Source organism: Vipera berus, assembly GCF_964194415.1.
Source record: "Vipera berus genome assembly, chromosome: 7".
Taxonomy (NCBI): Eukaryota; Metazoa; Chordata; class Lepidosauria; order Squamata; family Viperidae; genus Vipera; species Vipera berus.
This window is the reverse complement of record NC_138209.1, coordinates 42,783,271-43,050,105: the sequence shown is the minus strand read 5'-3', so window position 1 is coordinate 43,050,105 and position 266,835 is coordinate 42,783,271. Positions and strand designations below refer to the sequence as shown.

The 266,835-nt window shown below is 39.3% G+C and overlaps 6 protein-coding genes across 10 annotated transcripts; 3 read left to right on the top strand and 3 right to left on the bottom strand.

Moving 5' to 3' along the window:
• Nucleotides 1–55,780: 55,780 nt before the first annotated feature.
• Nucleotides 55,781–91,543, top strand: MTMR7 (myotubularin related protein 7). The gene is made up of 14 exons (XM_081332104.1): nt 55,781–55,807; nt 63,005–63,127; nt 64,875–65,037; nt 66,387–66,544; nt 67,615–67,743; nt 68,238–68,372; nt 71,097–71,229; nt 74,256–74,365; nt 75,279–75,404; nt 77,940–77,989; nt 78,997–79,197; nt 80,375–80,506; nt 87,009–87,135; nt 89,317–91,543. The coding sequence occupies exons 1-14, from the start codon at nt 55,784–55,786 to the stop codon at nt 89,656–89,658; spliced, it is 1,953 nt and encodes a 650-aa protein (XP_081188230.1). The 5' UTR covers nt 55,781–55,783; the 3' UTR covers nt 89,659–91,543.
• A 3,014-nt stretch (nt 91,544–94,557) lies between these two features.
• On the bottom strand, nt 94,558–115,572 carry VPS37A (VPS37A subunit of ESCRT-I). 2 transcript variants are annotated; one of them, XM_081332881.1, is made up of 12 exons: nt 115,340–115,572; nt 114,362–114,436; nt 102,613–102,727; nt 102,102–102,202; nt 100,777–100,990; nt 100,475–100,545; nt 98,639–98,766; nt 98,492–98,550; nt 98,343–98,411; nt 97,795–97,938; nt 96,787–96,867; nt 94,558–96,054 (listed from the first exon to the last, which is right to left on the bottom strand). In XM_081332881.1, exons 1-11 carry the CDS (start codon nt 115,504–115,506, stop codon nt 96,787–96,789), a joined length of 1,224 nt encoding a protein of 407 aa, XP_081189007.1. In that variant the 5' UTR covers nt 115,507–115,572; the 3' UTR covers nt 94,558–96,054. The 2 variants fall into 2 exon arrangements, with proteins under 2 accessions (XP_081189007.1, XP_081189008.1); XM_081332882.1 differs by having other exon boundaries at nt 114,362–114,431; nt 115,340–115,461.
• Nucleotides 115,573–115,652: 80 nt separating this feature from the next.
• Nucleotides 115,653–146,780, top strand: CNOT7 (CCR4-NOT transcription complex subunit 7). 4 transcript variants are annotated; one of them, XM_081332886.1, is made up of 7 exons: nt 115,653–115,869; nt 120,648–120,847; nt 121,768–121,961; nt 125,978–126,139; nt 132,708–132,852; nt 138,195–138,305; nt 140,783–146,780. In XM_081332886.1, exons 2-7 carry the CDS (start codon nt 120,731–120,733, stop codon nt 140,909–140,911), a joined length of 858 nt encoding a protein of 285 aa, XP_081189012.1. In that variant the 5' UTR covers nt 115,653–115,869; nt 120,648–120,730; the 3' UTR covers nt 140,912–146,780. The 4 variants fall into 4 exon arrangements, with proteins under 4 accessions (XP_081189012.1, XP_081189010.1, XP_081189013.1 ...); XM_081332884.1 differs by lacking the exon at nt 115,653–115,869 and adding an exon at nt 115,913–116,031 and having other exon boundaries at nt 140,783–146,778; XM_081332887.1 differs by lacking the exon at nt 115,653–115,869 and adding an exon at nt 118,781–118,848.
• A 2,166-nt stretch (nt 146,781–148,946) lies between these two features.
• Nucleotides 148,947–171,185, bottom strand: ZDHHC2 (zDHHC palmitoyltransferase 2). The gene is made up of 13 exons (XM_081332883.1): nt 170,713–171,185; nt 167,222–167,248; nt 164,345–164,439; nt 161,630–161,750; nt 159,980–160,049; nt 159,442–159,474; nt 158,851–158,971; nt 156,729–156,861; nt 156,509–156,635; nt 156,277–156,366; nt 151,665–151,777; nt 150,032–150,102; nt 148,947–149,797 (listed from the first exon to the last, which is right to left on the bottom strand). Exons 1-12 carry the CDS (start codon nt 170,900–170,902, stop codon nt 150,062–150,064), a joined length of 1,161 nt encoding a protein of 386 aa, XP_081189009.1. The 5' UTR covers nt 170,903–171,185; the 3' UTR covers nt 148,947–149,797; nt 150,032–150,061.
• A 7,700-nt stretch (nt 171,186–178,885) lies between these two features.
• Nucleotides 178,886–236,306, bottom strand: MICU3 (mitochondrial calcium uptake family member 3). Its single transcript, XM_081332726.1, has 15 exons — nt 235,983–236,306; nt 215,129–215,282; nt 211,892–211,923; nt 211,352–211,430; nt 209,006–209,053; nt 207,310–207,392; nt 204,219–204,290; nt 202,682–202,717; nt 199,597–199,692; nt 197,761–197,861; nt 197,017–197,188; nt 193,382–193,490; nt 187,140–187,297; nt 184,045–184,115; nt 178,886–181,875 (listed from the first exon to the last, which is right to left on the bottom strand). Coding segments are annotated over exons 1-15 (1,533 nt in total). The 5' UTR covers nt 236,304–236,306; the 3' UTR covers nt 178,886–181,874.
• Nucleotides 236,307–252,143: 15,837 nt separating this feature from the next.
• FGF20 (fibroblast growth factor 20) lies at nt 252,144–257,953 on the top strand (the record flags this gene model as incomplete). The annotated part of the gene is made up of 3 exons (XM_081332408.1): nt 252,144–252,420; nt 254,846–254,949; nt 257,659–257,953. 3 exons carry the CDS (start codon nt 252,144–252,146, stop codon nt 257,902–257,904), a joined length of 627 nt encoding a protein of 208 aa, XP_081188534.1. The 3' UTR covers nt 257,905–257,953.
• Nucleotides 257,954–266,835: the final 8,882 nt, after the last annotated feature.

Below are 266,835 nucleotides of genomic sequence, written 5' to 3'. Positions count from 1 at the left end.
ACTTCATGGACATACCTTGTAGTTTTCTTGGCAGCAATTTTCCATCACCGCTTTGTGCATTTTTTCCTCCTGACTTCCCAAAGGAAGTCTGGTGGTCTTCCATTCAACGCCAACCAAGTTAAGATGGATTAGCAATTTCCAGAACAAACAAAGTCAGCTAGGTGCTTTCTTCAATTGTCAGTAAGACTACGGTTTTAGATTGGTAGAAATCCTTAAGATATCATTACAAATTGTATGAGGAACTTAGGATCCACAGATATGAACAAGCCATTGCAATGATCACACAAGATCTACCACGCCATGAAGACGCTAAGTACAGTGAATGCAAGATAAGGATGAAATAGAAGAGCCTCTTTCTGTTTTTTCTAATTAGGTTTTGTGTAAAGGAACCCCAGTAGTCACCGGTCATACTGACTGAGAATATGAAAACTTGAAGTCAACTTGGAAAAAGTTCAGAGAAGAGCAACTAAGATGATCAAAGGCCTGGAGACTAAAACATATGAAGAATGGCTGCAGGACTTGGTTTGGCTAGTCTAAAGAAAAGAAGAAATAGGGATGATATTCCAGTATTTCAGAGGCTGCCACAAAGAAGAGGGTGTAAACTATTCTCCAAAGCACCAGAGGGCAGGAGAAGAAACAAGGGTTGGAAACTGATCAAAGGGAGAAGCAATCTGGAATTAAGGAGAAACTTCCTGATAGTGAGGATAATTAACCAATGGAACAACTTGCCTTCAGAAATTGTGGGCACTCCATCACTGGAGGTTTTTAAGAAGAGACTGAACAGTCACTTGTCTGAGATGGTATAGGTTCTCCTGCTTGAGCGGGGGGCTGGAATAGAAGACCTCCAAGGTCCCTTCCAGCTCTATTCTATTCCTCTGTAGCATATAAGAGTAAATACTCCATGCCGAGCTTGACTTCTGACTGATGCATGGGCATGTCCTTGTAATTTGCTTGGCAATAATTTAGACAGAATTTACCACTTCTTCCAGAATGCTGTTCCAACTTCATCTACTGAGCATTCCTCATGATATCCTGCCCAATACTAAACAGACCTGGTTTATCCCTAATGCAGATAATCTGGAAAATGTCTTCTCTTCCCACCCCTAATCCAATATAGGTTTCTATACATCATTTTATGGCCACTATAATTTTACCTGTTTTGTTTACACCTAGTGGTTTCAACCATTTCCCTTTTTTGGGGGGGGGAACCAAAAAGCAATCACATGAGCTGAATGTAGATGCTTGAGTGAGCAACGTATTGTATAAATGCCATTTATATAGATCTAGGTTACAGGAAAACACTAGAGAAGGGGTGTCAAACTGCCATCCTGCGGGCCGGTTTCATCATACCAAAGCCGTACCCACCCCATTGTCAGCAATGCAAAAAGAGTCGCGATACGTTGCGACGTGGCAAGTTTGACATCCATGCACTAGGTTTTTCAGGAAGAGTCCCAAAAACTTCATCTGAGTGCCATAAATTCATTAAACTAAAAGCCAGATCAACAGCTCAAGTAAATATTGGAAAATGTAAGGTCTCGGGCCGTGAGCAGGGGATTGGACTAGAAAGCCTCCAAGGTCTCCTCCAGCTGTATATGCTATGTTCTAGAATAGTACAGCTTTAACTTGTACATTCTACTCAAAGGTAAATCCCACTAACCTCAGTGAATTTACTCCTAGGAAAATGGTGTAGGACAACAGCCTTACAGAGCAATTCCACATACGTTTTCCCTCCCAATAGTTCTGAAGTTTACCTAAGCAAATGATCTATTAACTAGGTATTTACTTTTAAGCAGTACAAAGTAAATAGCCTTTCCAGTGGACAAAGTTGTTAAATGACTGCAGGTCACAAGGCAAACTCACCACTGCACACATACACTATCAAAATGTTCCATTGCAGTCATGCTTACCTTGGGAATAGCAAAATAGCATCTGTTGTTTTTGCCCCTCCATTAAGGTTAAATCCTTGGATAATTATGTTCACATTTTTATCCTTGCATGCTTCCAATGTAGCATTTCATTCCAGCATGCTTTCCATTCAATACAGATTCTTCTATTATTTTATATGTCTTCTAGTTTAATATCTTTATGCTTTTGGTTATCTTGAGTAGTTTTTTCAGGAAGGTATTACATATATTACATTATGCAAAACATAGTTTAAACAAAACTGCTGCCATTTCTAGGGATCCAGATAGTTAACAAACATACCTGGAATGAATCTTTTAATTGGAGAGATTTGCTTAAGGAATGTAATCTTACAACAGAATCTTGGGTATTTTCTTTGAATACAACTGGATTTAATTAAGCAGGTATGTACAGAAATTAACTGTTCATTCGTATTTATTTATACTATATGTCTACCCATAACCAAATAACTCTGTACAAAACATGAACATAAAATAACGTAATATAGAAGCCATAAGGCATACACAATTCAAAATAACTGAGGATCCTCATGAAACTCCTTCACAGAACTTGAACAAAACATACACCAGGTTTCACTAATATCCTGGCCCCAAAGCCTGAGGAAAAAGCCAGATCTTCAAGGCATTCAAAGTGGTCAACAGGGTTAGGACTATCCAGATCTCAAGGCTGTTCCAAAGACAGGTGCCATAACAGAGAAAGCATCCTCCTGGGTCCCACTAGATAACTGTTTTATTTTGCATTATGTAGAGATTGAGCATAAGATAAGGGAGATGTGACATTAATACTAAAACTAATTCTTACCATTCCATGCTGGAAATTTCAAGCTACATTTCCATAGCACTCTAATATTTCCAACATAGTTTTATTTTCAGGACCAAACTGTCTTCCTGCTCCTCACGCAATCATTCCTTTTCCACCCCTCACTTTGTATGAGGCAATTATGTCTACTTATCATTTGTGCTACTTTGGGTATGTATGAGCTCCACTGAGACCAACAGAATTTTATTAAGCATTAACTGCTTTTGACAGCTAATAAAGAGATACTACTGCCTTGGGGCTCTGCTCTGGGCAAAAATAGAAATTTTAGCCTCCAGAGTTAGAACTGAAAGGAAACATGCTGGATCATTTGAAGCAATGCCAAATCCACAGCACAGGATTTTTATATACAAGTCTATTTTTAATAATAATAATGTATTAAATTTGTATGCCAACAACTCTGAAATTCTGTAAACTTCCACTTTAAACAGATATTTGCAATGTAATACTGTTGATAAAAACTAGGGAAGGCAACTGATTGGACAACTGAGAAAAATTTGGGGGAAATATCACAAGCACTCTCCTCCAAAACAGTAATTATAAGGAAGGATTTGCTTACTTACAAAATTGCAATGGTAAGCACATAAGCATAAGGTCCCTGGCCCATGTAGTCTTACAGTCTGTTCTTATAATGGTCAACCAACTACACAAGGAAGCCCACTAGTTTTCTAGGAACAGCCTTTAGAGCCAGTCAACCTACCATCAAGGCTAAAAGGCACTGTTTCCCATAATTTCCCCTAATTTCCTTGGTGGAGCAGTGGGCTAATGCCTCCTTAAGTAACACCAGCTGCCTGCAATTAGTGCAGGTTCGCATCCCACCAGGCTCAAGGTTGACTCAGCCTTCCATCCTTCCGAGGTAGGTAAAATGAGGACCCAGATTGTTGGAGGCAATTAAGCTGACTTTGTAATAATGCCGCTTGGGGGGTGTATGAAAGCCCTAATAAGCAGGCATATACATAGAATGAAGGCTACTGCTAAGCTTGTAAGCCGCCCTGAGTCTTCGGAGAAGGGCGGGATATAAATGGAATTAAAATAAAATAAAAAAATAAATCTTTCCAATCCTTTTCTGAAATCAGCCAAGCTGGTAACCAGCACAACATAGTGAATTTCAAAATTTAATTATTGATTCTGTTTTTTAAAAAAATACTTTGTCTTTCCTGATTCCTCATGGACTCATTTTCATAGGATGATATAAAGTCAGCCATTAAATACTCATTTTTCAGGAAGCAATCTAACAAGGTTGCTGTCATTCTTTCAGTCCTCCAGAATGCTGTTTACTATTCTGGGCTATTTTTTACCTATTTGTTTCTAGACAAATAAACAAACAAAGCATTAGTTGCAACTCTTCACCGGTTTATGAACTATGATGCATTCTGAAATTCTTAACTGGTGCTTTGTTTTTCCAAGCTATTTCCTTCTTTGGTTATTTTAACTTTGAAATAATGAAATAATAGTAAGATCAGACGAGGCAAATAGTTGTTCACAGAAACACCGATATCTTGAGCAGATACTGCATATATTTTTGAGTCTTCTGATGTGGATAATGACATGGCTAAATGGAAAATCCTTCCAAGCAATTTCTAGATAAATTGAAGGTAATAAAGAATGCTTAGAATTAATAGAAGAATTCTTCACTGCAGGAAGAAAGAACATACTAAAAGAAGGAAGACAAACGATTCTGCAAAAGATTTGCAAAACATGTCCGCATGTGCAAAACGTCTTAGTTGAGGTTTTAAGGCAGCTGCTTCCTTAGAAGGTTCCCACAGCTGCTCTGAAAGCTTTCCTCACTTCTCTGAGCCTGGCTGCATAAAGACTTCTCTTCAACTGCCAGCAGAGTAGGAGTCTGGACATGCACACAAGTGCAGAAGGTGTCCAACGTGGCCGTGTGACCCTTCCACGACTTGCTGTAATGGTTCAACAAGAGATGCTTGGAAAATCATATTTGCAAAGTACATCTTTAAAATGCTTTGCATGACTCCATAAATTAAAACTCTTCTACTCGTAAGTGATTAAAGGTGCATCAAGAGATTCAGAAAGCACAAGAATAATCACACATGTTGCACAAAGAGAGGGAAATCAACTCTAAGAGAAAAATTCTCTCACAGCAACATTTGCCTTTCACAAGCTGGTATTTTTTAGTTAATGAGGATTTGCAGTACCAAAAAAAAATCTGGAATGGTACCAAACTAGAAGATAAGACTACACCACATCATCATAATTATAAGAATAAACACACACGGTCACTTTGCTCTAGTTTCCTATTATTTGCACATTATGTAACTCCAGCTGTACGTGCGCACACTTTTTAAGCTAATGATCAGCTTTTTTGAGTACAGGTTGGTTCAGAAAAAAATGTATCCAAGAATTTCTGTGAACTACATACAGCTTGATCCATACAAGTCATTCTGTTTGAAACCAATATAGCTTTAAAATTAGTTAAACCAGAAGTAATTGTGAAATATAACACCTCACGAAACAATAAATCTGAATCCTTTGGGAAAAAAACCTCTTCAAGCATGCTGTGAATTAATCAATACAAAGAGAATAATTTATCCCAACTCAAGATCACATTCTTAGGCTAAATCAGCAGCAGCACTTCTGCTTTCTTTATTTTTTTAAAGATGTGAGTGAGTTTATTCCACTCCCTTAGCAAAATCATACCTGCTGCAGTGGGTAAAGCCTGTCACACAGAAGTTAGCAGACCTTTGAAACAACAATGGTGTCTTTCTTTAAAAAACATTATTAGTGGAGAATATATACCAATAGCTTCATTACAATGGTCTTAACAGGGGAAAGCCTTTAGCTAATTTTGTACAACAAAGAAACTAAGCAAGACTGGAATGGTTAGTACTTGGATGGGAGTCCATCCATACTCCCAGAGTTGTAAAGTAGACTAGGAAGGTTGACTTCTTGAAATCATACCATACAGCACTTCTATATCTTGCTGGACTAGTTTAAGATTGTCTTCACATTTATAACGGGCTACATTAGAAGCACTGAGCCACTCAGATCAGCTGTCAACAACCCTTATTTCTATTTATCTTCCCAGTTACTTAGTTTCCAAGTCAATCTCTTGCAATAATTCATGAACCTCTGACATTATTCATGCTATAGCATTTGCAGTTGAGGTTTAGAAGGCTGGTCCCAACCATTAAAGCAGTAGTCTCCTCCAGCCTTCTGTTGATTGGACATTTTAGGAAGTGCAAGGGTCACAGTAAAAGGGCAATGAAGGGCAAACTCAATGGAAGTATGCTTTTTCTTCGCTTGGAATGGGGGGAGCTTTTGTATGTTTCTTACTTTAAAAAAATCAGCATTAGCCTTATGGTAGGACATGCACTAGAATTTTAATCTGCTTCCTTCCTAAATATGGTAAGGATTTGTGTCCCAGTTTCAGCAACAACAGTTACAGGGGAATGTAGAGTGCCATTCAGGCAATCAGGAACTTGATAGGAAGCCTTAGGGCCATATAGCCTTTGTAGAGTTATACAAAAAGAAACATTACAAGTATTCCCTCTCACTTATGGCTTCAGCTAATCTGCTTCTGATATATATATTTCCAACTTTTCTTAGAACCAATAGTCTTGTGAAAGTTTTGAAGCTGCGCACATCAGCATATACAGTAAGGCACCCAGAAGGCTCTTCATGACTTTAAAACTCTGTCTACATAGGAGACTTCTAGGATGTTCAGACTCACTTTCAGAAAGATTTCCAGACTGCAGTCTCCCTCACTGGCCAGTGAAATAATTATTTTTTCTATGAGCCATATCACTTGCTGCATCTTGCCTCACAATTTTCTCAAGAAAAAAAAATCCTAGCAGGGTTATTATATGTTGCTCTCTTTCACTGCCACAAATACATGCAACAAAATTTTTCTCTGTCCTTTCCCAAAAAGAATAATTCAAACCAAGAGTATTAATGTGATCTGTCAAATTTATAATGCCCCTTATCATATCAAAACTGTATTTTTAAAATATGGTACCAGAACCATTGCATTTCAAAATCCTTTTTGTATCTCATACAATAAAAACATGCCATTATTGAAATGAAAGTGATTACTTCAAACACAATGTAATTTCTAATACAGGTTGTCCTCAACTTGAAACCATTTATTTAGCACTGTTCAAAATTATAACAGAACTGAAAAAAGTGATTGATGACCCTAGCAGCATCTGCATAGTCATGAAATTTGGGCACTCGACAACTGGCATGTAATTACAATGGTTGTAGCATCCCAGAATCATATAACCATTTAGCAATCTTCCCAGTTAGCTCCCAACCTGCAAAGTCACTGGGGGAAACTGAATTCATTTAACAACCACAAGATTCACTTAACAACTGTAGCAAGCAGGTTGTAAATTGGGTGCAACTCACATAACAACTGCCTTGCTTAGCAATATAAATGCTGGTCCCAATTGTGGTTGTAAGTCAGTTTGGCAGTTCAATTCCCATTGGCTCAAGGTTGACTCAGCCTTCCATCTTCTGAGGTCAGTAAAAGGAGGACCTAGATTGTTGGGGCCAATAGGCTGTAAACCGCTTAGAGAGGGCTGCAAAGCGGTATGTAAGTCTAACTGCTATTGCTATTACCTGTACCAATAAAAAGTCTACATACTGATACAATTTATCAGTATGCAACAATATTTGCAGTACAACACATACACACACACACAAGCTCCATTGATATAAGTGAAAATTAATTCACACTTAGGATATGACTTCCGCCTAAGATTTGGAACAAAAGAGAAAAAAAATCAGAACTCTTGAATAAGAATATATCCCAATGTCCATATAAATGAGGGCAACATTAAAAATAGCAGTGACTTACAATGTAATCATAAAATCAATGAATAAGTTACTGATTTCTGAAAGGTATACCATGTGATATGAAAAAATCAATCCGATATACTAAAAATCAGCCAAGAAACAGCATTTGACAGTAATCATGTAATATTTTATACATCATTGCCGCTTGAACACTTAGTGCAAATCAATTATACAAAAAACAGCATTTCTTCCCTATATCTTTTATTTTAAAAACAATTATTTATGTTCCATTTCCAAAGGAGCCTGCATTTTGTGATACACAGCAAACGAAATTATAAATACCAAAACTCACCATTTTTTTCAAATTGCATTCAAATTCTCCTTAGTTGTAAGCAGGGCAGGGAAATGGTACTTTGTAAGTTTTTTCCTTTTACTTGGCTATGTTTTCAAAAATAAATCACACTGGCACATTTAACTTTGTTCATAGGAGATACTTCCAACTTAAAAGTAACCTCATAAAATTATTTCACTGGGCAGCAGATTTTCCTCTACAGGAAAAAAAAAGGATTTATTCAACAGACATAAGTCTCTAAAAGCTACAAAACCATAAAAACCAGTTATTTTTCTTGATTTCCACGTGTCTAAACCAGTTATCTCGACCACTACTGTACCATCCTCCAAGCTCTAGATATTCCTAAGCAAACTGAGGCCACTATTTATAATTTTCTTGGCAGTGTCCTACTCAGCTCCACCTCAAGCCACTTAAAAAAAAACAGGCTGGAGCAGGAAGCAGCCTTTAAAGGCACATGCTTAAATTAAAAATTCTAGTCAATATTCAATAAATCAATCTCGAAGAAAAACAAAAATGCATTATGTATAGCAGACATGTCAAACACAAGGCCCAGGGGCCGGATCCGGCCCGCGAAGTGGTTTCATGTGGCCCGCGAAGCCATCCTGGAAACAGTGAGTGATATGTATTATCTGTTATTATTATAAGTGTTCAATTATTATTAACCCATGAAACAGTTGTATTACAGCAAGTGGAAATCGGTTCGTGAGGTAAACTCCCGTTTGACAGTTCAGCACGCGGCAATTTGACAGCTGTCAAATTGCCGGCAGCCAACACGCAGGCGCAGCTTTTGACAGCTCCACACGCGGTCCCTCGCTGTCAAGAACCAACGCAGACGATTGGCCCTGCCGACAAGCGGGAAGCTGCGGGTCCAATGATTGGCGGAACCAACATTCTGTGGACTATATAAGGGAGTTGTAACCCCACTGTTTTCGCCTTGGTGTTCCCAAATAACCGAACAGCTGAACCTGCTGTCTCCGCGTAATCCTTGGTCAGACAAACCACTGGCGACGAGGGTGGGATCGGCTTGCTAGCTGAAGTCACTGAGCTTAGGAAGGGTTCCTTCTGGAGGCTCTGAGCTAAGTCACTGGAAGTTGTAACTTCCACCACAAGCAAGCCGAAGGAGAACCGAGACAGTATGGCAGCGTTCGGTCAAATTCGTGAGTTCGATACTCGTTTTCCCGAGCGTTGGGAATCGCACCTTGGCCAAATTGAAGGTTACCTGCTAGTCAGCAAGATAACAGACGACCGAGCTAAAGCGGCGGCACTTTTGTACCTCAGCGGAACCGCAGTGTACGATGTGGCTGTCGGTCTGTGTAGCCCAGAACCGGTCGCGCAGGTAACCTACGCGGAGCTGACAGAAAAACTTAGCAAACACTACATGCCGACCCACTCCGAAATCTACTGGAGGGTCCAGTTCGCGAGGCGTCGCCAAAAACCCGGGGAGACGGCTGCAGACTTCATATCAGGGCAGACCTTCAAGGAAATTTGCCGGTTTAACAACAGGCAGATTCCCTTAAAACCACCCCAGGTGAACCTAGCAGATTACCAGAAGTCCCCAATACCCCTGAAGGGCCAGGCAGAAATCCTAGTGGAATTCAAAAAATTCCGTGGGCCTCTCAAGGTCCTAGTAACACAAGAAAACAGGGCAAACCTAATCGGCCTAGACTGGTTCAGGGTACTGGGAATCCAACTAACAGGCATCAACAGGGTACAGGCCGCAACCCTCGAAGACGTCTGCAAACAATTTGCAGACGTCTTTGACGGTTCCCTTGGCACTTACACGGGCCCCCCCATCAACCTTAAGTTAAAACCAGACATACCTCCCGTCAGAATCCGAGCTCGAAGGGTCCCGTTCGCCCTCAAACAAAAAATTGAGGACGAGCTGGACCGCCTCGTCAAAATAGGAGTCCTAGAACCCACCGAGGGAGGGACCTGGGAAACCCCTATAGTTACTCCCATTAAGCCTAATGGCCAAATCCGCATATGCGCGGACTATAAAGCGACAGTAAATAGGGCATTAAATGCACATGCTTACCCGATTCCCGCAGTGAAGGACGTCCTCTCGTCGATCAGGTCCGGCGCCATGTTTGCCAAATTGGATTTGGCGCAAGCGTATTTGCAGCTTCCAGTAACTCCTGAAACCGCAGATGCGCAAACGATAGTAACCCACCGCGGGGCTTTTAAAGTCAAACGCTTGCAATTTGGCATTTCGGCTGCCCCAGGAATTTTTCAAGAAATAATGGAAAAAACCTTAAAGGGAATTCCTGGGGTATGCCCCTATTTCGATGATGTCCTAATCGCGGGTGAAAACGAAGAAAACTTAGCAGAGCGCTTGTCAGCTGTCCTGACTAGATTCAGAACAGCTGGTCTTAAATTGCATAAACAAAAATGCCAAATTGGAGTCCCTTCAACTGAATTTTTAGGCTATAAAATCGATGCCAAAGGGATACACCCCACCGATGCTAAACTAAAAGCCATCAAATCTGCCCCGGCACCAAAAAATAAACAAGAATTGCAAGCGTTCTTAGGTCTTTTAAATTTTTATCATGCATTTTTACCACACAAAGCAACCCTAGCCGAACCCCTGCACCGCCTCCTAGATAAGGGTCGCCCGTGGCTCTGGACAGCTGAACACGATGCCAGTTTCAAAAAGCTCAAAAATGCCCTATGCCTCAGTTCCACAGTAACACTATTCAGAGAGGACCTCCCCCTCTGCATTGCCTGCGATGCTTCACCTTATGGCATCGGGGCAGTACTAAGTCATCTGTCAGACTCAGGAGAACAAAAACCCATAGCATTCTATTCTAGGACCCTAACTAAAGCAGAAAGAAATTACGCCCAAATCGATAGAGAGGCGCTTGCCATCGTTGCGGGGGTTAAAAAGTTTCACGACTACCTATACGGTAGAACTTTCACCATATTCACAGATCACAAACCCCTCCTGGGCATATTCACGTGGGACAAGCTAACCCCACAAATACTCTCGCCCAGAACATTACGCTGGTCAACATTCTTATCAGCGTATTCCTTCAAATTAGTCCACAAACCGGGCAAAGAATTAGGACACGCTGACGGGCTCAGCAGACTTCCCCTGCCTGAATCTGACCCTGACCCTGCCCCAGCAGGGCGGATCCTGGCAATCTCAGAATTGCCTGACGCACCGCTGACAGCTAAGGACATTTCCACTGCCACAGCCGTGGACAGAGTTTGCAGCAGAATTTACCAATGGGTCTCTGCAGGTTGGCCAAACTCATGCCCCGGGGAGGAATTCAAACCTTACTATGTTAGGCGTCATGAGCTATCTGCACATTTAGGCTGCCTCCTATGGGGAAACAGGGTGGTAGTTCCCCAAAAGCACAGGGAAAAGACATTAACAACATTGCACGAGGGCCATCCGGGGATCGTAAAAATGAAAGCCTTAGCTAGAAGCTATGTGTGGTGGCCGGACCTAGATTCCAACATCGAACAGTACGTCGCGGGTTGCTACCCTTGCCAGCTAACAAGGGCAGCCCCACCGCAAAACACACCACACAGGTGGGAGGTAACTAAGAACCCGTGGTCTAGGGTCCACCTGGATTTTGCGGGACCATTCCAAGGTCAAACATTTCTCATAGCAGTCGATAGTTATTCAAAATGGCTAGAAATTGCCCCAATCCATAGCACCACCTCCCACAATACTATCCTAGCTCTAAGAGGGTTTTTTGCAACACATGGTCTCCCTGACACACTTGTCACTGACAATGGACCACAATTTACATCCCGCGAATTCCAGATATTCACGAGGGGCAACTCTATTAAACACGTAACATCATCGCCCTTCCACCCCTCCTCTAACGGGATGGCTGAAGTCATGGTAAGAACCACTAAAGACGCCCTCAGAAAAATCGTTCAAGGCGACTGGCACCGAAGACTCTCCCAGTACCTTCTCGCCCAACACTCCACACCATGTACCACCACCGGAAAATCGCCGGCGGAGCTACGTTGGGGAAGAAGACTAACCACTCGTCTTGACAGGATGCACCCGGACAGGAGCAACTTCGAAACGGAACATCCCCTCCCATCTAGAACATTTGCAATTGGACAAACAGTTTGGGCCCGTAATTATTCAGCAGGTCCTAAATGGTTGCAAGGTACCATAATCGATCAAACAGGGCCACTTTCTTATACTGTACAAACTCGCCACAACGAACTCATCCGCAGACATTTAGATCAATTACGGACACGTCTGCCCCAAAACAATCCTCCACCCACCCCTCCCCACACCAATCCACAAATGCAATCCGGTACCCGTCAAATCCCCACATTCTGCAATCCAGCACCGGGGGAAGGGGAAGAGGAGAACGTCGAAACTCCTAGACGCTCCGGCCGGAAAAGACAACCGCCAGCATATTTACAAGACTTCGAGTGGGGGGGCAAAGCACAACAACAAAGAGTGACGAACGGTACCAGTTCAGGGGAGGGGTAAGGGGTGATATGTATTATCTGTTATTATTATAAGTGTTCAATTATTATTAACCCATGAAACAGTTGTATTACAGCAAGTGGAAATCGGTTCGTGAGGTAAACTCCCGTTTGACAGTTCAGCACGCGGCAATTTGACAGCTGTCAAATTGCCGGCAGCCAACACGCAGGCGCAGCTTTTGACAGCTCCACACGCGGTCCCTCGCTGTCAAGAACCAACGCAGACGATTGGCCCTGCCGACAAGCGGGAAGCTGCGGGTCCAATGATTGGCGGAACCAACATTCTGTGGACTATATAAGGGAGTTGTAACCCCACTGTTTTCGCCTTGGTGTTCCCAAATAACCGAACAGCTGAACCTGCTGTCTCCGCGTAATCCTTGGTCAGACAAACCAGTGAGGGAACGGCCCCCACTGCCTTGGCCCTGGCCCAGAGACCCTTCTTCTGCCACAGACCCTCAGATCTATCCCACTCCTGCCCAGGCCCCGCAGGCACCCTTGATGCGAACGATGTAGAGCTGGCCATGCCCATCCAGTAGGTCATACGCACTCTAGCCACGCCCACCCAGTAGGCCACGCCCACCCTGGCCATACCCACCCAGCCCCTTGAGGGCAACCGCAATGCTGATGCGGCCCTTAATGAAATTGAGTTTGACACCCCGGATCTATAGGAACATTTGTAACAAAAAGGAAAAAAGAAGCTCAGGAAACGGAAATGCAAGTAAGAGCACCGTGACTTAAACTTGAAGCTTTGAGTGATGTAAGGAAAATGGGGGGGGGGGGGAGAAACCTGGTAAACTACCTTAGAAATATCCTATTCAGAGAACAGAATAACATTTTATAACTCATAAATAGTAATTCCCACCCTCACCCCCAAGTTCATCCTGTTGCTTTTACTTTTTGATTTAGTCAAAAAATAGGGAGGCAAATGCATTCTTATTTGATGAACTGGAACTTAGGATTATCAGGGATTAATGGAGACAAATTTCACCAAGTTCAGATAACAGATAGTAACTTATGTTTGCCCCTTCTGCCCATAATAAGCTAAGCTTAAGACTTCAATATGAGATCAGCTGCAAGATACATATATTTTCTACAAAAATGTGCCATCAGAAAACATTCACAGGTCTATAATCTTGCCTTATTTTTGCCTCTCCAGAAATATACGGTAGTTGAAAATAGACTTTCTACAAACTGGCATTTTTATAATTGAAAAGATATTCTGGCAAAACCACTGGGAATATCAATATATTATGGGAAAAACCCACAAAATTCTGTATACCTAAAATTGGATGGCTAGTATGAAATTTAAAAAGCTTTTGAAATGTTTTTACAATATTGCTTATTGACACTGCAGTAAATAATAGTCAGTGACAGATCACTTCTGTCCATTCAAATTTAAGGAACTAATCATGTTTTTATTGCATTTTCATCATATGGCTTGTATCTGTACTTGTCCAGAAACCTTATTTGGATAAGCTGATGATTTATCTGCATGGTAATTAGGTAAGATATCAACCAGTGTCTTAATTCTTCTTTTTCCCATGGATTAGCATTACTGCAATTTTTTTGTGATCAGCAACATTATTTTATTTCCAGTATCTTATGTTCTTATTTATCATTGACAATAATTATAGAATCTCAGTACTGTATAACTAAGAAAAAAAGATTTTAAATTGATTTGTGGGAATGGTGATCATTGAAAATATGCTGGATTTGTGTACAGCATTCCATTTGACAACATGTGATTCAAAAACTATGAAAATCTAGGTAAGAACTCAAATGTGCCAAAGAAGAATTTGTGGTCATCTTATTAATGAACAAGGTGCCATAAATGTCAATACAGATAATGTTACAATGGGCTAGAAAAATGTTACTTATGACTTGTCCTTGAAGTTACACCTGTGTACTCAGGTGAGTACAACTGTGTACTCATGTGATTGCATTTTGGGCATTTGATAATGGGCTCACATTTACAACCTGTTGCAGTGTCCTGTGGTCCACTGACCACAATTTGCAACTTTCTGGCTGTTTTCTGGTTGAAAATGGCAAAAAAATCCCTTAGAGTATTTTGGATTTATTTAATGACCATGTGAGTCACTTAACCATGGTGACTTGTTTTACAACTGTCAGAAAAATGGTCATAAAATCAACTTTGTCATGTGGTGCCTTGACTTACAACTGCAATAACTTAAGACTGAAATTCCAAGTTCCACTGAGGTCATAAGTCAAGGACTTTAAAGAGGTTATTTTACAGCATTTACTGATTCAAGTAAAATATTTATTTCCCTCAAATGCACCCATGTCAGCATAATATCAGAAGAAGTGTTATTAATCAACTCCATTCCAACATGAAGAAATAATAACTTATCATAATAACTAGTTTGGTCTAGTGCAGGTGTAGGCAACCTCGGCTCTTTTATGACTCATGGACTTCAACTCCCAGAATTCCTGAGTCAGCATAGCTTAGGAATTCTGGGAGTTGAAGTCCATGAGTCATAAAAAAGCCGAGGTTGCCTACCCCTGGTCTAGTGACTAAGGCATCCAAGCTTAAAAGCAAGAGACTGTGAATTCAAGTCTTATTAAAACTAGCTGGGTGACCTTGAACCAGCTTACCTCACATGGTTCTTGTTTTGGGAAAAATAGGAGGGGGAAAGTGTATTGGATATGTTCACTAGTTATTTGTAAAGTAATAAATACAGGAAACAAATAAACAAATAATATAACATATGCTGGTTCCCTTGTTTAATAGTTATTGCTATCGAATGAAGGCTAATATATGTGTTGCAGGATAATGTAACAGGATCCAATCTGAATCCATCACTGGGACCAGAGGTTTAGTCTTCTGAGCTTTCCGACTTGTGCTGGAGCCCATCCGCAGGGAACCTTTTTACCAGAATGTGGTACACTAAACCTCTGGTCCCGGTGACCGACCCAGATTGGATTCTGCAGTCATTACTATCTTTTTTAAAAGCAGGATGTTCAAAGTAAGCATTATTTTTCAGCCATTTTTGGAGGTGCAGCATCCTTTATTCGTATAACATGTGGCTCAGGAAATGTTTAGTGCCACATAACAGGAAAACTTCAAATATATTATTTTCTCTATGCATGTGTGTGTTGAATGCAACACCACAACCTTCTTTTGGCCCCAGACAGGCTTGCCTTGTTCCATGGTTATTTCAGTCAGTGGAGAAAGTTGCAACATATGTTGGGTTAGCAGAAGGTCATTTGACGCAGGCATGATGTGATCAGCTTGAAAATCTCTGATCAAGTTCCCAATGTATTTCATAAGATGCATGTTTTAAAATGCACAGCCATACAATTGTACCTGCACAGAACAGTTAAAAATGAATGGAACTTCAACTTTATTTCCATGCTGTCCTAACTTTGTATAGGAAGCTGAACATTCAAGTGATTGCTTTTATGTTTTCAAGGAAAATGCTTCATGCTCTGTTACTGATACATTAAGTGCTATTTAAAGTAAAGCATGCACCTTGAAAATGGAACTCTCTGGCTTTAGATGCCTAAGTTATAAATAAATGTTTCTTTTACTTCCAAGGATAATTAATATTATCTTGAAATAATGATTACAGATTAAATGTGCAGGGATGGATTAGATCGTCTGCTTTTTTAATGTCAGAGGCTAACTGCAAAATAAATGCATCATAGGGAATTTGAGAGGCTGAAATTAAGTCAAGCGCAGGGACAAGGACACATTCTGAAAAACGGGCTACTTCTTCAGCTGGTCTTACTCTTCTCCAGTCTTCTGGGTGCTGGGTGCCAGATACAGGTGGAAGGTGCCAACTGTATTAGCACTAGGAGACATTGATTTGAATACAAGATCTTACACAGGATGAGTTTGATGGAAAAAGAGTTGTACTACAGTGAAGTAACCAGGGTGTGTGTTCTGCAAAAGTTCATCATAGCAATCTCCACTGAATCAGTGAGCTGCAGGTCTCAATTCTGTGTTTCAAAACATGTTAAGGATCACTTACCAAGCATTAATTATTACTAATAAAAAAAACTTGAAACGTTATTTCTTTGTCTGATGTTTCTTTCTCTTTCCTAGTAGATTCTCATGCATTACTGTAATTCAAATAGAGATACCAAGTTTGTGATCTTAGATGGCACAGAATCTCTACATGATTGTTTTCCCTAGTCACACAATAACCGCCATTTTTCATGAATATAATAATGCAATTTCAATTCAACAAAACTGTATTCCATAATTATTACCTTAACAATAAATATTACTGAAGTATTAAGTAATATATTTAAGCTAACTATATTCTTTGCCATATAAAAGTACACAGATCTGATGCTTCGGAAATTTAATTAAATTTCAATTAAAAACTTGGTTTTCTAAATATGCTTAAATTTCAACTTATCTTAATTTTAAATAAAGGTAATCCAAAAGTGACTACATTTACATTGTAATTATATATAATATAGAGAGAATTTAAACACATCTAAATATAAGCTTATTTATACATAAGCTTGTTACATAAAAGAACCCAAGGAAATTCTCAAAAGCCAATACAGTGAAAATGCTCTGTGACAAACTCCAATGCATCAGAAAAATTAGTAGTAGATGACATAAGGAAAATGATATGATTTAACAAAGAATTATTTTAGAACTCTTGTCAAGATCTATCTTACATTCAAATGTAAGTAAGTAGCACACAAATTTTGTAGAGTAACATTACAGAGAAAAGTTTAAAGGTCATATCGCATCCCACCAGGCTCAAGGTTGACTCAGCCTTCCATCCTTCCGAGGTAGGTAAAATGAGGACCCAGATTGTTGGGGGCAATTAAGCTGACTTTGTAATAATGCCGCTTAAGGGGTGTGTGAAAGCCCTAATAAGCAGGCATATACATAGAATGAAGGCTACTGCTAAGCTTGTAAGCCGCCCTGAGTCTTCGGAGAAGGGCGGGATATAAATGGAATTAAAATAAAATAAAAAAAATATCGTTCAATCTGTATATCAAGCCTTCCAGATTTTTTGCTAGTCTTTTAGAAATCAGTTTTTATATTCAACATATATTCAACATATACCAAACACAGAACTGTATATTTTTTTAAATTCAATTTAATACAAGATTCTGAAGGGGGAAGCATGATGAACTGTGTTAGGAAAATCTTCAAGTTGCAAAAGAGCCTATTAAAATCAATGAAATAGTTTCTTTTTTTACCATCATTACCTTTAATTTGAGACAGATGATGACTTGGTACATACAGTGTATTAGTTTATTTAAATACAGCTTACTTTTAAGAATTCAACTGACTGGACTCATACAATATACTACCAGTCATAAACTATGGTTTACAAATCGCATTGTCTGAGATCAAAAAGCATGCTCACTGTATTATGATTCAGCATAATGTGCAAAACCAGTCTTTAATATGAGTGCCATAAAAATTGTAAATAGCAAAAAAAAGAAAATTTTGGTATTTCATTTTATTTGTATTTCCTATGTGTTAAAAATATAACATCAAGTATTTCTTGATGGTTTTAGTTTATTTATTAAATGTATATGCAGGTAGTCCTTGACTTACAACCAGTTGTTTAATGACTGTTTGATAGTATAATGGACCTCCCAAGGGCTATTACCCAGATTCGAAGTTCTGGGATCACATTTTGAGCTCTCAGCAACCAGCCCACATTTATGGCTGTTTGCAGTGTCCTACAGTCACATATAAACAATTTACATTTTTTGCTGGAAACTTCCCTGTACTTCCAGTTTCCAGCAAAAAACATCTACTGAAAACAATGGATTTCTTTAAGGACTATAGTGTTTTCTTTACGATTGCCGCATTCACTTAATGGGTTACCGCAAAAAAAATAACTGGCTGCAATCATATGGTGATTTACAATTGGCATCATGACTGCAATGCTGGATTCAATTATAACTGTAAGTCGAGAAGTACCTGTATGTAGTTGTTGTTGTTATTATTATTATTATTAGTCTAGATCCTTTCCTCTGCCTCTGTGGTTTTTAGGAGATATGGATAGGATGGAATAAAATCCATTAGAGACTGAACCTACTACAAACTCACCAAAGACAGTTACACAAACTACCTTGTCTTACATCATGGTAGCTTCTTCCAACTTGTCCAAATTCTGCAACCTGATTCTAAAAATAGAGTACTGTACTATAATTTAGCAAGAGAAAAATGTAATCATCCTTTAATAAAGTTGTACCTTTTAAACAGTAGTTTTTTATCAAAAAAAGAAAAAAATGGCTGTACAGGGGAAAACATTTGAGTAGATTGAACAATATTTAACTGAAACACTGACAGAGCTGGATCAATAGGACTGTGATAGCCAGTTAACACCAAATCCAGCAAAAACTCAGGTATGCACCGTCCATCATCACCGTCCGATCATCACCTCCTGCGGTTGGTCTTCCACTATGCCACCCTCCGCTGCTGGGCTGTGGAACCGACCAGGTGGTTCCGCCCCAGGCGCCTAATGGATCCGGAACGGTTCCAGACGGCACTTGGGTCTATACCTATCCCCCTCGCTCACAGCCCGGCCGACACCTTGGTGGATGCCTGGGAAAGGGCTGCCACCAAGGCGCTCGACCGTGTTGTACCCTTGCGACCCCTGACCCGGCGCAGATCCCGGTGGGCTCCATGGTTTTCTGTGGAGCTCCGGGAGATGAAGCGTCGGAGACGAGGTCTAGAGAGATGTTGGAGATCCAGCCGGTCTGAGTCTGACCGGTTGCGGTTAAGAACCTTTACAAGGTCTTATCTCGCGGTGATGAGGACAGCGAAGTCTAATTACTTCGCTGCCCTCATCGCATCCGCAGATAATCGCCCGGCCGCCCTGTTTAGGGTGACTCGCTCCCTCCTTAATCAGGAGGTGAAGGAGGAGCCCTTACAGGGGCGAGCCGAGGAGTTTAGCTATCATCTGACGGACAAAATCGCTCAGATTCGAGCCGGTTTGGATTTTGACTGGGCAGAGACTGACGGGGAGGAATCGAGCAGTCTACAGAATGTTACCTGGAGTGAATTCGATCCTGTGACCCCAGATGAGGTGGACAGGATCATGAGGAGACTGAGTTCCGCCATGTGTTTATTAGACCCGTGCCCCTCCTGGCTGGTATATGCAGCCCGGGAGGAGACACGAGACTGGTTCCAGGCAGTAATAACTGCTTCTTTGAGGGAGGATACCTTCCCTGCCGCCTTGAAGGAGGCGGTGGTGAGGCCCCTCCTCAAGAAGCCTACCCTGGACCCAGCTATTTTGAACAACTATCGTCCGGTCTCCAACCTTCGCTTTCTTGCGAAGGTGGTTGAGAGCGTGGTGGCACTTCAGCTCCCTCTGTTCCTGGAGGAAACTGATTATCTGGACCCATACCAATCGGGCTTCAGGACCGGGTACAGCACGGAGACGGCATTGGTTGCGCTGGTGAATGATCTCTGCCGGGCTCGGGACAGGGGTTGTTCCTCTGTCCTAGTCCTATTAGACCTCTCAGCGGCTTTTGATACCATCGACTATGGTATCCTACTGCGAAGTCACAGGGGGTTGGGAGTGAGAGGCACTGTTTTGCGGTGGTTTTCCTCCTACCTCCTGGGCCGCTCGCAGTCGGTGTTGATGGGAGGGCAGAGGTCTGCCTCGAGGCCTCTTGTTTATGGAGTTCCTCAGGGGTCGGTCCTCTCTCCCCTCTTGTTCAACATCTATATGAAGCCGCTGGGTGAGCTCATTCGTGGTTTCGGGGTGGGGTATCATCAGTATGCTGATGATACCCAGCTTTTTCTTTCCACCCCGAACCAACCCAGTGATGCCCTCGATGTGATGTCCCATTGCCTGGAAGCGGTCCGGGTTTGGATGGGGAGAAACAGGCTTCGTCTCTATCCTGCCAAGACTGAGTGGCTGTGCATACCGGCATCTCAGACTAACCAATCTTTTCCATCGTTAACTATGGGGGGTGAGGTGTTACCCCTGTTGATAGGGCCCGCAACTTGGGTGTCCTCCTGGATTCACGGCTCAGTTTGGAAGATCATATAGGAGCCGTGGCCAGGGGGGCTTTTGCCCAGGTTCGCCTGGTGCGCCAGTTACGGCCCTATCTGGACCGAGATGCGCTACGCACAGTCACCCATGCGCTCGTGACCTCCCGGCTAGACTACTGCAATGCTCTCTACATGGGGCTGCCCCTGAGGACCACTCGGAGGCTTCAGCTGGTGCAGAATGCAGCTGCGCAAGTTGTGATGGGAGTCTCCCGATACTCCCATGTAACACCTCTTCTCCGCGAGCTGCATTGGCTTCCGGTTGCCCTCCGGGTGAGATTCAAGGTGCTGGTGATGACCTATAAAGCCCTAAATGGCATGGGCCCGGATTATCTAAGGGAACACCTGCTGCCAGCGTCAATTTCCCATCGTCCTCAGGGTACCGACGGTCAAGGATTGCCGACGGGCGATCCACAGGGGGAGGGCATTCTCTGTGGGCGCGCCTGCCCTATGGAATCAACTGCCAACGGAACTCTGGACTGCCCCCGACCTTCGTTCATTTCGCCGGGACCTAAAAACCTGGCTCTTTGAGCTATCTGGTCTGGACTGAGGGGTTTAATGTTTTTAAATTGTGATTTAATTTTTGCGGCTAGACTTAATTTTATTTTATTTTAATTTTATATTGGATTGTTTTTAAATTTTGCCTTGTAAACCGCCCTGAGTCCTTTGGGAATAGGGCGGTATATAAACCGAATAAATAAATGAATAAATGAATGAATGAATGAATGAATAAATAAATAAGCAGGCTGGGGAAGCTGCATCTTACATGGAAAGGGATGTTATTGGAGCATTGCTACAGCCCTAAATATTTAGATAAGGCCCTAAAATAAAAGTACCATTGTACCAGCACTAAACTGAAGGTCAGTGGATAAAAACAACATCCTCAGGAAATTAATGAGCTCTAAGGATCCTTAAGACAACATCTCTGGCTTTTTACTACTCAAGCAGGCAAATACACCTTGTCTAGTCTGCTATAAAACAGCACACGCTGGGAAAGAAGATGTTGCTCTGAGCAGAATTATTACCGGATGCCCTAAATCTACCCCTCTAGATAAGATATACCACATAGCCAGCACTGCCTCAGGCACTGACTGCCCCACCTACTGTTTGCAGAGAAGCAGCAGTATACAGAGAGAGGCTTAAATCATCTATATCTGAACAACACCCTCTCTATGTCTTTATTCTCCGATCAGCCTAAAAAATTAACTAAAATGTAGTTATTTTATGGTTCAATATAACTGCATGTAAAAAACTAACCAATATCCAAAAATATTTTGTTTCCTATGTCCAAAGGGGATTATGAATCTGTCGTTTATATAACTGATAGTAGACTGCTCTAGAACCACAGAAAACTCTAGAAGGGAGAGCATGTATAAGAGAGAAGTGAAATAATTCTCAATGGGAAAATGGATCCATCACTGTGAGACAGGGTAGGTACTGCTGTCAAAGCAAGAATATTTAAAAAGCTACCTGTTCAACATCACAATCTCTTCTAAAGGTTTAAAGTATAATACAAAACAGAATGTGGATTGATTTGAAATACGAATTCCAACTATCTCAGTGAAAAATAAAGACTACCTATTACCATGTTTCCTCCAAAATAAGACCAGGTCTTATATTAATTTTTGATCCAAAAGACACATTAGGGTTTATTTTTCGGTTAGATATTATTTTGGGAGAAATATGGTACTAAATGCATGGTCTGGCTGACAATATTAACTGGGGCTATTGGGGGGGGGCTTATATTACAAGTGTCCTGAAAAATCATTATTTTCCAGTTAGATCTTATTTTCGGGAAACATGGTTAAAAAAAATAGCATCTTTAGTTATCTGTATCAAAACTATCAAACAACCTAATTTTGAAATTACTACTGTTGGTGGTTTGTAAATCTAAAAAAGAATTGCAGACATTACCAACATCGAATTTCATATCCTGATTTCTTACCAATCCACAGATTCTACCCCTCCAGCTCTAGCATATAATATTAGGTTGAAAGGCCACCAAGGAAAAGCAAATACTGTATAAACATTCACTTTAAGCAATTAGTTCTGCACCATCTTTGTGTGTGGACACAAAGTGCAACATCAACAGTAAATTACTGCAGGTTCTGCTCATTAATTTGGTTCACTGGGCTAAGTATAACCCCCATCTGTCAGTATACAAGGGGTAAAAAAACAATAACCAGAGAGTTAGAAATCCCACTGAAATCATGTTTTTAACCACTCAACTGAACAACCAAACCATGTAATAAAGGCTATTTTATAGCATGGATTTGGCTTTTCATAAAGCAAAATAAATGTTTGTATATCTAACAATCTCATAATTTTATTTTGTGAGAAATAAAACCTGTAATAATATATTAAGTATGATAATTTGAACCTAAATAAAGATTCCAACTGCATGAACTATTTTGGTAAATTCCAACAAAATTAAGGAACTAGTTACATTCTGAATTAAGCATTTTTTTTTAATTTTAAGAAGCTGCATTATAACCATAAAGCAACCAAGATGAACGTAAAGGTTTATGATTTTTTGAGAACAAAATGCTCCTAGACCCAAATGTGTGCTTTCTTTGTTTTTGCACATTTATTTATATTTATTTAATTAAATTTTTATACCGCCCTATTCCCGAAGGACTCAGGGCGGTTTACAGGGCAGCATAAAATACAATATAAAAATAGTATAAATTAAAATAGATTAAATTACATAAGCCCAACAATTAAAACAATATTAAAAGCTAAAACCCCTTCAGTCCAGGCCTGATAGATCAAAAAACCAGGTTTTCAGATCCCGGCGAAATGAACGCAGATCGGGGGCGGTCCGAAGTTCCACCGGTAAATCATTCCAAAGGGCAGGCGCGCCCACAGAGAATGCCCTCCCCCTGGGGAACACCCGCCGGCACTCCTTAACCGCCAGCACCCTGAGAAGGCCCTCCCTGTGGGAGCGCACAGGACGATGGGAAGTTGATGCCGGCAGCAGGTGTTCCCTTAGATAATCCGGAACCAAGCCATTTAGAGCTTTATAGGTCATTACCAGCACCTTGAATCTCACCCGGAGGGCAACCGGAAGCCAATGCAGCTCGCTGAGAAGAGGTGTTACATGGGAGTATCGGGAGACTCCCATCACAACTCGTCCAGCTGCATTCTGCACCAGCTGAAGCCTCCGAGTGGTCCTCAGGGGCAGCCCCATGTAGAGAGCATTGCAGTAGTCTAGCAATGCAGAATAGGCTTTGCCGTAATGGTTTAATGTGGTTATTCTTTCAGAAGAGCAAAACAAATAAATAAACACAACATATTCCTAGTAGAACAGTTGCAAATGGAATATATTAGCTTGTTGTTGATTAGGTGCATATAGTCCAACTAAAAGCGTCTTTTTACCTTCTAACAGCAGCTCTATCATAACGTATCTTCCAAGCTTATCTGCTTCAATTAAGTCTGCTGTTAAGGCCAATTCTTGTCTCAGTGCCAGAAGCCAAAGTAAAACACCAAAAAGCTGTCCACTATCTAACATAAACATATCCAATGAAGGAGAATGCAACACCTCTCTGATGTTACATTCCAATATTACATTGTTCTTCATGTTAAGAAGTAATATGTATGCGTATACAGGTTGTGTCATACACTGGTCTGTCAGTATAAATGGGAGACAAAAACCCAGAATATACACTATGTAGAGAATCCCCCAACCCTGCCGTAAAAGAGGAGTCAGTCATACCAAACACCCTCAGTAGGTAAATTACCGGTACATAAGATCTGTATTTTCTGTTCTGACAGCTTAAGAGAAGATGGTCTCTATATATCATTTTCCTAGATTACTGTTAAGATGTTCCCCCATAAAGGTAAAGGTTCCCCCGCACATGCGTGCTAGTCATTTCTGACTCTAGGGGCTGGTGCTCATCTCCGTTTCAAAGCCGAAGAGCCAGCGCTTGTCCGAGGACGTCTCCGTGGTCATGTGGCCGGCATGACTAGACGCCAAAGGCGCACGGAACGCTGTTACCTTCCCACCGTAGTGGTCCCTATTTTTCTACTTGCATTTTTACGTGCTTTCGAACTGCTAGGTTGGCAGAAGCTGGGATGAGTAACAGGCGCTCACTCTGTTACGCGGCACTCGGGATTCGACCCGCCAAACTGCCGACCTTCTGATTGACATGCTCAGCATCCTAACCCACTGAGCCACCGCGTTCCCCCATACATAAACATAAACAGAAAAAACACCGCATCCCCCATACACAAACATAAACAGAAAAAACACCCATCCACACACCAACTGAAATCAATCTCAGGCCTGTACTCTGGAACAGAGAGAACTGTCTTGAACAAGGTGTTCAAGAAAACTGCACTGGCTAGTCAGTTTGGTGATTTACAGCAAATTTAACACAGATTTCAGATTTTACTCTCAGTTTCTTGTTCAGACCAAGCAATCCCAATGTAAGTAATGCAGTCCTCAACAAAGGAGCATTGTATTGCCGTATGACTTGAAATGCCACTCAATATGATTGGCTAACATTATGTAAATAATGTGACTACACTACTTGAAATATACATTAAAAATACACATATACAAAAGGAGGTGAATATAAGTTATGTGCATGCTGAAGGCATGTTCAATTCTTTCTGAGTAAGGAATATCTATATATTGAAAGTACTGCACTTTTTGTTTAGCTAGTTTAGAAACAGTGTGCTATGTGAAGCTAGTCACTTTTACAAACCAATGCATGAACTAGGCCACAAAGGCTTTTTAAAATGAACTATGTTCTAGCAGGAAGTGATCCTCCAAGTAGAGCAAGCACCAAAGTTATAGGCTATGATGGTAAACACAGATTACGTACTTTTGTTACAGGAAGAATGCAAGATGTCCAATGTATAGTCAGTGATCCGCTTCTCTCTCACACTTAATCAACTTTGGTTGTTGTAAAACAGACCTAGACCTAGACCAGTTTACTGGAATTTCCTGTCTGACCCTTAAAAAGGATACTATTTGCGTTCACTGATTTTCTTATTTGAAGTATGTATGAAAGATTGTGCTTAAAGAAAAATAACAGGTTTGGGCTGGACTTATGCTTCCCAATTTACCTAGTACCTCAGAAGGAGAATAAAGAGAATTCACGCCCTCCAGGAAAGCCAGTTCTAATAAGGAAAAGGATTTATCTGCATCCTGTTCTTGCCCTGGGAACAGAGATTCCAGAGAAAGCCAGAGGCTTTCCCCAGATCAGATATACTTCTTAGCAATGTATGCAATCACTTACCACTAGTTATAATAGTTCAAATGACCTTTCAGGATAAAATAAGTTTGACAGGCAATTTTGAACTTTCTTTAGAATATTTCTGATCTCTTTTTCCTCCAACTCACATTTACCATTGAAGTGAAATGCCCTAGTATTTTATTTCATTCTTAGACAAGACATCACAGCTTTTGTTTTGAGTCAGACAAGCCAATGAATTCCTAAGGCTGTCTTTGCCTAAACAACACATACTGTCATGAAGTTTTAACTATAAATATACCCTGCAACCAGCTTGAACCAAGTCAACCCTGAAAACAGGACAAAATCACCCCACGCTGTCCTTTATCTCAGCCATAGTATAGAACAGGCAAAGCATAAGTAAACAAGGGGTGGTGGTGAGTTGCTAACATTCCTTCCATCTTATGCCCTTCATCTGGACTAGCGTGCCCGCCTCATAAATTTCACTTCTCCTATGAACTTTAGAACAAGTACCTTGCAACGGAATCCTTTCACAGCAGAAGATTCTTAAGTAGTGCAGCAGAATAGAAAGTGCAATCAAAGGAACGTTTGCATGGGATCCTAAGCTAGCTAGCCTTTCCTGGGGTGGGATTTCCGATTTTCTTTTATATCAGCTACAGAAGAGCCCAGATTCAACAGGGGTATTTTCCCTGGCGGAAAGGTTAGCTGACAAGAGAAATTGCATCAGCTGAAGATCTGCCTGCCACGCGGTATTAGTGCCACAAAACGAGATTTGGTGACATCCTGGATCTCGACAAAAGAGAAAGTTCAGAGACCCAACAAGTGATTCACACTTATGCTTATTCCAACCACGCTTTCCAGCCTTTTGGTGAGCAACGGCCGGCCTTTTCCTCTCTCTACCCTCACCGCCACCCCCGCTTCCCTGCCACGCAATCTGCATTTCCCAAGCACTCCCCGCTCTCCCCGCCACCTCCTGTGCCTAAATAAACTGTCCTCGCGTGCTCGTGGAAAGAAAAACACTTTCCCCGGAATGCTGCTTTTTTAAAAAAAATCCCTCCCTTACTCTCAGCGGGAAGCTTTAAGTGGAGGGGAGGAAAAACTTCGCTTCGCCGCTGCAAGCGCCCGGCAGTTCTAGGCAAGACGCCCGCAAAGAGGAGTCTGTGCGCGCGCGCGCGTTTGTGTGTTTGTGTGTGTGCAGGGAGGGGGAAAAAAAGGAATGAGGGGGCGGAGAGATGCTTCCACTCACTCGAGCCGTCTGAAGCGCTGGCGGGTGAAGACGGGCGGACTTGCGGAAAGCGGGCGCGTGGAGTTGCTGGCGCTTCGAGAGGGGAGCCCGTCGCGCGCTTGCTGCTCACTCGACAGCGAGCCGGCAGAAGAAAGAACGCGGGGATCGTAATTCCTGGCGCGTGCCCCGGGCCCCGCCTCCAGACTCTACTCGACCCGCCCCCCCCTCCCCAGGCCCCTTGCCTTCCCACGCCCGGAGAGCTGATGAACGTCCGCCCAGTCTTTCCAGCCAATGGCGAGGCGAGGGCGAGGGCGAGGCGGTGGTTGGCAGGTCCTCGCGCGCTGTCTGGAGTTGCTGCCTGCAGGAATTGGGCGATCTCCCAAGTACTGTTGGAAAGAGGACTGGGATGGTTTGACTCATGGAGAGGAGTGCCCTACAAAAATTGCGAGTTTCTATATCGTGGCCCTTCCTGTTCATTGGCAAGCTTCGAACTCCCTCCCCAATTAATAGCCTACTTATTCATGGGAAATAATGACTCATTGGAACTGTAGTACAGTACTAAAGGTACCTCGGGCTGTGAACGCACCTAGACGTATATTGTGTTGGCGTGACGACAATATGCTTGTATTCCCGAGCTCTGTTCGCATGCATACTTAATTTAAGAAGTCTCTGTGGCATCAGGTTGTTTTTTCTGTCCGGGAAAATAAATGCCGGTGTTAATGGAGGAATAAGTTTTGCCATGTCAGTCAGTACAAGTAAATGATAGGAGGATCAAGATTTTAAAGGTCTTCCCCTCTTTATTGCAAAGCGTGTTTTAAAACAAGAACAACTGAGAAGTACAGTTCCTGTCAAATGTATAATTAGATTTTTTTTCCCCAGCAGAATTCTGTTTTACAGAACAACTATTCTCCAAACACTTTTGTTAGTTAAGGTGCTAGTTGCTGTTAAGTTTATTTACAAGACTTACAGATATCTCTTCTCTGCAGATTTTGAGTGGCATACAATTCCCTAACTGCATAAATGTTTAATTCAAATTCAAACATATACAACGTATAGTTTTTCCAATTTTGGTCAACTCCAAATGCATGGACTTCATCTCCCAGATACTGAGGAATTCTGGGAATTGAAGTCCATTCATTTGAAAGTTACCAAGGCTGGGAAATAATAGTTTAATGCTCTGAATTTCCAATACAATAAACGATTGTTCAGAAAAAAAATAGCTGGAAAAGTTTCCTTCCTTTGGGGGATTTTAATCATCTTATTATGAAGTTGAAAACTTGTACACTACTTTGGAAATCTTAAATTGGTTTAATACAAATACTGTGATAGTAGGAAAGCATACTTGCATATTTATTGGTGAACTGTCACTTCAGTTCTCCAGCTCTTCCATTTGCTTCCAATCTCATTAAATTCTGTGTCCAAAGGATTAAAACAGCATCTGATTTATGCAATGGGAAAGAGACACTTTGTCTGACTACCTTCGCTATTATAAAATATTTTGAAACAGCATTCCATTCTTTCTGTTACGGAACATTATCCAAATTTCTTTCCAGCATGCTATCCTGAGAACCAGAACTGGCACTTCTAAATGATAGTTCAGAAATAATTCTTGCTGAAGCATGCAAAAACTTCACTGAGTCATTAAACTCATTTAGAAAGTTTATTTTCTTCTTATCCATTAGGCCTACCACATTTGGAGTGCAGAAATCCAAATGAACTCCAGATGACAGTTTTCCCATCTTTATTACCAACAAACGGTCAAGCCCAGATTGTGTAGCCTTTACTTAAATTCGTGAGTAGCTCCTTGTGTTTAAAGGTACCATACCAGCAATAATGAAAGATATGTTGCTATTCCAGTGCAGAATAGAATAGCCCATTGAATGAGATGGACTATAAATACACAATGGAACAATCAGCTGAATAGCAGTTTACAACACAATCCTATAAATATCATCTGAGAAATACGCTCCATTTAGATCAGTTATAAGTGAATATTAGATTTCAGCCTTAGTGTGTTAAAAATGGTTTACAGCCTGGGTTTCTCCATTCATACTAAGTCATGATTTAATTGTGATCTACTGAATAAACTGTCAGGGTTCACTAAGCATGCCAAGCCCTGACCCAAATTTTATGTGTCTGCATACACATAATAAAAACCAGCTGACCTATATTAAACCTTAGGTGCAATAGGTGTACTCATTGATAACCTTTTTAAAATAAAGTCTTTTCTTTAGCTTTTGTCCTGGTTATGGCCTGCTCCTTTTCTTCCTCATTCTCCTCCTTCTTCCAGTATAAAACTGGCTTGCTCTTGCTACTTTTCTGGATGTTTTCTCAGCTTCTCAGACTTACCTCCCATTCAAGTATTAATGCTGTGTCTTTTTACCCCTTTTCAATATACAGTCCAGCAGGCTAGGCAGGCCTAGGTTGTAAAGCTAGAAACCAGCTTTGTACTAAGAAATGAACTAAATAACAAATCAGGCCTTTTAAGAGTTTTTGGTACTTCCTCTCACATATGCAGCTGGTGCTTACCTGTACAAATCTCTAGAAGTAATCTGTACAAATTATCTATGAGTTGAAGGAGCTGGGAGGAACCAATGTAACACAAGAGGTCTTTTGAAAAAATTCTGCTTTGCAAATAAAATATACTTCTACATCCTTCTCCTGCCCTTGAGGGGATTTTGATTCTAAATTGGTCGCGTCTGAAAGAGGAAAACAATGTCAATATATCTTTTTTAGAAAAAAGGGCATTGCCCTTTGGGGTATGCAACACATTTATTTGGCAGGACAACATGTGCTATTTTTTTACAGGGCTGTTTGAAAAATAAGCTGTTAGATAAATATAAGGCACACTATGTGCTTTAGCCTTTCTGGAGTATCACTGAGGGAAAAATGAACAAGAATCTTTTTTAAAATAATATTTTATTAATTTTCCAATTTTACCTTTAAGTATTTAAAAAGCAACGCGGTGACTTGAGTTAATCAATAGTTCGATACCAAAAACTTTAGTACAAATTTCAAGTTACAACATGAGATATTTCTTCTCTTTTTCCCTTCACATTTACTGACTTGTATTCAAGTTAGTAAGGACGCGGTGGCTCAGTGGGTTAGGATCAGAAGGTCAGCAGTTTGGGTCGAATCCCGAGTGCCGCGTAGCAGAGTGAGCGCCTGTTACTCGTCCCAGCTTCTGCCCACCTAGCAGTTCGAAAGCACGTAAAAATGCAAGTAGAAAAATAGGGACCACTACGGTGGGAAGGTAACAGCGTTCCGTGCGCCTTTGGCATCTAGTCATGCTGGCCACATGACCACGGAGATGTCCTCGGACAAACGCTGGCTCTTCGGCTTTGAAACGGAGATGAGCACCGGCCCCTAGAGTCGGAAACGACTAGCACGCATGTGCGGGGGAACCTTTACCTTTACCTATTCAAGCTAGTACAGTTCTTATTAAATCAAGTCAGTAAAAACATCTTTATTACATTTATCAATATTTTTTTAGCTTATACATATTTAATTTAATTTTAATTTAATTTAATAATATTTATATATTATTATCAATCTTCATAAACAATCCATATCCTGTTATTAATTTTTACCTAATTTTTAGTTTCTTATCAATATTCCAATTTAACCTTTGATATTTATAATTTTCAGGCTTTAGGTAACCAAAATTTCCCTTGTCTCTATTCATAACAAAATATAATATCCAAAATACACATTTTATCTATTTGAATATAATCTTGTTCTATTTCCTAAGAGTTATCTATTTCCCACCATATTAAATCATTTTAATGACTAGATGCCATTTTTTTGGAAGGACTAGCCCATTTGTATTCATTAAGTTGTCTCCTTGTTATTCCAATTCCCCATGTTTGCCCTGATATGTTTGTCTTCCATTCAATCTGTTCTTCTTCTTTCTCAAATTTCTTCTGATTTATATAGAAAGTCATTTCCATTTTCAGTGTTGTCACTTCCCTTTCTGGATTTTCCATTAAATGTATTTGTTGGTCAATTGAGTCCTCTGTCTTAATATTTGATTTTCCCACTTTTTCTGTTATCTTCTGCATTGCTGGTTCTTTGGTTATAGTCAAAGTTTGGGTTTGTGTATCTAAGTTGGCTCTTCATTTTTTATGTTAGGAATTATTCTCTCACAAGCTGAAAGAACGGTTTCATGTATTGCTTTCAACATGGAAAAGATCTTTTCCTGGTCTTCATCCATCTCTTTCACGTGTTTATAAATAGTTTTTCTAGTAGAAATCGTTTGTCAAGCAACACTTTATAGTCCAAGGTATTTCAACATCTCATATAGTGACCAATATTCCTCAAATAAAGAGATAAGAAAGCAATTTCCCACATATAACTTTGAGAGTCAGTAAAGGTTTACATTCACAGTTCAAGTAGGCCAGTTATGCTGCCCAACTGTTCTCTTACTGCTAAGTCTCTCACAAGTGGTGCCAAGGTCAGAAAAGTCTTATCTAAGGTCTGTGGTTTAAGCCAAGTGTCTTTTAGGAAATAACAAGTTGTAATACCAAACTTTGCCACAAGATGTCACTGATGCCATTTAAGGTTTTTTGTCCAAAATTTTTATAATCCTTTTTCCAATTTTATTTCTTTTTGTGGATAAAAACAAGAGTCTCCATTAAAAATAGGAAAAATTTTGGTCCCCAAGTTTCAGGAACATATAAATCCAATTAGATTAAAGTTGTTCTTTTAATGCTTTAATTCCCCTGGGTAGTCAGATGTTGCTATTCTTAGAGGGTGGGATAGAAATTCCCTTCCTTCTCTCCTCACAAGAGGAAAGATGCTTTAGGCAGCTTTTACAGGAAGAGAAAGTACTTAGGGTAAAGAGAAGATCAGATCTCACCCAGTTTCATCCGCGTTGCTTTCGAAGTGTTTGGTGGTGAGCTTGACTTCAGCTGTCTGCAGCCTAGTGACAGGCCATATTACTATGGCTGGTCTTTCCTCCGCCAATTTGGAAGGCTGCCCCGGATCAAGTGGAAGGGCTGCCGCCCTCCTGCGATCAAACAGAGGTCCCCTCCTTGTTTGTTGCCTGTACAGGGCAACTTTTGACCCTTTCCAGGATCCCCCAGCGGAGTGAAATTGGATGCAGAAGATGGAACTTGCTTTCCAGCGGCTGCGGCAGCTGCAATGGCAAACCGGAAGTCAAGAATAATTTTTTAAAGGTAATTTCATATCTGGCTGTAATTGAACATCTACGTGCTCAGAACAGATTAGAGCACACAGGTTTCAAACTACAGGCAATGAAAAGGAAACTCAGATTTATTTTATTTATTTATTTATTTGTTTTTATAAACCGCCCTTCTCCCGAGGGACTCGGGGCGGTGTACAGAGTAAGGTAGGCAAACATAATGAAACAGTACTGAAAAACAATAAACAAAACAAACTGGGACCCCAATTAGAGCTATCAAGCCAGGCCGGACTGCTGGAATAGGTAAGTCTTCAAGTCGCGCCGGAAGGTGCGGAGGTCGGGGGCCATCCGGATTTCAGTTGGTAAGCAGTTCCAGAGGGCTGGCGCACCCACTGAGAATGCCCTCCCCCTGGGGGCCACCAGTCGACATTCCTTGAGCGGTGGCACCCTGAGGAGGCCCTCTCTGTGGGAGCGCACAGGGCGGTGGGGTGTTGACATTGGCAGAAGGTGCTCCCGTAGGTAGTCCGGCCCCATGCCATGTAGGGCTTTGTATGTCATTGTTAGCACCTTGAACTTCACCCGGAAGGCAACTGGAAGCCAGTGCAGCGCACGGAGGAGAGGTGTGATATGGGAGTATCGGGAGGCTCCCAGAAGTGTCCGTGCCGCTGCACTTTGCACCAGTTGAAGCTTCCGAGTGGATCTCAAGGGCAGCCCCATGTAGAGAGCGTTACAGTAGTCTAGGCGAGAGGTCACAAGGGCATGGGTGACTGTACGTAAGGCATCCAGGTCCAGATAAGGCCGTAGTTGGCGCACCAGTCGAACCCGGGAGAAGGCCCCCTTGGTCACAGCTCCTATGTGATCTTCCAGGGAGAGCTGTGAGTCTAGGAGGACACCCAGGTTGCGGGCCCTATCAACGGGGGGTAGTAACTCATCCCCGATGTTAAGGGATGGGATGCTCTGAGTAACCTGGCTTGCCGGTACGTACAGCCATTCAGTCTTGTCCGGGTTCAGTTGAAGCCTGTTCCTCCCCATCCATTCCCGGACCGCTTTCAGGCAGCGGGACATCACGTCGAGGGCATCACTGATGCTGTCTGGAGTTGAGATGAAAAGCTGGGTGTCATCAGCATACTGATGGTACCCTACTCCAAAGCTACGAATGATCTCACCCAGCGGTTTCATGTAGATGTTGAACAGGAGAGGCGAGAGGACCGACCCCTGAGGGACTCCGCAAACGAGAGGCCTCGGAGTCGACCTCTGTCCCCCTGCCAGCACCGACTGCGAGCGACCCTGGAGAAAGGAGGAGAACCAACGCAGAACCGTGCCTCCCACTCCCAGTCCCCTGAGGCGCCGCAGCAAGATACCATGGTCCTCAGGCTGCTTTTTTGCACAGTTAAGGAACAAATTTGAGTTCAATTTTTCTAGTTATTTCCATTTTGTAAATCTTACAAGATAGTGGAAGTAATTATTAGAAGTTTATAAATAGATACAGTTGCCATTTATAATTCAATCTTTTTACAGTTTGAAAATATAAAAATTGAAAATGGGTTGGGGTTTTTTCTCTTTATTATAGAAATAAGAAAGTGAGTGGACAAAATATTTTTTCCCCTCAGTGAAATATAGGGTAAGTAGAAAATTTGGCAGGTAAGAATTTCAAATGTGTAAAAAGGAAGCTTGCAAGAAAAAAATATACAAATTGTCCTATTATCTTTTCTCCAGAGACAAATCAGACTTGTGAATAGTTTATTGAACAATTACATATTTAAAATACACTTTGAGAGGGACGCGGTGGCTCAGTGGGTTAGGACGCTGAGTTTGTCGATCAGAAGGTCGGCAGTTTGGCAGGTCGAATCCCGAGTGCCGCGTAACAGAGTGAGCGCCTGTTACTTGTCCCAGCTTCTGCCAACCTAGCAGTTCGAAAGCACGTAAAAATGCAAGTAGAAAAATAGGGACCACTACGGTGAGAAGGTAACAGCGTTCCGTGCGCCTTTGGCGTCTAGTCATGCCGGCCACATGACCACAGAGACGTCCTTGGACAAGCGCTTGCTTTTCGGCTTTGAAACGGAGATGAGCACCGGCCTCTAGAGTCGGAAACGACTAGCACGCATGTGCGGGGGAACCTTTACCTTTACCTAATACACTTTGGGGAAATATTTGATTAGCTATACACATCATTTCTGAGATAACAATCTATTCTCTTGATTCAAATTAGAGATGACAAAATTAACTTATTATTCATTAAGGTATCAACCTTTTCATCTTGCTGACTCCCTTTGAACTTTCTGTTCAAGTATGAATCAAGTTAGGCCAGTAATCAAGCAACTGGGAAGTTAAAAATGTTCTATAACTAATATTTTTAATCTTGGCATTTCTGATGTCAAATGCTTGTCTTGTTATTCTGTGGTACACATTTGTCTGTTCTTTGTGCACAGACAAATGTGTACTGTGGGCTGACAGACACATATATAACATTGTAAGATGAGAAGGTGAATGAAATATCCTACAGGAGTACCAGGAATTATTGTATATAGTAGTCTATGTTGTTGTTGCAGCCTTGCCTGACTTTTATCTTTTAGGAATGGTGACAAAAACTTAGCATGAAGGCTATCATGCCATCATCCCATTTAACATTAAAAACTAGGAACTTCAGACCATAAATATAAATTGTGAGGATTTTCAACGTGTGTGGCCAGGAAGCTTATTTGATCAGTGTGTCATGGTCAAGAATGTAGATTCAATGTCTCCATTTGTCCAAATAGTGCTCCATCCCTTTGCTAAGGGCAGGAGAAGGAAAATGGGTCTGAGTCTGCACAGTATGCCAAACCATGATCTGTTTATTGCTAGTATACTAAATAAACCACAATGGATTAGGTTTGCATAACATACCTGAAAACATCCTTTTAAAATCACTATCACACCAGGTGGCAAACTTTTCACTGCTTTCATTGATCTAAAGGCAGCATTTGACTCAATCCCTAAGGAACTGCTGTGGTCAAAATTGCGCAAAAGTTCCATCAATAGACGTCTCTTGTTCCTAATTAGATCCTTGTATAATCAGACCTCCAGCCAGGTCAGATGCGGCTTGCAGGGAGAACTCTCAAATCCTATCCCGATTAAGAGCGGAGTAAGGCAGGGTTGTGTCCTGGCCCCTCTTTTGTTTAATTTATTCTTATCTGATTTGGCCTCTTACATTGGACGTATTGAGTCCCATGCCCAAGCTGTCAATTACGAAGATCCCGCTTCTCCTATATGCTGATGATGCGGTCCTTCTATCACTATCAAGACTAGGACTGAAAAGATTACTTTCTGCATTTGGGTCCTACTGTGCCGAGAACCACTTGTCCATTAATTACGACAAATCTAAAGTATTGGTGTTCTCTAGAGCCCGGAAGCTATACAACTGGGCTATTAAAGGTAATGCTGTTAGTCAGGTCTTCCACTTCAAGTATCTAGGTATTCAATTTCAGAATACCGGCGCTTGGACCAGACATCGAACCCAGGTGCTGAATTCGGCTTCCTGTAACCATCAGCAGATTCTAAGATTTTTCTTTACTCAAGGAGGCCAGTTCATCCCTTCTGCTCTGCGTATATATAAAGCCAAAACCTTGGCCCAAACTCTTTACGGAATTCCCATATGGATACGGGGCTTCAAGGATTGTATTGAAAGAACCCAAGCTGTTTTTCTTAGGAAACTTCTGGGTCTCCCTCCCTGTGTTGGCTTTGCTCTGATGTACCTGGAACTGGGCATTCGTTCAATCGAGTGCATGGCGTGGATCAACACCTTTAAATGGTGGTTTTGGATGCTCTTCTCGGCAGTCCCTGGTAGCTACCTCTTCCTGGTGTTTGCTGACCCTCATACTTCTCATTGGGAGAGGGAACTGACGAAGAAACTCCACTTGCTGGGTTTTTCAGGTGATGCCTTGGGAGATTATGGCCTTAAAGATGCCCAATCTAGGGTAATCCAACAGCTTGTAGACATAGATTTGCAATATTTAAGAGCCAGAACTAACAAAACCTGCTCCCCTCTGATCTTCAGCCAATTTAATAATGATGGACTGAGGATGGCTTCATACTTCTACACTCTAACTATCCCCAAGTATAGGAGAGTCTTCTCTCTAGCCCATTTTAGTGTCTTACCCTCAGCACTACTCGACGGGCGATTTAAGAGGCTCCCGAACTATCAACCTAAATGTTGGAGATGTGGTAGTGAAGATGCAACGTATTTTCATATATGGTGGACCTGCAAAAAGGTTAAGGCTTTTTTTTGTTGTATTTGTACTTTGGTCTGTGACCGCAAACAAATAAATTGAACCTATCCTTTTTAAATCACAGTCACTGGATTTAAATCCAAGCAAACCATACGATGATTTAGTGCAATGTATGAACTCAGTTATAGAGGAAGCCACTGATTCACCAGGCATAATTATAATTTTATCCCCATGAAATATGAAATCCATCCTTTTTTGTTACACCAGTTACAATGTGTGTATGTGTGTGTCTGTATGCATGTACACACACACACACACATATACACACAAATACATATACACACATATACACACGCGTGCACACACACACATGCATAAAATAGAAATGTGAATTTCTCCTAAGAAAAACAGAAGGAAGCAAGAGGTTAAAAACAACAGGACTTATTTTTAAAACTTATATTCCAACTACTTTCTACCTAGAAGAAAATTGATGACAAACCAGAGATAATTAGTTAAATTAAAAAAATAAGTACCCAGAGAATAATAGTCAGGTACACCTGATAAAATACTGCAAATAATACCATTCTGCAGATATAGTGCCACTTTCCTGTTGACTAGTAAGATTTCTGTCATACTCTATTCCATATTTTTTAAAAAAAATTTAAATGCCCCTGGGATGAAAAATAGCTTAACTTTAAAGAAACACTCATCCTAATCTTTTTTGTCACAGAAGTTGGCAAGCTGAAAAGCACATGAAAGGGAGAAAAATGTGTTATGTCATAAAATCTGGTTAAGAGTACATGGGAAAACCCTTCCAAAAAAGTCAAGATATGAATAGCAAATCCCTAGCGTTACAGAACGTGCTTGTTTTATTTTAACTCATATTCAATTCCCAGTTTGGATTTGCCCTCTTTCCCTTGGAATACTTCTGGAAAAAGAATTTTAGAGGAGTTACACAGATGTTAGATCTCTGCTTGCTTATGCTGACCAACAACAAATTTATTTAGATAGAACAGAATTGTGATTTTTAAAAAATTGTTTTTGGTTGTTATTGCTAACTATAAGCATTTATAAAATGTCTAAAATGGTATTATCCACTACATAGAGAATTATGGGTAAGGTTGTTTTTCTCTTATGATGTTCCTCCCCAGGACTTGAGAGTGCAGATTCTAGGCCCTGAAAAAGTACTATAATCTTCATAATAAATGGCTCCAACATTACTAATGTGCATAATATTGAAGTGGCAAAGCTTGGCACTTTTTTCAGAAATTGCACGATTCAATTTCCCCCAACTGCTGATTTGGCAGTTGTTTTGCAATCCAGAACATCCATCCACATTACAATAGATTCTTGTGAGAGAGAATATCTTAAGGTCTTATCTTGCTGTGATGAGGACGGCGAGGGCTAGCTACTTCGCCACCCTCATCGCGTCCGCAGATAATCGCCCGGCCGCCTTGTTTAGGGTGACTCGCTCCCTTCTTAACCAGGAGGTGAGGGAGGATCCCTTGCAAGGACGGGCCGAGGAGTTTAGTCATCATCTGACGGACAAAATTGCTCAGATCCGGGCCGGTTTGGACTCTGACTGGGTGGAGTCTGACGTGGAGGAAACGGACAGTCCTGAGCATGCTATCTGGACTGAGTTCGATCCTGTTTCCCCTGATGATGTGGACAGGATCATGGGGAGGCTGAGCTCCACCACTTGTTTGTTGGATCCGTGCCCCTCCTGGCTGGTTTATGCGGCTCGGGAGGGGACACGAGGCTGGTTCCAGGCAGTAATAACTGCTTCTTTGAAGGAAGGCGTCTTCCCCGCCGCCTTGAAGGAGGCGGTGGTGAGACCCCTCCTCAAAAAGCCTACCCTGGACCCGGCTGTTTTAAATAACTATCGTCCAGTCTCCAACCTTCGCTTTCTGTCCAAGGTTGTTGAGAGCGTTTTTTAGTTTTATTTAGTTTAGTTTTATTGAATTTTTATACCGCCCTTCTCCCGAAGGACTCAGGGCGGTGAACAGGGCATATAAATAGAAATACAAAAGTTAAAAAAGGATTAAATTATTGCCCAATTAAAACAATCAAAATATAAAAACATTAAAACCCTAACATTCCCCCATCAGGCCAGGCCAGCTTGTTCGAATAGATGGGTCTTTAACCCACGCCGGAAGGAGCAAAGATCCGGTGCCATCCGGAGCTCAACCGGCAGTTGGTTCCATAGAGCCGGGGCGCCCACAGAGAAGGCCCTCCCCCTGGGGGCCACCAGCCGGCATTCTCTGACCGGAGGCACCCTGAGGAGGCCCTCTCTGTGGGAACGCACAGGGCGGAGGGGAGTCGACTCCGGCAGCAGGTGATCCCCGAGGTATTCCGGACCCATGCCATGTAAGGACTTAAAAACCATCACCAAGACCTTGAACCTCACCCGGAAGACAACTGGTAGCCAATGCAGCTCGCGGAGCAAAGGTGTAACATGGGAGTACCGGGAAACTCCCAAGACAACTCTCGCGGCCGCATTCTGTACCAGTTGGAGCCTCCGAGTGGTCTTCAAGGGAAGCCCCATGTAAAGAGCATTGCAGTAGTCCAGACGAGAGGTCACGAGCGCATGAGTGACCGTACACAGGGCATCCCGGTCCAGATAGGGCCGCAACTGACGCACCAGGCGAACCTGAGCGAAAGCCCCCCTAGTCACGGCTACTATGTGATCTTCTAGAGTAAGCCGTGAATCTAGGAGGACTCCCAAGTTGAGAGCCCTATCCACGGGGGGTAGAAACTCACCCCCCATAGAAAGAGATGGAACATTTTGAATGTCCCGGGATGCCGGAATGTACAGCCACTCAGTCTTGTCAGGGTTGAGCTGAAGTCTGTTCCTCCCCATCCAGACCCGAACCGCCTCCAGGCAACGGGACATCACAGCGAGGGCATCACTGGGGTGGTTTGGGGTCGAAATGAAAAGTTGGGTATCATCGGCGTATTGATGATACCCAACTCCAAAACCACGAATGATCTCACCCAGCGGTTTCATGTAGATGTTGAACAGGAGAGGCGAGAGGATCGACCCCTGAGGAACTCCACAAACGAGAGACCTAGGGGTCGACCTCTGCCCCCCTGCCAACACCGACTGCGAGCGTCCCAGGAGATAGGAGGAAAACCACCGAAGAACTGTGCCTCCCACTCCCAATCCCCTGAGATGCCGCAGCAGGATACCATGGTCGATGGTATCGAAAGCCGCTGAGAGGTCTAATAGGACTAGGACAGAGGAATATCCCCTGTCCTGGGCCCTCCAGAGATCATTCCCCAGAGCGACCAATGCCGTCTCCGTGCTGTACCCGGGCCTGAAACCCGATTGGTACGGGTCTAGATAATCTGCTTCATCCAGAACCAGAGGGAGCTGATGCGCCACCACACTCTCAACAACCTTCGCAAGAAAGCGAAGGTTGGAGACTGGACGAAAGTTGTTTCACACAGCTGGGTCCAAGGCAGGCTTCTTGAGGAGAGGTCTCACCACCGCCTCCTTCAAGACGGTGGGGAAATTACCCTCGCTCAAAGAAGCAGTTATAACTGCCTGGAACCAGCCTCGTGTCCTCTCCCTAGCTGCATAAGCCAGCCAAGAAGGGCACGGGTCCAATAAACATGTGGTGGAGCTCAACCTCCCCATAATCCTGTCCACTTCCTCAGGGGTCACAGAGTCAAACTCCTCCCAGATAACATTGACAAGACCGCCCGTGTCCTGATCGTCGGACTCTGCCCAGTTGGAGTCCAAACCGGTCCGAATCCGAGCGATTTTATCCGACAGATGTTGACCAAACTCCTCGGCACGACCCTGCAAGGGATCCTCCCTCACCTCCTGATTAAGGAGGGAGCGAGTCACCCTAAACAGGGCAGCCGGGTGATTATCTGCGGACGCGATGAGGGCAGAGAAGTAATTACACCTCGCCGCCCTCATCGCTGCGAGATAAGACCTAATATAGGTTCTTAGTCGCAACCGGTCGGATTCGGATCGGCTGGACCTCCAACAGCTCTCTAGGCCCCGTTTCCGACGCTTCATCTCCCGGAGCTCCGCGGAGAACCATGGAGCTCGTTGGGATCTGCACCGGGTCAGGGGCCGCAAGGGTACAACTCGGTCAAGTGTGTCAGTGACTGCCCTTTCCCAGGCTTCCACTAAGGCATCCGCCGAGTTGTGAGCAACGGAGGCAGGTGGGGACCCCAGCGCCGCCTGGAATCTATCAGGATCCATTAAGCGTCTGGGGCGGTACCATCTAATTGGCTCCGTACCCCCACGGCGGGGGGTGGCAAAACAGAAGACCAGCCGCAGGAGATGATGATCGGTCCATGACAGGGGCATAATAAATGGAGAGCCCCCACCAAGATCATCAAACCACCGTCCAGATAAGAAAATCAGGTCAAGGGTGTGGCCTCCCTCATGAGTTGGTTCAGAAATTACTTGCATCAGGTCCATGGCCGTCATGGAAGCCATGAACTCCCGAGCTAGCTCAGATGAGCCTCCCAGGGATGGTAGATTGAAGTCACCCAAAACTATAAGTTTGGGGAACTCAATCACCAACCCCGAGAGGATATCGAGCAGCTCGGGCAGGGCTGCCGCTGCGCGACTAGGCGAAAAGTACACCAGCAGCAAGCCCAACTGCGCCCCCGGACCAAATCTCAAAAGGAGAGACTCACACCCGACTATCTGAGGAACGGTGGTCTCCCGCGGACATAAGGTCTCCCTGATAACTACCGCCACACCCCCACCCCTACCTTGAGCTCGTGGCCGGTGTAGCACCCGGAAACCTGGTGGGCAGAGGTCAACCAAAGGGACCCCACCCTCTGGGCCCAACCAAGTCTCCGTGATGCAAGCCAGGTCCGCGTGCTCACCCTCAACTAAATCCCTAACAAGGGGAGCTTTATTAACCACGGACCTGGCGTTCAGGTGGTGGCGCATCAGCTTCCTCTGTTCCTGGAGGAAACTGATTATCTGGACCCGTACCAATCGGGTTTCAGGGCGGTCACAGCATGGAGACGGCACTGGTCGCGCTGGTGAATGATCTCTGGCAGGCTCGGGACAGGGGTTGCTCCTCTGTCCTAGTCCTATTAGATCTCTCAGCGGCTTTCGATACCATCGACCATGGTATCCTACTGCGACGTCTGAGGGGGCTGGGAGTAGGAGGCACCGTTTTACGGTGGTTCTCCTCCTACCTCCTGGGCCGCTTGCAATCGGTGTTGACGGGAGGGCAGAGATCCACCCCGAGGCCTCTCACTTGTGGAGTCCCTCAGGGGTCGGTTCTCTCGCCCCTCCTGTTCAACATCTATATGAAGCCGCTGGGCGAGGTCATTCGTGGTTTCGGGGTGGGGTATCATGAGTACGCTGATGATACCCAACTTTTTCTCTCCACCCCGAACCAACCCAGCGATGCCCTCGCTGTGATGTCCCGTTGCCTGGAGGCGGTCCAGGTCTGGATGGGGAGAAACAGGCTTCGTCTCAATCCTGCCAAGACTGAGTGGCTTTGCGTATCGGCATCTTGGGCTAACCAAACTATTCCACCTTTAATGATGGGGGGATGAGGTGTTACCCCCCGCTGATAGGGCTCGCAACTTGGGCGTCCTCCTGGACTCACAGCTCAATTTTGAAGATCATATAGGAGCCGTGACTAGGGGAGCTGTTGCCCAGGTTCGCCTGGTACACCAGTTGCGACCCTACCTGGACCGAGATGCCCTACGCACAGTCACTCATGCACTCGTGACCTCCTGTTTAGACTACTGCAATGCTCTTTACATGGGGCTGCCCTTGAGGACCACTCGGAGGCTTCAACTGGTGCAGAATGCGGCCGCGTGAGTTGTGATGGGGATTTCCTGATACTCCCATGTAACACCTCTACTCCGTGAGCTGCACTGGCTTCCGGTTGCCCTCCGGGTGAGATTCAAGGTGCTGGTGATGACCTATAAAGCCCTAAATGGCTTGGGTCCAGGATATTTAAGGGAACACCTGCTGCCAGTATCAAGTTCCCTTCATCCAGTGCGCTCGCAGAGGGAGGGTCTTCTCAGGGTGCCGCCGATAAAAGATTGCCAGCGGATAACACCCAGGGGGAGAGCCTTTTCTGTGGATGCGCCTGCCCTCTGGAACCAGCTGCCCGTGGAGCTCAGAACTGCCCCTGACCTATGTATTGTATATGTAAACATTCTTCAATGGAAGTGTACATATGTTAACAAGTATAAATATTAGGGCATCGTCAAGGTATTTAAGTAAAGCCGCTTGACAGGAATACACGCGGGAACTTTGACAGCTGTCAAAGTTCCCCGCACTGCGCAGGCGCCTCCACTGACAGCTCGCGGCTGTCAAACTCCGGACCGTGAAGAAGCCTGAGCTGTCAAAGCGTCCACCGCACTGCGCAGGCGCAACCACTGACAGCTCGCGGCTGTCAAAACATCACACCACGCGGAAGCCGGAGCTGTCAGAAGAAGACGACGCTGATTGGTCCCCGTCTGACACGGCGCCAAAACAAACACTGCTGATTGGTCCTCGCGACCAGCTGTCGGCTATAAAAGCCGAACAAGTCATTCAATGTTGTCTTGCTCTAAATAAACTTGTTGTTTAACTAGCCTGTCGTCCCGAGCGGTCCTTCGGCTACTTCACTGGCGACGAGGATGGGATCGCTCCGGAGCTGAAGTCACGGCCGAGGAAGAGAGTTCCCGGCAAGAGCTGACACGGAAGTTTTAACTTCCATTGGAGCAACCCAGGACCGGACGACATGGCAAACTTCGGCCGTGTGAGGGAGTTTGATACCCGCCATCCCGAGAGATGGCAATCACACCTCGGCCAAGTTGAAGGATTTCTCCTCGTCAGTAAAATTACTGACGACCGAGCAAAGGCCGCCGCCCTGCTGTACATCAGCGGGCCCCCGGTGTACGACGCAGCCGTCGGGCTGTTCAGCCCAGTGCCCATCACGGACGTCTCCTACGCGGACCTGGTGGACCAGCTGAACAAGTACTACATGCCGGCTCGCTCGGAACTGTACTGGCGGGTGCAATTCGCACAAAAGAAACAACGGCAGGACGAGCCCGCCAACGAGTTCATCGCCGGGGTCAGACACGCCGCGCGGAACTGCTGCTTCCCCGACCTGGAAGACCGCATCAGGGACCAGGTGGTGATCGGTCTGAGGGACGAGAAGCTACAAAAAAAACTGACGTCCAAACCTGACATGAATCTGGCTGAGCTGACCAGGGAGATCATGGCATATGAACACAGCCACAAAAAGAAGCCGACGAACACGACCCCAGAGACCCCGGCGACCGTCTACCAGGAAAGCGCAACCTTCAGCGACAGCGGAGAGTCGGTAGATTTCACCGATGGAGAAGCCCTACAGCGCAGGATGGAGCACCGACAGCCGAGGAGGGGAAAAACGTCGGACCGCCGAGGAGTCAGGGACCCTCCACCGCCACCCCCGCGTTACGTGCAACGAGCCGCCTGTGCCAGCTGCGGGGGCAACCATGCCCGTGGAAGCTGCCGTTTTAGGAACGCAAAATGCCACAACTGCGGGAAGACTGGCCACATCAAGCCGGTGTGCCGCAGCAAGGGCCGGGACAACGTCAATGAGGTGGAGGCAAACCCCCCAGGTAGGCCAGCTGCCCAGGCCAACAGGGAAACCCCACCAGGCAACCGGGTTGAGACAATCGATAGGGTAAACTGCATAAGTTCCAAGGTTAAGGTCTGGGTCAGAATTCAGGGGGTGCCTTGCCACATGGAGGTGGATTCAGGGTCAGCGGTCTCCTTAATTTCGCTAACTACCTATCAGGAGATCTGTCAGAAAGGCCGAAGACAAATTCCCCTGAAACAAACTCAGGTTCACCTTGCAGACTTCCAGAAAACCCCTATTCCGTTGGAAGGGAAAGCCAAGGTCCTTGTACAGTATAAGGGGTTCAAAGGCCCCCTGGAGGTTTTAGTTACGCCAGGGAACCGTACCAACTTGATAGGGCTTAACTGGTTCACTCCACTAGGCATCGCCTTATCAGGGGTTAATACCATTCAAACACCCAGCCCTAGGAATAAGCAAGAGCTTCAATCCTTTTTGGGACTGTTAAACTTTTACCATGCTTTCATTCCCCACAAAGCCACTATTGCAGAGCCTCTCCATAGGCTCCTCGACAAGGGTACAACTTGGTCCTGGACCAAGGAACATGAAAATAGTTTCCAATCGTTAAAAAAGATTATCTGTCAAAGCTCAACCATCACCCTTTTCAGAGAAGACACCCCAATATGCATCGCTTGCGATGCCTCTCCCTACGGAATTGGGGCAGTCTTAAGTCACCTATTCAAGGACGGCACACAAAGACCCATAGCCTTCTATTCTCGCACTCTGACCAAAGCTGAAAGAAACTACGCACAAATTGACAGGGAAGCCCTAGCGATAGTAGCAGGGGTCAAAAAATTTCATGATTATCTGTATGGAAGACCATTTACGATATTTACAGATCACAAACCCCTGCTAGGCATATTTACTTGGAATAAAATTACACCACAAATTCTCTCTCCGAGAATCTTAAGATGGTCAACGTTCTTAGCAGCCTATTCTTATCAACTAATACATAAACCAGGTAAGGAATTGGGACATGCTGACTGCCTCAGCAGACTGCCCATACAAACCAGGGACTCAGATCCAGCCCCAGCCAGCCAAATTTTAGCAATCTCTCAACTTCCTGAATGCCCCCTGACTGCAAACATAATAGCTAATAATTCAGCAAAAGATAAAATACTTGCCAGAGTCCTCAAATGGGCCACAACAGGGTGGCCAGCTCAAAACCCACAACCCAAATTCCAACCTTATTATAATAGGAAAAACGAAATTTCAACACATAGAGGATGCCTGCTATGGGGAAATAGGGTCATCATACCAGAAGAAAACATAGACCAAACATTACACATCTTACATGAAGGGCACCCTGGAATTGTAAAAATGAAAGCAATGGCTAGAAGTTACGTGTGGTGGCCTAACATAGATAAACAAATTGAAAAGTATGTGGGTGGGTGTTATACCTGTCAGGAGACCAGGAATGAACCCCCCCAGGCCCCGATCCATAAATGGGAGACTACAAGGAACCCCTGGTCACGTATACATATAGATTTTGCAGGGCCTATCCAGGGCCAAAGTTTCTTAATAGCAGTGGACAGCTATTCCAAGTGGCTGGAAGTCACGCCCCTTAGGAAAACAACGTCCGCAGCCACTATTCAAGCTTTACGGAAAATATTCGCAACACACGGCCTACCTGACACCATAGTTTCCGACAATGGACCTCAATTCACCTCTCGTGAATTTCAGATCTTCGCTACGAGGAATTGTATTAGGCTGGTCACGTCGGCGCCGTTCCACCCATCGTCAAACGGGATGGCTGAAATTATGGTACGATCCACAAAAGAAGCATTAAAAAAATTCGTTAAAGGAAACTGGCAGAGGCGCATCAGCCAGTTCCTCTTAGCACAACACACAACGCCATGCTCCACAACCGGCAAATCACCAGCGGAATTAAGATGGGGAAGGAGGCTAATAACACGTCTCGATAGACTGCACCCCGACACATATCCAGTAGAACCACAACACCCCCACCCCGGCCGCACACTTAACCCGGGTCAACTAATATGGGCAAGATCATACACAGATAAAAACAAGTGGGTCCAAGGGACTGTAATAAAACAAACAGGGCCCATCTCATACCTTATAGCTACGCAGGCACAGGGCAACATACGCCGCCATATTGACCAGCTCAGACCCAGACAACCGCCACACGATGCTGAGCAACCAACCAGTGCCGACGTACAACCCCCACCGGAAATGCTGCCTATCCCAAACCAGGAAGTTGAACATCAAAATGAAGAACTAGACCCAGACCACCCACCGCCCCTTCGCCGATCAACCAGGAATCGGAAACCACCCACCTATCTAAAGGACTATCAATGGGCTGGTTCAAACATCCAAGAGGAAAGAAACGCACCAGGGGAGGGGTAAGGGGTGTATTGTATATGTAAACATTCTTCAATGGAAGTGTACATATGTTAACAAGTATAAATATTAGGGCATCGTCAAGGTATTTAAGTAAAGCCGCTTGACAGGAATACACGCGGGAACTTTGACAGCTGTCAAAGTTCCCCGCACTGCGCAGGCGCCTCCACTGACAGCTCGCGGCTGTCAAACTCCGGACCGTGAAGAAGCCTGAGCTGTCAAAGCGTCCACCGCACTGCGCAGGCGCAACCACTGACAGCTCGCGGCTGTCAAAACATCACACCACGCGGAAGCCGGAGCTGTCAGAAGAAGACGACGCTGATTGGTCCCCGTCTGACACGGCGCCAAAACAAACACTGCTGATTGGTCCTCGCGACCAGCTGTCGGCTATAAAAGCCGAACAAGTCATTCAATGTTGTCTTGCTCTAAATAAACTTGTTGTTTAACTAGCCTGTCGTCCCGAGCGGTCCTTCGGCTACTTCAACCTACATTCATTCCGCCGAGACCTGAAGACTTGGATCTTTGAGCTCTCTGACCCAGGCTGAGAATTTTAACTGGGGTTTTATTTTCAGGGATAATTTAATCTTTTATTTGTCTTTTAACTTGTATTTTGTATTGGTATGATTTTAAAATGCCCTGTAAACCGCGCTGAGTCCTCCGGGAAAGGGCGGTATATAAATCTAATAAAATAAATAAATAAATAAATATACTACAATCCCCCCTCAAACCACCTCACAACTGCAATGTAGTATCCTAATTGCACAGTCTAATAATCTCATGGAAATATATTGTCTAGGTCTAGGAAATAAGATATGTCGTTCAAACTGAGCCCTTATGACTTTATGACAACTTAATTTGCATTTTCTTCCCTGATTTTTCTTTTACTACAATAGGATCACCCATGTGGTATTTCATTGCACACTTCCCAAGCAAGCATATCTTTTTCTCAAAAACTAAGGACTTACAGAAGTGTTATGGCTATGTAAAGCTTTGGTTTGGATCTCCATTTGAAGCTGTTTCTAAAATCCTTCAATCAAATTAATTTTCTGCATCTAATTACTAAATTGGATGTCTTTCTCTGAATTTTTTTCAACGGTTCTGAAAACTGAACTGAATCAATCCTATTTGATATTTTGGTGTTTTTGATTAAAGAAAAAAAGTAAAAAAAACAGTCTAGTCAGATCATATTGATAATGATATTCAAATCAATCATTTAAATTGGATCAGGACCAATCTATGCTCCTCTAATTTATACTTGTGGTGACCGTGCTGCTGTTCCACAATCCTATCTTTTTTTAAAAAAATCTAGAATGAAAATAGGAACATGGTAAATATTTAAAGACTAAAATATTTTACCATTATCCATAAAAATGACCAAAGTATAGTAATTTATGGTAAATAGATTCAGCCATTAAGAAAAGAAAAGGAACATATATCCCTTGTGACAAATTTGGAAGGTCTAAAATGCAGGTATAATGATGTTGATTTAGTACAATGACGATTAGAAACTCTAATTTCTGGAATCTAGCCCATCAAAGGAGGTCAAAGGAGATGAGACTGAACTATTGCTATTATATCTATTCGCTATACACTCTTTTTTCCTAATATCTGATTGAGGTTAGGGTGTTTGTACATCTGACATGTAATCAAAAATTCTTGATTTCTACTTCTATATACTTTTCACCTCAATATATTCTTCAATGCATTTATAACATTACCCCTGCTTACCTGAATATGTTAGTAGGCAGACTCAGCTAGCCTGAGCTGTAGTGTAATGGAACTGAAACCTGAAAAAATCCTGGTTAACAGTTCAGTGTAATTCCTGGAGGGTGGTTTGCAAACAGTGCCAAGCAAACTGTATGAACCCCTGACCTGACACATTTGGCATTTCTTACCCTTCTCTCTTTATTTTTCAGAAACTTAAAAGGGTCATTTGAAACAAAATAACAAGTTTTGAGACAATCAAGGATAGCAATATTGTATGCTTATGCTCTTTCTAAACAGAGGGTTTTCATCATACTTCGCTTCCCTTTATCCAATGCTTTCTTTCTTAGAACTGCTTCAAGCCAAGTGATACTAGAGGTTGCCCTGTTCATCTGGCAAGCAACTTATCTTTGTTAATTTTGGACTGCGGAGGGATCCTTGTCTTCAAAGCCTCGACAAGGGGAACAGAACAGTACAGACTGAGTCCAACCAGCGAACCTTAATTCACCGGTTTGCAGTTACATGTTTTCAAGCAGAGTGGGCGTGGTCCAGGTCTTTTAATTAAATGGAGTCATCTTGTAAGACCAAGGAAGCATGCCTTCTCTGTTACTGCTCCTGCCCTTTGGAATAGCATCCCTCCCAGGGATCATTCAAAGATTAGCCACGTTTTTCTTTTCTTTTTTTTTTCTTAAGTAACTTGTCTTAATGAAGATCTATAAAACTCAAAATCTTGCAATGATCTTGTTCAGTGCAAACTGCATCAGATGATCTGTGTATTACAAATTGGTTATCTAATACTGAACATTAATACTTATTGCTGTCACCCATTTACTTGCCAAATCATATGCTCAGTGACAACACTTGCTTTCATCAATAATTACCATAAAAATCCCACTTGTTTCAGAATGACTGATTTGATTTATATTAACTTGGGGAAACAATAATAAACCTGTTGAAGACCATTTCGTTTGTGTGTCAAAGTATTTCCTTTAATTTTGTTTTTTGATCTACAGTGAAATTATCAACGAATAATTCTTAAAATGTGTTAAAAGTTAAACTAAACAACAGTGAATAGTGTTAAAGGTTAGATGTTTCTAAAACTGAATCACGAGATTAACATCTCATCTTTTTCTTAGATGGACCCAAATGGGGAAAAGTTCACATGAAGTACATCCCATAATAACAAAAAAATGTGACCTACAATATTTCCTACAAGGAAGAAAAATTCTAGTGTTTATTTAAGTAGCAAAGGTTCCAAGAAAGATTAATAGCAAAATTACAATAAAATGACTGGCTGACACTGAACTTCAAGCCAATTAATCACCATACATAAAAGTATGTTCTGTGAATTTGTCCCAGGTAGTGCATTGATTTAATTTGTTTGATTAATTGTATGAACCATCTTTAAGGAACTATAGATAAATGTGATAGACAAGGCCCTACTCTAGAAATACAGATACATATAAACATGACTATTGTAAAGCTAAATTGAAGTGAATGCATAACAACCATTGTTTTAAATTAACATGGTTAGGATTACCTGGCATGGGAAGTTATTCTATGTTTGTATAACATGGTAAACTGTAGATGCATCACTACCTCTTGTTAAGAATTCGATCCTGTGACCCTGGAAGAAGTGGACAGGATCATGAGGAGACTGAGTTCCACCACGTGTTTATTGGACCCGTGCCCCTCCTGGTTTGTGTATGCAGCTCGGGAGGGGACATGAGGCTGGTTCCAGGCAGTAATAACTGCTTCTTTGAGGGAGGGTACCTTCCCTGCCGCCTTGAAGGAGGCGGTGGTGAGGCCCCTCCTCAAGAAGCCTGCCCTGGACCCGGCTATTTTGAACAACTATCGTCCGGTCTCCAACCTTCGCTTTCTTGCGAAGGTTGTTGAGAGTGTGGTGGCGCATCAGCTTCCTCTGTTCCTGGAGGAAGCTGATTAACTGGACCCGTACCAATCGGGCTTTAGACCCGGGTACAGCATGGACACGGCATTGGTCGCGCTGGTGAATGATCTCTGGCAGGCTCGGGACAGGGGTTGTTCCTCTGTCCTAGTCCTATTAGACCTCTCAGCGGCTTTTGATACCATCGACCATGGTATCCTACTGCAGCATCTCGGGGTTGGGAGTGGGCGGCACTGTTCTACAGTGGTTCTCCTCCTACCTCCTGGGCCGCTCGCAGTCGGTGTTGACGGGAGGGCAGAGGTCCGCCCCGAGGCCTCTCGTTTGTGGAGTCCCTCGGGGTCGGTCCTCTCTCCCTTCTTGTTCAACATCTATATGAAGCCGCTGGGTGAGCTCATTCGTGGTTTCGGGGTGGGGTATCATCAGTACGCTGATGATACCCAGCTTTTTCTTTCCACCCCGAACCAACCCAGTGATGCCCTCGATGTGATGTCCTGTTGCCTGGAGGCGGTCCGGGTTTGGATGGGGAGAAACAGGCTTCGACTCAATCCCGCCAAGACTGAGTGGCTGTGCATACCGGCATCTCGGATCAACCAGTCTATTCCATTGCTAACTATGGGGGGGTGAGGTTTTACCCCCCGTAGATAGGGCCCGCAACTTGGGCATCCTCCTGGACTCACGGCTCAGTTTGGAAGATCATATAGGAGCCATGGCCAGGGGGGCTTTTGCCCAGGTTCGCCTGGTGCGCCAGTTGCGGCCCTATCTGGACCAAGATGCTCTACGCAAAGTCACTCATGCGCTTGTGACCTCCTGGATAGACTACTGCAATGCTCTCTACATGGGGCTGCCCTTGAGGACCACTCGGAGGCTTCAGCTGGTGCAGAATGCAGCCGCGTGAGTTGTGATGGGGGTCTCCCGATACTCCCATGTAACGCCTCTTCTCCGTGAGCTGCATTGGCTTCCAGTTGCCCTCCGGGTGAGATTCAAGGTGTTGGTGATGACCTATAAAGCCCTAAATGGCATGGGTCCGGATTATCTTAGGAAGCACTTGCTGCCAGCATCAACTTCCCATCGTCGTGTGCGCTCCCACAGGGAGGGCCTCCTCAGGGTCCTGCTGGTCAGGGAGTGCCGGCAGGCGACTCCCAGGGGGAGAGCGTTCTCGGTGGGCGTGCCTGCCCTATGGAATCAACTGCCTGTGGAACTCCGGATCGCCCCCAACCTTCGTTCGTTTCGCTGGGACCTAAAAACCTGGCTATTTGAGTTAGATGGCCTGGACTGAGGGGTTTTAAGGTTTTAAATTTTAAATTTTAAACTCTTTTGGGGCTATTAATTTAATTTTATTTTAATTTGTACATTGCACTGTTTTAATTTGCCCTGTAAACCGCCCTGAGTCCCTCGGGAAAAGGGTGGTATATAAATCAAAACAAATAAATAAATAAATGTAAGCAATGGTGTGTATTTATATTAACCAATTAGATTGGTTGTCTTATAGGCCATATATTAAAGTTGTCTTATAGGCCAAATATTAAGCTATAGTTTGCTCAATCATGGTTTACAGATCTTACCAGCTTTTCCTCCTCTTTCTCCTCTCTCCTGTGCAATTTGCACACTTACTTGAATCCCACCCACCCCTTTTTCCTTGTAATATTCTGGCTGAATTGTACCTACATCTGCTAAAGAATTTTGATTTGATGATTTGCTAGACCCTAAAGCCTAATCTCTAGACTACAGTGTTTTCTGTCAGTGCACTAAACCCTCCCCACATCATTTGCTTAGTGTGTTGTGCCAACACTTTCTAAGGCAATGTGTTATGGGAACCCTGTCATTTGATCCAGACTTGTTTATGTTCAAGAATTTTATTACGGTATATCAGAAACATCAAGTCTGCCTAATGCCCTTTCTTTTTCTTTTGAAGTTTTAGTAATAGTTTCACGGCTAATCTTAGCAAGGAAAGCAAAGTGGCAAGCCATGTTGCACAATGTCCCTGTGAACCTTTGACATATTGCTTTGCAATTCTCTGGAATACTTGGAACGTTTACAAGGTATTGCAAAAGACAGTCAAATCAGTAGTTGGAAAATAACTAGCTCCTTGGACCCTTTGGGCTAATACAGACTGAACTATAGAAAGAAAAAAAAGACACTATAAACAGGTGTAAAAAGTTAAGGAAGCTTTTTTTTGGCTCTCACTAGTACCATCAAGAGAACATCTTTAGCAAACTAACTAATGAATGGAGAGACAAACCCTCATTGCAAGCCAATAATATCTGTATTTCAATACATTTCAGTACACATTTGGGATGATTGGAGTATTGTGTACATCTATGTAAGGAAGTTACATTCCTTCCAACTCTCCTTTTTTGCTAGAGGAGAAGGGCCATTTGTCTTTTTAAAGCAAAGAGAGATGTTGAGAATTGAGGCTGAGAAGAGAAAAGAGGTTTGTTTCATTTCCCCAACAGCTAAACTGTCTGGAATCCTCAGGGATTTGGAAAGGTACCCAAGAATAATTGAAATAGAAGGAAATCTGGTTCAGAAACAACAGATGCATTTGGACTACTAAATAAAATATTCACTAGATATATTGTGTATAACTATTTTCTCTTTTGTCTTTGTATGTTTCAGCCTAATGTATTTTCTCTGGTAGTTTTAGTGCAGACATGTCAAACACAAGGCCCAGGGGCCAGATCCGGCCCGTGAAGTGGTTTCATGCAGCCCGCGAATCCATCCTGGAAACAGTGAGGGAAAGGCCCCTACTGCCTTGGCCCTGGCCCAGAGACCCTCCTTTTGCCAGAGACCCTCAGATCTGTCCCACTCCTGCCCGGGCCCCCATAGGCACCCTTGATGCGAACGATGTAGAGCTGGCCACGCCCACCCAGTAGGCCATACGCACTCTAGCCACGCCCACCCAGCAGGCCACACCCACCCGGCCCCTTGAGGGCAACCGCAATGCTGATGCGGCCCTCAATGAAATTGAGTTTGACACCCCTGTTTTAGTGCATGCTTAGTAAATGGCATATTTTATGCAGCTGGGAAGCTCTCTGCAACAAGAGCTGCTTTAAATCAGGAATAGACAGCACCAACTTGTAGTAAATTGAAGCCCTTGTATTTTGATTGGAGATCTGTTTCACATTGCTATTAAGATTTGAACAATTTATCTCTCTCACTAATGAATGTTTTACTTAGGAAAAAACAGAGTGAAAAATTTAATTTTTCCCTCCCCCCTTTTTTTAAAAGATAAAGTTTGATTTTATTTGTCACTTGTTAATTGCGAAGTCGTGTCCGACCCATCGCGACCCCATGGACAGCATTCTTCCAGGCCTTCCTGTCCTCTACCATCTTCTGGAGTCCATTTAAGCTCATGCCTACTGCTTCAGTGACTCCATCCAGCCACCTCATTCTCTGTGGTCCCCTTCTTCTCTTGCCCTCAATCTTTCCCAGCATTAGGCTCTTCTCCAGTGAGTCCTTCCTTCTCATTAGATGGCCAAAGGTGGTCACTTGTTAAATAGGTCTAATTCCCAAATGGGCCTGTAGGAAGGCTAATTTCCCTAGCCACACCCTAACACTACAGAACCATTTATTTCACATTTATTTTTCCTTTGAATTTTCCAGGACATTTCTTTGGGGTTTTGAAAAGAACCAAAAGCTAATATCCTTTACATCTTGCCATCTTCTGAAGGTCCCTCATTCTATTAATTGTTTACCACGATGCATCTCTTTGGGAACTATTATATGACAGCTTTGAAATTCTGGCAATTTCTAGGTATAGTAGAAACCTGGTGATATGGAAGGCAGACATATTTGGATGATATTGTGTAAGACAGGGGTCCCCACCCCCAGTCCGCGGACTGGTACCGGGCCAGGGCATGCCAGCAACTGGTCCGCACAATCCGTGAGACGCAGCCAGCACACAAAACCATACACTCTCCTTTCCGCAGAAAAACCTTTCTCCATGGAAACGGTCCCTGGTGCCCAAAAGGTTGGAGACCTCTGGTGTAAGAGATTAAAAATGATCCTTGCCATAAGAAATTCTTGCCATAAGAAATTGAACCTTTAAAATAATTTTTATTTAAAAATGGCAAGTAAAATCTTTTCTTGGAAATTATAGGTTGAAAATGAGATAGTTACTCTTAATCAGCTAATCACTAGTGATTTATAAACTTTTGAAAGGTTACAAAAAGAATATAATTTGCCAAAAACAACTGAATGGCAATACATTCAGCTGAAACATTTGTCCTTTGTTTGGGATGAACCAGTTACATTGGCTGCCTTGCAAACTCCTATGGTTTTGAATATTGATTTTAGAAGCTAAAGCAACAATTAAATTTTAATGACAATTGAAAAAGTTACTAAAATAAATATGGACAATATAACACTTTTAAAATGTGAGAACACTAATATTTTAATGTAGGAAACTCTAGTACTCTATTACAAATTCTCATATATTATCCATTTCTTATGATTTTCAAACAATGGTTCTTTTTAAAAATTAAATTTTCTACCTTTATGTTAGAGATGCAATAAAAATGTGCGTTAACTATCCTTTTCATAGCTTCTTATTGGTTGAATAGTCTCACTGTGGTGAACCAGATTGTTGGAAAGAAATTTAGATTTAAGAATATTAATGTGTTTTTAAATTATATTGTATAAATTTGGAATCAGTGTATTTCTGAAGAATGTAGGATTTATCATGATTGAATTGTTGCCCCAAAAAGCTTTATGTGTTCCCCAGAAACATTCTAAGTACCAGACAGCAAAGGACGACTTGAAGAAATGTGTCAACTATGGCTTTTATTGGCATAGAGACAATGGGGCAAAAGAAGAATCCAGATGATGGCCACAGATATATAAAATTCTGATTCCTTTTTTATTAATTAATTAATTAATTAATTAATTATTTTTACGTGCATCATAGCTCGTATAAAAGGGGCTAGAGCTTCAGTCATGCAGGCACAGCCACTATCTTTGCTTTTTTTGACAGTAAAGTCTGGACAATATGATTCCATGTGTCAAATTTCAACCTATTATTTAAAATTGCCTTGTAGCAATTTTTATAGAGACCAATCTATTGTTGCATTGCTGTTGTTTTATTTGATTTTTTTATTTATTTTTTTGTACTTATTTCAGATACATTGTGTGAAGACTCAGTTTTTTGGGGAAGCTGTAATGTTAGGAAAGGTGGAAGAGGACAACCAGAAGCAAGGTGGATAGAGTCAGTTATGATGGTGATAGATCCACCATTGGGAGACCAGGCTAAGGACATCATCATTGAGAAAATTGTATCTATGTGGTCCCTAGGAATCAAAACTGACTTGATATCACATAATCAATTGTACTTATATTATTATATTTTGTATATTATACCACAAACTATTGTATATTTTGTCTATTATGTTAGTTTGCTATATCTGTTTTAAAATATCAGGTTGTCTTCTATTTCTAGAAGACAACTTTTGTTTTCTTTGGAACTATAAAAACACAAAGTTGGCTGCTTTGGCATGCAGTACATAGCTTGGTTCACCTAATGAGGGCGTATTAATTAGACCTATTTTCTAATATTCTGGCTTCTCCCAACATGCTAGCCGGAAATGCAGGGCAGGTAAAGTTCAGCTGGAAAAATTCTGGTTGCACTTCTCCAGGAGAGAGAGAGAGAGAGAAAGAGAGAGGGGGGGGGGGGAGAGGAATATCAGATCAATCCGTCTGAGGCAGTAAGGATTGAGCAACTTGGGAGCCAAGATGGCAAATGATGCTGGTATAAAAAGTAGCTCCTACGCAGCATTTGCGCTGAAACACGTCAGTCTTTAGGGCCTGGAGGTCTGTCGAACTGGGCGCCCGGCGGCTCTGACTGATGCCCGAACCTGAAAAGAGCAGCATGGCAGCTGCTGCAGAAGGCGGAGCTCGTCCCTGACCTGCGAGCATCACAACATCCTCTCATCTGATCTGAGAGTTTAAGATTTTCCAACTCCTCTTTACTCCCCCCCCGCCCCGATTCTCTAATATTCCCGCCCCTGCCCCTCTTTGTCTTTGCCTTCTGGTGCACAGGTATTTGGTGGTGCTTCGCTCTCCCTTGGTTGTGTAAGGTGCGTGAGGATCCCACGCACCGAGATTTGGTCGCCATGGAGTACATCAGAATGCCCAAGGTTAGTACGGTGCCGGAAAGACGGAGCGAAGGGAATAGAGGCTCGTCTCGAAGAAGGTATGAGGTTTGGGGAAGCAGGATCTGGCGGGGAGAGGGAAATGGGATCAATTACCCTTCCCCTTAAGCGTGGGGTTCCGGGCTGGGGTGAATTAATCCTCACCTATGAAACGAAGAATGGTGGAAAGTTGCATGTTTAAAGAATCCATTTTTCCCCACTCAGGTAAGAATGCTGCTGAGGAAAAGGGCCTTTAAACTTGGAGGTGCATTCCAATCAGATCATATTCTTTACATAGTTGGAAACAGAATTACGCTTACTCATTCCTTGCCTATAATGCAGCATCAGCCTGCAAGCCAGGAAATTATTTACTCTCCTTTGATCACACTCTTATTTGAAATTCAGATTGCAAAAACCCCCTCCCCTTCTCCCCTACCTTCCAGGGAGAAAAAATAGGTGAAAATGGGATTATATTGTTATGAGATTTCGAAGCAAGTCCTGATTCCAGGTCAATAGAATAAAAATGGATCCCTGGAAAAGTATCACTGAATCTGATGACTGATGGAGTTTATTTTCATGACATTTGATTAAATTGGGATGTGCATTGATAAAGTGTTTTAAAGTCTAGGATTTTAAATTCTTGTTTTACAACTGATTGTATATGATAAATCCTAGTAGAACATAGGTTTGAATAATGGTTTCTTATGTTTGAGGTTATGACACTAGGCCTCTGGCTTCCACACATGAAATGTGATTTGAACATAGAAGAATATAGTGGTTTGCATTTAAAAGCATCATCCTGACACTTTTTATCTCTTTCTGTAGTTTATGCCCAAAAGGCATAATTTTAATTTCATTCTTTTCTATGATTATGTTCGATTAAATAAACTCAGTAACAAATAGAAGACAACCCCACCCCCACCTGAGGAAGTAGCACAGAAAATATTTCGGATTAATAATAATCAAGCATTTTTTGAAACTGGAACACTAATTTAGGAACCCTTAATGTACTTAGCATATTTTTGAGACCTACTGTTTTATATTGTTTTATTGGTTGTAAGCCAATAAAACAGTTGTTTTTAAGATGGGTGGATATATCAATTTTTAAATGAACAAATGAACCGAAAGTACAAGATTTTGAAAGCAAATCCACCTTCCATTGACTACTATCCTTTTTTCTATGGCCTGCCCTGCTTCCATGGTATAGGCTTAGATTATTTATGAGATTGAACGTAATCTAAAGAAACAAATGTAGATTTAAATGATTTTGAACCATTAAAATAATTTAGAAGATAAAAGCCTTCAGAACAATAGCAAAATACTAAATATTATTAATAGATGTAATCAACCATTAACAGTAGGGCTCATAATTGGACTGCAAAAATCCAAATGATCTGTATATCATGGCTTTCTTGCCAGGCCCAAATACGGGCCTGGTGGAGCAGTGGGCTAATGCCTCCTTAAGTAACACCAGCTGCCTGCAATTAGTGCAGGTTCGCATCCCACCAGGCTCAAGGTTGACTCAGCCTTCCATCCTTCCGAGGTAGGTAAAATGAGGACCCAGATTGTTGGAGGCAATAAGCTGACTTTGTAATAATGCCGCTTCGGGGGGGCCGAAAGCCCTAATAAGCAGGCATATACATAGAATGAAGGCTACTGCTAAGCTTGTAAGCCGCCCTGAGTCTTCGGAGAAGGGCGGGATATAAATGGAATTAAAATAAAATAAATAAATAAATAAATAAATAAATCTTATTGCCTGTATCAGCCTAGCCCAGGGGTCGGCAACCTCGGCTCTTTTATGACTCGTGGACTTCAACTCCCAGAATTCCTGAGCCAGCTAAGCTGGCTCAGGAATTCTGGGAGTTGAAGTCCACGAGTCATAAAAGAGCCGAGGTTGCCGACCCCTGGCCTAGCCTAAGGCCATCAACAAGCTGTAGTCACAACTGCGACAACTCATTATTTCTTTGTTAGCAATCCAAAAAAATTACATATATATATATATATATATATATATATATATATATATATATATATATATATATATATATATATATATATATATGTGTGTGTGTGTGTGTGTGTGTGTGTGTGTGTGTGTGTGTATAAACCAGTGATGAAAAGGAAAAGCTCTAGTGATAAAAAATTGACTGTATTTGAATGATATTTTTTTTTGGCTTTAGTTTTTCATGGAACTTCATCAAGTTCCTGCACAATGGTAGGATTTTGTGGAACATAATTTGAAAAACACAGCACTAAATAATAGCAAAGTGGCACAGGAAACTAATTCACTCCTTCATTCTTGTAGCCCCAGTATGATAAACGCCATAATAAACTTTAAATGACAGTAAAATTGAGGAACAAATAACAAATTGTATACAATATCTGCCATATGTGTGTGCCTGGGATGCAGGCTGTAATTTATTTTGAACTGAAGAATACTGTGGCTCTGAAGTTCAACTGAACTGTTGAGGGCAGATCCTGACTTCCTAGCACCTTTTTTCTCTACCCTCCATTAGTTACTAGGAAATCTGGCCATCTTTCCCGCCGTCTCCTCTCTACCCCACCTCCTTTCTACCTGTCACATTCCTTTTCTTCTCCTTGGTTGCCAGCAGCACACATTGCCACCAATAGTGTTGCCTTTTATTCTGTTCTTAATGCATTCTGCTTGGCAATGTGTTTGACATGTCTGGAATAAAGCAACCTTGCATTTCTTCCTTATACTTTTAACAGTCTTAATTCTTCTTAACCCCTTTATAAAGAGCCCTCCAGATTGATTTCTTGTAGTTTTTTTATCTTTTCTCCCCAAAAACTTTCAGACCTTTAGCAAGTTTTGCAAATCTTCAAAACCTTAAGAGAACTCTTTTGTACATCTAGTAAAAATATATTTGTATCTCTTTTCTGGTAAAATAGTTGCCATAGACCTTGACTTATGGCCACAACTGAGTAAGTGTGAAAAATTGGTCATAAGTCACTTTTTTCAGTGCTGTAACTTCGAATGGTCACTGAATGAATGAGGACCACCTGGATATCTTCTCATTACTTGCCACATTTCTATCCACATTCAAGTACATTTCTAATTTATCCAGAGTATCTTGTTCTTATTGGTTCATATTGAAAAGTCTTATAAAATTTGGCCAATAGGATTTTTTAATTAGGTGGTTCATTGAAATCTACACTTATACCATTCAAGGCAAATTTTGTCTTAGGATAAATCCAATGCAAATATTGCTATATAGCTATATAGCATTTGTCTATCCTTTCTTCTAAAGTCAGCCTGAGTAAAGTTTTTTTTTTCCCCAGTGTAGCATCCTTTTTCTTGAATGGCTTCCCAGTAATCTTGCTGAGAAGCTCAGTGTTCACATTTCTTCTCTGAAAGTGCCTGACATCTGTTTGCCATTTACATTCCCTTCAGTATCTATGTTTTACCGTCTTTCCTCTTTGTCCTTAAGATGTGTTGTGTTAAAAATAGTATTTTTGGCCTTTTTTACTTATACCACATAAGAAATTGCAGTAGCTATCATATATAACCCCCTTGACATAGTTTTTTTAACACCCTTTGTTCATTTTTTATACAAAAATCAAGGCCATAAGGGAAAAAAGATCCTGGTAGACAGACATGGTTTGAAATAATATTTCAATTCCAAATAATTTATGTGGGCAAGCAATCTGCTCACAGGACTGGACATTCATTTATATGTTATTTTATATCTGCTACTAATAAATAATCACATAAAATAAGGTTTTATTCAAGTACGTCTATACCACTCAAGTATACTATAAGATCACAGGTTTTTTCTTGTTTTTAAGCAAATTATAACACGTTGAGTTCCCAAATAGCATTTTTTTTCCTTTTTTTTGTTCTTGTAATATATAAAATGTTTCTACTTTTTACTGCTGCTAAGGGGTCCTGGAACATATTCCTGAACCTAAAATTTTTGACTGGGTTTGAAATAGATCCGTGGTGGCAAACCTGTGGCACAAGTGGCACGCAGAGCCCTCTCTGCGGGCATGCACGCCGTCCTCCCAGTCCTAGGCCTTCAGCTGGGTTTTATAAAACCTTTTCACTTTAGGCCTCTGCCGCCGTGTGCAAAAAAAAAAAAGATTCAATGAATTTCAACTTCTTGTGGGGAAAAAAAGATCTTGCAAAGTTGGAATTGATTGAACTTTTAGTCCCAACCAGTCTGCTGTTATCACCGCAGCCATGCCCACTCAATGGGCCATGCCCACCCAATTGGCCACACCTACCCAATGGGCCATGTCCACCCGGTTTTGGGTTGCATTTTGGCCACTCAGGCTCTTAAAGGTTCGCCATCACTGAAATAGATATCTTCTGTTTAAGAAACAAATGTCTTCCACATTTTAGGGGATACTATTTAAAGATCTGAGCTATCATCAATATGCTGATGTTACCCAGCTTATATTTTACTAGTCTAAATCAGACGAATGATGCTGTCAAGGTCCTCTCCAGATGCTTGGAGACTTTGAGATTTTGGGTGGGAGAGAAGAAGCTTAAAATTGAGTCCTAGTAAAAGGCATCACTATTTTTCCATCCGTTTTCTTTGTCTGTTCCAGGGGTTTCTCTTGACGGGTGGCACTTTCCATAATGATGATAACATGATGAAATGTCATGACACTATTGCACAGATTATGCACACAACATGAGGTTTGAGACAGATATTTAAGTTCCTTCATTAGTGTAATGTAATATTACATATGTGGGTTTTTTTGCCCTCTCCTTCCTTCTCTTGAGGATTCCCATATTTACAGTGAAACTCTATCCTTGTGCATTAATACTTTCTACTGAATTTAATAGGGCTTGTTGCCTGGTAAGTGAATAAAAGTTGGCAGGCTTAATCAGATTACTGTAATCAAAGTAAAGTATTTTTCTAATTTATTTATTCTAATGATGAAGAACACAGTTTCATTAGCTGAGTTGCATGCTTGTCTGATGAATTTCACTTGCAGTGTATTAAACAGTGCCTAAACACAGCTGCTTCTCCCCTTTTCTTTCTTTTCTGTCCAATTTTCTCACTTCATTGCCATCCAGTTTTGTTCTCTCCTTTCTTTTGGCTTTTGTTTCCCTTCCGAGTGCAGAGATCCCTTCCTCATCTCTGTCACTTTTTTGTTTCTTCTTCTGTTGGAAAGAGAGGCAGGGGATGTGCATTTTTGCCTGAACTTGTGTGTTCTTTTTTAAATTTTATTTATTTATTTTAATCCCATTTATATCCCGCCCTTCTCCGAAGACTCAGGGCGGCTTACAATTTAAGCACAAACCAATGTGCTTAGCAATAGCCTTCATTCTGTGTATATGCCTGCTTATTAGGGCTTTTGGGCCCCCCCAAGCGGCATTATTACAAAGTCAGCTTATTGCCCCCAACAATCTGGGTCCTCATTTTACCTACCTCGAAAGGATGAAAGGCTGAGTCAACCTTGAGCCTGGTGGGATGCGAACCTGCACTAATTACAGGCAGCTGGTGTTACTTAAGGAGGCATTAGCCCACTGCGCCACCAAGGCTCCTTGTTCTCCATGAACAAGGGAACTATTTATATTTATAGATAGGGGATCAATGTCATAAACAGGAAACCTTGTTTTATCAACAGTGACATTTAATAACGATACTGTACATTTTATGTTAAATTTTATTTCTTTTTGGCCCAATTCTTCCTGAGGGTGGAGGAATGTGGCTTCTGGCAGGTAGGTTGCCAGATTTTACACCTGGCCTCACAATGAATTACAACTCTACTTATTCAGCACTAAGCTTATCTTGGCAGAAGCCTTGCAGGCATATCTAGACAGGAATCTTTACTGCAGATAGGAATGAAGCCTTGGGATCATATGGCCCACTGTAGTTCAAGGAAGTTCTTTATGTGTGCACAGACACACAGACAGAATTGGCCGTTTCCTCGATGGGATTGAGAGGCAGCTCTTTACATAATGGATTTTTTTCTAGACTGGTGTGTATGTGTGTCTTCTTGGTTTACCAGTTTCAACTGCAATCATATATACACATGTATGCACAAAAGCCCAGTTCATGTGTGCATTTATTAGAGTGAGGAAAGGGAGAAGTTCAGGGGTTTGGAGCCTCTATATAGGATTTTCCTTGCATCTGATATTTATTTTACCAGAGGGGGATTGTATCAGTTGCAGGGTTGTCTTCCATTCCGAGAAAGCTAACCCGCTTTTTCACTGAAGTTTTTTATGGGCCTAAGTACTTTGATATGGCTATAAACTGCCTAAATTTAGATTTAATATAACAAAGTTCACTTATCCATTGGGAAGAATGTGAGTTGCACAAAAATAGTTCCCAGTGGATCTGTTTTCTAGAAGAATGTGCCATGAAAGTGGTTTGGCTTTCTGCTGCTGTGACCAGCTTTTGACATAGGTCATTTAAAAAGTAGCCAAAATACAGTCATGTAAGAGCCAGCCAAGAAATCAGTAACACACAATCCATTTTTTTCAACTAATGTTTTAGGTTCTGGAATCTTAGTCTTAAATTACTTTTACCAAATCAAATGCTCAGAGGACAGATGGAAAGTAGCAATGAATCTAAATATAGACCGTGAGAATTTGGTTTAAATATAATCCCAGATCACATGGGAATGCTAATTTGGAAGAAGGTAATAAAGGTGATTTTAGTTTTTCCAGTTGCCATCATTAGTAGCTTGAACCACAGGAAAAATGTTTAAACTTGATAATTCAACTGTCATTATAGGCAAGAGATGAATAAATTTTGACTTCTCAATTGGTTTGTTGTTTTTAAGAATGTATTTGAATGCAATGTATTTCTAAGTTTTTCTAGATATATTCTGGTTTCTTTTCTCTTTTGTCTGACTCTAATCTTAAGATGTCCCAGATAAGGAAGGGATCAGGTTTGCTATTAATAGATTTATTGGATTCATAAATCATATTTATTTTAAAAAGAAATACCTGTGAGCAGTGCTATGAGCAGTATTCATTATTGTCAGATTGATTCATGGCATTTGCTGAATTAGAATAATAGCTTTTACATAATCAGATGGCAACTTGTCACTTTGAAATGTAAACCCTGAAGAAGGGTGACATTGGTAAAATGGTGTTGCATCTTTTAGCACAATATCAAAGCATTACAGAATATAACACATTTCTAAAAGAAAAAAATATGTCTCTAAAACTCTTTCTAAGAGGTTTTGTGTTGGTCATTTTGTGCCTTTCTCTGTTTGTAGGTGGAAAATGTGCGCTTCATTGATGGAATATCTTCCAAAAGAACTGCACTAGGGACCCTGTATCTAACAGCCACTCATGTCATCTTTGTAGAAAATGAGCCAGACAATCGTAAGGAGACCTGGGTATGACAAGTAACTATCATATCTTCACAAATCCAATGATCTGCACAGGCTGTGACGTACATTTAGAACCATAAAATGTTCTGCAAACACAAAGGCATTTAGGTCTGTTAAAACACTTCGTGAATATTTGTGGACTGTTCATGTCTATCTGTATCTGTAGTCATAAAAATTCCTAGCCCTCAAGGACCCTTTGGATCCTTGACTCACAGAGAGGCCATTTACGCCACTGAGTCCAACCCCTCACTCATTGCCAACATCCAAACAGTAGCAACTCATGACAGTCAGAGGTTGAATTTCTGCTTGAATATGCTCTATGCAAGCAAAAGAGTTTAAATAATTGAAAGAGCAAGTAGGCATGACAGAACTTCAGTAATTCTTAAGTCTTCCAAACACATTAAATAACGGCTCTTAATCTGCAGAATTACTGATGCTATCAGTCTTGAGGATTGTCCAGAGTGCAATTAGAATTTAAAAATCTGGAGGGCATTTTTTTATTATTTCTGAAACAATAGCTGATGAACTATCAGAAGAATAATCCCTTCATCTGGAAAGAACAGACCTCCCGTCCAAGGGGCCCATGCATCTCATTGAACAGAAAACCTGCCTGCTCTTGAAATTTTAAAAATCAACCTCATTACTTAGATTCTTCAAGGGCAGGGCCAGCTCAAAATATTTTGCTTCCAGAGATCACACAAGAAATGTCATTCTTTCACTTTCCTCACAAAGATGCCTAGCAAGTTCTGTTCAGGCAGAAAATAAGATAAAGAAGATGAGCTGGAAAATAGAGCTGTGGGGTGAATTTCATTAATTTCATTGGGCCTGGGGTACCATGTCCATCAACTTTGTTGAGAGTACCAAAACTGTTAGCCAGTAAGAACAGAACACTAGGACTGTTGGTTAATTTTTTTCTTCCCATTGATTATCCCCACCTTTTGAGTGCTCCTCACATTTAGATTTCCTGCATATGTTAGTTTTGAAATAATTGCTCTAATCTCTTCCTTGTAGCATTCTGCTATGCTGAAAGCTCTGTTTTTGCTTTGGAATTTCTAAGTTGTTAGTTTCAAGTGACCACATTGCAAAACCCCTAAAACCAAAGTTTATAATCTTTTCTCTTTGAAAGTCCCTTGACTTTTAAGCAAAGGCAAAATTCACAACTTCTAATAATACTTGAATTTTAGGTGCCACGCATAGGTGAAACACATTGTGTGATTGTTCTCATTAAAAACAAATATTGATAGTAAATGGTATTTTTAAAAGAAATACATTCAAATAGTTTCATAAAATGAGACACCAAAACTTAGATCTTTTTGTTAATACACTTGGAGCTATCTTTTCTGTAATACCTGTAATACCTCACAAAGTTGTTTTTGTGGGGAAATTCCCATTTATATTGTCTCAAGCTGTTAGGGAATTCGAGCTATAAAATACACCAAGTGCTTATTTTTGGATCTCAGTTAACAAATTAACTATAGCTTCCTCACTCTTATGAGAGCTGGGTTTCTATGCATTCTTTCCACCAGATGTAGTTAAGAGATCTCCCACTTCACTAAGCGATCCTCTGCTCCCCTTATTGATTCAAGATTCATTTGCTCTTGTTTTCTGTGATCTTGTATAATGCTGAAACTTTGTTCACCATACTACATTGAGCATTATGTAGCTTAAGGCACATCATACAGTTTTGATTGTGTTAATTTATAAAATGGAATATCCTTAGTTTCTCTCTTTAGATTGACTTTTTTTTTATCAGATTCTTCACAGCCAGATCTCTTCAGTTGAGAAACTTGCTACATCAGCTTCTGGTTGCCCAATGTTGATTCGTTGTAAGAACTTCCAGAACATTCAATTCATCATGTCTCAGGAAAGAGACTGCCATGATGTTTACATTTCTCTGATACGTCTGGCGCGCCCAGGTATAGAATGGAAGTTCAGGAGGTACCCATGCATCTATGCTGGCAGTTGGCCTGAGTAAAATTACTTTGTTGTAGACATGGGTGACTCCTCTGTTTTGTTTATAAATCTCACTACTAGGAGGCTGAATTGTTTGGATTCTATTTCAACAAAAGGCTCCATTTATCTGAATGGACAGTCATGAAAAAGCAATTCATAAATCTGTTTTCTGCTTTTGATATGATTGGTTGTTGTATTCAATTATATTTTCTTTAACTACTTAAACTCATGTTCTTATTCCTTTTGCTAGTTCTCTGGCTGTTTTCTTGGTCTTTTCCTTAAAGGTTATTCTTTTCTGCTCTGGTACTGAACAATTCGGAATCTCCATTTATTTTTTAGCTTATTCCATCCAGATTTATCATTCTTTTATGTTTGGAATTTTATTTCTTCTCTGTCATTTTCGGTATTAAACTCTTGGTGTGGGACAAGAGTGTTTTATGGAAATGTCCTCTTTTTGTAGAAACTGTGTCTCCAATATAATTCCCTAGGGTGATTTGGCATGGATGATATCTTTGTTGACACTGCCCCCTAAGTTCCCAAGCCTTCCTAATTTATTAGATTCATTTATTTATAAAAATAATTGGGAAGATAATTTGTTCTGAAGCAAAGTGCCAACCTCAAGTATAATTTATTTTTCTAACTAACCTTTGGGCCTATGTAATCCATGGAAGCATTCTTTAAAAATAAACTATGACTGGCACAAACTGATGTTTCTTTGCCTTCTGCTATATGTTTTGCTAATGGCTGTAATCAATATGGCAGCCATTTGTATGCCATCATTTGCCCCTTCATTGCCTCCAAGTATTACTAATTATCTAAATGCTCAATCCATGTTATGTCAGAATGTGAAAAATAATTTCAACTACATTAAAGTGGCTCTTTCCAGCATTGATTACACTAGATAATGTAAGTGTGAATCAAATCCCATCTAATAGAGCAAAATTAATAAAACACAGAGAGGAAAATAATGTTTTTGCTTTGTTCATCTGCTTTGTCTACCTGATATAAATTGCCAAATAATCTCAAGGAGAATACTGTATTGGCTGTCTCCCAAGTGTTATCTTAAAAGTGTCCAGACAAAGAAAATACAGAACTGACCTGAAATCCACTCATTAATTGTTGTTTCGTATTTCTGCAATGATATCTTTCTAAAGAAGTTGGCTTTATCCCCTGGATTTAAAAAAAATGAACAGTTGGAACAATTAAGCAAATAAATCAAGCAAATAAATGTTAGTGTTTGCCATTTTACATTAATAATAACAACAGTAATTCTAGTGAAGAAATCACCGCTGTCTTGTTTTCTTGTTTTCAGTGAAATATGAAGAACTTTACTGTTTTTCTTTCAATCCTAAATTAAACAAAGAAGAAAGAGAACAAGGCTGGAATCTGACAAACTTAATGGAAGAATACAATCGTATGGGAATTCCAAATAATTACTGGCAGATCAGTGACGTCAACAGAGATTATTGGGTGAGTTGCTGCTCATGAAAACAAATGGCCTGAGATCTAAATATTGTGATTCAAAATACTAGTGTGTGAAAGACTTCTGTTTCCATCACCTTTCAAATAACTCAGTGGCTCAATTCATTATGAAATACTTGAACCACTAAATATTAATGTAAGATATGTGCCTTTGTAGTTCTGTATAAAACTTGCTTTGTTGTTTATTTTTGATTTCTTTGCCATCCTACCTGAGCAATTGTGATTTTAAACACACTCAGCTTTAGACGTTAGCTTCATAAACTGGTTTGCATTCAAAAAAACAATTTCCCGGCACATAAATCATGGATAATTGGTAACTGTTAAACCAACTTCTGGAAAAGGAGTGTAAAGGAAGGAAGACATTTGTAATATTTTACATATTCCTGGATTGATAGAGTTCTTAACTTGGTGTCTTCCAAAAGTGTTTGACTATATATTCCTGAAATTACATCCAATATCTGAATTGTTTTTGAGGAATACATGATGACTGATACCATGTTTCATTTTTAAACACTGTTGCTGAGAGAAGAGGTGTTGCAAAGAAAAAAAAATCCTGTAATCTTGTCATTTTTGCAAAAAAAAAACCAAAACCTGTTCTGAAACAGGTTTTGCAGTTTTTCTCTTGGTACCCTTTAGATAGACAAGGTCTAAACCTGTCAGAATTTCCCAATAGGCTTCAGTTATAAAAGATGTGTCATACTATTTAGACTATTTGAATATTGATTATGGTAATAGGAGTGCAAGAAAAGTATGCGCTTTTTAAATTTTTCTCAGAATTGTTATTCTTCTTGTTCACTGTAAGCATATAAAATAACTATTTATGAAGCAGCTTTGAATAATTCATTGCAGAGTGTTTGAAAAAATAAATATATGCAACAGTATTTCTCAACTTTGTCAAGTTTAAGATGTGTGGACTTCAGCTCCCAGCCTGATTGGAGACTTCTGGGAGCTGAAGTCTACACATCTTTAAATTGGCAAGGTTAAGAAACATTTTTATATAGATTGCTTGAACAAGCTAGTAAAGTATCTTCAGTTTGTTTTCTTCTATTCTTGGACAGGTGTGTGATTCGTATCCTACTGACATCTACGTGCCCAAATCAGCCACTGCTCATATCATTGTGGGAAGCTCTAAATTTCGTAGTAGAAGGCGTTTTCCTGCACTTTCCTATTACTACAAGCAGAATAATGTAAGCATGAGATTAAAAGTTTAAATAATTTATTCAATGCTGCCTGATTTTGAGTATTGAAATAATTTTGAAAGAGTTACAAGTTTACAAAAATATCTCCCAATGGAAGGATGGGACATACCATATCTGGTTTGACTTCTTTTTAAAGATAGAGCTTACTATAGTCCTGTTATGGAGAAGAAAAATGTATAAATTTGCTGGCCAAATAATCAGAGATTTTTACATTGATTAATTGATCAGATTTTAATTACATTAATCTTGTTTTAATCTTTACTGTGTGATTCAGGGGTCATCTTGGGAATGTAAACACATTTGATGGTATTGTATCATCTGGAAAATTCAAAATGGCAGCTTGTGACAAATAAGTAATAAAAGTCAGTTTGCTGTAAAAGGAACTAAACTGCAACCAGAGTGTTATAAACAAGCTTGAGTGTACTAAATATTTTCACAATAAAGCATATGACTGTTCCAGTCTCTGTTTTGTTGTCTCCTAGGCTTCCATATGTCGGAGTAGCCAACCTCTAGCAGGCTTCAGCGCTCGATGCCTGGAAGATGAACAAATGCTACAGTTGATCAGAAAGGCAAATCCCGGAAGTGATTTTATCTATGTTGTTGATACACGCCCCAAAGTAAGTAAAAGGCTGACTGTTGTCTTTTTTTATGCCGAGTATTGGCTGAAATGAAAAGTTCTAGAATTGCCAATAGAAAAAGAAAAAAAAGTCAAAGCTGGTTAAAAGTGAATCAAACTGTTTTTAATTACACTGAAGGTAAGCCCTGTTTGTAAATCTCAGCAAATAGAAATATTTTATTTTATTAGGCCATGAGCAACACATGTTTCATCTGAAGGATTGCATAGAAATGGCAATTGTGTTTACAATCCTAAAATTAGTTTTCTCAGTATGCAAATGTATTACTGAATGGGGAGGGGCTTGAACTGAAAGAATTGAAGTTATTGACTTCTCACTTGAAAAGATGGAGAGAAGATGTTTCTTTATCAACTATTTGAAAAACATGTGAGCCTGAACTTCAGAGCTGAACTTACTTTTGTTTTAGTTTTTATTTTATCCAAATAAAAACTGCCCTTTAAAGTAGGTTGGTTTGAGACTAACTTTTAGCAGACAACAGATCTCCTCTTTATGAAGATCTCACTTCCTGCTAATGAAGAATAGAGTAGAGTAGAATAGAGTAGAAATAATAGAATAGAATAGAATAGAATAGAATAGAATAGAATAGAATAGAATAGAATAGAATAGAATAGAATAGAATAGAATAGAATAGAATAGGAAGGAACCTTGGACGTCTTCTAGTCCAGCCCCCCGCTCAAGCAGGAGAGCCTATACCGACTCAGACAAGTGTCTGTCTAGCCTCTTCTTAAAAAACTTCAATGATGGAGCACCCACGATTTCTGGAGGCAAGCTGTTCTATTGGTTAATTGTCCTCACTGTCAGGAAGTTTCTCCTTAATTCCAGGTTGCTTCTCTCTTTGATCAGTTTCCAACCATTGTTTCTTGTCCTGCCTCTGATGCTTTGAAGAATAATGTGACCCCCTCTTCTTTGTAGCAGCCCCTCAAATACTGGAACACTGCTATCATGTCTCTCCTATTTCTTCTTTTCTTTAGACTAGCCCAGGGGTAGGCAACCTTGGTTCTTTTATGACTCGTGGACTTCAACTCCCAGAATTCCTGAGCCAGTTGGCTCAGGAATTCTGGGAGTTAAAGTCCACGAGTCATAAAAGAGCCAAGGTTGCCTAACCCTGGACTAGTCAAACCCAAGTCCTGCAGCCGTTCTTCTATGTTTTAGTCTCCAGGTCTTTGATCATCTTAGTTGTTCTTCTCTGATTTTTCCCCAAACTCAATATCTTTTTTGTGATATGGTGACCAAAATTGGCTGCAGTATTCCAGTTGTGGTCTTACTAGGGTTTATAAAGTGGTGCTAATACTTCATGTGATCTTGATTTTATGCCTCTGTTTTTACAACCCAGGATTGTATTAGCTTTTTTGGCTGCTGCTGCACACTGCTGGCTCATAGTCAAGTGATCGTTCACTAGGACTCCAAGGTCCCTCTCACAGTTACTGTTTTTAAGCCAGGTCTCGCCTAATCTGTACTTGTACCTTTGATTTTTTCCTGCCTAAAAGTAAAACTTTGCTTTTCTCCACATTGAAACTAATTTTGTTGGATAAGGCCCATTGCTCAAGTTTGTCAAGATCTTTTTGGATCCTGAGTTTGTCTTCTCAGAATGTTGGCTACTCCTGCCAGTTTGGTGTCATCTGCAAATTTGATGAGTTCCCCTTCAATTCTCTCATCTAAGTCATTTATGAAGATATTGAAGAGTACTGGGCCTAATAATAAATATAACTTTATTTGCATTTTGTGACAAGCAGGAAGGGGCTGTCCAGCTTTATAAGATTAGAGCACATGTCCAAAGACCTACTTGTAATTGTATCAATATCCCATATTTACATTTTGTGTAAGCAAAACGTGGCATATGCTATCAAGGAAACTTTCCAGAGCTTTAACAGGATTTGCTAGATTCTAGTAAATGCATGTTCAATCCAGTGGAACTGTACTATAGGCTAAATAACAACTTGTTGACCTTTGTCTTTTTGTTGAGTGCAGCAGCATCTGAAAGGGTCTTTATGCTTCAACACATATTTGATTACATTGTTAGTAGGTCTGGTGTAGTGGTTAATGCCGTAGGCTAGAAGCTGGGAGACCTTGAGCTCCAGTCCTGCCTTAGGCACAAAGCTGGGTGACTTTGGGCCAGTCACTTTCTCTCAACTGGAGGAAGCAGACAATCTTTTGCTTCTGAAACCGCTTGTGACATATTGCTAAAAAACTGCAAGGACTAGTCTCGACACTGACTCGAAGGCGCACACACGCACGCACATAGACAAGTGAGTTCTGTATTTAGAGCATAATAGCATTTCCTATTCTCCCTCATTTAAAAATCACTCGTTGTTAATAAAGTCAATGGTTCCTCTAGCAAATCAGCTGTCAACAATAATTTGGCATCTGAGAACAGATCGGATCAATTCTGTATTCTGGGAGTCTGAAGAGAGATTGCCACCTTCTGGATGAATTGTACAATTGAAATCACTGTTGAATTTACCGTAAAAGCTCCAAAGTAGTCAAAGGCAAAGGTGACAGCAGTTCTTATTTCATGGCTTTTTTTAAAAAAAAACCACAAAATGCAGCCCATATTTTCACTAATAAAACTCATAATCTGACATTGTGGAAGGCTCTTTCCTCCTTTTCTTTCTTTTGGCCAATGGTAATGTTTTTATTTCTTCATTATAAAGGAAAGAATATTATGTCAGCGGTCTGAAGGGTATTTTTTTCCCTTGATCTATGCAGCTCAATGCAATGGCAAACCGAGCAGTTGGGAAAGGGTACGAAAATGAAGACAATTATTCCAACATCAAGTTTCAATTCATAGGTATTGAGAACATCCATGTTATGCGAAGCAGCCTCCAAAAAATGCTTGAAGGTAACATCTTTGTAGATTGCTGGGGGCAGCTTGAAATTCATCCATCTTTTCTTCTTTGGTACTAAGACATTCTGAGCTGAATGTATATTAGTACCAAAATTGAAATTAGGGATTTTGCTTTATTAATACTGCAAAGAGTATTGCGGTTTTAGCTCTTAAGCCCATTAATATGAAACAAATTTTCTAAAGAAGTTGCCTTAAATTGGCCTTCTGCTTCAGTGGCTATTAGAGCTTTGCTTGTAGATACTTTGCAGCCTTGTTATCTAATATTGTTGAGTTGAAGAATTTAGCCACTTAATAGGGGATCCTCTTCAATAGAGGATTCATCTTATGAATAGTTCCTCCTGTGACATTAGAGGGACTTAACTTCTATATAACTTCAGATTGGCCCTCTGTATGTTTTGAAAATGCTTCAGAAGAAATGCTTCCTTGTGAGCTTGAAAAATTAGTAGCTGCTTTAAAGATCTGATTCATTGAAGCAGGTATGGCAATCTGACTTATTAAAGCAGATGTGGCTTTAATGCAACTCTAAGGCAGGGGTGTCAAACTGCCAGCCCACGGGCCGGACGCATCATGAGGAAACTGCGCCCACCCCATTGCCAGCAATGGGGAACATGTTCTGATATGTCGCGCAATGTTATGTGACGTCGCGAGTTTGACATGTCTGTAATGAGTCTGCATCTGTTTTCATATATGCTTGGAATCCTGAAAAAAGACATAACTGCATTTAAGCAGTTCTTTGTTTGCATCTGGAAGCATCTCTTCCATAAAAACTATGTGTACCTTAATGTAGAACATTTACATGCATTCTAATAATTACTATGATAGTCAATTTCTGCTAACCTATTATATATATGTACTACCCTTTTCTTTTACCCTTCTCATCCTACTTTGGAAAAAGAAAGTTATATGGTACAGTATGTAGCTGAGCTTATAGAAAATTTGGTTTATTTCTTCCACATCTGACATATTGTTTACTCTACTTATTGTCTGATCAGCTCACATTCTTATTTCTGCTGATCCTTTTTATACAATTAATGGTGAAAGGCAGATCTACAATGGCAATATGTCAAATCAAATGTATGTTTCCAATTTATTTAATTACCAGGGTTAAAAACACAGGGACAAATGACTAACTACAACAGAGACAATGCAATAGTCATTTAAAACCTAAAAATGAAGACAGATACCACAGAAAAATTAACTAAAATACGGTAAAACAATATAAAACCAAATAAAATAGAAATTGAATAAGATAAAAAGCATTACAATATAAGGGGAAAGAAAGATTCTATAATATTGTCATTTCAAGAATAGGACATCTTATGCCTCCTTAGTAGGGACGCGGTGGCTCAGTGGGTTAGGATGCTGAGCTTGTCGATCAGGTCAGCAGTTTGGTGGGTCGAATCCCGAGCGCCGTGTAACAGTAAGCGCCTGTTACTCATCCCAGCTTCTGCCAACCTAGCAGTTCGAAAGCACGTAAAAATGCAAGTAGAAAAATAGGGACCACTCCGGTGGGAAGGTAACAGCGTTCCGTGCGCCTTTGGCGTCTAGTCATGCCAGCCACATGACCACAGAGATGTCCTCGGACAAGTGCTGGTTCTTCAGCTTTGAAACGGAGATGAGCACTGGCCCCTAGAGTCGGAAACGACTAGCAGACATGTGTGGGGGAACCTTTACCTTTATGCCTCCTTAAGGAAATTTCTGCAAATAAGAATTGCAAGGGCAATGGCTTTTAATGGAGATGTTGCTTAGTAACTGAATTCCTCACTAAATTAATTCTTTTTTGAACTCCAGGTCAGCTACCACTATCAGATCTGACTGATTTAAATCTGACCTTTAGGACTGCAGTTTAGGACTTTGTGGTCTTTGCTAAGTCAAGTGGAAAGCAAATATTAACTCTGATAAGGGAACAAACCTCTATTTTGACTCTATTTAGGCTTAGTAAACAGGAGGTAAGCAGTCTCAGAGTAAATCCAGCTGCTAATGGCTTGTGCTCCCATCTGCGTAGATGCATTAATCATTTGACAGGCATCTTGCTGTCAGCAGTCCTCTATCATGAGGGTAGTTTTGTGAGATGCTGTTTTGAACATACTATTTTGTGATCAACTGCAAAAAATCACTCTTTTCACTGAACAATGGCCCTCCCAGTCTGATGCCTTCCAGATGTGTTGGAGTTCCACCACTCCTAATTTTTCAACCCACAGAGGATAAGTACAGCTTGACATATACGTAGGACATCAGGTTTGCCATATCTGGATTGGCTTAATCTAAGGTTATCAGATCCAGATATAAAGGTTGGGTATTGGAACTCTTTTGCAGTTTATAGGAAAGGGATCTGCCACATCTGCAGATGTATACATAGGGAACTTCTCACCAATAGGACGTTGAATGGCTCAGCATCCTGCTTGATGTGAAAGAGCTTTTGATGGCTATATTCTTCCTGTATGGCAAGAAGAACTTCTTCTATTCATGTCAGCAGATGGGGGTTGGCCAAGCTTATACAACTGTACAATTCCTTTTTGTCTTCCATTTTTAAGATGAAATGCCAGTTTAAGAGACTGTGATTTTTGAGGAAGGAAATGGCAGAGCTGGAAGGTTTAATTGAATCTTTTCTTCCAACATTGGTCTTTTAGTTGCTTTCTTAAAAAAAGGTATGAATGAACTGAAGCCCTGCAGAAGATAAACTTACTCCCGCTATTTTGAGGAAAAAAAACATCTACTGGATTAAAATATGAAGAAACCTTGATTATAAAAGTCCTTCATTCAGTATCTGTTGACACAGCCTTTTCATTTTAGGGACTTTACTTTGCATGTTTCCCCCAGAATTTAAAAGCACAGGGTTTACAGCAGTGCAAGAAGTCAAACTGGTACATAATGGCCAGTCACGGCTGCAAATCAGTCATGCATGCAGTCAAGTGACTAACATGCATGTGAAAATCAACCCCCCCTTTTTAAGCTAGACTTACCGTATAAAATTAGCCATTTAAAAAATTCTGGTCTGCTGAAATGGGCTTATTTTGCAGTCTGTGAGCTGAGATCTCCTTCAATGAGTGATTTCCTCTGGGGGCTAGAGAATTCAGGCTGGTTGAAACACATCAAAGCCATTATGGATGCGGGCATCTTTATCGCAAAGGTACAATATATGATTTGTAAATGAAAATGGGAATGGGGATGTGCCATTTCAGGTAATGGAAAATCTTTGATTTTCTTCCACTTGCAGGGATGTGTTATGGAATAAAAATAACATGGTCCAGATGTGTGTCTCTCTGGGCTAGAAAATAAGAGTGCTGGATATGATGCTAGATACTGTGCACAGAAGTGTTGCCCAAATTGTGGCATAAGCTCGTGAACCTATTGTTGTCTAGCATAACTGCTGATGCCAATTTCCTGATATTCATGATTCTTTCTTAAATTTCACATGTATGCTTAGATAAGTGTGTATTGTACTGTCAGAGTGGAAATGCTGCAACTGGACATGAAGCACATTCATAATTAGTATTAAAAAAAAAAGCTCAAGGCCAAGGTGCAAAGTAATATAAGTGGGACAAAAGGCAAGTCATGTGACCCATTGGCGGCTTCTTCAAGGACAGAGATGATGAAAGGAAAAGATTTCATGGTATATTCCCACCCAGCAAAATACGGTTATTCACTATGTAGAAAAGCCTTTCACAGTGTATTACATTGGCTGCAACACTGGGAATAGAGCTTCCTACTGACTCAGACCACTGATTCATCCAGTTGAGTATTGTTCATATTTGACAAGACAATGGCTACCCAAGGTTTCTAGCAGAGGTATTTCCAGCTCTATCTTGAGATGCTAAGAGTTGACATTCCACGTACTTAAGATTGTGTCTTCTCTTCTATCATTTTTGTTTCTATGGGAATCAAAGAGACATTCCTCCTTTCTTTCTTTCTTCTTTCTTTCTTTCTTTCTCTTTCTTTCTTTCTTTCTTTCTTCTTTCTTTCTTTCTTTCTTTCTTTCTTTCTTTCTTTCTTTCTTTCTTTCTTTCTTTCTTTCTTTCTTTCTTTCTTTCTTTCTATTTCAGGCGGTCGCTGAAGAGGGAGTCAGTGTTCTTGTTCACTGTTCAGATGGATGGGACCGGACTGCTCAGGTCTGCTCTGTAGCAAGCCTTCTATTAGATCCATATTACAGAACTATAAAAGGATTTATGGTAAGTGAGATTGCTTTATGAACAGGAAAAAGGATAAATTGTGAGTTCATTTTTAATGGAATTAAAAGGAGTTTTTAACAACATCAAACTATTTAGTGAATTTCCAGAAGTTTTATCTTTCACATTTTGAGAGATGATGCACCACATTTTTGGAGGTCCATATTTGGAGATCCATCTTCAACTGTAGATTCAGTTCAGCAATCACAACTTACTGTGTAGCTAGCAGCTGTGTCTCTCGTTGTCACTACATAAAAGCAGTTCTGGCACTCTTGCTTAAGCTCTGGTGAAAGGCAAAGAAGTGGAACCAGTTCACTGTTTTGGAATACACAAATTCATGGTGGACAGGTGAAAAGCAAGAGCAGCTTTGTGGACTACAAGAAAAAATCTGGTCCAAGAATGGATGCAGGTTTAGCTTCAATAGATGGGATACATATTTTCAAAAAGGAGAGACTGACGCTTGTGTGCTTGGCATAACTTACTATCACCCCAAGTAAATTGGATGAATTATCATTTTCCTCCAATTTCTATCATGTTCCTATAACATTATAGTATAGTGTAGTAAGTGCATCTTAAATACTAGTCATAATTCTCCCCCTTTCATTATCTTGTATATAGACGAGATCTGGGAGTTTCAAAACATTCTGCATTCTTTTGGAAAACTTGAATGATAAATTTGGGTGCTAGCCTTTGTATGAAATAGATAGGAAGGAACTACATTGAAGAGACAGAGTTGCTGCTCCATTTGCAAACTCTGAAGACTGCAAATTTTAATTTAACCTTCAATTTAATTTTAACTTTAATAGATTTTTCTATGTAAGGCCAAAGAGGTTGTAAAAGATCGGGGTGCATTTAGAATAATAGAATTATAGGGCTAGAGGGGACCTTGGAGTTCTTCCAGTCCACCTCCCCTGCCCAAAGCGGAAGCCTTTATAAGATCCTTGACAAATGGATGCCCAATATTTTCTTGAAAACGTTCAGCAATGAAGCATCTACAACTTCAGGAGGAAAGCTGTCATGTCACCCCAATCCTTTCCTTCATTAGGCTAGACATACTGGTTCCCTTAATCATTCATCATATAGCATAGCCTCTTATCATATTTGTTGCTGTTCTCTACACACTTTTTAGGTTCTCAGCATCTTTTTTGTATCATGATGACCAGAATTGGATGCGGTATTCCAAATGTGGTCACATTAGTGCAAGATAGAGCGGTACTTTCACTTCTCTTGATGCTATCCTTCTGTTGATGCAGCCTAAGACTGTCTTGGCTTTTTTGGCAGTTGAAGCACACTGCTGACTCATACTAAAGTGATGGTCCACTAAGACATCTAGATCTCTCACAGTTAGCTGTGAGACAGGTACTGCTTATTCTATACCCATGCATTTATTCTATACCCATGCCTAAGTGCAGGACCTTATTTTTCTCTATATATCTTATTGGATAGGGCTCATTGCTCTAGTCTGACAAGATCCTTCTGAATCTTGAGTCTATCTTTCAGAGTGTTATCTATCCCCCCCCCAACTTGGTGTCATCTGCAAATTGGATGAGCTCCACTTCTATCCCCTCATTTAGATAATTTATCAAGATGTTGAAGAGCACTGTGCCGAAGACAGAAACTTGAGGTACCCCAATTCATGCCTCTCCGTGTACATGTAGTTCCATTGAGGCTAAATGCTGGGTGCAGTTGGTCAGTCAATTGCAAATCCATCTGGTGGTGGTTCTGTCTGTCCCACGTTGCTCTATCTTACCAAGAACTTTATCAAATGCCTTCATGAAATCCAAGTATACTTATATCCACAGCATTTTCCTGATCTACTAATTTAGTCACTTTATCAAAGAAAACAATAAGATTTGTTTTTAACAATTCTATGCTGACTTTTATTAATCATCTTGTTCATTCCTAGGTGTTCACAAATCCACTATGTAATTATTTTTTCTAGGATTTACCAGGTATTGATGTCAGGCTGATTGGTCTGTGGTTTCCCGGTTCTGCTTTTTTCCATTTTTGAACATTGGAACCACATCAGCTCTAGTACTTCTCTCTTGCTCCAGGAGCATTTGTAGGCAATTAATTGCCTTGTAGCATTAAGCATTGAATAAAACCATATAACATTATAATGTGAACCTTAGGGTGTTAAGGTATTCTATAAATGGATAACAAATTTCTAGCATAACAAAATTGTATTTTGCCATCTAAGTAGGCTGCCAATCAATTTCTAAAATTTGTAACAGTACGATTACTGTCCTTAATAAAGTCTTAGTCTTTTTCTGGGGTCTAGGGGTCTAGGGCAGCTCAGCCTGGTCAACTTACCACGGCCACCTCGAGTTGGTCATGTGGAGTTGTCCTGCAGCGACTTGGAGGCGTCGGGTTGGCCATGCCGAGCTGGCCACTGTGAGTTGTCCCATTCCACTTTTTCTGATTATGACATTTCAGGGTTATTTTTAATACTCCAATTAATTAGAATAAAAAACATAATTTTCTGCTTCTCTAAAAAACCCTCAATAATCTCATTTGATGCTACTATTTTTGTTTCAGGTATTAATTGATAAAGATTGGGTTTCATTTGGTCATAAATTTAATCACAGGTAAGCATGGTTCTTTAGTGGGGGTTCTATAAAGTGGCACTCAGGTACTTTGCTGCTATGGTACATCAATTAAACAGTCCTTTCTGAATATTGAATTGTAACATTTCTGATGGCATCATGTTCTAGTGGTCACTTGAGTCATTCTTGACTTTGTAACTACATGGAGAGGTCTATGCAGTTTTCTTAATGACATTTTGGATGTGGTTGGCCAATACCACCTATCTACTGGTAAGGCTGAGAGACAATAATTGACCCAGAGTTACCAAATTTTGTTGGTGTTGGGTCTAAGGGAGGATTAGAACTTGGGTCTCCCCATTCCATTCCTGTGCCTTAATCATTAGATCAACCTGGCTGTCTCATCATGAGTACAGTGAAATGTAATTTAAAATGATATGAAATATAAATTGTTTTTTGTTCATTTTTAAGCAAGTCCAAGTTCGACTGGGTACAACTGGCCCTTTTCTTAATCACCTTTCCTTTGATTATTTAACTTCTGGAAAGTCTTTCTGGGCTTATTGCCTGGGTTTATACACTGCACTAAATCAAGATTTTAATTATTGTTTGTTTAAAAAGGCATATTAGTCTGGTTCATACATTGCATAAACTGTGGCTTATAAAGTATAGTGGCCATGTTCACACATTAGCTTATATGAAAACCACACAAATCACATCATGCCACTTGTGATATATGAGCCCAATCTTCTTTTTTATTGGACTAATCAATATATGAGTAAAATCCAGTGAGATTTTAGCTATTCAGGCTTTAGCTGGCTATGGGGACTTCTGCAGTTATAGTGGTTGCATGATGATATCATACAGCACATGGCATTTTGACATAATTGTGGTTACCTTCTAACTGACATGGATAAATATAATCTGGGAAATTTTATTCCGCAAATGAAGCAAACAATAGAACTGACAATTAGGATGGAAGATGTTGTGCCAACGCCCAGAATTTCAAAAAGGTAACTGTTGTAAATTAATATTTTCCCCTGGCATTGATGTAGGTATGGCAATTTAGATGGAGACCCAAAGGAGATATCACCAGTTATTGATCAATTTATTGAGTGTGTTTGGCAACTTATGGAACAGTTTCCTTGTGCGTTTGAATTCAACGAAAGATTCTTGATCCACATACAGCATCATATATATTCTTGCCAGTTTGGAAACTTCTTGTGTAACAATCAGAAGGAAAGACAGGAGCTCAAGTAAGACACTTTTTACACTATGTGCGCACAGTACACCAGAATGACCCTTTATGCTGATAAACATGAAACTTCAATGTGGAATCTTAACCAATACATAAGATAAAAATTGTTCAATCCTTTCAAACTGGTTATATATTAAAACCCCAATATAATAATAAAATCAGTAAAATTTTGAAAATACTATTAAAGAATAAAAGTTCCATTTCCTTGAATACTTAACTGCAACCAAAAGAATTATCCAAAAACTGCTTTATTTGAAAGGAAGGTGAATCAATGAAACATGAATCAATCTCCTAAATTCTCATGAATATAAGATGATATTCTCATTTTTAAAAGTAAATATAAAACAGCCTCAGTTAGACAATGATTATCTGATTATAATCATCTGATAACAGGCTCAGAGTTTTTCCATGAGGATTTCTAATTTTTCCATCTTAGTTGTCTTTTAAATTAATTAAATGAAATCTCAGCTGCTTTTGTCAGAAAATTATCATCAAAAAATATAGTTCCCAGAATGTTATAAGGATAAAAGCCAAGAATGTTGGGATTAAATAAAGCCTGGTTAGTTCCTTAGCAAGTCTGTGGACCATGGCTCCCATGATGTTGTCCAGAATAACCCAACACTACCACCTATTGATTTACAAAGAAGAGTAGACTCTGGTTCTTTGGCTATTTAATTCACAGAATCAGTTACGGAATGAGAAGTATTAATGTCAGCACCTGTCCAGATCAGAGCACGAGCATTCTGACCAGCATCACATCTTATGGCAGTAAAGCCCATTCTTTAATTTTCTTGTGTCACACAACAAATTGCTTCCTTTTATTAATTTTGAATTCCTTCACAATACTTATTTTTGGTGGATGATCCCAAATATTGTAAGAAAGGTTAAAACAAAATAAAAAATTATTCAGGACACGTGTGTGCAGAGGATGCCATAGTTTCTATGCAATATTAGGAAATTTAGTTCTGTAGCCTGAGATTTTCCTTAAGTTGGCCATACTCGAGTTGTGGTTCAGAAACATCTGAACACCTTAGCATTTTTTTATTCAAAAAGTTGAATTCTATTCTTCCTAAATGTTTATCTATTCTTTTGACATGCTCATGAAACCTTTCAATATGGGGCTAAGGGAAATAGCAAATGAAGTTCATAGAATTTTGTTATAAATTGTCCCTCAGAATTCAAGAACGGACTTATTCACTTTGGGCTCACTTATGGAAGAATCGTGCTGATTATCTGAACCCTCTGTATCGGGAAGACCACAACAGGACCCTTCATCCACAATCAGCTCCCTCCCATTTTATCTACAAGTAAGTGGCATCTGAATTGTTCTAAAAAAGATTTGATTAAATGAACTAACAATTATCCCTGACTTTAAGAATGTGCAAATATATTGGAAATAGCTGTGAGATTGATGGTAACTTTCACAAACCTTCCTCAATTCCTTCTTCTTTGCTGTCACATACATTGCTTTATAGAATAAAAGATAATTATAGTAATATAAAAGATACTTTTAATTGGGACAGGGTGTTGTTAAAATTGTTTCCTTTGTTCACTTTCTGTCACATTCTGTTTTGCTATGGAATTTTGTAAGTGACCTTTTGAAGGCAATCCAACCTGAAAACTGATTTATAAATTTCAAATAATGCCCAGACAAAAGCATTAGATCTTCAAGACTGATGTATGTGTATGTGTATACACATAAAAATCACAATATCTCTCAAATATTAGGCTAAAATATGTTTTGAGAGATATTGTGATTTTTATTTTTTTGTAACCCGAGAAAAGAAATTCGCTTTTTAAAATTAACACCAAGGCATCCATATCTTTTTAAGAATGAAACTGGAATACGATAGGTTTGGCATTATCATTAGACCATACAGTGTTACAGAGCCTCTTAAAATAGTTTCTCATGTCTTTTCTAGACGACTCTGCTCTTTATCCAAGTATGACTTCTAGTTAACCCTGCCACTGATCTACTTATAATGATGTAGTCTATGAATAATCAGAGGAATTAGATGACATGGTATCTCAGCCTCACATAGGTTGCCCATAATATTTCTGTTGTAATATAACTTCTTCTCCAAGACTTGCTAGACTTTCAAAACACTTTTTAAAATATAAATTTATGAAAAAATTAAAAGGAAGATTATACTTAATATAAACTAGTATAAAGTAAGAAAAAGAAAAGGAAGAAAAAATATCAAAGAGAAAGTTTAAAGTTCAAGAAAGGAAAAACTACTGTAAAAGAAAAATAAAAATAAAATACAAAGTTCACATTTAATAATGATGATGGTGATGATGATGATGATATTATTGTAAGGCACCTTGAAGGTCTTCTAGTTCAGGGCTTTTCAACCAGTGGTACGGGTACCACCTGTGTTACATTGGCACTTGGCAGGTGGTACGCGACCATCCTAGAAAAGTGGTAGCGGGGGAGGGGAATGAGCTGAACCGGTGGCAGCACCGCACAAGCCTGAGAGAGAGATGGCTGGAGCTGCAGGGCTGTCAGGATCAGCACCAGGCTCCAGCTGGAACTCAGCGCTGATCCTGGCGCGTCTGAGCCCAGAAGAAGCGCTGATCAACTGGAACCGTTGCAGCATCTCCAGGGTCTTGTGATTTACATTCAGATGCTTGGCAACTGATTCATATTTATGATGGTTACAGTGTCCCAGGGTCATGTGAAGTGACCAAAACCTGCTGAAACCACCCAGCAGACGGGGGGTGGGGGAATAAAAACCAAACACCCCCCCAGCCCACCCCCGCTGCCAAGCCTCAACAGAAATGCTCACAACAATGAAAACCTCGGACAGGAGGAAGAGCACCGCCGGGTGGGCAGGCAGGTGTCTTGCTCAGCTGTGGCTTGGGGGGCACTTTTTTCAGTGCCATTGTAACTTCGAACAGTCACTAAGTGAACTGTTGTAAGTCGAGGGCTACCTGTACTTCATCACTTTTTTCCTTTTTGGGGGGGAGGGGGGTCATCAAGTTTTTGACACCTTGCTAGGCGACTGGTAGTACTCGGATGTTGCCATATCCTAAAAGTGGTACAATGAGCGAAAAGGTTGAAAAGCCCTGTTCTAGTTCAACCCCCTGCTCAGGCAGGAAACCCTATACCATTTCAGTCAAATGGCTGTCCAGTCTCATTTTAAAAACTTCCAGTGTTGGAGCATTCACAACTTCTGGAGGCAGGTTGTTCCACTAATTAATTGTTCTAACTGTCAGGAAATTTCTCCTTACTTCTAAGTTGCTTCTCTCTTTGATTAGTTTCGATCCATTGCTTCTTGTCCTGCCTTCAGGTGCTTTGGAGAATAGCTTGACTCCCTCTTCTTTGTGGCAACCCCTGAGATATTGGAACACTGCTATCATGTTCTCCCTCGTCCTTCTCTTCATTAAAGTAGACATACCCAATTCCAGCAACTGTTCTGGATATGTGTTAGTCTCCAGTCTCCTGATCATCTTTGTTTCTCTTTGTACACTTTCTAGAGCAGATATGTCAAACTCACGACGTCACATGATGTCACGCAATGTATTGGAACTTTTTTCCGATTGCCAGCAATGAGGTGGGCATGGTTTCTTCGTGACGTGTCCAGCCCGCAGGCCGGCAGTTTGACACCCCTGTTCTAGAGTCTCAACATCTTTTTTACATTGTGGTGATCAGAAATGGATGCAGTATTCCAAGTGTGGCCTTACTAAGGCATTATAAAGTGTTATTAACACTTCACGTGATCTTGATTTTATCCCTGTTAATGCAGCCTAGCACTGTGTTGGCTTTTTTGACAGCTGCAGCACACTGCTGGCTCATATTGAAGTGATTGTCCACTAGGACTCCAAGATCCCTCTCACAGTTACTACTATTGAGTGAGGTACCACCTATACCGTATCTGCATTTGTTTTTTCTTGCACAAATGTAGAACCTTACTTTTTTCACCACTGAATTTCATTTTGTTAGATAGCACCCAATGTTCAAGTCTGTCAAGATCCTTCTGTATCTTAAGCCTATCTTCTGGAGTGTTGGCTATTACTGCCAGCTTGGTGTCATCTGCAAATTTGATGAGTTCCCCATCTATCTCCTCATCCAAATCATTGATGAAGATGTTGAATAACACTGAGCCCAGAACAGAGCCCTGGGGCACCCCATGACACACTTCCTTCCATGTAGATGCAGTTCCATGTAGATGAATACGGCCAGTCAGCCAGCTACGAATCCATCTTGTGATAATGCTATCTAACCCAATTTTTTCCTAACTTATCAAGTAGTGGGTTGTGATCTACTTTATTTATTTATTTATTTATTTAATTAAATTTTTATACCGCCCTTCTCCCGAAGGACTCAGGGCGGTGAACAGGGCATATCTTAAAACTACAAAAGTACAAAAGTTAAAAAAGAATTAAATTATTGCCCACAATAAAAACAATAATATATATATATAAATATTAAAACCCTAAGTGATTCCCCATCAGGCCAGGCCAGCTTGTTCAAATAAATGGGTCTTTAACCCGCGCCGGAAGGAGCGGAGATCCGGTGCCATCCGGAGCTCAACCGGCAGCTGGTTCCACAAAGCCGGAGCGCCCACAGAGAAGGCCCTCCCCCTGGGGGCCACCAGCCGACATTCTCTGACTGGAGGCACCCTGAGGAGGCCCTCTCTGTGGGAACGCACGGGGCGGAGGGGAGTTGACGCCGGCAGCAGGTGGTCCCCGAGGTATTCCGGACCCATGCCATGTAAGGACTTAAACACCATCACTAAGACATTTATCAAATGTCTTACTGAAGTCCAAGTAAATTATATCCACAGCATTCCTCTTCTCCACTAATTTTGTCACCTGGGTCAAAGAATGCAATAAGATTTGTCTGCCATGATTGTTTTTGACAAACCCATGATGGCTTTTGGTAATGACTTTGTTTGCCTCTAGGTGTTCACTGATTCATTGCTTGATTATGTTTTCCAAGATCTTCCCAAGTATTGAGGTCAGGCTGATAGGTTTGTGGTTTCCTGGATCCATTTTTTTCCCTTTTTTGAAGATGGGAACTACATCAGCTCTTTTCCAGTCCTCTGGTAGTTCTGCAGTGCTCCAGGATCATTGAAAGATATAGTTCAGTGGTTCTCAGATCATTTCTGCCAGTTGCTTCAGACCCTTGGAGTATAATCCATCTGTTCCTGGTGATTTGACCGTGTCTAGGGTGGACAGGTGCTCACTTACCATTTTTTTGCCTGTCTTAACTTGTCTTTCTAATCTGTTTTTCACAGTAGTTTTTGATAGGTTGAACTGTTTTTTCCCTTTGTGTAAAGACAGATGCTAAAAACAAGTTAAGTAGTTCTGCTTTCTCCCCGTTGCTTGTCACCTTCTTGCCACTTTCTCCCACTGATGGACCAATCATTTCCTTAACCGTTTTCTTGTTTTTTACATGTTGAAGGAAGCTTTTTTTGTTATTTTTGACTTTGTTGCAAGCCTTAGCTTTGTTGCAAGTTCATTTTGAGCCTTAGCGTTTCTCACTTCATCTCTGCAGGCTCGGGCTATTTGCTGATATTCTGCCTTAGTTATGTGCCCCTCTTTCCACTTTTTATACTTGTCCTTTCAATTTATCAGAGAGTTCTTTATGCATTTCCGATATAAACTTGAAGTATACATTCACATTCTAGACAATTTCTCTGATGATGTATAACGATGGTACATTATCTTATAAAAATCCTTTTTAAGACAGAATGGGACATTTAGGCTCCCACCATTGGTCGCGCCTCCTTCACCTCCAGCCACCCGCCTCAGCCCATTTACAGGCAGCTTTCCTCCTCTGCTGGCCCTCCCCCAGCCATTCTCCCTGGCCAATGGGCCCCTTGGCCTCTGCCCTTCACCCTTCAGCCTGGCCCATTTGCCTAGGCAACCTTTCTCCCGGCTCTTTGGCTGCACGGGACAAATAGCCACCAGCCAATTGAATGGCAGACAGAAGTGTTGGTGCTGCAGAGCAGTGTGTGACTGCCAACAGGTGATCGCAGGGGCTGTGGGACATTGGGGTGTAGGCATGGCAGGTGAACAGCGAAGGCGTACGGCTTCTGGCATTGTGGAGGGGCAGGCAAACAGCAGTGGTGCATGGCTTCTGGCATTATGTGTTTGTGTGTGTGTAGAAGGGTGCAGCCAAACTGCCCATTCGGTTTCAGGCCAGAGTCCAGGCATAGAGGCAACGGAGGGGAGGGTGGACAAAAAGGGAAACCACTGCTCCGCAAACAGGCAACAGGCAGGCAGCGGTGGGCGGGGGCTTCCCATTTTGACCCCTCCCATCTGTCATCGCCTCTGTGCCTTGACGGGCAGTTCGGCTGCTGCCTCCCCACAATATTTTCCCCCAATGAAACCGCTCACCACTACTATTTGCTTACCGCACCCCCCAGTCCCAAAGCCCCTCTTTCCCTTCCTTTGAAACAAAGAAATCCCCCTTGAATCCTCACGTTCCTCTCTTTTGAATTAAAACAAAAAAAACCCCTAGCTCTTTATTTTGTGGGCTTTTTAAAAGAGCAAAACAAGGCAAAAAAAAGAAAAATTCCCCCCAAGAGCTGGATGCTGCTGTAATCATCATTTCCCCCCCCCTTGTTTAAGCCCCCCCCCCAAGCCCCTTCCTTTGCCCTGCTTCCTCACCCCCCTCCTCTTTCGGGTTACTCATGAATAAATTCTTGCAAATTTATTTTCATACGTTTGCTATAATGTAAGCATTATCTGAAGTTCATCAGTCAAGGACTGTTGATGACTTGCTTGCATTTTGAAATGAACCTGTGGCCTATAAAGTGTCTATTAAAAATGACATAAATGCCACTAACATCGAACACATTTGGTAGTTTCACATCCTGAACAACTGAATGAGAATTTGCTTCCTAAAGTTGATTACAGCAATAAAGCTGTACTTAAAATGTTCAGCAAGCTGGATTGCTTAATGGTGGAAGTTCAGGAGGAAAGGCTTCACATGTGTATTTTTGGAAATATTTAATCCTTCAACCAAATATTTGTATCAGAAAACAAATAAGATAAGGCACTGGCTATTTTGTTAATTTTGATGCAGAATTTCTATTGACGCCCCCCCCCCCTCCCCGCAAGGACTCATAGTCTTTTTGTGTACAAATGTTACATCTCAATGAGGACCCAGATTGTTGGGGGCAATAAGCTGACTTTGTAATAATGCTGCTGGGGGGGGGGAAAGCCCTAATAAGCAGGCATATACATAGAATGAAGGCTATTGCTAAGCACATTGGTTTGTGCTTAAATTGTAAGCCGCCCTGAGTCTTCGGAGAAGGGCGGGATATAAATGGGATTAAATAAATAAATAAATAAATTCAATAATTGTTGCATTCAGAGTGAATTTCTCTTTATCAGAGTTCTCATGCTCATCAGACTTCAGTGGAGTGAGATATTACATTTAATGTTATTTAAGGTTAAACATATAGCATTTGATGATTTAATCCTACAAAATCACACTATCCTCATTTTTCAAAATTGGAACATGATGTGATTCACTTTGCCAAAGTGAAAAATCTTTTTTAAAGCCAGAATATTCTGGGAAATAAAGATCTATGTTTTCACACTTCTATGCTGTAAAATGGTCTATAAATATGAGAATCTGACCATTTTTATGTGATAGTTTTAAAAGCTGAGAGAACTCTTTCCCATTAAATGTTTCCCTGGCACAGAAGCCTGTGTTTACTTACTTTACACAGCACAGTGCAATTCTCTGTTAACTTCTCTAGAAGCAAGCTCTGTTAGGTTGAATGAAATGAGACTGACTTTTGTATGGACTTCTATAGGATTTTGAATCTTCTTTGTTTTATTTTCCAGGTTTTGGAGTGGAATGTACAACCGTTTTGAAAAGGGACTCCATCCAAGGCAATCTGTTACAGAATACCTGATGGCTGTGAAAGAAGAAACACAACAATTGGAGGAGGAGTTGGTGATATTAGAAGAGGTATGTATAATTGGTTTTCTAGAACTGTAAAATTTATATATTGCTCTGTTTCACCCCATCATTTGAGCATGTGATTTGGCTATTTCCATATGCATCAATTCAAGTATATTTCAACATCAATGCAGTTGATCAGGGTATTTTTCATAGGTGGATGTTGTTTTGGAATATTTTCTAGCTAAAACATCGAGTAGAGAATTATATCTCTACCACTGCACATCTGGCAATAAAAGCTCTCTACAGCAGTATTTCTCAACCTTGGCAACTTTAAGGTATGTGGACTTCAACTCCCAGAATTCTCCTGTGAGGCTTGCTGACTGAGGAATTCTAGAAGTTGAAGTCCTTACTTTTTAAAAATGCCAAAGTTGAGAAACATTGCTCTATAGTATATTTTTGAATCGTGTATTTATTTCTTTTACCATGATAATAGCATTAATGAGTGAATTTCCTACTTCATGTACAATTTCAAAATCAATTTCTTGTCAATCCCATTAATATTTTGCCTCTTAATGGTTTTAAACAATGGAAGACTTCCTTATTTAAAATTAGCAATAGGAGTTTCAAGAGTTACACACTCAATTGCTAATTAATTATTTATTTCTTCATGTTGCTAGTCTTTCATATTACAGTTAAGATTTGGGGCTTAACTGGGTGAGCTATTTTAAAAGCAATCATTTCTTACCTTTTCTTACTGGTCACCTCAAGCTTACTCTGGCTATTTTCTGGTAGGCAACTTACTTGTTGCTGGGATTCATCAATAAAGGTTAGATCTAATTATGCTTTAACTCTTCAGAGATCTGAGCAAAAACTTTTCTCCTTTTAAATGAAAGGAGTATTTAATAGAACATGCTGGAAGGAAAAGTTTTAGTATTTTGCAATGGCATCACTGAAATCAGCCTACCCTTATTCAGAATTCTAGTTAATCAATGGTCTATATCTCTCCCTTTTTTGCCAGCCTTAGGATTGCTAAAATGTCCTTAACTAGCCCCTGAATATTCCTTTTTAACTCTGATCGAGCTCTGTGCCGCATGTTTCTCTGGCAGGTATCTATGCTAGATGTAGCGGATGATTCTGCTCCATTTTATCACCGAGGACTGAATGAGAACCAGCCCCGTCTTTTCTGTACAGGCATAGTGGGAGAGAATTATTTTCTATTTTTTTTAGAAAATCTTCCAGTTTTTAATTAATGTAGCCATGGGGCTACATTCTTGTTCATCTGTTGTCTTCCCCATTTCTCCTACTTCTCTTCATTATGTGATTTTGTTGAGTGGTCAAGTGATAAATGACACAAAATGCTCCATGAACATGGAAAAATCCCTAGAAACTTGCTTTCTTCCCTTTCTACTATAATCTTCCACCTACGACTTCTTTTCCCCTAGAGAAATCAAGAATAAGCTTCCATGTCAAGGAGAGACTTTAGAATATGGCAGGTTATACATCTGTAATTTCTTAGATTTGCTTGCTTGCTTTATTCACTCATTCACTGACCATTGTACTTGTGTGCCGCTCATCTCTCCTAGAGGCGACTCTACGCAACTTACACACTTCTGGTGTCAACCATCCCATTTGGCACATTTAACAAAAGAAACTCCTTGGCTCTTTAGATTAACCAAGAGTGTAGCTTTATTGAAAAATCCATCTAGAAGAAGCAAAGCCAGTTCTGGGATTTTTCCTGTGAAAACCCACAAAGTTAACTCCCTTTTCCCCTTCAGGTCATCCACAGTTCATAGTTCACCAATTGAGTTCAGTTCTTTTGTTTTGGGAAAAGCTGTCTGCTTTGGTCAAAACATTCCTCATCACTTTGTCTTGTTAGCAACAGACAGTTCACTTGCATTCCATAGCCTCCCTCTACCCTTAGGAATTCACCACCCTCCTCCTGTCACTCTTAAGACAAAGCTGCCTGTGAAAGCAGGTACAGGCAACTATGGAGTCCAGTCAGGTTTGACATCTGGTAATAAAAAAGCACCAAGTCCCAAGAAAGTCTGACCTTGCTGTTTTTTCAGATTAGTCCTTTCCAATCCATATTATATTTTGTAATCTATTAATTCATCCCTCATTATTGGTTAGCTGGTTGGGATTGATGGGACCTGTTGTTCAGAAATAACTGGAGAATCCTACAGTAGCTACACATTGATAGTTTGGGATATATTTTAACAAGCTAATGGATTGTTTCTTGTCTTGTAGAGACTGACAAAACTTACAAATGGGCAATTAAATAATGAGGCAAAAATAAAAAAGGAGAATAGAAGCTCCAGTGACTGCATGGCCAAATCATTCCAAGATTACACTTCTCATCTGAAATCATTCCCTTCTCGGAGTCCTTCACAAGGAGATGAAGAAGACTCAGCACTCATCCTTACACAGGATAACCTGAAAAGCTCTGATCCAGATCTGTCAGCCAACAGTGATCAGGAATCTGGTGTGGAGGATATGAGTTGTCGGTCCCCAGGTGGAGGAGGCATACCCAGTGAAGATAGCATCAGAGACCATGATTCAGATGAAGCTGTTTTTCTCACTCTCACTTAATCAGGTTATAAAGATGCCTATCAAAACTTCCAAAGAAAGGGATTTATGCACTTAAAGAGTCCATATGTGATAAAGTAATAAGCTAGAATGTTTTTGCATTTATTCATCTTCTCTTATCCATTTACAGAGCCATATAGAATGAACATTTTTACCACTCCAAAGAAATGGTAAGAAATGTTTAAGCAATGCCAAAGCCCACCCAATCCAATTCAGACCAAACCAATACGTGTTATTTTACCTTGACACCAAAAATACTCAAATGAAACAAGCAAATAGATACCTTCTGTTTGGTTTCTTTTACACAATCTTGAAAAAAATTATGTTGAAGATGGCCAATATTGTCAGAGATGTCTGTGTATTGAAGGCCATTGCTAAAGAAATTTGGAAAATTAAGATTAAAATAACCAAATCAGTTTTCCTAGATTAGTTCTATGACTTGGATGGTAATAGTAATACTGTTTCTGTTGGTGCCTCTGCAAATACTGTTTGTCCCCATTTTTTTCTTCAAGTAGTCTGTCTTCAATTGAACAGTTCCTGGTTCATATTTTCCTGTCAAAGTGGTCTACCACAGGGGTAGGCAAACTCGGCTCTTTTTAGGATGCTGAGCTTGTCGATCAGGTCGGCAGTTTGGCAGGTCGAATCCCGAGTGCCGCGTAGCAGAGTGAGCGCCTGTTACTCGTCCCAGCTTCTGCCAACCTAGCAGTTTGAAAGCACGTAAAAATGCAAGTAGAAAAATAGGAACCACTACGGTGGGAAGGTAACAGCGTTCCATGCGCCTTTGGCGTCTAGTCATGCCAGCCACATGACCATGGAGACGTCCTCGGACAAGCGCTGGCTCTTTGGCTTTGAAACTGAGATGAGCACCAGCCCCTAGAGTCGGAAACGACTAGCATGCATGTGCGGGGGAACCTTTACCTTTATTGGAAGATGTGACTAAGACTTCCAGTAGCTTAAATACTTTAATCTATATGCCATTCAAGGAAAGCTAGGAAATTCTAAAGAACAAATGCTTTCCAAATTCTCTTTTATATTCATCTTCATCAGCTTGCAATAAATCACTGGTCCTTTCCGAAATATAGGTAGTCCTTATTTATTGACCCCAATTGGGATGGGCAACCTGGTTGTTAAGTGAAACACTCATTAAATGAAAATCGCATGACCACAACAATTTTACTTCAGTTTTTCTTTGCTTCTGCTACTTCCTTCAGCTGACCTGGGTTTTTTTTAATCTTGGTATCAGGTAAATAAGCAAGTGAGAATAAGAGCAGAGAGGCTGTGAAGATCATAAATATGGGTACTGATCAAGTTGTTTATTTAGCACTTTTGTAACCTATAATCACCTATAAGGTTTTAAAAACATTGAACAGCTTTCTCCAACCAAAATTAAATGTAACTGATTTTTGCTCACCAATTGCACATTTAATGTCCTTCCTCCCCCCCTCCTCCAGGCTAAACATTCCTATTTGTTATTTAATTTTTGAGGTATCCTCAATCAGGAGAATAAATGTAAGACTTTGCATTAAAATTAAGAGGACCAGTCTGGCCAGTAAAAGGAACACTTCTTTGTAGAAGACATCCTGAAAATTATGATTTGCTATTATTAGATATTATTAGATTAGCTGCCTGCAGAGCTTAGGACTGCCCCTGACCTTCGCTCATTCTGCCGGGACCTGAAGACCTGGCTCTTCGAGGTTTCTGGCCTGGACTGAGAGTATTAACTGGGGTTTTAATTGTATTTTTAATTGTAATTGTGTTATATTTCAAGGTTAGTGTAATTATTTTAATTGTTTTTAATTTTTGTAACTTGTTGCATTGTTTTAAAAAACCTTGTGAACCGCTCTGAGTCCTACGGGAGAAGGGCGGTATAATAAAATAAATAAATAAAATAAATAATGGACATTAATGTAATTGGTTCTAAAAGGAAACTAGATATATATAAGGAAGATAAAGCTGTCATGTCTACCTGTTTTAATGACTTATCTCACCCCTCCAAAATTTGATAAACAGAGCACAGTTCAATTGCACCCCACCAGACACCCCCCATAATCAGGCAAATGTGAGAACAACTGTTCGGTTTTTCTCTTTTGAAATAAAGCAGGATCCCTTGGAGGTAGAGCATTTTTTACAGCGGCCCAAATTGTACCAGATGCAAAGAAGGTGCAATGCATCTTGCACTGAGGTCCCACCACGATAAGCTGTTTCGTATGTTGTAGAGTAATGTCTTTAATTTCTTTTGAATCTTACATGCTTATACATTCATAACCAGATTTTAGTATCTTATCTTATTTTGAACACAAGCTGTGACATACTCAATAGGTAGTGCTGAACTCAAATATAAAAGCCCTCTACTGTAAAATGACTACTCTATAAAAGCATGGGTGTCAAACCTGTGACATCATGTGACGTGTCGCGACATATCACAGCTTTTTTCTCATTGCCGGCAATGGGGTGGGCGCGGTTTTGGCATGACGCAGTTTGACACTCCTGCTATAAAGTATAAATTAATGAGGGTCAAATCTGCCATAAAATCTGCATTATGGAAATGCTGTAGAATATACCATATTATGTCTTCTAGAAATTTTGTGTAGTGTATTTTACATGTGCAGCTATTCCTACTCAGCTCCTGCTTTTACTTGGAGCCCAGAGATCTTTCATTTAATAGTTTGTCTTGTATAGTAGCAATGCTGATTATTACTAAAACTATTGCAAAATTAAAGATACAGTATGCACTATTGGCATAATTTAGAAAATTACAATGTTTGGTTATCTACAGTAATTCTTTTTTTATTGTTATACTCTAGAAACTTAATTAAAAGTGGTATTTATATTATAGCAGAAATATCCATAGTGAGCTCTTGAAAACTATTGTAAATCTTCTCAGTTGAGAACAAAATGACTGAATGCTGTCAACTGTTCTGTTTGCAGCTGAAGTGGCACATCACATAAAGCTTTAGACGATTAAATGGGAATGCTGTAATAAATACAATTTGCAGTCACATAGTTAGCCACAATCCAAGTATCTACCTCATGAATAAGCATGATGTGTGAATCCAATGTGTATGTTGCAAAAAGGGTATGATAACAAAACGTTCAGGAGATTTTTGTCCCTAGAATGAAAGCTTTGGGGCATTGGTTTCAGCCAGCTATAAGCTGTATACCTTTTCTAACTTAGGTTTCTAATTTATTTTTCAATTCATACTCATGTCCACTTCTGCTAATGGTTAGAAAATAAATCCACATTGAGAGCTACTTTTTTATTTTGAGGAAGAAATGCTATTTGCAATCCTTACTCTTTAAAGAAATAACCCAAAGTTCATTCATGCATGTCGATAGCCTCCTAACTTCCTATTGGCTTTTAATGCCATTTGTCTTGGTCACGGGTCGACAACCCGCAGCTCTGGAGCTGTATGCGACTCTTTCAGCCTTCTCTTGCGGCTCCCAGTCCTCTGCCATTTGCAGAGAGACAGAGAGAGGCACTTGCACTTCCCTTTTCTCTCTTTTCCTCTCTCTCTGTAAAAAAGAGAGTGGCCTTACACTGTTCTTGGAGAAGCTGACAAGCTTATTGGGTGGGGCTCCTGCCTTTGCTGCGTCTCTGCAGGAAGCAGCAGAAAGCAGGGCAGGAGAGCCAGCCCAATAAGGATGTGTGTCAGCTTGTCTGAGAACAGCGTGAAGCCAGCTTGCCAGGTAAACAGAAGATTGGAGAGAGAGGGGAGAGAGAGAACGCATGCACAGCAGCCTCTATTTCTTTTTAATTAAACTCTTCAATCAAGCGCATGGCTCCCAGTGTTTTTTCCCCCTCTGGGAAACAGGTCCAAGTGGCTCTTTGAGTGTTTAAGGTTGCCGACCCCTGGTCTTGGTAGTTATCATCTGAATACAGTGTTACAGGGAATGATTTCTCAGGGCTAAGCATCCACTGTTTTCACATAACGGATTGGTTCCCTTTCCTCCATGGGATCTCTATTGTACACAGATCTCCAAAGCAAAAGTCTCCCTTTGATTACATTTTTGTTATGGTTGATTAACACAATCATATTGAACCTGAAGACCTATTTAAATAATCATTGATTGATTCCATCATTACCTGTGTCGGAGTATTGGTATCAATACTGTGATATGATGCGGAGTTTTTATAATTATATAATCAGCAATTAATATAACTAGAGAAAGAGAACTTCTAATTCCTTAGTTACCCCAATCCATGCAAGCGCTTAAGGATACAGAATCAATACAAGTGCACCCAGCAAGGCACTCTTCCTGTATGGAAAGAAGAAATGGGCTTGAAATGTAGGACGCGATACAGTCAGCACAGCTTTTTTCACAATTCATATAAACCCATGCTGATTCAAGACCTTGACATCAACAAAGCAAGAGTGTACAAGTCACAACCCACTGATGAGCACAATTTTCTTGGAAGAAAACTTGATATATTTTGAAACTACCTTTTAGTTGATTTCAAGCACCAGATTAATAACAGGGTCTTTATAAATCACACTTGGGTTGTGTTCATGTAATGCTGTTATCATAAACTATGATTCATTAGCCCCAATTGCTGAGTTCACAGAATATTAACAAACCACATTGTGGCTTAACTTGAATTAAATTTTAAATTAAATTTCTAACCAGTAACTTTCCTCAACATTTCTAAGTGAAGGTGAAATGGTTCAAGCTTGACTTTACAACAAAAAACACCGTAAAATACTAATTAGACTGTTTTCATTTACATAAAAATATTAGGTAGCAACAGTAAGAGATATGTACAATTAAACACATATTGTTAGTTTAAATCTAAAGACTGCCAGAGGAGACAAGCCGAGATTAGGAAACAAGGATTCCTGAAGAGAATGGTAAGCAGCAGAACTGTTAAAACAACCTAAATGACACATGTAGCAATAGTATTTGTTCCACCAAATTTATTTCCAGTTTAAGTCTCAAAGTTATCATTACTTTCCAAAGTACATAAAGCTGAACTCTAGTGTTACTTTTTCACATGCAGAATTGAATATTCTGCTTTAAAAATGCAAATACCAATACTGAACCTTTTTGGAGAGAAAAATCTATAAACTGTTCAAGAAAAAGAAATTTATTCCTTAGCAAAGTCAGCAGCAAAAGGAAAAAACAAGTCATGAATGTATACTTCTAGATTTAGTTTTCTGCAATATTGTCATTTATAGATTTTTGCCAATTGTCTAAAGAAAAAAAATTAATTATAAAAACATTCTGAGTTCTTATAAACATGCAAGACATAAAATTAAACTATTTTTGTATGAAAATAAAATTCTTTGGTTGTATTTTTAGTAGGATAACCTCAATTTTACCTCTGTAGAAGAGTGATTTAAAACTGCAGTTATTACATTCTGACAACATAATACTGAACAGGTGAATAAACTTGCTTATTTTACGTCTGATGCAGGGGATTGAGATAAGGTTTTGAGTATATTCTACTGGATCTAAATAATAAAGTTGTTGGTAACACACACACACACACACACACACACACACACACACACACACACACACACGATAAGATTCTTCTTCCCTCCTTGATTTCAAAAGTGCTTATACGAACACATGGGACACACCAGGCAAAAGAACAGATGAGGAAATAAAGCAAATGTAGGAATACCAAGATCTTATACAATCTACCCACTCATTTGCTTCAACACAAATAGGAAAGAAAGATGCAAGAATTGAAGAGAATTATGCCAATCTCCACTTGTGGCTTGAGGTAGGATATTTCCCAAAGCAACGAGTGGCAAAATTACAAGAAAGAATTCTACACAAAATCATACCGATTTCCTCTAAAAGTGTGAACGGGTGCTTAAAACTTTTAGCTCTCCAGTTTCTTAACTACTCAAGTTCGATTGCAGTAGTGTATTGAATTAAGTACTTGAACTCTATGTAGTGAAAGATACAAAAATGGGTGAAAACCTGATTTCAAGAAATTGAATTCTGGTGCTTTCTGGTAAAGCAGGATGAAAAAAAAATCCAATTTATTTTACTTGTAATTTACTTCAACCAACCAACATTTCTATGCCTCGCAAACAAACCAGCTAATATTTAGTAAGAAAGTTATGGATTATGCTGTATAAAATTTAAAAATCTAGTGAAAATTACATCTTTAAATATTTAATCTATAAAGGTGGTAGACAGCAGCATGAAATTAAATATAAGGGTAATCAATAACAAGAAATATTAGTGCAAAAATTGCAGTAGAAGTACATCTTGAATAAAATAATAGAAAGACACTAATTTGTACAAAAAAATCACCCCAGCTCTATATACAATTTCCCCCCCTATAAATACAACCATAATGAAATGCTTATTTGCAAAATAATCTATGAAAATGTGCTTTGCTGGATTTGTTGCCTTAAAATTCTAATTAGCTGGAAAAAAAATCTGTGAATAGAAAAAAGTATCTACCATTAGTCAAAGTTCTCAACGCACGCATATCAAATTTTACATTTAAATTCTTAAATTCAGATTAATTTAAGGTAGAAAACTGATACATATCCTTTAATCCCTGATTGCATTTTTTTTCATAAAAGGCTAAACTCAAAAGACAAAGTAAAACTGCATACAATATTATTGAAAGTTGCCATACAGCATATTGTTTGAATCATAGCTATAAACAAATTATATTTAATGATTCCCCCTGCCCCCTCCCACCCCATTTTCAGTATTGCATGACATAATTGACAATGTTCAGGACTCTCCATGTCCATGTCCCAAATGCTCAGAAAAGCCTTGTTGGATGATTGTGGGAACTGGTGGAGAATGAAAGATGAGCAAGTAAGTGTTGGCCAATTCCATTTTTTGGCATTTCTTCACAAGCAGTTGACATTTTTCTAGTTGTGATGTTTTTCCATGAAGCAATGTAAAACTTTCCTAATTACATAATCAAAAGCTTAAGTTCTTGTATATGTGGCTTTCATTTTGTAGTATTATGTAACACTTATCTCTGACATACATACATCTTTATACGACTACACTTTTTGTGCATAATACACATATAGGAAAGTGTCCTATCAGACTTTCAGAACTGGTAGACATTATTTATATGAATGTATCCTGACAAATGAATGTGTAGCAGGCAGGACAATTAGAATCTACCTCATATTAGAAACATACCTATAATGGAGCATGAAATTGGCCACGCATTGCTATTGTTTGTTGTAGCTTTTCTTCTTTGGCTCTTCTACACTGGCAAATCTAAGGAAGAACAATTTAACACCATATATTCCAAATTTACTTTGGTAGAAAATAATGTTGCTAAAACAATCAAAGTAAAGAAATCAACTTCCACTAAGAAGCTTCACGAGCAGACTTTGAGTAAAATAGCTGAAGGTGATTCATATGCTTAGATTTCAGTTATAAGGATACTTAAGCTGTTACAAGGAATTACTGATTTAAGGCTGAACATATGTTCTTCTAGCATTTTGAATAATTAGTTAACAGTACACATTACAATATACAGTATTCAAAGGCTATCAATAATAATATCAAGGTATATTCTTTCTTGGGTACATTCTCCTTGAAGTTTGCCATTAACAGCAAAGTTATTAAATGAAACATACATACTTGGAATTATTCCAAATCCAAAAGGATTCTGTGCCCCAATGGAAGAAAACTTGACACATTAGGGTGTTCTTTCATACAGAAGTGGGGAACAGGCTCCCTTACTCTTAGGCTCAATACTGTAATGGCTGATGGGGTAATATTGACTTTTGTTTTCAATCCCACCTATTTAAGCAATTTAAGCAACATACTATACTACTGATATTATTTCTGTATCCTTGCGTAACACAGCATTGCAGATAGCAAGAAAGTAATGGGATAGTTGTATTCCTAAAATTAGTGCATGCTTCACAAAGCTATAATTTTAGTGCATACTTAGCTTTCCAGTAATGTTAGGCAATTTGGCAAACAAAAGCCATTCTGAAGTAGGAAGGCTTAAGTATTGGTATTTCTCTGCTGAATACAAGAATTTTCCTCCATAAAAGAATTTTCCTCTATTTTTAAAACAGCAAAATAATCTTGAATTCTGCTTATTTGATAGCTTTCAATTGGATTAATTATAATTTTAAGGTTTCAAGTATTTTAAACAATTAGGTTTTGAAATCTGAGATATCTACATACTGTTCTTTTCTCCATGAAACTACTAAGAAAATCATCTATTTCCGTTTTCCCTTCCAGAAAGTCTTCTGCAATAGTGTCAGACTCCTCTTCAGCTTCATGGGCGGCCACTTTCAATCTTGCCTGCAGTGCACTTGCACTGCAACTCTGTGAAAAGAACAGTGTGTAACTTGGAAATGTTCAGTTCATTTCCTCAGGTCCACAGGGCTCCACCTCCCCTGGCATTTTGTAAAATAGTTACAACAGCTTGTACTGTGCCATTAACCTTAATTAACTCCTATGGGTGTCCATCTTTGGATGGACTGATCAATTACTTTTTATATATTTGACACACACACACACACACACACACACACACGCCACTCAGAACTTTCAGACTGGGGCAGTTAAAAAAAGTGTAAATAAACCATACTTTTAACTGCAAAGGAAGAAGATTAAGATAGGTTAGCCTCCAAAACAGGCTGGGATGGGAACTAGAATCCTGTCTTAACAATCTCTGTACAAATAAGTGAATAATGCTTCATTTCCTCTTGCAAAAAGTAAAAACTCACCTCACTAAGTTCATGCTGCCTTTGTACTTTCTTTTCAAATGTGGTTTTCAAATGAATCAGTTGTTCGTACTAGAATGAAAATATGTTTTTATTAAACGGGGTCAGAAATCAACTCCCAAATTGCAGAAAATATTTTTCCTTGTACTTACTTTATCTAGTATTGTTTGCCTTTTTGACTCCAAGCTTGGTTCCAATAATAAATTTTTTTCTGCAAGGTAAACCCACTGTTGAATTTTAGAAAAATATCATTTTTTTCATAAAATGTTATTCTAATTAGAAATATTTGGAAGTCTTACTTGCTAGTTCTTCAATACTTTTCACTAAATCATCTTTATCATTAATAATATGCTTCAATTGGGGCAGATTAACAAATTGTTCTAGCAATATATCTTCTTGTTCATTCATGTCTGTCAGTTGTGATATGCTGAATTGCAAAGAAAACAAAAACAGTATTTAGCAACTAGGCAAAATATATACTGTTATATTTTGACAACTGTATATAGTTTCTTGATAAAGTGGCATTTCATTCTGGTGCATATAATGCTAATCCTTGTCTCATTAAAAAAGAAACATGTATGCAAGATTAATGCTTAATTATTTCCAAAATCTGAACTCGCCCACTGCTACTTTCCTGAGAAATCCAGAACAGCTCACGGCAATTACTAAACAAATGAACAAAGCAGGAACATAGGCAAATATTTACAAAAAGTGAAACTGGTACAATACTGAAGTTTTCACCACCTACTCAGATCTACCAGTAGCTAAAGAGATATTTCGCCGACTTATTTTATACTACTAAGAACATTTATTTATTTATTTTATTGCATTTATATACCGCCCTTTCCCTGAGGACTCAGGGCGGTTTACAGGGAGTTAAAAATCAACCATACAAAAGTTAAAAAACCAATTAAAAAAGATTAAACCAACCCTGTACAATTAAAAAACCCCAATTAAAATAAATTTCTCCTCAGCCTGGGCCCGAGAGCTCGAAGAGCCAGGTCTTCAGGCCCCGGCGGAATGATCGGAGGTCGGGGGCAGTCCTCAGCTCCACTGGCAGCTGGTTCGAGGGCAGGCGCCCCCACTGAGAAGGCCCTATCCCTGGGTGTCACCCGCCGGCAATCTCTTACCGGTGGGACCCTGAGCAGACCCTCCCTGTGGGAGCGCACTGGGCGAACGGCATTTGATGCCGGCAGCAGGTGTTCCCTCAAATACCCCGGACCCAGGCCATGTAGGGCTTTATAGGTGATAACCAGCACCTTGAATTTCACCCGGAGGGCAACCGGAAGCCAATGCAGCTCACGGAGTAGAGGTGTTACATGGGAGTATCGGGAGACCCCCATTACAACTCGCGCGGCCGCATTCTGCACCAGTTGAAGCCTCCGAGTGGTCTTCAAGGGCAGCCCCATGTAGAGAGCGTTACAGTAGTCCAAACGGGAGGTCACGAGCGCATGAGTAACTGTGCGTAGGGCGTCTCGGTCCAGATAGGGACGCAACTGGCGCACCAGGCGAACCTGTGCAAAAGCCCCCCTGGTCACGGCTCCTATGTGATCTTCAAAATTGAGTCGTGAATCCAGGAGGACGCCCAAGTTGCGAGCCCTATCAACGGGGGGTAACACCTCACCCCCCATCGTTAGAGGTGGAATAGTCTGGTTAGCCCGAGATGCCGATATGCACAGCCACTCAGTCTTGGCGGGATTGAGACGAAGCCTGTTTCTCCCCATCCAGACCTGAACCGCCTCCAGGCACCGGGACATCACGGCGAGGGCATCACTGGGTTGGTTCGGGGTGGAAAGAAAAAGTTGGGTATCATCAGCGTACTGATGATACCCCACCCCGAAGCCACGAATGATCTCGCCCAGCGGCTTCATATAGATGTTGAACAGGAGAGGCGAGAGAACCGACCCCTGAGGGACTCCACAAATGAGAGGCCTCGGGGCGGATCTCTGCCCTCCCGTCAACACCGACTGCGAGCGGCCCTGGAGGTAGGAGGAGAACCACCGTAAAACGGTGCCTCCCACTCCCAACCCCCTGAGACTTTACTGAGATAGATATAAAATGTATGGTTTTCAACATTGAGGAACAACTTTTATCCATATTTAGAACACACAGACACACTCTTTTAAAGCTTTTACCTTAGTTCTGATAGTTCTGGAAATATATCTGGAACTTCAGGCATTTTGTACCCAAATCCATTTTGGTTTCCCTAAAAAGATTAAACAATATATATTTCTTTAAATAACAATCTGGCTTGCATGATGTAAATATGACAGCAGTTTTTCCTGTACTAAAGTTTTATAAAATCTCTAAAGACTTTTGGAGTATGTTCAAGTATTGCTGGCAAATATAATTTCTCTAGATGGTAATATTTGATATTTGAATTATATCCTTTGGGAAATGAACAGTTTGTTTTGTAAGGTACACTATCAATACATACCTGTGATAATGTTTCTGTTGTTGGAACAGGTAATGGCAAGTCAGTTATCATGCCAAAGGAAGGAGCTGCAGGTCTGTCTGTAGTATAACCTGAAGAAAGTGATTCTGCAAGGGGCACAGGTGCTACAGACCTATTTGTTTCTTGTGGCAGATATGGAGAAAGAAATGGAAAATTCTGAGCATATGTAGGAATTCCAGTTGGCTTACTGTAAAGGCTAAGGAGGGAAAACAATATATTATCAGCAAATTATTTTATAGCATTTTTTTCTTCTCAAAATAATACAAAATGAATTTGTATTATTATGCATTAAGAATTAAAGAGGTTTCTGGTTAAACACAGCTGACAGCAGTTATAATTAATTCTAACTGAACACATGACAAGCCATCCTAATCTTATCAATGCCAGAGTGATCACACAGCAGTAATTCACCATCTCCTGATGCATGGTTCTTTTAATTCAATTAATTAAAATTGAGGGGCTAACTAAAACTTCAGCAATGTTTTATTATGAATCAGTTATGTCAGAACTAATGAGTCTTTTCAGTGCTAATATAATCCAAAGTATAAGACATGAACTTAATATCTAGACGCTGAAATTTAGGAAAACTTTGATTTTTAATGGAAACAGACCTGTAAGTGATAGAATTATGCATCTGATGCTACTACAGCTAGGTCATTGGATGCTTGTATTCTTGCTGATGCTTGCTATAAATTCTCCCTTTTTGTGTCACATATTGCCCCTGTTCTGTATCTCCTTTGACCAATTATAAATAAGCATTTGTACTCATAAGTTGAGATGGATCAGGGAAAGAAGCTTTTTTCACGAGGCAACTCGATTTGTTTTTCTTTGAAAACATTTTGCTTCTCATCCAAGAAGCTTCTTCTGCTCTGACTAGACGGTGGGAAAGCTGAAGAAGCTTCTTGGATGAGAAGCGAAACATCTTCAAAGAAAAACAAGGAAGTCCAGTTGCCAAGTGAAAAAAACATCCTTGGGATAACTATGACCTAGATGACATCAGGGAAAGAAAGATGTTTAGCGCTAAGGGCCTTCAGTACTGAAAGACAAAATACTCAATTTTTATCTACATGTATTAGCCTTGTTCCCTGCAGAGAACAGTTCAACCCAAAATACCAAATAGTCTCAGATTTTATTGAAATTTGATTTTTAATGTAGCAATTGAATGCATAAGATGGATAGAAACCAAATTCCTAATTTTTGGTTGGCAGCCACACCCCGATTTAATTAAGTTTGATCTGAGTTTGCCCCATAGGTATTCACATAGTGATGCTTGAAATTATTACCCATATTTTAATGTGTTTACTTACTATGGGAATGTTGTTGTGCTGGGAGCCAAAACCGGAGGATTTTTCCAAAATTCATCAAGTATGCTTTGAACAATTTTGCCAAGATCAGAGTGCATTGTAAACTGTTAAATTATTTAAAAAAATTAGCATGGTTAAAAATTATGTGCCATACAACAAAGTTCATTTATCATTGATTTAAATGATAAAGTGGCAGCTTAGTGTAGTGGATAAGGTGCTGGGCTAGAAATCAGGACACTGTGATTTCTATGCTTAGACATGAAAAACAGTTGGGTTCTATAAAAAATTAGTTTAATTTTCTTTTTACAATTAATTTGGAAAAACCCCTCTAAAATGTGGCTTTTTGTTCAAGAAAGTTCATGGGAAAACTACCGGTATCTAGTAGAACCAAGAGATCAATAAGTGTAAACATTAACAATTCTACAATATAATATAATTTTGCCAGTTGTACATCATGAGAGAGACATGCATTTTTACCACTGATTATTCTAGAAAATTATTCATTTATACATACATTATTAATTAACGGAGAGGTCACATATGCTCCTTGTTTGTCCATTATATGATGCCTTATTTGGGGGAAAACACTGATGACTGGCTTTTCCTGAGGAAACTGAGGAGGAAGCAAGCTGCAAACATCAAGATATTTGATCATTGTAACTTCCATGTATGTTTTAGCTCTCTACCAGTATTACGTCACCTTTCAAAATATAAAATTTACCTTACTAGAGAATGTGAATAACTTGGAGTGATAGTACAGTTCTTCCTAACAATCTGTACAATCACAATCTAGTCAAAAACATAGTTCATCCATTTGAATTCTAGAATTCACAACACAAACAACAAACAGCTGATGTACCCTCTCTCTGTCAGACAACTGAAATAAGTGCCCTACTCAAGCCAACGATTAGTGAAAACTGAATTAAATAAAAGTGACAAGTATAGGAAAGTGGTTTGTTCCAAACAAAGCATCAGTAAACCAGAATCTGAAAGCATTACTATCCTTTGCTTCTGTCAGTTCTAAAGTCATCAAGGAAAAGAGGTTTCATTGCCATGCAAGATCATCTAAGTCCTATATCCCCAATGTGGACCTGGGAATGACAACATGCCTACAAGCTCCATGTTATGTCTAATTTGAGTTTGGAAGAATAATTTTATTCTAAAAATGATTGGGAAGTTACTACACTGCAAAGCAAACACATGTGAAAATACTGTTTTACTTTCTAAGAGACATTTACTAGAAAATTGAAACATACCTCTTCAACTCAATACTTTGCTTTCTGGAATACTGATGTTTTGTTATTGACCACATTATGATCAAATAATTTTCATTATATTATTGTTCATAACATCAAAATTCTAAATGTGGTTACTAGCCCAGAAAAGTTGGAATCTCTGTTTAGGTGATTTTCTGAATCAGATGTTTAAAGATAATGAAGCTTTGTTCATTAGCCTTTTTTATTCAAATCTTCAAGAAAAATGTGGATTTTTATATCAAAGTAATTTTAAGTGCACTCCAAGAAAATAAGTTCAAGCAAAATGTCTTCATAAAACTGAATGATTAGCATTTAGGCATGTAAGAAAAAATGCTGATAAATACAGCTCTTGACAATTTTATTTATTTATTTATTTATTTATTTATTTATTTATTTATTTATTTATTTATTTTTATATACCGCCCTTCTCCCGAGGGACTCGGGGCGGTGTACAGAGTAAGGTAGGTATACAGTTAAACAATAGTAAAAAACGATAGTAAAAACAAATGAAACCCCAAGAGCTATCAGGCCAGGCCGGACTGCTGGAACAGGTAAGTTTTTAAGTCGCGCCGGAAGGTGCGAAGGTCGGGGGCCATCCGGATTTCGGTAGGCAAGCAGTTCCAGAGGGTTGGCGCACCCACTGAGAATGCCCTCCCCCTGGGGGCCACCAGCCGGCATTCTTTGAGCGGTGGCACCCTGAGGAGGCCCTCTCTGTGGGAGCGCACAGGACGGAGGGGTGTTGACGTTGGCAGAAGGTGCTCCCGTAGGTAATCCGGACCCATGCTATGTAGGGCTTTGTATGTCATTGTTAGCACCTTGAATTTCACTCGGAAGGCAACCGGAAGCCAGTGCAGCTCACGGAGGAGAGGTGTGATATGGGAGTATTGGGAGGCCCCCAAAAGTGTTTGTGCAGCTGCACTCTGCACCAGTTGAAGCTTCCGAGTGGCTCTCAAGGGCAGCCCCATGTAGAGAGCATTACAGTAGTCAAGGCGGGAGGTCACAAGTGCATGGGTGACTGTACGTAAGGCATCCAGGTCCAGATAAGGTCGTAGTTGGCGCACCAGTCGAACCCGAGTGAAGGCCCCCTTGGCCACAGCTCCTATGTGATCTTCCAAGGATAGCTGTGAGTCTAGGAGGACACCCAGGTTGCGGGCCCTATTAACAGGGGGTAATAACTCATCCCCGATGTTAAGGGATGGAACGTTCTGAGTATCCTGGCATGCCGGTATGTACAGCCATTCAGTCTTGTCCGGGTTGAGTTGAAGCCTGTTCCTCCCCATCCATTCCCGGACCGCTTCCAGGCAACGGGACATCACGTCGAGGGCATCACTGATGCTGTTTGGAGTTGAGATGAAAAGCTGGGTGTCATCAGCATACTGATGGTACCCTACTCCAAAACCACGAATGATCTCACCTAGGGGTTTCATGTAGATGTTGAACAGGAGAGGCGAGAGAACCGACCCCTGAGGGACTCCACAAACGAGAGGCCTCGGAGTCGACCTCTGTCCTCCTGCCAACACCGACTGCGAACGTCCCAGGAGAAAGGAGGAGAACCACCGCAGAACCGTGCCTCCCACTCCCAATCCCCTGAGGCGCCGCAGCAAGATACCATGGTCGATGGTATCGAAAGCCGCCGAAAGGTCTAATAAGACTAGGACAGAGGAATGGCCCCTGTCCCGGGCCCTCCAGAGATCATTCATCAGAGCGACCAATGCCGTCTCCGTGCTGTAGCCCGGCCTGAAGCCCGATTGGCACGGGTCTAGATAATCCGCTTCCTCCAGGACCTGAGGAAGCTGATGCGCCACCACACTCTCAACAACCTTCGCAAGGAAGCGAAGGTTGGAGACTGGACAAAAGTTATTCAATGAAGCTGGGTCTAAGGTGGGCTTCTTGAGGAGAGGTCTCACCACCGCCTCCTTCAAGGAGGCGGGGAAGTGACCCTCTGTTAGAGATTAAACTTGATTTGGGTGACAATATTATATAATGGAGTAAAAGCACCTTTAAGGAGTTAAACGGCCTAAGGGTGTGGTTGTAATTATTCCACATAAAAGAGAGTTAGATGTTACACGTAGTTGCTCTTGTATATGTGTTTGATGTTAGTGTTTGGATACCTCTTGTTCTCTTGTTTGCTAACTTGATATTTATTCTCTCAAGAATCAACTGCTTGCTACAGTGTATATTGTTTTTGATATTGGTAAGCAGCTTTTGTATTTTGATACTATGTTTTTTATGGACTGACTTTTATGTGCATGATACTGGATTGATACTTGGACTATTTCTTACTGTGTTTCTTTTTGTTGTCTGAGTAAAAATAAGTTATAAAACTCGTGTTAGTGCATTACTGTTTGCCTAAAAGTCCCAGCACAACTTCCACTGTGTATTAATAATACTCTGTTAAACAAACCATTTTTTCAACAACATATTCTAACAATGGTTATGGGCCCAGATCCAGTGTGGTGCTGAGGACAGGCACAGTATTGTATTTATATTTCCTAACTGAGTTTTCAAATTCAGACAATGGCACAAGGACTATTCAATCCATTCTGCATTACCCGGCTTAATGGGTCAAACTACGTATCCTGGTCTACACAATGTAGTTTGCTATTACAAAATCAAGGTCTTTGGAAAATAGTCCATAATCCTCCTGATGTAACTGCCTGGGATCCAACTAATGAAGAAGATAACAAGAAGATTGTAGATTTCAATAAAGACAATGATAAGGCTTTATCTATCATTGGGCTAACATTAGGAGACCAACAGCTAGTCCATGTGCGTGGAGAAGAATCTGCTGCTAAATGTTGGGCTAAGTTGAAAAAGATTTTTGTTCGGGACAGTGTTGGTGCTCATATAAATCTTACCAGAAAGCTATTTAGAGCTAGACTGGAAAAGAATGGCGATATGTTAGCTCACCTTAACTTTATAAAAGCAACTTTGTTGGAACTGCAAGAAAAAGAACTTATTTTCTCAGAGCTTCACCAGGTTTACATCATTTTATCATCATTGGATGAGAGCTACGATGCCTTTGTATCGTCCTTGGAGGTTTTGTCCAAAGAAGACCTGTTTCTTCAATAACTGGAAGGTTGTTGGAAGAATCAAGATGTCGTATGGAGAGAAAACAGTTGAGAGAGCCATTGCAACAAGAAATAAAGAAGACTGAATCTGCTTATATTTTAAGGAAATGCTTTAATTGTGGGTTAAAGGGACATATTGCTAAGTTTTGTCAGAATAGTAATTGTCAGAGAAAGGAAAGCCATAGAAAGAATAAAAAGCTGATTAATGTAGCTGTAGCTAATAGAACTACTAATAACCACAATTGGTGGGTGGTAGATAGTGGAGCTACACACTGTATTTCAAAAATAAAAAGGGATTTTGAGAATATAAGGTCTAGTAAAAAATATATTTCTATGGCTAATGGCTGGAGAGTCAAGGTCTCTGGAGAGGGTAAGGTTTACTGTTCATTTTTAAAACAAAATTTGGAAATGCTATATGTTCCCAGATGTGATTATAATCTATTATCAGTTAAGGCATTATTGGAAGCAGGTTTTAAAGTTACTTTCCAAGGGGAGGAATGTCTTATTCAAAAGAATGAAGTGAACTTAATAGCTAATATGAAAGACGGTTTGTTTGTAATTAGCAATGATCCTATTATAATGGCTACTACTTGTACAAATCAAAAACCACATGATGAATGTATTCATTTATTACATAGAAGATTGGGTCATGTGAATTTTAATACACTAAAAAGAACTGTAGCTTTGTCTAATGGGTTTAAGTTAAAGGCTTGTAAGAAATATCTGCAGTGTAACGTATGTGGTAGAGAAAAGAGCAGGGCAGCACCAGCTAATAGGTTAGATGGATTTAAAACCACAACTCCATTAGAACTGGTATTTATGGATTTGATAGGTCCTATGAAACCCAGTTTAGGGGGTGCTTGCTACATATTAAATATTCTAGACCATTATAGCAGATATGGGTTCTGTTATCTCCTTACGTCAAAAACTGAAACTATACAAACAATATCTAATTGGCTCAAGTTTGTACAAAGGAAAACTCAGTTAAATGTAAAAACCATAATAACAGACAATGGAACTGAGTTTGTTAATAAACAGTTTAATGAGCTGTTAGTTTCAGAGGGAATAGAGCATAGACGTACAGCTCCTTATAGACCTCAGCATAATGCATTTGTTGAACGGAGGGGCCAAACATTGCAAGCTATGATTAGATCTATGATTGAAGATTCTGGTTTACCTGATAGCTTATGGGGAGAAGCAGCAAAATGTGCTAATCATATTTTAAACAATGTGGTTAGTTCAGCTACAGGTAAAATTCCTTATACCTTATGGTATAAGAGAAAACCAAATCTTAGTTACATTCACACGTTTGGGACACCTGCTTGGGTACATATTCCAAGTTCAATAAGAAATAAAGGAGAACATAGAGCTAAACAATTATTTTTTGTTGGCTATGAGTTAAACCATAAGTCTTATCGGTTCTGGGAGAAAGGTACTAAAAACATTTATTGTAGTTCTAGCGCTGTTTTTCAAGAACAGTCAGGCTGGGAAAGGATAGAAGATATTGTATATATTCCTCAACAAGATTTAACTAACTCCTCAAATGAAAGTGATAAAGAAGAGGAGGAACCTGCTAGAGAGATCAAACAAGAACCACTGATAGTGGAGACAGGAGAGGAAGAAGATAATAATGTAAATGTACCTATAAGTCCAATAATTCTCAGAAGGTCTAACAGGGAAAGACGACAGCCTGATCGTTTCGAGGCAGGTTTAATTTGTCAAATAGACATTGAACCTTCTAATGTTGAAGAAATAAAAATGTATCCTGAGAATGAAAGAAAGAATTGGAAGGTAGCTATGGATAAAGAAATAAAGTCTTTGCAAGATCTTAATGTTTATCAAGAGGTTAAAATACCTAAAACAGAAAAGTTAATTGGATGTAAATGGGTTTTTAAACTGAAAGAAAGTGTTACAGGAGAGGTAATACATAAAGCAAGATTAGTTGCTCAAGGATTTGCACAGAATAATAGTGACTATGATGAAGTATTTTCCCCAACGTTAAGAGCTTCCACTCTTAGGGCTGCTTTAGTTTGGGCAGCAAATAAGAATTATGGTATAAAACATGTAGATATTGAAACTGCTTATTTGCATGCAACATTAAACCATGATATATATATGAAAGTTCCATCAGGAATAGAAAGTAAGGTAGGGTACTGTTGGAAACTGAATAAGAGTTTGTATGGTTTAAAACAGTCAGGTTATGAGTGGAATAGATGTTTAGTAAAAGAGTTAAATAGTTTGGGATTTAAAGCTAGTATTGCAGATCCTTGTTTATTTATAAAACAGCAAAATAGTGAATTATCATTGTTATTATTATTCACTGATGATATTGCTATTATAGCAAAAGATGAAACAGAAACTGAAAGAATAATTTCAGGGTTAAAAAGAAAATTTAGAGTAAAAGATCTAGGAGCTATTAGTCACTATCTAGGGCTGGATATTGTCAGGACTAGTAAAGGATTTAAACTGTCTCAAGCTAAGAAAATTAATGGTTTGCTGAAACGTTATAATATGGAAAACTGTAAACCAGTAAAAACACCTATGGTTCAAGGTTTTGAGAGTTCAGCAGATAACAGCAATGTCTTTGATAAAAAGATATATCAATCATTAATAGGCAGCTTGATGTATTTATGTAACTGGTCAAGACCTGACATAGCATTTACAGTTAATCATTTAGCTAGATATTGTGAGAATCCTACAACCAGATGTTGGCAAGGTGCGAAAAGAGTTTTAAGATATTTGAAACACACCATACATTATTCTCTATATCTAGAGCCAACAAAGGAATTGGAACTAAAAGCATTTGCAGATGCTAGTTTTGCATCTGATACTGTAACCAGGAAATCCACTTCAGGATTGGTTGTATTATTGGGAAACGCTTTAGTAGGATGGAGGTCTAACAGACAGAAGCATATAAGCTTATCAACAACTGAATCCGAATTTTCTTGTCTATCTTTATTATGTACTGAGCTATTGGTATGGAAACAATTATTGTTTGATATGGGTTTAAATTGTAATGAACCAATAAAAGTGTATGAAGACAATCAGGCAGCTATAAAATTAGCAACTAATGCTGCAGTGAAAACTAGATCAAAACATACGGATCTACGGTATCTAAATGTCAGACAATGTGTTAAAGATAATTTGATTAAACTGGAATATTGTGCAACTGAAGATAATATTGCTGACCAGTTTACTAAGGCTCAGGGTGCTATAAAGCATAAATCTGTTTGTGATATGTGTAATTTGAGATTGTAAAAATATATGTATAATATGACACCCAAAAGGGGAGATTGTTAGAGATTAAACTTGATTTGGGTGACAATATTATATAATGGAGTAAAAGCACCTTTAAGGAGTTAAACGGCCTAAGGGTGTGGTTGTAATTATTCCACATAAAAGAGAGTTAGATGTTACACGTAGTTGCTCTTGTATATGTGTTTGATGTTAGTGTTTGGATACCTCTTGTTCTCTTGTTTGCTAACTTGATATTTATTCTCTCAAGAATCAACTGCTTGCTACAGTGTATATTGTTTTTGATATTGGTAAGCAGCTTTTGTATTTTGATACTATGTTTTTTATGGACTGACTTTTATGTGCATGATACTGGATTGATACTTGGACTATTTCTTACTGTGTTTCTTTTTGTTGTCTGAGTAAAAATAAGTTATAAAACTCGTGTTAGTGCATTACTGTTTGCCTAAAAGTCCCAGCACAACTTCCACTGTGTATTAATAATACTCTGTTAAACAAACCATTTTTTCAACAACATATTCTAACACCCTCACTCAGAGAAGCAGAGATGACCGCCTGAAACCAGCCTCGTGTCCCCTCTCGGGCTGCATAAGCCAGCCAGGAAGGGCATGGGTCCAGTAAGCATGTGGAGGAGCTCAACCTCCTCATAATCCTGTCCACTTCCTTTGGAGTCACAGGATCAAATTCCTCCCAGATGACGTCGACAAGACTGTCCATGTCCTGTTCCTCAGACTCTGCCCAGTTGGAGTCTAGGCCGGTTCGAATCCGAGCGATTTTATCCAACAGATATTGACCGAATTCCTCGGCTCGACCCTGTAAGGGTTCCTCTCTCACCTCTTGGTTCAGAAGGGAGCGAGTCACTCTGAACAGGGCAGCCGGGCGATTATCTGCGGACGCGATGAGGGTGGAAAAATAATTGGATCTCGCCACCCTTATCGCTGCGAGATAAGACCTGGTGAGGATTCTTAGTCGCAACCGGTCGGATTCGGATCGACTGGATCTCCAACGGCTCTCTAGGCCCCGTCTCCGACGCTTCATCTCCCGGAGCTCCGCGGTGAACCATGGGGCTCGCTGGGATCTGCGCCGGGTCAGGGGCCGCAGGGGTACAACTCGGTCAAGTGCCTCCGTGGCTGCCCTTTCCCAGGCTTCCACTAAGGCATCTGCCGAGCTGTGAGCAGAGAGTGCAGGTGGGTTCTCAAGCGCTGCCTGGAACCTATCCGGGTCCATTAGGCGTCTGGGGCGGTACCATCTGGTTGGTTCTGCGCACCCACGGCGGGGGGTGGCAAAGCGGAAGTCTAGCCGTAGGAGGTGATGGTCGGTCCATGACAGGGGCATAATGGTTGGGGAGCCCCCACCGAGATCATCACGCCACCCTCCAGATAAGAAAACCAAGTCGGGGGTGTGGCCTCCCTCATGAGTCGGTCCTGAAATTATTTGCGACAGGTCCATGGCCGTCATGGAAGCCATGAACTCCCGAGCTAGTTCGGACGATCCTCCTAGGGACGGTAGGTTGAAGTCGCCCAAAACCATGAGTTTGGGGAATTCAACCACCAACCCCGAGAGGACATCGAGTAGCTTAGGCATGGCTGCCGCTGCGCGATTAGGTGGAAGGTACGCCAGCAGCAGGCTCAACTGCGCCCCCGGACCGTATCTCAGAAAGAGAGACTCACACCCGACTATCTGAGGGACGGTGGTCTCCCGCGGGCTAAGGGTCTCCCTGATGATTACTGCCACTCCTCCGCCCCTACCATGGGCCCGAGGCTGGTGCAGCACCTGGAAACCAGGCGGGCAGAGGTCAACCAGAGGGACACCACCCTCTGGGCCCAGCCAGGTTTCCGTGATGCAAGCCAGGTCCGCGCGCTCCCTCTCCACTAGGTCTCGAACAAGGGGAGCCTTGTTGGCAACGGACCTGGCATTTAGGTAGACCAACCTGAGCTCAAGAGGCTGCACATCTCCGCTCCCGGGTCCTCGGGGGAAGTACAGAGGGTCGGAGCGTCTCACCGCTTGTAGAGAGCGGAGATGACCCTCCCGGTGTCGATACGGCCCTCTGCTTGTGCACCTTCTGCCGTTCCCCACCATCCTGGGAATTGGTTGTACGTCAGCTCGCCACTGGGCTTTGTCGGCGACTGGACCCCGTTCCTCACCTTCGTGAACGGTCGTAGGCCTGGCCTGCGCTATGGTTGATGGAAGGGCCCCCTTCGCCGAACCACCATAGTCTTTTCCCACCCCCCTCCCTAACCCGACAAAGAACTTAACTAAGAACTTAATCAGGGGCCTCTTGTTGGTCTTATGCTGGAGGCCCCTGACCCTGCCCGGCCATCTCTCAGAGGCCCAATGGTCGGGCCCGTCATCGAGATTGGATGTAGCGAAGGCGGGTCGCACCCAGGAGAGGGGGGAACCCCTGAGGGCGTGCAGGTCTGTGCTGGAGTATTGGAGGAGCATAGAGTCACAAGGGTTTTGGGAAGGCAGTCCCCTGGATGGAGAATTAGCAGGAGGGTCTAGTCGGGTAGGTGGGTATCTGGACCGTCACCCAGCCACTGCCACTTGGTTGGGTGAACCCCAGAAGCAGGCCACTCCCCATCCTCTCACGATGGGTTGTGACTCTGCTTCCAGAGGTGGTCCAGAACCCACTCTGGGTGAAGCATACCCCATAGAGCTCTCACCTCTATGGGGCTGCAGGTGTAAGGTCAAGCCACTCTGCCACCGTGGCTTGCACCCAGGCCCATCATGTCCTGTGGGGAGAGGGTGGGCAGGGAAGGTTGAGAGTTGGTAGAGGCAAGGTGGTGTCGGCTTCGGTGGTCTAGTCCAGTGTTTTTCAACCTTTTTTGGGCAAAGGCACACTTGTTTCATGAAAAAAATCACAAGGCACTCCACCATTAGAAAATGTTAAAAAATTTAACTCTGTGCCTATATTGACTATATATAAAGTAATTCTCTTGAATAGGAATCAAATAAACACAAAGAAAGTATTTTATAATTACTTTTCAATTTTTCCCACGGCACACCAGGCAACATCTCGCGGCACACTAATGTGCCGCGGAACAGTGGTTGAAAAACACTGGTCTAGTCACCGCTGTCTCCACTGATCAGCTGGACCGTGGCGTCTTTTTTGGTTGAAGATCGGCACGGAGACGCCGTCGTCGCCCAGGAGAACGGTTGGGGGGGCCAGGGCATAGAGGAGTCGTTGGCACCCATTCGGGACGGCTGCAAACGGCTCAGGGTGCGGGCCGGAGACGCTACGCCGCGTCCATTTTTGCCGGCGTCGAAGGTTCCTGGTAAAAGTGGTCGACCGGGGCCTGGAGAAGCTTTCGCTGCTGCCGCGGCCCTCGCCGCCATCGCCTCCATTGCACAGCTGTTCCGCTGACCCGCTGGTCCGCGGTGTCTCCTTTGATGTGGATCTTTTGGAGGCGCCGCCGTCTAGGAGCAGACCAAGGTGGTCGAGGAAGAACAAGGCACCGGCCCCACTCAAGATGGCTGCAGCGGTTCAGGGGGCGGGCCGGAGACGCCATGCCGCCGCTGCTAGCGCCGCTGTCAAGGCCCCTCGGAGGACGGTCGACCGGGGCCCGGAGAAGCTGTCTCACCGCCCGCGTCTTCGTTGCTGCCGCTTCTGTCGTACAGCTGGTCTGCGGCGTCTCCTTTGATCCCTCGGAGACGCCGCCGCTATCCAGGAGCAGATTAGGCGGCCGAGGCAGAGCAGCGACTCCAGCCCCGCTCAGGATGGTTGCAACGGCAGCAGCGGCTCAGGGGGCGGGCCGGAGACGCCATGCCGCCAGCGCTACCGCCGCTGTCAAGGCCCCTGGGACGGCGATCGACTGGGGCTGGAGAAGCAGTCCCGGCCGCCGTCGTCTCCGTTGCCGCCGCTTCCGCTGCCCAGCTGATCCGCGGCGCCTCCTTTGATCCTTGGAGACGCCGCCGCTGCCCGGGAGCGGATCAGGGAGCCGAGGTAGAGCGGAGACGTCGGCCCCACTTCAGATGGCTGTAACAGCTGCAGCGGCTCAGGGGGCGGGCCGGAGACGCCACGCCGCCACCGCCACCGCTGTTTAAGCCCCCTGGGGAAGATGATCGGCTTGGGGCCTGGAGAGCTCTCACCGCCGCTGTTGTCCTCGCTGTTGCCGCCTCCGCCTCACAGATGATCTGCGGCGTCTCCTTTGATCCTTCGGAGACGCCGCCGCCGCCCGGAGTAGATCAGGTGGCTGAGGCAGAGCGAAGATGTTGGCCCCATTTAAAACGGCCGCCAACGGCCCAGGCGGTGGGGCGGAGATGTCCCGGCGCCCCTACGGCTGATTCGGGGAGGCAGCGGGCGGCACATTGCCCAACTCAGCTGCCCAGACTTCTGACCCCACCCCAGGGGTCCGATGACATCCCTGGGGGGCTCCTGGGGGGACGCCTTACCACTGGGGGTTACGGAGCTCTCCCCAGCACGTCCGCCATCTTTGGAGCCGTTATGTTACATTTTTGCCACATAGATGTAGGCAATGTGCTCCTTGAGAGTCATACAGAAAAAGCATTCTCTCCTAAAAAATTATCCAGATTGAAACAGAGGAAAACAAGAGAAAACTCACTCTAGCCCTAATGTGGTGTAATAGAAAATTAACAGAAGACCCTCTAGTCCACACTGATTCACTCACTAAGCATGATTTTAGCTTCAACATGACATACAGTCAAATCAAAAGATACTCACATGTTTATATTAATTGACAGGTTATTTACAGTGAAGGGCAACCGATATTCCACATCTTTTTGTATTTCAGCTATTCTAAAAAGAGAAACATGTTTCTTAAAGTTTCCTGAAATAGTGAGACAAATACAAATGACCCAATTAAGCATCTTAAAAAGTCCTAATTTCAAAGGCCAGATCAAAGTATAATTTGTTCTCTTAGAAACTCTACATTACAACTAAAGTAGAACTGCTTCCTTTAAGAGCTGGATTCCCTCTTTCCTATTTTAATCAGCTTAATTTCGATTAAAAGCTCCAGGGACTTCAGAAAATATAAGAATGGGCCTTTGAAGGCAGATTGGCCTCTGTTGAAACAGAAAGCAGTAACTTGTTTACAAGGAAGCTGACGGGAGCATGTGTGGGCAACAACTTGTTTTGCTGAAGGAAGTTCAGGGCTATTGGTGAACCAGCATTTACTCACTTCCTGTTTCCTAATACAGTGAAGGCCAAATTCCCTTACCTGTACATGGTGTTAGTTTTTGGATTGCAATCCAACTATTTTCAGCTGCTCTTTTCAACTAGGATTTTCCGACTGTTGGTTCTTGCACTTTTGCTGCCTCTGGCTTCTACTTCTGCTTACCAACCCTCCGAAGTTGCAATATCAAGGCACACCATAAATATACTACTACTACTACTGCTATTATTTATTTAAAAATTATTGGCGGCCGAAGTCGGTGGATTATGCATGCCTTTAAAGAAGTGGCCCCTCATGTGGCCTGGTTTGATAACTGAGTTTTCAGCCGAGAGCCAGTCATGCCGGCTCTATTGAAGAAAAAAACCACGTCTGCCAACAGCAATGGAGAGATCACCCAGTGAGATCCTGATATTCTCATACAATCCTCCCCGCTCTGGATTGACTTCCAACCGTTTTTATGGAAAATGAAACCGCTTCCAACCGTTTTTATGAAAAAGAGCCCCCCTCCTCAAGGGGGTGTCACTCACGCGGCATGGGCGCTGCGCAGGGACTCGATCTGCCGCTGCCGCTGCTGCTGAAGGCTAGTGAGGGTCGAAGGCAAAGCTCCTCCGCCGGCGGAAGAGGAGGAAGAGGTGGCGGCGGTGGCGCCGCCGCCACCGCTACCCGCTTTGGAGTAGTGGAAGAGCCAGCTCATTCTCTTCTATCCCCCTTGCCCACCGAGAAAAACAAAACAAAACAAGACGAAGCGCGGAAAGCGGCCTTTCCTCGGCTTCTCCGACAGCGCCGCCGTCGCCACCGCCTCGTCTCCCTCCGTGGGTCTCTCCTGCCCCAGCAGAACTGGAAGCTCCGAGACAACGAACACAAGCGACCGGACCCGGGCGACGGACACGCCTGCGCTCGTTCCGCTGGACGCGTCATCGGCGGCCGTTGCCTTCCATTGGTGAAAAGGGCTGCGAGGGCCCAGCTCGGAGCCCGATTGGCCAAGCTCTGCCGGGTCTCCGCGGCCGGGAAAGGAGCGTGAAGGGGGAAGCAAGCGAGAGAAATCGAGGGTTGAAAGGTTAAGAGCGTGGCGCACGCTGATGATGTAATGGCTTTGTGCGCTGGGAGGCTGGGGGGGAAGCCGTGCGAGTGATTTTTTCCGCGCTTTCTCGGTCTCCCTAACCGCGTCGGGGCTGCCTCTGCCGCCGGGTCCCCGCTCGACCCCGCTTCTTCCCCTCGCGTGAGTAACCGCTTCTTCTTTCACTAGGAAAGCGCGTGAGGAGCGGTAGCGGCAGCGTTTCTCGTGGGGGTGGGGGTGGGGTGGAGACGCAAGTGGTTGGGAGAGTAAAGTGGCAGCGCGCGCGGTCCGACGGCGAAGTTTTCCTTCCGTAACGTTTGGGGTGGGGGGTGGGTGGGGGAAGGAGGAGGAGTCAGAAGGGAACGAACCGAGGCTGGCGCTGGGAAGTCTCCTATCTCACCTTTGCTTTTACCTTCATCCTGTATTGTCCAAGCCTTCCTTCCTTCCTTCCTTCCTTCCTTCCTTCCTTCCTTTTCGAGACAGCAAAGCCTCACCTTGAGCAGATCTGCCTATGGCAACGTCTACCGCTCCCTTTTCCGAAGTTCCCTCCTATCCCCCCCCCCAAAAAAAAGATTTTAAAACAGGTGCAGGAAGATACAAGTGTTCGGTGCTATTCAGTTGTCTTTTGTTCCTGGTCATTGCAAAGACATATCTTCGTTACTGTCTTTCAGCAATAACCAAGATATGCGTTCTGATATACTGAACTGAGTATATAACTATACATGCTTCTGTCTTAAGTCATGATTGAGGGGTCCTTGGTGCTCTCTGAGCTGGATTGTTTTCTTTCAGAAGTTTCATTACCCGAACTAGGTAACATCATCAGTGCTGGTAAGGAGTGGGGTTTGTTCTTGAATCAGGATGCCGCAAAGTGGATGATTGACTATCCAAGGTTCAGGTTGTTGTTATTACTGTTCTTTCTATTACTATTAATTAAAGTAGTATGGGGAACAATAACTATCTGAAACATCATGCAAGGATCAATGAGTCTCGGGGACCCCTGACGTAAGCTGTGCTATGGCACTTTGGGGCAGAAGCATTAATAGCAAAGTGAGGCTGCTGGATTTTTACCTTTTCAGTGAAAGGATGAGAATAGAAGGGAAGTTATTGAATGGAACAACTAAAACTCATCTCTATTTTTCACTGTTGGATTTGGGCAAGAAATGTTGTATCAAGCTTTCTCCAAGTCTTCCAGATCTAATGAGAGGTTACACCTTGCAACGATATCTGTAACACCACCAAACATCCACAGGTCCTTGGGAAGGACTTGATAGGTAGACAAAAATGCAAAATCCAGTCTGAACATCTGGCTGACTCTGCAACAAACCATAAATCTAATAGAATTATTCTAGTTTATGTTCTGTGTTGTTGATTTTAAGATGATTTCTTGTTATCTGCAGGTACTGGTTATGTAATTTCCTAATAGATCTGCTGGGTACAAGGCTAGGAATGGATGGTTAATTTGATACAGATAAGGTAAATGTTCCCCTGCACATGCGTGCTAGTCGTTTCCAACTCTTAGAGGCCGGTGCTCATCTCCATTTCAAAGCTGAAGAGCCAGCGCTTGTCCGAGGACGTCTCCGTGGTCATGTGGCCGGCATGACTAGAGGCCAAAGGTGCACGGAACGCTGTTACCTTCCCACCGTAGTGGTCCCTATTTTTCTACTTGCATTTTTACGTGCTTTCGAACTGCTAGGTTGGCAGAAGCTAGGACGAGTAACAGGCGCTCACTCTGCTACGCGGCACTCGGGATTTGACCCGCCAAACTGCTGATCTTCTGATTGACAAGCTCAGCGTCCTAACCCACTGAGTCACTGCGTCCCTTATATTGATACAGATAATTAAACTTAAAAACTCTTTGTAACTACAATGGATAATCTAGGTTACTTCTATCACATATCACGGTGACATATAAACAATGATACAATTGCATCTGATCAGATTGTTGTACAGGTAGTCCTCAACGTATGGCAACCCATCCCCCAGACGCTACTTATGATCTGGTTCTAAAGTTATGACTACTGCAGTACTCCCACAGTTTTTGCCCTTATGACTGACCATAGGCAGTTACCCCCACCACCCTGTCCCCGCAGGCCTGAAGAAAGTGTGAGGGATTCTTTTGACGAACCTGTGCTAGGCATCAGGAAGAACAGGAATGGGTGGTCTTAAATGAAGTGATCATGTTGGCATTTCATGTCACTCATGATGTTTGACCATAATGGACAGGCTCCATTGTGGTCATTGGTCAAGGACTATAACATGGGTGTCAAAATCGCGACGTCATGTGAAGTGACGTATTGTGACTTCCCATTGCCAGCAATGCGGTGGGCGCGGTTTTGGCGTGACACATCCGGCCCATCGGCTGGCAGTTTGACACCCCTGGTTTATAGCCTTACATAACTAATGTGCATAAATATTTATCACATTTTCTTAATGTTTTTTGTGGCTAAACTCTAAACCAGACTAAGGAAGTTCAGTTTACCTAGGAACGGTTAGATCTACATATTTGTTTAATTCTTTGATTATTATAGTATTTTGTTCTATGCCTTAAAACAGGCATAGCAGTCTGGTTCTCTCCAGATGATCTGGATTAGAGCTTCTATATTTCCTAGCAAGCTGTGTCAGAGGGCAAGAATTTTAAGGTCCAAATCAATTGATGAATTGCCAGTTGCTGTAAACATTTAGGGGAGATTACAGTCTAGAACAGGGGTAGACAACCTCAGCTCTTTTATGACTCATGGACTTCAACTCCCAGAATTCCTGAGTCAGCATAGCTGAAGTCCATGAGTCTAGAACCATAGTGTTTCACGTCAGAATGCTTTCTGCTTCAAATGGAGGATGCTGTTTAAATATGCAGAATAATGTCTAAGTTCTTAGTATTTTACAACAACAAAAACACTTTGTCTTCTAGAGCAGAGGTCCCCAACCTTTTGGGCACCAGGGACCGATTCCATGGAGAAAGGCTTTTCCATAGACCAGAGAGTGTGTGAGTTTCTTTGCTTCCTGCATCCCACAGATGGGGCTTTGCTTGCTTGTGCGGACCAGTTGCTGGCATGTTGTGACCCGCTACCGGTCCACGGATTGGGGGTTGGGGACTCCAATTCTAGAGTACATGGAACAATATTTGTAATTTTATAATTTTCTCCAGACTCACTCAGGAAATGAACATACATTTAGCAGCAGGATATAGAGCTCTTATTTATAAGCTAAGGAGAATAGGATAAGAAAATCCTCCTGATGTTACCTAGTTGGAGAACAAACCACAACCATAACCTAAAACCTGAGCTATTATTTCACGGAGCTCTTAATTTTATATTATTTGTTCTTGATCAATTGGCATGTTTTGTTTTACATTAGTAGCCAGTGTAAATACTAAACTTTATTACTGATTACAAAAATGTGGCTTACCTAAAATGTCAGGTAAATTGCAACCAATGGCTGTTATTGGATTATATTGAAATGAAATTATTGCCATCCTATATATACTGAACAAATCCCATAGAAATGTACAACAGTTGAAAGTAAATTTATATCTACAGATTAGCATGACTATTACCGTAATTGAAATAGAAGGATTTACCTCAGTTAATATGAATAAAACTGTTGTGCAAACTTTAAAGGAACTTTGGAAGAATTCTTCACAGAAGTTTTTAGTAAGATCAAATCTCTGCAAATTAGATTTTATTTTTCAAATGATTATAATTCCTGTTTATTAATCCTGATCCCCTGCTGGTTTATCTGCCACATTCTCTGTATGTGAATAACTTGAAAAACCTTCATTTATGTACACTTTTATCAATATACTGTTAGTTCATTGTGAAGTCTGTGCAGAATTGTAATATAGATCTATGTATCCTGTTAGGTTTTATTGAATTCAGTGGGAGCTATTTCTTGGAAACATTCCTATTGTATAGGGTTGCAAGCTGGATATTCATCTAACAATTATATAATAGTTGGTTAATTCTTCATCTAAAATCTTCTTTTGACTTCTGAAGATTTGCAAATGAGGTAATCTTAGTTGACGGAATTGTATAAGCTAATTTATATGTCTGTCTGTCTGTCTGTCTCTATCTATCATCTATCTATCTATCTATCTATCTATCTATCTATCTATCTATCTATCTATCTATCTATCTATCTATCTATCTATCTATCTATCTATCTCTATATCATAGTCCAGAAAATTGAATTGTATGGAGTTCTTAATATTATATAAACTTGAATGTTTGCTTGCAATCATTCTGTTACCAGATCAGTTAATATCTTAAGTGTTGAGAAGTGTTTATATACAGTAGCTAGCCCTTTCAATGATGATGTATGTTTTTTCCTTGGTAATTCCTTGAAGAGGCTTTTCTTCAGTGCTTGATAGTTTATCTGAGATGGTAGTTTCTTGATTAGGATATTTGAAAAGGTGTCTTGGAAGCTTTTTGTTGTTTTGTTTTTAGCGTTAGCCTTTTTATTGCGTCTTTTGAATGGTATGTAAATATTGTTGATCTTTTTGCGCCTGTTGATGGTTGTTTTGTCTGAGTGCCAAACTTTCAGGAATTGTCTAGCATTTGTCTAGCCTTCTGGGTCTTAGCTTGGTCTAGAATACTCTATGGTTAAGTGCCAATGTGTTGTGAAATTAAGGAGTTTTTAAGATGTTTTTGAGGTGTGGCAGTGTTACCCTTTTCATCGCTTCTGCTGGTTGTGCTATAGTGTGCTGAGTTGTCATGTACTTTTTGATAATTTTGTTTATGTTTATAAATTCATTAGAATTATTTCTTGTCTTGCTGTTTTAGGTATAAAATTTAAACTTGTTTTATGAAACCGACTTTTCATCAAGTATACCTTTTTGATGCCTGGTATCTGAAACCTCCTAATTATGCCAGCAGCCACAGTAGATCACAGCCAAAGGATCTGTGAAGTGTGGGCTTGTAACCTGGATGAAGAGATGAAGAAAATTCGTCAGGTTATACGGAAGTTTAACTATGTTGCCATGGTAAGATATTGAGAATATCTGTATTCTTGTTTGGTTACAGAGGCAGTGTAAATGATTATAAAAGAAAAACGTAAAGGAAGTAATGCATATCTTCAAAAAGAACAAAATAATTCCATTTTATTTATTTATATACAATATTATTTTTACAAATAACTCAAGGCAGTGAACATATCCAACAAATTTTCTCCTATTTTCCCCACAATAACAACCTTGTGAGGTGAGTTGGGGTGAGAGTGAGTGACTGGCCTAAGTCATCCAGCTAAGGTGTTAGACTATAATTCACAGTCCCCCATTTTCTAGCTGGGTGCCTTAACTACTAGACCAAACTGACTCCCATTACTGATTTCATTGGAAAAAAGTTCAAAGTAATTAATAAAAATGAGTTCTGAAAAGGGATATAGACATATATTATCTTTACAGTTCCTACTTTTATTTGCTTTAATTTCATGCATTCTCGGTGGGTGCGCCAATCCTTTGGAACCGCTTACCAGCTGAAATCCGGATGGCCCCCGACCTTTGCTCCTTCCGGCGTGATCTAAAAACTTATCTATTCCAACAAGCCGGCCTGGCCTGATGGATTTGGGTTTTAAAATTTTCTCACTTTATTGCTTTATTGTATTCTTACTTTATTGCTCTGTACACCGCCCTGAGTCCTCCGGGAGAAGGGCGGTATATAAAACAAACAAACAAACAAACAAACAAACAAACAAATAAATAAAATTAATAAATAAGCTTCTTTGCACAGCTCCTGGGTGTACCCATAATGCCTGAGTTAACTGCAATACTGTAATTTGTCCTGTTTAGTCTTTTATATCAAGAAAAGCATACAGAACATGTAAAGCATCTAGCTATAAAAAAGTGCTGAGTTGTATTGCTCTTCTAATATTTTCCATTTTGCCTTTCACATTTATGCTTTTCAGGACACAGAATTTCCTGGTGTAGTTGCACGACCTATTGGAGAATTCAGAAGCAATGCAGACTATCAGTACCAGCTACTCCGCTGTAATGTAGATTTACTTAAAATAATCCAGTTAGGGTTGACATTCATGAATGAGCAAGGTGAATACCCTCCAGGAACTTCAACATGGCAATTTAATTTTAAATTTAATTTAACGTAAGTTCTGGAACTTGGTTGTGTGTCTTTAAGTGTGTAGAATATTTTTATTTAACTAGTTTATTTTTTAAAAAAATTTACTAGTTTATTTTTCTGCTGTTTTTCCATTAAGTGTAGGAAGTATGATAAATTATGCCCTAGGTAAATTAAACTTATTCAAAGTTCTTAAAACTCATATATTCAATATCAGATTTGTTATTAATATTATTTTAAAAACCTCTGTTGGCAGCCTAGTTGAGATAAGGTAAGGTAAATGTTCCCCTGCACATGCGTGCTAGTCGTTTTCAACTCTAGGGCGGTGCTCATCTCCGTTTCAAAGCCGAAGAGCCAGCACTTGTCCGAGGACGTCTCCGTGGTCATGTGGCTGGCATGACTTAGACACCAAAGGCGCACGGAACGCTGTTACCTTCCCACCATAGTGGTTCCTATTTTTCTACTTGCATTTTTACGTGCTTTCGAACTGCTAGGTTGGCAGAAGCTGGGACGAGTAACAGGCGCTCACTCTGTTACACGGCACTTGGGATTCGACCCGCCAAACTGCCGATCTTTTGATCGACAAGCTCAGCGTCCTAACCCACTGAGCCACTGCGTCCCTAGTTGAGATAGTTAAGGTTAAATCCTTTGTGTACATGCTTGAACTTTAAATTGATGTCATTTACTGGTTTCTATCAAGTATGAATGTAAGAATGCCCACATATGGAGGCTTTGTCATCCACTAGCTTTATTGTCAGGGAAATCTCTGGAATGGGCTGAGGTCAGAAGGAAATCGCTTAAAATTGGAACTTTTGCCCAAGATTAGCTGACTTCCTTCACAAGTTGCCAAAGTTTGTATTCTACTTTTTTGTTCTTTATATGATTCTGTGGATCATCTTAATTTGGCTTCTCATGGGTATAGGATTTCCAGGAAGGAGGATGCAATAAAGAAAAGTTCCCTTCATATCTTAATTTGTGCATCTCTGGATGAAAGTTATTGATATCAGCAGGATTTACTTTAAATTTAGTTCATTCATTTACAAATATATGTAGATCTTCCTAATTGTGTGAATCTGGATAATGTACAAGATAGTAAAATCCCCTGCAAAGATTAAAATACAGCAAAATATCTATCCCAAGGTGAACATCTATAGTCAGTTACAACCAAAGCATGATAGAATTACCCAATATACCTTCCTCAGCAAACAATGCGTGGTATATGATGTATTTCAGTGTCATGAAAGGATTAGTACATAATCAACAGCTCTTTGAATTGAACTCAAAATATTGTTAGTAACTAGTTCAGCTACAAAAGTGGATTGTCCTCCTAGCAGTCTGATTGCTGCATTCTGATCAACTGCAGTTTTGGGGTCATTATCAAAGGCTAGCTTACAAAAAGTGTGTTGCAGAAGTCTAGCGACCCAGCTGTCTATTGATCAAGGCCTGAGTTTCCATCATCAGACTATCCTGGTTGAGGTAGACTGCAAGTGGTGTTGTAACACATATTCCTCTTGTCTATGGTTTCTGCTTGCTGGCTAAGTCCAGCCCCTTTCCTCCGTCTCATGAACCAACTCCTATAGCAACTATATAGAATAGTTGTTGTAACTGATGATACTGAATTGCTGTGATATTTTGTTGAGCAAAATGAATAGCTCTAAGCATTTAATCTTATTTTGATTTGCCCCATCCAGACCATGAAAGCTTCTAGGCAGCTCAGGTTTTCTGTCACTTCGGCTTAGCAGAAGTGATATGCTGCTGATGCCTCATCCTGAACTGGCAGATGACATCCCCTAGCACTTAATATAAATGTTAATTAACATAGGTAAGAACTCTGAGCTCTGGCACATTGGAGTAACTAGGGATTTCAGTGCTACTCCCCCCATCATTATAAAGTAGAAGTATTCACTCATTTTTCCATCCAGAAAGATACTATGGGTCATCATACTAAATGCCATTGAGAGGGGCACAGTCCTCTCATCCAAATCTTGACAAAGATAATTGACCAGAGTGATCAATGTTGTTTCTAATCCATGAATATTCCTAAATTCCAGGAATCCAAATAATTAATTATAGATAAGATCCCTTGCTGATAGTTCCTCACCACCTTCTCAAAATTTTTCTCTAAAGCAGTAAGTCAGAAGCTGGGAGTTAAAAACAGTTGGATTCAGTCAGGACTTTAGAAGAGGGCACGCTACTGTCTGCTTTAAGGCAGGTGACATTACTTCCTCCCTAAAGAATCATTGGCGTCTCACGGATCTGGCTGTTTATGGCTCCCTGCCCCGTCACCTGAAGGAAACAGGAAGTATATGGATCTAACCCACAGATGGCAGGATTCATACCACGGGAAATTCTGATGATTTCCTTGGACTTTACAAGCTAAAACTAATTACAGACAAGTCCTTGCTTCATTCATCACTCTGGACTTTATCTTCTGACAACCTTTTAGAGTGGAGGTTCAGGGTTAGGGCTAGAGTGAGGGTGACTTTACCTGCCATATTTATCCAGGTGTCTACAGGCACTTTGTCCCACCCATCTTTTCCCGGAAGGTTCAGAATTACCTTTAAGAGGGCTACTCTTGGCAAAATGGGTGGCATAGAAGTTTAAATAAATAAATTATGTCTGTGAGAACAGTGTTCCGTGCGCCTTTGGCGTCTAGTCACGCCGGCCACATGACCATGGAGACGTCCTCAGACAAGCGCTGGCTCTTTGGCTTTGAAACGGAGATGAGCACTGGTCCCTAGAGTCGGAAACGACTAGCACGCATGTGCGGGGGAAACTTTACCTTTACGATTTTTGAAAAAAATGTATTTTTTGTCAGTTTGAATGTAAACTCTTATCACTGCTCACATTCTCTTTGGCTTTCCACCATGTCACTCTTATCAATAGCTTCACTCATATCAATAGCTATTTAATCATTCAGGGAGCTGCTTGTGATTTGCAGTTAGGCAAAGGCCTCAGAGAAATAAATTCACACTGCACTTCAGCTGTCTCCCATGTTCTGTTGATCAGCCAGGATGTCATGTAACCTGCCTGCCAAATTGTCCAGAAAACTTATCCTAAGAGTCCTGCTGCCCTTTACAGAAGCCTGGGGCATCTATGATGCACAGTTTGACAAGGAAATAGTCTGACCAGGATAACAACAAATATCAGTATCCTCCTTATTCATATCTCATCTGCTTCAAAGTAAACATCAGTCCAAATATGTGCTCACCTATATTTGTTAGGGGCATGATTATTTGCAACAAGCCCATAGTCTCCATAAAGGCTATAAAATACTAATGCACAAAGATCCCTATTACTGATTGAAGAATCACCTTTCATGATGAGCAATGTTATACTGAAAGTCCAGATTTGTTTCCTGCTGACATTAGGAGTAAATAGTTTGTAGGAAGTGAATGGAGTCATATTAATAGTATTGTTTAGAAAGGTATATAGGGACGCGGTGGCTCAGTGGGTTAGGACGCTGAGCTTGTCGATCAGATGGTTGGCAGATTGGTGGGTCGAATCCCGAGTGCCGCATAGCAGAGTGAGCACCTGTTACTCGTCCCAGCTTCTGCCAACCTAGCAGTTCGAAAGCACGTAAAAATGCAAGTAGAAAAATAGGGACCACTACGGTGGGAAGGTAACAGTGCTCCGGGCGCCTTTGGTGTCTAGTCATGCCGGCCACATGACCACAGAGATGTCCTCGGACAAGCGCTGGCTCTTTGGCTTTGAAACGGAGATGAGCACCGGCCCCTAGAGTCGGAAACGACTAGCACGCATGTGCGGGGGAACCTTTACCTTTACCTTTAGAAAGGTATTTTCTTTAATGAATATCATGTATTTAGTAAGTATCACATATGTCTTGTTTAACAGTTCTCTTACCTGGGAGCAGAACTCTGTGAACTCTGCTTTCCAGAATATATATAAGCATAGATACTAATTAGCAAGATTCTTACATGGATGATTTGTTAGTAAAATGGGCTTTGTGCTGGTAATTGATTTATAATTCTTTTGACAACTCTTATTAACAATAGTAATTTTTAAAATAATGCTTATTCTAGAGAGGACATGTATGCCCAGGATTCTATAGAGCTATTAACAACATCTGGAATCCAGTTCAAAAAACATGAGGAGGAAGGAATTGAAACTCAGTACTTCGCTGAACTTCTTATGACTTCGGGTGTTGTGCTCTGTGAAGGAGTCAAGTGGCTTTCATTTCATAGGTAACTACAGTACACAGAACTATCGCTTGCCTTCTTGTTTCCTTTTCTTTTAATCAAACCTTAAGACAAAATAATTATCTCTGCTTCTTAAGCTAAAGTATTAGGCCGGATGAGTTCTAGATCATTTTGTAAAGACTTTGCTGCTTTAAACTTACCTCTCCAGTTTACGCTTTGGCTCCAGTGGAAACAAATAATCTGTATCTTAACTTGAGGTACTAAAGTGTCAGTCATGTAGAGAGGGAGCACTGTATTTTTCTATTTTGCTTTGACAGTTTCCCAGGTCAGAGGAAGGAACAGCCACATATATCTGCCCTTTGTGTACGGTTAGCAGGTAAATGGAAACTGGAATTAGTTGATTAACATCGTTGGAAAGTCCAAATTCAGTACAGCTCTGAAGACTCTTTGATAATGCTGGTAGGGAAAATATGAAACTTTTATCTTAATTGTAATGCCAAATATTGGAAAATTAAACTTTGCTGTATGAACTATTTTTTTTAACCTGGTTCCAATATACTAGTTCTTTTGTTTTTGTTTTTCAAACCCCTAGCCGCCGCCCCCCCCCCCAATAGAACCATGGTCCCTTAAAATGGTTGAGACTGATGTTTGAATTATCTGATTTGAAGTTTAGAGGTCAGTGTAAACATACACTCAAGATCTGAGTCATTGAGAATCTTGTGCTGTATATTATGAGACAGGCTTCACAAGTCTTAACTAAGAAAAAAAGAATATTTAGTTGATTGATTTATAAATACGTTAATTATTATGTTAGTTGGGTTGTTGAGCAGAAAGCTACTTAGTGAAGGTTAGTTTTGGCAGGCATAAATATTGGAAAGTTTTCTGGAACAGATTACTAGCAGAGATATTTACCTTAAAATGAACCATCTTTTTCAACCCTCTTCATGGAACCAGGCAGGACCCGTAAGAAAAAAACAACCCCTTTTTATTTTTACACACCTGACTCAATGTGCCAAGGCTTCCGAGGCAAACAACAAATCAACAAAACACAAAGCCGCAGCGTGAACAGTTGCCTTTGGCAACCAGCATCTCCCACACCTCCCCCCTTTATAGTCCAGGCAGGGTGTGGCTTCTTAGTGACTTTGACTTTTCCTATGTAGCCACCCCACTGCCTTCCTCTGTCTTACTCGCCTCTCCTCTGCGCATTTGCGCATCCGAGATTGGCCCCAGCTGTTCCTCATCGTCACCCAACTCAGGATCCCAAAACAGCTGTGTCTGCCCGAGTGTGAGTAGAGGGCCCGGGCTCCTCATCTGACTGAGTGGTCCTCAGTACCTTCCTCAGACTCCAGTGTCACTCCAGGCTCCTCCTCCTCTGAGTCCTCAGACTCAGCTGCTGGATCCAGTGGTTGGTGAGGAATCACAACAGGCACAGCCTTTCAAGCAGGTACAGCCTTTCAAGCAGGTTTTAACATTTCAGGAATCCAGGTGCTTTGAAATGAAAATGGTTTGTAGCAAATGTTCTTAGCCGGAGTGCTCAGAACATGTATTGTGCATCAATTTGTCTTTAATACAGTATTCCAATGAGGGAAGAGTGCTTCAACACCATTAGATGAGTGTAAATTCTGTTTTGAACAATTAGAAGGAATTAGATTAGCTTTTAAAATGTAGATGGAGAATTGTTATTGTGTGGGGTTCAAAATACCACTAGAGAAATGATAATTAATCTCAGAGGTGCTTTTTTCTTCAAAATATTCTTCTTCCTCAAGAAAAAATAATCCAGTTGCCTTTTGAAGAAAAAAGCCCTTTTGAGACCTGACTGAGAATCTTCACAGATAGAAAATATACATTGTACAGGAAATCTGTTCTTTGGAAGTGTTGTCATTTGACTAGTTTTCAATACGTTTTACGAAGATGTCTTCTAAGGACTCCACTTTCATTTTAACTGTGTGCAACTTAAAAATGGAATTCTTAGTGCTGCTGGGCAGATTAAAGCAGTATTTTTGGAGCTGGGAGAATCCTCTTCCATAAAAGAAGAGAGATCTATAATAGCTTTCAATCCCTGCTTGTAAATTCAACTCTAAAGGATCATATCCATTGGAAGGGTTTGGGTTTACAGAGTTGGTTCCCTGATTGTTAAATAAGTGTTGACTTTCAGCTGTTTTGTGGGCTTGGCTAGGTGATAAAAAAACAAATTCATCCTCACTTCTCCCAGGATGTAGGTAGGAGATGGGTTGATGCTAGTTAGATAAAGTAATACTGAATGCACTCTGGATCCAAGTCACCTGGAGCTTTACAGATAAAAACAATGTTTTTGAATTAGAAATGTACTGGATATCAGTGCAGGGCCATACATCAAGGTTATGTGCTTTTAGTGAACCCAGCCCAATTAGTAAGTGGTGTTCGACATTCTGAAGTTTTCCAATGGTCTTCAGGGCAGCTCCATGTAGAGCTTGTTGCAATAGCTCTGAGGGTACATGTTATTGTTACAGGTGTTTTTTTAAAGATTGTTTCAGTTGAATTACCACTTGGGCATCAGCCAAAAATTAGACCTTCTGTCTGTGGCCTCTGCCAACCTATTTAGGCATAGTTGTGAGTCTACAAGGCCCCCCAGATCACATACCTACTCCCTAATGGATAATGCTTCCCCCCTAATGGATAATGCTTCCCCCTTGAGAAACAGAGAATCTCATTGAATGAATAGGAGCTATGTGTTACTTGGTTTTAGCTTGTTTATCCTCAGAGTTCCCTTAGTTCCTTCATAATTCCCAAATATCAGGACAAGATCTCCACCACTTTACTGACACAATCCAGGTTGGTGGCGATATCAGCCAGCAACTCCAGACAGCTCACTGACCTCTCCCAAAGTATTCTTGTGAATGTAAAATAATAGATGGAACTGCAGAACACACAAATGAATGGCAACTGAACTTCTCTGAAACCACTGACTGGAACTACCCTTTCAGGAAGAAATAGATCCACTCTAAATCATGCCTTCAGTCTCTGAACCTCTCAGATGATCCAGTAAGATACTGTGTTTGGTGGTATCAAAGATTGTTGAGAGGCCTAAGAAGACCAGAAGAAGTACATTATTCTTACAGTTATCAGCCTTAATACCTAGGCCTGAATTCTGATAGGAGAGGAACCAGATGTTTTTCTAGGGTATTTTGTAGTTAATTACATTCCATCTGCTCAACACTACTTTCACAAAAGGTTTAGTTGAGGATTTAGGGAGAGCTTCTTAAGGCGAAGATGCATGAAAGCCTTTTTCAAGGCAGCAGGCATCACTTCCCTCCATAAGAAAGAGTGGACAACTTCCTAAATCCACTGCTACATTCCTTTTCCAGGAACATGAGGGGCATGGATCCAAATCACACAAGTGGCAGAGGTCATGCTAACAAAGCACTCTATCTTCATCAGAATTCACAGGCCAAACACAAAGGTATCAAATAACCTGTTCTTATCCAGAAGCAAGAAACTCTGGCGAACATGCCAGGCTTAGAAATAAAGCCCTCAGTGTTGTGACTCAGAACAGATAATTGGTTTAAGTGTATTTCATTTGTTTGAATTGGCAAAGTTTGGATTATTGGGCAAGGGACTTTACCTTGTCTCAGTATTTAAAGACTCTTCACTATGATACTTGTTTAATAGGATGGATGTTAGTGTCTAGATGGAAGCATATGGAAGTACCTTTTGGTACTCCCAAAAAGGTTTGTAAGAATTTATTTTGAAAAATAAAAATAAAGTAATACACCTTCATTCTGTAGTTTAATTTATTTTTCTACTGCTCAGATTTGGAGGTCACAGTAGTAGGCAAACCAGCTACCTGATATTGTAAATAGGAGGCCTCGCTAGTGATAAAAAGTTTCTTGGTTTCATTTTTGTCTGGGCATAACTTTCCTAAAGACTATAAGTTTCATTTTTCTAAACGTTGAATTGATTGCCAATAATAGTTAATGATCAAAGCATGGTGTTGGGATTTTTTTTTGGGGGGGGAGAATATTTCTCTAAAGAAGACAAAAGCCCATGTAAACCAGTTTGTGTGCTAGATACCAAAGGTCAAGGTAATCAGCACTGAGTAGGAAGGATAGGTTTCTGTCACCAATTTTATTTATCTCAAAAACATTACCTTCCTTCAAGATCTAGAAAAAAATATTTGTAAAAGGATTGAAATAAAAATGATGGTAAAACTCAGCCCTGTTAGATTATATATTTGTAGTGAAATATCTAACAGGTGGTTTGTTAGGAGCCACTTATATTTGGGCATTCATATGTAATTCTTATTGTCATCCCCTCAGGATGAACCAGATCAGGAAAGACACAGAAGAAAAAAACATACAATAAAGAGATAGGTTGTAGTAACAGAATTTTTCAGGAATGAGTGTATTTCTCCTGAGTTTCTTCTTAGATTCCTTCTCAGGACATAAAGAGTATTTATCTCTGTTTACATAACAGTTTTAAATATTCGCTTCAAGGCTGTGGCCCTGTCTCTACATTGCTAAACCCAGCAGTCTGCTATAGTTCAGAGCTTGCACTTATTTCACTCAATAGAACCAAAAACAAGGAAGGTTGTCAAATGCCATATTTTTTTTTACAATGTTGACATGTTTATCAAATAAGGCAATACAAAGCAGTGATCTAAGGTAGAATAACTGGGTCAGAACTGTTCCTCAACAAGAATATTGGTACTAACAACTCAGTCTTCCAGTTTGTGCAAGACATGCTTATCATAGGGCTAGATTAAGAGGTCAGTGAGATTAATTGCCCTGCAATTAAGTGGAGAGTTTTAGTTAACTTTCTTAAAGAGTGGAATAATAATGCTTAAATTCCAGCCTTTGGGCTGATCATCTGTGAAATTTATATGATTGAGAATCTAACTAAGATAGGATCTCATTATTTTGGATTATCTTTAAATAAAAGTCCCTAGGAAAGTAATTTTCACTTGGAGTTTTGTTGGAGGGGAAGGCTTTATCAGTGGTTAGACTTTTTTTCTGTGTGACTGAAGGCTATGACTCTTTGTCACTAAAGCTCTAAGATTTGATTAGCATTAGTACCAGTCAATGAAGCATGTAAGGAGTGCAAATATTGCTCCCTCTTTGACTTGGGTTCCCTTGTATTCGGGATGCATGGGTGAGCAGATGGGATTTCTCTGTATATAAGCTACTATTTACTAATCTCCAGAAAGTCAATGTGTCCTTAGAGTTTGTAGCAAACTGAATGTTAACACCAGAGCAGTGTCTGGTATAATGATTTCTTCTTTATTAGGGATTTTTAGTTTTTTTAAAAATTATCTATAATATGCTAAGTAATTTCTCCTTTTTTATATTACAGTAAGTACTTTAATGCTTTATATCAAAGCACGATTACTGACCTGAAAGTTACTCAGTTTGCTGGAATGTTGAGTCAGTCTTGGTTTCAAGCATCCTGCTATTTGGAGTCAGAGGCAGTTAAAGAATAGAAATAGGTTTATTTTTACTTGCTGGTTACAGTCAAAGCTCTTAACATTGTTTTAGTGATTTTTCATATAAAGATTATTTATTCACTTTTTAAGATTAACTATAGAAGTTAATGTAAGGATTATTAAGTTAAATATACAATATTTATGTTAACAACAACATTGACATGTCCTTATAAGAGATATATCAGAGCAAATGCATTTTGCAACTGCATACATTACTATCAATTCCAGATGACCACATTTTGCAATCTTTCTAGGCAGCTGTCAACAACAGTTTGAGTCCTCTTTAGGATGTATGTAGAAATGTACTATTGACCTTTAATTGCTAGCAAGAAATATATTGTGTTATCTTTGCATACTATGTAGAGCATGTGATGTGTTGCTACGTATCACGACTTTTTTCACATTGCTGGACCTGGGGTGGGCGTGGCTTCAGCATGATGCAACTATTCCGCGGGCTGGCAGTTTGATATCCCTGATGTAGAGTCTAGCTTTTTTTTTTTAAAAAAAATTCCCCATAAAAGCCTTATTTGTTTTTTGTCAGATTAAATGAGACAGTCACCTGGTAGAGGTATGCTTTAGTATGTTAAGTGTTTTGTCTATATTTGTAACTTTGCTGTGAATCACATTTACAAATATTTCACTATGAAATGTTTTTTTAAACAATTGATATTCATTGACTTAAAATAGATATTTGACAGTTATTATGTGTGTGGGGATGACATCTTTACGTAGAAATACTATGCATGAGAGATATTTACAAACCAGCTTAATTTTATAGTATGCAAACTTGATTTGGATAGCAAGTAGAAATTATGGTTTGCCAATTTGGAGATATTGATAAATGAAGATTTTCTCTAAACTCAGATTCTCTGTGCAGTAGGTATAGAATTAATGCATAGATTTGGAGTTCTTTCCAGGCTCATGCAACGTTTAAGCACCAGAGTTTTCTGTAACTGTAGAATTATATTCAATTCAATCCATAAAATATACAAAATTCTACTTATAAAATGGTAGATTGCCATGATTTTAATGTTACAAGGAATGCATGTGAAGAGGAAGCATATATAAAATGCTTGATAAATTTCTGTTGATTATCTGGAATGTTTGCCTTCCTAATTTTAAGTATGTTTATTGCTGCTTATGATTATTTTGCAGTGGCTATGACTTTGGGTATCTGATCAAGATCTTGACAAATTCCAATTTACCAGAAGAAGAGCTAGACTTCTTTGAAATACTGAGACTATTTTTCCCTGTCATTTATGACGTGAAGTACCTCATGAAGAGTTGCAAAAATCTCAAGGTAATTCTTACTGCTGTATTTAGAATTTTTATAGGGAAAGAATATACAAATTAATTTTGTCTGTTTTACTTAATCGGCAGTTGTATATAGTTGTGTTTAGAATCTGTTCTCGTAGAGAAACCCATGCAACCTCTTGAAAAAGAGATGCCCATGAGAAGAATATTACTGCATCCCAGGAATTTTTAATAAAACTAATAGTAATGTGAATCCAATAACTAAGCCATTGGTTTTGTACATTGAGAAAGAAATCAATGAACCAGCTTCTGGTCTACAAACATATACTGTAGACCCATGCATTCAGATTTGTGAGACACTCTTGAGACAGCTGTAACTTAAGTATGAAATCAGTCCACACAACAGCTGTATGGAAATATCAGTGTGAAACTTTTGATGCAGCAACTAGCAAAGTCTCATTTCTACCCTTGCAGCAGAGGTGAATAAAAAGTTGCAACTTCTGGTTGCAGCTCTTTGTTATTTTATTATAACAAGAAGAAGCTGAGCAGCACTGATGAGAAAAAGATGAGAAAAGATGATAATAGCAGTTGTTAGGTCCAAGAGAAATGAAACATGAAGCAGCCTTTTCCATCTCGAGGTTTTATCCAATGCTCTTTTATTGATTGAATTTCATTTCTTTAGCAATTCTACAATTGAGTCAGAATATTATCAAGCTATCAGTTAACAGTGTATGATCAGAAGTATTGAACATATTAAAACATAGAGGACAGAGTTAATCCCAAATCCTTCACCTATTTCTCTGTACAGAAGTCAGTTGGGCTACTAACTGGCTTGTTGTGTTAGCTTGGCATCTGGAAGCAAGGCATCTGAAGGACAAGTACACGTTGGAATGGAGGCATGAAGGACAAACAGCCAAGTGTACTATGATTGTTGCTGTGGTTTTAACAAACATAAGGAAAGAAAAAATCCTGCATACCAACTGCTATTGAGGTGACTTGAAGCAAAGGCTGGTTTAATATAAAAAGAATCAACATGTTTTTTGTAAGCAAAGAAGTCAGAGATAAATTGGCTTTTGACTATGATGTAGCTAAATCCTGATTTTACAAGTAACTAGTCACCAGTGATAATATTGATGAGCCAGATGTGAACATCATTATTCAGTGAATTTATTGTTATGTATTGTTTGGAGATTGTGGATATTACTTTTTTTAAAAAAAAGAATGTAGGTACTGAAAATCTTCAATAAGGCAAGGCTTGTGGGGTAGGTTCATAAACCAGCCATATCTATTGCATGGAATTATCACTGCAGAAGGTGAATAGACAAATCAGAATATTAGCATTTCTGTTTTTTCATACTTTGAATGTCATTTGTCATTTTGATATCTATGATTATTTTTATTCAATACATTGAAAGATCATGTTTTAAATATAGTTTTATAATGGGAGCTAGGAGTATACCTATATTAAAAGGTTAAAAACTTATAAATACTCAAAAGTCTTCAGATTATCCTTTTTTCTGATGAATATTTTGATCTAGTTTTTCCCTGCAAAATAAATTAATAGTTGGCTATCAAGTAACTTCATTTTGGCTTGTTACTTTTTAAATTGTGTGTGAAAATTGTAAACAGGTAACTTAAGGCAGCTTTTAGTTCTAGGGAAGAAGATGCAAATTATTAGCAAGCTGGATTAAATACTAAATTTTGTTTAGTTTTTGTTGTTGCTGCTGCTGCTGCTGCTGTTGTTGTTATTATTATTATGCATTCATAGCATAATAATAATAATAATAATAATAATAATAATAATAATAATAATAATAATAATAATAATAATAATAATAATTATTCATAGCCTCCTGCATTCATTTTTCACCCACAACTTTGAGCAAGTCACGCTTTCCCAGCTGGAATTCATCCAGTAAGCGTCTGAGGGTGGATGTATACCTAAGTCTACTCAATGCCTTAATCATACGTGTCACTGAATTTTGTCTCCTCTTCACCCATCACAAACATACAGTTTTTTCTCTGCTCCACCAGCCCTGATTTATCCCTTTTTTATTCCCCTGTGTTCTTCTGTTTCAATTTAAATCTTTCTTCCTTAATTCCCACTGCTGCTATTTAAACATGGTGGAAATACATGAGGTAATGAAGGTATGTGTAATAAAAGAGGGCAACATTATATAAACAAGGATTGTTCCTTTGTAATGTCACCTAAATACTATGATTTGTTTAGTTTTTGCCACTTCTAAGGACTGAAAATAAAAATTTAAAAACACCATCTGTCTTGCTCAATTTTACTCATCTTTCTAAATATTTTGGCAGTTCACATCATAAAAGATTCATCCATACCACTTGTTTATTTTTGAACCATGTAGCACTTGATCTAAATATATTTTGAAAAAGGTGGTGGATTTTTTTTCTTTTTTTTAAGGAGAAATGAGTTATCTGTTTAATAGCTTATCTGGCATTTTGAAATTCCTACTATGCAAAGAAGGGAGTAGGAGTTTCTCAAGTTGGCCACATTAAATGTAAAAGATTTAAGCAAAAGACCAGGGACTTCTAACAGTTTTGCTCAGTGTTTACATACAAAGCTCAGACTGGAATAGTAGATTATTTGAACTTTTATGATAAGCTATAATTGTAAAGGAAGAAGGCACTGAGGAAAGTTTATCTGACTTAATGTTATTATGCATATACTAAATTAGACTACAACAACTTTGTCTATACAATAAGAAGATTAGACTGTTATAGTCTAACCTAGTATACAGTCATGGCCGAAATTGTTGGCACCCCAGAAATTTTTCCAGAAAATCAAGTATTTCTCACAGAAAAGTATTGCAGGAACACATGTTTTGCTATACACAGGTTTATTCCCTTTGTGTGTATTGGAACACAACAAAAAAGGGAGGAAAAAAAGCAAATTGGACATAATGTCAAACAAAACTTCAAAAATGGGCTGGACAAAATTATTGGCACCCTTTCAAAATTGTGGATAAACAGGATTGTTTCAAGCATGTGATGCTCCTTTAAACTCACCTGGGGCAAGTAACAGGTGTGGGCAATATAAAAATCACACCTGAAAGCAGATAAAAAGAGAAGTTCACTTAGTCTTTGCATTGTGTGTCTGTGTGTGCCACACTAAGCATGGACAACAGAAAGAGGAGAAGAGAACTGTTTGAGGACTTGAGAACCAAAATTGTGGACAAATATCAACAATCTCAAGGTTACAGGTCCATCTCCAGAGATCTAGATTTGCCTTTGTCCACAGTGCGCAACATTATCAAGACGTTTGCAACCCATGGCACTGTAGCTAATCTCCCTGGTCGTGGACGAAAGAGAAAAATTGATGAAAGATTGCAACGCAGGATAGTCCGGATGGTGGATAAGCAGCCCCAAACAAGTTCCAAACGAATGCAAGCTGTCCTGCAGGCTCAGGGAGCATCAGTGTCAGTGCGAACTATCCGTCGACATTTAAATGAAATGAAACGCTATGGCAGGAGACCCAGGAGGACCCCACTGCTGACACAGAGACATAGAAAAGCAAGATTACAGTTTGCCAAAATGTACTTGAGTAAGCCAAAATCCTTCTGGGAAAACGTCTTGTGCACAGATGAGACCAAAATAGAGCTTTTTGGTAAAGCACATCATTCTACTGTTTACCGAAAATGAAATGAGGCCTACAAAGAAAAGAACACAGTACCTACAGTGAAATGTGGTGGAGGTTCAATGATGTTTTGGGGTTGTTTTGCTGCCTCTGGCACTGGGTGCCTTGAATGTGTGCAAGGCATCATGAAATCTGAGGATTACCAAAGGATTTTGGGTCGCACTGTAGAGCCCAGTGTCAGAAAGCTGGGTTTGCATCCGAGATCTTGGGTCTTCCAGCAGGACAATGACCCCAAACATACGTCAAAAAGCACCCAGAAATGGATGGCAAGAAAGCGCTGGAGAGTTCTGAAGTGGCCAGCAATGAGTCCAGATCTGAATCCCATTGAACACCTGTGGAGAGATCTTAAAATTATTGTTGGGAAAAGGCGCCCTTCCAATAAGAGAGACCTGGAGCAGTTTGCAAAGGAAGTGTGGTTCAAAATTCCGGGTGAGAGGTGTAAGAAGCTTATTGATGGTTATAGGAAGCGACTGATTTCAGTTATTTTTTTCCAAAGGGTGTGCAACCAAATATTAAGTTAAGGGTGCCAATAATTTTGTCCAGCCCATTTTTGGAGTTTTGTTTGACATTATGTCCAATTTGCTTTTTTTCCTCCCTTTTTTGTTGTGTTCCAATACACACAAAGGGAATAAACCTGTGTATAGCAAAACATGTGTTCCTGCAATACTTTTCTGTGAGAAATACTTGATTTTCTGGAAAAATTTCTGGGGTGCCAACAAATTTGGCCATGACTGTATTTGTAATAAGGTTAACCCAGGTAAACCTTTGTTAGTATAAGGTAACCTATTTTTCTATTCATTGGATTATTTCAGTTACTCAGTTTAATTAGGGGTCCTTTTTTAAAGGGATTACTTTGAATGAATAATGAATTTCATTACTAATTGCTAGAAACAGACAGCACAATATATGGCACCCTTACTTCTTCCAAGTGGGAAACGTGCATATGTTGTATAATCAGTGACAAGCCATCTTTACACAGTTCCTTTTCCAGGGTTTTTTTTAGGAGCTTGAGGAATTTTCATTTTTCACCAGCACTGCCTGCATCAGGATTTCACCCTCTTAGGGCTAATGCTTTGACAGTTGAAACCTCGGCCATACTTCTGCAAGCAGGAGTATAAGTTGCAGATGCTTGTACACATTTAGCACAAAATTGGAAAATCAGGAATATTTAAGTTAAGTTTCCAAAGTGTTTTGATAACATTTAAATCATCCAGAGTCGTTTGACAATGATGGGCGGAATATAAATTTAAATAAATATCCACTGTCACGTGCACACTTTACCGCACTCCATACGAAAATATTAAGTGCTGCTCTTAGCCATTACAAAGTTGCTCACCCTTATATGCAGTTGTGCATATATTTTACATTTGATTTTTTTCTATCTCCTGTCTTGATGGTCAACTGTAAGCAAAGTGGGAAGTTGGGTGGGATTTTGGTTTGAAAGTACTTTTGTATACAGGCAGTCCTCAACTTATAAAAGTTTGTTTAGTGATCATAATTACAACAGAACTGAAAAAAGTACCTTTCCCTGGTGGAAAGGCTTGAATCATAATAAACAAGAGTTCTGAGTTTTGCTATCATAATTTGCTATAGTGTTAAAGAACATGTGACTAAGATTATGATTTAGACTAAAAGTGTAGATCTTCAAATTGCTTGCTCATATAGGTGAATATTACCTGCTGTCATATTTCCAACTCTTCTAATTATGCTGCAATCTTCCTTTTCAGGGTGGATTACAAGAAGTTGCTGAGCAGTTAGAGTTGGAAAGGATAGGACCTCAGCATCAAGCAGGATCTGATTCTCTACTAACAGGCATGGCCTTCTTCAAAATGAGAGAGGTAAATAGATATATACTGTGTGTGTGTGTATATATATATATATATATATATGTTTTCATAGATTCTCGCGGGTGTCTGTATGTGTAGATCTAGAGTCTCGGGTTTCTTCCCGCGTTCCTTTCATCTTCAGAAAGTTGTGGCGACGTTTCGACGAAATCCCATCCGTCATCATCAGGCCGGAGTGTTTCTCCTGCTGCTACCAGGAGCAATGCGTGGTCTGGCTGTTCCTTTCTTTCCAACTGCCGGTGGGGCTGTGTTCTGACTGGGAGGAGGCGTGGCTGCTTTCTGATTGGGTGGGGGTGTCCTCCAGCTGGGTGGAGGCGTGGTTGTCTTCTGATTGAGTGGAGGCGTGGCTGTCTTCTGATTGGGTGGATGCGTGGCTGTCCCCTGATTGGTTGGAGGCGTGGCCGTCCTCCGATTGGGTGGGGTGTGTTCCGAATGGGTGGGGTTCTTTGTTGTGTTGTAATATCCTGAGTGTTGTAATTTGGTGTCCTGAGGAGTGGGCTGTATAGTGGCCTCTAGAGCTTTGGTTTGGCTCCGAGTTCGAGGACCTGCTATGTATCTCTGGTATGGGTCAATCAGGTTCGTGTGTGCGTTCTTCTGCATGGGTGATGGCCCTTTTGAACCCCACCCATTCGGAACACACCCCACCCAATCGGAGGACGGCCACGCCTCCAACCAATCAGGGGACAGCCACGCATCCACCCAATCAGAAGACAGCCACGCCTCCACTCAATCAGAAGACAACCACGCCTCCACCCAGCTGGAGGACACCCCCACCCAATCAGAAAGCAGCCACGCCTCCTCCCAGTCAGAACACAGCCCCACCGGCAGTTGGAAAGAAAGGAACAGCCAGACCACGCATTGCTCCTGGTAGCAGCAGGAGAAACACTCTGGCCTGATGATGACGGATGGGATTTCGTCGAAACGTCGCCACAACTTTCTGAAGATGAAAGGAACGCGGGAAGAAACCCGAGACTCTAGATCTATATATATATATATGTATGTATGTATGTATGTATGTATGTATGTATGTGTGTGTGTGTATATATGTGTATGTGTGTGTGTGTAAATTTTTAGATTGTGTAAAAAAAATTTACACAAATATGAGCTGTCACTGTTGTGACTACTGCCTGTCGATGGCCTTCAGTTAGGCCGAAACAGGAAATAAAGATTTGTCCCATGTTTGGGGCCTAGCAAGGTAATCTAAATAGTTAACAAGCATTTAACATATATATAAAAGGTAAAGGTTTCCCCGCACATGCATGCTAGTCGTTTCTGACTCTAGGGGCCGGTACTCATCTCCGTTTCAAAGCTGAAGAGCCAGCGTTTGTCCGAGGATGTCTCCGTGGTCATGTGGCCGGCATGACTAGATGCCAAAGGTGCACAGAACGCTGTTACCTTCCCACCGTAGAATCCCGAGTCCTGTGTAGCATTGTGAGCGCCTGTTACTCGTCCCAGCTTCTGCCAACCTAGCAGTTCGAAAGCACGTAAAAATGCAAGTAGAAAAATAGGGACAACTACGTTGGGAAGGTAACAGTGTTTCGTGCGCCTTTGGCGTCTAGTCATGCCGGCCACATGACCACGGAGAAGTCCTCGGACAAGAACTGGCTCTTCGGCTTTGAAACGGAAATGAGCACCGGCCCCTAGAGTTGGAAACGACTAGCACGCATGTGCGGGGGAACCTTTACCTTTTACCTAGATCCATATTTACTTACAAGATCAACTTAAAGCCTTACTTCCAAACTTTAAAGCCTTAATGGGCTTAGTACTACATTGCTTCATAGCAGTCTATTTGAGGATTAAACCTGATGACAAAGAGAACTGAGCAATTTGGCAAATGAGCATGAGAAGTAGGGACTATTCTGAGATAGTTAAGTTGAGAGATCACTGAAGAATCACACTGCTAAGTGCTTTCATAGAAATCATTTACATTTTATTCTAGTAGGCTTTTCATTCGCAATGCCTACTTTGCTTTTGACAGTTCTACTCTTTAAGATCTTTTACATTTTTCTCCCTTTTTGGTTTTGTGTTCAGCTAAATGAGGGTCCATCTTTGATTGACCTTGAAAAGCTAAGCAAGAGATAACTTCATTAGTAGGAGAAACACTAAAATACAGCATCTCAGCTGCTATTGGCCAGACAGGGAAGTTTTAAAAAGAACCTTGAAAGAATTACAAGTGATTTGTATTGTTTCAAGAAAACCATACAGATGTGTCTTTGAAATCTGAACTTGCCTGTTTTACTTCTTTTGCTTTTTCATATGTATTATGTTACTATTGTTAAGATCTGATTTATGTGGTAGTGTGGTGATTGTGGTCTATTCTTTTATCGGTACACTTATAGAAATATAAACTGTAGGAGATATATTTTATTTAAATTCTATATTTGATCTGAAAATGAGGTTGTTTTGATACAGGTATTTTGAGTAGTGCCTCCAAAAATAGAATAATAATTTGTCCTTTAAATTTTCTTTAGATGTTCTTTGAAGATCACATTGATGATGCCAAGTACTGTGGTCATTTGTATGGTCTTGGTTCTGGTTCATCTTATGTACAGAATGGAACAGGAAATGCATATGAAGAAGAAGCCAACAAACAATCATGACATGAAACGAGAAGGCACTTTTTCTAAGCTCGATATGGTTGTACATAGGTTTTATCTCTGGTTGAATTCCTTGGAAAATAAGGCATTCTTTTCCTCTTTATCAGCACACGTTTCTCTTGTGTTTGTATGTACTAAACCTGACTGTTCCTGTTCCAATCCTTTGACTTGATATATAGGCATTTCTGGATTAAACATGGCCATGTACCTTGCCCATCTGTACATAAGCACATGTAGGAACAGTGTGGTAGATGGAAGAGGAAAGCTAAAATGATAATGACATTTCTAGTAAACTTTAATTGGCCTTTGTATTGGTTTATTATCCCTGCCCTTTCCCCTCAAACCTGGGCAAGCGCTGATTGTAATCAATTTCCCCCATGGATGTTAAGCCCTTCCAATGTACTGGGATTTTAGTTATTCATAATTGTGGACCATCACATTTGCACTTTAGAAGAGTGACTCTGATCCTCTGTTTTATCTGAAGTTCTGAATATTCTTCCCTGACTTGGAAAAAGGGTTCATCTGCCAGTATGCTTGCTTCTTCCAGGTCTCAAATACATTGAACAAAGCCACACACATTGCCTAATCTCTCTTCAAATTTACAGGTATCTTAGCAGCTACTGTTACATATAAAATTGGTGTTTCGTCTTCCAAATATTCCCGCCAGCTCTCTGATGAAAGCAACTAGGTGGAATCATGAGGAATCTCTCAAGAATGCTTTCTTGAATTGAGAGTCTCTTTCATGGGGCCTGAATTTGCTGAGCAGTTTTTATGAGGTGTGATTAAGAGAACTTTCTTGTATATTCTCCTGCGTTTAAAGCAAGCTTTATAGCAGCCTTCTCCTCTATGTTGCAACCTCCAGGTTTATTGGACTATAACTTAAAAAATGTGTGGAATATATAGAAGTTGACAGCCAAATATTTAAAGGGCACCGACTTGGGGTGGAATGGGGTGCTGCTTTGCAGCCTTATGGAAAGTATGTGTGTCCTTTTTTGCTTTTGTGTCTGAAAGGAATAATTGAAAGATGGAATGCTGCAGTTAAAATAACAATCAAAAATTGTAGATCCATTTCCTTATTCCCGTTCCAACAAGTTATGGCCTAAAATACTTTTCTATTTTAAAATATTAATTTATTGTCTACATAAATGGATGAACACAATATAAGTAAGAGATCCAAAGATAAATAGGAAGATGTGTCTTTTTTGGGAGCTGCAACACAAGACATTTGTTGTAAAACAACAAATTTATTTGTACCTAATAAAGTTACCTAAGGCTTGTAAGGCTAGTTTATTTTTTGAGTCTATCTTAGCAGTATATTTTATAGGTGTTTTACTAAAGAACCACAAAGTACTTTCCTGACCATGCAGAGCAGGCTCATAAAAAGCAATTGTGAAGGAAGACTTTTATTAGTATGGAATAGCTAAATCTTATCCTGAAATGATGGTGCTGATGGCAGCATTTGGCATGTCATCTACACTAAAAATCAATGGGAGTAAATCTTAATGTACAGCAAATTGATATATCTACCATGTACTTTAATATGTTTTCCTTTATCCTCATAGTTACAATAATGTAACTGGTGGTCCTTTCTTTTTAGGAAAAATTACAAAGACATTTGCGTAAGAGGTTATTTGTTTTTAAAGCTTTTGTAAATAAAGGCTTCAGTAACGTTTTCTTACATACTTAAAAGAGATTTGTGGTTTTGATTTGAAACCCCACTGGCATGTCTGTGTACCTGTCTAGCCTCTTACATCTTTGTCATCTTAATTCAGTGTGGCCTTTTAGTCATACATTGGCTGCTCCAAGTATCATCACTATAGTCACTTTAAAGTACTCAAAATGCGGTTGAATATATCAAGAGCAAACCTTTCCATGCTTGTTAAGAACTGGCTATATGTTTGCTACTCATCAGTGAAGTGGGAAGGACCTGAAGGTCCAGTATTAGTTCAGTTAAATGCTGTGCTCAGGTGTAATTTCTCATTCTATAGCAATAACCTGCCTTACTAAGAAACTTACTTGAATTTATGCAGTCCAGCAAGTGAGAAGGTTTCTACTTAACATGCTATCAGAGATTTTTGAAGATTAAATATTGTTGTTCATGTACCTTGTTGGCAGCTACAAACCTTAAAATTTGCTGCTTGTCATTTGCTAAGTGGACAAAAAACTTGACTGTTGTAAACATAGCAGTTCGGTAGTATTCCTGCTGATGGGAGCTTTGTATATTTAAGTTCGAATAGTGACTGGAATATTTTATACCAGGTTGACAGATTGTGCCTTGATGAAGTACTAATCATAAATAAATGCCTGTTGTTCATCACACTGTTGGAAAAAACTCACTGAATTCCATAGAAATCAATATCTGAACTATACTATATTGGACTTATTTCATCATGAGGTAAATTATAGAGGATTTTTTTCCACCGAGCATACCTTTTATGTTGTTGGCAATGGAATTATTTACTGATAATGTTTTGTATGAAAGCAAGGAGAAAATGAAATAAACTCACAATTCATACAATGGAACTTAGCTGCAAATATTTCACAAGGCTGTTGAGAAGCAAGTTGTCTCACAGGGCATCCTTCAGTTACCATCCCTTTCAGGAACTGTAATGGGTTAAAAAATGCTGCTTAGTGGCCCTTGTAAGAACTTTCACTTGTAGAGGGCTGATATTTGTTTATGCATTGTGAGACTCTCATTCCTTCAGTAATTATGGGCCACAATGGGACCCTTTCAAATTAAAGGGGGTATTTTAAAAATGTTTTTACCACAACAGACAGATCAGGTAATCAGCATATTGGCTGATTGAGGTTGAATCCTACTCTCTTTGTGTCAATCTTATTTTCCCTTCATAATGTGAAACACTACACTCTAGACATATGTTGTTTGCATAAGGGTCATAATGTGGTTTACTACTTAGCATGAATTTATAAGCTTGCAACTTCTGGTTCTTGCAAAGCTGCCACTTTTTTAAAAATGCTGCTCCCAGGCTATTTGGGCCAATTTTGGCCATGGGTTGTGTAAACCTTTCCTCTGAAACCTCTGTAATATGGTATGTCATGGCACCAACTTTTATTTCCAATTATGTTACACTGAGATGAGCCATAATCTTTGTGTTCTGGAATATATATTAAGCTTCCTCACTCCTCTACTTGAATACTTTTTGCTCTGGGATTAAAGTGGGATAGATTCTGCACTGGGTCTTTTAAGTTTCAGGTGCTGAGAAAATCTGCAGATGTTTCACTCGCTGTATAGCTTCTAATAGGCCAGTAAAACAGCTGACTTACATACGTCAACGAAACCAATGCTTTCTTGCTCATGCACTTTTCAAATCTTGCACTTAAACCATGACTGGTTTGTTTGAAAGAGTTTATTTTTCCCCCAGAAGTTAACATAATACAAAAATACACAATATGTTTTTGCTGAATGCAAAAAGCAAAAGAGAAGCACTTCTACATTTTGTGAGACCCGCACCTTTATGTACAATTTGACATCTGGAATTAGGCCAATACTTGAGAAAGTTTTCAGTATGGGACTGTTAAGCTTGTAAGCCGCCCTGAGTCTTCGGAGAAGGGCGGGATATCAATGGAATTAAAATAAATAAATAAAATAAATTAAAAAAAGTTATCTGGCTTTGAAAATCTTGCCGTTATTAAACAAAATAGGAAATCACACACAAACATAATCATGAAGTGCATAAATAACAGAACAGTTAAATCTATGTCTTTGAACAGCGATTCCATATAGATGAAGTTGGTCTAATCAGAGTACATGGAGGATTTTAAAAGGCTAAAATTTGCAGCAGAGATTACAGTAATTATCTCCACATACAGTAGCTGTTACATAATTGAACTTTATTTGATAGTCATATAAAACAATGATAGTCATGTAAAACAATAATATAGTAATAAGGTCACTAAAGTTAGCTTGGTATGCAGCAAATGTACATATTTTTGTTTTCATCAAGTTCCTGCATTGGATTTGATGTTTAGGATGCACAAAACTGAGCTTTTTAGGTATCCAAAAGAATTAAGGTGATGCAATCAAGTTTCTCATACTCTTCTATTTGAAGGCTAATCTGATGTTTATGACACTGCCCTTTTATTTCTTCAAGGTTATCTTCATATAGCACTACATTAGGCACAGTACTAATAAAAAGTATTTAATCCCCTTCAGATTTTGGAGATGGGTTTCACTCTTTATCCCTTTCTGCATTATGTCTTTTTTGTGCACATTTTTTGAGAGCCATGATAATTACTGTTTCTGGATTATTAACAAGAAAACAATAATCTTGACAGTCAACAAGCATTGGAACTGGGGTATACAAATTTATCCCACCATGAAAGGTTCCATCCACAGAGTGTACCAAAAATTATTTGATTTGGAAAAGTGTATTCAAACTTGAATGAAACAGGCTGGTTCCGTTTAAAGAAGTTGGGTTCTGTTTTGTAAACTAGGTGGAATTCTACTTGCATTACTTTAAGCAATATATGAATTTTTTAAAATTATGACTTCAAAACCTTTTATGTAAAACTGGAATATTCCATGTTGTTTCCATGTAATTGAATGAACAGTACACTCAACTGTGTTCTGTTCTTTTGTTTTTTAAATGGTAGAGCATGTCTGATCATTATGCAGAAAGACAAACTGAAGAATGTTGCTGTTATAACATGATTACTAAATCATGATACCCATAGGAATATAGATTTTCCTCAAAAATAAAATTTACTCAAGTGTTCTGAACTGTTGTGGATAAAGTCTCTCATTTACAGGTGAGATAATATTATGGTCATGGAGTCTTTGCAAAGATTTCTAATGTTCCAATGACCAAAGAAAAATTCCCTTAGAAAGTAACTTGGGCTAGTGGATAGATTTCTAATGCCCATAATTTATTTTCAAACAAGTTCCCATTTAGATAATTGAAAAATTATTTGGGAATTATAATTCAGTTTTTCCTGAAAATAGGAGAAAATTAATATTTTAAGAAATTATGCAATATATATTGCTATGCTTATGTACATGTTCCAATGGACATATTACAACTTGAGCTGAATTGCCTATCATGTATGCAATGTATTTATATTTTTATATATGATTTGCAACACAGCTTTTATTGTTCAGTCTTTATATGAGAAACTACTAGATGATACCTATAACTGATGTTGTATAGACACGTATGGATTGTTGTAGGAATAGCAGTTTGCATTTTTAGAGATGACAGATTTTTTTCAACTTTGGTTGGCTACTAACAATCCCATTTCACAAAGGTAATTGCTTAGTTTTGACTGTGTGGATTTAACAAGTCTACATTTATGAATTTTAATTCATTTGTATACTGTACAGTAAGTTGTATTAGAAATAAGCCAAAATTATGATTAAACATTATTTTCAGTCAATAGTACTGTAATCTAGCAACAGTTTGCTGTGGAAATTTCATATTAGCTATGGTTTCACCAAAACATACTGTTGAACATTAACATGATTCAGAGTTTTAATACTGATATGAAAGGTGCAGGAAGAGTTAAGGAAGATGCAATTGCAACATAATTATTTGTTCATGTAGTTCTTGACTTAGGAATGTAATGGATGTAGTTGTGAAAGCTGTACAATGGGTCAATATTTATCAGCTCAATTTTAAAACCCTTTTTGTGGCAGTCATTAAGTGAACACAGTGCTTGTAAAGCAAATACCACAGTTAAGCGAGCCAATAGATCTCTGGGTGAGATTTTCAGCAAAACTGTTATAAAATGTCATGTGACCATGGGATGCTGTATATGGCCATAAATGTGGCCTGATTGCTGAGTGCCCAAAGTGGTCATGTGATTGGACACACAGGAAGCAACTATTGGAACTATACCCACTGTAACTTTGAATAGTGGCTAAACAAGCAGTCGTAAGTCGAGGACTACCTATACCATGTTTGAGGCAGCTTGATTTCACTATCAAATATTCTGGATTCTAGTTAGTACTGTGGATGGGATAGTAGCTACATCTAACCCGAATCATTCAAATCAATTTGTTCAGATTTTGTTGTAATTAAATATTTTTTTACATTTAAAAAATTATGAAAAACAGAAGAAACCTACCGATGTGTATGAGATTGTGCCATGGGCATTTAAAAAGTTTCTTGCTCAGTACAGTAATACATTTCTAACACAAATACTTGAGATTCTTTTTGCTGCATTCAGCTTCTATAGAAGCATTTATTTTTTCTTTTGCATGGAGGCAATGACTGCATCATTTAAAGTATTTTTTCCCATTCAGAACACACATTCATCCCAAATCACAATACTACACCCACTTACCCATTACCAAATTTGTTAGTGCACATGTAAGATAGGAATCAGATAAAACTATAGTGGGAATCCTAAAACAAGCGAAACACAGTTAGAAAATGACATTCCAACACACAAGGTTTGCCCCCTGCCTAGCCCTAAAAGATTGCCCAGACCAGCAATAAACCAATCAAGCAAAAATCATATAATTGATTACAATTGTCTTTAATCAGGTAAGAACCCTAGTTTTCAGTTCATCAAAGTTGTGGTTTCCCAAATGCAGTTGTATAGCAGATAATGCACAGAATCCTTTTCCCCAAACAGTTACAACAGGGGAATTTAAACAGGACTGACTAGAATTCCATGTTGCAGAGATACCTCTTTTCTTTCTTTATTGCCACTGCTGTCCCACTACTATTGTTTCCTTACTCCAATCTCAAACCTTATATCGGAAATCTCCTGCTTGTAAAAATCAACAGAATTTACTTCCAGTGAAAGGTTGTAATGTAATGTAATAGTGAAGGTTGTAATGTAAAAAAACCATTTGAATGAATACATTCTATTCCCAATGTATCAAAAGAAGATACATTATTTTAAATAGTCCCATATCTACCATAAACTCCTCTCTAGTTTGCATGACTCTTATCACCTGAATATGTTAAAGTCTCCTTTCTTTGCAAAATTTTGGCATTGGACAGCTGACAGTCTCCGTTTCCATGAAGACGTGCTGAATTTTATTAAAAAATATTGTAAGGTGTTCTATCTAACAAGTGTATGACAACTTTCCCTTTCAATTTACACAGATTTGAAAGACAACCCAACAGAGCAAAACATTTCACAATGTACAGTATATGAAGACTAAGCAGTATAAGGAGTAGTTTTCTCATTTTATTCCTCTGATATTCTCATCACTTCCATATCTAAATATAATTAGAACACTATGCTATGAAAATGAGTTGTCTATGCTAATATATGCTGTGTAAAACTATAACCTAGAAGTACACAACCTTTTCAAATATCCCAAATTTTATGGGTCATATTCTGGCACTTTTGGTGATTAGATCCTACTGAGATTTTTCAAATAGATTAAAGTATCAGGGAAAAATCCAAACCTACACTATTACAGTCATAATAATATCATCACAAACACATCATGCTATCTCATTTATTCTCCACAAGACCATTCTGAAATATTTAAAATCTATACAGCTACAGAAAATAATGTGCTGCTTTTAAAAAAATATTTGAGACCACTACAGCTGGGAACTCATTCAGTCAGACCTACCGGTATGTGTAGCGCCTGTTTAGAAGTCTAAAGTGACTGCTAAAGTGATTCTGAAAACTTTGATTTAATTTTTTCTTGTTTCTTAAATACTTTTCAGTAAAATGTACAATTTTCTCACATTCTTCCCTAACCAAACTGTTTATGGACCGTTTTGAAATTGATTATAACCTATTTTATGTAAACAGCATACTGTATTATGTATAGCTTAAACGTATTAATTTCACCTTCCACTGTACATGCAAAGGCACTGATAAAACCAGTTCTATGAAACTGTTAAGTTTCTTGGCTTCCAAAATTTCTTAAGTCTTAAATTCAGTTCTTAGATCATATAACAATTCATAAAAGCCTCAGGTAATTAATTTCATTTAAAGCGTGTCTCTGCTAGATCCAGTTATCTTAATAATATAATCTAAACCATAGTAATAGTATGAATATGAGTGTTACGTAATATTATACAACTCTTCACATGTAAATCACCAGGGTAATAGCGAGGAATGTAGCAATTCAAGGATGCTGTTACAACAAAGCCTATTATTGATATATAAACTGAGGTCAGCTGACCATTCTGAAGAGTTAAAAAAATCATTTCAAGTAAGGTTGAGTAAACTGAATTCGCCATCACAAAATTTCAAAAAACCTTGCTCCGAGCATGGTTCTAACTATGCTCATTTTTACATATATAAATAAATGTGAACTTCATTTTGGTCTCAGTTATGAAATAAGAGAAATTATAATCTAGCCCTTATATAAAGAGATGCATGAGCATGATTGTCCAACCTGAGGCTAGTTTATAATTAAAACAGTTTTGCTAACTCAACTGAAAGCAGCAATCAGATTATCTTCTGCTCATTATATCTAATCCAACAAGCTATTCAATGAACTGACAAAACTTTCTTTATAGTCCAAGGAATAAAGGTAGTTTGCAGAAGGAAATCACAAGCAAGATTTTAAAGATTCAAGAACTGCTTCCAAGAGCATGTTTAGATTATATATAGTTTATGCTCACTTGAGCTATAAATGTCAATTCAAAAACCCCGCCTATAATTTCTAAAGGATTAACAGTTGTCCTGTATGTGTTAAGATTTCCCATTTTCCCAACATGTCATTTTCAAGATTTTCATTTTGCACTGTAACCATGTTCTAAGTTAGCCAAACTGCTATTTTTATGATATTCAAGAAGTGTCAACAGGTATTTCAAGTGATGATGCAGAGACAGCTAATTAGGCCTTGAATTTTTTTCTGACCACATCCATGAAGCACTGGACTAAGTAGCTGATTGATGAACGCTGATGTAGTGGATGAATTCTTCATCCTTTCATCAACTCTGCTTTCTATAAAAAGTATTTAAAAAGTATTATTTGAAAAACTAATGGCTTTCCTTCTACATAATTACAGAAATTACAGAGTAAAGCAATGTTTCTTAACCTTGGCAACTTGAAGATTTGTGGATTTAACTCCCTGAATTCCCCAGCAAGCATGCATTTCTAAATTGCCAAAGCTGAGAAACACTGAGAAATTTTATTAAATATAAAAGAGCCAGAAAAGTTTTTTTTAAAATAACTTACTTTAAGAACCAATGTTGTTTACTTGCAAGACTAGGTTTCATTTTCCATAGATAGTGCAGGATTGCTCACACCTAAAAAAAGAGATGCTCTTAAGCAATGATTTTTAACTTTGTTTTAAATAAATTACACCTTGAAGCTGAATGACAACTATAGCAGAAGCATTATCTGGATAACCACTCACACTGCTACTTTTATGTTTATACCTTCTGAGTGGTCAAGGGCAGCCTGTGTAGGGTGTGTTGCAATAGTTCAACTGCATAGTGGCTAAGTCAGAAAAATTTACAAGCTTATGGCACCTGACTCCAAGCTGGCAGGTGACCTTGCCCAGCAGCCTCTTACAAAGAAGGCTCAATTCTCCTCCCCGCTCTCCAAGCACCAACTGAAATTAGCCAGAGAAAAGAGTGGGATCACTATAAAACAGTGTCTTCACCTTACAAACCCTGGAATCCGCCCAGAAGGAAAACATAATGAAACAGAAGGCTGCTTAAGAGGTAACCAGGAAAGTTACATCATTCCTATCCTGTCAGCTGTCATCCAAAGTGCTATCGATGCTATCAAGTGCTTTCAAACATAGTATATCTCAGCCTGAAACCTGACTGAAAGATGCAGATAATTAGCTTCCTCAAGGACCCTCTGAAGCTGCAGCCAACTGCCCTATTAAAAAGGGGAGGTTGTAAACTGAACAAAAATTGTCCATTTTGTAATGCTCCCTTGATTATTTTTATAAATAACTCAAGTTGGTGAACATATCTAATACTCCTATTTTCCACACAACAACCCTGTGAGGGGGGTTGGGTTGAGAAAGTGACTGGCCCAAAGGCACCCAGCAGGCTTTCATGCATATGGTGGGACTAGCAGAACAGTCATTCTATGTAGGGTTCAGTGAAGTTTTCATGGGACGGGTACAACCACCAAGAGTGCTATTAGTAGAACCAAGTCTTCAATTCTCATAACTGTACACTGACTTCATCTATATTTATTTATTTCTACCATTTATAGTCAATAGATGAAAAAAAAAGTTTCACTAGAAGAAAAAATGAAATCATTTTCACTGATTAGTTCATGATGTTCCTCAAAGGGAGAGAAATGCCAAAGTTCTGAAAATCTTATACAGTACTCCTCGACTTACAACCACAATTGAGCCAAAAATTTCTATTGCTAAGTGAGACAGATGTTAAGTGAGTTTTGCCCCATTTTACAATCTTTCTTGCCACAGTTAAGTGAATCACTGCAGTTGTTATTGTTAACTGAATCTGTCTTCCCCACTGACTTTGCTTGTCAGAAGGTCACAAAAGGTGATGACATGACCTGGGACATGGGAACTATCATAAATATGAATCAGTTGTCAAACATCTGAATTTTGATCATGTGACCATTAGGATGCTGCAATGGGTTGTAAGTGTGAAAAACGGTCATAAGTTAGTTTTTCTAGTGCTGTTGTAACTTCGGTCACTAAACTAATAGTTGTAAGTTGAGGTCTACCTGTACCAAAATATGTGCCCACTTCCAAATTTTCAGCTTGTCAACCTAAAATGTTCTCCGTTAATCTTTGGCTGAAATTATCTGATCTGATGCCTCAGCCTAACAACCCACTTTTAAAACTTACTATAAAAATATTGTAACAATTTCTTACCTAGTTTGTTCTTTTCAGTATCTGCATTAGTTTCTGTCCAAGATTGAGGATCAGTAAGAAGGTGGCTCTGAGAATCTCGTAATGTCTTAGTTGGAAAATGATGGCTATTCTCACTATAAAAAAAATGATTAAAAAAGTTGAATGAGAAGCAATTCCACGAACTGAATTATTGATCAGGGCGCTTGGGGAATATAGGAGAACGCCGATGTTATTTTCTTGCCAATAAGGGATAGTTTGCCATATAGTAAGGAATTTCTGTGATGTCTCTGGTGGACACTTCCCTAGATGCCTCTCCAGATGTTAGTTTGGAGGAGGATGAACCAGTCCCCTGCACATCAGGGAGGGAGGGAGGGAGCTGATGGCTCTGAGGTGGGGCTGCAAACCCAAGTGAGGTGAGCAGTCAATGGGAGGGTGACCGGATGAGCAGCTGGTTGAGAGTGATTCAGCTGAAGCACAGCTGCAGCAGGAAAATCCTCAGGCTTCGGGTAGCAAAAACACAGCTGAGCTGATTAGTAGTGAGGAAGGGGAACTGCCTTTTCCACCTGATCCGAGAACACTTAAGGCAAAGAAAAGGCAAGAACAGCGAAGATTAGCCTGACTACTTATGAGGCAGCAGTTTCATCCCTCTTGGTGAGCTGCACTGGAAGCTAGCTATTTAGCATAGCAGACAGATGGAGACAACACTGGGAACAAAGTGTTCATTTCCTAGTTGTGTGTTTCTTGGTCACTGTGATTCCTGCCTTGTTTTGGATTGACACTGTATCTTGATTGTGCCTTATGGATTCTGGACTCTTCTTGTTTAATTTGCCTGGTGGACTTATCTTGTTTAGGAACTTTCAAGTGCCTTGTGGACTCATTGGTCATTGCTCTGTGGACTAGCGTTGGTTTGCTTTTGGCTGGACTTAATTGGGACAGTTCTGGATTTTTGGTGAAGGGAATTGCTGGGGAATATTAGTAAAACCACTAAACCACTATCATGTGTGCATGTGAGTGAGCAGGACAGCACAATTTCCTTATATCAGTCTATACCTATTGGTTATTTCCAGGAGAGAAATACTTATTTTGCACATTTATTGCCAATACATAACCACACATATAGTTAAATCAAGGCTTTTGTAGGCTAGTGAGTTGAATATACTGAATGAGCTTGTGTTTTTTTAGTATTTCAAATACACAAAGACAGAAAACTGTTGGCCTCATATCTTGCAATCATGTAAGAAACTTGGAAAATAGATTGCTGAGAAAAAACTTCAGAACACTAACATATTGTTGAAAATATATTGTCTCACAAAATGTAAAGCAATTCACAATTATTCTGCTTTAGCAATAAAACCAAGAAGCTTTTCTATTTTTCTTTATAATTATTGAGAACTTATAAAAATAATGTGGAAGAATAGTATACATTTAATTGTAAGTGTGAAATACAAACTCTTTAAATGATTTTCTCACTGCAGTCTAGAACAAACACCCAGACTGTTCAATGGCATTAGGAATGGGATATCAAATGAATATTTTTTACAAGTGGTCCTTTTTAAGTGACCACAGTTGAGACTGACAGCTTTGTCATTAAGCAAAGATTTCACTATGTGAAACTGCAATGCTGCTTGCTATTTTATTCAGCTTTGCTTTGCTTTCCAGACCTGCAAAGGTTGTAAATGAGAGGATTGGTTGTATAGTTACTTTTGCATCACCATTGTAACTGCAAATAGTTGCTAAATGAGGCATTCACTAAACAAGCATTCTATGGTTTTATGCATTGGGACATAGTAAAAATCATCTGATTCTTAGCAATTCTTAAAAATAGATAAATACAACTTCAAATGAACAACAACATATGACTTATTACAACATGGCCCAGGATACTTGCAGGACCATCTGCTGCCGGGAACGAATTCCCATCGCCCAGTACGTTCACACAGAGAAGGCCTCCTCAGGGTACCGTCGGCTAGACAATGTCGGCTGGCGACCCCCAGGGGAAGAGCCTTCTCTGTGGGAGCGCCAGCCCTGTGGAACCAGCTCCCCCCTGAGCTTCGGATAGCCCAAGATCTCCAGTCCTTTCGCTGCGGCCTCAAAACACTCCTTTTCCACCTGGCTGACCTGGACTGACAGGGATTTTAATTATGTTTACAATTTTTAACTCTAATTTTAATTTATTTTAATTTTTAATTTTAATTTATTGTACAGAGGCCTTTAATTTTAATTTTATCTTAATTTCTGTATTTATTATATGTTATTGTTGTTAGCCGCCCTGAGTCCTTCGGGAGATAGGGCGGCATATAAGTCCCAATAATAAATAAATAAACATGGCATCTTTTACAAGAAAGCCAAAATGGAGAGACTATGTGTGAAAAACTGTAAGTACACTTTATAATTCAGTAGCTTGTAGAACTACCTTTAGCAGCAATAAGAGAAAGTAATTTTCTGTATGACTTTATCAGTCTCTCACATTGTTGTGGAGGAATTTTGGCCACTTTGCTTCACAACATTGCTTCAGTTCATTGAGGTTTGTGGGAATTTGTTTATGCATAGCTCTTTTGAGGTCTCACCACAGCATTTCAATCAGGTTGAGGTCTGGATTTTGACTGGGCCATTGGAACACCTTGGCTCTTTTCTTTTTCAGCCATTCTGTTGTAGATTTGCTGATGTGCTTGGGATCACTGTCCTGTTGCATGACCCAATGTTGGGCAAACTTTAGCCGTCGGACAGATGGCCTCATATTTGACTTTAGAACACTTTGGTATACAGAGGAGTTCAGGGTTGACTCATTGACCGCAAGGTGCCCGGGTCCTGAGGATGCAAAACAAGCCCAAATCTTCACCCCTCCACTACCTTGATGATTGGTATGAGATGTTTGTGCTGATATGCTTGTGTCTGATATTTCACCAAATATAGCACTGTGCATTATGGCCACACATCTCCACTTTGGTCTCATCTGTCCAAAAGACTGTGTTCCAGAAGTCTTGCGATTTGTTCAGATGCAACTTTGCAAACCTGAGCTGTGCTGCCATGTTTTTTTTAGAGAGAAAAGGCTTTCTCCTGGCAACCCTTCCAAACAAAGCATACTTGTTCAGTCTTTTTCTAATTGTACAGTCATTAACTTTAACATTTAACCTGCTGAGGCCTGTAGTCTGAGATGTAAATGTTGGATTTGTTTGCAATTTCTCGAAGCATTACATGGTCTGAACTTGGGGTGAATTTGCTAAGATGTCCACTCCTAGGAAGATTGGCAACCATCTTGCATGTTTTCCACTTGTGAATAATCTTCCTTACTGCAGAATTATGGATTTTTAATTTTTTGGAAATGGCCTTATAACCCTTCCCAGATTGATGGACAGCAACAACTGCTTCTCTGAGATCACTGATGATGTCTTTCCTCTTTGGTACTGTGTTAATACACTCCTCAATGCTGGAGACTAGCAAACTTCTAAAACTTCAGCTTTTATAGAGGTAGTCACACTTGCTGATGATCAATTAATCAATGGTACTTGATTAGCAGCACCTGGATGTTATTTAGCCTCTTCATACCTATGAAAGCAGTAAGGGTTTGCTTAGTTTTTCACACGTGGCATCTCCATTTTAGCTTTTGTTTTGTAAAATAAATGATATGATGTAATCTGCTAAGATGATTTTTACTATGTGCTGATACATAAAACAAAAAAAACCTAAGGTGTATTTTCTTTTTCACATGCTTTTAAATGGTTTTGGTGAGTGAACAGATTAGCATCTGAGAAAAGACTATGAGAAAATGAAACATCAGCTATGTGTAAATATTGTGTAGTAAAAAAATGTTTTAAGTCTGATTTGCTGAAGAAAAGATAGAGGTCTTATTTACCCATTACGAGGTGAGCAGTGAAAGAGATTTAAGTTAGAATTGTTGCTTTTGCTAAGAAAGATACAGAACAGAACTGGATAAAAGGCAGTGATCATTCAGTTATTTTAGCCAAGGCTTAGCATTTGTTATGAGCTACATGAAGGCCATTATGTGCTTCTCCAGGTGTTGCACCACTGTGCTTTCATACTGAATGTATGACTTTTCTGAATGTTTCTTGATGGCAGATAATCACTATTAATGTGCCTGAAGTACGATTATTTCTACACGAAATAACACACGCAGTAATATATAACCTTAGATTGGACCTGGGTATCTGAGAGACCACTTCTTTCCAACTATTTCTGCCTGCACTATGTTCAAGCAAAGAGGGTGCACTCCAGGTCCCCTCCATTAAATATTGCCATCTTGTGAGGTCTAGGAAGTGTGCCTTCCTGTTGCGCCCCCCCCAATGCTCCCAGAATAGCATCCCAACAGAAATAAGGTTGGTTCTCTCTTCCTGGGGTTCCAGAAAACTGTGAAAATCTACTTTGGTCCTAGACCTGGGATTGATATTTATTATTTATTCAGTTGTTCCAATTTTATTTTGTTATTTTTGCTGTCTATTAGATTATTTTAATCTGGGCGGTCTGTGATTCAATGTTTTTAGCTGTTTTTATGTTTTCCCTAGCTTTACATATCGCTCAGATTCCACTAGAATTGGGTGGCCAAGAAATTTAAATAAATACACACATACAGTACATATTGTACATAAAGAATTATAATAATAATATATAGGCATACTTTTTATTTGCATTGTGTGCTGCAGGAGTAGAAGCTTGTTCAAGATCTTGGTTAACAAGGCAGGTAGGAAAAGAGCATCCATCTCCTAGGCTGAAAATTAATTAAAAAACATATAGATAAGTAAGCTGCACTCAAAAGCTTTTTCAATATTGAATTTAAGTTTTGGTATTTAAAAGTATTTAGTTCATATAATTTAATGTGGAAACAACGGTCTCTTAAATACAGAACTCACCTGGTAAAAATTGGCAACAGCCAGTACTTTTTCTCATCTCCAAACACTTCCCTTAGGTTTTTGATGAAGCCCAAATTAAACCCATTTTTATCTTTTCCATGTCGAAAAACAGGTGCTCGGAATGCCTCTATAAGAAATTGTTACATTATTTAACATTTTCAAAATAGGGCACTCAAGGGGCAGAGTGGTTTGTTGACAAAATAAAGTTCTAATTCCTTACCTAAAGTTGATTTATTCTTACTGACCAACCAGCAATGATAACCAAAGAGAGAGGATAAGCTAATTGAAAACATAGCTGCAGCAAAGAACAAAAACATAATATGGAACTTCGCTTGAGTATCAGGAAGGCCATTCTATAAAGAAGAGAGAAAAAACAATTGTTTCAATGCTCTTTTAGATACATAAATACATCTATTTCAAAATCAAGGTAGATCAGTAACGACTACATACAATCTTCTCTTATTTATGACAGTGTTTTCCCAACTTGCCAACATTAAGACTTCCAGTATTCCCTGGACAGCATAACCCAACTTTGAAAAACACTGATTTATATTATAACTATATTGGACCTAATTGAAGTGCTATAAATACAGATAGTCTCAATTTAAAACTATTCGTTTAGTGACCATTTGAAATTACAATGGCACTGAAAAAAGTGACTTATGACTGGTTTTCAAACCATGGTCACTTGATGAAAATTTGGATGTTTGACAACTGGGTTCATATGATCACCATTTGTAACCTTCTCAGCCAGCTTCCGACAAGCAGTCAATGGGGGAAGCCAGATACATTTAACAACTGCACAATTCACTTAAGAACTGCACTGATTTAAGAGCTGTGGCAAAAATGAGCACAAAATGGGGCAAAATTCACTTAACAACTGCCTTCCTTAGCAACAGAAATTTTGCGCTCAATTGTAGTCGTATGTCAATGACTACTTGTATTGTTATATGGAAAAATGTAGAGGGGCTGTTTGAATGTGCCTCGTAGTTAATTGTTAATCAAATTACACCTAAACATGATAAATGAGCCAGGTTTATAAGTTGAAGCTTGATAAATTTAATTTTACTCTGTAACTGACCTCCAACCAGTTTTTTAACTACTGAAACTACTGAAGGGACATAACAAGAATTTTATTTAAGGATCCAAAATACTAATTAATGCCCACAACATCCAAATACTGTACATGGAATATATGGAGAGAAAAAGTTCACATATTCCTGATTTTCATTATATCTTGTCAGGAAGACACAATTTTAAAGACCAGCTTTATACACAACATTGTCTGAAAAACTATAGAGCTATACAGACCTTAAACACAGTCTAAACAGTTCAGACTATTCCAATTATTGACTATTAAAAAGGTAAAGGTAAAGGTTCCCCCGCACATATGTGCTAGTCGTTTCCGACTCTAGGGGCCAGTGCTCATCTCCGTTTCAAGGCCGAAGAGCCAGCGCTTGTCCAAGGACGTCTCCGTGGTCATGTGGCCGGCTTGACTAGATGCCAAAGGCGCACGGAATGCTGTTACCTTCCCACCGTAGTGGTCCCTATTTTTCTACTTGAATTTTTACGTGCTTTTGAACTGCTAGGTTGGCAGAAGCTGGGACGAGTAACAGGCGCTCACTCTGTTACGCGGCACTCGGGATTTGACCCGCCAAACTGCCGACCTTCTGATCGACAAGCTCAGCAATATATAATTAAATCCCAATGCCTGTCATATTCCCTTTTGCCACACAACTATGGGTTTCTGGGAAGTATAATTGAAAGTGCAGTGGTGCTGAAGTATCTACAACTTTCCCAAGTTTCATTTCCACAGGAGTCATGAGTCCTGGCTGTCAACATTCAGCTTGAGAATCCAGTTTCATTCTGTTTCCATTCTGTTTCATTCTGTTTATTGAATAAACTGCATGGTTATGTTGAAGTAAAACTAACTCTGAGGTTCCAACACCAATTCATAGACTTAAACAATAATTTTCGCAGCAAACCCCCAATGTCTTACGTAATCCATATCATCAAGTTCACTTTATTATGAGTACTGTCTGCCTCAAATCCACACCTGTTCTGGGGACTTTGGCAAGGCTTCAGGCTCCCACGGTTTTCGTTTCTCCTTCATACCCACTTTAAAGTAAAACCTCCCCCCCCCAATCTAAAGGCAAGTTGAAACGCAAAGGCACGTAGCTGCCAAAGTTTCATCCTCACACTGACTTTCTGTAAATTAGCCCATTTCAGTTACCTTCAATGATTTTTGCCCTACATCTTCCAATGTCACCTAACTGAAGCTTACAGACACAAGAGTTTCAATAATGTATACATTCTGAAACAGAAAATGATCTGAAACTTACTGTCCAGAATCGAATAAAATGCTGTAACTCAGTTGCAAAGATGAAAAGGCAGTATAATAGAGAGTAAGCCAAGAATAGAAGAAAAAACTTGTAATTTGAGAATCCAACACAGTTGTTCACCCTAGGAAAAGAGAATACAAATTGCTGAAAACATATGTATGATCGGACACACACAAAACGAATATAGCTATAATACTACATTTGTTATTATAAGTAAACACACTTCTGCTTTTCACATTAAAATAATGCTTTAAATAAAGGAGTCACATCAATGAACAGTATGATTCATAATATTACAAACATAAAAAAGTAATAGTCACAAAAATTAAAAACAGAAAGATGAACTGGGCTTATTAAGGTGTTTCTTTCAATATTTTCCACAAAAACTACACAGCTTTTGAACTGGTATATTACTCTTTCCCTGGAGTTTCTTAAAGAAGCTGGTTTCAAAAGTATCACTTGTCATTATAGTTCTTCAGTTCTGACCAGTGCTGTTGTTAAAGCAGCAACAGTAAAATCATTTTTTTTGCCAATAAAGACAGCGAGCTTCCCAGTGTTCTTGGTATTCATGACAAAAAAAAAATAACTTACCAGGGACAGTGATGATCCATTTTCAAAATACATCTTAAAAAGACAAACAATATAGATTATTTTATAGAATTCACAAAAAAGTTAATCATATTGCAACAAAACTTTTGTGCCAAAGACAATCTTAACAGATAAAACAAATTAGTCCATAAGTTCAGTTGGTATAACTGGACCAGCATCTAAATGAGGAATTTAATTTGTGCTTGAACAGACTTAAGATATCGTTCATATGACAGTTTCCTTATTTTGTTATCAAATCAGATGGTTGTCTAGCCTCTGGCTAGGATAAAATCAGGTGACTGAATTATCGGAAGCTTGATTTGGGCTCAGGTTTTTGTTTTATGTGTTTGGTTTTAATAGTTTTAATATGCTTTTATGTTATTTTTATTTTTGATTAGGAGCCACCCAGAGTTTATTATAAGATGGGCGGCTATGTAAGTGTTTAAATGAATAAATAAATAAATGTTTCTGAAATCACTTTCAACAAACAAGATATAAATAAGTTCTCAGCTTTGCAAATATTGTAATATTTGTTTCTTACTTATCGCAGACAGAACAATGATGGCAACGATCTGGTTTTATAAGTTGGCATCTATCACAGTATCTGATTGCTGTAAAGACACAAAAAGATCTATGTTTACTCTACGTGATGCCTTGTGCGTATCTTCCGGCATATCCCAGACAACTACAAAAAGAATGTAACGAAGAGTCATTTTATTAACAATCCCATGTTTCTTTTTTGGATGCAAATTATAATTTATATATTATAATTCTACCATTAATTAGTATTCTGAGTACAATAAGACATATTCATAGATATTTGTGCATATGACTATTTTTTAGCTAAAATGTATTTTAACTATATTCTTGAATAATACAAAAATATCTGTTAATTTTAGTAACCTCAGTACCAAGAAAGTACCACTACAAATATCTGGTAATTAATCAGCTGTTTAGCAAGCAACTGAAGAGACTATCAGGTCCTCTCACCACAACTAGTCAATTAACAACAATTATTTGATAAAACTGTTATCTATAGCTGTTGCTATATGAATTTTAAATTATGCTGAGTTCTCGTAAGAGACAAACTCTACATCCAATGGGACTGGAAGTGCAGTGAGCTAATTATCCTATTCAAATAGTTTCTACAATTGATCCAAAATCTGTTAAGAGAGCCAAAATATAGTTTATTTATAAACTAAAAGTTTTTAAGCACGGCAGTCTTAACATAAAACATATGGGATAATGCTAGATTGAATTCAAGTTATTTTTTTTAAAAAAATGAAATAAATATTAATATTTTCTGGAAAAACGTGAAATAATTTTAATTTTAGTAACTTTTGTTCACAATTAAATGCAATTGAAATTAAAGAATCCTATAACTTTAGTGCACCCTTTGGTTTAATAATTATTCTTCTTTAAATTTATAGAGATGAGCAAAACAATCCAACATTATATCCTAACTTTTTAATGTTTTTTCCCCCGAGAAACCATTTCATTTCAGTTTGTTTCACTTAATTTTGACATATTATGACTGGCTTTGATTTTTTTCCAAAAAGATTCAAGTCAATAAATTTGGACCATCTATTAGGCAATAAAACAGCGGGCACAGATTCTGTCTCACTGCCATCAGGTGGAGATAGGCTAGAAAAGGAACTGGGGTAGTTTCATGGATTGTTAAAAAAATATTTATAGACAGAGAATCATTTTGAATGGCTGCTTAATTGAAAACCAAAGCTGAAGATCAGAGTACTCTAGATGAGCATCTTGAGAGCAGTTTCACAAAAGTAGTTGCCATAGTACACCTGACAATCTAGTAAACACTTATTTAAAATAAGAATGTTAGATGTTCTTTGTCCTTCCCTCTAGCCCAGGGGTGTCAAACTGCTAGCCCACGCGCCGGATGCTTCATCCAGAAGCCGCACCCACCCCATTGTCGGCAATGGCAAAACCCTCCCGATAGGTTGCGTGACGTCACATGATGTCACAAGCTTGACATGTCTGCTCTAGCCGATCAGCAAGCTCCCTAGCTTGGTCTTTTTATGACGTGAACTCATTTTAAGCATATCACTGGGCAGAAACCAACCTCCTTTTTATTTAATATATTTTATAATGACTTTTTTAGATTTCATGTGGATACTCTTATGCCTGTGAAATAATCAGGAGGACATCATTCTTGACAAATATTTACCTCCAGACCTTGTTCTTGTACTGATAGGGAGGTCCTTGGCTGCCCTCTTCAGCACTTCTTGATGGGTTTCATTTCTAGGTTCTCTATCCATCAATTCCTTATCTGAATAGCTGAGATGGAACTAGGAAATAATGCAGTTCTTGAATCATTATTAACCATTTAGTATAATCATCTTTAAACATTTACCTAAATATTGGAAGGTTTGAAACTAAATAGACAAGCTGATGTGGCTGCTACTTTCTCAATTCAGAAAGGCTATAAAGGTAGTCCTCGACTTATGACAGTAATGGAGACTGCCCATTTGTGTCAGAAGTCGTGGACTATGTTAAATGAAGCACATGAGAAACAACCTCCCCATCCTTGCTTTTCCGAATGCATTCATTAAACGAATGCATGGGTTGTTAGGTAGAGAATGGGGTGTCTCAGCAGTGGGGGAAAACAAAGGAGGCCTAGTGCAGGCACAGGCTCACCCAGGAGGCTTCCCCCACCCGCTAAAATAGCCAATGCTCTGCCTCCTACCCCTTGGGTTCCCTAAAACTCTATGCGCCTCCTCCATACCCCACCCCGTTATAATTGCACACTTACCTTTGAAGATATTCAGAGCTCAGGAAGTTGGGAGTATAGAAGGCGCTCCATTGCTCAAGGGCACAACTGAGAAGAAATCCTGTTGTTTTTTGCTTCCACTGCAACTCTTTCCTCCCTAGCCAGTATAAATCGGTATGATTTTTTCTTAGCGCTGCTAGCTTTACACTAGAATTATGGCTGGCTGAGTTAAGAAGAAAATTGTGCCTATTTTTGGTTCCTTGAAATCCTTTCCTGCCCAGCCAGTGTAAATTGCTAGTGGTTTACATTGGCTGGGGAGGAAAGGATTACCACGGAAACAAACATGATGGGATTTCTTCTTTGCTCTGCCAGTTTAAGACTAGTGTAAAGCTAGCACTAGTGGCACTAAGAAGAAATCATACTGATTTATGCTGGGGAGGAAAGGACTGCATGGACCAAAATAGGCACGACTTCTTAGTGTCGCAAGTGCTAGCTTTACACTAGTCATACGTTGGCAGAGCAAAGAAGAAACTCTATCATCTTTGCTTCCTCTGCAATCCTTTCCTCCACAGCAAGCATAAATCACTACCAATTTAAGCTGGCTGGGGAGAAAAGGATTGCAAGGGATAAATAGGCACAATTTCTTCTTAGCTCCACAGCATAAGACTAGCGTAAAGCTAGCACTGGTGGCACTAAGAAGAAATCGTAGCAATTTACACTCGCTGGAGAGGAAAGGATTGCAGTGGAAGCAAAAGTAACAGGATTTCTTCTTCTTGATTGTGCCATATGGCCCAGCAAGGGAATGGCTTTCTCTACCCTGACTTCTTGAGCTCTGGATTAGTGAGCGAATGGTGACTGGGAGTGGGGGTGGGAAGGAGTGCATGGAACCTGGTAGGTTGGCAAAGCAGGCCCAGTGCCTCGGAGGACCTAGCGGGGCAGGATGGGATGGTAATAGGTGGGTGGGTGTGCTGCAGTGTCGTAAGGGTGAATGACCGTGGGGGCACTGCAAGGTTCGTAACTTTGAAATGGGTTTGTGTTTAGCTTTTGGGGTGCTGGTAGTGTTCTAACTTCAAACATTCATTAAATGGCCTACTGTATCTCAAGGATTACTTGAAATCACATTTGTTTGAACATGAAATTATAACTTTATCAATAATTAAGGATCTGATTTATTAAAGCCTGGACTGTGATGAGAGTTTGTTAAGGTAATCCTAACAAATTACCCTTCCCATATTGCTAAGTGAAATTAGTAGGAAGGAAGTAAATCCTTATTTTTTTAAAAAAAAGAAAGCAAATGTAAGAGTAGACAACTATTTAAAGTTTTCACTTTTGTTTTTAATTTTGTTATGTTGAGAATCAGTACATCATTCTCCCCTATAAAAATGATATAATATTTCAGATATTAAAACTGAATCTGCCCTTAACCTGTTTAAGTAATTTATGAGGCTAAAAGGCAAACCTGTTCAGTGTCCAGGAGAGAAATTCTTAAATAAAACACAATATTATCAGCAATGTTTTATATCATTTAATGAAAGAAATGGCCCTTTGCAAGTAATTATAAAATGACTGCTATACATAGATTTAAATCAACATTTTAAAATAATGCATTATAGTTGTTAAATAATTAAAAAATAATAGGTCTGCCTAGAGAAACAAAAATAAATTTTCTTGTTTCCTTTATTAAGATCAAACAATAGTATTTCTGAATTATATTTTTCCATTTATACATATATATATATTGTAAAGTAATATATTTTTCAATTTTATTTAACAATATTTGAAGTATGTTAATATTATTCCCACCACAGTTAGCTGAGCTGATGACAAGACTAAGAAATTTCAGTATTAAGGAACTGAATATACTTGTTAAGGGGATTTATTTTCCCTTTTATATGTCATATCTTTATTTCTATAATAAGCAAATTTGAGGAAAAAGAATAAGTACATGAAAAAAATGCAAAATAAACTGATGTTTTTCACATAAATGTTAACAGCTTTGACACTATCAATAAAGTACACATGTTGGTAGCATGTGTCTTCAGATGAACAGATGGAAAACTAGAGAGAATATATTTATGTAGGATATTATTTACTGTATACACGCAGAACCTTTGTGCACCAGAAAGAAAATTAGTAAACACGGTTTTTTTCTTGCACAAAATTATAACTTACTTCTTTGGAAGGATTCATTGGTAATGTAAAGATTGTTTTCCAGTAAGACCACAAAAACATCATGAAAAATAGATGATACGCAATCAGGCACACCACTAAAACAAGATCATAAAATTAAGGTATTAAGCAAATGACAGAAACTGTCAGAGATATACAGACAACCAAAAAAAAAAAAGCCAAACATTCCCAATGATTCACAATAAAGAACAGTGTTATCACAACACCAACAGAACTGTAAAATAATGGCTCTTAAAGAACACTACCAGAATGTGTTCAGAGAGAAAACTTTGTAAGGAATAAATTTCTGTAGGTTCTGTCATTTAACCTTTTCATTATTTATATCTGTATTCCTTAGAATGGATCTAATGAGGGCAAGAGAATCTTCTTAATGTGTCTATAGCAAGATTGTTATGCACTTAGTTATATACAATAACAACAGAAACCTAAGGGCCCTGTTCTATCAAATCAAAGACCTATTTAAGTCCTATTTCCACTAAGACAATTACTCTTCTATAGCAGCTAATGTTCAGAGATATGGTTTCTCTGATTCTGAAAGTAACAGGTAAAACGATTAGTTAAAAATAAGGTATTCAATAGCTACTAATCCATCTAATGCAGAGGTCCCCAACCTTTTGGGCACTAGGGACTGGTTCTGTGGAGAGAGGTTTTTCCGCGGACTAGAGGGTGCGTGGTTTTGTGTGCTGCTGCATCCTGTGGATGGGGCTTTGCTTGTTTGTGTGGCCCGGTTGCTGGCATGATGCAGCCCGGTAGTGGTCTACAGACCAGGGGTTGGGGACCCCTGATCTTATGCATCTTAAACTCATCTAAGCTGTTGGTCATCAATTTAGTTTTACTGTATAATATAATTTACCTATGGATGGAACAAAGAAGCTGATAACTTTCTGCTCAAGAAGTCTACAGTTTAACTACTGAAATAAAGAAGATAGAATCAAGGAAAAACAAGAAAATAGCTGTTTAGTTTGTAACAATCTTAGTGGCAATAGGAGATAGGACAAAATACATAGCAATACACAAGATAGACACCATTATATATTCTTTAACATTCTCTTGACTGGTTCTGCTCCATTTCATAGGGCAAGGAGGTAACAACTGTAATGTAAATACTACAATGTTAGTATTAGTGCTGCAAATAGAAACATAGGAATGGGAAGGAGTCTGGTAGTATCAACTAAACTTGTCTCAATTTCTTCTATAAAATTATAAAGAATCTGTTTGGTTGTATCTGGTCATTCATACAGAGAAGATAGATCAAGCTTTTGTCCATTTGTTCCTTAGAAAACCTGATCATTGGTTAGGTTTAATGATATATTTACAGGAAGACAGAAATTAAAATGCAGCTTAAAATACAATTAGAAAAGGTATGCAATCTTCAATAACTGTTGAAATAAATCAATTTTTAATGAAATACCTGAACATATATAATAGACTTACCGTAGTTTCCGGCGTATAAGACTACTTTTTAACCCATGAAAATCTTCTCAAAAGTCAGGGGTCGTCTTATACGCCGGGTGCTGAAAATTTAGGGACAGGGCTGGCTGGAAAACCTGGAGCGGATCTCCCATTTAGTCTGCGCAGGGAAAGCGGGACCAATTGGAGAAGAAGCTGCAGTCTGTGATTTTTTACAGGCTGGGGTCTGGGCGTCTTTTCTTCTAAAGTTGAAGAGCAGCTGTAGTATATCCCAACTTGAAAGGGAGGTGGGGAAGGCAGCAGCCAGAGCAGCGGCTTAGCTCTAAGGACACATTTGACTCAGGAACTGGGCGGGCTGGCTGGAAAACCAGGAGCGGATCTCCCATTTGGTCTTTTTTAAAAAAAAATCCCATTTATATCCTGCCCTTCTCCGAAGACTCAGGGTGGCTTACAATTTAAAGCACAAATCAATGTGCTTAGCAATAGCCTTCATTCTGTGTATATGCCTGTTTATTAGGGCTTTCACCCCCCCCAAGCAGCATTATTACAAAGTCAGCTTATTGCCCCCAACAATCTGGGTCCTCATTTTACCTACCTTGGAAGGATGGAAAGCTGAGTCAACCTTGAGCCTAGTGCGATGCGAACCTGCACTAATTGCAGGCAGCTTGTGTTACTTAAGGCTCTGTGCAGGGAAAGCTTTAGAGTGAATTAGGAAAAGTGAAAAAGTGAATTAGGAAAATAGGGAATGGTTGCTGGAATCAGGGGCTGGCATAAAGAAGAGGGAGTCAAGCTATTCTCCAAAGCACCTGAAAGCAGGACAAGAAGTAATGGATGGAAACTAATCAAGGAGAGAAGCAACCTAGAACTAAGGAGAAACTTCCTGACAGTTAGAACAATTAACCAGTGAAACAACCTGCCTCCAGAAGTGGTGAATGCTCCAACACTGGAAGTTTTTAAGAAGAGACTGGACAGCCATTTGTCTGAAATGGTATAGGGTTTCCTGCCTTAGCAGGGGGTTGGACTAGATGACCTCCAAGGTCCCCTCCAACTACTTCTTCTTCTTCTTCTTCTTCTTCTTCTTCTTCTTCTTCTTCTTCTTCTTCTTCTTCTTCTTCTTCTTCTTCTTCTTCTTATTATTATTATTATTATTATTATTATTATTATTATTATTATTATTATCCACTTGCACTATTTTATGTTTACATGTTTGATGACAAACAGCCTTATGTTTATAAGTGACAGTTTTCCTAAGCACCTGCATGTCATAAGCATTTGAATTAAAATTACCATATTAAAATCAAATCTGATGTCTTATACAGTGAGTATAGCCCAAACCCTATAATTTAACAGGAAATGTAGGGGGTCGTCTTATACGCCCAGTTGTCTTATATGCCGGAAAATACAGTAAATTCTATAAACTACAAAGTATAAAAAATAGCTATTACTTACTTTTTTCTCCAATATTTGATATTGTTACTGCAAGAGAGGAAAGGAGGAAAGATCAGTGAGAAAACTTGTCATTTGACACAAAAAAGCATTCTCAGTTTCTTGATTACATACATACCTATCTTTGAATGAACATATAGTTTATTTTGCATTCCTACATTCCACTTAAGTTGAATTAAATACTGCTTTTGAAAAACATATTTGCAGATTTTTCAGAAAGGGAATAAAAACAGAGAAAGCAAGTTTGAACAAGTCTTGTCAGAAACAGTATACTACAAGAGAAAATAAGTAATATACCAAGGACAGATGAGAAAAATTTAGTGATTCAGCACATCTAAGACGTTTTCTGAGCTGAGTTCAACTCCTGATGACTTCACTAGGATGTTTGGATAGAATTTTTGGAAATTATATGGAGTGCTATTCCTTTCTTCTGAGAGTTTTTTTTCCTTTTCTTTTAGCTTTTAGTTTCCGTATATTTCCTGATGATCTCTCAACTATTGATGTAGTCTGACTTTTCTTATCATCTATATCAGGATCAGTGAAGCATAGCTATAAGACCACTGCTAAAATCACTGACTGGCTTCTAATCTATTATGAGGTATAGAATCCTCCCCTCAGTGTGACTGTGGGGTCCCATGTCAAACTGTAGATCACATTGTGACTGGCTGTAAGTTGAGGCCATATATTGATCCAGTTTCTGATTTTTTCCAGATAAAGGAGATGGCCTAGACACTGATATATGAATATAGATGTTTTTAATGTTCAGTTTATACACATTATAAGTCCAGATTCCAGGGAATCTAAGTATTGCATAGAAGCATAGAGATAGAAGGGGGGTTGCAAGGATCATCAAATGCAACCCTTGAAATATTCAGGAAAAACAATGAAATCATCCATGAGAATTGGCTATCTAGTTTCTTAAAATTTCCAGAGAAGCAATATCCACAATCTCCACATTTATAGTCCTACAGTATATTTATAGATATTGTAGACACAAACCTTCTAATATTAAGCACAAGCCAAATTTCTCAAGTAAACCTTTAGTTCTTTAAATCAAGATAATTGTTCTTTAACAAGCTAGAAAAAAATATCAAGCCAAGAATGCCAGACTCAGTTTGAGGCCCTGTTCTGTTCCAACTTATTTATAAATGATGTGAATAATAAAGGTTAGAAAATAATTAGATTTACAGATGAAACAAGGACAGAGAAACAAAAAATATGGTAGAGGAGAAATTAAAACACTGGTGAAAACAAGCAAGATAGATTTCAACAATAACAAAAATGGCCTGCATTTGAGTAGGAAAAATCCAAGACCCAAGTTTAGCATGAAGGAGCACTGTATTAGGTAACAGTGCCTGGAAAAAAAATCTGAGATCTTTCTGGATCCCAAACCAAGCATGAGCCAACTGGACAGTACAGTATACTTGCAAAATAGCAAATGCAGTGGTAGTCTGCATCAACAGAAGTAAACAAGTACTACTCGCTTAAAAACTGCCTTCTACTACAACCATTTGCAGTTATGATGGCGATAAAAAGTAACTTAGTGACCAGCGCTTGCATTTATGACCTTCTCAGGAAAGCTGAACTAAGATTGTAGGCAGAGTTGCAATCACAAACTTTTTCACTTAGTAAACATTTTGCTTAATGACCAAGTTACAGGTCCCAACTGTGGTCACTAAATGGGGACTACCTATAATATCAATATCAAAAGGTCATCATTCTTCTCCATTTTATGTTGGTCAGTTCCTACATAGAATATGTCTAGTTCTGTCAGCCCATCAGTGTAGTCCATACAAAAAGCACTAACTATGAATTCTAACACTTATTATAAGGTTAAAGTAACAGAATCTTCCAAGCCTGAAAGCATTCTTCCTCTCTTTTACTTTCCAGAAAACCAGAAAGGGTCTTTTCAAAGATGCTTCCCATGTTCCTTTTGCTTCCCTCAGCCGAGATACCTTTTGCACGAGTTGTCTAGTTTGCAGCTCTTCCTCCTGTTTTCCAAGGTTGTTTCCACAGACCATTACAAATTCTAAGCAATATATTTAGGAAGGACATTTACAAATTGAAGCCTGTCCAAGACAGCAACCAAGATGATAGGAAGAATACAATGAAAAACTTGCAGTGTTTGAAGGCACTACATACTTTTCAAGAATGTTTAATCTCCATCTTTGAACATACTTTATCACTAAATATCAGACAGTACAGATAAACAAAGTATAAACTCTCATTTTGCATTGCTTCCAAATTCTCCATGGAGATAAAACCAAACCAAAATAGGAAAGTCATCATATAATTAAATTATGAACTAGTGGAGTGTGACATAAAAGTTAGATCACATCCTGACTTTAAAAAAGATTGCACCAAAAGTCAGTCCACCATTTTCTTGTTTGTTTTTTCACATTTCAAGAAAAATAGAAAAAAAAACTGAGGGGAAGGATATGGGAAAGAAGAAAGAAAGGAACAGTGGATGTATATAATCAAAATCACATGAATAGCATTATTCCAAGATTGAGGTGAAGAGGTTTTGAAGTGACTGTTGCTATGGTTCCAAGAGAAACAGTAGTATCATCTACTATTCATTTGATTTTCAGCATACTTATCAAATTAGGCTTCTCTGTGTAATTTATTTTTAAAATGGTAGAAATGTCTTAGGTTCACTGAGAGAACAATAATGGAAATAGATAAGTATCTTCTAATAGTCTCTCAGTCATCCAAATGATCTCCCTAATGCAGGTTCATCTTTCTTTTAAATAAGAAAAATTGGCTACTGGTTATAAAGGCAACCTTTAATACAGATTGTGGGCACTTCAGGTATTTTGATAATCAGGATTTCAAAAAAGAAACAACACAAAGAATATACCTGACAATAATAGACTATGTTCAAATATAAGGCATTATTCTATTAACATACTTCAGTGGCAACTAACCTTCATGAAATTTAGATTGTCAGCTCAAACTCTGAAAAATACAATTCCTTATTTTATATCTGTAATTACACCTTCCAGCAGGTAATTTGGTTATAATATAAAAGTGCCTAGAAGTTTTAAACTACAGCAAACAATTTAAACTGTGATATTTTTATCCATGTCCTCATTGAGCTTATTTATGCATAAGATGATAATGTACAGGTATTAAAAAATCAAATTCCTAATTTTACTTTTCATTCCTAGAAATATAGCTTTCCAGAGAACGTGTATGCTTTCTCCTCACATTTGTTTATACTGTATATTGCTGATAAACATTGCTATTTCAATACCAACAAGCACACACAAGGCGTTTTTAGTGCTATGCCTTGATTAATAAATGCTTACACTTACCCCAAGAGACGTTATTTCCTGAACAACAGATAATTATTCTCAAGAGATCTTTCTTAATGAATTAAGGCTAGAAGACTTAAAATCAATCTCCTTTTAAAATTTACCGGTTTGCTTTCTAACACCAGATCCATATAGAATCCATTAATATTGGATAAACAGGGGAGGTTAAAGACTCACCCAGGCAGAGCTGGGCGACGTAGGCATAGTAAGACCAGGCCAGGACGCTGCAGATGAAGAGGACCGGCACCCAGTAAAGTAGAGGACCAGCACGCCGCCACAGGCAGTGTCGCCTCCCGCCTCCTATCCGAGAGCAGCTGCGGGAGGAAGCCACCGACCCCGCCGGAGACGCCATCTTCCCGCGCCCCATCTTCCCTTCCCCGGTTAATCAGCTTTTCCGTCTGCCAGGAGGGCCCGGGCCCTCGCCGCACATGCCCGGCGGCAGAAAAGGCTGGGTGGTTCCAGCGGTTCGCCGCCTTCCGCTTCAGCGCCGTCTTCCTCGGGATGGGCGAAGGCTGCTGCTCCTCCCCACGGTCGCCTTCAGCCACCGACCTCTCCTCCCTCCCGCTCGGCTATCTGTCAGTCACTGAAGAGGGTTCAGCCGCCCATCCCTGAACCGGGGCCGAGGAAAAAAGGGGGTGCGATTGAGGCCTCTCTCGCTAATGCCCCACGCTGCTCGCATTGACGACTCGCAGGGCGAAGGGCGGGGAGAGGAAAGGCGAGGCTTTCCCCCCCCCCTCTCTCTCCCGCGTAGCATCCCAGCGAAGCAGGAGGCACGGGCTTTCAGGGTCTATCCCAGGGGTCTTCAAACTTGGCCCTTTTATGACTTGTGGACTTCAACTCCCAGAATTCCTCAGCCAGCATGTCTGGCTGAGGAATTCTGGGAATTGTAGTCCACAAGTCATAAAAGGGCCAAGTTTGAAGACCCCTGGTCTATCCATCCTGAAGCAAATTGCCTTAGGGAGGGACGGACGGGGTTGGTACCTCTTTGGAAAGATGTATAGAGGGACCGTGGGAAGGTGTCCACCTGCTGCAATTCCCGTTGTCCCTTCGTCCGCTATTCTGTCTTTTGGCAACTGTTAGGTGGTAAAATTTGCGCCAGTGAGCGTTTTTTTGCTAATCTATATCAAAACCCTTAAAGCAATCTTTGGGACTGTGCCCTCCGATGGGAAGTTGAGGAATAAAGTTACTGTTTTGGAATAACTGGCCAGTTTGAATAAATATGACCAGGAGGACCTTTTCCTGCGGTGTAGCAATCTTGCAACCAAAAGGAAGAAATTTAAATGAAAATCAAATGTTTATACTGATCACAGACCAGGCTAGAAGAAATTCATTTTGATAAATGAATTCTGGCAATATAACAAGAATATAATAATGTAATAATAACAGCAAAAGCTCCCTTTGAAATTTAGATTTATAGGGTAAAATCAAGTCTTATCATCTAGATCTTTTAGATTGCAACCTGGTCTGTGCTTTACACTAAATTATATATTGCTGAATGAACTGTAAATGCCCAACACTTGGTTTGCAAATCACAGTAGCTCAATCCTCACCAAAAAATTTTGATAGGTTAATTCATTGTGTGAAGGAATGTTTTCATGCTGGCTATGTACCATTGAACAAAAATGCTATGGCTGGTTGCCATTATGACATGGCAGGCGTTTCACTGAAGTTTCACTTGTTTTTGAATTTGTAAAATCAAACCACCATCATGTTGCTTTCTTGACAATAATATTTATTTATTTTATTTATTTTATTAAATTTATATACCGCCCTATTCCCGTAGGACTCAGGGCAGTTTACAGGGAAAATTAAAAGCATAACATACAAAAATTAAAATCAGTTAAAACAATTAATTAATTCAAGTCCCCGAAATTTAAAACTAAAACCCAATTAAAAATTAAAACCCCTCAGTCTGGGCCAGACAGCTCGAAGAGCCAAGTTTTCAGGTCCCGGCAAAATGAACGAAGGTCGGGGGCAGTCCTAAGTTCCGTGGGAAGTTGGTTCCATAGGGCCGGCGCGTCCACAGAGAATGCTCTTCCCCTGGGAATAACCTGCCGGCATTCCTTAACCGGCGGTACCCTGAGAAGGCCCTCCCTGTGGGAGCGCACAGGATGATGGGAAGTTGATGCCGGCAGCAGGTGTTCCCTTAGATAATCCGGACCCAAGCCATTTAGGGCTTTATAGGTCATTACCAGCACCTTGAATCTCACCCGGAGGGCAACCGAAAGCCAATGCAGCTCGCGGAGAAGAGGTGTTACACGGGAGTATCGGGAAACTCCCATCACAACTTGCGCGGCTGCATTCTGCACCAGTTGAAGCCTCTGAGTGGTCCTCAAGGGCAGCCCCATGTAGAGAGCGTTGCAGTAGTGTAGCCGGGAGGTCACGAGCGCATGGGTGACTGCGTAGGGCATCTCGGTCCAGATAGGGCCGCAGCTAGCGCACCAGGCAAACCTGGGCAAAAGCCCCCCTGGTCACGGCTCCTATATGGTCTTCAAAGCTGAGCCGTGAATCCAACAGGACGCCCAAGTTGCGAGCCCTATCGACGGGGGGTAACACCTCACCCCCCATCATTAATGATGGAACAGCCTGGCTAACCCGAGATGCCGGTATGCACAGCCACTCAGTCTTGGCAGGATTGAGACGAAGCCTGTTTCTCCCCATCCAAACCCGGACCGCTTCCAGGCAACGGGACATCACGTCGAGTGCATCACTGGGTTGGTTCGGGGTGGAAAGAAAAAGTTGGGTATCAGCGTACTGATGATACCCCACCCCGAAACCACGAATGAGCTCGCCCAGCGGTTTCATGTAGATGTTGAACAGGAGGGGAGAGAGGACCGACCCCTGAGGGACTCCACAAATGAGAGACCTCGGGGCGGACCTCTGCCCTCCCGTCAACACCGACTGCGAGCGGCCCAGGAGATAGGAGGAGAACCACTGTAAAACAGTGCCTCCTACTCCCAACCCCCTGAGACGCCGCAGTAGGATACCATGGTCAATGGTATCGAAAGCCGCTGAGAGGTCTAATAGGACTAGGACAGAGGAACATCCCCTGTCCCGAGCCCGCCAGAGATAGTTCACCAGTGCGACCAATGCCGTCTCCGTGCTGTACCCGGGCCTGAAACCCGATTGGTATGGGTCAAGATAATCAGTTTCCTCCAGGAACAGAGGAAGCTGATGCGCCACCACACTCTCAACAACCTTCGCCAAAAAGCGAAGGTTGGAGACCGAACGGTAGTTATTTAAAACAGCCAGGTCCAGGGCAGGCTTCTTGAGGAGGCGTCTCACCACCGCCTCCTTCAAGGCGGCGGGAAAGATGCCCGCCTTCAAGGAAGCAGTTATTACTGCCTGGAACCAGCCTCGTGTCTCCTCCCGGGCCGCATAAACCAGCCAGGAGGGGCACGGGTCCAGTAAACAAGTGGTGGAGCTCAGTCTCCTCATGATCCTGTCCACATCATGGGGGAAACAGGGTCAAACTCAGTCCAGATAACATGCTCAAGACCACTCGATTCCTCCATGTCAGACTCTGCCCAGTCAGAGTCCGAACCGGTCCGGATCTGAGCAATTTTGTCTGCCAGATGATGACTAAACTCCTCGGCCCACCCCTGTAAGGGTTCCTCCCTCATCTCCCGATCAAGGAGTGAGCGAGTCACCCTAAACAGGGTGGCCAGGCGATTATCTGCGGACGCGATGAGGGCAGCGAAGTAATTAGACTTCGCCGTCCTCATCGCCGTGAGGTAAGACCTTGTGAAGGCTCTTAGTCGCAATCGGTCAGATTCAGACCGGGTGGACCTCCAACCGCTCTCTAGACCCCGTCTCCGACGCTTCATCTCCCGGAGCTCCACAGAAAACCATGGGGCCCAACGGGATCTGTGCCGGGTCAGGGGTCGCAAGGGTACAACACGTTTGAGTGCCTCGGTGGCAGCCCTTTCACAGGCCTCCACCGAGGCATCGGCCAGGCTGTGAGTGAGGGAGATAGGTAAAGACCCAAGCGCCATCTGGAACCGTTCTGGGTCCATTAGGTGCCTGGGGCGGAACCACCTGGTCAGTTCTGCAGCCCAGCGACGGGGGGTGACATAGCGGAAGACCAGCCGCAGGAGATAATGATCGGACCATGACAGGGGGACAATAGTTGGCAAGCCCCCTCCCAAATCATCCAACCATTGCCCAGATAGAAAAATCAGGTCGAGAGTGTGACCCGCCCCATGAGTTGGGCCCTGAATTACTTGGGTCAGGTCCATGGCCGTCATGGAAGCCATGAACTCCCGAGCTAACTCTGACGACTCTCCCAGGGAAGGCAGGTTGAAGTCGCCCAGAACTATGAGTCTGGGAAACTCCACCGTCAACCTTGAGAGGGTGTCGAGCAGCTCGGGTAGGGCCGTTGCCACACAGCTGGGCGCCAGGTATGTTAGCAACAGGCCCAACTGAGCCCGAGGGCCACATCTCAGGAGGAGGGACTCGCTCCCGCCTATCTGTACAACAGTGGTCTCCCGCGGACATAAGGTCTCCTGTATAACCACCGCCACCCCACCGCCCCTGCCCTGAGCCCGCGGCCGGTGTAGCACACAGAAACCCGGAGGGCACAACCAATATATTGGTTGACCAGTAGCTTCTTCCAGGATTTCTTTTTGAACTTCAATTTGGTTTGGTTACATACTTTTTCACACATGGTTTTTCCATTTTGGCTTTCTTTTTGTAAAATAAATGACATGGTGTAATATGTAATATGTTTTATCTAAGGCAGAGGTCTCCAACCTTTCTGGGCTCGCAGCTTGGAGGGAAGGAGAGCAGCTTCCAAAATGGTGTGTGCGCATGAACACATGCAAACGGTGCCCTGCGTGGCCCTGTATATGCATGCACAAACAGGCCGTGCACACCTGCCTGGCGCTAGCGGCCCCATTTGCGCATGTGCAAATGGGCCATGCACATCCACCTGGCATTAGTGGCCCCATTTATGCATGTGCAAATGGGCCGTGCACACCCACCCGGTGCTAGCGGCCCCATTTGCACCTGTGTGCATGTGCAAACGGGCCTGCAGGTACTAGCATGAGTGGGGAGCCATTTCTGTGGCCAGCTGGCCAAGAGGGCACAGCCTGATAGTTGGCCACGGCCCATAGGTTGGGAACCCCTGATCTGAGGTTGTTAGCCATTGTCCATCCATTGCAGGATGAAGACCCTTCCTCATGTTTCCAACCAATATGGTCCTGAGCTTTCTTTTACCAATTGGGGCCGCAATACTTATTGAAGTCGTCAATCCATCTTGTTTTAGGCATCTTTCATGGATGCATTTTATCAAGTGGGATCCATTCTATGACTGCCTTGGTCCACCTGCCATCAGTTCTTCTTGCTATGTGACCGGCACATTTCCATTTCAGTTCTTTTACTCCCTTTATTTATCGTATACTTGCATTTGTTCTCTAATCCAGGTGCAGGTCTTTTTATCTTGTCTTGTAATTTTTTTTATTTTTTTATTTTTTAATTCCATTTATATCCCGCCCTTCTCCGAAGACTCAGGGCGGCTTACAAGCTTAGCAGTAGCCTTCATTCTATGTATATGCCTGCTTATTAGGGCTTTCATACACCCCCCAAGCGGCATTATTACAAAGTCAGCTTAATTGCCCCCAACAATCTGGGTCCTCATTTTACCTACCTCGGAAGGATGGAAGGCTGAGTCAACCTTGAGCCTGGTGGGATGCGAACCTGCACTAATTGCAGGCAGCTGGTGTTACTTAAGGAGGCATTAGCCCACTGCTCCACCAAGGCTCAATAATACAGAGCATGTATCTTTCCATAGCTCTTTGTGCCACTCATAGCTTTTGTATCGATTATGAGGTTAGTGTCCATGTTTAACCAGCCTATTTTTAAGAACTGTTAAGGACTAGATTTTTTACTATGCCCTGATACACGGGTTAGCAACCCACAGCTCTGGAGCTGCATGCGGCTCTTTCAGCCATCTCCTGCGGCTCCCAGTCCTCCGCCATGTGCAGTCCCCCCCCCAAAAAAAAGTGGGACTAAAAAAGTTCAACCAATCAATTCAAACTTCTCATGGAAAAAAAAACTTGTGACGTTTGAATTGATTGGTTGAAGTTCTATGGTTTGTGGGACTGCCCACAAACCTCTTCTTCGGACTGCACATGGCGGCAGCGGAGGAAGAGACGGAAGGACTGCTGGAAAGGTGAGTGGGTCGGTCAGATGGGGCGTGCGGGTGTGGTGGTGGTGGTTTCTGAGCAGCATATGGAGTCTCAGGTGCTGCCAGACCCCCTCCTTCTTTTCCCCTTCTCTCTCTCTGTGTGTGTGTGGGTCAAACCTGCGGGGAAAGGCTGGTAGGGAGGCGGCAGTCCGGCATTTTCCCCCCCCTCGTTTGTGTGTGCATGTGTGTGTGTGTCAGATCCATGGGGAAGGGCTGGTAGGGAGGCGGAAGTCCAGCATTTTCCCCCCCTCATTTCTGTGTGTCGGACCCGCAGGGAACGGCAGGTAGGGAGGCAGCAGTCTGGTGTTCCCCCCTTGTTTGTGTGTGTGTCAGACCTGCGGGGAATGGCTGGTAGGGAGGTGGCGGTCCAGCGTTTCCCCCCCTCCTGTGTGTGTGTTGGGCCCATGGGGCTCGACACACAGAGAGACGCAAACACCGGACTGCCGCTCCCTCCACCAGCCGTTCCCCGCAGGTCTGACACACAGAGGGGGGAGATAAACAATGCCAGACCACCGCCTCCCTAGCAGACCTCCCCTGCGGGACGTGCCACCAGGAAGCCAGGCTGCCCAATGAGAAGACCGTGGCCCAACGGCCGAGGCTGGGCGAGCTCTGGGATGCTGCCAGAATTTTGTTTACTTTGCCTGGACATACCGCTGCTCCTGCCACCACAGCCGCCAAAGATGGCAAGCATGGTGGCTCCCCGCTGGGGGTTCCCGTATTCCACGATCCCTTGGCAGTCGGACATAATAGTGTGCAAGCACAGCGCTACCAGTCCCACCTGCTGCCTCGTGAAGTAAACTGGACAGGGAGGCGAGAAGTGCCCACCCGCTGCCACCAAGGGAGGCCGCACCTACCATTGGCTTCTCCTGCGGTGGATGCTGGGCTAGGCAAGCCGGGAGGGATGGAAGCGGGGGCAGGGAAAGTTGCTGGCTGTGCCATGCAGTTCCCACTTGGCCCGTGAGTTTGTGTGAGACTGGCGGAGCCGGGAGCCGAGGCACGAGAGATATGTAAGCTGATGCCGGCTGGGCAAGTGCAGCGCATGGTCTGGGACGAAGGGCTCTTCTTGCATCCACACACCTTTCCTTGGCTGAGCTTCGCAGGCTGAAGCCACTCCTCAGAGTCCTCACCCTCCCAGCCCAGAAGGCAGAGTGACAAGTCCAGTCTCCCGTCAAGTCCCAGGTTGAATTAGCTTCCCCCAGGCTGAAGGGGCGGGGAGGGATGTCTGGCCCAACAGTTCAACCGCGTGCAGCTTTCCCTGGAAAGGCTAGCCCTGGAGCTGGCAGGCTTCGCCGTCCTGGCATGGAAAGTAGCTGGCGTAGGGCAAAGTGGGGGGGGGGGTTGTTTGGAAGCGTTGAAGTGCCAGAACCTAGACATGGAGCTTGTTTTTAGGGTGTGGCGGGGAGCTGTTCATTGGAAAAGTTGGAAGGGGAGGGGATGATTAAGGAAAGCGACGGCTTGCCGTCTTTGGCGGCTGTGGTGGCAGGAGCAGCAACAGGAAGGCGGTGGTGGCTGCTGTTGGGGCGGCCTAGTGCCCTTGCTGTGCCCAGCAGGCAGTACTCGGCAAGCAGGCGTGGGTGATGCGCCGGCAGCTCCTGCCCCTCCAAGTACCAGGCGGTGCTGCCCGGACACTGCTGCTCCTGCCGCCACAGCCGGCAAGTCCTTGCTTTCCTTAATCATCCCCTCAGCGGTGCTGCCCGGACACACCGCTGCTCCTGCCAAAAACGGCAAGCACGGCTGCTCCCACACCGGGCCTGGAGCACCTGCATCTCTCGATGAGGGCACTAGGCCGCCCCAACTATAGCCGCCGCTGCCACCTTCCTGTTGTTACTGCCCGCCAGGCAGGCGGTGCTGCCCGGACACACCGCTGCTCCTGCCACAAAAGACAGCAAGTGCGGTGGTTCCCAATCTTTGCTTTTTTCACTCTTCAATTAAGTCTCATGTTGTGCATGTGCGCACACACTTTTTATGGCTCCCATTTTTTCCTTTTGTGAAAGAACCGGTTCCGACTGGCTCTTTGACCCATTCAGGTTGCCAACCCCTGCCCTGATACATAAAACCATAGAAGAGGGTGTACTTTCTTAGTACTCCATTTATCCTAAGTTCAGCATCTATTTTTCTCTATACATATATAATCTCATTTCGACAAAGAATGTGGAAAAAACACACATTTGTCCACTCTGTTTAATTTTTTCATCTTGCATCTTGCAACAGATCAGAGATTATCTATCTTTATATGAGAGTTGACATGTTATAAAAAGTTTCCATCCATTTCCCCATGTTTCTTAAACATACTCCAAAGGTACACAAATTTATATTTTATATAATTTATATGTTCTATTTTTTGCCATTTATTTCAATATTTATTTATTCTCCATGCCAAATGAAACTCCCTTTTTCATTTTCACATCTATAGTTCTCACTGTATTACGAATCTGTATTTCTCTGAAAATCATTCAAGTTCTGTCAATATGATGTCAATGGCATAAAAACACATCTTCTACCATCAGTGCAACCATTTCTCATGTTTATACTAAATGTTGAATTGTCCCATTATTTTGGACACATACTTTATATACATCATATATTGCTAAGTTCAAATTTAACAATCAGCCTTTAGCATGTTTCATACTTCAGGCCTATGTACATTGTTGTAAGTTTTGTCTAAGTAATCAAACATACAGTAAGCTTATTATATTCTTACATAAAATAATAGGACTGATAACGAAAACAATATCTGAATTAATTTTGCACTTTGTTCAGTTTTAATAACAGCCATGTAAAAATGCACATTTTGAAAAAAATCCAAATACATTTTTTCTGATAATTACGGGTATTCATATCTCCCTTCTATTTGAAATATGGACAAATATCCAGTTTGTCCTAAATCATCTATCTGTTGTTCCTAAAATTTGCTATTTTAAGGCTGACTCAGCTTTTCTGTTTTAAGTTTATTTTAAGAAATGTTTTTGTTATTCAGTATGACACGACAAACATAGTTATGTGTCATCTAATTTAATTGATTCTAGTTAACCTATAAGAGGTTCTTAACAAAAGATAATATTATTGTTTGATAAAAAATATTAATTTATCATTTTCCATACTGCTCTGTACAGTCTGAAAAACTGTACTCTCCCCTATCTTACATATTTTTAAGAGATAGAGAAGCCGTAGAAGCATTTTCTCTTCATGTAGCAAAATGTTTAGATCAAGTCCAAAAGAAACCTCATTACATGATTATGGTTTTTATTTTAATGAAATTAGTTGTTATGTAAAATTAAAACATGTATAAGGACATAGGTAATCTCTGACTTCTGGCTATCAGATAATATATAAATCCAGTGCTGCTCTGTTAGGTTGGTTCACAGATTTATAGCATCCTTCAAAAACTGGCAGGATAGAAGAAGGCTATGTGATTCAATCAAGCTTATTTGTACATCTAATTCATTTATAGGAACCAGTATTACAGTAGTGGAAATGTGGATGTGCTCTGCTGGGTAACTGCTAAGCATGTAAACCAGGGGTAGGCAACCTTGGCTCTTTTATGACTCGTGGACTTCAACTCCCAGCATGCTGGCTCAGGAATTCTGGGAGTTGAAGTCCACGGAAAAAAAATGATATGCTTGCAGTTTTCAATAATTTGCGCACCTGATTTATCATTATTTTGCTATTTTAGGAAACTTTGATATTTTAGTCTTTGATATAGCTAGAACCCTACTAAATTCCTGTGAAAAAGCAGAAATGGGGAGCTTTCCAGCTTCAAGACTTATTTGTGAGGCAAAGAAGCTATAAAGACTGCCTCCTAGCTGTCCCCTATCATGCTCACTCTTGTATAGAGCTGTACTCTAAGCGAACTAATGTTATGTATTGATGGAAGCTATATTTATAATCCTTTTGCTTATATAAAGATATGAGATAAATGTAGGTTAAAAAAATTAGTAAAGTTTCATGGCTGAATATGCTGGATAATTTCTACAGGTATTGCATTCCTTTTACAGTTATGAAAACCTGTTAAGTAGCAGCAGTTTAAAAAGCCACTGTATGTTTTATGTCAGTTACCCAAATTTCTTCATTTACTGCCTCTAAAGTATTTTAGCAGATTGTCTAAAGAAAGTACAAAAAAGAATAGTTTGGAATCTAAACAGTGATTTTTGCTTTTGAAAAGGAGATCTTTGATGATTTCTCATACTATCTATCACAATCTGTGGTTTCAGAAGCCCTTATAGGAGCAGCAGTAGGGAGAAGACAGGGCAAGAGATCCATCTTGTAAATAGAATTCTGCTCACAGTTTTAGTATCCAAGCTGTTTCATGAACAGCATACAATAAATAAATAAATATACATTTATTTTTGTATTATTATACATCATTATAAAATTTAAAATCAATATGCTTCGATCAGTCTACAATGTTATAGTAAAGTGCTGAAGTAAAGCTACCATCTTTAGATCAATTAAATTAAAGGACTTAATGCCAATAATGAAAAACATCAGAATTGAATTTAAAAATCCAATTTAAATAGTCTATAGATTTTTCTTTAAAAAAATCTTAGGTTCTTTCTATACTATAAGTCTTAATAATTCATAGTGATAGACAGCTTTACAATTTTTATCCACACAATTAGATTTTGTTTAAAAATGAGCCTCATTTTATACTTTGAATATATATGTTTATGATAATTCTAGATGGAACTATTTTCTCCTATATAACTGTAATTATTATAGGAACATTAATCAGCTTAAGAAATAAACTACAAAAATGGAATGGCATGAGAAAATAAATTACTTTTGATTTTTAAAAATACATTTCTAAATGCATTTGTATTTTACAGACTTCTGTGATAATTTAAATGAATTTAAATGAAACAGTCTCACCCTGCTTAAAAAAAATACTCCCTGGTAAATGTAATGATGCGTGCACCAATCATGCTTTAAAAATTACAGTCCAGAATTTTGAGTATTGTTTCATCTGAAAAATGTATGGTCTAATGGTCTATCCCTGCTTTCTGTAGTCAGCTTGCAAAAGAAAAAGTAGAGGTGACTTTGCATTCACCTTAGGATATTTCAGCTCAGAAAGTGCTTCCGAAGCTTTACAAGTGCTTGCCTATTACAGTCATCACGCAAACACTGTAGTTCTTCAACTGATATACGAAGTCTTTCTGTTAGGGAATCAAAACATAATTAACATTGACATAATACATAATAGTTACTGTACATAACTGTACATAGTAACTACATAATAGTTACTGTATGTGCAAATAGGATGAAAAACTAAGAATTCTAAATTGGGGGTCCCCAACCTCTGGGCCACAGTCCGCTACCGGGCCCTGGCCTATTCGCAACTGGGCTGTGTGAGTGTTGGGCTGGCACACACACGTGCGCATCTCAATTCACATGACTGGCAGGCTGGCGCGCACTCGCACATGCACGTAGCTCAACCTGCACTGTATGCACATGTCACTGGCTTGATGCTCGCGCGAGCTGTGCATGTGCACCAGCCCGACACACAGCTCTCTTCCCCTATCCCCTCCCCCCAGCCGGACCGCCAAGCTGCAAAGGTTGGGGACTGTTGTTCTAAATAATTCGTAAGAAATTACCATCCTTGTGTAAAATCAAACAAAAATAGAGTGATTATCTCTATCCAGGTCCGTTAAATTGTATTCTAATTACTATTATTTTTTAAATCTTTTAATTTTTACCCTCAATAGAATCCTTCACAGCCAATTTAATAATTATACATTCCTTGCCCTACTATAGATGGCTATTTTTTACCATTCAAGAAATATAAAAAAGCCTGTTTTACCCTTATGAAGCAAATACTTTTAACTCCTTGTCTCACTTGCTTGGTCCAGCAATTAGATACATTTTCAGGAGATCAGCACTGTCACAAAGTTTTGCATGATGAAATATATAAAACTATTGTCAACTTTAGAATGAGCATGGTTGCAGCCATCTTTTTCCTTCTCATTCCTAGTTGCCACATAGCATGGAAGGAGGTTGCCAGGTGTTGCGCTAGACAAAACAGACTTTCTCTCTCGGACTTTCTCTCATGGGAACCAAGGTCATCGGGTGCTCCCGAGACTGCAGGCTGGGCGTTTCATGAAAAGCCTGCCAACAAGTCGAGTGGGGGAACGTAATTGCTTGCATAGTTTTGGGGGTGGGATTTCTTAACTTTGTGTGGGGGAATTGTTATGCATCTCTTTAGACTTAGTTTCATTTTTGAAGTACTGATACTCTGTATCAATAAGCATGTTATTTGAGGAATTTGCAAGCCTTGGAGTTCTGCTTTATTTGTCTCTCTTGATTGGATATTTTTAAAACAAGATTGAAAATAAATAAGCTATAATCTTATCCTAGAATTACAGAAGGAGTGAAACTCGTTTAGGTCTATTCCTTGACAACTGCAGGTATCCATAATGCATTATCCACATAAAAGCTGGCCATGCAAATGGTTCAAGCACCTTCAGTGTAGGAATATGAATTTTGTGAGATCTGATATCAAAAACACACAGATTTTGTGATTTGGCTGTGGCCATTCTGTTATGTTGTATGAAGGTCATTTGGTAGTCTCTGAAGATGTGGTTTGTTGCCAACCTCACTCAACTCAGAATTATGTGGATGGCATAACATTTTGCTTGTTTACAATACTGTATGGAAAATGTGATGGAAATACTCTACTTCTTTCACAATTTGTTCCTGGCTGCTCTATGTATAATATGAAGGGTGTCAGCTGAGTCTGCTAACCTGCATACTGCATCTCCCTTTAATTCTGTATTTCCCTTTCACTGGATTTCTTAAATAAAAAGCACTAAATAAAATAGCTCTTATGAATTAATGCTGCCATATTCTCTGTACCAGCCATAACATCATTTTTTATAAAACCATTGTTACTGTCCTACAGAAACTGAAAAATAATGTTTTCCAAATTTGGAATATGCAGGAGGGATATAGGTTAATTATGACAGTATCTAATGGTTGTTTACATAATGGTTGTTTCTGAACTAAATGTACATGTTCTTTTATATAGTATAATTATAAAAAAGTAGGAGAAAATATGTTAGTTTCAGAAGAATGTAACTAAATAATTTGGTGTTGATACATTTATTAAACCATTAAAAATTATGATAATAAGAAAGAATGCAACTTTTGTGAATCGTGATGAATTCTCAATTGCAGGAAGCCCGACATGTAATCATTGTTTATCTTTGGTATGTTTCTATCAGCATATGGAAATTGCACAAGTGGCAGCATTCACATCTCTAAAGTGGCTGGCTCTAACTAATAAAGTTAACTAATAAAGTTAAGAACACAACTACACAAAAACATACCATTGCCTGCTGTTGAGTTCCTTCTTCATACAGGATTTGAAAGTGGTATATTTCTGTATGTTTCTGTAACCCTAAAAGCAAAAGAGAAAGAAATATGTATGGAAGGGTAGCATGCAAAGTCCGTCAAAAATGAGCATTAAGAAAACAGTGGCATGAAAAAATGCCATTTATTAGTTATAAAAAACCAATAAATTTATAGAATTTAATACTCATACAACTATAAGGCAACTACGTACGTATGAGATTCCTATATAAAGAAAAAGGATAATTTGGCAAAATGTTTACACTAAAGTCTTCATTTAAGATGGAAGCTTTGTGCTTTATAAAGAAAGATATAAAATTGCTATCTCAAGGCAAGAAAGAATTTACTTGTCTCATGTAATTTAATACTATACTTTTGGCCAATTCATTGATACAACACAAGGTGGCAGTAGAACATATTGGACAAAATGAAAGATGTGGTCTTCAAATTAACTTATAAAGCTATTAATACATGTGCAAGGGAAACAATGTTTATTCAGAATTAGGGAATGGGGTGTGTATGTGTGTATTTAGAATAATACTACAACAATATTCTAAATTTCTATTATTAGCACAAATAATATAGCATCTTCACAATACTGTGACAAAATATTTACAATAGAAGTAATAAAATAAATTTTGTCACCACGTTCAAAGGCTATGGGATTTTATCAATATATATAGGAGTATTAACTAAATTTAAACCATCTATTATATGTATGTTAGGCAGTACGTGTGTTCAAAAATGGCAGAAAAAAATTGGCCTTCCTCTTGGCTGAATAATTTAGAGCAGTGCTCAGCCTATACTTCATCCTCACTGCTTCTAGGCTGGCATTACCAAATGCCTTTTATTAGTCTGTATTGCTGCCTCTTCTCCAATGTAACCACACTGTCTGCCACATCCCTCTAAATGCCAAGGGGAGAGGCCCCCAATTTGGGAAAAATTTAACAACTGATTCTCATGGATTGGACTAAATAACACACTTGAATTCAAAATCCTAAATATTATTTGTGATGTTAATCCATCTTTAAAGATCTTACAGTTCAGGTTCAGATCAAGTTGAAGTATGAAATGTGAAGTATCCTGCTTGATATACTTCCTTGATTCTAATAGTTGGCCTCACCTAAACTAGCTTACATTCTACTTCACTCAACAGCTATCAAAATTTGGAAAAGTGGAATGTATTCAAACAAAATATCAGAAAGTGGGCAGGAAAGACTAGCAACTAAAAACTAGAAAAATGACAATGAATTGTATCTTTTGTTGCTAAAGGTGGTGGTGGGGGAAAATAGCAAAAGAAGAGGCAGTTCAATGCAAACCCCACTTCTTTTATATTAGCATCATGATATCACACACACATACAAAAGGAGTGGAGATTGTGTCACAACATTATTTTATTTTTTATTATTTTATTATTTTTTATTTATTCATTATTTTATTTGTTTTTATTTTATTTATTTATTTATTTTTATTTTTATTCCATTTATATCCCGCCCTTCTCCAAAGACTCAGGGCGGCTTACAAGCTTAGCAGTAGCCTTCATTCTATGAATATGCCTGCTTATTAGGGCTTTCACACACACCCCAAGCGGCATTATTACAAAGTCAGCTTAATTGCCCCCAACAATCTGGGTCCTCATTTTACCTACCTCGGAAGGATGGAAGGCTGAGTCAACCTTGAGCCTGGTGGGATGTGAACCTGCACTAATTGCCGGCAGCTGGTGTTACTTAAGGAGGCATTAGCCCACTGCTCCACCAAGGCTCTTTCATTATTTTAATGAAAATGGTGGATCATGTGAACACGCATGTGAACACGCATATGGGACACTGTGGGGACTCTGTAACTAATCTTAAGAGCTACATAGCTTCACATTCCTCCAGAGATATTTTCCTCCTTTCTAGGGGAGCAAGTGAATAAACGATCCAGTAAAAAGGAGAAAATCAGACTGAGTAATTGTGAGAAAAATGGATCAACGTTTCAGTGGTTTGGTTCAAACAGCTGCATGCCCCAGTCAATTTCTAAGACATATATTTAAATCGTGGCTGGTTTTGACTTGTTAATCTAAAATGTTTATACTATAAAATGTAGTCTTTTTAAAAGAAATATCAGAGTTTCCTGAGGTGTTGAAAAATCTTTCAAATCTGAGCTAATTTAAACTTGCAAATTAAATAGAAAATTACACAAGATCTGCAGATTTATTGTATAATTCATCTGTGACAAAATTATACATATTAATAAAGTAATTGTCCTAGTTAATTTCCATTAGGTCTATTAACTAGTTTAATTTTATAAAAGCATTTCATATGTATATACAGGTAGTCCTTGACTTACAACAGTTCATTTAGTGACCATTTGAAGTTACGACACTGAAAAAAGTGTCTTATGACAGTTTTTCACACTTATGACCATTGCAGCATGCTTAAAATTCAGACACTTGGAAACTGACTCATATTTATGACAGGTGCAGTGATGTGATCACCTTTTGCAACAAGCAAAGTCAACGGGGAAGCCAGATTCAGTTAACAATGGAGTTACTAACTTTAAAACTGCAGTAATTCAATTAACAATTGTGGCAAGAAAGGTCATAAAATGGGACAAAACTCACTTAACAAATATCTCACTTAGCAATATAAATTTTGGGCTCAATTGTGATTGAGGACTGCCTGTACTGTATATAAATGATAACAGCAAAATTAAAATTGCTAAATAAAAAACTAAAGATCAACTTCATTAATACTAAGGCTTGCAGTTTAAGCAAGTAGAACAAACATCCAATCCTCTAAATTAGTGGTTGGATAGAACTAGAGCAGGGGTAGGTAACCTCGGCTCTTTTATGACTCATGGACTTCAACTCCCACAATTCCTGAGTCAACATAGCTGACTCAGGAATTCTGGGAGTTGAAGTCCATGAGTCATAAAAGAGCCGAGGTTGCCTACGCCTGAACTAGAGCATACTTAATTAATAGTTTTAACTTCAAAAAAAGGATAATTTTGAAATGGCTATGGAGACAGTGATATCTTTTTAAAGCTGATGATGTAATAAACATTATTAAGCAATAATTTAGATTCTTACTCTGAATCCTCGATGCAATCTGTCTTTCATAATACCAATAAATTCTTTGTAACTCAGTTGATCATCCTTATCTACATCAAAGATCTTGAAAACTGTATTCACTAAATGAGGTGAAAGCTTCAAACCAGTAGCCACATACACTGCACGCTTAAACTCATCTAAGGAAACAAAGCAAATTAGTGTGCTGAACAAAACTACTTGATGGCTTGACAATGGCATTACATGATAAATATACAAAAATTTAACTTCTATTGTACATAAGGTGATAATGTTAATCAGAGATCCGGGGAGAAATAAAAGTCTTTTTTTCTTTCTTTCTTTTTTTGTACAAGTTTTATTAATTTTTTAATTTTACATTCAGATATTTGTGAAGCAATACGGTGGTTGGGTAATCAAAAGTAAATAGCAAATAACAGGTTGTTTGTAAATAGCTCAAATTGTGTCAACAAAGATTCCTTTTCTGATTCCCTTAGTTATAATCAAATTAATACATTTCTGATTGTGGCCTAGTCAATTAAAAGTATTTTCAATATATTTTCACTTATATGTCCTGTTTTTAAGTTTTACCTAATTGCAATAGAATATTCTAGAATAGCCTAAGATATATAAAAGAAAACTTAATTTTTGGGTAACCCACATTTCCCTATTTCAATAAAAAGTAATTACATTGTTCATTTCAAAACATTCTTATTTTTTACAAGTAAATTCTATTTGTCATCTTAACAATTCACCAATTATTAGAAAAATACCTTTTGTTATATCTTTCCAAATTCTATAATATACATCAATTCTAATAGCCAACTTTCCTTTCTCTTAGACACCTAAAAGTTAAATATAAAATCAATTTATATCTATATCATTACAACTAATATATTCTATATATCATCTTAATAGTTCATCAATTATTAAAATACTGTCTTTTATTATATCATTCCAAATTCTATAATATAGTTCAGTTATATTCTAGAAGCTTAATTTTGTTTTCCCTTAAAGATCTAAAACCTAAATATAAAATCAGTTTATATTTTTTAGATTCCCCTTAATCCATTAAAAGAAATTTTTTAAGCTCTATCCTTACAAATCCCAAGAAAAAATCAAGTCTAATTTTTTAAATCTAACTCTCGCCTTCTTTTTGTGCCAATCAGGCTTCCATATTGGTGCCTTTAAATTCTCAGATGTATCTCCCTTTCTTCCTACACACATCATTTGAATCCAGGGAGACCATCCAAATATCAGTTTTGCAAAGAAAGTGTCCCCTTTGTAATCATCGGTGTTGCTATAATAGCTCAATTTTTGATGTTTGGTGTAATATAGTTGTCATTAGTTCAGTCTGGTCTTTTTCTTCTTCCAATTCCATCTGGCTTAGGTAGAAAGTAGTAGCTGGTGTTATGGTTATCATTTGATTAGCTGAATCCTCAACGTACTGTATTTGAAGGCCTTAAGATATTAATCTTCCCTCTTAATGTTGCTTTCTTCGGGTACTATTGTTTTTTGAGTTGTAGGTTTTATAGTTGAAAGTCAAGGTTTGGGCTTCAAGGTTCTCTGGAAATTGCACTTGTTGTTCTTTAAAGTCTCCTATTTTAATGTTAGTTTCCACTTCTTCTGTTTGTTTTTGGATTGTCAATTCATCATTTAAGGTCAAAGTTTGATTTGGTGGCTTTGATTTGCTCAGTCATTGCCAAGATTGTGTCCAGTATCAGTTTGTAATTAAGTGGTGGGATATTTCATTGATGTTTACAGATAAGTCTTTCATGGAGGCTATTTTAATAAGAGTCAATGATTATTCACCTCCAGTATTCCTAAACACTGTTTTCAGTGCCAGGTGTTCCCAATCTTATCTTTGAAAATAATGTCAAGGACAGCTCTGTTATTCAGTCAGTTCTCACAATAAGAAAAAGGTTTACTTGCTATACCAAGTTTTGCCACAAGATGTCATCAATAGCATATAGAATAAGATGTAAAATCTTTTTCCAGATTAATATAAAGCTTTTGTTCAATTAGTCCATTTTTTACTCCCTTAATTCACAGCTTAAGCAGAAAATATGGTGGTAGATCCCCACAAAAATAGAAGCTTTTTAATAAGTAGAAATAAGATTGCTTAATTTCTTTGCTTAGTCGCTTGATTTCTTTTAAGGCTTTAAAATTTATTCCCCAAGTATGCAGTCGCCGTTCTTTCAAAGGAGGGGGAGGAATTTTTCAGAAAATTCCCACAGGAAGGTGGTTAGGGGAATAAGAAAGGTAAAGTCTCACCCAGGTCCTCCAGATTGCTTCGTAGTGCTAGATGGTGCTTTGGGCTTTTGGCAGGGAACGGCTTAATGATTGGCCATCTTAATGGCCGATCTCTTCTTCGTGTCAAAGGAGCTGCTCCAGATTGAAGCGGAGGGCTGCTGCCTTTCCGCGATCACAAGGAGGGCCTCCTCACGGTGGTTGTCCCTCCAGGGTGACTTTCAACACTTTTCAGGGTCCTCCAAGGAAGAGAGATTGGACGGCAGGGAGAGGACTCTTCCTGCACGTCCACAAGTGCCGTGCGCGCAAACTGGAAGCCCTTTTTTTCTTTCTTATCCTCAGTTTCTAGCTTTTGCTGAAATTTTGCTCATATTTTAAAACTATCCAAGTTTCTGTATACTATCAAATCATTACAGAGCCACAGGAGTTTACATAATAATTGACAAAGAGATAGAGTAAGGTATTGATATTCCACAAGACCCAAACAGCAGCTGAGAAACAGTGTTTCCTGGCCTCTAGTTTGTTTACTTCATGGTGATGGGTTCAACCAAAAGCTTCTCTCAGAAAGTACACAATGGGCAGGTCAGGAACTGGACCATATGGTCATGTACAATGTCAGTTTATCCCAGGTCCCCACGCTTTTAGTGATATAGAGTTGTTTTAAAAACTAGAAATTCTGAATGCCAGAATACTCTAATGCAGCTTCTACAGTACGTATCCCAGCAGCATGCTGTCGCTGTGATGAAGAGCTTGTTGTAAGAGTATGTGCTTAATAACTGATAAGTGAGCCATCTTAGAATAAAAGCAAACAGGTTCTATAGATAAATTTCTAGTAGCCTAGATCAGTTTTATATAATGGTTTACAAATTGCAACAGTTTGGTTATGGTTCATTAGGCCAAAACCAAAGCAACTCATATTTTGGTTTAGCTTGCTGAATAAACCCAGCCAGTCTACTCACCCTAATAGTCAGTCTTTTCAGGTAGACTGGACATGAAAAAGAGCAGATGAGTTAATTCTACTTCATTATTAGGCTACATTTACAGAATCTTGTTTGAAAATACAAATGTCCTGCTGTCTCTTTTTACAATCTGGTCAGTTAGAATTTCTCTGCCTGTTATGTAGTTGCAGGTTCCCCTGTCCCGTTTTATCTGATCATTCCCTAGGAAGCATCTCTTCTTCACATCTCTCAAGGTCACTTGAGGTCATTCCCACATTATACAAGTGAAAAAATAGAATTCAATTTGAATAAATGCTAGTTTTGATGCAAAAATACTTTTCAAATTTTGATATTTAGTTTCATTCCCAATTTTGTAATTATATTAGTGATACTTTAAATCAGTGCAATTAGCAATGTTTCAATCATTTTAATCACTGTTTTTATTGGACATAAGGGATGTTTAAATGTATTATTTTAGTTTTATTAATTTTATATTACTTAATACTGTTTTAGATAAATTGTTGTAGATATGGAGTTTTCTTTTCTCTTAAGAAAATTGATGAATTCTTTTATTCAAATCAGTTTAATTTAGCATAAACATTTGCTATGCAATGTAATTATAATAGAATTATAATATTATAATAGAATAGAATATTATATATAATTATATTATGATAGATGTCAAGCAATAACATTCAATGTTAGCAGCCCATATGTTGGAAACTTGACAATAGAATTATAATAGAACAATTAATCAGTGGAACAACTTGCCTCCAGAAGTTGTGGTGCTCCATCATTGGAGGTTTTTAAGAAGAGATTAGACAACCATTTGTCTGAAATGGTATAGAGTTTCTTGCTTGATCAAGGTTTGGACTAGAAAATCTCCAAGGTCCCTTCCAACTCTGTTATTCTGCTATTTTGTAATTCCAAGTTAGTTACTAACATCTGCAAAATATTTTAGCTTCAATTCTTGATAGTATAATACTCTAATACATTTTAAGATCAGATGTTACGCATCAATAATTTGTTGTATGAAAGCGCTAGTAGGAAAGAACCTAATGTTTTTTGTAGCTTTTAAACAGAAATTCAGCCTGTAATTAATCATTTCTTCCATTTGTTTACTAAACGAGATAGATTCACAGCAGTTACTTCCCATTTAAATAATTTGTCACATTTTTATTTAAAAACACACCATTATTTTACTGTTATGTTTAATTTTTACTTAAATTGTGCAAATTCCCAATTTTTAATTTTGCTTTCTAATTTATCTATGCCAAAAATTTCTATTTGTTAAAATTTTTCACCAGTGGTTACTATTACCATATTAATAATATGGACCAAATAAATCTTTGCCAAATTTTCAGTACATGTACACATAGTCACACACACACACAAATATACACACAAACAGAAAACTTATTTAAAAATGGATATCATTTTTTTCATGGATATAGAATCTAGTTTTTGAATTTGAATAAAATATATCATTTTATAAAAATTGGTCCAAAATTATAAAAAATACTGTAAATTGCCTTCATATTTACAAATTTCATAAATTTATGTTTATAGTTGAATGTTATCTTACCTAAACAGTCTTAGGCAAAAATTATTGAAATCTTGACTACACTTACCAAAATGCAAGGGGAACTTTACAAATGTAAGACTTGATGTGAATCACCTCAGTATGCTTAATCATGATTTTTTTTATTGTATTACAATATGGTCATTTAACTTTAGAGGAATTAGGTTTATTTAATTCTAAGCAAAGAACATTCATGTGCAGAAAAATCAATTAAGAAAAGTCAACTGCTTTTATATTGAATATATTTTAGAATAGAATAGAGCCGAAAAGGGACCTTGGAGATATTCTGGTCCAGCCCCCTACTCGAGCAGAAGAATCTATATCATCTCAAACAAGTGATTGTCTAGTCTCTTCTTAAAGACTTTCAGTGATGAAACGCTCACGATTTCTGAAGCAAGCTGTTCCATTGGTTAACTGTCCTCACTGTTAGGAAGTTTCTCCTTAATTCCAGGTTGCTTCTCTCTTTGGTCAGTTTCCAACCATTGTTTCTTGTCCTGCCCTCTGGTGCTTTGGAGAATAGTTTGACATTTTCTTCTTTGTGGCAGCCCCTCAAAGCTGCTATCATGCCACCCCGGTTTCTTCTTGTCTTTAGACTAGCCAAACCAAAGTCCTGTAGGTGTTCTTCTTATGTTTTAGTCTCCAGGCCTTTGATCGTTTTAGTTGCTCTTCTCTGAACTTTTTCCAAGGGATCAACATCTTTTTTGTAGTATGGTGACCAAATCCGGTTGCAGCTGTGGTCTTATTAGGGTTTTATAGAGCAGTACTAATACTTTGCGTGATCTTGATTCTGTGCCTCTGTTTATACAACCCAGGATTGTATTATGGCTGCTGCTGCACACTGCACACAAAAATATTAGCAGAAAACATGCAATATTTCTTTCTCTTTTTTTGGAAAGGTAAGATATTAGAAGGAGACAGTTACTTTTAACATTACATGAGAATTCAGGCTCTATTTTTAATGAAACATTTGATGCAGAAATGTTAAAGGACAGCAAAATAAAAAATATGAGTTTCTCTTCTATTGTTTGATTCAGGTTATTGCCTGTAATGCCCTACACGGCATAGGACTTGGTTGCTTGAGGGCCTGTGTCCCTGCTTCTCATATATGTCCTTGGACGATTTGATTTTGCAAGATTGATATCTATCAGGACTTGGGAAACACACCTTCTCTATGGCAGTCCCTGCCCTTTGGAATGACGTTTCCTCCTAGCCCTAGATGGTGCCTACTCTGCTGTTATTTAGAAGGGTCTTGAAGACCTGTCTCATTGTCCAAACCTTTGGCAGGAAAATATGAAGACCCTTTGGTTTGTTCTTGTACAGTCTTTCACTCTCACTATCTTTTTATTTTAATTGGGTACTACTGTATTTTCCTTGTTTTAGTTTAATTTAGTTGTGAACTGCCCAGTCATTGGAGTTGGGTAGTACACAAATGTGATAAATAAGAAAAATAAATAAATAAATGAAAAGCACAAAATCTTGAAATTAGACAGTCTTACCTTGTCCTATTGAACGATTTGCAAAATTGTACATTTGCATTGCAATTGCAAAATCTTCCAGATTGTTCAAAAACTGGAAAAAGGATCTAAATTCATCAAATGTAATGCCCTGTGAAATAAAGTAATGTTGACATTAGAACCAAGATGATAGTTGTTTGTCTTGCAAAAAGCTTGCAGAAAAATGAAGCAGGCAATTTAGCTTCCTTTATTTATTTATTAGAACACTGCTTCATTGCTGGCTCAGAAAAACTATGGCAGCATTAAAACAATTCCTCTGTATTTGTCTTTTTAAAAATATATTCTAAAATATTTAATAATGTTTATCTGTCATTATACATAATGTATATATAAATATTCTATATAATACAAATATAAACAATATATATTTAAAGCTTTCAAGCAGTAAGAGCATAATTTATAGAAAGTTAAGGAAGCCCGTGTATTTAATAATATCTAAGTTGCTGTTTTCATTTGCTGCAGAAATAATATTCAGCTAAATTAAAGTTTATTATGCTGTCTAATTATTCACTGGCATGGATCAATGCCAACAAAACATATTATCTTTTATTTTTAATGCAGTAATAACAAGGGTTTTAAGACTGGCTATGGCTTATTAAAAGTTAATAAGAATGTAACAATGGGATACGTATATATAATACCCTGCTGTAAAAATGATTTGGAAGAAAAATTTCTGTACCATGTGAAACACTGAGACTCGTTTCACATTTTCACGCATTAACCTAACTTCTACATGCTCTATCATTGATATAAGCTTTTCAGAATAATTTCTGTCTAACACTGCCAACTCAATTCTAAAATAGGGATTATCTCCTGGAAATGTGATGCCAATTGATTAGCAGAATTAAGAGAAAACATTTACATCTGAATCACTGTTCTCTATTTTTTCAGCCTATGTGTTCTGTATCCTATTTTTTCACCTACTAGAATCCCACAGGTTAACTGTAGATGAAACAAAATAAAACAATAGTTAGTTAGATCATTGATGGGATTAAAATGTATCGGATTTTACAAACCGTATAGCAAAATTTGGTCACGTTCATAGAATTGTACAGATCTGTTAAAAATAGCTGGCCACGTGCTCTTTTACACAATATGCCAATTTTGAATGCATGCTGCTAGGACAGAATGGCCAGCCCCGGACTATCCATCATTCTGCTTACCAGCATCCTTTCCTGAATTAGTTGTGTAATCTTTGTTATAACTTATTGTCTAACATCTATGCTGAGGCTGCCTAATCAGGGGCAGGTACAGAGTTCATATGTATTACAACAACAGAGTAAATTTGGTCTAGTGATTAGATTTAATACAATCCAATTCACAGGATGACTGTTGTGGGGAAAATGGAGGAAGGAATGTTATATACTGTACATTTGCCGCCTTGAGATATTTATAAAGATAAAGGTAGGATAAAAATAATGTAAACAACAACTGATCTATGCCAGTAAATATTTGATCTCACATACAGAGCAGGGTAGACTGTTCCCTGGATAGAAATATGAGTTTTAAATTAAACAGCAATAATATATTGCAAACAATCCTCTCAGGGGAATGGAAGTCTTCACAATCTGTTCATGTGGCATCTCCTGTTTTCTGAGTTATCACTGCTGAAATTTTATCTTGCTGAGGCAAAGCAAAGACACATTACCAGCCCTCTGATTCCTCCTTGGAGGAAGTAGAAAAAGTAGAAAAATCTATTAATGTTCTGTCTCCTTTATTCCTATAATTAGCACTTGCTTATTTATATTTCCTTTCAATGTCTCATTAATAGTCTGTTCTTAGTATTAAGTTGCCTTCTGGTGAGATAGGTGGCAAATTAATTAATTAATTAATTAATTAATTAAATAGTATGCCTTAATTTAGTTGCAAGTGAAATATCTATGTAAGAGTAACTAAATGTTTTAGCTTCTATTAACTGCTGAATATGACCAGTTTGGTTAGCAGTTAAGGCATCAGGGTAGAAACCAACAAATTGTCAATTCATCCTGCCTTGTGCATGAAGCCAGCGGGCTGACCTTGGGCCAGTCACTTTCTCTCAGCTCTAAGATGGAGGCAATGGCAAACTACTTTGGAAAAATCTTGTCAAGAAAACTGCAGGAACTTGTCCATGCAGTCTGTGAGAAATGGACATGACTGATTGGAATTTTAAAAATTGCTAAATGTTAGCTGTTTGTTTCCTCTTAGCTCACCTAACCAAAAGTGAAGTATATTGAATAGTATAGTATTTAAAAAGAAATCCAACTGTTTACAAGTGATTCACAAATAGTTAAACCTGATCCTTCTACAAATAAGAATTATGCTAAAAATATCCCATGTGAGAAAAGCTTCCTTTAATATCAACAATGATAAATTCTGCTTCCACTAGATTGCTATATAATTGAAATATGCTCCTGACAACACTTTTTTCTCCCAATATATTGATTTTCTATTTATTTACTTATCTAACAACACAAGTTAGACATTGAAAAACCGCTGAACTCAGTGCTGGCTTATTACAAATTAATTCATGTTAAGATGTGAACTGAGGGTCAGTTTGCTATAATGGTTAAAGTGCTGGCCTAGAAATCAGAGACTGTGAGTTATAGTTCTGCCTTAGACATGAAAGCCAGCTGCTTTTGTGGGAAAAACAGGAGGCAGGAGTATTAAGTCTGTTTATTGCCTTGAATTATATAAAAGCAGGAAGAAAAAACATCCTAAAGTCCAAAGTCACCAAGCCATTTTTCAAGCCTAAGGCAGGCCTAGAACAGTCTCCTAGTTTCTAGGCCAGCAGCATAACTACTACACCAAACTGGCTTTCAGCAATCAGCAAGATGAATTACTCAATTTCATTGCTCATTTTTTATGGATGCATATTCTACTTGATTCTGTAATTTGATAGAACTTAAATTTGATTATAATAATAATCAAATAAATCATTTTACTAAATGATAAAGTACAAAACATGTGGATATATGTTATTTTAGCATAGCGTTTGTAAAGAAAAATAGTTGAGTAACAATTAGCTGAAATTGGAGTTCCATTAAAATCTGATACATAAAAATTATATATGGTGGGATAAAACATTATTCCCAATGTTTAATCTAAAGGCATTTCAATGACATTGGTGATGATGTAATAAGCAGAATTATAGTAAGAGGATTTTTTTCTGTCAGCAAGTTAAAAGATTCATCTGTAGAATTTTTATTCATTATAAAAGGCACTAGAGTTATTTCATGGAGAATTACACAAACGTAATTTTGGAATTTTGTACATTTTTAAAAATAAGTATTTCAATGTAAACTATTTCTCCTCCTCTCCCACATTCCTTGCATACAGTAAGGATTGTATTGGCACTATGCATCTTCAGTCTTGGGCTATGAATGAATTGTAGCTTTCAGATTTAAGCATATCTATCTGGATCAAATTTAATTATTTTAACTGTTTTTAACTCTTGTATTGTATTGATGTTTTTAAATACTTTGTAAACCGCCCTGAGTCCTACGGGAAAAGGGCGGTATATGAATTCAATAAACTTAAACTTAAAATTCTCTAGTTAATAATTAACAAGATTGGGATGCTAAAATGAATATGGCTATGAAAGTTCTGCAGACACCTGGGTCTCTTATTGGAAATCTTACTTGTTCTTCTGGGATACTGCAGCGTACATTTTCCAGATAGCTTGAGGTATTCTCCACATTCGTATATCTTAACAGTATATGAGCAAAGTCTTCCTCACTGATGGTGTTCATTCCATTAGAATAGGAAAGGAATTCTATCTCAAGAACTTCAGTTTGAAGGTTGTCCATAAACCTAGTTTATGAAAATATTGATATCAGAGTCTGAAAGATTATGGGGTAGATAGGGGAGTAATAGCAAATATATCTAATGTTTAAATTCTGCTGCAGAATATTTCCTACTATTAATTCAGAGACTAAAAAACTGGCAACAAAATATTCAACTATGATATCTTTCAAACAACAAAAGATAAAACAACATACGTAAAAAAGTATTTTCCTTTAAACAATGCCTGAAGGATCTAGATTTGTAAATATGTTGTAGGAAATCAAGTTGCTTGTATTCACTTGTTCATTCTCATTTTCTCTATGAATAATTCATATGATTAATTTATCTGCTAAAATCTAAAGTCCATATTCCTTTTAGCATTGCTATAATTATTTTATTTTTTAAAAAATGTCTATTAAATAGCTCTTCACTTTTGGCTTTTCTGCATTTCATGGTAAAATGTCTTTTTTTCTAGCACTATCAACAAATTCATCCAAGTAGATATTTTTTCTTTTTATTTAAGATCAGAAAAATACCTTCCAAACATATAAGACATACATGAAAATGTGATGTATATTCAAAGTATAAAATAAAGTCACCTGTAAAAATCTTCGAAGTTAAGCTCAGCCTTTCCTTTCTTTCCAAAAAAGTGTATCAGCAACGTAGTATCAGGGTGTAAACTTGTAAAGTCATCTGCACGCTTAAAAACACATTAGCAGTTGATAATAAATTCAATGCATAATTTTAGAAACAAAAATAACTCAAGATATTAACAATGAATTTTATTTAAAATATCATTAATTCATTCATCAAACTAATATATATTTTGCAAAACCAGTTAGTAATTAATATATTAATTTTTATATAGTTAGTAATTAATATATCAATGTCACTTGGAAAGTGACAGATTCACTTGGAAAGTGAGATGGGCAGTGTCTAAATTTGATAAATAAAAATTAATCTTGCTCACAGATCATATAAATAATCTATTAATGTCTTAACAAACATAAAATACCAATGTAAGGATATATCAGTGATAGTTAAAAACAGTCTGAAATTGGATGAAATGAATTACAGAAATTAAACAAGATGTTTTATATTTTAGCTGAATTATGCTAAAAAAGGCAAATCATTTTTTAAAATTGCTTCTTTAATATAAGAAATGAAAAATTAATTTGTTGGGGGAAATAAACTTATTAAGATCTACTTTAGATACTTATCAGATTTTGGTCCTAAGATTCTGTGTCTCAGAAAAATCTATACATCTGAAAATGTCAAGATTTCTACTACTTATGTGGAAAAGCCTCAAATATGAATGCAGTTTGGGATTACAAGAAACTGCTTTATAGATTAAAATATAAACTCACAATTTCTGATTTAAATTTACTATTTAAAATTTTGGTAGTAAATATTATCAGGCATGGATTTTTCATACCTGATTAATTAATTTTCAGTTTCATAAGAGACAGAATCCAGATGTAGTTATCTGGTAGAAAACTACAGTTCTTGTTTGTAGTAGAGTACTTTGCATTATTTCTAGGGGGGTGGGGAGAGAGCAGAGTAATATTTTTTCTCTTAGAACTTGCATTTCTCTGACAGGCTTGGATGAGGTCATCAGGAGCACTGCTATGCAAGAACAGGATCACACCTAGGTGATTATCTCATGCAAGACTTATTGAGCAGCCCATATCCTTTACAAGCTGTAAGGGTTCTTATTTATGAACTGGGACTGAATTATTTAGTTTTCTTTTCTTTCTCCCATCTTCTTTTCCTTTCTCATATCATTTTTGCATTGTCAAGACTATGTTAAAAATACAAATTTATTATTATTTGCTACAGGTGCTTTTCCAGTAGAAGGAGAAACCTCTTTTCAAACCATTAAAGTATTTATATTGTTAGCCAGGTTTGCATTCTTCTTCAGAAGCTGCTCTTGGCTGTTCATATATGTGGAAAAGTTTCCAAAATTTTTGAATTTAGCTTGGATGAAGCTTTATTATCAGGTATTTCATAGAAGATTATCAATTTAGGCCAATATCCAAGAATCTGTAACCCTAATACAGATGGAGGTTTTCAGGAGGAGGTTTCCAAACCTTCAAATGTAAAGTCTAATTCTAAGCATGTGGGAAAAATATTTATTATTATGGATTTTTTAATGTCACAAAGTAAATAAGCGTCAAATATTTCTGATGTACAAAACACAAGATTAATTTTGTCATTGTGAAGATTAAATACTATAGCTCAAAGGACTAACACTCTGAATCCAATGATAAATGCTTAATAAATACAGGTACCGAAGAAATGCCAAGGGACAAATAAAAAAAAGCCTAAGGGAAGACAGAAATATTTTTAAAGAATATTTACACTGAGGAAAAACAATAAAATTGCATGGGAAGCAATGAAAGACATGTTTGGGCCACACAGAGGTTTTATTATACCTCTGCGAGGTCTGAAAAGAGTGCCTGACTTGTGCTACGTCTCAGAGTGTCCCAATAGCTTCTTGGAACAAGATTCTCTCCAGCTGTTTTGAGCACCTGTAGAATTTTGAGAATGCATAGATGTTGGGGAGAGGAAAAAAAATCAGTCAGCAACAACAGCTATACACTGTCATTTCTTTATTTATCATATACGTTTACAATTACGGTAAATGATTTCTTAAAAACAAATAACTTTTTTAATTTTCTAAAAGATATAGTTTTAAATTACATACAGATGGAAAAGCAAACCTGAAAGAGTATTTGTATATATTAAGTAGATGTACACAATTAGAAAGAACATTTTAGTCTGTTAATTTCAAATTACTCGATTATGCATTTTTCCACCATGTTTAAGGGAAAAAAATAGTAATGTGTTTCAATTCCAGAGAAAGGGACCCTTAAGGCTTATTAAAATCAACTGGCCTTTTGTAAGGTTGTGCAATCACTTCACTATCTGTGGGATCATGAAGTTAATACTTTTCTTAAAATCGTTGAAGCAACTATGGCCAGGCTCATGAAGCTTTGTAACTTCTTCCTGGCCTATTGGTAGAAAGGATTTGCACAGGCTTATCCTTCAACCAGTTATGACTGACAAGTCCCATGGATTTCTCTGACAGAAGCCTGATGTGGAATACTGTTTACATCAGATTAAAAGAACTCTTAAAATAATCTAGTAAAATTGAATTAAGGACTTTAAATTTTATTTATTTTGTGACCCAGACATCTCTCTTAAAATTTAGTCAGTGGTCAGCTTTGGCTGAATGATAAATAGAATATTCATCAGAAGCCAGCATAGCCTCTCAATACCACACACACACACACTTGAATGCTGCTATCCAACGTAGATAGTTTTCTTCAAGAAGAAAGGTATCCTTAATTATATGCTAAGAAATTATATTGCTTTTAGTTTTTCTCTAGTGGAATGTTAGATGATAAAGTGTGGTTTATAATGTGTACACCATGTTTAAATGGTTTGTCAGTCTTGTAGGAATTATCAAAATATTAACTGAGATTTTTATTAGTAAATATTACCTAAAAAAGAAATACATTAATTTTGAATGAAATTCCAAGTGGGTAAGCCTAAGAATGAACATTTCTATCTAAAACCAATTTTGCGCTGCCACAAATGGCAATTGTGTCTGTGGGATGCTCACTTTGTAAGTGTGAGCCAGTTGCGAAGCACTCAGATTGCGATCACGTGACCTTTTGGATACAGGGACCTGACATAATTTTGGTCACTGAACAAATGGTTGGTAAGTGAGAATTACTGAGATTGAACATGACAGTGGTGATATAGGGAAAAGAGACAACAAAGTGAATATTAAAAATTGTAGCGTCCACTCTTCAGTCTGTGGATCTTTCTGTGTAAAGGATGTATGATTACTGATTATTTATAAATTTTAAAAAATGAGGGGCATATCCCTCCATTGTATATATTTTGAAAATGAGTAGGAGAAAAAAGCTTTGGATCTCATGTAAACATAACTCATGATAATAACCCTAATTTTTCAGGCTTGAGATTCTTTTGTTCAGACTAACATTTAATAATAACAGAGACCTCCTGTTCTTGTATGATGTACATCTACCTAATATTCAGGTTCAGAAAACAAATACGTTGTGTCAGCCTATTAAACTACTGACTGTATAGAGAAAAACTGTATGCCTTTGTATGCCTCAGTGCCTTGATAATGATTGAAAGTTGGTGGGTACCAATTATTATTACTGCCTCAATATCCAGCAAATCGTTCAGGATACTTATATGATCAATACAGAATTAGTATTTCTCAAACTGTACATGCTTCATTTTCATCCAACATTTGTTAGCACATGCAATGCATGCTTACTGTATGCATCAAACAATGATCTGAGAAAGTAATACATAATATGAAGGTATGGCAGTAAGTTTCTCTACTCTGACTCAGCTCAGTTGTTTCTATGCTATGTCCTTAATGGCTCATTATTACCCTTCAATATTTAAGAATGTTACTGGTACTAAAAAGGACTGTATTTAAAACAGCAGAAAGTTAATTGCTTAAAATTAGAAACTCATAATTGAACTGGTTTTTCTCTTGTCTGCCGATCTCTTGCTCTAATTCTTTTAGACCACACAAGCTAGTCTTCATTCTCAGGGTGGTTCTATTTTACTGTAGTATTAATAATTACCTATATGGTATGGTGAACTCAATTGAACTGGCAGTATACAAAGGAAACATATAATTATATCACTCACTACAAATACTAAGATTTGAATTTTAAGTCATAGTCAAGAAATGTCATTGTCCTGAGTTTTAAGACCTTTAAAATCTACAGTAATCAAAAAAGTATAAATATGACTTCTACAGAAAGCAGAACAGGTTGCAAATAAAAACTTCCAGTATATTTGTAGAAGGTCAAAAGCAAATGCATCTCCCATCAGTTTGTTCTTTGGCCCTTTGACCCACCTATAGTGTAAATCTGGAACTGTCTTGGTGAACAACATAATAAAAATGGTTTATTTGATTATTGTTATTGGAGTGGGGTAGAGCTGAATGTGATTGCTTTTTTATTGCTTTTATACTGGGTTTTAATCTTGATAAGCTGCCCAGAGTCACTAAGAGTGAGTTGGGCAGCCATATAAATTTAGATAGATAGATAGATAGATAGATAGATAGATAGATAGATAGATAGATAGATAGATAGACAGACAGACAGACAGACAGACAGACACAATGACTGTCTTGTCCTTCTACCTCAGTATTATAGAACCAAACAATTTCCAAGTTAGGCTTACAACAATTAATTTCTCTTGATTTACAATGAACATGTGGCTTTAAAAATGAATTGCTCCATAAATTACACTAAGCCATAGTTTGTATAACTACAGTTATATAGTTATTCAGTTGATTCAGTTGCTGAATTAACACATGCTAAGCCAAAATCAAATGAAACCCATCCTGGCTTAGTGACTATATGAATCTAATCATTGCCAAATATACTGTATTGTAAAGAATATTTATATTATAAAAATTATTGCTTATAGATCAGTAAACAAGTTTAGAATACATACATTAGTAGAACTGTGGTATCCATAAAGCTGGAGACGCTGATATAAAGCAGTATGAGTGAAGAGTTGAATTTCAAATCAAAACCAGTAGTAAAAAGGAAAGAAAACAGCAATTAGCTAAGATATGCAAGCCTATATTTTTTAAAAAAATATTATAAACTATGCTTTATAGCTAAGGTTTTAAGCCACATTTTAATACGTAGATTTTTAGTTACCTTTAGATCGCATTCTAACCTTAAAAATACAGTTACTTAAGACTAATAAGGAACAGAATTACATCCCTATTAGAATACATACATTTTTTTAAGAAGTCATAATTGTTCATACAAAGTATTAGAATCTTTTCCTTTTGGTTGGTTCTGGCTCTTCCAAAGAAAGGAATAAAGCTGCTGAAGGAGATGAAAGGAGAAATTGCAAGATTGGTTCTAACATCTGAAATACTCTTATTTGAAGTGCTCTTCATTGGTACAAATGATCTGTTTATGAATATCTAATTATGCCTGCTACTTATTTCTTTTGTGTCTATCTCTTCTTTTACCAGTAAAAGTTTCCAGAGGCTTAGGTGCCCTTCATGCTATTCATCTATATTGTTAAAAGATGGATTTCTGATACAAGCAAGAATCTCTTAGAAAGATGAAGATATTACAAATTAGCAAATATCCAGTGTAACATTTGCAATAGGCTCTCATTTACTTTTGAGTTATTAATTACTCTTAAATAAAACTCAAAGACTTTGGAGGTTACATATAAGATATTTTAATTAAGATAATTTAATTTAATCTAATTTATTAATATTTCTATACCGCCCTTCTCCCGAAGGACTCAGGGCGGTGTACAGGGCAAGAATAAAACAAGAGTTACAAAAATTAAAAGATAATTAAATACATGCCCATAAAAACAGTTGATACATTAATAAAAACCCCAATAAAATGATAATGAAGTACAATTCAAATAAAAACATTATAATTACTGTATATTAGGTATTAGATACCATAACACAGACATTTTAGCAAGGTGGTTATTATTGATGATGGGAACACTTTAAAGGTTTCTTTTAAAAATGGTATACCAATAGCAATTAAAGTAATTGCAGAAGTATTTTACTGCAGTTTATTAAAATCTGCAGTATGATAGTCATGTGAGAAACATCCTGAGTACAGTACTATCTACTGTAGTAAGTTTTAGCTGCTCAATAAAATTATTTCCATGTCAAAACTATATTCACTTTAAAAAAAGATAGAAAGGCAATGCTAAAAATCACTGCACCTATTTTTCCTAATTAAAATCAGCCAAAATTTTACTTGAAACTTATAGTACTGTGGAAAAACAATGGTTTATTTCCATCAGTCTGAAGATATATTTGCTTGATTTTGTTCTTCTACAATTTCTGTTTCAGTTAAGGTTTGGGCTCATATTCATTAAAAAAGAAAATGTGCAATGCTGTTATTATTATTAATGTAATAATCTTATCCTAGATATTACTGAGAACAACATTCAAAGAATTATGAAAAACCCTTTAAAATTTGTTTAAAATATTTACCAGCATTGCACGCTTTTCTTCATTTCCTTTTCTTTCTTTCTTCTCATTTTTCTTTCTAAATATGTCTTGCAGCTGAAAAAAAATAAAAATGGTTATTTATTTTAATGATGTTTATGGACAATACCACTGTCATATACAGTACTTTGAGATCCAGTGTAGGAAAAAAAGAGCCTTAGCTTCAGATGAATAATATAAGCAATATTGTTGGCATTTATTTTTAATATAATAGTTTTTAGATAGCTTTTAGCTGCTATTCTCCCATAGATAAAATCAAATGCAATATTATGTTTAGCAGCACACTGAAATCTCAAATTATTAATAAATGAAGTTTGACAGTCCCATTAGGTACTATGCATGCAAACAGATGTTGAGTTTTCTGAAAGAACTGTCATCTGCAACTTTTTTATCAGTAACAGAAACCAACTCTGTAAGGTTTGCATTTGATTCAATTAACTTGATCAAAAACTTCTAGACATACCTGATTGACATGCTACACTTAATATTATGGCATAGGTGCAAAACCCCTGGGCCAAAGGTGCTATGAAGTCTATCAGATGGTATATTGCAGCCTTAACTTCCTCAGCCCAATTCTTGTATTAATTGATTTGCTCTGAATTGTAAGGCCTCTCATCTCATAATAGTGAATAAAAATGCAAAATAAACAACAATGAATAACAGCTCTACCTGTGCTGGCAGAGGCGGCTTGCTGCGGAACCCATCAGTCAAGGAACTTTGATTGGTAGGATCCAAAAGAGCCTTCTCTACTATAGCGTCAACCCGCTGGAACATCCTGCCCTCTGGGGTAAGGTTTGCCTTCACCCTTCTATCTTTCTGCAAGGGCCTAAAGACCTGGCTCTGCTGGATGGTCTGGGGTCCTGATAGGAGGAGGCTACTGGACTAATTAGCTGACATGACCTCCCCTTTGTGCTTCCCGTTTCCCCTCCGCCCACCTCTTAATTTACATTATAGTACTTTTATTGCTAATTTTTATTGTTTTCATTGCTTTGCTAGTGTGTTTAGATTTTTTAATCATTTTTTCTGTTTCGCTGTTGTAAGCCGCCCAGAGTTGTAGCATGCAAATTTAACAATAAATAAATAATATAAAAATAAAACATAAAAATAAAATATAAAAAGCAATATAAAGAACCCTACAACAGCAACAGTAAGTGTGCATGTGCATGAGAGAAAAAAATGTTTGCATTTGTTTGTATGGGAGAATGTAAGGCAAACATTTGTGTATTTGATCATATGTATTTATTTTTAAACTTGGGAATTAAGTTTCAAATGAACTTGGGACTCAGGTGTAGAAATGGGAATCATCAGATAAAATCATAATGTTAACATTGAATATCTAATTTCACCCTACACTCACTTTTGAAATTTTTCTATGTAACCCAAGAATTAATGATAACTTTAATAACTAACAAAAGCACTGTGTTTTTTAAAAAAGCTGAGTCTCTGAACCAATATTGGTATTCATTAAAAGCATAACAGTTCCCACTGAAAATGTACCACTTCAGAATAGGTGTAGCTTCATATTCTTTTTTATTTTCTCATGAAAATTTCCAAATATAGAAAGCTATTTATTAAGTAAGAAGGATTCTAGCCTCATTTCTTTCATCTGGCATATTAGCTTTTCAAGGAAAGAACATTCTTAAATATAGAAGCCTCCATCATGTAATCTGCCACCTGCACTCTGTAGCATTGACCCAAGAGATTACACCATACGTTCTTTGAACATTTGAAACAGCTCACATTGGACTCAACTCTAAAGTTAGCTTTTTAAAAAGGTACAGAGAGTGTTGGTAATTGAAAAGGCAAAAAGACCTTTTTTTAAAAAAAAAATCTTCCATGCTTTGATTTCCCTTACACCAGATACAGGGAAGAAGATCTTGTTGCATTCATCAGTAAAGCTCATTTGATCTTCTGGAAATGAACCTTTTGTGTAGAAGAAATGCTACAGGATACCAAAGAATAAGGCAGTGAACATGAATTAATCTAGGAGCACTTTTCATAGGAACATTGTCTGAAACAAAATAATGGGATTGACTGTTGAAAGCTGAAGGACAAAACAACATCTCTTGTATCAAGGGAACAAAATCCCTCTGTTCTCTGACCTCAAACCTATGACATAAGCAAACAGTGTTTTAAGAAAAAAACTATTAAGTATTTGATGACTTAATTTAGATAATTTTTAATGTTTTGCTGTATACAAAAACCCTCTGGCTGTTATAAACTCTACATTATCATGTTTCACATTCTTTATGCAATGAGACTTAATAAGTATCAACATGAAGAGTAATATCGTAGACTTTGTTTTATTGATTTCCTTTACATAAAAGCTCACTCTGTTTCCTTTCAAGATCATTTACATCTTATAGTCAAAGGTAAAATAGCAGGTACTGGAAAACATTTTGGTTTACATTAAATGTTTCTGGGGAAGTTTTTCTATAATGTTGGTCTCACAATTTACACTCCTTTCACATCCAGGCTCTTTTAAATATGAACCATAAACATTCTTATTTAGATGAAACTGCACCATAATCTTCTTCCCTCTCTGATTTCACAATAGTGATCTACAAAATGTCTGTGCTTCATGTTTGCAAATCAGATATCTATCATTTCATGCCTTCAAAATGCCAGATCAGATTCACTGCAGAAAGTGATTATATTGGGAAGAGTTAGCGGTAAAGGGAAACCAGGCCACTTAAAAACATGATGGCTGGACACTAGCAAAGCTAAAACCAGCCAGTGCAAGATTGGAAGATATGAAGAGATCTGGCCCATAGAATCGCCAAGAGTCAGAACAACTGATATTATCAACATCATCATCATATGAAGAAGTTACATTAGTCAAGTAGAAAAGATTCAAATGAAGAACCAAAGAATATAAAAAAATACAAGGTTTGGAAGAATAATTGGTTAAGATAGATATTACTAAATGAGATTTTTTTCCCTTTAAAGTTTGAACCTGAGTAACATTTATTCACAAAATATATTTTTCCTTTGAAAAAGTTTTAAAAAATTAAAAACATGTTAAAAAACATTTTTAAAAGTAACAATTTTAAAAAGTAACATGTAGCATACCTACCACTAAGAACTCTTTTTTGTCCACCATTTCATTTCCATCTGTATCAAACATGTTGAATGCTATTCTAAAACCAGCATGTGGTTCTGCCAAGAATGATGTAAGAGAAAGAAAATTTTAAAAATTATACTGAAATTAAAGGCCAAGTTGTATGCTACACTGGCAGCTATTCATATATGAATACAACATCTCCAAATCATAAGAAAAAAAAGAGGTGAACTGTTTAAGATTACTAGCAAAAGGGATGCTATATACCTATACTTAACTTTATTAAATGTCTCCTCCACACTACTTTTTTCAGCAAATCTCTGTTACCAGATGTATTTTCAGCTACATCAAAAATCTTCCCTGTGGACTGAAGTGAGAAAGGTGTCCATGACAGGTAAAATCAATCTGCCAGCCCCATTTTGCCTTTTTGACATGAGTATACAGTGTTTCAACATATAAATTTGTTGTTATTACACATAATTTGGTTCTGTTTGGTCAAAGACATTGTAGAAAACTAGATCCACTTTGAATGATAGCAGAACACTAATAGCCTTTCCATAAATGTATTATTATACCAGCAGAATGCTCTTTTCCATATTTCTGGTCCTACAAATGTTATTATCAACCTCCAAAAGGTAGCCCAATACTCACTTCTCCTTTGTTTTCATACTACAAAAGTCTTGTCTTTCTTCAGAAAAGAGAATTAAATTTGTGCCATTCTTCAATATTTCAAAAAGTATTGATGTTCTATGCCTTCCTATTACTGAAACACTACAGAGATCGGAATGCCAGAAGGTATAGACGCATGAAATCTCATTTTACATGTGGGCTACATAGTAAACAGCAAAGATTTAAGTATAGCATAAGCCTCTCATATGGAAAAATGCTAAATTACTTTATATTTAATAAAATTCCACTGTTGAATTAATGAGGTCACTTTCCTGAGTTGGCAAAAAATTGTACAATACCGGTATCAGTGTGACATTTGCTGTCCCCATTGCCAATCAGTATCATGTTTATGTTGCTTCTGTTCCCAATCTCTATCAGTCTTTTGATTTCCTTTCAAGATAATACTATACAGATTTTATCTATCTTGAGGTTGCTGTCAAAAGAAAACTAATACTATAAAGCCAGCTTTTCTAAGTACTAACTGTGCTGCACAGCTAGTTAGCTTTTAACTAAGTTTTGGGTTGTTGCCAAGACACCAGATGTTGGGATTTTAGAGAGAGATTCCTTCCCATTCTGAGATGTTGATGATTTTATCCAAGAAATGGGGAGTAAATTGATTTTCCATATAAAGAATTTTGAGTAAAGAAAATTTTAAACCAAACAATCCCATACATACTTTCTAGGTATGATCAGGTAATTGTTTCACAAGTATTGGGGCCAACAATTTAAAACTGAGAAGTAAAACTTGAATTTTATTTGTTACTGTCTACTATCAATAATAGGGAATTTTAAATATTTCCACTATAGTAATTGCTATGCCAGTGTTTTTCAGCAGAGTAAAGGATATAACTTTATCATAACAGCTACTAAAATATTATCCTACATTAGCTAAAGAAATTGTAATTTTATCTTCAATTGTTTTTAGTAACTTTTTGCTAGGAGACTGCAAAAATAAACTACTATTTATTAACACATAGAACATTAACATTACACCCATTCATACATGGATCTGTGGAAAATATATTGTACTCTGAATGCTTACTTGTTAAGATACATAGTAAAAAGAGATATTCCGTGTAAGAAATTATACCTGAAAAAGTAAATCAACAAATTAGCATCATTTTTACTTAAATATTAGCAAATAATGATAGAAGATATAGTAAAATTATTTATTTGCATATCATTCCACCTTTATTCCAGGAACTCATGGGGGCTAACCAGGCTCCTCTGATTTTATTCTCACAACTTGTTAAAGCTGAGTCTGTAACTTATACAAGTACATGATTGTTAACGGAATAGTAATGGAACCTGGATCTCCACATTCGGCAGTCTCCATTGATACAGGCAATCTATTTCCAACTTGTTCCAAGGCTGGAAATCAGATCATTGATTAGTATTTTCATAATGTGACTGCACAATGTTTTCATTCATCTGTACCTTGTGCATATATTAACATTCTGCAAAGAAACTTTTCATAAACAATGGATTGTAAATGCTAGTTTTAACTATTATGAAGGAATAATATACAGCACAAGGCCAATGTACTTTCCTCCTCAATATTTCAGGAAACTACGTTGGTACAAATAGGACTGCCATCACAATCTACACTTAATGTGTGTGTCTGCAACAAGCCAAAGTGCTATTGCCTGTACATACTGTACTTAGTTCTGTTCAATTTCATTTTTTCTTCCCATTTCTCTGTGAGAGGGAAAAGAAAAAGGAGAGAAGGAAGTGAAGGTGAAACTGCTTATGTTTATCTGATTATATCAAATTATGTCAGTGTTACCCTCGTTTTTATTCACCCTTTTGGGTTGGAGAAGTCATGATGGCCAGAGACATCGCTTGGGCATGATGGACTGGGACATATCAAAACAGAGAGAATGCAGGTTTTAGCCGTCCAATCAAGTTTCACACATTTGTACTTGCATGTGACATTGATAGGGCTTCAATCATCTTGTTGTGATTACAGTGATTACTATCTGATTCTTCCTCCTGAGTTTTAGGAGAGCATTTAAGACCTGGCTATTCCAACAAGCACAGGAGGAGGGCATGATGTGGGAGAGGTTTCAAACTAGCAGATTCATTATTTTATATGGCTTTTTGGTAGTTCTGACATTGTTGTTAAATTTGTTTGCAATATATGTTTAAACATATAAATGTTTTGTTTATATGTTTAAACATATAAATAAAATTATTTTGATTATTAGCTGCCCATAGCTTATAGGAATGATTGTACAAATAAAGGAAATAAGTAGAGAAATAAAAATTATAATGAGAAAAGCATTAGTATCATATAAGTATTAAACTCACATTTAAATAATTTTTGCCCAACATTGTTATATCATTTTAAAATATTAATACAGACAAAGTAACTGGAAACATAAACCACCAATCCAGAACTGAAAATTTCTTCTGTAATGACTTTTGAAGACATGAGGAGCATTAATATAATACTGAATCTCTGAATACTTTTCCAATCTCAGTGCAAATGTGCCTTTTAAGTTACTAATGAAACAAGGGTAATGCACTGTACTAGTACCAAATTAACAAACTAGTTTAATATACTTTATGTGCGGAATTATATATTATAACTATTTGTAATCTTGTCTAATTGTAGATTCTATTTATTAATGTATTTATAAAAGACATTTTAAAATAGCTTATAGTTTTCTCTTAATTTGAGTTGAAGAATTTTCACAAACATGACCAAAACTAATTGCAAAAAAAGCAGTAAATCTAATAACACATATTAAAGCAATACAAGTTGTCCTCAACGTATAACTGATTGCTTAACAACTGTTCAAAATCACATAGGGCCCAGAATAGGTGATTTACAGCCTGTAAAGTACTTCTGGTTGTCATAAAATGTGCCACCACCGCCATCTGGTCATGTGAATCAATTTTGGGCACTTGGCAAGTAGCTCCTCTGTATGACTGGTTGCAGGGTCCTATGGCCAAGATTTGACATAGTTTTTGCCAGTTTGAAAGATTGTGTTTGTCATTACAACCGTGGTGTTTGCTTAGTGAACACAGTGATTCACTTAATGGCCACTACAAAAAGGATAAAAAAATTAAGTCCTCAACTTATGATGGTAGTAACATAAACCAGAAATCTGGACCGAATTGCAGTTGTTAGCAACTATGTGTACAATTTTTAAATACTGCCCATACTGATGCTGAGGAAACAAAAAAGGCAAAGCAAACTTAATTTTGACTGCCTTTTCTTTCAGAAAAGATGCAGATAGACTTATGAATTTTATGCTAAATTCAAATGAACAGTATACTACTAGTAGTACTAATACTGTGTATGTTAACAGTATACACTATAATCTCTAGTTGAGAATGAAAAGAATTTCATAGTAAAAACAAAGCAAATATTCTTCAGTACCCCTTTCTTGGAGATTCCTGAAGAGTTTTGATGATCCTTTCCAAACTGGTGGAGTTTCAATAAGTATCTGATTCAATTCCTGCAAATTAGTTTTTTAAAAAAAGATGATGACATTGTCTTCATAATAAACAGTGCATTTGCAAACCTTTACCAACTAACATATTTCTAGATAACAAAGGATTGTACAGTCATAGAAAAAAGAATAACAAATGATAAAGTTAATGTCCCATGGAATTTGAATGTTTGGGTTAAAAACATTCTTGAAAAACACTTGAAAAACATTTCTAATTAAAATGCAGATTAAATTATAAAATATGCAAAGAAAGAGACCAAGAGTCACTTTATAGGGGAGATGGGCACCATTATCAATCAATCAATCAATCAATCAATCAATTATTCAATCAATCCTCACATGCACAGCAACCACAGACCAATATTATTATTTCCATACATGAAATTGAGAAAGAGCACAGTTTGCCAAATGTTACTATTGCTTGAGTCAGTGTATAAAACCTAATTTGGAAGAGAATTGTAATGTACCTGTTTTGATGGTGTCTTCCACTGTTTTGTCTCTAAAACAAATACAAAACCAATTACCTAAACAAGTATTTAATGACATGCTACTATATATGGCTGACATGATTAATATTCATCCTATCTTTTTTCTCATGTCAGGAAATAACCTTTCTAGTCTTAATGTTTTTAGTTACACATTTTAAATGTGAAAACGCACTGTTCATCATTATGATCTTATTCATATGGGAATACATGTATGATAAATTAATATTTAATGGAAGGTGTAACTCACAAATAGTAAAATTTGGGAAGAAAAAAATTGTAAAGCTTTTCCACTAAAAATAGTAAAACTTTATGGACATGTTCATGTATTTCTTAGTAGTAATGAGGATTTGGTTTGCTACTGTCATATTTGAAGTCTAAGTTACAGCCATGACATCCCCTGACAATCTGTATTTGCCTGATAAGACTCACTATTACCAATAATAATATTTAATCTAATACTTTCAAAATAAATCTGAATAAGTAATGACACTTTATAAAAAAATTATGAAAAAATATAAACTCATTAAAAAAGTAACCATATCGAAAATAGAGCTTCTGCAACAAAATGGGATTAGTAATTGACATAAACTGAATTAATTGAAATGGATGAGCAAGGAAAAGCAAAAGAGAGAAAAAAAGAGAAAAATGATATTGAAGAAACAGCTAATTTTGTTGGAGTGCTTGTAGAATGTTGGAATGAAATACACATGTAAGACTTGTAGAAAATTATTATAATGTGAACAAGTCATTTTTCCTCTAGTTTATATTGTCTTAAAGTTGTACTTAAAATTAATTATTTGAAATTTAAAAATACTAGCTATGTAATATAGAACAGGGGTCCCCAACCCCTGGTCCGTGGACCGGTACTGGGCCGCAGCCACTTAGGAACCAGGCGGTGCAGCTGGTGGTGCAATGAAAGTGCATCTTCCACCTCCAGGAATGCAGGAAGTCAGCAGGGGTCTGGGCAGGGGCAGGAGAGTGGCAGGGCAGAAGCTGTCTTTCTCAGTGCAAGGTCTTCTGACAGCTGCCCTTGCAACTGGTTTGCAACATCTGAGCTCCATGTCCTTCCTCCTCTCCCTCCTCCTGCTTCTTCTGCTACCTCTTCTTCTGCCGCCTCCTCCTCTTCCTGTCCTGCTCCCTCTTCCTCCTACTTCTTCCTCCTTCTCTTCTTTCTCACTTTCCTCCTCCACCCCCTCCAAGCACCCCAGCTGGGCTTGTGCTCCCTTCATGCAACTCTCCAAGTTTGCAAGACAAACACGCTCCAGCCCAGCTTGCAACTGGAGGCTCCCCCAAAGCTTCATTGAAGGGGGATCCCCTCCCTGAGGTATGTGTGTATGAAGGTGTCTTTCTCAGTGTGCAAATGGGGGCAGGGAGAAGCTACCTTTCACCTTAAGGGATTCTCTCTCTCGTGAGCACCTTTTCTAAGACCACTGGGCTCCATTGCACTTCAAATGGAGTTTTTTTGCTTTTATTTTGCTCTTCCAAGTGCCTCATGTTTTGGCAACATCCTGCCTGCTTTTCAAGGTTTAATTTGGTGTATATTGTGTGTGAGAGAGTGTGTGTGTGTTTGTGTGTTCCTCCTTTCTTTGTGCAGCTCTCCAAGTTTGCAAGCCAAGCACACTCCTACCCGGCTTGCAATGTGGATGGGGGAGAGGCAAGAAGGTACATTTCTCCTTAAGCACTGTGTCTCCAAGGGAATCCCTCTCTCATTTGCACCTTTTCCTAAGCTGCTAGAATTGCGCAGTGCTGAGTTGGCTTGCTCTCTCTCTCTCTCTCTCTCTCTCTCTCTCTCTCTCTCTCTCTCTCTCTCTCTCTCTCTCTCTCTCTCTCTCTCTCTCTCTCTCTCTCTCTCTCTCTCTCTCTCTCTTTGAATGGTTTTTTTCAGCACTTCCTCAGCATGCTGGATGTTGGTTTTGTTTTGCTGGAAGGCTGAGTTTAGGATTGTCTTTTTTCCTTCCCACTTTCTTGGAAGTAGTCTAATCTAATACAATAATAGAAACAAAGTGCATTATTTATTTATTTAGAAATTTACAATAAATGTAATGCACTTGAATCATCCTGAAATCTCCCCCCGCCCCCCGGTCCCTGGAAAAGTTGTCTCCCATGAAACTGGTCTCTGGTGCCAAAAAGGTTGGAGACCTCTGATCTAGAACTAAAAGATTTTAGCTTTCAGTGAATCCTTAGAGCAAAACTCACGTTCAGAGTTACCCTGAGGTAAGATGGATGGTCAATAAATTTTACAAATAAATAAATAAATAGAAATTTCATGGAATTTACTTCTACCAATAGGGTTGGGCCCAAATGAACTTAATGACACTTCTATGAAGGTCCTAAATGGGAGGATTGGTCACAAAGTTACTTTTTCATCACCGCTGTGACTGAATGCTTGCTAAATAAGGCGGTTGCTAACTAAGGGCTACCTATAATTTCAAATAATCATTGTAGCCATGGATTTAGACTGCTGCTATTCACTTCCTGTTCATCTTGCTGCTATTCTTGCTGCCCTAATTTCAACAGGGATAAAAGAAAATATAGACAAAAGGCCATTTTTCAGATATTTTGGTTCCCAGATCAAGATATATTAGGCTTTAAATCTATTTATTCTTGAGGCTATTTTCTTTCTTTTTCTATGTAGAAAAATGACCAAGTTGATCTGTGCAGAGTTTATGTTAATAAACATTCTGAATCTTTAACTTGCCACAATTCTTTTTATTAGAGCAATGGAACACTATTGACTCTATTTCTAAATAGATTTAAATTATATGTGAGCACAAATGTAATACCTATCTGCAATCAGCTGCATCAATCCCCAAGCTTGTGCTGCTAACTGAATCCACAACACTTCAGAGCTATATTTGTTTTTTCTGTTAAAAGGCATTGCAATTTCTGAAAAGATGTGATAATTTTGAAAGTATTACCTACCTTTCCCTTTTATATAACATCTTTATATAACAAATTTCTAATGTACATTTTAAATATTGCAAGCCCCATGGCTTGCAAGAAACTGATATTATGCATTTGAGCTCCATGAGCAAAATTACATGACTTACCATGAATTCAACCAATCACAGCATCTACTTATTAAATACGTAACTGCAAAAATATAGAACATCTGAGCTGTGCCTCCACCAATAAGGAAGCTTTAATTATGAGGGTTCACTATAGAAAGAATAATGTAGTCTTTTAAAAATGAAATTTTAAAAATTTCCTACTTACGTCTTGGTTCATCACTTGAAACACATTGGATGAAATCATATGGTGTCATAAATAGCTGCCCTTCAAATTTTAAACTGGCAAAAGTTAGAAACCGCCGCTCCCGGGAAGTTGCATAAAGCTCTAAATCTTCATGATCTGGTCTGTTTTCTGTGACCTTCAGCAAAAAATTAAAAAGTGATTAGTTATTTCAACTATTGTTTCTAAAACTGTTTCAAGCACTAGTTTCCTTTATTTTTTATCTCTTTTCATATTTTAAATTCTTTAGCCCTATCACAGCTGTACTGTTCTATTGTAAAAACAAGAGTATATTAGCTATTGGGATACTATTATGCAGTGGTGGGATTCAAATATGTTAGCAACTGGTTCTCTGTGTGGATGCCGCTTCCGGAAGTCCATTCTGGGCCTGGGCAACAGAAAATTAGCTACCGGTTCTGTCCAAGTGGTGCGAACTGGCTGAATCTCACCGCTGCTATTATGGGTTATATTTTTCCGTGAAATCAAGTAGGAAACTTGAGGAAAAAGTAAATGGTCTTTTTGACTATAAAATAACTACTAAACAAAGCTCCTTGTAAAATAAAGAACTTACATCGCACAAGGCTGCTTTGAATGCATTTTGCTCTGAAACAAACCATGCCTAAGTTATGCAGATTCAAACATTTTTATTAAACACAATGAAAATCACACCTGATACAGAATGTAATAAGATCCCAGAGAGGACAAAAGCACTGGTGAGGTAATGGGTAAGAGTCAGTAAGGGTCCAGTTTCTATTCCTACTTTTGGAGATTATCTGATTAAAATATCTTTATAATTAGCTGCAAACCTCAAAAACTTACATGAAAACATATCCCCATCAAATGAAGTTAAAACTTGTGTCTTGCAGTGATGTTTTATCAAGATAACCCTCAGTAGTTTTAAAAAAGCTGAGCAGTCATTTATAGCAAACAAACTATCATGAATCTATGATTGAACTTGAATAAGATTTTAGTTTAGATTTTAAACCTCTTCTTTCTCCATCCACCCATGGAATATAAAGTTTGCAAGAAGCCCCTGAGCCACAGCTCAGCATGAAGTCACAGCCACCCCTTCAGCCGTTATGGCCTGGCCCAGCAGCCCACCAGTTACCTTGGGAAGCCCTAGCCAGATTTAGCAGTGTTGTATGAAACCATAGCTGCTCTGCGAAACTGCAAACCAATCCAGCGGTATGGCATAGTGTGAAGTTGTAGCTGCCCTGGGAAGCCCCAGCCTGGCCTAGCAATATATGGTGCAAAGCCACACTAGGAAGGAACTAGGAAGCCATAGCTGTCACAACTCACTCCTAGATACTATCACCCTCGTCAGCCTGCACTCCAAGGCCTCTGCTGCCCTGTACTCCGCCACCCCAGCTAACTACTATCTTGCTTCTGTTGCTGACAAGGCATGCCCAGCCTGGCTGTTCACAAGGCAGCTTCTGGCCATGTAAGGACATCTTCTCCAGGTCTCATCAGAAAATTACTATGTTTGATCTGGGGAAGAGGGATTCATGTGGCCATCAGCTGCATCATAAAGGGCATACCTGATTAGCAGCCAGAGCAAGAAGACAGCAAAGTCACCTAGGATGGTGGGGCCCTGGAGTGCAGGGGGCAAAAAATGGGAGGCAGATTGGTGAGTGGGGGCAGATGAAGTGACCCTGCAATTGTAAATACAGGTAGGCTGAATTTTGATCATGTGACCATGGGGGCACCACAATAGCCATAACTTGGGGATCAATCCTAAATCCTTTCATTCATTGCTGCTATAACTTTGAACGATCACTAAATGGTCATTAAGCAAGGACTACCTGTAAAACAAAAGGACTGGCAATCCTACAGGTGATTGGAATCTCTCTCGTTATTTTTGCTGGACTTGTAGTTTTCACTTGTCTGAATCACATGAAAATTGGTGAATGTCATAGTTTCCAAATATGGTGGAAAGACTGTTTGTAAGAACAAAGAAAGACACAGGGACAGTAATGATTATCTGGGCTATAGCTGCAACACATAGTCCCTTGACTTACAAATTTCAAAGCTATTTGCAAAAGTCTGATTAAATGAAATATTGCCATCTCTTAGTTGTTTTCCAGTTCTCTTTCCTCAGCTTATTGATCTCATCTCCCTGTTACAGATAAAAGGTTTAGTTACCAAAGCAATTTTTTCCACAAGAGGAAACTGCAGTGGAACCCTGTTTACAATTGTTACTCCATGTGTTCATCACATGGCTATCAACAGATGCTCAGTGATATGCTAGCACTAATTACCTGTGAAGGCTTAGGGATTCAATTCTCTTCTCTCGTTTTCAGTAAGCATATTGGTTCTTGTTTCCTTTCTGGGAATTAGCTAGAGCCTGGTATTATACTACTTATGCATTAGAGATCCAGGGGAAAGAAATTATTGAAAGCAATTTCCTCATGGATGACACAGAGAACAAACTTTGGGATTGTTTCAAACCACGTCAAGCTCGCGATGTCACGTGACGTATCGGAGCTTTTCCCCCATTGCCTGCAATGAGGTGGGTACAGTTTCTTTGTGACGCGTCTGGCCCGCGGGACGGCAGTTTGACACCCCTGTTTTAAACAAAATGCCAAGTGTTATGTACAATTGGGCACAATCAGTGCATTTCTCAGCAGCTCATTAACTACAGAATTTACACCTATTAAATTTGTTATTACATTGCAGATTTTAGAAATCAGTGAATTTATTATATCAGAGGTCCCCAACGTTTTGGGCACCAGGGACCGTTTCCGTGGAGAAAGGTTTTTCCATGGACTGGAGACTGTGTGGTTTTATGTGCTGCCTGCATCCCACAGATGGAGCTTTGGTTGTTTGTGCGGCCCAGTTGCTGGCATGCTACGGCCCGGTACTGGTCCACAGACCGAGGGGTTGGGGACCCCTGTATTATATCATAAGATAAATATATTTTCCATCCAACTTAGGATTTTAATAACTATTTATTCTAAAAGGCACAATGAAATGACAAATATGTATTCTTAAAAAGACTATCAAATAGATTTATGAATTATATGCTGCCTTTGTTTTCAAAGGCATACTTATATATGAAAAACCTTACTGCTATTGCAAAGTTCTCCCCAAAACAGTGTTCTCCAAATGGCAAGGTTGAAAGACGATTGCAATAAAAATAAAACAAGAGAAACACAGAAAAGTGACCAAAGACAAAGAAAGAAAAATGAAGTTAGAAATAGATGTCAAAAAAGTTACCGGTAAGTGGAAGGAAAAACCTGAAATTCCACACTGGAAAACTGTATACCTGCTACTATTGTTTCTCAGTCTCAGGCAGACATATTGTTGGCAATGCAGTACATCTTGCAGCTGCCTGGTGTTCCTGGCCTTGAAGAGGATGTTCAGATAGTTAAAGGTGGATGCAGGTGCCAATTCAAGCAAGCAAAACACCCTTATGTGAGATGATATCATCTCCTATAGAATAGAATTGTTTGAATTGTGGAGTCCTAGGTGAGCTTGGTTGTTTGCTTGTAGTCAATTAATTAAACCAATTAGTCAACATCATTTAGTGTACATCCAGTAGACTTGATGATGTTATGTAGTTGGAAAATGAAAGCAAACAGCCAAGCTAACAGAGCACCAAGAATTCACAGTAAATTCATTTTCTTCTCAACAAGCCATGGTGGTGCAGTGGTTAGAATGCAGTATTGCAGGCTAATTCTCCCAACTGCCAGCAGTTTGATTCTCACTGGCTCAAGGTTGAGTCAGCCTTCCATCTTTCCGAAGTTGGTAAAATGAGGACCCAGACTGTTGGGGGCAATATGCTGACTCTCTAAACCGCTGCAGAGGGCTGTAAAGCCCTGTGAAGCGGTATGTAAGTCTAAGTGCTTTTTTCTTATCTATTCACCATGCATTTCTTTCTGCTATAGTGCACGCTGCAGTGTTCTGAGTTGGTCATAATGAACTTGTATAGTGAGGGCATATAAGAATCTGCCCCTAACAAGGGAAAGCTCACAATCACTGATTTCTGGCCAAGGATATTTTCCTCATTTAACTGCATTAGTACAAAGATGATGTAGAACCTTTTAAATTACCCATTCTTCCTTTGCTCTTTGATATCAATTCCTCTATCATGGTCTCCAGAGTTTCTTATTTGCGCCTACCATGAAATCTCTAGTAGATCTCATATTTAATGTTTTGTTCCTAAAAGAAACATCAATTGTTTTCTCTCACTTTGATGAATTACAGTTCTCTAGATATTTGGTGAGGGAGTCCCTACAATAATATACAATCTACTTGTTTTAAAAGGTACCTATCATTCAGTAAAGGATCCCCCCCTATTTTTTCCGACATCAAGTGTATGTGCTCAGATGTGGAATAACAGAGAACTAAGTTGAACCCTACCAATAGGAATTTGTGGCTTTTACAGATGGCATTCTGGGCACTCGTTTTCTTTGTCAATTTCTCTGTTTTAAATGAAAATTGGTGTCATTCAGAAAGTTTCCCTTTCCTATGGTGCTATTATTAGATCAGCACTAATGAAATGTCTTGTTTTGAACAGATTAGTTGATAATTTCTATAAATGTAAAACAGGGCTGATATTAGTATTCTGCTGAATATGCATTTGGTTGCACATACTTCCAAATCTGAGACAGTAGCAGTTTACAGTTACTTGTATTACTTATATTTTGCACAAGGTCAGATTATGCAGCTTCCATGGCAATGTGCAATGGTTAACAGTGTCATTTAGTTTGGCATCTCTTAAAATCATCTTGAGTATTAAGATTCCAAACATGGTCAATATTCGATTTCCCAGGTAACTCCATGAAATAGGCCAGTTCATATGTTTGAATGCTTCTGTGATTAATTCAGTTTTGTGGTATTTATTTGGCATTCCAATAAAAAGTCTATTCAACTGTGTTTTTTGCTAAGGAAATGTTTAAAGCACTGTTTAACAATCCTCTCCTCTGAATTTTTTGAGGAAGGGGTTTTACATAAGGGCAGGTTACATTAATATGTTTGAGAGCCTGTAATGAAAAAGAAGGAAAGACTTGTTTCTAGTTCTTACTGTCTTCTAAAGCAAACTACTCAAGATATTTTGTTCCTCTAGACCAGGCATGTCAAACACAAGGCCCGGGGGCCGGATCCGGCCCGCGAAGTGGTTTCGTGTGGCCCACGAAGCCATCCTGGAAACAGTGAGGGAACGGCCCCCACTGCCTTGGCCCTGGCCCAGAGACCCTCCTTCTGCTAGAGACCCTCAGATCTGTCCCACTCCTGCCCAGGCCCCCATAGGCACCCTTGATGCGAACGATGTAGAGCTGGCCACGCCCACCCAGTAGGCCATATGCACTCTAGCCACACCCACCCACGCCCACCCTGGCCACACCTACCCGGCCCCCTGAGGGTAACTGCAATGCTAATGCGGCCCTCAATGAAATTGAGTTTGACACCCCTGCTCTAGACCACAGGCCATTGAGAACATTTGAAGAGAACATTTGAGTCTGGCTATAACTTCAATTTGGAACATTTTTTAAATTTTTTTAGCTGTGTCTTAATCCAAGCCGAAGTGGTATAATACATGGAATATTACATGTTCTTCATGCAATTAGCCATTTAAGGGCACCATTCCAGAGAAGCATATTTACACAATGCTAGCTGTAATATGATGATCCTTTCATAATCAATAAATTATTTTGTGTCTTTCAGAAAAAAGAAAAGATTTACATAGTTATTGCCAACGCTGCTAACATCAAATGTTCTTGCTTGACAAGAGATGAAGAAGCAGCTATTTCATATATTAAACTTGTTTATTACTGTAAGAGCTAGAATTAGATTATTGCTGGGAGGAGGGAGGAAGAAGATTGTACCTCAAGGCTGTCTGAAATAAGAGAAGATAAGAACTTGGCGGGGTTGTCTAACAGAAGAGAAACTGATTCTTCAAATTAATTGGAGAATATGATTCATGACAGAAATAGAAAGGTGGAGAATTGTGTTTAACATATTGTGCAAACTGGAGGGTATTCAGATTCCAGCTTCCTCTAGCAAGCTTTTGTTGATGTATAGGGCTAATAAATGACTTTTAAGGTAAACAATGCCTCAGAGTCACTTGAAATTATCATACTAGGAATTATCAATACTATTTTCATGCAAAATAAGTTTTTTTAATCTTCTATAAATGTAACATTATTGTGCATGGTTTGAATTCAAATACAGTGAAAAATATGCCCACTTACTATTAATATATTAATGAAAAATTTTAAACATAGCATTTTGTTTTCATGTAAAAGCATGTATCAATTTATTTTGTCCCTGGCATAAAGTTGGATAGGACCAAGTAAGCAGGATGTCTCTGTGGCAGCACCTATTCTCTGGAGCAGCGTTTACCAAAAGTTCCATCGGTCCTTCCCAACCTCTTTTTAAAAAGCTCTTAAAACCTGGCTCTTGCCCCAGGCCTGGGTAAGTCAGAAGCCCCTTGTAGGAAAGGTTTATGCTAAAGAAGTGGGACTGTTTCATTTTTCTGGAGATTCATTGCTCTTTGCTGTTTCATTTTGTTCTAAACTGTTTTTAATTTGTAGGCCAACTAGCATCATAAAGGAGTCAGTCAAACTTATATTTAAAAAATAAACCACCAATGGAACCAATTATATATTTATTTCAATGAGAATAATTATGATATGTTAGCTGTCCACAGTTATAAAAGTGCTGAAAGGGGCTATAGAAATGTACCAAGAGACAACTAGAAAACAAACCAAACATTACATAAAAGCACAAGTAAGGGTCATTAATATGTGGTACAGAGAACTCATACCATACACTTCATACAATATAGCTAAATGAGTATGCATCAGTTTTTAATTTTTAAAAAAAATCTATTATAGAACATATTCAGCTTGTTTAAATTGAAGCCAACAGAGTTAGTTATCAACAATTAAGCTTGGGATATTTGCAAGCAATTTTTCATTTCTGAGATTATATCTCCATATTTATAGGTTTAAAGATCAAAAAGCAAAAGATTGAATTATATATTTGCTTAAAAGAATACAAATTATGAAGTTCTATCTCTGTTCTGAGGCTTTTCTCTTTATCTGCTTTTGCTGCTGTCTTTTTGTTTCTTTTTTTAATTTCCTTTCAGCAAGGGAAGCAACAAACATATTTTTAGTATTTTGGCAAAAGGCATTGAGGAATGGCACACTGGAACCAATAACACACTAATTCTTTCTAAGGATCTTTCATTATGTTTGTACATTTATATAGTGTGTTACAATAATACAGCAATGGCCAGTAACATTTTTTAAATTATATTGCCTCATAAATACGGTAATATGAATATTTGCCTATATATTTCTTATTCAGGAGTTTGTAGTCTTCAAGGTTAGTATCTAGATATACCTATCAAAGCAATTGCAAAATTATAGTTTGGATATTGGTACATACATGCACAACCTTCATGTTATTTTTTTTTCAGAATAAGCAACATTATGCAGAATGGAGATCACAGAATAATAGTCCACCCCCCTGCTCAAACAGGAAATCCTATTATATTTTGGACAAATAGCTGTCCAGTCTCTTCTTGAAAACCTCCAATGATGGAGCACTCACAACTTCCAGAAGGAATTAAGGGTATGATTAAGACTGGATTAAATCCACTTCATTCACTACACTTCTCCATTTCTTTCTGACCTTGCAAATTATCCTTGCTTCTACCACATCTCTGCCGTGGAGAAAGGTTTGTTAATAAAGGGAAAAATGTGAAGCAAGCAGATCATGCAGAGAGTAGCAGGGACTAGAAAACCTTGAAGAAATATTCTCAACTCAATTCTGGTTGGTCTGATTAGTTGGCATGACCACCAATAGTTTGTAGCTGGTCAAAAACAGCTTATATCGTTCTTATATCTTTCCAATACTTGTGCAGTATGCAAAGTATGAGGAATCTTTTCAAAGAACAAATATATGCATGCTTATGATGTAACCTTGCTTGGTTATTTATTACTGGGAGTGTACACATACATATGCATGCACATGTACACAGGTACATACGATCCTCTTGTTTCTACCCATTTGATTTTTTCTTTCCTGGAGAAGTACACAGTGATCATTTTTCTTTTCTTATGGGACAAAGGCACATTGTTAACTCTTCCCAGCTTCTTGGTTACTTCACTTGGTATATGTATTTTCTTTATTATATATAAAGGCCACACATCACCCACACAATACTCATTTCCTTTCCATCAGCATTCACATGTGTTTGTAAACATCCTAACAAGGTAAACAAATGCATTTACTTGATTTAGTTTTTTTCATTGTATGTATAATTCTACTTCCTGTTATATTAAACAGATAAGGATGCTCATGCAGAATAATGAAAAAATAAAACCTAGAATTTAGTAATTTGGCTATTTCTTCACTTCATTTGTATAATATAACAACTGCAAAAATATATGGGATATGTGCAGAATAACTATATAATTTGTCAAAATGTTTGTAAAAAAAGCCATGAATGAATGTTACAATGCTTAAAATATTAAGTAAAAATAGTACAATATAATAATATCCTTTTCCAATCTAATCAGCAGCAGTTATGCTTACTAGTTAGGGAAATAGAATATAATTTTATAATTGTAAAATCTGATCAATTCATAATATTCCCCCCCTTCCTCAATTTGGTATACTTATGTCTATAAACATATTTTTAAATTTAGGAATATTATTTTAATCCTTTTTTTAAAAAAAATCTGTGGGTGACAAAAGCACCGAAAGAGTGGGAGAGACATCCCTTTCTCACATTTATAGACAAATGTTTCTTGTAAAATGGGAATGTATTAATACGCATGTGATTCATCTATTGGATAAAAAAGTTACTATTTCTTTTCAGAAAAAAAATTAACGTACCAATGTATATAATAATGTGACTAAAATAATATACAATATAAAACATATTCATATTCCATGAGTAATTATAAGAGTTGCTGAGAATTCCTTAACTCTAAATTAAGTTCCCAGATGAATTTAAACTCTGGTAAGAATGACATCATCTTTTTTCCAAGATTAAAAAAGAAGAAACAAATGGTTCATTGCCAAGAGTTGGTTTCATGTTTCCTTAAGGTCATTGATTCAAAAGGTTCAATCTAAAGGGGGGAAAAAACCCTGATTTTTCCCACGATGAAAGAACTAAACACTAGATAAAAGATCTACTGTATGGAAACTGATGCCATAAGTGGGTAAGAGATGAAACTCAACAATAATATCCATTATCAGTAGTCTAAGCATTACATTCTAATTTAATATACATTATTTCCACCGGGAAAACAGAACATTCAGAAAGTTAATTCTATGAGATAATAAAAATAGGTACCAGCTGCCATTAATCCAAAGTGATATGGACACAGGATTATAACTTAACTGGGATGATTCAATTGAATTTTCCATTAAAATTATAGTAAATTAAAGCATATTGTTCCTAAACTTTCATATAGAATTATCAACCATCAAACCAAGTTATTACAACTTTTATCTGAGGATGTTTTAAAAGGATTTCAGAGCAATTTTCACATTCCTTTATATAAAATAAGTTTGTTTGAAACGAGTATCATTCTATATAAGGCAAAGAAAGTAGTTTGAAAAGTTTCTCTTTGCTTGGCCTCAGGCTATCACAGTATGCTCCCAAGTAGATAAAAGTGGTATAATTTTGTTTGCATGCTGGGTGGCCAAGAGGTTAAACATCACATTTTAGTGTGGGAAAATCCCAAAACAGAAAAAAGGTACTTAACAAATGTTGGAATAGAAAATAGTAATAGTCCTGATGTTTGATCTCTCTTAACTAAAATATATATTTTTATATATCCAGAAATTATTTCATATATTGTAAATATGCCAGTTCTCCTGAAAATTACCATATTTCATTGAATTCATGTCCATTAAGCATTACTATATCTCAATAGTCAAAATATTGGGCTTGTTACTTGTCCCCTCACCCATTAGCCAGTATATTTCATTCTTAAAATGCTAACCATTTGGAAGTTTTAAAAAAGTAAACTAATTAAAAATGGATATTTGTCTGCTTTTGTACATTATCAAGTATTTACAATCTCACAATGCCCAGAAAGATATTAATGTTTCCCAGGACAACTACAGCTAGTTATCTTAGCATGATGCTTGTATACCCTTCCAAATGTTAAATAATCTTGCTGCATTTATTGCTTTAGCCACAAGGTGGCTTGTTTGTTTTTTATTAATGTGTTATATGAACATTTCATAGTCTATAAATTTATTCAATAAATCACAGGTAAATAAATCATGGCTTCACACAAAGTATGAATCACCTGTTAATTGTGCATGTAAAACATACTCTAATGGCAGAAAGTGAAGAGGAACTAAAGAGCCTCTTGTTGCAGGTGAAGAAGGAGAATGCAGAAGTTGGCTTGACACTTAACATTAAGAAAACCAAGATCATGGCATCCGGCCCTCTCAATTCCTGGCAAATAGATGGGGAAGAAATGGAGGTAGTGACAGATTTTATTTTCCTGGGCTCCAAGATCACCACAGATGGGGACTGTAGCCAAGAAATTAAAAGACGCTTGCTCCTCAGGAGGAAAGCCATGACAAATCTAGACAGCACACTAAAAAGCAGAGACATCACCCTGTCAACAAAAGTGCGTATAGTCAAGGCTATGGTCTTTCCAGTTGCAATGTATGGCAGTGAACGTTGGATCATAAGAAAGGTTGAGCGCCAAAGAATTGAGGCCTTTGAACTCTGGTGCTGGAGAGTCCCTTGGACTGCAAGGCGATCAAACAGGTTAGTCCGAGAGCAGATCAACCCTGACTGCTCTTTAGAAGGCCAGATCCTGAAGCTAAAACTCAAATACTTTGGCCACCTACATGGGGCTGCCCTTGAGGACTACTCAGAGGCTTCAGCTGGTGCAGAATGCAGCCGCGCGAGTGGTGGTGGGGGCTTCCCGATACTCCCATGTAACACCTCTACTCCATGAGCTGCATTGGCTTCTGGTTGCCCTCCGGGTAAGATTCAAGGTGCTGGTTATGACCTATAAAGCCCTAAATGGCATGGGTCTGGGTTACTTACGGGAGCACCTGCTGCCGGCATCATCTTCCCTTCGTCCAGTGCGCTCCCACAGAGAGGGCCTCCTTAGGGTGCCATCGGTCAAAGAGTGTCGACTGGCGGCCCCCAGGAGGAGGGCGTTCTCTGTGGGCGCGCCAGACGTTTGGAACCGTTTACCGGTGGAGCTCCGGATGGCTCCCGACCTTTGCTCCTTCCGATGTGACCTAAAAACATATTTATTTGAACAAGCCGGCCTGGTCTGATGGGTTTAGGGGTATTTTAACACTATTGTATTAAATTATTGAATTGGGCTGTAGTATTTAATATTTTTTAATTTTTATATATTGTATTTTATTGTATTGCCCTGTACACCACCCTGAGTCCTTCGGGAGAAGGGCGGTATAAAAATTAAATTAAATAAATAAATAAAATAAATAATGAGAAGAAGGACTCACTGGAGAAGAGCCTCATGCTGGGAAAGATTGAGGGCAATAGAAGAACGGGACGACAAAGAATGAGGTGGCTGGATGGAGTCACTGAAGCAGTAGGCGTGAGCTTAAATGGACTCCAGAAGATGGTAGAGGATAGGAAGGTCTGGAGGAACGTAGTCCATAGGGTCGCGATGGGTCGGACACGACTTCGCAGCTAACAACAAAAGCGTACAAATGCTAGAATAAATATTGTAGGAAGACAGCACCCCCCCCCCCCGAGAAACAAATATTTAAAGGCAGAATGTTATACTTCCCCAAAGGAATAATGGAGAAAATCTTTGAAGGCAGAAACCTCTCCCCCTCCCCAGCCAGAAACTTAGCAGGCCAGGTCTGTAGAAATGCAGATTTGATAATCCCATTCAGAAAGACTAAGGCCCTATTTGTGAGCAAATACATGAGCAGAAGCCCATTCAAGACAGGATCTTTTGAAATCCCTTGCAGCAAAACTGATAGCTAACAATAGCAGAGTGACAGAATTAGAGCCAGCAGCCCCTCACCCAAAAATTCAACACAGGACATAGTTATCAGCCAGAGCCCCAGAGAAGCAGGACATGACCTTTAGGACATAATAGGATTAACCCACCACCATCGGAATACCAAAAGGACAAGCTCAAAAGCCAAGCTCAAAGTTCATGCCACAGGAACAGGAACAACTCCAAACACAAAACCCCAAGAAGATATCAAAACCCACCACTCCCAGCTCCATGTGGCCAGCTCCCCCAGAGCCACATGCTGTTGTGGTTCTGCTCTTCAATAAACAAGAACCTTCTTTCTAAAGCAGTCTCCATTTTGTTTATTCCGGATTGAACTGGACCCTGATGAAGAGTTTTCTTTCAACAATATATTTCTAACAGAATTAGAGAACACTGAATCAGGATTGACAGCATAATCCATATATCCACTTAGTTTAAACACAATTTGTGGAACTTTAAGGATGATTTCTTGTTATACAAACTTTCATGGATCACAATTCATTTCATCAGATAAATGTAGTCTATATTTATCATGTAGTCTATTACAAATTGAGTAATAATATATCAATTGAAGAATTCAATCTTCTTTTTATATTAGAAGAATTCAGTCTTTTCTCAAAATGATTAAGGTAGTACTCTACACTGATTAGTTTAGAACAAGGTCTTTCATCTCACAATGAGGGTGCTTATGATTATGTAGAATTGATATAACTTTACTTAATATGAATATACCTGTAAGCAATTGTCAATTCAGCTCTTTGAGCAAACAAAATATCTTAATATGTATATACAGTACATATATAATGTACATTTTGGGAAACATTTATTGTAAGAACAGTAATGTTGTTAGTTGCGAAGTCGTATCCGACCCATCGCGACCCCATGGACGTTCCTCCAGGCCTTCCTGTCCTCTACCATCTTCTGGAGTCCATTTAAGCTCACGCCTACTGCTTTAGTGACTCCATCCAGCCACCTCATTCTCTGTCATCCCCTTCTTCTATTGCCCTCAATCTTTCCCAGCATTAGGCTCTTCTCCAGTGAGTCTTTCCTTAGATGGTATTTGAGTTTCAACTTCAGGATCTGGCCTTCTAAAGAGCAGTCAGGGTTGATCTCCTCTCGGACTGACTGGTTTGAACACCTTGCAGTCCAAGGGACTCACAGGAGTCTTCTCCAGCACCATAGTTCAAAGGCCTCATTTCTTTGGCGCTCAGCCTTTCTTATGGTCCAGCTTTCACAGCCATACATTGCAACTGGGAAGACCATAGCCTTGACTATACACACTTTTGTTGGCAGGGTGATGTCTCTGCTTTTTAGTATGCTGTCTAGATTTGCCATAGCTTTCCACCCCAGCGTCTTTTAATTTCTTGGCTACAGTCCCCATCTGCAGTGATCTTGGAGCCCAGGAAAATAAAATCTGTCACTACCTCCATTTCTTTCCCATCTATTTGCCAGGAATTGAGAGGGTCGGATGCCATGACCTTGGTTTTCTTAATGTTAAGTGTCAAGCCAACTTTTGCACTCTCCTTCTTCACCCGCATCAAGAGTCTCTTTAGTTCCTCTTCACTTTCTGCCATTAGAGTGGGATCATCTGCATATCTTAGGTTGTTGATATTTCTTCCAGCAATCTTAATTCTAACTTTTGATTCATCTAGCCCTGCCTTTCTCATGATGTGCTCTGCATATAGGCAGGGTGACAGTATACTGCCTTGCTGGACTCCTTTCCCAATTTTGAACCAATCAGTGGTTCCGTGTCCAGTTCTCACTGTTGCTTCTTGACCCGCATATAGGTTTCTCAAGAGACAAATAAGATGGTACTCCCATCTCTTTAAGAACTTGCCACAGTTTGTTGTGATTCACACAATCAAAAGCTTTAGCATAGTCAATAAAGCAGAAGTAGATGATTTTGTGGAACTCTCTAGCATTCTCCATGATCCAGTGTATGTTGGCAATTTGATCTCTAGTTCCTCTGCTTCAAAATCCTGCCTATACTTCTGGTAGTTCTCGATCCACAGACTGCTGGAGTCTAGTTTGAAGGATTTTAATCATAACTTTACTAGCATGTGAAATGAGAGCAATGGTGTGATAGATTGAACATTCTTTGGCATTGCCTTTCTTTGGAATTGGAATGTAAACTGAACTTTTCCAATCCTGTGGCCCCTGTTGAGTTTTCCAAATTTGCTGGCAAATTGAGTGTAGCACTTTTACTGCATCATCTTTTAAGATTGTGAACAGCTCAGCTGGAATACTGTCACCTCCACTAGCTTTGTTGTTGCTCAGATTTCCTAAGGCCCATTTCACTTCACATTCTAGGATGTCTAGCTCGGGGGTCAGTGACCACCCAATTGTGGTTATCTGGGACGTTAAGCTCGTTCTTGTATAGTTCCTCTGTGTAGTTTTGCCACCTTTTCTTAATCTCTTCTGCCTCTGTTAGGTCCCTGCCATTTTGGTCCTTTATCATGCCCATTTTTGCATGAAACGTTCCCTTCATCTCTCCAATTTTCTTGAAGAGATCTCTGGGCCTCCCTATTCTATTGTTTTCTTCTATTTCTTTGCACTGTTCATTTAAGAAGGCATTCTTATCTCTTCTAGCTATTCTCTGGAATTCTGCATTCAATTGGGTGTATCTTTCTTTTTCTCCCTTGCCTTTTACTTCCCTCTTGTCCTCAGCTATTTGCAAAGCTTCCTCAGACAGCCATTTTGCTTTCTTGCATTTCTTTTTCTTTGGGATGGTTTTAGTTGCTACCTCTTGTACAATGTTGGAAAACTTTGGGCACTCTGTCTATCAGATCTAATTCCTTAAATCTATTTGTCACCTCCACTGTGTATTCATCAGGGACATGATTTAGTTCATATCTGAGTGGCCTAGTGCTTTCCCCCAGTGGCGTAGCGTGGGTTGTCAGCACCCGGGGCAAGGCAAGTAATTTGCGCCCCCTAACCTGTGGATTTTAGCACTCGAGTCTCTTCCACTAGCTCAGGAATTCTGGGAGTTGAAGTCCATGAGTCATAAAAGAGCCAAGGTTGCCTACCCCTGAGTTAGGTTCAAGGCAAAAAAGGGTCTCTGGAGAAGAGGGAAAATGCTAGTTTAAAACTGAAACAAGGCAACTTTAAGGTGCCTCAGCTGTGATTTAGGATGAGACAAAGAGAGGACATGGCGTTGAAAATGGTTAATGGGGCATGTTTGTTCCACTCTTAGTGGACGTCAGGATAAACCCCACGAGAGAATGACCTTACAACAGATGTGAATAGGCTTGGACTACGTTTGTAGATTGAGTGCATACATCACATGGAGCGATGATGGGATTCATCAAGATTTATGATCCCACAATTGGCTAGTTTTCTCCATCTTGTCCTAAACCCTGGATACCAACCACGGTTTATGGCTTAGCATGTGGCGTGGGGTTGACCCAACATGTTAGGCGACAAACAATGACTTCCAACTTACAATGCCTCAGCTTCCCAAGGTTATTCCAAAGCCGGAAAAGCCAACCAACCCACCCTGCAGCTTTGCCTGCTTAGGCTGAACCCCAGGAATTCATACTTGCTGCGGCACCCGACCTATTTTCTGCCCAGACGCTGCTTATCCAAGCCAAGCCGCCTCCTTCTCTTTGGCACCTCACCCCAAAGATTCGCCGGCCTGGCTGGAAACTCTCGCTGCTGGCGACGTGTGTCGGGGGGGGGCGGTCCCGATCGCCTTCTGCAGGGGGAACCGAGAGGCCGCAGAGAGTCAATACAGCAGGAGGAGGAGGAGGAGCAGCAGCAGCAAGCAACCGCAGGTGCGGCGGCTGCAGTTGTTACCTGACTGCCAGTCAGTCTGACGTAAGGGAATTGAGCTTTACCTGTTGGTTTAGCATCCTGCCAGCAAAAGTTTCAGTCATTCAAAGTCAGCACCAGGCTGGGTGCCGAAGACTTAGGAGCAGACAGAAGGGAGAAAGTTGGGAACTTTAACTGAGTTTCCGAGTGAGGTACTATCATTCCTTCTCTTTGTACCTTTATCCACATCCATAACAATAAGAGAGTTGGAAGGGACCTTGGAGGTCTTCTAGTCCAACCCCCTGCTCAAGCAGGAGACCCTATACAATTTGAGTAGTCTCCTCTTAAAAACTTCCAGTGATGGAGCAGCCACGATTTCTGGTGGCAAGCTGTTCCACTGGTTAATTAATTGTCCTCACTGTCAGGAAGTTTCTCCTTAATTCCAGGATGTTTCTCTCCTTGATTAGTTTCCATCTATTGTTTCTTGTCCTGCCTTCTGGTGCTTTGGATGTATAAGTTCACACACACACACACACACACACACCATTCTTTGCTGTCATGTCACCCCAATGATACGTTTGGTTTGCCATTAGGGTGCTGTGTGAATGTGGTCTTTAAATAAACCGCTGTTTATTAAATAAAACAGTTTTTTTTAAAAAAAAACAAACAAACCCCCTTTAAATAAAAGGGAAAGTCTGTAGCTTGGGAGTTTGGAGAGAGAAATGTTTTGACACAGTTAATGTGTGTTTCTGTGACGTTCACGAAGCCCCGGTTGAATGACATGAAACGAATCCCAGTTTATGGCCAATTTGGGGAAGGCGGCATCTGAGCGCTCGTTTTCCCCGCACCGGGTCCGGTCAAATTCACACACTCTTGAGCCAATCGAACGCATCCTTGTCTTTTAATCCTGTTCACGCTCCAGAAACTGAGATTGAAGGCAGAACAGAAGAAGAGTTCAAGCTTTTAATGGGAGGGGGGCGAGGGCTGCTTTTCTGCATTCCAGCAGGACAGGATTTATTTATTTTTTTATTTTTTATTTTTAAAAAAGCGCCTTTTGCAGAACAGAGACAGCACGGGCGCGCCCACAAACACACACACACACGCACCCGACCACGTCCTCTCGCCCCCAAAGTATGCATGCACGGTTGGATCGGCAACCTGCCGACGCAGCTTTCGTTCCAGAGCAGGGACCCCCGGAGAGACGCTGCAGTGATCCTCCCCCCGCGGGAAATCCACCCTCTTTCAAGCCCCGCCGCGCCCCCCCCGCCTTTGGCAACCCCGGGAGCGCCTTGGGAGAGCCTCCGCAGCGGAGCCCCGGGCTTGCAGGAGGGCCGCGCTCTGTGCACGCTCAGGAGCCGCCTTCTCCTTTGCGGGGGGGGAGGAGGGAGAGAAGGCTTCCGTCCAGCGCCGGAGCGAAGGCGGAGCGGCCCGAAGGAGGAGTCATGCTGTGTGGTTGTGTGTTTGTGTGTGTGTGTGTGTGTGTGGCGCGCCGTGGGGCGTCAGGCCCTTCCCGGCTGGGGCTCCGGTGCCTCGGCCCTGCCGGATCCCGGCGCCGTCGAGCGCGCCCCCCCAGATGTTGCGCCCGGTGCGGCCGGCCCCCCCTGCACCCCCCACTCTACGCCACTGCTTTCCCCTACTTTCTTCAGTTTAAGCCTACATTTTGCAACGAGAAGCTCATGGTCTGAGCCACAGTCAGCTCCTGGTCTTGTTTTTACTGACTTTATAGAGCTTCTCCATGTTTGGCTTCAGAAGACATAGTCAACCTGATTTCTGTATTGGCCGTCTGGTGATGGCCATGTGTAGAGCCGTCTCTTGGGTTGTTGAAAAAGAGTGTTTGCTATGATCATCATATTCTCTTGACAAAATTCTATCAGCCTGTGCCCTGCTTCATTTTGTATTCCAAGGCCAAATTTGCCTGATATTCCGGTTATCTTTTGGCATCCTACTTTAGCATTCCAATCCCCCATGATGATAAGGACATCATTTTTTGGTGTTAATTCTGTAAGGTGCCGTAGGGCTTCATAGAACTGGTCAATTTCATCCTCTTCAGCACCGGTGGTTGGGGCATAGACTCGGACTACTGTGATATTGAATGGTTTGCCTTGGATTCGCACTGAGATCATTCTATCATTTTGGGGGTTGTATCCCAGTATTAAGGGATGCGGTGGCTCAGTGGGTTAGGACGCTGAGCTTGTCGATCGGAAGGTCGGCAGTTTGGCGGGTCGAATCCCGAGTGCTGCGTAACAGAGTGAGCGCCTGTTACTCGTCCTAGCTTCTGCCAACCTAGCAGGTCGAAAGCACGTAAAAATGCAAGTAGAAAAATAGGGACCACTACGGTGGGAAGGTAACAGCGTTCCGTGCGCCCTTGGCGTCTAGTCATGACGGCCACATGACCACGGAGACGTCCTCGGCTCTTCGGCTTTGAAACGGAGATAAGCACCGGCCCCTAGAGTCGGAAACGACTGGCACGCATGTGCGGGGGAACCTTTACCTTTACCCAGTATTGCTTTTCCTACTCTTTTATTGACTATGTAGGGTACTCCATTTCTTCTGAGGGATTCTTGCCCGCAGTAGTATACCTGATGGTCATCTGAATTAAATTCACCCATTCATGTCCATTTTAGTTCGCTGATTCCTATTCATATTACTTTACTCTACAGAGGCATAGTCTAGTCCAGTTGAAGAAATACAGATCTAAGAGCATAAATGATAGTACTTATACATTTTATTACTTTTATTACATTGTTTTAGGATCAACACCTTAGCTCTAAATAATCAGAGAGTCAGTATATAGCACCTATATTTTTAAATATCTAATTTCTAATCTTTTGTCATAGCAATATCATGTTAGAGCCTGGGAGTTCTAATAAAGGCCAACTTGAGTCTGGAGCACTGACCTTGTAGGGAAGGTCACAAATGATGATCACAGAACCCTGGGATACTGCAATTGTTGTAAATATATGCCCAAATTTTGATTGCATGACTGTGGGGATGCTGCAATAGTTGTAAGTGTGAGTAATAGCAGTAACTCACTTTTTTCAGTGCTGTTGTAACTTTCAGCAGCACTAAATGAATGGTTGTAAATCAAGGACTACTTGTAACATTCAACAAATTCTGATTATAGAATCAAAATGTTCTAATACAGACAGCAAGTATGCTACAAGCTATATGCCATATTGGGCATCATTTTCTTTATGTAGTGATTGTATATGCATAAAAATAAAACATAAAAGAGTATATTCACCTTTTCCCGTAACTGTAGAAATAAATAACTTCCACAGCTTTAAGAATTTAAGACTTGTGGAAAAAAAGTCATCAGCAAGATGAATGGAAAGTAGTTTTACATCAGAAAAATGTAATGGTCAGGTCATAATAGTATCATGCTTTCTGCCTGCCATCAACATCTTCCAACCCATTTCACTTGCAGAAAGTTTCCACATTATAGTATTAGGACCTAAATTAAGAATGTCTCTGTTACCATGTATGCATGGCTGTGGTTACACATATTTGCCCATGATTAAGAATGTTAATAGTAGGCCAATATTATATTTTCCCATAATCTAGGGCAGAAAAAAATTATGTTTTATTTCAGAAGCATTATGCTCAGAAAACATCCATGAACCCTGGGGTTCTCATTCCAGTCTTAGACCATTCATTTCAATCACTGTATTTATAATGCACACAGTACTTCATTCTTGCCACTTCATCATTCCAACTCTTAACCCCTTGTCATTCTACTGGAAGTTGTCAGAATTGTTGTTTCAGCCTCTTATGGCTACTCCTTCTCTTTATGTTTTTAATTTTGAATAACTGCCGAGCCAAAAAAAAGGACAGAAAACAGTAAAACAGTGAGCCCTCCACCAGCAGTTACTAAACCCAGAAAGTATCTGCCACAGTAAGAACATCCAACATTAAATGTTGTAAAAAGAAACCAGGCTGTCAAAGAATACAGTGGCTGGACACCAGCCAAAGCATAGAAAAGCTGACACAGCCAGAGCATAGAAAACCTCAAAGTAGTGCAAGATCAGAAGGTATGAAGAGACCTGGCCCATAAAATCGTCAAGAATCAGATATGACTGAATGGATAACATCATCGTCAAATGTCATTTATTTTTAATCCTGTTTATTTTACATACTTTTTACAGGTGCTATACTTTTATGATCTGTTTTATATCTATTTTATTTGCTCAACATTGAAGGTTGCATGTCTAGAATTTGAAGGTGCTTCTGACACAAATAATAATAATAAAAAACATTACATAAAAACGAGCTCCTGCATCCTCTCCAGATCCTGATTTGTAACTTGCACCGTTTTCACTTGATGGTGCCTAATTCTGTTCTTCTCCGGGGGACTTTAAAAGAGCTAAGAGCTAACGTGCAAAGAGCGTCCTCTTGAGCAATACCCCGGTAAAGCTCGGGAGAGAATTTGAAGTAAGGGAAGGGCTAACACGAGACATCACCCTGTCAACAAAAGTGCGTATAGTCAAGGCTATGGTCTTCCCAGTTGCAATGTATGGCAGTGAAAGTTGGACCATAAAAAAGGCTGAGCGCCAGAGAAATGAGGCCTTTGAACTGTGGTGCTGGAGAAGACTCCTGCGAGTCCCTTGGACCGCAAGGCGATCAAACCGGTCAGTCCTAGAGGAGATCAACCCTGACTGCTCTTTAGGCGGCCAGATCCTGAAGTGGAAACTCAAATACTTTGGCCACCTAAGGAGAAGGAAGGAGTCACTGGAGAAGAGCCTAATGCTGGGAAAGATTGAGGGCAATAGAAGAAGGGGACGACAGAGAATGAGGTGGCTGGATGGAGTCACTGAAGGCGTGAGCTTAAATGGACTCCAGAAGATGGTAGAGGACAGGAAAGCCTGGAGGAACATCGTCCATAGGGTCGCGATGGGTCGGAAACGACTTCGCAACTAACAACAACAACAACACGGGCGATCTCAGGGAAGGCTGCTCCTTCTCTGCCCCGGCTTCCCGAGAGCATCGTTGGAGGCGGCCGCCTGCCATCCACCATCCACCCATCCTCTGGAGCGGGAAGGGAGAAGGGGCGGGCCAAGGCAGGCGCTCGCGCTGTACGCCGCGTCTCTCTCCCCCCCCCCCCCCCCGATACCTACCACCATCTCCTTGGCAGCGGCTGCCACAGGGATGGGCTGCAGTCCCCGGCCTTGCTTCGGCGTCCCGGCTTCTCCTTGCTCCCTCCGGCTGCCGAGCCCCAGCGCGGGGGGCGACTGGTGCGGGCGGCGTTCGTAGTAGTGGTAGCAGGCGAGCCAAGCCAGCGCCCCGCCAGCAGCCCCCGCGGCTGCGATGCTCATTCCACTCGGGGTCCCCTCGCGGCCGGAGTCGGCGGCCTTCAGTCCCCAAAGGGGCCGACGAGGGGCCACCTCCGAGGGGAGACGACAACGGCGCCAGCCCAAGAGACTTCGCAGCGCCGCCATAGACCCGGGTCCTCGGAGTGACAGGGCGAACGAAGGCGCTGAGGCGGCAATAGCAGCCGCGGCAGGAAAACATCGCGAGAGCACCACGAGCTGCCAAGCGCGAGATGAGGGACTCTGCTTCCAAATTGCCACCTATCCCTCCCACCCGGGCTGGCCTCACGTCCCTCCTTCCGTTTGGCGGGTTGTCTGTCATCCTCGCTGATTCCTTATCTGGGAGTTTCTGTTTGTGACGGCTCTGGATTGCCGAGTTCTCTGCCGGTTGGCATCTCGAAGTGCCTGCGATTGCAATCTGGATTGTACCTTTGGAAGCGGTGGTGATTTGCGGAGGCTTTCTACTAACAACGCAGTCCCAGTAATTTTGTCTTCCTTTGCTCTGCATACTCTGAGCTAATAAGAGCATAAGAATTAGTTGGCTGGTTCAGGCCCACCGAGTATTCTACCACAGAATGGCCCAATTAAAGCTAGAAGTGGCCTCTCTTCTCTATTATAATTCTGTAATGCAATTAAATTCAGTCAATACAGTCTTTCAATAAGAAAAAACGGCTAGCTCTCAGGGCTGCACCTCCAGCAAAAGTGTAGAAGAGGCGATCTCAGCGGTTGAAGCTTGTCACCTAAGCTTTTATCTTTTGAAATTCTTTCCTGGACCTATAGAAACGTGGTTCTCCTTTGCTTCTGGCTATGTACAAGCCAGAAAAGAGCCTGTTTGGTGCAATGGGTGAGGTTCCAGGCTAGAAACCAGTTCTAGTCCTGCCTTAGGGGCAAAGCCAACTGAGTGACCTTGGTCCAGTTACTCTTTCTCAGCCTTAGGAAGAAAGCAAGGGGAAAGAGGTTATTATTTATTTATTTATTATTATTATTATTATTATTATTATTATTATTATTATTATTATTATTATTATTATTATTATTATTATTATTATTATTATTTAAACCTCCCGTAGGACTCAGGGCGGTTCACAAGGTGTTTTTTTAAAAAAAAAACAATATAACAATTACAAAAATTAAAAACAATTAAAATGATTACATTAACCTTGAATACGTAAAAAAAAATTCTGAAATCTTGTCAAGAAAACTGCAGGGACTTCTCCAAAGACTTGCCAGGAGTCAACAGTGCCTGAAAGCCCCTTCCCACCCTCCCAAAAAAGTAATCACAAGCTCCTAAGATAACTCCAGACCATTCTGCCACCAACTGCAAGTGTTGTTGAGAGTTATACAGTATTCTCCCTGAGTGGAAAAATCCTATTTAGATCCAATAGTGAAGAGCAGCTAGAAGAAATTACTTGTGAATTTATCCAATTCATTTTAAACAGCCATCTCACAACTGTGTCTCAATGAATTATTTCTGAATGAATTATTTCTTTGGGATTCTTTTCTAATTTCTGACATGCAGATACAGGGCTGCATTCTTTTACAGGCTGAGCCAACTTATATTTAAAAAAATAAAATATTTATTTAGCAAATGTAAATTTATATAGTGAATCCTAACAGTAAAAGGAATATTATTATGACCTTTATATTTTATCCCACATTTTCCCCGTATAATTCAAGGTAGCACATAACTAATTTTCCTACCTATTTTCCGTATAACCACAAACCTGTGAAATGTGTTGCACTGAGAGAGAGAGGGACTAATTCAAATTCATCCAGATGGCTTTCATGCCTAAAGGAAGGCAAGCACCTTAACCACCACACAAACTAGTGTAATGACTGGACAGCAAACATTTATATTCATTTCCAACTACTACTAATTTGTAATTATACCAATTAGTTATCAGTATGTGTACAGAAATGCAGGATTTAAAATCGTGGCTGTGTTATTAATGGGACAGATGAGCTTCCTCTGTGCTTTTTAGGCTGACATGCATATGAACCATTTGGTAACATCTGAACAAGTATTTTTTAAGAAAAAATCCACCAGGATAAGTGGACATCACTTTATTGTTGCTATTTGCTGCTTTATATCTGATGCAGAATAGTTACAAATGGAATTCAAGCCTATGATAACTGATGGTCCAGAATGCATCAATCGTCTCTATTTTAAAAGCAGTGGTGGGATTCAGCCAGTTCGCACCAGTTTGGTAGAACCAATAGCTAATTTTTTGTTGCCCAGGCTCAGAATGGACTTCCGGGAGCAGCATCCACACAGAGAATCAGTTGTTCACATATTGGAATCCCATCGTTTAAAAGTATTGCAAATGGAAATACAGCCACAGCTTGCATGTCTCTGTGTGAATCCTTGTGAATTTTCCATATATTTTAATTTTTTCTGTTTTATAATTGTATGAATTATAAAAATATCCAAAATTAACTTGAATATGAAATTTGCACTTCCAAATACATATGAGGTGAACAGTGATGTATCCTTTCAATTTGGATGTCTTCATATGAAGTTAATTACTTTACGGTAGGACTTGCAGGCTATTTTTTTGTTTAATAGAAAGAAAGCAGATCTACCAACTACTTATATATTAGTATTTCCTAGGACTGCTTAATTAAGATTTTTGCTGAAAAATAAAGTTCATTTTAATCATATAGTTAAGTACAAGAATCCAACTTGATTGAAGATACCATTGTTAACATTCTAACAAACATAACATCTCTAGACTGAAATAAAACAACGCAAATGTTTGCATTGTTTTCAGGGAACTTTTGGGAACATATATTAGGGGGCAGTATTGAGCACCTGACAAGCTATCCTGCTTAGATGGATAGGTTATATTTGAATGAACAGGTCACAGATTCTGTAGGCTTGATTGCTTGCTTGATGTTTGCAATGCTTCTTAATGTAATGTATTATGGAGGTATATGTTTTCTGCTCACCACAGGTGGACCTGTGGAAATGTTACATAGATCTTGAGATCTTATATGTTTTTATATGGAAATATTCACAAATGTTTTTTAGGAAAAATGTGATAACATGAACGTGTTGTATCCAAAACAGATTGAAAATATCTATTTGGGTTGAATCTCTTCCTAAGCGTTAACATATTCAATAAGTATGGAGAATTAGATCCCACCAGAAATTTTACTTATTGTCCAAACTTCTCCCTGTCTGGTTAGATGAACTCAGTAAGTAGAAACTAGAATTCCTTCTTCGTTAAAGCCACTTACTGATGTTAAGTGATTTTCAAAGAGCAGCTGTTTGAGGACTTGAAGCATTTTGCAGGTGTTGCTCTCTTGAAGCTTTGCTAACTGAATGTATTTTTTGAATGGCAAAAAACTTCAAGGTGCAGGAAAAGAAGCATAGAATGGTAGAGCTTTAAATATCTATTTGCTGCAGGAGACACAGCTTCAGGGAGATAGAGGAGTCCGGCTTGAGTTCTGTAAGCCAAAAGTCTTTTGTAGAACATCAATTATCCTGAATTGCAGGAGCATTCCAAAAATGGGCTTTTTATTTCATGCACATTAGAAATCCAGAAGGGCTTTCCAGGGAATAAAGGCAGGCTTTACAGAAGAACAGGCATTTCCATGCACTGCTATAGAGTTAAAATACTGCAGGATCCAAACTGGGTCGGTCAGCAGGTTTAGTCTTCCAAGCTTTCAAACTCGTGCTGGAGCCCATCTACAGGGAACTTTTCTCTGGTGGAGTATGTGCTTCAGGCTATTCTGTGTGTGGTATTTATATGGTAGCTGTTGTATGTGGCTTTTTAGATGTTGATTGGGGTTAAAATACTGTACAAGTTAAAGTTTTGTACAGTTAAAATACTGTACAAAATATATTAGCTATCATTTTCTGTATGTTCATTTTTATAATCCTGTCTTCTTTGAATTTATAAGACCAAAGAATTTTGATCTAGACATAAATATGCACTGATTTTCTAGTTACATACATTTGTTGTTGATTTTCCATTGAGACCATTGCTATCATTGAAATACCAGCTTGGTGTGTTATAATAATAATTCATTTGTAAGCATGGTAGTTGTTATTCTCAAATTGGAAACTCTTTTCCCTTCTTATCTTTCTGAAGACTGTCACCAAACCATCTTTGAGATTATATACTTCTTACACAATATCTAGTTACTCCAGTGCCTTTATGAGCATAATAATTACTTTGTGAGTTTTTAAAAAATGCACAAGATTGTTTCACCTATATATTTGTTTAACACTACTGAAAATGTTCTAGGAAGTAAAAAGAAAATGATTAGATTGCAGGATATACTTAAAAGTAAAATAATGTACTTTGAAACAACACTCTTTGAATATATTTAACTTTCCATAATAGCAATACAGAAAGAAGGAAAAAACTTTCAGTGTTATCTTTTCCTGTCACATGACTAGTGCAAATAGCAAGGTGAAAAAAGAACCTTATCGTGTTTTTCCCGGTACTTGATAAAATGGCATAACTGCTTCCGAGCTTCAACATAAAAGGTAGCGCTTGAAAGAAGTCAGTTTGTTTTGTATTTCACTTTCGCTGCTACTCTAAGCATCTTGATATTTGATTAAAGGAGATTACGTTGAGCTTTCAATAAATGTAGCTGCCAATTGTGTTTTTCAGAGACTTCATCCATACTGGCTAAGTAGACTATGATTTTCCAAGTGTTGATTATCCAATGAGAAAGATTGACTTGCTAATCCCTAATATATGCCAAAAATCTGATTCAAGCTAAAAAAAAGCTCATTCTTTTGTGCATAAGCCGTATGGATTCATTTTTTTACATCCTTTCAATCTTCTTTCTACATATTTGGGGGTTCGACATGCATAGCAGTTTGACCCCAACATTAATTTGGTGGTAATTTTGATTACAGTTGAGAAGCTTCAGCTGGAGCAGAACAGCTATTTTGTCACCAGGCATCTTTTATACTAGTGACCTTGTGTTTCGTATCTAGTTCAAACTTTGTTATATAAGCAAGGTTGTTTAATGTGTCTATGAGATATTACTCCATTTCTTTTTTACCCAACATAATCTGTCCATTTAACAAAAATATTCTCTCAGTCATACTATCAGTTTGGACAGTAAGTGCCTATATTTAATCACTACAGAATAATAACTCCTTTATGGAACACCCTTGTGAGATGAAGAAGTTTATAAATCCTAATAATGTCAGAAGCTATCTCATTGGGAAACTTTATTCCCAGAAGTATCATCCATGGCATAATAGAGGAAGAAGGGGATCAAAATGATTCATTGGATGAGGATTTGACAACCTACTCCATATGAATGCCATTAGTACATGGATCCACAGAAACCTAATGTTGTCAGAGTAAAAATGTCAAGCCGAAACTGAAATGGATTGGAAGAAGTCTCTTCATATTAGATATAAAAATTTGGTTTTGCTGTACTAAATGAAACAACAAAGAGACTAAAAACTGTTAAGTTCTTGGTAGCTGAAATTAATAAAAAACAAGGTTCTTCTTAGTCTTTTTAAAAGAATTGTTGAAGAGAATAAGATAAACTTACATTTATGACCACAACCAGGGCCAGAATTTCCATTGCTAAGCAAGGCGGTTGTTAAGTAAGTTGTGCCTAATTTTATGACATTTGTTGCCCCTGTTAGGTGAATCATTATAGTTGTTAAATGAGTCATTCGGTCTTCAGCAAATCTGGCTTCCCCTATTGACTCTACTTGTCAGAAGCCAGCTGGGAAGATCACAAATGCGTCACATGACCCAGGGATGCTGCAACCATCATAAATACACCTCAGTTGCCAACACCCGAATCATGATCACATGCTATGGGAATGCTGCAATGGCTGTAAGTGCATGGGCCAGTTGTAAGTCACTTTTTTCGGTACTGTTGTAAGTCCAAATGGTTGCTAAACAGATGGTTGTAAGTTGAGGATTACCTGCATAGAAATTACTTTCATTTTTAGAACTCATCAGTTAAACTAAAGTTAATGAAGGCATAGACATTTTTGTCTTTTACTAAGAGGCCACCTATGAACTGACAAGGTCGTTTTCTTAACTACTAAGGAAGACTGCCCAGGTGGTCAGAATTTACATCTCTCTTAGGTTTTGAAAAAAGCATTACAAGACGTCAGCTAAGAAAATCTTTATAGTAAAAGTCTTAATGAAAGCCTAAAAGACCTCACTGGATGGAAAACACTGAAATCAAATTGACTACATACTCCATAAGCAAAGATGGAGATGCTCTAATCAGTCAAAAATTGAAGCTCTGACCATGAATGGCTTGCTAGATTCCAATTAAACTAAAAAAAGCAAACAAAACCATCAAGCCAACAATATATGGTATCATTTATATTTCATATGTGTGTGCAGTGAAGATAAAGAACAAATTTAATGGGCTAGATTTGATAAACAGCCCATAGAGAGTTGTTTCGAAACAGTATGGGCAGCAAATAAATAAGATTTCAATACTGAAATCTGCTTTACAATTAAAGACAAAGCAATCAAAAATATTTCAAAATACAAAAGGTAAAATGGCTACCTGCTGATATAGAGTCAGCTGAAGAAAGGTGGAAAGCAAAAGGCAACAAAGATTTTAGGAAAATTTACCCAACAGTTACTGAGAAGAGCAAGAAGAGATAGAAGTTACCTAAATCAGCAATGCACAGGCACAAAATAACTATAAGGTGAGAATATATTTAAGAAAATTACAGAAATCAAGGGAATCTTTAATGCATAGGTGGACATGATATTCAAAAAACAAAGATCCATTGGACAAAAAAATTAGATATGATATACAGAAGAACTGTACAAAATCATCCATAATTATGAGGTATATGAAGTTTTGATCAGGAACTGAAATAGTTTAAAATCTCATCAAGTTTATACAATTAAAATGGTTCTTGTAGTTTACAAGGAGATAAAATACAACAGTTGCCAATGGACTGGGAAAGGGTTTCGGTATTTCAATACTGGAAAAAACGCTAAAGAATATTTAAAGGACTAAATAACTGCACTTATCTCATTTAGTAATGTTTGGAATTGCAATTCAGACTTCAATAATATATGGACCAAGCAATGCCAGTTTTACCAGCTGGGCTCAGAGGAGACTGCTGCATTCAAAATCACACTGATAACATCCCATATATAATGAAAAAGACAAATAGGAAAATATGTTTATTTTGCTTTAGGATTACGCAAAGCTGATTGTGTAGATCAGTTGTATAGATAGTTGTGAACAGCCCTTAAAACATGGATATACTGAGCCACCTATTCTATCAATGGAAGATTACTGATAATGGCTAGGAAGCAACAAAATAGAATATGCAATTTAATAATTTGGCTCTGGAAAAGGAATGAAAAAAGTTACATTTTATTTATTTACTTATATGCAGATTATAGCTTATATTAACATATGCAGATTATAGGTCATAAATCTTATGAGAAACGCTAGACTAGAAGAAGTAGAAAATATAATTAAGAGTGTTGGGAGAAACAACCTTGAAAATGCAGTTGATTTCATTTTAATAGAAGCAAAGAAGACTTAAAGAGCGTCTTGGTGGAAATAAAAGAAGAGAATGCAAAAACCAACCAAAAGCTCAGTATCAAAAAGCAAAGAAACAAATGCCACATTAAGATTATGTCAACAGCTCAATGCCGGCAGACCTAAAAGTTGAAAAATTTATCCTCAAAAATTCAAAAGGATGACTATAGCCAAGAAATACAGGAATATTTGTTATTTTAGAAAAGGATTATGACAAATCTAGACAATATATTAGCATATAGAGATCACATTTAATAACAGATCAATCTGTGGTTAAACCAATTGTTTTTATAGTTCTAACTGATTGAAAATGATCAGAAAGGCTGAACAAAGAAAATTAGGTGTCTTGAATTGTAGTGCTGGAGCAAATTGTTGAGAATGTTTTGGACTACAAGAAGAATAAATTATTCAATAATAGAAGAAATAAAACCAGATTCTTCATTGGAAATACTAATAGTAAAGCTGAAACTTAAACATTTTGGACACTTAATGCAAAGGCACAAAACATTAAAGATTTTTTTTAAAAAAAGGCTGACCAAATGACAAGGTGTCTAAATAGTGCTACTGAAAGCATACATTTACAAGAACTCAAGAAGCAGTTCTGTACAGATAATCTTGGTGAAATGAGTTCTGTTGTGTGATGGAAAATTAGAAGTGACTGAATAACTAACAAGGACAACAAATCTTTAATCGCTACAAAATGTCATACACACAGTCACATTCAAACCTTCCTATCATACTTATTTTTAAGATAAACAATAGTATAGTATGCAGACAGAAGAAAAGGAGTATGAAAAAGGTAATGAAATCAAAAAGACAAAAAGAAAATGAAAATTAATTTACTGCAACATTATTCACCATCTTGGTATCTTTTTATTTTTGCGATCATCTTTGCTTCTACCATGTCTGCACTTTAATTGCCTTTGAAAGCTTCACACTTTCGTTTCCTGAATAGCTTATCAAGTCTAATCCACCATGTTTTCTTCAGTTTTCCTCTTTCTCTTGATTCAATGTAATCAAATCTTTATTATGATCTAGTTCTGCCTCAAGCATGAAAGCTGGCTGAGTTTCTTTGGGCCAATCACTCTGTCCCAGCCCTATCCACCTCACAGGGTTATTGTTGTGGAGAAAATAGGAGGAGAATACTCTGTGTGTTTGCTGCCTTGAGTTATTTATAAAAGTAAAAAGGTGGGGAATGAATGAATGAATGAATTTCATTCATTAATTAATAAAATCATAATTATTTTCACATTTAAGTCATATTCATTCAGTACCATTTATTCTTGAGCTCATCATCTCTTGTTTTAATACCTACACCTCAGAAACTCATTCCCATTCTATTGAACTTTTCTAGACAGAGACCCTTGATGTTGTTTCTGGGATGTGTTGGAGCCACTCTCCCAGCTTAGGAGTAACAGACCTGAGTGCTCCTACCACCAATGGGATCACTTTGGTCTTTATGTTCCATATCATTTCTAGTTCTTAGTTCCTCCTTCAGGCTGTAGTACTTCTTCAGATTCTCCTTCTTCTGATCTTGATGTTACTTAGTATCACTTCATCTATTATCACCTCTGCCTTCTGGTCCTTGTTTATTACCACAATGTTCAGTTGATTGGCCAGTCCCTCTTTGTCTGTATCTAGAAGTCCCACAGGATCTTAGCCCTGTTATTCTCCTGACCTTGGATGAAAGGATGGATGTATTGATGAATGGATGCGTGTGTGTGTGTGTGTGTGTGTGTGTGTGTGTGTGTGTGTGTACAGAGAAAGAAAAACACAGTAGAAAAACTAGTGATTTTGGCACAAGTGCAACCAAAGTTTATTTTATACCAAGCATGCCAATGAAAAATAGGATTTTTAATCTAAAGACTGTCTCACAAGCCAACATACTGTTCCACATTTCCTGCTAACTAGGAAATATAAGCAGTGTACTCACAAAAATAATTAAAGTCATCTCAAGGTCCTGTTCTGACAACATTTAATAATCTGTCTTTGTAGGATGACTGGATGAATTCATTTTATGAAATATTTATGGACTCTTATTTCTAACAGAACATTTTATGTGCTTTTTTTTTCAAATTGTGCTCTGACCCCAACATTGAATACATTAGTACGTTAGAAATAAATCACTAGACCAGTGGTTCCCAACCTTTTCTATACCCTGCACCCCTAGAACACTTCTGATATATTCTCGCACCCCTTACAAAAGTTCGAAATAACAGCAACAAATTATGCATATACACTATAATTTTGAAAACCCAAATTTTTGCACCCCCTGGAATATCGTTTTGCACCCCCAGGGGGTGCAAGCACCTCTGGTTGGGAACCCCTGCACTAGACCAAATGTTATTTGCTACCTTACTAATATGTACAGACATATGACTTTAAATAGTATGGGTTTTGTTTATTGAATATCGTAAAACCACCTTATTGAAACTACACAATGATCTTGTCTCAATGGGACATTTTGTTGCAATACCGTTTTCCATAGAAGAAAGGAACATATAAATGAAATAAAATAATGAGTATTAGCTGTAGTTTTCACCTGTCTTCATTCACAGACACATGTCTAATAGGCAATATTGGATCACATCTACCTTTCTTTCTGATTGTAGTAGCAATTCCTTCTTTTAGTGTATAATAACTTCTTTCTTAGCTATAGGTTTGTTGCTTCAAGTTATGTTATCTATGTGTTGAGCTGGGCTGCTACATTAGTTACAGTTTGATTCCCCCACTGTGCCATATATTAAAAAAAGGACTTAATATGTATTTCAAATAAGGTTGATTGTTGGCATTTTAAGACAGAAATGTGTGAACTACCTGAATAATTGGTTAATCTACAGATTCTAAACTTTGATCTAGTTCTTTGATTTAGCCCTGCAATTAAGAAGATTTGGTTCAAAGCAAAAGTTCATTGGTTGATGTTTTACACTGATGTGATAATGTTTACACAGATGTGCTTTGAAAGCTTTATTATGGAGGATTTTTTGGGTCCAGCCACATGACAAGCTGTTGTTGTTTGAAAGCTAAACTTATATAATGTCTATCTGCAATCATTTTCCAAGAAGTCTGCCAGCTTTCTCTCTGCCTTTCGAAGTGATTTATCTGATCATTGTGTTCAATGTTATTTTCATTTTGAGGTTTTAAATCCCTTCATAATAAATCACTTACTTCCAACAATCTTTTTTTTAATCATTCAGGTGCACATAGGGCAGTATTTAGGACTGCTGTGATGAAAAGGTGTTTCATTACTTGCTTTAAGCCACCTGCCAATTAATTAGCCCCAAACTCTATCCAGCAAATAAAAGCAGAGCAGCCAAATCCATTTGATCTCTCAGATTTACATGGTGACACATGGAAGAAGACTTATAAAAAACCCACCACTGCCTTGTTCTAGTTTATTGCTTTACAGCTTTTTTTTCATTGTTAGAAATTTAAACAAAAAGTGTAACCCATTGAGTAATTCTTTTCCTTCTGAATTATCTTCAGGGAGAATGTTATCTAGATAATATACTATGCATGAATGTGCGGAGAATACCTAGTAGCATATTAATATAATTGGAGTGTTACATTCATACAGTCAAGGTTGTTAGTCAATATGGTTCAATGAACTCAAGACTCTAGCTGGATTAAATTAAATTTCAATAGACATTCATAATTTTGTTTTTAAAAAAATGAATTAGTATAGTTCATTACCTTCCTATCTTAAAAACAGTTGATATTTTCTAAATAAACTTGGTTAAAAGGGTAAAGGTAAAGGTTCCCCCGCACATGTGTGCTAGTCATTTCTGACTCTAGGGACCGGTGCTCATCTCCGTTTCAAAGCCGAAGAGCTAGCGCTTGTTTGAGGACGTCTCCGTGGTCATGTGGCCGGCATGACTAGACGCCAAAGGCGCACGGAACACTGTTACCTTCCCACCATAGTGGTCCCTATTTTTCTACTTGCATTTTTATGTGCTTTCGAACTGCTAGGTTGGCAGAAGCTGGGATGAGTAACAGGTGCTCACTCTGTTACGCGGCACTCGGGATTTGACCCGCCAAACTGCCGACCTTCTGATCGACAAGCTCAGCATCCGAATCTAATCTCTATTTATTAAGTAGATTCTTCCTCTTACACAAGGCATGTCAAACTCGCAACGTCACATGACATCACACGACATATTGTGACTTTTCCCCATTGACTGCAATGGGGTAGGTGCGGTTTCGGCATGACACATCTGGCCCACGGGGCGGGAGTTTGACATGCCTGTCTTACACCATCTGCTATTCAATTTCATTTGCCTATATATGTCTAGCAACCTTGTCAATTTCATCTTAAGTGGACAGTGCTTTCAAATTCTACTGATATCAGAACCAAGATTTCTCATTTCTGTAATTTGATACATTGCTCTTCAGCTTACAATCTCTTCAAAGTGAATTGATATTTGAGCTAAACAATTGAACAAATCATAAAAGAATAATAAGTAGCTCGGGGCAAAAATTCAACTAACATCTAAAAGATATGACCAAAGAAAGGCTTTCAGTTGATGCCAAAATGTTGCCAAAGGCAGTGATCCAAAATATAGTTGCTTGGAAAGAAATCCACTTATCTTGGTGGAACTTGTTTCTAAGTAGACACATTGAGTGATACTGACACAGCTGTAGAGAAGCCACCACTAAAGCCATCTCCCTCGGCTATTTAGTTACAATGTTTGACTCTTATAAGGGTTAGAGTTGGGTGAGGCCTTAACACACTGACCGGTGTAAATGGCAGAAGATGGTTCTTAATGATCATAATTAGTTTTTATTTATTTTAAAATAATTATTCAATATTAAACATATATCTATATCTACTGTATATCTATCTATATCTGCTATATTATTTTGTATTCAACTATTTTAGACATGTGGTTCTTGAATACATAAAACATATTTAAAGGCTTTGGAGGCATGGAAGAGGAAAAGAATTAAGAGAAGAGAGTTATAAGGTACAAGTTTCCAACTATGTGATTGCTACCATAGAGGTCCCAGCAAGATATCAATTTGGAACTCAGAGAGAGACCGAGAGAGACCAGAGATGGAAAATATTTTGGAAGAGAAAACTAGGCCTACATGACAGCTGCAGTTGCTGTACACCAATCAAAAGCAAAATACTTTGATATTTTCTAATCAAAAGCAAAATACTTTGGCTCGTGGGAAGTGCCAGTGAAAGAGGGCTATTGACTGCACAGTCCAAGCTTGTAATCCAGTTGGCCACTCTGTGATGCTGAGTGCTGAACAGACATACGGCCCAATCCAACAAAATTCTCCCTTGTTCCATACCATCACCACTGCCTATGCCTATAAAGCATTTTTCCCCAAAAGAAATTTCACTGGAGCAATTTTTGCCAGGACTTTTGCCAACTGTGGAGCAAAAGATTGATACTTATTTCAACCCCACTTGATAAATCATAATCACTTCCACCAAACTGCTGTTTGAGTTACCTAAACGTGTGTTAAAACAGGCATCTTTAACAAAATATTCAGATTGTCTTTCCTCTTCCAATACTTGATTACTCTCTCTTTTTGTAGTTCATTAGAGCTCTTTCATGGCATAATGCAAAACAGTATGTCCTATAATATCCTCCTAATGGTTACAGAGAGATCTTTAAAATCCAGAATGCACATAATATAGGGTACAAACTAATAAGTATACATTTTATAGCACCTCCTAATGTTCAACAGAGATCAAAGAGTTCATATAAGAAAACATATTTTAGAAGCACAAACTATTTTCTTCCAATGTTTTCCATATTTCTAGTACTTTATGGAAAAAATAATAGATCTTAGTCTAAAAATATACTCCAGATGGAACATTACTGCCCAAGAATTATAGGATAGTTGAAATGAGATGGCAAATCCACGTTTTCAAAGAAAAACCAGCAGTTTAAAGTTCTGGTGAAAGCAATTAGAAGATACTTCATTGGTTTGTTTATATTTAATACATCACACCAAAAGTGAAGCTAGACTGCAGTTCTATACTACTTACCTCAAACTAGATTTCTAGGCAGATGTCCATATGAGGCTAGACTGGGAAGTAAAAAAACATTCAAAAGGAGGCAAAGACAGACCACTTTTGTGCTTTTGCCAAGAAAGCTTCCTGTTTCTGTGCATGAAGACAGCAAGAGTCAAGTTTAATTTGAAGAAGACTTTATCATTATCTTTTTTTGTCATGAAATGCAATGGGCTGGAGTCTTAATAATAAGCTCTTGAGCTTCCTGAGACTTACCTCTAAGTAAACAGGCTTAGAATTCCCCTTTAAGTAGCATGTATGCATTCAGCCCTGAGTCCCTAGGGATAAATGCAAAAACAAACAACTGGCCAGCTTCTGCCTTTTCTCCTCACGTGGAGTGCAGAGTAAAGAAAATCGCACATCGATTATGTTGTGTGGTGAGAGAAATTTTCAGCTGAGAACCCAGCTTGCAGTATTTCAGATCATATGTGATCATGCTGTAAATGCTTATCCTGCTACTCAACATGTGCTGAATGCCTACCTCATACCTTTCTAGAAAATTAGGATAATTGAATTAACCAAGGTTGGGTTTGTCAAGGATGAACATTAACACCCCCCCCCAAGTAATAAGTTGTGGTGAAAAATCAAAGTTTTTTTGCCTGACTCAATCTTGACTCCTGGTAACTACTGGTATGTGGTCAAGTTCACACAGTTTTCTAGTCTTCTTTCTAGGCTGAGATAGAATCAAAGGTCACTCAGTTGGATTGAAGCCTCAAGTAGGAACAGATTTCTCTATTCTCTATCATCTGAAGCATGAGAGCAAACTCGATCCATTAGCATATTACGGATCCTTAATGCTAGGTCCTTACTAAGATCTATGCCTACATTTATGTTTGGTCCAGAAGCTACCCGAAGTCTTAATGACAGTGGCATTTTTTTTGCCAGATTCCACATACATTGCACAAAAAAAGGGCAGAAATGTTTCCACTGTCAACCAGCTCCCTAGCAGAGACCCTGATGCCAACATAGACAAAGGAATATTATTTGTCCCTGATGAAAACGAGGATATTTATGGTTAGCCACAACTCACAGTGGTTATTTCTAATGTCTCTTTTAATTTTTTCCTGTAGCCCCTTTCAAAGTCTTAAAAGCTTTCCAAGCATTCCTCAGTTTCTCTTCTGATCTCTTTGTATTGCTACGGTCTAATATTGTTAAACACCTAAACAATACCCAGAGGCTATTGTTAGGGCCTCTGTTAGACCAAGCAGAAAAAAAAAACACCTATCCTTTAAGAAAAGGGGAAACCCCGACCATGCCAATTCGCTTGGGAAAAAAAAAATAACACACACCCCCCTCTCTTTTTGGAGGGGAAGAAAACGCAATAAGATAAAAGACAAGGGTAATACATGTAACACTTTTATGAGTGTTCTGAAAAATCGAGCAGTCGACCTGTTAGATCTTTTGGCTTTCTTCCCCCCTCTCTCTCAACCCCCGTCCCCCCCCCCCGTTCCCTCTTTTCATGTGTGTGTCTCAGCAGGCCTAACCCTCCGGTAACGCCCTTTCTCCGTCTTACCTTTCCCTGCACCTGTCCACGTAATACGCGGAAAGCTTCCAGGGTCCTCCTTCCCCCCCCCCTCCTCCCACCTTTGGCAAACGGGGCTTCTGCTGCTGCTGCTGCTGCTGCTGCCGCTGCCGCTCGCGATTCATCCGCGGCGAGAAGCTTCAACATCAAAAGGGAGCCTGGCGGAGGGGAGCGAGCGACGGCATCCTTTTTCGCATCGTCGACAACAACCCGGGTGGGGAGGGAGGGAAGGAGAGAGGGAGAGGCGTGTTTCCAAGGCTAAATTGGAAGCCGATTAGGCGCGCGCGAGAGAGAGGAGGGAGGGAGGGAGGGAGGCCGGGGCACCTTCGGAAGTCCCCTTCGTCAGGAGGGAAAAGGTGTGAGGAGGGGAAAGCAGCTCGGTTTAAGATTTCAAACGCCTCAGCTTCCCGGCGCGCTTCAGCTTCAGCGCTATTAGCATAGGTCAGGGGGGAAAACCTGCCCCGCGCGTGTATATATAGCGAGAGATTTTCCCCCCACGCGCGCTCTTGTGGCACTTTCGAGCGGCCTCGCTTGGGTCGCGGCGGTTTCCCCAAAGACAGCCCGAGCCTGTGGCGCTACCAGCGGGCAGCAGCAGCAGCGGCGGCGGCGGCAAATTGGGTATCGCCGTCCGTCCCACCTGCAGCGGCTGTCGATGTTGAGGCCAAAGCCAGCCCAGCCTCCCCGCCAGCCCCATGTCCGGGGAGAGGACAGATTCTCACGACGGGCGGTTGCTCTCTTGACGCCAAGTCCGCCTTGCCTGCCTGACCCCTTCCAGCGCCGGCTCTGAGCCCCGACATCGGACTCTGCAAGGGACTCCCTCGCTCCCTCCCTCTCGCTAGCTGCTCCTCCTCTCCTGCCCTCTCCCTCTCCTGTCTCGGCAGCCCTCCGGTTCAGCTTCTCCATGGCCCCCTTAGCCGAAGTGGGGGGTTTCTTAAGTGGCCTGGAGGGGATGAGCCAGCAGGTGGGCTCCCATTTCCTTCTGCCTCCTGCCGGGGAGAGGCCGCCCCTGACCCAAGCTGAGGGGGGATCCCGAGGGGGCGTCGCGGCTGGGGCCACGGATTTAGCCCACCTGCAGGGCATCCTACGCCGAAGACAGCTGTATTGCAGGACTGGCTTCCACCTGCAGATCCTGCCCGACGGCAGCGTTCAAGGCACTAGGCAAGACCACAGCCTCTTCGGTAAGGCCCTTCCTTCCTTCCTTCCTTCCTTCCTTCCTTCCTTCCTTCCTTCCTTCCTTCCTTCCTTCCTTCCTTCCTTCCTTCCTTCCACCTGCTCTCTTCTGCAGCTTCTTCCCTTGTGACGGAAGCATCCTATAGCAACAGATGGTATAGCAACAGATCTCAGGCAGTGGTTGATTAAAAACACACACGCTTGCATGAGCAGCATCTTGATTTGGGTTAACATTGTTGCAGAGGGCTAATAGCAAACTGGAGTGTTGGGGACAGCAGCCTTCCCCGTGCATGAAACAGGCAGAAGGTAGAGAGATCAGGTTAGAGAAAAAAGTGGCATTCTGTTCGCAAAGCTCTATTTCAAGTAATACAATCGAAAAGCTGGTGGGAAAAGGCCCTGGATATGTGCCTGTGAGGATGAACAGAACGCCTTTTCAACATCCCTATGGACTGCTTAACACACAATGCCTTACTGGAGTGTGAGAAATCCATCCATGTAGGTAATGATGCTTGGAATTACAGGCTGTCCCATGCAGCAAGTGCCTAAACTATTTCCTGTGTGGCTTGACAACCGTAACTGACAAGCATAGCATCCATGTAACCAGCTTCTAAGACATTTAATACATCAGTGTACAGAGATAGCATTTTATTTGTGATATGGAAGAGTTTCCCACATGGGAAGTATAAGATTATTTGATGTGAACAATGGTTTCTAATCAAAGGATACCAATATCAGGATTTTTCATTTTCAGAATCAGTCTCTCATGTTTATAAGTCACATGTGTGCCTAAAGCAAGCTGTGAGTGTATATACGTGCAGAACTATTACAGGTATAATTGTAATCCATATAAACTCAGATACAGTGCTCTGACTGAGAGCTGTGCCCTGGCAATTCAGTATTTCTAACTTTTCCAGTACTTTTTTTAAGAAAAGTAATTGCATGTTTTGCTATATATAGTTGTTTACAATGCACTCCAGTCTCTTTGCATGGGTATTAGTCCTTTAGTATTCCAGTGGGAATTGTGCATAAGGAAATGCATGCAGGATTCCACAAGAACATGCAACTGAATTTAACTTAGTCTGCATAGAAGACAGAAGACATCACACTGTCCAAAGATAGAGAATATGACTCTGTGAGTCCAATGTAAAGCAGGTGTTAGATTGTACATGCTGCAAGTATCTCTGATACCATAATATTCAAAATCTAACTAAATCTCTGCAATGTATTGGACTAGTTTACTTACAATTTTATTTATGAACTACAAGAGGTTTTAATAATGAAAGAGGTTGCTAGAAGTGTAAGGGAGGACAAACAAATGAGTGTTGAAGAGAAAGTATTCTCTGAAGAAACCTACCACTACTGAGTAGTTGGTCCACAAATGTTTACAAAATGTATTATTACTAGTATTAAGTGCAGCTGATAATTCTCACTACTTCCAACAATCTGCTCTAAGAGATCTTAACTAACAAACAGGAGTTTTGTTTCAACTTTAGTTCAACCAAAATTTCTGTACAGAAGAGAAGCTTCTTAGAGCATGTAAACATGGAGTAATTGCAAAGAAAAAAAAAGAAAATGTTTCAGATTGAGATCAAACATTCTTGGGGCTTCTTTATTCTATCACTATTCTCAATAGCTTTGACTGATGTGGTTTCTTTGTTGGTTAAATCACCTGCTTATTATGATTTGGGGAGGAAAAACGTGTCTTTGAAAACGATATCAGAAAGACAGAATACCTCCCATATCTTTCAATGGAACTTTAAATATTGGGAACTCCAAAATCTCTGATGATTTATTGGCAGTGAAAAGATAGAGTATGCAATCTTTATAAAATACTAAATATCTGATCTTTGCAAAAGATTTGGCTGCCTTGCAAGACAACCCAAGTCTCATAATTTTTTCAATTAAACTCCAAAGGCTGAAAATTATAAAAAATAATTAGCTTTCCTTAGAGAAAAAATAATTCAGAAAATAGAACATTGTTGAATATATATAGTATATATATATATATATATATATATATATATATATATATATATATATATATATATATATATATATATATAGTATCAAACACTTTTCTTTCTAACAATCCAAATATTTGAACACTGTTGTTGTTTAACACAGAATGGCACAACCAACCAACGTTCCTTGTAACTCCTGTGTATTGCAGCTGGAGAGATTTAAGGACAACTTAGCTCTTTCACTGAAATCAATGAGATGTTAACAATGCTCATTTTTATTGGATCAACACCAATGTATATCACAGTGTTATATTACTACGAAGAGTACTTTGATAACACCATTCTGATATTCTGTATCAATTTAGAATTAATAACATATTTAATTACACATCTATTTCTATTTAATCTACAAGACCTATCTGCACTGAATATAATTAGCCTTAAAAATATTTTTTCCCTTTTCTCAATGCAGGTATTCTTGAATTCATCAGTGTGGCAGTAGGATTAGTCAGTATTCGAGGAGTGGACAGTGGCCTTTACCTTGGAATGAATGAGAAAGGAGAGCTTTATGGCTCTGTAAGTATTACTGCCATATCATCCAGCTCATATTACAGACTCACATTAGCAGTAATCTTTATAATCCCTGGGAATTTTGTCACTGGTAACAATATAAGAGGGATCACAGCCTTGAAGTGGCTACTTAGCGTAAGAATAATAGTACTCAATGGATTAATACAAAGTGAGAATTATTTGGAATAAGCTGCACCACTAATACTACAGTGTCATGTTTAGATAACATAAGATGTTAAGTGAATCACTCGAAATTACCTGAGTTTCATCAATGCAACGACAATAACTTCATAGGAAGCTGCCTTATAAAGTTGTTCCATGGGTCCATCTAGTTCAAAAGCATTCTCTCATTGAAACTCTCTAGGTCAGGGGTCTTCAAACTCGGCCCTTTTATGACTCATGGACTTCAACTCCCAGAATTCTTCAGCCAGGCACGCTGGCTGAGGAATTCTGGGAGTTGAAGTCCATGAGTCATAAAAGGGCCGAGTTTGAAGACCCCTGCTCTAGGTTCTGGAGGATAGGGCGGCTATTTAATTCAGTTCCAGGAAAAGTAGTTTTCTTTTTGTATCTTTATGTGTTTATGAGAGTTTTCTAAAACCTGGTTGCCAAAATTAGGTGCAATTCTCAACCAGTCCGTGATGGGAAACAAAAGCAAATATAAGTAGTCCTTGACTTATGACAGCTCATTTAGTGACTGTTCAAAGTTACATTGGCATTGAAAAAAATGACTTATGACTGGTTTTCACACTTATGACCATTGCACAATCCCCATGGTCACATGATCAAAACTCAGACAAGCAAAGTCAATGGGGAAGCCATGTAGGGACATTTAAAACATACAAGATGAATATTGGTTTTTTCTTCCTTTTCATAAACAAAACTCTGGGCTGTTTTTATAGTTCTTTCTTTTATAGTCCGTTCTTTGTAGTACTTCCTTGAAGGACCAAGTGGCCAAACACTGGCCCTTAATCACTTGACATTCCAGGTAGTGGGGCAAAAAAAGAAACAGCATTTACAAAAATCCTGTTATCATATAGGGAATTTTTGATATGAAAAGACAATATAAGGCAGTCCTCAGCTTACATCCATATGTTCAATGACCATTCAAAATTACAATGTTACTAAAAATGCCTTACTGTTTTACACGCTTATGACCATTACAATATCCCCATAGTCACATGAACAAAATTCAGACACTTGGTAAACCAACTCATATTTATGACAGTTGCACTGTCCAGGGGTCATGTGATCATCTTTTATGACCTTCTGCCAAGCAAAGTCAATTGGGAAGCCAGATTCACTTAACAACTATATTACTAACTTAACAACTACACTGGTTAACTTAACAACCGAGGCAAGAAAGGTTGTAAAATGGAGCAAAATTCACTTAACAACTATCTCACTTAGCAACAGAAATTTTGGGCTCATCAAGGACTACCTGTAGACAGCTGAAAATCAACACAACTGTGGCCTTCAGATGCAAAACCATTGCCCACCTCACCTTTTAATAAAGGAATGCATTTGCCACTTGGCAAAGGGACTCAACAACATCTGCAGGAAAAGCATATTCTCCTCTGAATTATTCCCCTTATAAAAATGGCAGATAAATTCTGCTAATTATTGCCCTCATTCCTGCAGCATTGTATCCAATATGGGATGTGCTTATCAGTCTATACAAGAGGAGACAACATGACAGGTAGTATGGCCTGTCAATTCAAACTTACATGAGAAGCTAGGGGTGTCTCCAGGATGTGATTAAAAAAATGTCAAAATGGGGGCTGTGATGGTGTAATTGAAGTTCTGCCTGTTTTTGAGGTGGAGATGCCTAAAGAACAGGTGAAGCTTCAATTACACCAAGGGGGCTACCATCTTGATTTTTTTTTTGAGTAGATATCCCTGTAGAAATTTCTTAGCAAAGAGAAGCTGGTATAACCCCAGGATAGCAGATATAATTAGTGGCTCATATGTGAGATTTGGAAAGGGGAGAGTCAAGTTGAAGGCCTCATTGAATAACTTTGGGACCATCTTCCTTCACAGGATCATTGTTGTGGGGAATAAAATTAAGTGTTTCCCAAATAAGCTGCCTTGTCAGAGAAAAGGCAGGTTTGAGATGCAGTTGTAAAACAAAATAAAAGGACAAGAAGAATTCAACTTGCAAAGTTTTCTCTAGTGCACGGAATAACGTGAAGCAAAACTTGTTTGGGAAATATTATGTGCATGTTAAAAATGTTGTAGTTTTGAGGTTCTAACTAGAGACAATGGGGGGAAAAGGAACATGAGCATTTCTAGTCCAGAAGACTAAAAGATGTCCATAGTTGTATATCTGCTAATATTTCAGTGCAAGCATCAGTCTTATAACGCAAGTTGTGACCTAGGTTCATTGACTTTTGCTTGTGGAAATGAAAAAGAAAGCAGAAAGAGAGGATACTATGTCGTATAATAAATGGAGTAATGTAGGAATTGTTTTACAGGCAGGCAGAGCTTTAAGACAGGCTGTATTCCTTACTGATAAAAAAAATCATCTGCAGAATCAAATAATTTATTAAAACAATATTTTTATTTTTAAACAGTGAAAAAATAAAATTGTGAAAAATATCACGCTAGAAAGAAACATACTTTTTGAGATAATAATCAACAAAGGATTAGCTCTATCATCTCTTATCACCATGTCTGAATATTTTGGTTGAAGAGACTTCTCTTTTTTTCGCCCTTTAGGAAAAGCTCACTCCTGAATGTGTCTTCAGAGAACAGTTTGAAGAGAACTGGTATAACACCTACTCCTCCAATGTGTACAAGCATGGAGATTCAGGCCGGAGGTACTTTGTGGCACTTAACAAAGATGGCAGTCCCAGAGATGGGACAAGGTCCAAAAGGCATCAGAAATTCACCCATTTCTTGCCTAGACCAGTGGATCCTGAAAGAGTGCCAGAGCTCTATAAGGACGTGTTAGCAATCAGTTGAAGTCAACCACAGAGAGAAGCAAGATCTTAGCCTCCACAGTCCCAAAATCAAGAGAAACTTCTAAATGTTGAAAATTATTCAGATCTAGAAAGGAGGCATCAGTGAAGCTGTTTAGTAGTAGACAAGCCTTCATGCCTAATCTCTGGATTTAGGAGAATGGATATTAAAGTCTAGTTGGCCAGCCTCTTTTAGGTTCGTTCTTTCCGTGCTAGTCAAGAAGATGTTGGAAATGGACTTAACAAAACTGCTCTGGATCCTGTACTTGGAGCATAAATAATTACCTAAAGTGAATGGGGGTTGGCTGTAGATAACTGGGAAAAAATGTCTAGTTAACATCATTGACAACCATGTGGATGGTGAACATGGAGCTTTATGAAGACTGTGGTAAATTGGGCAGCAAAATTTGGATTTATTTTTCCCTTCAGGATGGACCTAATTTATATATCTTCAGAGTGCATATATTTATTTTAAATATTTATTTATTACAGAGTTTATTTTTATTGGTCTATGAAGAGAGTTCAACCCTATACTACAATAAAAATCATTTACAGTGCCAATATTTACTCCCAAAGTAGTATCATTGTGCAAAAAGGGAACAATGCTATCCCAAATGGTACAAAGGGAGCAACATCTCTTAAAGGTTACTATTTTACAAGCTAAGAGATTGGTGTTTTGTTTTATGCACACACTGTTTCCTGTTGAATGGTCTTAGGTAAAAAGAGATGTTGACTGCCTTAGGAATTATGGGACTATCACTTATATTTGTACTGAATTTAAGATGCACATTTAAATGGAATTAAAGGTATACTTCTATCTTTTTGTTTCACTATTGTTCTTTAAGGAGCTAGTTCACCAGAGTCATTACCTTGTGAGAGGAAAGGAACTGGGAAAGGTCTAATGCTTTTAAGCTGTTGAATTAGTTCCAGAGAGACTCAGCTTCATGGCCATTTTCAGCTACGGAAGCTCTGTGAATGACTTATGGTCAGTCATGTCTTCTCAGCACAGTTTCTCTCACAGAGCAATGCTTGTGCGAATAAAATGAAGGGAGATCCCCATGTAAACTGTTTTGAGCTCCTGGAAGAAAAGCAGAATGTAAATCAAATACATTTTGAAGTTCATATTTTGCATTGCATAATAGCTGTGAATTAGTTGGCATTTTGAACATTCACTTGTTCTACACTTCTGATGTGCAGCAACAATTGATACCAAATGAGAAACAAACAAACAAAAAAACTGTGATGGATTTCTATTAAAAATGTTGCTATCATTGTCATGATATCCTTGAAAATAATCCTAAATGCTCCTGAAATATACCTTGCTCTTCACTTGGCAATTCAGTGTTAAATATAGGTATCCAAGAGTAGCCTTGGAGATCCACTTTAGAGCTTACTTCTCCACTTTATAAAGCTCTTTGTCTGTGCCATGAAATCTGAGATGATATCCATGGGGTGTGTTTGTGTGTGTGTGTGTGTGTGTGTGTGTGTGTGAAGGTTGCCACTAATGTGGCTAAATACTCTAACACTGGCATTGCTGACACCACAAAAGTTCTTTGTGAAGATTCTGTATATTTCCTTAGACAGTCACTTGTCTGAGATGGTATAGGTTCTCCTGCTTGAGCAGGGGGCTGGACTAGAAGACCTCCAAGGTCCCTTCCAGCTCTATTCTATTCATTAGCAAAACTATATTTATAGCCCTAGCTTAAATCTTTTCTTATTTATTTATTTTAATGGATATTGCTGGTATCTTTCAGACCATTGCTGACAGTTTATTCACTAAGAATGGACTCTAATTCTATGACTGAAAGTATGGCGTGTGAAAAAGCTCTCATGCTTAGAACTATATTTTTTAAGGCAAGTCTGGAAAAGAAACCTGTCTGAGAATGTAGGGTATTATAACCAGGTAAGTGTTATTAGCTTTACCTAATTTAGTCCCCTTAAGATGTGTTAGCCTTGGACCTTTATCACGCACTTTCTGGCTGGGGTGATGGAAGCTGTAGTCCAGCACATCTGGAGAGTACCAAGTTTAAACAAAGCTGGAATAGACTAGGCCAGTGTTTTTCAACCACTGTTCCGAGGCACACTAGTGTGCCGCGAGATGTTGCCTGGTGTGCCGTGGGAAAAATTGAAAAGTAATTATAAAATACTTTCTTTGTGTTTATTTGATTCCTATTCAAGAGAATTACTTTATATATAGTCAATATAGGCACAGAGTTAAATTTTTTAACATTTTCTAATGGTGGAGTGCCTCGTGATTTTTTTCATGAAACAAGTGTGCCTTTGCCCAAAAAAGGTTGAAAAACACTGGACTAGGCAATGGCATGTGAATCAGATTTCATTGTCTAGATTGTCTTCTCTACCTTAACAGAGGTACTAAAAGTATCTAGTATATAGTTTAGAAGCGATGTTTACATTAATAGCACCGTTGACAACACTTATGTCAGCACTTACCTCAAAATAAAAAAGGTAAAATCTTGTTCAATCATCTGCCAGTTGATCATTGCAGAAATGGTTTTCTGTTTGTGGAATGAAAAGATTGCTGTCCTCTCAAGTCATGCTTTTAAATATATAGAATTTTTGAAACACTTGCATGAAGTGTTGAAGCCATTTCTGTTCTACAAAAGTGATTTGAGACTGTTCAAAAGAGCTCTTGGATGAATCTTAGAGGTTCCCCCTTAAGAATCTATTAATATTGGACAAATTACTTTAAGGACAGTTAAATTATTCTACAAATTTTCTGGTAAAGCAAAACTGCAGAAGGAATTACAAACAGTATACACTATCATCTTCACTGATACACAGAAAAATAAAAACTGGATAGTGGTTGTGGACTCGTCGTCTTCCCTCCATGCTTAGAAAAGATTCTTATTAAGAAGCTTTCAAGAAATAAAACAAGCAGAAACATGGCTTGTTTGACTTCCTTTTTCTTCCTTAGTTCTGAGTAGTGCCTAAGGCTGCTTAAAAATGTACATATAACAAAATGTTGAATTTTGTTTAATGTACTATAGACTCTACATATGACTTTGCTACCGAGATTCAAGAAGATCATTCCCAGGAACCAAAATGAAGCAAAATCCTGAATAAAATATCATGTCAGTAATATTCTCCTTTGGCTAGCCAGCATCACTAACTATTTTAGATACAAACCATAAAGGGAGCAGGAAAGCTAATAAACTCCAGCCATCTGTAAACTTTATCCAAAGGTTTTATATGATCAGATTATCCCTTGGACATTGACTTCAAAGTTTTAAGAATTTTTAAAAAAGTTTTGAAATGCACAAAGTAGAATTTTTAAAAAGCAAGTCAACTGCAACTGAGTCCATAAAAGTGATAGATGTTATTTCACGTTGCCTGGAAAACAGTCTATTTCAACATATTTTTCATTGAGCATTAGAATAGAATAACAGAGATGAAAGGACATTGGAGATCTTCTAGTCCAACCCCCTGCTCAGGCAGGAAACCCTATACCATTTCAGACAAAAGGTTGTCCAATCTCTTCTTAAAAACTTCTAGTGTTGGAGCATTCACAACTTGTTGTTCCACTTATTAATTGTTCTAATTGTCAGGAAATTTCTTCTTAGTTCTAGATTGCTTCTCTCTTTGATTGGTTTCCATCTATTGCTTCTGGTCCTGCCCTCCAGTGCTTTGAAGAGTAGCTTGATTCCCTCTTCTTTGTGGCAACCCTTGAGATATTGGAACACTGCTATCATGTCACCCCTCATCCTTCCCTTCATTAAACTAGACATACCCAATTCCAGCAACAGTTCTTTGTATGTTTTAGCCTCCAATCCCCTGATCATCTTTGTTGCTCTTCTCTAAACTCTTTCTAGAGCAGGGGTGTCAAACTTGCCACGTCACATGACATGTTGCGACGTGTTGTGACTTTTCCCCCATTGCCAAAGCTGGGGTGGGTGTGGTTTTGGCATGTCGCATCCGGCCGACAGGCAGGCAGTTTGACATCCCTGTTCTAGAGTCTCAACATCTTTTTTACATCATGGTGACCAAAACTGGATGCAGTATTCCAAGTGTGGCCTTACCAAGGCATTATAAAGTGGTATTAACACTTCACGTGATCTTGATTCTATCCCTCTGTTAATGCAGCCTAGAACTGTATTGGCTTTTCTGGCAGCTGCAGCACACTCTTGGCTCATGTTTAAGTGATTGTCCACTAGGACTCCAAGATCCCTCTCACAGTTACCACTATTGAGTGAGGTACTACCTATGCTATACTTGTACATTTGGTTTTTCTTGCCTAAATGTAGAACCTTACTTTTTCACCACTGAATTTCATTTTGTTAGAAAGTGCCCAGTGTTCAAGTCTGTCCAGATCCTCCTGTATCTTAAGCCTGTCTTTTGGTGTGTTGGCTATTCCTGCCAGCTTGCTGTTGTCTGCAAATTTGATGAGTTCCCCATCTATCGCCTCGTCTAAATCATTGATGAAGATGTTGAAGAGCACTGGGCCCAGAACAGAGCCCTTGGGCACCCCACTACACACTTCCCTCCATGGTGATTTGAAATCTAGGGTGAACAGGTGCTCACTTACTATTTTCTTGCCTATTTTAACTTGTGTTTCTAATCTGTTTTTTACAGTACTGTTTTGACAGGTTGGACTATTTTTTCCTTTTGTGTAAAGACAGATGCAAAATATGAGTTAAGTAGTTCTGCTTTCTCCCTGTTGCTTGTCATCTTCTTGCCACGTTCTCCCACTAATGGACCAATCATTTCCTTGACTTTTTTCTTGGGTTTTACATGTTGAAAGAAACTTTTTTTTTGTTATTTTTGACTTTTGTTGCAAGCCTTAATTCATTTTGAGCCTTAGCTTTCCTCACTTCATCTTTTCAGGCTCAGGCTATTTGCTGATATTCTGCCTTAGTTATGTGCCCCTGTTTCCACTTTTTATATTGTCCTTTTTGTCTTTCAGTTTATCAGAGAGTTCTTTATGCAGCCATGCTGGTTTCTTTTGAGACTGTTATTTTTCTTCTGCTGCCTTATTTCATTAATCAATTTATTTTGCTCCTATTATTTATTTATTCATTTTTATCCTATCTTTATTTTTGGTTAATTCAAGGCAATATGCATACCTTTTACTTTCTGAATAACAAAAACTATGTGATGTGGGTTGGGTTGAGAGAGAGTAATTGCCTCTGGACTACAATTCACAGACTCCTGGTTTTTAACCAGCAGCTTAACCTCTACAGTACACCAATTGCCTTTCTAAGGCAGATGACCAGACATTGGATAAGCTAATCAGTGTCCCAGTATTTAAATGAGTTTTAAAAAGCTTAAAACAGGATCACATGTCAAAATCATTGGAAAAAAGCATGAAGTTACAGTTGCACAGTCACACTGCATGTGTAAGAATGCATATCGATAGTATTCAAAAAATTCTGACATATTACCTACATATGAGTTATTGAAGGCTTTGTGATGGATTCTAAGACATTCATATTTTAGCTGGACTGAAATAAAATCATCTTATCCTCTGGACCCAAAGCAGAATTTTAAAGAGGCTGCAATTATCACACAAGTTCTTGGTGTTTGAAATAATTCTACTTTTGAATATTTAATATCAAAATTTGATTATTTATAGACATATACCCTACATTTGTATATTACAAAGTTTGAAATGTTAAATTGATTTCTGTAATTTATAATTTTCTTTCTAGCAAAACATTCTAGAAACAGCTTTAGCTTCTGCTGTTATCAAAGCCTATGCATGCCTATAAAAAGTAGATATATCTACTGAATATAACAGAATACACTCCTGGAGAAGTAGAAATAATTATGGAAATAATTTATATTAGTAGCTAATGAGCATCAGAGCAAGATAGGTATGTGAAATATGCTGTAAATAAATTATTTGCCTTTAAAAAAGAAAGGGGGAATAGAGAAATTCTGAATTAATTTTTCTTACAGCATATCCATTCTGAACATCCTAGAAAGCCTTCAAATGACAGAAGTGTGCTTATGCCCCAGAATCAATTGGAAAGAATCATATTTTTATAGAAGTACCATTGTTTGGCAAAATTAAAGAAGATTAAGCCTCTCAGAATGATTTCACAAGCCTTTCTGTTATGTATGCAGGCACCTGCATAGCAACAGCCACCAGGGGGCGTTGGCCTGAACGGTTTTGGCGGGAAACCCAGTTTCGGCGGGAAACCTAGGGCCAACCCCATTGGCTGTCTGCTTACCTGGCTAGGTATTTAAGGAGGCCAGGTAACCCTCATTCCTCAGTACGCTACCCCCCCCTTCCAATAAAGAGCTGAACACGTACTCCGGCTGACGTCTCTTCCTTGCGTCGGACCCACTACATAACACTTTCATTTGTGAAGTGCATTTAGAATCACACAGAGTCACAACCAGGAGTAATCATTTTAGGAGGAGAAATGTTAGTCTATTGGGGGCAAAAGGTCAGAAGTTGGGTACAGAAGTGCCTTTTCTGACTAGCAAATTTTATTAAAAGGTATAATTTTGGAAAGCTGCAATGTCAGAAAACTTTTAATGAAATTTGCTAGTTAAAAAAGGTCTCCCGGAGTCCTAATTTTTACCATTGTAGATCAACATTGGTCTCCAGCAATATCCAGCCTACTTAATGCACATATATCATTATCGTATACCAATAAGCAAATGTCTTAGGTGGCTCTTGCTTTTCCATGTGATGCATAAAAATTTTGCTCTTAATATTTCATATTAAAGTTCTTAAAAAAATAAACAAAAGCAGAGTTTTTTTTTAAAAAAAACCAAACTTCCTCTCTTGCACTGTAGAAGAATTGGACCACTTTGTTCATAATATGGATCACGTATCTTCACTCAAGCATGGTTTCAGATTAATCTTCATAAAAGGCCAGCAGGCCAAAATACTTTTCCAGCCATGTTACCTGAATCTGCCCTGTGCAGAATCTGTTATATGCCACTGAGTTAGCAATGCTTTTTTTGGTATCATTAAACTCATGTTTGAATATCCAGAACTTTCAAGCAAGTTGTACAATAGTGCTGGTTCTTTTCTTCTTTTAAACCTTGAAGCAGATAATTTGATTTATGGGCAAATCAATGTAGACAAACAATCAGGATTTCTCCAGGATAAAGAAATTCAATTTGTCCATGAAATTAAAAGCCTTGTTTCTTTCTAATGAACAGGATTCCATTCACGAAGTTGTGGCCACCATTTCTGACTTTTCTGACTCTCCTATAGATGCCTTTGCAAACAACTCTGAAGAAGAAATCAATAAACACCTTAGAAAAGATTGACAATATAACATTCAGTGTCACCCTACAAATGCAAAGGAACTAATGCAATGTAATATTGTCTGAACAACAATAACATGCAACAATATACCACACTTTGAGCAGTCACCAAATCTGAAAAATAAAATAATCTGCAAGGCTGCAATTAAATCGCAAAGTTTTATCTGTATGATCCTGAACATTTTATTTTATTTTAATTTTTATAGATGTCATCTTTATGGTCTTCATTTGAACCCAAGGAGGGAAGGAGGTAGGGAGAATGCAGAAGAGATAAGGAAAATATTGGCTTGAGCTTGTACCAGATATAAAACAAAAGTGAAACACCCCCAGATTTAGTTCTCTCATACTTTCTCTCATGACTGTTTTGGAAGCAATCATATTATGATTGCCTGCCTCATTCCCCACTCAGATGCCCAAGTTCATATGCCCTGGCCAAATGGCTCCATCCCTGGTTGTGAACTCAAAATTGTAACAAAATATAAATTCACGCGAAATGACAGTTTCAGTCAGCAAATCTCTTTAATTTTATGGAGTTACCTCCTAGGACACATCACTGACTGTACTTAGTACAGAGGCTTAAACAGAATTCTTCCATATTCTTGGCTAGCAGTGATGAAATTAGCATGTTTTGATCCTGCATAGGTTTTTCATAAGGACTTGAAAGGATGCAGCAGGAAAATCTGAGGGCTGAAATGTTCTGAGATATACTTCTTGTTCTACATTTTGTGTGATTATCAGCCAGGGACTATCTTGATTCAGACAGCTTGCCAATTCCCTGCCACAGACACAATATTTATTAGCGTAGAGGGGATTTCCTATGAGAGATCTGAAGATATGTAAGTTTAAACATCAGATTACACAAGATAACCTATACAAATCAACCAAAAAGATTTGCAAAATGGATTTACGGATGAAGAAAAGAGTTAAAGGATTAAACTACAAAGAGTTTAAATTTAAGGAAGATATTGGCGTGAGTAAATAAACCACGATGAGTTAAACCAGTTTTTAATTTATTCAGTGAATTTCTTTATATTTACCTACATTTTCATATTTTATATTTTTCATAAGTAAATTTAATCTCAGTGATGGAGAACTTGGTGGCTTGAAAACAACCAAGCTCAAAGAACATTAAAGCCTCCTCATTGCTTCCATAGCCTCACTTCTAGTAGCTGGAAGACGTTTCTGTGGATACCATAATATGTGTAGTAGACAAGGCATCCCTTTGAAGCCCAGCATTATTATTTTGTTGCTGTTTTTATTGCTGTAAGGATAAATCTATTTATATAAGGACATTTAGGAAATACACGTGATAAATGAGCTTGTACCAGTTGGTAATGTGGATTACTTTAACTGATTTTATGGTAGTTGTAGTGTTAGTGATTATGGCAATGAAAATGGAATTCCTGCCGTCAGTTAGTATAGAGGGACTAATTTAGGCAGAAGATTCTGTGATGGAGAAAATGAAGCTTCTGACATGGATAGGCTAAACTCTTACAAGATCAGTACAGTCAGGAGAAGAATCTGTCAATAATATTAGCCAAAATGACTGGAGAAAATGTACATCAGATGCAGATTTCCCAAGCTGTTTACAATATCTGGATAAAAGGATCACATGAAAATAATCTAATATAATAGTTTTGCATAGACCTTATAGTAAATTCTTATCAGTTATACTGGCTCATAAGCAGCA

Bases quoted from the DNA above. Each gene is read 5' to 3' on its own strand.
- VPS37A (XM_081332881.1), bottom strand. From the start codon at position 115,506: ATGAGCTGGCTCTTCCACTACTCCAAAGCGGGTAGCGGTGGCGGCGGC. The intron at 100,546-100,776 runs GTATGTATTGAT...TAATCTTTTTAG, and splicing joins CAACAGAAACATTATCACAG to GGAAACCAAAATGGATTTGG. The intron at 97,939-98,342 runs GTGAGTTTTTAC...TTCTTTTCACAG, and splicing joins GGCAGCATGAACTTAGTGAG to AGTTGCAGTGCAAGTGCACT.
- ZDHHC2 (XM_081332883.1), bottom strand. From the start codon at position 170,902: ATGGGGCGCGGGAAGATGGCGTCTCCGGCGGGGTCGGTGGCTTCCTCC. The intron at 159,475-159,979 runs GTAAGAAACAAA...TGTCTTTTTAAG, and splicing joins CATTGTTCTGTCTGCGATAA to ATGTATTTTGAAAATGGATC. The intron at 156,636-156,728 runs GTAAGGAATTAG...AATTTCTTATAG, and splicing joins TAAGAATAAATCAACTTTAG to AGGCATTCCGAGCACCTGTT.
- CNOT7 (XM_081332886.1), top strand. From the start codon at position 120,731: ATGCCAGCAGCCACAGTAGATCACAGCCAAAGGATCTGTGAAGTGTGG. The intron at 132,853-138,194 runs GTAATTCTTACT...CTTCCTTTTCAG, and splicing joins AGAGTTGCAAAAATCTCAAG to GGTGGATTACAAGAAGTTGC. The intron at 138,306-140,782 runs GTAAATAGATAT...AATTTTCTTTAG, and splicing joins CCTTCTTCAAAATGAGAGAG to ATGTTCTTTGAAGATCACAT.
- MICU3 (XM_081332726.1), bottom strand. From the start codon at position 236,303: ATGGCGGCGCTGCGAAGTCTCTTGGGCTGGCGCCGTTGTCGTCTCCCC. The intron at 215,283-235,982 runs GTAGGTATCGGG...TTTTTGCTGAAG, and splicing joins CCGCTGCCAAGGAGATGGTG to GTCACAGAAAACAGACCAGA. The intron at 211,431-211,891 runs GTACATTACAAT...ACTAATTTGCAG, and splicing joins GGAAGACACCATCAAAACAG to GAATTGAATCAGATACTTAT.
- MTMR7 (XM_081332104.1), top strand. From the start codon at position 55,784: ATGGAGTACATCAGAATGCCCAAG. The intron at 71,230-74,255 runs GTAACATCTTTG...CTTATTTTGCAG, and splicing joins CCTCCAAAAAATGCTTGAAG to TCTGTGAGCTGAGATCTCCT. The intron at 74,366-75,278 runs GTACAATATATG...TTTCTATTTCAG, and splicing joins CGGGCATCTTTATCGCAAAG to GCGGTCGCTGAAGAGGGAGT.